Source organism: Ictidomys tridecemlineatus, chromosome Y (assembly GCF_052094955.1).
Source record: "Ictidomys tridecemlineatus isolate mIctTri1 chromosome Y, mIctTri1.hap1, whole genome shotgun sequence".
Lineage (NCBI taxonomy): Eukaryota > Metazoa > Chordata > Mammalia > Rodentia > Sciuridae > Ictidomys > Ictidomys tridecemlineatus.
The window spans coordinates 20017390-20305747 of NC_135494.1; the positions used below are offsets into that span (position 1 = coordinate 20017390).

The 288358-nt window shown below is 36.0% G+C and overlaps 2 protein-coding genes across 2 annotated transcripts in view; both read right to left on the reverse strand.

The window, feature by feature from the left end:
- Positions 1-66273: 66273 nt before the first annotated feature.
- On the reverse strand, positions 66274-215404 carry LOC144371886 (inactive N-acetylated-alpha-linked acidic dipeptidase-like protein 2). Its single transcript, XM_078035194.1, has 5 exons — positions 215399-215404; positions 212770-212865; positions 111782-111875; positions 97613-97811; positions 66274-66472 (listed from the first exon to the last, which is right to left on the reverse strand). The coding sequence occupies exons 1-5, from the start codon at positions 215402-215404 to the stop codon at positions 66274-66276; spliced, it is 594 nt and encodes a 197-aa protein (XP_077891320.1).
- A 67442-nt stretch (positions 215405-282846) lies between these two features.
- The window catches only part of LOC144371859 (interleukin-20 receptor subunit beta-like), a 6188-nt gene continuing 676 nt past the window's right edge, over positions 282847-288358 (reverse strand). Inside the window, exons 2-3 of the mRNA XM_078035185.1 lie at positions 286715-286865; positions 282847-283142 (exon numbers count right to left, since the gene is read on the reverse strand). Of these exons, the coding sequence (XP_077891311.1) occupies positions 282943-283142; positions 286715-286865 (351 nt within the window). The 3' untranslated portion in view covers positions 282847-282942. The remainder of the gene's footprint in view (positions 283143-286714; positions 286866-288358) is intronic.

Consider the following 288358-nt stretch of genomic DNA (forward strand, 5'->3'; position numbering starts at 1 on the left):
TCCTTTTTGTTCCCTTCAGTGAATGTGGCAGACTCTGTAGGATGGAAGAGAAAGGTCAGTCAGAGAAAAGTGGAGATAGTGGGGACAGAGGGGTTTAGGAACAACATGGCAGGGGACAGGGAGACTGGGTAGGCACCATACTACCTCTCTGCCTCTCTGAGTACCTTCCTGCTTACTTACTCCCTTCTTCTTCACTGAAATGGAAGAACTTCCACATGATGGACAAGTCACCAGAGATCAGCCCCTGACCTCTCTCCTCCCAGCTAGGCATCCCTGTAGATCCCAGATTTGTCTTCTACTCTCCTCTTGTTTCTAATTATTCAGCTTCCCAAAGATGAAAACTGCTCTGGGTGAGGCATTCGTCTGTGTGCTTGTCCTTGGTGTCAGGTTGGGTGCCAGGAGGATATAGAACAGCAAAAATGGCATATGGCCTCTAGGAAGCTCCACTAGTAACACTGTTTCCTCTAGTCCTAAGGGTCTTGGAACCTGGGTGATGGCAGGTGCATGGGCAGTGTGAAGAATTCTCCAAGACAAAGAGAAGCAGTTAAGAGAGGTTAGTGGAGAAAGATCTGCTGCAAGGGTGCAGTGCAGATAAGACAAAAATATCTTCCCCAAGTCTCAGGGGGGATTGGAGCTTGCATGCACTTCCTGAGTCCTTTATTCACCTTTTGCATGCTTTTTGTTTGGAGTGGTTTATGGTAAACAAGGGGTAATTGACAGATTCCTGTGCCTTGCTCAAAATGTTTATTGCACATGTACCAAATGTTCATTCCTAGATTTTAAGATGCATGAGATGCAAGTAATATGTATGGGGTCCTCAACAGGGGCTTTCCTTCCTTAGGTTAATCTGGGTCAAACTTGGAGGTTTCTGAGCATGCTCATCAGGATGGTGGAACAATCTTTTTAAAAATACGATCTTGTTTACAGTTCAGGAAAATCAGCTCCTCCAATAATGCAAAGGAATGAGGTGAAAGGGGGTCGTTAGACTCATGTGGGCTCTACTAATCACAGTGGAGTGGAGCCTGGGACCAGGGTCCCTAATCGATCCTGCCTCAATAAAGCTTCTGCACAACTGCAGCTGCCAAAGCTTCCCCTCTCTGAGCAGCCTATCCTACCATCTCTACAACTGAATTAACAATTGAGTTCCACAACTATTAACCGAATGCCTATCCTGCACTAGACATGGCCTTTTCTGAAATATTCTTCCCAAGACCCAATTTTAGCTTCCTGCCCTGGTCTCACCTCTGATCCATCTCAATTTTGTTAACCATGTCTGAGCATTTCCCATCCCAGAAAGATCAGCACTTAGAGCTGCTTCTAGCTTAACGTAGCTGCCTTCTAGGCAATTTCTGGTTCTTTCAATGTAACATTTAGAAAATACTTTCATTAAAGCCAGAAAAAAAAAATCATGATAACAACCAGCCCAATGTACATGGCAAGGAGGTGCATGCCCATCATGCCCTCTCTCTCCTCCCCTTTCTCATCAAGGTTAATCTTCCCAGTCACTTTACCATGGTTCCAGACTCTCCAAGCCTGGAGAAAAAAGTTCTAGTAGATTCAGGTTTAGTGACATAATGGCTCCTCCAGTTGTCCCCACTTAGGGACATTTGCATTTCAAGGGATTCCAAGATGCCATCATCCCTTCAGTGTTTCCATCTTTCTATGCCCTTGGGCCCCTCTTTCTAGCCTACCCAGGGCTGAGACATGGCTGATGATCAGAACCACATTCATCAGTTTCCTTACTCCTGTGTTTCTTGCCCTTCTGTTTTTCCAGCCCAACAAAACTCAGTCCCCAGCCAGTCCCACCAACTGCCTGAGCCTGCCCACTTCCAAATTCACCCCCACCCCACTTCTGCTCTGTGCTCCTTGGACTGGTCTTGGGAAGTCTCCTTCATCCACTCCATGGGCAACTTCCCCCACCACTTCTCCCAGCCACAGCCTCAGCTCTCTGTGGAGAAAGTGGAGTCACTGTCCAACTCTTACACCTACAGGTCGTCTGGAACACGAGGCACCTCACATCATGGAACTGCTCTCACAAAGCACACCCCGTGGTACCTTCCAGGCCTGACCAATGCCAGGTGGAGCTCTCTGCTGCACTGCCTATTGTCTTCCTGCAGTGTCCCCTCCCTTACCTAGAAGGCTCTTCCTCACCACTAACACTCAACTAACATGGCCTCCAAGAGGCTTCCCAGAAGCCCCAGTTTGCTCCACATGGCCCACCTCTGGCATGAACATGACCCGCACTTATCTGTTCTATGTTGAAAGTATTTCCTAGAGGGCAGGGACCAGGTCTCATTCACCTATGTTCCTCCAGGGCCCTGACCAGGGTCTGACCCAGAGGAGGCCAGGTGTTTGCTGGACTGAGCTGGGTGTTCATGCTGTGGAATCGGCATATGCGAGGGGTCCCCCAAGGCATGGTCTGTTAGCCCAAGAGATTCTGGGGGAAATGGATTCCTATCTAGAACCATCATAACATTTCAAATGGCTTAAATCCCTACCTTCACATGCAGATCCACCAAAGGGGGAGGTGGAGGGATCCTGACTCTGACCATAGATAAAAGAGCATAAAAGACCTCAAGTTCCTTCTCTCTGTGCCTGAACATTTCGGTTGAGAGTAAAACCCAAGCATTGTATTTTCCTCCACCACGAACACTTCCTCCACCATCATGGTCAGAGAGAGCAGATGTAACCCTTCCTCTCTGAATGGTCTCAGCATCTTGCCTACTTCCTTTCTCAGAGTAGGTGCCCAATACATAAAATGAAATTTTAAACTGAAATCATGAAAACTTACATCTCACTATATTTTTTTTCCCCTTAACAATCTGAGTTTTCAGGGAATAAAATCTTCTGATTAGTGATCAAATGAGAGACAATTCACAATTCTTCCTGTATTAATACTGTACTTTAAAATGCAAAATGAGTCAACTCCCTCACTCAGGGAGCAGAGGGGCTTTCTGGAATCTGACCAAGTCTGCCTCTCTCAGTACATTTCCCTGCTAGCGATGCTCTTAGGAATCAAATGTGGTTTATTTCATTTTAAGTCGCCTTTTTTTGCAATTCAGGAAAATGAATGTTGGAGCCAGATAAGAAACTATCGTCTGCTTTCAAGGAGGTTACAAGAAAACTGCATCTTGCATTACTATTCCTTTATCTTCATGTTAACAAAAAGATTACTGACACATTTTTGAATGAAAGAAAATAAAATGGCAAATGCATCTTAGAAAATGTGTAACTTTCATGCAACACACAAATCAGTTGTTAAATATTTTTTAAATGAAGGAAAATGCATAATAAATTTTTCCTTTGGAAGTGAGGAAAACAACTTTTGAGGACAGGAGGGAGGAAAAAATATCCTTTCACAGACTGTAAGTTGAATGAATTAAATAATTATACCTAAAACTTCTTAACAGATAACACATTTTCTAAAATGATCTCATTGGCCCACCTAAGTGTTGTTTTGTGAGGGGAAACATTTCAGAGTCTCTTTATGCTTCTCTCCTGCAAGGGCAGGCTGCAGGTCCCAGAATTCCCTGAGTAAGATTCTAGAAGACCAAAGCCAGCCAGATAGTGCAGAATCCACCTGTGTAATTATCAAGAACCTCAAGATAGATGCCAGAGACCAAGGAAGCAACCAACAATCAGCAGGGTTGAGCAAATGTGCCCCAGCAGGGAATCCTCCTAGGCAGCAGATACATCTGCAGTGGGTCTCAGGCATGACACTCACACTCACCTCAGAGAATTAAATAAATTAATATCTGTGCATAACATAGTGCCCATCACCCAGGAAGCACTATATAAGTACTTGACAGAGTACATATGTAAATATGTATTAAGGAAACAACTGCACACACTAAAAGAGAATAATTTTTAAGATTTTTTATATATTACATATATTATATAATATATAATATATATTTATAATATATATTTTATATATGAAATATATATGTTTATAATATATAAATAATATATATTATAAATGTATATTATTTATATATGAGAGCAGAATGCATTACAATTCTTATTATACATATAGAGCACAATTTTTCATATCTCTGGTTGTATACATAGTATATTCACACCACTTTGTGTCTTCATACCTGTACTTTGGATAATAATGATTATCACATTCCACCATCATTAATTACCCCATGCTCCCTCCCTTCCCCTCCCTCCCCTCTGCCCTATCTAGAGTTCGTCTATTCCTCCTAATCTCCTGTTCCCTATCCCCCTATGAATCAGCCTCTATATATCAAAGAAAACATTCTGCATTTGGTTTTTTGGAATTGGCTAACTTCACTTAGCATTATCTTTTCTAACTCCATCCATTTACTTGCAAATGCCATGATCTTATTCTCTTTTATTGCTGAGTAATATTCCACTGTATATATATGCCACATTATTTTTTTAATCCATTCATCTCTTGAAGGGCATCTAGGTTGACTCCACAGTTTAGCTATTGTGAATTGTGCTGCTATAAACATTGATGTGGTTGTGTCTCTATAGTATGCCCTTTTTAAGTCCTTTGGGTATAGTCCGAGGAGAGGGATAGCTGGGTCAAATGGTGGTTTCATTCCCAGATCTCCAAGTAACCTCCATACTGCTTTCCATATTGGCTGCATCAATTTGCAGTCCCACCAGCAATGTATGAGTGTACCTTTTCCCCCCACATCCTCGCCAACACTTATTGTTGTTTATCTTCATAGTAGCTGCCATTCTGACTGGAGTGAGATGATATCTTAGAATAGTTTTGATTTGCATTTCTCTAATTGCTAGAGATGATGAGCATTTTTTCAAATATTTGTTTTTTTTTAAAGAGAGAGTGAGAGAGAGAATTTTAATATTTATTTTTTAGTTATCGGCAGACATAACATCTTTGTTTGTATGTGGTGCTGAGGATCGAACCTAGGCCGCATGCATGCTAGAGGAGCCACATCCCAGCCCCTCAAATATTTGTTGACTGATTGTATATCATCTTCTGAGAAGTGTCTTTTCAGGTCCTTGGCCCATTTGTTTATTGGGTTATTTGTTTTTTCAGTGCTTAGCTTTTTGAGTTCTTTATATACCCTAGAGATTAGTGCTCTATCTGATGTGTGAGGGAAAAGATTTGCTCCCAAGATGTAGGCTCTCTATTCACCTCACAGTTTGGTTTTTTGTTTGTTTGTTGTGGGTTTTTTGTTCGTTTTTGTTGGTGGTGGTGGGTTTTTTTTTTTTTCTGAGAAGAAACATTTTAGTCTGAGTCCATCCCATTTATTAATTCTTTATTTTAATTCTTGTGCCACAGGATTTCTAATTAAGAAAGTTGGGGCCTAATCCCACATGATAGAGATTAGGGCCTACTTTTTCTTCTATTAGATACAGGGTCTTTGGTTTTATTCCTAAGTCCTTGAACCATTTTGAGTTGAGTTTTGTGCATGGTGAGAGATAGGGGTTTATTGACACTATTTGCTGATGATATAATTGTATACCTGGAAGACCCTAAAAGTTCCACCAGAAAACTTCTAGAACTAGTAAATGAATTCAGCAAAGTAGCAGGATATAAAATCAACACCCATAAATCAAAGGCATTTCTGTATATTAGTGGCAAATCCTCAGGAAGGGAAATGAGGAAAACTACCCCATTCTCAACAGCCTCAAAAAAAAAAATCTTGGGAATCAACTTAACCAAAGAGGTGAAAGATCTATATAATGAAATTACAGAACCCTAAAGAAAAAATCAAAGAAGACCTTAGAAGATGGAAGATCTACCTTGCTCTTAGATAGGCAGAATTAATATTATTAAAAGCACTATACAGATTTAATGCAATTCCAATCAAAATTCCAATGACATTTCTCATAGAAATAGAAAAAACAATTATGAAATTGAGACCCAGAATAGCTAAAGCAATCCCTAGCAGGAAGAGTAAGCAGGTGGCATCACTATACCAGACCTTAAACTATACTACAGAGCAATAGTAACAAGAACAGCATGGTATTGACACCAAAACAGACCCAGAGACTAACCTACAAAACTACAATTATCTTATATTAGACAAAGGTGCAAAGAAGATGCATCAGAGAAAAGATAACCCCTTCAACACATGGTGCTGGGAAAACTAGAAATCCATATGCAACAAAAAAAGACAGTAATTTTGAGCAAGAAAAAGAGTGACCAAGAGCTGCAGATTACAGGATGGATGGAGGATGAAGATACTGGAAATTATCCTCAACACTCCCTCCAAAAAAAAAAAAAGATGCTACTTATAGAATGTGAAAATCTGGAAGAGAATGTGTTGATGGTTTTATGGGAATTTTTGGATTTGAAGTGGTAAAAGACACTTAATCCTACCTCTCAAATGTTCTTTTTTCCAGTAATGACATGAAAATACCTGAAATAGGAAGAAACATTCCTGTGTATTAGAGTAATTCTAAATGACTTACGTGTCATCTCATTTGCTCCTCATTACAGCTCTGAGGATATTTATATTTTTTCCATTTCACAGATGAGGAAACCAGATAAAAAATGATTAAGTAACTTTCCCAAAGTTGGTAAGCAAGTAAGTGGAAAAAGAATAGTCATATGCAATTATAAGATCTCATTATCAAATGCCTACCTGACCATTTATCAGTTATGCAAGCATTCAAATGCTTATCTTTTCACTTAACAGACCTGAGGTAAATTTTATAAGTGAAACTCAAACAGAACTATAAAATAGTTGGTAGCACACATCTCAGAAATGTACAGTGTTCCCACAACCCGCTGATTTGTAATGCAAATTGGTTCATATAAGACTGGAAAATAAAGAAACAATGTTAATTTAACACAGAAGTCAATGTAGTTCAGGTACAACTTTTGCTGACATTTTAATGTTTTGTGCCAAATGCAGCAAGCTGGGAAAGAATCAGGTGCTGCACATGATGCCTGTCTCTTACACACCTTGTCCTCCCCATTTGGTGAGACCACATGCTCTGTCTCTGTTTCAGTTTGATTTTTCACTGCTAGGACTAAAAGATCTGACCAGAAGAATTTTAGGGAAGGAAAAGTTTATTTAGGGGCTCACAGTTTCAGAGATCTCAATCCACAAATAGCAGACTCCATTCCTCAGGGCTCAAGCTGAGGCTGAACATTATGGCAAAAGAGTGTGGCAGAGGGAAGCAGCTAGCAGGATGATAAGGAAGGGGGAAGGGGGAGGGGGAGAGGGAGGGGAGGGGAGGAGAGAGAGAGGGAGAGGGGGAGAGAGACTCCACACACCAGATTCAAATATATACCCCAAAGCAACGCCCCCCAATGCCCCACCTCCTCCAACCACACCCTACTTACCTTCCCTCACCACTCAATTAATCCCATCAGGTGATTGTTTAACTGATTGGGTTAAGGTCCTCATAACCCAATCATTTCTTCCCTGAATCTTCTTGCATTGTCTCACACTTTTGGGGGACATCTCACATCCAAACCATACCAGTCTCCAATGGGTTTATCATCTTTATTTTACTGCTGTTTCTGTAACTTAACAGCTAAGCACTTTCTAACTCACACTTCCAATAACCATTTTTTAGATTAATTACTTAATTAGAATTAATTACCGCAGTATTTTTTTCACCTGTTAGAGAATTAACATATTTTTGCTCTGCTAATATTTTTATCAGGACTGCAGCTGGTTTTCCATGTTCTAAAATGACAAAGCTGCCTAAGTTTGGGGTGATCTTTCTCTCACCCTATTTTCCCACAATCTCCCACACTGTTATTTCCAGTGTGTGGTTTTGTAGAATGCAGGGCTTTTCAAGAATTTTATATCACATCATGGCAGAATGGCATGCATAAGTGTTGTGGTTTAAATGCGGTATCCCCCAAAAGTTCACATGTGAGACAATGCAAGAAGGTTCAAAGGAGAAAGAATTGGGTTATAAGAGTCTTAACTCAATATGTGAATAACTCCCCATGGTGATTAACTGAGCGGTAAAGTGGTCAGGTGTGGCTGAAGGAGGTGGGAATTGGGGTGTGGATTTGGGGTATATATTTGCAACTGACAAGTAAAGACTCTGCTTCCTGATTACCATATGAGTTGCTTCCCTCTGCCACACTCTTCCACCATGTTGTTCCTGTCTCACCTGGAGCCCTGGGGAATGGAGCCAGCCTTCTATGGACTAAGACCTCTGAAACTGTGAGCCCTCAAATAAACCTTTCCTCCTATAATTGTTCTGGTCAAATCCTTTAGTTGCAGTAGCGAAAAAGCTGACAAAGAGTCTGAATTGACTTGTGGTTATCTTGTAAATATATGTCATTTAATCAACAAGAACACTGGGCAGATTTGAGGGGTGGAGGTTAAGTTTTTACCGGACTCAAGTGGCCAATGGGCCAATGTTTTCAGACTTTTTAATCAGGTCAGAAAATGGAACAAAATAAAATTCTGGGATGATTTCATATCCTTCTCCCATACCAGGTCTAATTCTGCCTTTGTGGGGTCTCACCACCCATACCCTTCAGAGGAACGCATCTGATTAGCATAGGTTCCAGAACATTCACTGAATGGAAGGATGGAGGCACTGAGCTTTGAAGAGCTTCACTCACTTAACAGTCTTTCCTCCACTTGATGCGGAAGAATCAGACATCTTGTCAGTGTCAGGAGGAAACCTGATAGCTTCTCTTGTCTCTTCCTTCCTCCCACATGCAGCCAAGGGAGGAAGTGAAGTCCCAACCAGTGGATCTGACCACATCAGCAGTCCCTCAGCATCTCTTTAGTTCTACTCTTCCATGTGGTCAACCAAAAGGTAGTAAAAATTCCAAAGTTTTGAAAGAGAAGGGAGAACCTACTTAGGGCTCAGGCCCATACAACATATTTCATTCCAACTTTTTCCAGAGACCCCTACATGGGTAGGTCTACCATTTGTGTTGTCCTGGGGAACAAGGGTTGATTGGCAGGGCAGAATATGGGCAAGCTTGGGTTTCTGGTCATAGCACCAACATTTGATCATGGCAATCAACATAAGGCACAAGTCTCCCCAGGTTTACATTACAGAGTGATATGTGTGTGTGTGTGTGTGTGTGTGTGTGTGTGTGTGTGTGTGTGTGTGTGTCCTTCTGCTAGGTTACCAAGCACAAGATCATATTTTTAAAGTCATAGGCTCTGCCTCAACTTGCAGAAGCCTCACCATTTGTCTCCCTCACTACATGTGTGAAGGCTGAACTTTACCCAAGATGCTTTTTCAACCCTGGAGAAAACATTTTTAAAAAGGAGCAATTCGTCTTCCTAACAGTTCAAATGATGTTATCGTCTTCATTCTGTCCTTCCAGAGACATTCCTCAGAAATCCACTGGGTGTTCACATTCGAACTTACATATGGGGAAAGGTTAAGAGGCTCTTTAATTCTAATTAAATAGTCAGCCAACTCCAAGTAGAAAACAACAGTGGAAGAAAGTGCAGTCTGTGGAAGGAAGACACTTAATGAAAGGAGTCCTCTAGAGGAAAATAATAATAAAAGAGGGCATGGACCGAGGCAACTAAAAAATCCTCTACAACAAAGCACCCTATTTTATTTGCCAGGCCAATCTCTTCGACTAGAGATACCCTCTTCTTAGTGGATGTGGACCTGTGGTGCTGTAAATCATGGGCATCCTCTCCAACCCCTGGGCTGGAAACCCAGGCTGATCAATCAGAATTTCCACCCATCCTCCAACCCACAGCAGAGATTTGTTCAGGGATGATCATGTTTTAGTTGGTTTTTCTCTGCTGTGACCAAAAAGCCCAACAAGAACAACACGGAGGAGGAAAGTTGTTTGGGGGGCTCATCATTTCAAAAGTCTCAGTCCATAGATGGCTGACTCTATTGCTTTGGGTCCAAGATAAGGCAAAACATCATGGCAGAAGGATGTGGTTGAGGAAAGCTGCTCAGGACATGGCCACCAGGAAGCAGAGAGTCTGCTCCATTCACCAGAGACAAAATATATATGCCCTCATGGCTTTCCCTCCTCCAGCCACACCCTACCTGCTTATGGTTACCACCCAGTTAATCCATTCAACTAGATCAACGCACTGATTAGGTTAGGCTTTCATAACCCAATCATTTATCCTCCAAACGTTCTTGCATCATCTAATACATGAGCTTTGGGAATGCCCTATATCTACAACATAACAGATCATGTGACCAATCAGATTCTTCACCAGAACTTTTTTTGGCAAAACAGTAAAAATGAATGTCTCTTACCTTATCTTGGAGCTGGGTAGGGGGGAGGGGGTGTTAGTGCTAAGAGAAGTAAGGCTGGAAAAGTCCAGGACCCATCTTCCTGGGTTAAGAAGGGAAAGTTGTCTATTATAATAAAGAAAAGAATGCGATCAAGAGAAAAAAAGCTAAGAAAATGCATCAAAGAAGATTGACAGCCACTGGTCACCAGCATCCAAGTGAGCCAAGTTTCAGATACCCATGGACGTCTCAATTAAATGGACCAATAAATTCCCCTGTTTATTTAAGCCAATCTTATTTTGCCTGCCCTCCCCCCATAACTGAAAGACTTCTGATTAATACAAAGAGCCTTTCTGCTATAAGTGCAAAGATGAACTTATCAGGATAAGAAGGATCCCACATTCAAGAATTTTCTGGATGAAGCATCCTATTGAAATAGCAATAAACCACATTTTACAGATGTCCAATACAACTCACCTAAATATCTTACAATCATCCATCATTCGTCACTCCTCAGTTCAAGGGTGAGATTTAAGACTGCCTAAAATTAGAGAAAAAAAATGAGAAAGAATTCTACAGGATCCCCAAGTGTTCTTCTGAAGGGCCAGGTGTTCCAGAATGTCTCCTCTGCACCGAGCATCCAATCCTGCTTTCCCAAATGGACTGTTGAAAGAAAAAAGTGCTAGCACTCACTGGCAGCAATGCCAGACACCTCTGGGATGACATTTGGCAAACGTCACTTAATTTTTCCTGACAACCCTAAAAGAGAATAATCTCCATTTTACAAATGAGGCAAGCAAAACTCATACAGGATACGTGACCTTGCCCAAGGCGACACAGCTAGCACAAGGCAAATCCAAAAATTAGCACCTGCATCTCTGTAAGTATAAATTCCACAGCGTTTTTTGGTTCTGGAAAGTGAAATCTGCATCACCACCACCATTTCTTAGAGGACCCCAAAAGCACAGTGATGGGTGTGGAGGTAAAGTTTCAATTCAGTTCAACCATCATTTGTCCAGGTTGGTGTGAGGAAAGATACGTGCATCGGGATTATTATCCACATGGAGCTGGCAGTACTGTGGAGGAAACAGACTTTACACAAACTATTAGACTTCCAGAATGAATGAGGTTACGGTGGAAATTCATGGGGAACCCATAGGAGAGAAAGACAGATTCCAACTGGGTAAGGCATAGGAATGCTTTATGGAGGAGTGAATAACCTGAGCTTTAAGAGTACGAAGGATTTAAGTAGGCCAAGAGGGTGAAATATGAAGATGGTTAAGGTTCACACCATTAGAGTGGTACAAGGAAATAAAGGGGAGAAGACAATGTATTCACTAGAACGAACTAATTTATGCTATACAAAAAAACAATCCCCAAATCCCTGTAACTTACAACAGTAACATGGGTCTTGATCAACTCCGTGTTCACCACATCAGCTGGCAACTCTGTCTCTTTCACTGTGGGTGCAGGCTGATGAGGAAGCTTCCATCAGGAACATTGCTGGCCCCCACAACAGAGGGCAAAATCTCTGGAGGTCTCACACCCATCAATGAAATATGTGGAGGGACTCCTACCACCCCCACTCACAACTCGCTGTCCAATGCCACTTCAAAGCCCCATACAGTCACAGAGGGCCCAAGCAACACAGCCCTAACAAGTTTACAGAATGTGGAGAGTCAGGGATATTTGGCAAACAGCAGTAAAGGCTCTACACTGGGTATAGATATTTGTCCATGACAAGATTCATATGAGCCAAGGACATAAGGAGGGGAGAGTCAGAAACAGAGAAAAACAAGGTGTCTCAGCAAACAGAAGACATTGCTTAAGCTCCTCAGTGCTGATGATTCTCATTGTTTAAGTTCCTCAATCCTCAATGCTCCTACCATGCATTGAGGATTGTGCCGAGCCCTGAGATATAAAGATGAACAATAAAGTGCCCGACTCCAAGGAGCAGAGAGCCTAATGATGACAGTAAGTGGTGCATTTTGGGGACTGAACTGTGACCCCCAAAATGCATATATTCAATCTCTGACCCTAATATGATTGCATTTTGAGGCAGATCCTTTGAGAAGATAATTATCTAAATGAAAACAGCAACATATTTTTCCCATTTCTCTGTCTTCACTTCACTTTATATCTCCTATGTCACACAAAACTTACATTAAATAAATTTGCTATGTTTTTCTTTGTTAATTTTTCATTTGTTTTAGGGGAGTCATCCTTGAAGTTTGCAGTGGATGAGAAAAGATATGACTTTTTCTTCTGACATAAGTAAATATCAAATTTGGACCTACCTTACCCCACCCCACTCCCTCAAAAAAGTTTTCCTCTGCATTCTCAGCACAAATACAAATGGAAGTCCAGTGGTTCAGCAAATAGAGACTCCCCAGCTCCAGGCACTCCTAGGACTCCGGGGATCTGCCTTTCACAGGGGGCGTGGTTACCTCTTCCTACATTAATAAATGAGTTTCACGCCATTCATCCATTTATCTTGTGGGATTTTATGACTCCTTTGGTCATACCTGAACCAGACAAAACAAAAAAAATAGCAGATGGGACTATTTCCTCCCTCCCTTCCTGGCCTACTTCCAGGTCATCTGACTCCAGGAGGACCCTTGTGCAATGTTCTGCTACTGACCATACCAGGCATGTTGTAGCTGAGGCTGCACTCCCCAGAAATCCAAAGCACAGACAAAAATAACTTGTACAGAAAGGAGAAAGCATCAAGGGGGAAAGCTCTAAGGTAACATAAAACAACTCTTTCAGTTTTCCATCTTTATAGAAATGTCTGAATTTATTTAATAATTGAAGGTTTTCTCAACTTCATTGGTATTTGGAGACAATATGCTTAAATTTTTTACTAGTCTTTAAAAAGAAGTGTAAATCATCCTAGAAATGGAGATGCTTTCTCCAAGAAATGGAGATCTGGGGCCATGTGCCAGTTTTAACATCATTTACAGATGGTGAGATCAGAACAAAAACATTAGGAGCCTAAATAAGACTCTGTGGTGGAAGGAAGGTGCATCTGCCACCACCCCAGAGGCTGCAGATAGCTCCTTTCCCTGTGCAGCAGAGTCCTGCATGGAGTCAGTTGTACAACTGGAAAGAACAGACAGAGTGGATTAATACAGTCACTCACTCACCCAACCAATTATATCTCGTTGGAAAGTTAAGGGTCATGGGATCAGGGTCCAACTGAGATTCCCCAATCAATGGATTTCTCTTTCTCTCTCTCTCTCTCTCTCCCCCTCTCTCCCTCCCTTCCTTCTTGTTTTAGAAGTAAACATTTACGGCAAGGGAAAAAAAATACAAAAGGGATAAGTTTTGAAGGCCAAGTTGAAAAGCAGAAAGAAAATAGGTAAGGCATCTATTGTAAGCAAGCTCATTAAGGTAACGTTCTGTGTGTAGGAACATAAAAGCTGCTGATGATTCTCACACCAAACCCTGAGAAGCCGAGGCCAGGTGTGGGCTTGAGCCTCTGGAAGCTCTAAGCCCTCAAGAGAGCTGAGTGACCATCTGGGTCTCAGGGCTCCATGCCTTCCTCAAAAACTAGAGGAACCACCCCATGAACCTTGAAAGGATTTCTCAGCTTTTTCCATTTACCATCCCCTAATTGCACCCAGTTAGATTTTTTTAAACCACAAATGTGCTGCATATCCATTTAGGTCATGTGCTCTCTGAGACTTTAGGACTGGGGTGGTGGCTCAGTGGTACAGCACTTGCCTGGCATGTGTGAGGCCCTGGGTTAGATCCTCAGCACCACATATAAATTAAAAATGTAAAAAATCCATTGTCAGCTAAAAATATATTTAAAAATAAAAAAGAGACTTTGCCTCCCAAGAATCTATGTTCACCCGCTTTGTGAGAACAGGTGGCCCAGCCCCCCACACAATGTCTCCTCCTTTATCTTGCCTCAGATGGCATTTTTCTTCTAACTACAATCAACAGGTAAAATTAAATTATATTTTTATAGGTAAGCAGAACAAACTAGCCAGGAACAGATGTATTATTATCCTGATCTGAGTTCTGTCCTTAATAGCACTCACGTACATCTAGTGGCCCATAAGAGAACTGCAGGGATACAGGTGAAAGGAATCTCGTCCAGAAAGACTGAGCCAACAAGTTCTTGTGGCAAACATCTCAGAGTTAGCCTGAAAACAACTGATTTAAATAAACGAACCTGACATTTGGCTCCAAAGCTACCAGTAGCTTGATCCAACTGAATCTGTTCAAGTTGGTTTATATCTTAATAGCAGTTGTAATAATATTTGCATCATTCCAGCAATCTATAAAGTATGTAATGCTGTTGTTCTCATTTTAGAGATGCAAGTCATCCCCTGTCCAAATCTCCAGGGCTAATAAAAGTGGTGGCATTGCCATTCAAATCTAGCCCTATGGATAAAGGTCCCCCCACTCCCGACAGTCCCTCCCTTTCTGTAAACAAAGCTTTGGTTGAAGATAGGAGTGTTTGTTACGCGTCAAGTAGAAGTATTTTTGCTAAGATACAAAAAGTGTCACTCAACTTTCTGGGCTTTTGAAAAATTTGAGCAACGGCTCCATCTTTCTAAAACCAAGCAGGTTGGAAAAGCCACTGTGAAGATTTGTTTTCAAATTTGAGACCCACAACTCCAAGAGGGTGTGCTTGGAGTTCAGCAGACAATGAAAAATCATCCCTAGCTCTACCTACTAACAATCGGTGAGCAGAACTCCAGCTCTCTATCAACCTCCCGGCTCCAGCCAGCTAAAAGGGCTCTCTGCTTTGCATGCGACTGCACAGAGGCAATTTATTTTCTCATTGGAAATGGTGATGCTGAGAGAGCAGAGCCATGTGACACATGGGGAGGCCACCACTATAGGGAACAGAGGCTCCTTCCAGCTTGGCTTAGCTGCCATCTTTTAGGTGGCTGTGATCGCAGGGAGAATAGTGCATACCCAATCCCTGTCTCAAGCAGGATTGAGAGTGTCTCAAAACCCTGCCTTCTTAGAGAATAATGGCAAGAGTTCGTGGGGGAGAAGGGGAGGGGAACCTCTCTCTCTTGAACCTTCACTATTGGGCTCCATAGAGATGGATTCGCATTTCAGAGATTTATTCAGTTTCTTGGGTAGAGACGCTGACTCACAGATACTGTAAGTTTGGGTGTGATAGCTTAGAGCTAAATCTGTGTCCTAAAGCAGAATCTCAAACCAACAGTTTGAGAAGGCATAACAGAGTGCTGTGATAACCCCAAAACTCCATAAATAATGGAGTTGCACCTCTCTTATCTGCTAGTCAAACATCAAACACCCTCGGCTATCCAGAGCATCAGAAAACACACAAGTATCCCTAGCAGTCACCCTGCTCCTGCAGAAATTAAAAAGACAGGTAGAGCCCAGAGAGGAAGCTTATAGAAGGAGTGACATGATTGGTGGGTTTGCAATGAAAGGAATCTCTTCATAGGTAGGCAATGGCTCTAGAAATCAATTGCCATTAGGAGTAAAAAGAAAGAATGGGACAGAAAATGAGAACACATAAAACCCAAGTCCCAGAGAAACATGCTAATAGCAGTAGTATTCAGTATGTGAGCCACAAATTCAAGTCACATATATAATTTAAAGATTTCTAATAGCCACACTAAAAATAAAAAGAACAGATAACATTAATTTTAATTATATATTTTACTTAATATAGCCATATCATCATTTCAATATGCAATTGAAATATTAAAATTATTGTGGTTTTATATTCCTTTTTACACTAAGTCTTCAAATTCCAACATGTATTTTGCATTTAAAGCATAGTACAATTTGGACCAGCCACACTTCAAATAATGTATCTGGTGGCTACTGTATTGGGAGAAAATACTCAACTACATACTCCAGGGAACCACAAAGGACATTCATTCCAGCATTGCTGGTAAATAGTGCAAAACTGTCAATAATATAATGCCCATCAAAAGGTGAAGAGATTAATTGTATTCTATTAAAAATTAATTGCAAAATAGTAAATTAAAATGAGTAAATTGCACCTAACTATATCACAGCAATACCACTCAAAATCATAATGCTGAATGACAAAAGCAATCTGCAGAAATATACACACATTTAGGTGAAGTTTTGTAAATAATCCCCACAAAAAGCCATTGGTTACTTTTTGAAACAAGCATCCCTAATGTGGTAAAAATATATCAGACAAAAGACATAAACAAACTTTAGAATGTGGTTAGTTCTGGGGAAGGAGAAAGGAAGGAAGGAAGGAGGGAGAGAGAAGGATTTTGAGGAATCCACCAGTCCTCAAGGGAATATCTAATGTCATAGGCATTTTAAAAATAGCCTGACAGGAAAACACAACAAAATGCTGATGTTACAAAAGATGTTATGCTAATATTGATGCAGAAACAATGGATACATTATTCTCAGTGCTTTTCTGTATTTTAAATGAAAGAGAAAGGGGAGGAAAGACACAAGACACATGGGGGGGGAGAGTGATGTGAAGTAGTTTGAACAACTCAGCGCTGAATCCTGGTTCCCAGGGAACACAAGTGGCATCCACTGGTGACATGGGTATCTGCTATGCCCTTTCCATATGCAAACGCTGCGGGGCTCTGGCAGATGAGAAGCGCTCCTCCCCATGATCCTAGTGAAAGAGGAAATATTCTCTTTGTTTTCAAACATTCTATCAAAGCCGAAGAACATTCTGTTTTATCTAGAAGTATCTGTTTTCAACGGTGTATACGGAACTTGGAGCACGCAGGGGAGTTGGCCATCTGTTCTCTGGAAGCCAGGCCACGCAGTCCCCTATTGGCAGTCAGGACAGCTGATGAGCCACGTTCCTGGTGCAGGCAGCTAGCTGCGCGACCAGCCCTCCGCACTGCGCAGCCTCTTCGCAACTTTGAACTTGGCTGTCCTACTCCGGCCTCCCCACCACGCCCACCTCCCACCCCTTCCCTGACACACACACACACACACACACACACACACACACACACACACCGGATACTTGGTTCAGCCCCTTCTTTTGAGTGCCTCGGACTTTCAGCCCAGCTAGGATTCTGTGCAGTTGGCATCTTCTACAAATCTGCAGAGTTCATTGTTCTTGTCTCGTGCTAGTCATTTATTACCCATGCATCAAAACACTGAGGGTCAGAGGACCCCATTCCTCTGACCATGAGAGATCCATTTATCCTTCACCTTGCTCATGGTCAGTGTCCTGCCCTTTCCTAAGATGAAAACGGTTTCCTTAGTTCCATGGAAACGGGTTCCTGTGTTAATAACTACCTGAGATTCCTTGTTCAGTGGAACTGTTGCTTTTTAAGTTTAGGCGATTACCTGTATCACACCACACAACTTTTTTAAAATGCTCTCACACAAAAAAAAAAAAAAATGGGAAAAGAAAAGAAAAAGAAAAAAAAATATCTTTTGTAATATACAAATGTATGTAATATATATATGCACATATACATGTATATATATACAAACATATATATGATTAATTAAGCAGGAGCTCATAGTCTAGACTCAGTTTCCCTATCCAAAGGTTATTTCATCCTCACTGGTGAATTTATTTTGAGTTTTCTGGGTGTCAAGAAGACTGGCCAACCTTAGGTTTTGGAGCCCTTTTGGACTTGCTTATGGATGGTTATTTATAGGCTGAATTCCTCTGCTTTTAGTGGGAGATTTTTGCACCACCTAGAAAAACCTCCATTTCCTTAAAGAAGTAATTCCTACTTTATGCTCCTGGGTTTTAAAAAAATTCAAGATAAATCCTATATGTTGTTTAATCATAAGTTCAAATAGTCCATCATGAACCGTAAGACTTCTTGCAATTCAGTTATTTTAAGGAAAGTTAGCATTTTAGCTGTTTATAAACATAAATTATTGGGAAGGTACAGACAAAAAAGATTTAATTTTCCAGCATCCAAACACGTATTTTGAAACAATTTTTAAAGTCTTAAAATCATGAGACTCTATAAAAGCTCTTTCACATTGTGGTACTGTTAACATTGCAGAAAGAAAAGCAGAGTCACTGCAAACTAATCCCCTTCATTTGGGAGAGGAAAAAAAACAAGTATTGACATTTAGGTGACTCTTGGACATTTTAGGTACATTGAAATGGAGTTTCATCTTTCCCCCAGAATTATCCCAGGACGAGACTAAGGAAAATAGAAGGAAACGTCCTGAGACCTTCCTGGCATGCACTCTGAAGAGTAAAAACTCAGGATTGTCTTCACTTAGAGCTGGATAAAGACATTGTCTTCAAAGAGAAGACACAAATGTTCACCCACAAATGCTTTCAGGGTCTGGAGCAAATCACAAACTCTACTTCAGAATACATTTGTGTAAGTCCTCTAAAATCTTTTAAAGCAGACTCTAGTTACATAGTGGGTAGATCTTGTTTTGTTCTGTAATTTTAATTCTTTGCCAACAAAACTATAAAGGAATTTGCGACCCTCTGTCGGTGAGTTCATCCCTTCCTCTTTTTCCTTCAGATCTCTGGCTCCTTCCCTTTTATGTCCTGTTTTCAGAGTCTTCAGGTCAGCAACATCAACATACTTTTGTCTTTGGCGCCCTCTCGTGGTCACTCCATCCTAATAACCTCATCAGCCACCACACTGCAGTGGAGACTAAATCCCCAGTAAAGAACTTAGCGGTACTAAGACTGAAAAGCCAAGAACAAATTCACTTTAATCTGTTTCCACAGAATGCCAGTAAAGCATTCATCCCTCTAGTCAACTATGCTCAAACCGTTCTTAAAACTTTACTAGCTAAACCAAGTAATAACTTTATGCTGTGGTAAAGGAAAAGCATCTTCAAAGAGTTCCTCATCAAAGCTCCTGTCTATGTAGCTACACGTTGATTCTTGAAATTTCTTAGTGTTCAGGGTGACCAAGATATTTTCTAAGTGATTCTATACTTATTTTCTGACTGAGGAAATCTGATAAAGGATCACACAGCCCTATGGTCCTCCTGTGAGGGTATGATTCAGGAACTTGAGCATTACGTTTGATATTAGGGGAAATTTGACACTAAACCCAAATTTTTTAAAAGCAAACACTATGTAAGTCCACTATGTGACATTTTGGTCACATTAAAAAACCAAGTTGACAGAGCTAGAGAAGAATTTAATATCTGCCCAGAGGATCGGTATTCACCAAGATACTGTCCCCTGGTGACTAGTATGTCCTTCATCATCCTCATCCAAATCCTGTCCTTGTCATCATATCGTTCTCTCTCAATATGACCCACGAACAGTAGTAAATTGTCTCAGACACAGATGGCTCTCTTTTTGCATTTTATAAACTAAAACTCAATAATGTTGTATATTAAAATAAAACAGTCGGTTAAGACTACTAACAGAAAACACAAATGTGAAAAGGCCAGGCACACACTGGGAAGATCAAATGCCCTGTGTAATACGGCTACCACTCTCCTGCTTGGCAGGAGACTCCAATGTTACCAAATATCCTGACCTTTCAAGAGAAGCTTCATTTTTGTGTGAAAATGTCGGAATCTTTACATTTGACAACCAATTCAAACTTGTTTTAAAAATGTGTAAGCTTTGCAAAATAAGGCTGGCATCCCGACTCATTTCAAGGGTGCTAGTTCTGACTTAGGATCATAGATGGCCTCTTTCCATTTGTTAAATCATAAACGATATCAGATTGAATGAGAATAGTCAATGGTCAACAATCAGAAGTGCTGGGGCCCAATTGAGGTCTTGTTCAAAGGTAGAGACCACACCAGGAGGCCAACAAATAGAAATATGACTGGGCACCAGGAAGGCTTATTTTAAATGTAAAAGACCAAGAGGCACCCTGTGGGAACACTCCAGCCAACTCCTCTGTCCCAGAGAGGTATGGAAAAGGGAAGGTGGGAGTCAACCCATATGGGAGTTACAGAAGGATTAAAACTTGGCCTGCAGGACACAACCAATAGCCTCAAGACTTTTATTCAAAATCTATTTAACATAGTGCAATTCCTGCACTGCCTTCCCAGATGAATTCCAGTTAGGTTCAGCCAATGAGAGCCAGTAAAGGAGACTAAAGAAAGGGAGGGAGCAGACACCAATGTTTGTTCTCTCTCTTTCTCTCTCTCTCCCTCACTCCCTCCCTGCCTCCCTCCCACAGTTAGCACTGCTCCTGTCAATGACCAAGCTTGGGGGTATCTAAGCATGGGATCTGCTCCAAGCAGGAACCTCAGAGGCCTCCCCATTCTGATTACTTTGTTTCTACTTCTGCTCCTCCAGCCTGGCTGCTAGTGGATTCCTGCAGTTATGACTCTGGTGAACCTCACCTTCCTGTTTTACCCAGGCCTTCTATTACCCCTTATTACTAATTCCTCTCTTAAATTACCTACGGTGATTTTCTTTTTCCATTTCTCACCTGGCTAGTGGAGTACTCACATTTCTGCTTCTATCCAGTCATATAAATAACATTTGGTCACAAAAGCTGCTTGCATCTGCAAGGAATTCCTTGTTTCCCTGTCATTCTCCCTAAAACTCCAGGGACCTTCTTTTCCAAGTTCACACTAGCTGCCTCTCCATCAAAAGTTCTTATAAGGTAATGTTTCCCAAATTTGCTTTAAAAATAAAAGTTGCTTGGATCATTTGTTTTAAAATAATTTTCCAACACCTGGGTAAACCTGATGCATCAAATTTCCTGGAGAGAGAGTGACTTGGAAATGTGTGCTTCTGACTAACACCCCAGGTGGTACCAACTAAGCTTGAGAAATACCATGACAGCTGCCCATTCTGATGTGCATGAGTAGCTGAGATGCTTTGTCCCAGATGATCAGTTATCTACCTCCTGAATAAGTTGATAGATAAAAGAATAATGGTTAAATTGTAGTTAGAAACAGTAAGTTCTGAAGTCCTACTGCACACTACAGTGGCTATAGATAATGATAATGTAATATTATTATTGCAAGGGTGCTGAGATTTGAGCCCAGCAGTGCTTAAGCACTGAGCTACATCCTCAGTCTTTTCTTCTTCTTCTTCTTCTTCTTCTTATTATTATTATTATTATTATTATTATTATTATTATTATTATTTATTTATTTATTTTGAGAGAGGGTCTCACTAAGTTGCGGAGGCTGGCCTTGAACTTGTAAATCTCCTGCCTCAGCCTCCCAAGTCACTGGGATTACAGGTGTGTACCATGACCAGCTTGGTACTATATATTTTAAAAGCCTGAAAGAAAAGATTTTGAATATTTTACCATAAATAAATAATAAATGTTTGAGGAGACAGACATGTTCAAAGTGATTTTAACATTATGTATATGTATACATGTATCTAAACATCACATGGTACCCCATGTGTATAATTTTATGTTTTTACTTATCAGTTCAAAATAGATATAGCTGGGTGTGGTGGCCCATACCTGTAATCTCAGCAGTCAGGAAGCTAAGGCAGGAGGATTGAAATTTCAAAGCCAGCCTCCGCAACTTAGTGAGACTCTAAACAACTTAATAAAACCCTGTCTCAAAATATAAAATAAAAAGGGTGAGGGCTGTGGCTCAGTAGTTAAGCACCCCTGGGTTCAATCACTACTACCAAAAATAAAAAATAAAAATAAATAAATCTACATTTTAAAATAAGCTAATAGTCACTGATATCTTCACTTTTTTAAAGATGAAGTCTGTCAAAATGATATAAATAGGAATTAAACTATCTGATAATTTTATAATTATATAATTGAAATGAAAAGATTTAGAAGATGGATAGACTTGACTTTACATGCCAATGATATTGCTGGTATGTTACTCCCTGTGATATAGGATGTAACAAACCTTTTGATGATTTTTAATTTTAGAGAATACTTGTTTAACATCTTGCCAATGATTTTTTAAGTCAGGCAATATCAAGTGTTGGAGAATATAGAGAAACAAGAACACCCTTGCTGGTGAAATTAACGTAATTTTCTTTGGTTCTTAAGATAAATAAGCTTGATCTCTTCAACATATAAATTATTTAAGGCAGAACAAAACCATGGGCTGGGGGTGTAGCTCAGTTGACAGAGCCCTTGCCTAGCAAGGCTCTGGGTTCAATTCTCAGCACTGTCAAAAAAAATGCAGACCCATACTAGAAAAAACAATGCTAAACATTTGATACAAGGATAGAAAATAGAAGCATAAATGTGGACCCCTCCTTAGGCTCTATAAACCCGAGAACACGGAGCCAGGCTCTGACTTGCCTTGAAGCTTTGATCTTCTCTGGGTCAGTTCTGCTTCCAGTTCTCAGTTCAGCCTTGAGTCATCAGGATGAGGGTCACACGCTCCTTCCTCAGAGAGGACTTCTTAGACCGTCCTCTAACTATCTTCATTTGCTTCCTATAAGACCCTACACTTTTACACCACTACCTGCTTGGGTCCAGTGACTTGTTTATTATAACAGGCAACCTAGCACCGTTTCTCTCCCATGCTCCAAATCCCCAGCCAACTATCCTCACATTCCTGGTGACCTTCTCGGTGAATAAAGACCAAGTAAAAAGTGGTTACATCAGGAAGGAAGGGAAAGGGGGAGTGGCACAAGGGTACAATGAGGAATCCAACTCAATATTATTTTGACTTGAGAAAAATAAAATCTGAAGTAAAAAAAATACGGCTGCATGTTAACATTTGTTCTGTTTTGTTTTTGTTTTTGTTTATTTTTGCTACACTAGGAATTGAACCCAGGGGTACTGTACCACCAAGCCACTCCCCCAGCCATTTTTATTTTTTACCTTGAGATAGGGACTCACTAAGTGGCGGAGGCTGATCTGGAAGAGATCCTACTTCAGCCACCATATCTGACCGCATGTCAACACTTGTGCATTCGTGGAGATGGGTATCGGGTTGTTGTTACTATACTTTTCTGTGGTTTCATTCTTTTTCCATATTAAAGCAAAGATTCTGGTTTCATGGAGGGGCAAAGGTAGAAGCAGAGAAGGCTGTGGACCATGGGGTCCCACAGAGGGCAATCAAGGGTACCTTGAACCAGGTGGTAGCATTGAAATCAGGGAGAAGCCAATGTACTCCATATGTATTTCCGAGGATGCACTAATGTTGTGGATGGCAGTGAAGGAAAGACAAGAATCAAGGTAATGCCTCAGCCTGGAAATCAAGCAGCTGAGAGGACAAAATTTACAGAGATTCAGAAGACTAAACAGGAAAGATTATAGAGGGAAGCCTGGTGAGGAAGGATGTCAAAAATCCAGAGTTCAACCAAACTGTGCTTACTGTGCTTAAGTCTAAGAGTCACCTAAATGTCTAAGCAGAGAGGTCAAGAAGGTAACTGGATACCTGAGCTCAGGGAAGAGGCCAGCACTGGACAGCTATAGAAGGAAATGATCAGATATGGAGGCAACGAGGCCAAGACTGGGTAAGATCATGAGGAGAGGAAGTAGGTAAAGGAAAGAAGGCAGGACTGAGCCCAGGGGACTCCTACACTCGCCTAGCAGACCTGAGGGAGTCCCAGTGGAAACGCAGGGTAGATAGAAGTAAGACCAAATTGTCACCAAAACCAACAGTGAAACAAGTAAAAGGAAATTAAATTAGATCTGACAACATCATTAGTGACTAAGACAAGAGCTGCATCCGTAGCAGAGCACACAGGCAAAAACCAACAGATGGAAAAGTGAATAAGCTTATCAATTCATATGAAATGTTCCGTGACATAATTTAATTTTAATTTGATATTAGCTCTTAGAAGGCAGATAAGAGAACAAAGACGGCAAGAGTAAACAAGAAGTTTTGCTCAGGCAAGGAGTGCAGATGGAGTGACAGAAGAGAGAAATCATATCAAGGAAGGTGGGTTCTTGTTTTGCTTTGTTAAATTTTTGAGATGGGAAATGTGTCAGCATGATTACAGAAGGATCCAATAGTAAGGGAGAGATCCAAGATGGAGCAAGAATAAAGATGGCTGCGTGAGGGGCTGGGGTTTTGGCCCAGCGGTAGAGCTCTCGCCTAGCATGTGGGAGGCGCTGGATTCGATCCTAAATACCACATAAAAATAAATAAAATAAAGGTCTAAAATAGTTTAAATATAAAAAAGATGGCTGCATGAACAAAGTTATTGAAAAGTGAGAGGGGTATTCTAATTCACGTTAATGATGTGTCTTTCACTATAGCAGAAGACAAAGAATGTGAATGTGAGAATGGAGAGGACTGAAGTTTTGGGCTCTAGAAACAAGAATGTTCCTGAAAGAGGCAATGAGGTCACACTAATCAACAGAAGAGAAAGGGGGACATTATAGGAAGTTTGAAAAAAAATAGAAATCATCTTAGTAAAAAGGAAGCCCAGTAGAGAAAAGGGCAAGATTTCAGACAATGTCCTGTGCCTATTTAAAATCAGGTATGACAATTTTTAAGTGTAACTAGTCAGCCTGAATGCATTTTTTTCTAGCATATTCTGATCTTATATAAGTATGAAGAAGAAAGGCAATTGAGTTCAGCCAGGCTTGTGACAGTCATGGGGAAAAGAGAAGGACAAGGGTGTTGAAGATGTTTGCAAAAGAGTGGTTATGAAATTGGTAGGTTGAAAAAAATTAAGATAGTGAAATTAACGCATAGGAAAGACTTCTTCTATTTAGAATGATGGGTTGAACATATCTAGTGACAGGTTCTCTCTAAGTTGCTGAGGGCCTTGCTAAGTTGGTGAGGCTGGCTTTGAACTTGCAATCCTCCTGCCTTAGCCTCCCAAGCTACTGGGGTTACAGGTATGTGCCACTGTTCCCAGCTTGTTTTGGGTGTTAACTTGGCCAGATTGAAGGATGCGTAGAAAATCAGTAAAGCACATTTATGAGTATGTCTGAGGGTTTTCCAGAGAAGACTGCTGACATATGGGTCAGCAAATTGAGTAGGGAAGACCCACTCTGGATGTGGGAAGCACCATCCAATAGGCTGAGGATCCAGATGGACCAAAAAAGCAGAACAAGGGAGAAACTTGGACAAGTGCGTTTGCATGTGCTCGCTCACTCTCTCGCTCTCGATTTCTCTTTCTCTTTCTCTCTCTCTCTCTCTCTCTCTCTCTCTCTCCATTTTTCTCTGCTGTTGCACTTTAATATTAGACTCCAAGTTCTTAACCTTTAAACATGGAATTCCAGCAGCCCTCCAAAGGAGGGTTGGACCTTCAGCCTCAGACTGAGATGACATCGTTGGTCTCTCTCTGGTTCTGAGACTTCCAGCTTCCTGGACTGAGCATCTGTTATGGTTTAGATATTAAAGTTAGAAGGTTAAATGATTGGGTTATGACAGCCTTTAACTAATCAGTGCATTATCCACTTGAATGTATTGACTAGGTGGTAAGAGTAGGAGGGTAAGATGTGGCTAGAGGAGATGGGTCTCTGGGGGCATGTGTTTGGGGTATATATTTTGTCCTTGGAGAACAGAGTCCCAATGTCTCTCCCTCTCCCTCTCCTTCTCCCTCTGTCTTATTCCTGAGCTGCCCTCCACTGGGCCCTTCCACTGCCTCACCATAGGCCCAGAGCAATGGAGCCAGTTGTTTGTGGACTGAAACCATAAACCCCAATTAAACTTTTCCTCCTCTAAAAGTGTTATTTTCAGGTATTTTGGTCACAGTAGCAAAAAAGCACACAAAACAGCATCTATCAGCTCTCTGGCTCTTCTGCAAATGGCTATTGTGGAACTTTTCAGCCTCTGTGATCATGTGAGCCAATCTAATAAATCCACTCTAAAGATTTCTGTTTCTCTGAAGAAACCTAACTGATAAACCATGATTTGGGGTGTTGGGAATATGGCTAAAATCAAGCAAATTTTCAAAGAAATTTATGCCACAAACCCTTTTAAAAGTTTCTGAAATTAGAATTTAGGTAGCTCTGAACAATGAAAGAGATGCTAGCTGATGCTGAAAATAATATGGCTAGTTGAAATTCTAAGAAGCAAATGACCTCCAAAGATCCCTCTCCCTTCCCCCAAGCAGAGACAACGCTTCCTGAACCCCAGGAGAAAAGTGAAGTACTATTCTCTGGGAAGGGAGATAATTTTTAAAAAGTCCCAACTTGGAGACATAAGGCCAGGTGAGTGTAAACCAGAAACTAAAAAGAGGGGTATTCAGGATAAGTCATTTATGCAGTGACCCTTCATCAATCCCATCCTGACTCAGGTCCCAGAATGTGGCACCCAAGCTAATTTTAAATAATAAAACACTCAAGAAAAAAATCTGATAAAAATAATGAAAAAGCTATACTCTCAAACTAAATTTAAAAAGACAAGCAAAGATTAAAAAAAAAAAAACCAAGGTAATCAAGATGTTGGAATTATCTAACAATTTTAAAACCACCATAACAAAAATACTTCAAAGACCAATTACAAAAACATGTGAAACAAATGAAAAAATAGAAATCTGTAGCAAATAAACAGAAATTCTTTGAAAATAAGTAAAGGATATAAAGCAAAATCAAATGGATATTTTATAGCTGAAAAGTTACGATAACCAAAATTAAAAACTCAATAGATAGGCTCAATAGAGAACAGAAAGAATATAGGAAAGCAGCAATGAACTGGAAGAGAGGACAATAGAAATTCCCCAATCTAAATAACACCAAAAAAAATAAAGACTAGCAGGGAAAATGAGCCTCAGGAACCCATGAGACTAAAATATCTATATTGTCAGAGTCACGAAAGGAGAGGAGAAAAAAGGTAAGATATTTTTGGAAAAGAAATTATGGCTGAAAACCTTTTATATTTGGCAAAAGGCATAAAACTACAAATTTAAGAAAATGACCAAATATTAAAGAACACAAACCCAAAGAAATAGGTGCAGTGGTGCACACCCATAATCCCAACTACTAGGGAGGGTAAGGCAGGAAGATTGCAAGTTCAAGGCTGGCCTGGGCAACTTAATGAGGCCTCATCTTAAAATAAAAAGTAAAAAGTGATGGGTTGTAGTTCAGTAGTAAGGCACCTCTGGGTTCAATCTCTGGTACTGCAAATGAAGGAAGAAAGGAAATAAGTTTATACCAACTTGTACCATAGTTAAAATTCTAAAAACTATAGAAAACATTTTTTAAAAGTCTTGAAAGCAATCAGACAAAAATGACCTTATCTATATGTTTAAAAAACAAAAAATTCTAATGACAGCAGATTTCTCGTCAAACACTATGAAAGTCAGAAGAAAATGACACAATATTTTTCAAGTGCTCAAAGGAAAGAAATGACTACTTAGAAATCTATACTTGGCACAAATATCCTTCAGAAATTAATGGGAAATCAAGACATTCTCAGAGTAAGCAGAACTTAGAGAATTTGCCATCAGCCAAGCTAACCTTATAAAAATAGCTAAGGAGGCATGGGTTTGATAGAACACTTGCTTGGCAGGCACGTGTGAGGCACTGGGTTCGATCCTCAGCCCCATATAAAAATAAAATAAAGGTATTATGTCCACCTACAACAAAATATATATATATATATATATATATATATATATTTTAAAGAGAGAGAAACAATGTTTCTATTTTCCACTCAAACTAGTCAAATGACAAGAGCAAAAGACTATGGAGATAGATAGATAGACAGATAGATGGATAATACATAAATAGATACACACATACATATATATACACACTTATATATGAAATTAATTCCTAAAGAAACTAATAGAAAAGTTATATAAAACTTTATATCTAAAAGCACTATAGAATAATTAAAATGGATTTTTTCTGCTGTTGAAGCCCCTATTGTAAACTATGAATGCTACATGATAATGATATGTCAATGTCATTTCATCATTTGTAACAAATGTACCATTTTGCTGGGAGATGTTGATAATGTGTGAATCTACGCATATGTATGTGCTGGAGATGTCATGGAATTCTCTGTACTTTCCAATCAATGCTTCTGTGAACTGAAAATGCTCTAAGAAATTCCATTTTAAAAGAGTGTTCAAGAAACCCACAGGTAGGCAGGACAAAGAAAACAGAGAAATGAAAAACATAATAGAAAACAAAAATAAATAAATAAAACACTCAACCAACTGCATATAAATTGCCATAGTCTGGCTGGGCACAAATAACCAAGCCACCACAAGGCACTTGTAGGTTCAGACAGGAACTACTTTATTGTCTGAACTCTCACCAGCACTCCATGCGTGCTCCGGGGGGAACTCTCCCGCCCTCAACCGGGCTCCAAGAGAATTCAAAAGTAGTGGGCACCCGAGGCAGCAGGAGCTGCACTATTGCAGGGGTCTATATACAACTGAATACACAGCCTGTTTCAATCCAGCATCATCCAGTCACAGCAATTATGCATAGCTTAACTTAATTATCATCATCTTAATGGCTCGCTGGTGTCACCTCTCAACCACTCCTTCTGGCAAAATGCTAGGCGCCATCCCGACTTGGCTGTGGCTCTTAACAATAAATAATTAAATGTAAATTGTTTAAATATACTAATCAGAAGAGAGATTGGCAGAGTGTATCTAGAAACCTCACTCAACAATATGCTATCTACAAGAAGTTCACTTCAAATACAAAGATTTAATGCAGGTTTTTAAAGGGTATGTTATCTATATATATTACAAACATTAATCAAAGAAAGAAGAAGTGATTATATTAAGATCATATAAAGTAGGCTTCAGGATGAAGAAAATTACCAAAAATAGAAAATGCCATTACATGACAAAAGAATCAGTTGACCAAGAAGATATAGCAATCCTAAGTGTATATGTACCAAACAACAGAGATGCAAAATAAAGGAGGAATAGACAAATCTACAATAGTATAGACTAAATAACCCTCTCTCACCAATTGATGGGAAAACTAAATAAAAAATAAGACGTAAAATAACTCAACAACACATCCCATTATTTTGTTTTCTATACCCAAGTCTGAGTTCTGCTGGTTATAGTACTGGTGGTACTTAGTGTTGGATGGTTTCCAGTGATCTATGCATCCTCATATAGAACTCTCTCGTATTATTCCTTTCTCTTGATCATGTGCCAGACTGAAGGACTTGTTTTTAATAAATAGAATACAGCCAAGTAATAGGATGTAATTTACTATCTTAAGTTAAAAATAGACTCTGGCTTTATTCTTGCTTCTCTCTCATACCCCACTTGCTTGTGATGGAAGGCACGTGTCATGTTGTGAACTAATCTAGTGAGAAGCCCAAATATAAAAGGACTGAGACTCTCACTCCAGTAGCACATGAATCACTGAACTCTGCCAGGAACCACATAAGTTAACTTGAAAGGGTTTTCCCCCAGTAGACCCTCCAGATGAGACTACAACAACCTGGTACACACCTTGACTGCAGCTGTGTGGGACACCCTGAGTCAAAAGAACCAGTTAAGTTGCCTCTAAATAATTGTGAGATATAAAATCATTAATGTTCTTGCTTCATGTTGCTAAGTTCTAGGGTATATATATATTTTTTGTAGGGTATATTTTTTAATTTAGCAATATACAACTAACGTATCATCCAAAAGAGATGCTTTTACCAAGGCACATAACAATGGTTATTGATATCATTTTAAGTTTCACCTGCCTTTGGGTCAATAAAAAAAAAAAAGGTTAGGGATTTCTTGGGCTCTTGTGAACATGGAATTGTTGATGTATACTGAAAATTATCAATACTAATTATGTTATAACCAACTATATTAAATGTGATTAATAAACAGTTATACAAAATAAAACTATAGCATCTAGGGTTGTTTCTTTGTAAAAGAGTATATTTACATATTTTATACAGATTAACACTTGTTTTTAATTTCTGTTCCTCTTTGCTACTATGCAAGTTTGTTAGTGGTTTATTTTACAGACTCCCCCTCCTGCTGCCGACTGCCCAGGTTTGAGAATACTGAGATGGACTCATAGAAGATGTAAGAAGGAAAGGAAATTGAATAAGGAAAATCATCTGGACTCTCCTTTAAGAACAGTGTAACTATACACAAGACATATTTGCCTTATGCTATAATGTGGAGTTATTTCTTTTAAAAATATTTTTTAGTTGCAAATGGACATAACACATTTATTTTATTTATTTATCTTTCTGTGGTGCTGAGGATCAAACCCAGTGACTCACATGTGCTAGGTGAGCGCTTTACCACTGAGCTACAGCCCTGGCCCTGGAATTATTTCTTGGAAAACACTGTGAGAGGAAGGGTATTGTGGGTATGTACTCAGAAAATAAGGCAATGAATTACAATGGACATTTATTTTAATTTGCCAAGCATTCAAACATCCTTTTTTATTTGATGGAACCTCAGAAAGCTTAATGGCATTGAAAGATGAGACCCTGAGGTCTAGTTTCCACAATGAAAGCCTGAATAGGGCGTATATTCCTTTTTTCTCAGTTCTTTGTTGCTGTAGTAGGGCTATGTGACCTAGGCTCAGTCAATAAGATGTTCCACCATGGGATTTAAAGCATGAGGGTTGACACAGAGCTCTGAGGAAAGTTAAATTACTAATGAGCACCCAATGTGCAATCAACAGCCCTTGCGTTTAAATAGTGTCCTCGGAAATGGTTCCTGATGTGATTTTGCAGTACACTTTTTATTTCTTTTTCAACTTTGGTTACCTCATACTTTTGTCAATTCTGTTAATCTTTAAAATTCTTTGTATAAATTTCTTTTCTGTTTAAATTTGCAAGAGATATTTCCTGTTTCTTTAAAAACACAAAGTTCCATTGGTAAAAAAGAGCAAGATGTTTACTCATAAGTTAAGATGAAAGCATTGGTTGAAAAATCTTATGTTGCAGAATGATAAAACATTATTGATGATATTAAAAATCAAATGTCATAAAACTAATATACTGATGATACATGGAGGAAACTAAACAAAACTGACCCTACTTAATAAAGAAGCCCATTGAGGACAATAAATCTAATTCATTTTTTTTTTGCTTAGATAAAACTTCCATGAATATATATGTTTCCTTTATTAGGCACAATGTTAGGTCCTTATTGATAAGGACATCTAACATAATAGTCTTAAAAACATACAATATTTTTGCTACCATTATGTTAAAGATGAACAAATGATGTTCTCAACTTTTTCACAGCTTTCATATAACCATCTGAATAATAAAGAAACCATGAAACATAAATTTCAGAACCTAACATTTTCTTCTACATACAATTCTATAGAACTTCAAAATTGAGATATTTGGCTGCAATGATTAATGTGCAGGTTGATTTTACTGACAATCCCAAACAGTAGTTTCACTGTGTCTTTTGCAATACAACTTCCATTAAAAGTTGAAGTCTATTTCTCACCTGTTCCATTAGGGCTGACCTTGTACCTTGTTTTGACCCACTAAATATGGCAAAAACAATATTGTTTCTTTTCCAAACATAGGTCAAGAGGCATTACATGCATCTTTTCTCTCTTGGATTCTTATGTCCACCATTTGGAATAGCCTCTTACAGATCAAAACAGGGCATCTCAAATGAGAAAGTACCAGAACAGTTGGACTATACTCGGCAACCTCTAGCTGATCATAAATGTAAGTGAGCTGAGCCTAACTCAGCCAAGTTCAGCCAGAGTCAGATCATCAGTCAAGTCACAAATTTATGACAAATAATAAAGGCAGTTGCTTTAAGTTTTAGAATGGTTTGACACATAATAATAGTAAACTAATACAAGCAGTAACATTTAGTATTCACAAAAGTGTTCTTAAAGCATTAATATGCTTATTAGATCATCAAAACAAGTTTATGACCCTGCAATTTTAATGCTGTGAATTAAATGCCTTGGATTTTGGCATTCTATATAAAATATCTATATGTGCATAAATTGTAGTTAATCAAAACTAATTTAAGGAGCTTAACTAGTTTATATAATTAGAATATTTTCATATTTGCAAGAATTAGGTTTAAAAATCTTATAGTATAAAACTCCACTGGTTGAGATCAAAGGGAGAAGAATGGATGCAGTTAGTCCAACAACAGAAGTATCACTAATTGGTATTATTGAGTGCTTACTCTATGCCAAACTCTATGATAAGTACTTAGTCTTCATTCTCTTTTTTAACCTTGGGTGACACCCAATCTGTGCTTTCTACAGGAAATCTATACATCTTTGGGGTCTAGTCTAATTAAAGATAAACGCACACTGCATGGGTTTATCACACTTCATCACAGTCATTTTGTAGCCTGCCAATATCTAGAGCCATTCTAGGATTTTACAGCAACAAGAGAAACAGCACTGAAGCCAGATTTAAAATTAGGTAGTCACTGTAGTTAGGTAAATCTGGTCTAATATCTGAAATCTAAAATGGAGGCCATGTTGAGAATGAATGTTAATGAAGTCCAGGAAACAGCCTCAACAGATTTGAAGACAGCTCATCCCAAAGAAATGTTAATGAAGCCCAGGAAACAGCCCCCAACAGATTTGGAGATAGCCCATCCCAAGGAAATGTTAATGAACAGCAAACTTGACTTAGAAATGCCCAGATTGCTTCTTTGGCCCACCTGTTCCCCAACCCTTCCCACCTACATTCCATCACCAGAAACTATAAAAAGGGGAACACATTCGCCCTTCAACAGATTCCACCTCTTGGGTCCCCTTTCTCCTCCGGGAGAAGTTTTTTCTGCTGTCCTTTAATAAACTTCTAACTTTCCACTCTGACCTTGCCTCGGCTTGCTTCTCTTGTGTTATTCTTCAACATTGGGGAAGCAAGGACTCCTCACCAGTAAACAGCGGTAACAGCACCTGTAAAACAAAAATTTGGAAAGAATCTGGTAGGAGAATCAGCCAGATGAAGCCTCTGCAGTGGTGTGTACCTAGGCAATGTGGAATAGAATAGTGTTAGCTCGTTACAAGAATTTTCAATTTTTTAAATGCTGAGAAACAAGCCACATAAAGACACGGAAGTGAAAAGGTTCTTTATAGGTCTGAGGAAGCAGAAAATATTTCTTAATAAGGCCCCAAGCTAATACTTTTGGCACTAGAGGAAGTAGTACCGAAACAGGTAAATCAATCCTATTTTCACTTATATACTGTCCTCAAAATCATCAAGGGAACATTTTTTTTTTAATTTAGATACTGGGCTCATTCCCTACATTGTCATATTCAACCGGTCTGAAATTGGCTTCAAAATTTATATATAATCATTTTAGTTGAGCTTCATAATGAGACCAAGTTTGAAAAACATGGGTCACATGCTTAGGTGACATAGAGCATCATGGTCTTTTGTAGCAGGCAGTGAGGGAAGAAGAAACTAAGAAGCAGGTTTGCAAGGCTGAGGTAGTACAACCATTTACAAAACTGTGCTGACTACCAAGAAAGAGGGGATGGTATGAAATGAGGCACAAATGTTTCAAAGGCCAAGGAGTACTGAAAAACAGCAGATCTCTTACTTCTTCTTTTGGCTTGAGTTAACAGTTCATCCATCCATCCATTCATTATCTACTGAGTATTACTGTGTATCAGAAATGAGTTTGCCAACTGCAAAGGTTTTATTAGAAATCAGCCCTAAACGAAGGGATCAGAGTTTGGTAGGACATGACTTCTAGTTGTGATTGAAGAATGAGCAAAATGAGATGGAAATGGAAGAGGGAGTAGCTAACTCCACTGGGGGAAAGAAGAGGTCAGGAATTACTTCAGTAGGAACTGGTCTAGAAGCTTGAGTGACGGTTTACCTGAATGAAAAAGGCAAAAAGCCTTCCAAAGTCACATGCAGCTAAAGCATAGAGTAAGGAGGTGAATATAGAAAACAAGTAAATCAGGGTCAGGTTGTAAAACTGTCTTGTATTCTTATGCTAAAAGTTTTAGAAATGAACTAGAGTTCCCTGAAAAATCAGTTGATCCACCCAAACACTTTTTATTTTATTTTTTTCTATTTTGTTTTAATTAGTTACACATGACAGTACAATGACCTTGACATATCATACATTTGAATCAGATGGGATATAATCTCTCATTTTTCTGAGTGTACAGGTTGCAGAATCATATTGGTCATGCAAACACTTTTTAATAGAAAAGAAATTATCAGATTTATTCGTAGGACTATTTTCTACATTTAACACAATTTGTATATCATAAAACTATAGGTATATGCTGTGGATTGAATTGTGTTCTCTAAAATTCATCTGTTGGATCCACAACCACTGATGAGCTATTTAGAGGTGGGACTCTGAGAGGCAATAAGGTTTAGATGAAGTATTGTGGTTAGAGCCCACATTATAGGATCAGTGTAAGATCCACATTATAGGATCTCTTGTCAGAGTAAGAGAGGACAGAGTTCCCCATCTCTGCCTGGTGAGGACACATCCAGAATTCTATGTCCACAATCAGGAATTGGGTCCTCCTCTGGCTAGCATTCTCAACCTGGACTTTCATCCACTGGAACTTGAAAAATCAATATTTTGTGGGGTCATTCAGTTAACCCAGAGTATTTTGTTACAGCAGTAAAAGGCAGTATGAAAGTTTACTGTACCTATAGCTCCATGTGTTTGAAATAAGTGCAAAAATTAGGCTGGCAACCAGAGGAAGAGTGAAGAAAGCTACAGAGAACCGTGACCTTGGCAGTCAGGGTGAAGCCTCCTACTGTGGTCTATCTGATGGTAGCTTGTTGTGGCATCATTGGGAGATTTTAAAAATATTACCATCCCTGTTTTCCCTAATTCATAGCTAAACACCATTATATGAATGAGACGGAGGAGTAAAGATGCAAGAATCATGAATCAAAATGGAAAAAAAAATTAATACTGATAATAAGTAACTTCAGGTGAGGTGAGTTAGATTTTCTCACTGTGAAGGACCAGAAAAACTGTGACACACCCATCACATTTCATCACTAGTCCTTCTACTTTGTTTGTACTCTTTACACAGAGATTTCCATGTGAAGAGCCATCCATAAGGGTGATTTCCATTCTTACAGTATTCCCAGTGTCGAGATTCATGAGGTCACATGTGAAGATAAATTTGTCAGTTAGGCGGCTCTCTCCTAAGGGCAAGAAGCTTAATCATTCTTTTTTTTTTCTTTCTTTATGCTTTTTTTTTTTTTTGATACTGACCTTGTCTTGTCTAGAGATGAATCAATGCATCAAGCTAGAAATGGTAAATCATGAATAAATGATTTATGCTTGTCTTGATCAAGTATGATAGATTGCTTGTATTTCTGACTATTACTGCATATAAAGATTTATATAAAATACAAGTGACTGTGGATAGGAGGAAAAAAATTGAGAGATTTCTCCAATGATATAGTTCAGTGTAACACTGTAAATGTTATTTCTAGTGACTCAGTCCTTCAGAAAATAATGATGACACATGATGAATTCAATGATATTTATCAAATAAAGAATATATTCTTGCTCGAATCTTTAATTTCTTTTCTTTCCTTTTTTATGCCCCACCCTGCTCCATCTCTTTCAATCACACTAAAATCCAATAGGCAACAACTAATTCCAATTTTTTTTTTCTTATTAGGTATTTCTTCTCTCTCCTCTCACCTTATTTCTTCACTACCCTAATTTCTGAAATTTTCTCCAATAGAAAATGTTATGGGCTAGGCTATATGGGCAATGACCAAACAGACTCCATTTTACCCTGAGATTTCATATCATGTAAGAAATGCTTCTCCCATGGGAAGGCCCCACCTCCGTACCCATTAATGGTTACCTAGTATAACATATTGGCAACACAAAATAGCAATTCTTATCTAATGAAAAGGTGTTCTTTTTGGTTTCCATTTTACTTGTGCAATGTACCTTGTCAGAGATTGATTATCTACATGTTAGTAGCCATTCTCTAACTTGTACTGAAGTAGGGTCATTTTAAACCACTTCCCTTCTGCTTGCTTGCTGCTATGCCAAACTGGAAAGTCCGGTGGGAAATACCAATATAACCATTGCATTGTCTCACTAACTGCCCAATTCAGCTTCTATACCTGCTTCATGCAGCTACGTCAACCTGAATATGGTTTTTGCAATTTTTGCCTTAAATATTCTAAAATGCTCAGGTTCGGGCTGTTTCTCGCAGAGACAGTTATGGGTCCTGTGGGGAGCAGTCGCTGGGTGTCCAGCTAAATAAAGACTCTTCAATTTGAACAAAACTGAGACGTGGTGTGATTTCTGAGCGACCTGCCCCACAACAGAAAACCCACGTACTGGGAATTGATGATACCTACACAACCTGATGGGTTGTTATAAGTATTGTTAGGAAAAATGTAATAATATGCATATAAAATAAAAGAGAGGGATTTATTTATGAGATGGTTATAGAGTCAGAAGTACCAAAAAAATGCATTAAAAAAGAGACAAAATACAGCCTTTACTTTAAATTATAGCCCAAGATGAAGTTCAAAGGCAAGAGACAATCAATGCCCCTCTAGAAACAGTCAGGTAGAGATAGAAAATTCTCTTTTGTTGTATTCTGACTTCCAGCTGATGATTGAATGAGGCCCACCAACAATTGAGAGGGTGATCTTTTTGACTCAGTCTACTGACTAAAATGTTAATATCAACCCAAAGCACCTTTTTGAAAATCAAGACCTTGTTTTGAACTTTGTAACATTTTTTATTTTATATTTGATTCAGAGCTTTCCTCTTTTCTCCAGAGAGAGGTAATTTTGGATTATAGTAGGAAATGGAAGGCAGAGAGGGAAGGTTGTTGTGTAAAACCTTCGAATTTCTTCTCTTCTATCTTTGCTCTTTATCTTCTCATTGTGTTGGTCCCGAAACAAGATCTAGACCAAGAGTTCAATTAATACATAGATAGACAATATTGGTTACTATCTACAAAATTTTCATAAAACTGGAAAATCATACTGCTCTTTTGTTTTATTTTTTAGTCACAGTGAATTTGTATGTATATTTCTTTTTGTTCTCATAAAACATGAGTTGAATTTTCTTGGTCCCTCAGCAAATAGTCTTGCAAGTAAAGCAGGTAGAGACCTGTTGGGTTGTTCAGACTTCCAATTCAAAGACTCCTTTCTTTCCTTATATATCTGTGGATTGTTCCCTTCTGTAAATATAGCATAAATTTATATACACCGTCTAATAATCAGACCCTGTCTTGGTTTAGAAAATCTTATACATCCAGTTTTTCTCTTCATGATTTTCTCACAGGCTACCATTAGTAATTGACCCAGATTTTGTCACAGTTTTCTGATATTTTCTGAAACCTACCTCCTCTTGGAGCAATCTCTAAGCCTACTCATTCTTTCTCTCTAACTGTTTATACTGATCTATCTTAGCTGAGCTCAGGGCATTTATCTTCCTAAAAGGACACCCTTCTTTTTTTTATATGAATATTTTCTCAGATTTTCCATTGGAAAGATCCCTTTGTGGTAACTCTTTCCTTGCAATATCATGTCAACCTCTTGCCAGCCTCTGACTTTGCTCCTTTGCATGTAATTTGTGGCTTGTTACTGTTCTTTTCATTTTCCTTTCTTCCTTCCCTTCCTCCCTACTTCTTTCCTTCCTCTCCCTCCCGCTACCTCCTTCTTTCCTCTCTCTCTTCTATATTTTTTATTTTGGTGCTGAGAGTTGATCCTAGCACCTCATGTACGGCTACAATGCTAGTCATAAGTTTTCGTGAAATTTAACCATTCAATTTTGATGTGCTTTTTTAAAATTTTTATCCACCCCCCCACCTTTTTTTCAGAAGAAAATCTGGGGATAGTCAAATCAAACTTCCCATTGGGAACACACATTTCAATTATATGATGGCAATACCCTGATATCTCTCAAAAGTTTAAATGCATATAAAAATACCATTCCAGTCTGCTTGCTTTGGGTGCTTGAGGTTTCATCTGGATGCTGTTGCCTTTAGTATGTACAGACTGGAATGTCAAGGTTGGACAAGAAGGGGAGTTTCTGAGAATGTCAAAACATCAGGGTTTGGGGGGTAATCATTTGGTCTTCTGAACATGGATACTCCCCATGTGTTCCTGGCAATATCAACTTTCCAGAGAATTCTGCTGTTTCTCTGACAGATTCTCCACCCACTGTTTAAACATGGAGACAGATACCCCAGTGAGAGCTGGATGACCAAAAGCTTCATTCACATGTAGCTTTCCATGCAGTTGTTGACCAACACTTACTATTGCTGTTGGTTAGTGATTTTCACCTCTTATTTGCTCCTGACTCTTCTCTAGTTCTGCTTATCCTTGAGGGAAGCTATAATTGTCATTTTTTAAAAAAATTTTGCTCTTCTCTATACACCCTTGGATTTCCAGTTTTTCATGGTTTCTGGTCTCCTAAGTGATCCTACATCTGCCCAGGTAATTTTTTTTTCCCAATTCCCTTTTTGCTATTCATTTTTTTCTACACTCTCTTGGGATTCAAGTTGAATCTAGAAGGTTATAATGTATCTTTAGACTGCTACCTTTATCTGGAAACCAATAGGTTTCTTTCATTTTTAAAAATTCTTGTCATGTTCCTTTAGATGAAGTCTGTTTTATCAGCATTCTTTTTTTTTAAAGTGGTTCACAGTACTGAATAAAATGATTTATTTGCTGTCATGAAAAACATGTGGTCCATCACCTCCCTTGCCCTGAACTACATTTCTGTGAATACAATATAAGATTAAATTAACACATTCGACAGGCATATTACATTTGCTCTTATAGAAATCAAATCAATTAACTCTAGTAGATCATTTTTGTAGTTATACCAAGACTAACCTAGATATTATATCTTTCATTGGTGCAGTTGAATTTTCATTATTTTGCTCCAATCTTTTTAAATTTGGTTTATTATTCAACCTATTATTTATTGCTCCCTGATTTCATATTAATTACAATTACTTAAAAACAATTTTTCAAAGGCCCACTGTATTTTATAGTTGTTGAATATACAATTCACATATTCCATTAGCCAAATGACCCTAGGAGAGACTGTTTTTTTTCCATTAAATTTCTAGAGAAAATATAAACCTAGGTATTTAATATATTCTTCAATATGTATTCATTGAGCAACAAGCCACATTTAAGATCTTGGACACATAGTAAGTTAAAATGTTCTTGTGCAGATAATTGAGGAGTGAAACAGTTTATATACAGACACACACCACAGAATAATTCACCAAGAGATTATTGTTTTGCCAAGAATTAAATAAGATGAATTTATATGATTTTTTTTAGTTGTAGATGGACACAATATCTTTACTTTTTATTTATTTATTTTTATGTGGTGCTGAGGCATGAACCCAGTGCCTCACACATGCTAGGCAAGCACTCTGCCACTGAGCCACAACCCCAGCCCCAAGAGGATTTTATAGGCTGTGCCTAGATACTTTTTGATTTTTTTCTTCCTAATAACTGTCTCATTGCTATTCAGGATAACATTATACACTTATAAGAAAGCTTCAGGTACACACCACTTGAGAAAACTACCAGAAAATTTTGTAGGTACAACTTTTTACATACCACAGAGCCATAAAAACTATAACTTCAGAATAAAATGTCATCAAGTGTCCCCAGTAGGGAAGCCCCTTAAGGTAACTTAAGGAAGTGAGAACTATATTTCCAAAATAGGCTGATGTTATGTACCTCATGTTTAGTTGCACCCACTAAGCAAATATAGCCAATATGCTTTATGCTTACTTTGAATCTGATCAAAAGCTTTCTGATTTTTTGTTGTAGATAGTCCAAATAATTTGGCCAAGGTCTCCCAAGGCTCCCACCAGGACAAGAGCTTCGACTGTCAGGATTCGGTGACAACCAATCTCTGCAGCTCGAACCTGCCACTTAGGCACTCCTGATTTTTTGGCTCTAGCGGGGATGCCCCTTTTGCCAGTAAATCAGTTTCCTCCTTCTCTTCCTTACATAGGTAATTTGTCCTTTCTGCCGGTCGACTCTCCCTTACAATTCCTCTTGGAATATAGCACCCAGGCCTGGTCCACTTATCCCTTAGACAATCAAAGCAGATGGCCCCTTTTTGAGTCCCTGGATCTTTCCATTCTAAGGGATCTCTACAATTACTATGAGCGTTAAAAAAAAAATGGGTAGAGATCGTTTATGTCCAGGCTTTCTTCTTGCTCCTATCCAATCCTGCTCTCTGCACCTCTTGCAAACCTCTGCAAATTCTTCTAGTCCATCCAAAGGGTGCTCAACAGGTGACACAGTTTTCCTACTTAATTTCTTGGCCTTAAAGGGATATCGGGCCTTTCCACAAAAGGCCCAAATAGCATGTAGCTAGGGTTCTTTATCTCTCAAGGGAAAAAGGCCATTACAGTAGACAGAAAACAGCTTATTGTGTCTATACCTACACCAAAGACAAAAGATGACTCTCCTTCTTGGGTTTGGCTGGGTACTTCAGGGCCTGGATTACTTTTGAATTTCTCCTTCCTCGCCAGGCTGCTATATAATCTGGCCAAGAGCCCCCAAGATGAACCCCTACTCTCAGTGGTAGAGAAGCCCTTTACAAAAAGGTCCTCTTCTCGGTACCCGCCCTGCATCTCCCCCACCTCTCCCAACCCTTCACCCTCTATGTACATGAAAAACAGAGACAAAGTCTGGGCGTTCTGGGTCAGGAATATGGCCCCACAATTGTACCATGGCCTACCTATCCAAATAGCTCAACCCCACCCTCAGGGGCTGACCTCCATGCCTCAGAGCCCTAGCAGCAGCCCATGACTCCAGAAAGAAGCACACAAGCTTACCTTTGGCTCACTGATAACCATCTCATCTCCTCACCATCTAAAGGATTTCCTCACTTACAAGGGGCTACAGTCACTTCCTCCTTCCAGGGTTCTATTCCTTCTTGTCTCATTCCTTGAAAGTCCCTCCATCTCTTTTCAGTCCTGCTCTCCATTAAACCCTGCCTCCCTCCTCCCATCTTCTCCCTCACAAGATCCCATCCACAAATGCCTGGAGGTATTAGAGACGGTTTTACCCTGCCCTACCACCATTTCTGAGGGACCCCTGCCCTCTTCAGACCTCGTCTGGTTCTCAGATGGTAGCTCTTTTATACACGAAGGGGTTAAAGTGGCAAGGTATGCTCCACCATAGAGGCAAAACCTCTCCCACCCAATACCACCAACCAACAAGCTGAACTCATATCTACCACAAAGGCACACGAGCTATCAGAGGGAAAAACCCTCCCCCTATATACCGATCTCCCATGCAGACATTTGGAAGAAAGGGGGCTATTGACCACCAGAGGGACAGCAGTCATTAATTCCACACTTATTTCTGGCCTACTACGAGCCTCCAGGCTGCCTTCCCAACTGGGAATAATCCATTGCAAGGCCCATCAAACTGACTCCTCCCTTACTACTATGGGGAATTCCAAGGCCGATCAAGGGGCTTGATCTGCTGCCCTACAGAGCTTTATCTCCTCTCTGCTACTCTTCGTTACCACTGGGGATCGGCCCAAAGATCCCCAGCAACTCTTCCAGTTTCTTCACTCTCTATTTCATTTTAGTCCACAGAGTCTCACTACTTTCCTTCACTCCTTTTTCACCCTTTCCCCACTCAATAAGACCTTTCTACAACAGATCACTTCCGCTTGTCAGATCTGCCAGAGAACCAATACCAATACTCCATTAAAACCTAAACCTTTCCCTTCTCATCAGGCCTGCAGTCATACCCCAGCTGCAGACTAGCAGATTGATTTCACCAACATGCCCCAAGTAAAAAACAAGCCTCGATTGTTCTTTCACTGCCCCTCCTCTTCCATCTATGCTCTGAACTCTGGTGCTATCAAGGCTGGCTCCTTCCTGACCTCAGTCTCTCTCAAAACCCTACCTCCTTAACACCTTGTCAACTTGTTTACTATTGCCCACCAGGGGAAAAAACCCCTCTAAAACCAAAATGGGAGAGTCCTGCTCAGGTGATTATGTGCACTCCCTCGGTGGCCAAACTCAAACTACCTAATAACCAACTTACCCCATAAATTCATATTTCCAGGCTTAAGCCCAGCACTCCTACACCTTCATCAGAAGAGCCAATGATCCTCACATGTCATTAAGTACTCTTGTCAATGCCTCCCCTCATTTCTGGCCCCCCTTGGGTCTTCTCTTCGCTCTATGTCTGAAGATTTAAAGCAAGTGACCCTAAAGGCCCCCTCCAGCCAGATCCCCACTACTTGCTTGAAACTGGCCAGTAGTGGGACTGTTGTGGGTTATCCTTCTGACAAACCACTTAGGTGTCCAGAGCATGGTGACCCCTGAATAAGTGTGATCATAAGAGAACAATTTACCAGTTGCCTTCTGGGCCTAAGGAAGAACATGTGTTTTGTTTACCCTCCCAGTTTTGAAAGAATTTCAAGTAACAGTATTTAAAGTTGAAGTGTTTCACATAAAACCTGGAGAGATCTCAAAGGGAAATATGGTAACAATGGGCCACCATCCTCCCTTGGCCGCCTTCAAGAAAGGCAAAGAGAGAAGCAAGCTGGTACACCCAGGTAGGAGAAAGTTTGAAGAGCAGGCTTAATAGAGATGGGAAGGAGCTAGATTGGACTAGGAATGAAGAGTGGAATTGAGGGTGTTAGGTGCAGGACAGGCTGGTCTGCAGGGCATGCCAAACAAAGTTAGCTGCAGGATGACCTGGCTTCTCAAACCCTCTGTCTGGTTCTTTATCACCTGTTTGCTTCAAGCCCAAATGCCCAAGCCCCCACTCAAAGCTGAACACTTAACCGCCCTTGTGCCAACAAGGCACTTGCAGACCCAGAGACCCCATTAGATTTGGCCTATAAAAACTCCCTGTGCCTGTCCCTTCCCTTTATCATAAAGTTCATTCAGACTCAGGTGGGTAAAATTTCTAATCAAGCTTTTAACCAGCTTCTTCTCAGGAATTACCAACTCCTGGATACTGATGATACTCCAGTCGAGACTTATGCCGAATAGACTGACATCATCATGGATCTGTGGTGGCAAGAAACCTTCAATGATACCAGTCTTCTCTGCCCTCCTGTGGGGGCTCCTTACTTCCCTCCTCTCTTTCTCCCACACCACCTCATCTCAGCAGGAAGCAGCCATAATGAGTCGACACCCACTCTCATTTAATAACAAAGAGAGGGGAATGTTGGGAGTCGCCCCGGCTCCAAAGACTAACTTCCTTATCCCCCAAGAAGAGCCGTCCATTGGTGAGCCATGCTGGCTCACATGATCCTTACCCACCAATCAGACTAGCCCTGCTGGCTCACATGATTCTTATCCACCAATCAGAAAGCACCCCAGCCAACTGTCAAACCACTCCCGGCTCTATAAATATGCAGAGCTGTTCCTCAATAAACGGCATTTTCACTGACGGCAGGCCTTGATCGTTTTTTCATGAACCCAGTGCCTCACACATGCTAGGCAAGCACTCTGCCACTGAGCCACAACCCCAGCCTTAAAAAGATTTTATAGGATGTAGGCTCCCTATTTACCTCTCTTATTGTTTATTTTGCTGAGAAAAAACTTTTTAGTTTGAGTAAGTCCCATTTGTTAATTCTAGTTATTAACTCTTGTGCTATGGGTGTCCTATTGAGGAATTTGGAGCCCGACCCCACGGTATGTAGATCATAGCCAACTTTTTCTTCTATCAGACGTAGTGTCCCTGTTTTGATATCAAGCTCCTTGATCCATGTTGAGTTAACTTTTGTGCATGGCGAGAGAAAGAGATTCAGTTTCATTTTGATGCAAATGGATTTCCAGTTTTCCCAGCACCATTTGTTGAAGATGCTATCCTTCCTCCATTGCATGCTTTTAGCCCCTTTATCAAATATAAGATAGTTGTAGTTTTTTGGTTTGGTTTCTGTGTCCTCTATTCTGTACCATTGGTCCACCTGCCTGTTTTGGTACCAGTACCATGCTGTTTTTGTTACTATTGCTCTGTAGTATAGTTTGAAGTCTGGTATCGCTATCCCACCTGATTCACACTTCCTGCTTAGCATTGTTTTTGCTATTCTGGGTCTTTTATTATTCCATATGAACTTCATGATTGTTTTATCTATTTCTACAAGAAATGCTGTTGGGATTTTGATTGGCATTGCATTGAACTTATAGAGAACTTTTGGTAATATCGCCATTTTGATGATGTTAGTTCGGCCTATCCGTGAACAGGGTATATTATTCCATCTTCTAAGGTCTTCTTCTATATCTTTCTTTAGGGTTCTGTAGTTTTCATTGTATAAATCTTTCACCTCTTTTGTTAGGTTGATTCCCAAGTATTTTATTTTTTGGGGGGATATTGTAAATGGAGTAGTTGTCCTCATTTCCATTTCAGAGGATTTGTCGCTGATATACAGGAATGCATTTGATTTATGCGTATTGATCTTATATCCTGCCACTTTGCTGAATTCATTTATTACCTCTAATAGTTTCTTTGTAGACCCTTTTGGGTCTGCTAGGTAAAGAATCATGTCATCTGCAAATAGTGATAATTTAAGTTCTTCTTTTCCTATTTTTATGCCTTTAATTTCTTTCATCTGTCTAATTGCTCTGGCCAGTGTTTTGAGGACTATGTTGAACAGAAGTGGTGATAGAGGGCATCCCTGTCTTGTTCCAGATCTTAGAGGGAATGCCTTCAATTTTTCTCCATTCAGAATGATGCTGGCCTGTGGCTTATCATAGATTGCTCTTACAATGTTGAGGTATCATCCTGTTATCCCTAATTTTTCTAGAGTTTTGAACATAAAGGGATGCTGTACTTTGTCAAATGCTTTTTCTACATCTATCGAGATGATCATATGGTTCTTATTTTTAAGTCTATTTATGTGGTGAATAACATTTATTGATTTCTGTATGTTGAACCAGCCTTGCATCCCAGGGATGAATCCTACTTGATCACGGTGTATGATTATTTTTGGTATGTTTTTCAATCCGATTCGCCAAAATTTTATTGAGGATTTTTGCGTCTAGGTTCATTAGAGATATTGGTCTGTAGTTTTCTTTCTTTGAAGTGTCTTTGTCTGGTTTAGGGATCAGAGTGATATTGGCCTCGTAGAATGACACTTCAGATAGAGCCCTAATATCCAGAGTATACAAGGAACTCAAAAAATTAGACAAAAGACAACAAATAACCCAATCAACAAATGGGCCAAGGACCTGAACAGACACTTCTCAGAGGAGGACATACAATCAATCAATAAGTACATGAAAAAATGCTCAACATTGCTAGCAGTCAGAGAAATGCAAATCAAAACCACCCTAAGATACCATCTCACTCCAGTAAGAATGGCAGCCATTATGAAATCAAATAACAACAAGTGCTGGCGAGGATGTGGGGAAAAGGTTCATTGTTGGTGGGACTGCAAATTGTTGCAGCCAATTTGGAAAGCAGTATGGAGATTTCTTGGAAAGCTGGGAATGGAACCACCATTTGACCCAGCTATTCCCCTTCTCGGTCTATTCCCCAAAGACCTAATAAGAGCATGCTACAGGGACACTGCTACATCGATGTTCACAGCAGCACAATTCACGATAGCAAGATTGTGGAACCAACCTAGATGCCCTTCAATAGATGAATGGATAAAAAATGTGGCATTTATACACAATGGAGTATTACTCTGCATTAAGAAATGACAAAATCATAGAATTCGGAGGGAAATGGATGGCATTAGAGCAGATTATGCTAAGTGAAGCTAGCCAATTCTTAAAAAACAAATGCCAAATGACTTCTTTGATATAAGGAGAGTAACTAAGGACAGAGTAGGGACGAAGAGCAGGAGAAGAAGATCAACATTAATAGGGATCAGAGGGGGGAGGGAAAGGGAGAGAGAAGGGAAATTGCATGGAAAGGGATGATGATCCTCAGGGTTATACAAAATTACATACAAGAGGAAGTGAGGGGTAAGGAAAGAATAATACAAGTGGAAGAAGTGTTTTACAGTAGAGGGGGTTGAGAGAGAAGAGGGGAGGGGAGAAGAGGGGAGGGGGGATAGTAGAGAATAGGATAGAGAGCAGAATTCATCAGACACTAGAATGGCAATATGTAAATCAATGGAAATGTAATTGATGTAACTGATGTGATTCAGCAATCTGTATACGAGGTAAAAATGGGAGTTCATAACCCTTTTGAATCAAACTGTGAAATATATCAAATTAGATGTAATGTTTTGAATGACCAACAATAAAAAAAAGAAGATTTTATAGGCTGTGCCTAGATACTTTTGATTTTTTCTTCCTAATAACTGTCTCATTGCTATTCAGGATAACATTATATACTTATAAGAAAGCTTCAGGTACACACCACTTGAGAAAACTACCAGAAAATTTTGTAGGTACAACTTTTCACATACCACAGAGCCATAAAAACTATAGCCTCAAAATAAAATGTCATCAAGTGTCCCCAGTAGGGAAGCCCCTTAAGGTAACTTAAGGAAGTGAGAACTATATTTCCAAAATAGGCTGATGTTATGTACCTCATGTTTAGTTGCACTCACTAAGGAAATATAGCCAATATGTTTTATGCTTACTTTGAATCTAATCAAAAGCTTTCTGATTTTTTTTTGTAGATAATCCAAATAATTTAATAATAGAGAAATTGAGGCAGGAGTATATACATATATGTACATGTATGTGTCTGTACTAACAATAACTACCTTGCCTTAGCAAAATTTGAAGACTGTACAATTTTATATCTATCTTTTTTATACTTTGTTTCAAGTTTTAATGTTTCAGATTTTTGTTATCCAAGAATTGTTCAAGAATCCCTTATTTACAATGTTAGCTTCTAATCTTATATTATTTGTGCATTTTAGTATCGCCATAAAAATCTCCTTTATTCATTATCAGTTATGAGAAAAAAATGAGCATTTTTATTTACTGTCAGTTGCAGTAAAAATTGATATTTTTTTAAAATAAAAAAATGGGAAGTTACTGAAATTTACAATTTATGAAGATTTTTTTATTTAAAGATGGAGTCTTGAACATGAAATATTTTGCTCTTTAAGGAACTCATTGAAATGATAGTAAATGGGTGAAAAATTCATAGCAATAAATAGAATTGCAATAGAGTATTTTTGAATAATGTTTTTCATATGTTAAAGTACAAAATGGAGTAGTAGAAATAGATGCATGTACTTCTCATTATGGAATTGATACTGGTGAAGACGAAAAGGAAACATAGACACTCCTCTCTCTTACCAGTTATCTCTCCTCATTTCTCCCATGAAGAACACTCCTACTATGGTTGATTTAACTGACACTCTACCTTCTGTGAGGGCTGGAGCTTCCCCAGGCTAAAGTGTGCTTCACTCTTTCTCCCCACTTCTCCAGATTCAACAACACCACCCAAACTGCTAAACGTGGCATCTTTCTTTTTATCATCCATTTAACAAATACATATTGGATGCCAACCTGATGCCAGGTACCTGAAGCATTTGGAATAAAAGTGTGAATATGTAAGAAATCTAAATTCTAATAGAGGAAGCAATCACATATAAAATAAGTAAAATTCTAACTTCAACTGAACCAATTCCTGATAGAAAAGTTCATGTTGCTATAAAATTAAAGAACGAGGGGTATGTGATACATTCTGCACAGTTTTTGAAAAGTTGAAAATTTAACTGAAATCTATTGAATATGAAGATGCTAACTAGCAAATAGATTATGGAAGCGCACAATGGGAACAGTGTGTATAAAACTGTGCTGTGAAGGTTCTGGGAAAGTTCAAGATGATATCAGAGTGCCAATCAGACTAAACCACAGAAAACTGGCAATGAGGTAAGGCCAGAGAACATAAGGCACCAGAGGACATGTTTACTCCTCCAATCCTAGGTACTCAGAGGCTGATAGAGGAGGACTGAAAGACTGGAAAACTTATAAGACCCTGTCTTAAAATAATAAATAAAAAGGTCTGGGGGTGGGGGGTAGCTGGGTGGTACAGTGTGCCTAGGTTCAATATCCCATTCTGAAAAAAAAAAAAGGAGTAAGTAGGTCATAGGTTTTTGCATAGGATTTGGATAGAACCATCACATCTCCTACAAAAATTGTCTCCCAAAAGTTCATGTGAACAAAAATTCCAGAATTTTCAGAGGTGAAATGATTAGATTATTTGATCTAACCGGATTATTATATAAATCTATGGGGATGGAATAATTGGATTTACTGAGTGGTAAGTCTAGGCAGATGGGGTATGAATAGAGGAAGTAGGTCACCAGAGATGTGACTTCAGGGGTTTATATTTTGTGTTTGATGAGAAGAGCTATCTGCTTTCCTGTTGCCATTAATTGAGGTGCTTCCCTCACCAGCAACCCCTGTCATGCCCATTCTCCACACTGATGGTCTGCCTCACCTCAGGCCCAGAGCTATGGAGTCAGATGACCGTGGACTGAACCTCTGCAGCCGTGAGTCAAAGTAAAACTTTTCCTCCTTTACGTTGCTATTGTCAGGTCTTTGTCACAGCAATGTAAAACTAAAACAGGGGGATTGTTGTAATTTTATGTACTAAATTTACTTATATTTTGTTTTATTTTCTGCAGTTCTTACATTTAAACTTAGCACTTTAGAATTTTAGAGCATGTCTACAATGATAAACTATACCCTCATTTTGCTGTAAAATCAGTGTGACCTTAATATGACAGTTCTTTGACTACAATGAATTATATCCTCCATCACCTTTAGTTACTTTTCTTCTTCCAATTTTCTCCTTTTTTTTCTTTCAAACTTTTGGTTGATTCTTTTAATTAGCTTTATCAAATTTTAAACATAATACAATTCAGCAATTTTAAATATACAATTTTCTGAACTGTGACAAATTTATACCATCATGTCACCACCATCCAAATCAGGATATAGGACATGAACATCAATTCAAAAGCTACCTCTTGACATTTTGCAATCAAATCCTCACACAATTTTATTCATTTATCTATTTGTTCAGCCTTAGCCAACTCTAATTGGGTTCTGTCATCATGATTTTTCCTTTCCTAGAATTTTGCATAAATGCAAACAACATTATGCCTGCAAAGCTAAGCATCAGCACCTAAGTAGCATTGGCATAGTGGTTTAACTGGATAGCCATAAGCTCATAAAGTTGACCAGTTAAGCAAGCAGTGTTCAAATTAGATATAGAAAGATAGCAGGCAATATAAACTCATGCTTTTTTTCCCATTCACTGTGTGCTGCTAAGTTTCATGGGGATGGAAGGAGGGAAGACTCGAGAGGTCGGGTCTATGTACAACTGAGAAACCAGAGCTTAGTTACCTCCGATCTTTTAAGGGTGCTGTTGGCAAATTCCCCGCTCTGATGAGAGACAATGTCTTCATTTCACAAGTCAGTAAACTAGTCTGTTTTCCAACAGAGAGGGGGATTCTGTCACTTTCTTTCTGAGGGCTTAAAATAATACACAACCTTGAAAAGAGTCCTCAACAAAAGTTGTCACAAAATTTATAGAAATCCCCTGAAGAATTATGTCCCAACACTAGTCTTTTAAATATGATGTGTTTCACTTAGCGTAATGCTTTTGAAACTCATTTTCATAATGCACATGTCAATAATTTACTCTCTCTTATTCCAGGGTAGCAATCCAGTGCATAGCTAAGCTATAATATATTACATCATTTCAACAGTTCATGAATATTTTGTATTCAGTTTATTATAAAAATCTATTATGAACCTGTGCAAGCATGTTCTTACTTAGAAATAAGTTTTTATTTCTCTAAAGTCATGACTTTGATGTGATATTGCTGAGTCACATGGTATATATGTTTAAATTTAAGAGACTGTTAAAAGTGGCTGTTAACATTTTTGCCTACTTCCCACCAATGTCTGAGAGTTTCACTTGTTCCATAATCTTGCAAACATTGGGGATAGTTGACTTGGGGATGTAGCTCGGTGGCAAAGCACTGGCGTACCATGCACAAGGCCTCAGATTTGATCCCTCATTCACACACTCACAAACACACGAAATTGGTATTGTTATTGGAGCAGTAGTAACACAGTGTGGCTTTTGTATATATTTTATATTTATAGCTTTTTTTTAATGGTATACATGTTAAAATTTTTGTGGCCAATGTCTTTAATGATTGTGATATTTTGGCCTTATTGAGGTATAACAGTTCTTTATGTATTCTGGGTTCAATAACTTTATTAGATATGTTTTGAAAATAATTTCTACCAACATTTGTCTTGCCTTATCTTTTTCAGAAGAATGCCTTTTAAGGATAATTTATATATAAAAAATTAGAAAAATGCAAATTAAAATGACATTGAAATTTTATCCCTCTCTAGTCAGAATGACAATTATCAAGAATACAACTAACAACAAATGTTGGTGAAGATACGGTGAAAGGGGAATGCTCATACATTATTGGTGGGACTGCAAAATTAGTGTAATCCCTCTGAAAAGCGGTATGTAGATTTCTCTAAAACTAGAAATGGAACCATCATTTGACACAATTATCCTACTCCTTGGCATATAAGTAAAGAGTTTAAAATCAGCATATTACTGACACAGGTTGTGTTGGTCAGGTCCAACACAATGTTTACAGCAGTACAATTCACAATAGCTAAACTATGGAGCCAATCCTTCAACAGGTGGGTGGATAAAGAAATTGTTGTATAGATACAGAATGAAATATTAATCATACAGAAAAATGACTTTATGACATTTGTGACTAACTGGATGAATCTGGAGATTTTCATCCTAAGTGAAATAAGCCAATCCCTAAAAACCAAAGGTCGAATGGTTTCACTGATATGTGGAAGCTAAGCCACAAATAAAGTAGGTGAGGGGAAGAAATAAAGCTCAATAGATTAGACAAAGAGGAATGAAAGGAAGGAAGTAGGGATAGAAATAAGAAAAACAGTAAAATAAATCTAACATAATTTTCCTTGTACACATAAGAAAATATCTAAGTGAGTCCTACCATTGTGCCCACCCACAAGAATGGAGTCCTAATTAGAACGATTTTATCAAATGAATTCTACTATCATGTATAATTAAGAAGAACTAATAAAAAATAATAATGCCTTTTGAAGAGCAAAATTTAACCATTAATAAGTCTGTTTATTGTTCTTTTGAAGAACTTATGGCTTGGGCTTTGTTTTTTTATAAAACAATCATTGCCTATTCTAAAGATTTTATCATATTATTTTATCCATAAGTTTCATAGTTATTCCTTATATATTTTAGTGTATGATATATTTTAAGCAAATTTTATATAATATTTGAGATATAGTTCATGGTTTATTTTCTCCTAGAGACGGAATTTTTTTTCAATTTTTGATCTATTAATATAATGAACAATGTTGATCTCTTAAAATATTATTTTGGTCAACTTTTTTTTTGCTGCTGTGACTAAAGGACCTGAACACAATTATAGAGGAGGAAAAGTTTATCTGAGGGCTCACCATTTCAGAGGTCTTAGTCCACAGAAGGCTGTCTCCATTCCTTAGGGAGTAAGCTGATGCTGAACACCATGGCAGGAGAGGGTGGCAGAAAGAAGCAGCTCACACCACATGATCAAGAAACACAGAGAGAGAAACTCTACTCTGACTCCACTCTCCAGATACAAATATATACACCCAAGCTGTGCTCTGATTCTTATTTCCTCCAGCCTCACCCTCCCCACCACCACTTCAGTCATCACTCAGTTATTCCTTATCAGGGGATTAAATCACTGATTGGGTTAAGACTCTTAAAACCCAATCATTTGTCCTCTGAACCTTCTTCCATTTTCTCACACGTAAGCTTCTGGGGGACACCTCATATCCAAACCATAACAAATATTAAATATCATTAGGAGTGACATCAGCAATATAGTGGAATGGGAGTCCCTGCCCTTGTTCCCCAATGAAATTCCAATTTAACAGTGATATAAGACTAAAATAAACAATCTGGAATTCAGTGAAGAAGCCTCAGTATCCTCAGAAAGCACAAATCTGTAAATACTCACATAAAAATGTGTGAGGACAATTTTACATAACTTGTGTCAGCTCCTCCCTCAAGGTGGTGGTGTTCAGAACTAAGAGAGTTGCCAGTCACTGACTTCTTCCTCAAAGAGGAGGAGAGAATAGAGTATTTGTCCAACCAACTCATATCATCAGGATGCTACCAGAGGACAGTTTTTGTCTCGCTTCATCTACGGCACAGATTAAACAAGCAGTTTAGATGTCATGGGGTGGGTAAGAATTAAGAGGCAGGAGATTTGTTGCAATTGGTACATCTCTGTGAGATTGGGAGAGGGTGTGGAACCTGAGACTCTTCCCTTAGAAGTGAAGGAGAGCAGTGAAACATGTTTTGAACACCTACCTACTTACCTTTCAGTGCACTACACAGGGGGCCAGGTTTTATCATCAGCAAGTCTTTGTCTTTTTTTAGAGCATTACATAATAGTTGGGTTCATTTTGACAAAGTCATACATGAATGGAATTTAATTTTACTCCATGTCAATCCTGGCTCTCTCCACCACTTTCCCATTCTCCCTCCTCTATTGCCCTTCCTCTACTAATTGTTGTTTTCCTCCTTTATTTGTTTATTTTTTATTGGATAGTTACATGTGCATAAAAATTGAATTCCCTGTGATATATTTATACATAAACACAGCATGGTTTGATTAAATTTTTCACATTTTCTCTCTTTCCCCATGTCTGTTTCTTCTTTCTTGTTCTCCTTCTTTCACTCCACTGATCTTCTCTAAATCTTTATGATATCCAATCCACCCCTGGTCCCCCTTTTTTTTCTAGTTTATGCATATGAGAGAAAACATTTGATCCCTGATTTTCTGAAGCTGGCTTATTTAATTTAGCATGGTGTTCTCCATTTCTATCATTTTACTGGAAAATGCCATAATTTCATTGTTTCTTTATGGTTAAGTAAAAGTCCATTGTGTGTGTGTGTGTGTGTGTGTGTGTGTGTGTGTGTGTGTTAGTGTGTTTAATTTTCTACATCCATTCATGTATTGATCAGCACCTGGACTGGTTCCATAATTTGGCTATTGTGCTGTCATAAACCTTTAAGTGGCTGTATTACTATAGTATGTTGATTTTAGTTTTTTAAAATAAATACCAAGGAACTAGCTAGCTGAGTCATATGGTGATTTCATTTTTTTTTTGGTCTTTTTTTTATTTGTTTATTTGTTTTTAGGAATATCCATGCTGTTTCCTAGAGTGGTCATACCAATTTGTAGTCTCACCAACAACACTTGAGTGTACCTTTTCACCCACATCCTTGGCAGCATTAATTATTATTCATATTATTGGTAATTGTCATTCTGATTAAAGTGAGATAAAAATCTTTGAGGACTTTTGATTTGCATTTCTACAGATGTGGAACATTTTTCATATATTTTTTGGCCATTTGTGTTGCTTCTTTTGAGAAATATTTTATCGAGTCTGCTTTTAACTCCTTTATTATTCAGTAAAAATGAATATTTCACTTGTTAGCCTAATCCTTCTTCAATGAAAGTGATTTTTTATTTCAGTTATTGTATTACTCATCTTTATTCTGTTAATTTTATTTAAAATATTTTCTGTCCCGTTGGTATTCTCCTTTAGTTCATATATCATTTTCCTGATTTTGTTTTGTTGTCATCTATGTTCTTTTATAACTCACTGAGTTTAAGACAATTATTTGTCAGAAAATTTGTAGATTTTCCTTCCTTTAGGTTATGGAGAATTTATAGTATTCCTTTGATTGAATCATGTTTCCCTGGTTCTTTTTATCTTTATAGTTTTCCATTGCTCTCTGCACATGTGAATAGTCTTCTCTCTCAAATTTTATGAGTTGGACTTCAACAAAGAAGGACATTCACTAATCAGCCCAACTAGAGGTTCTGGGAACCTTTCAAACTATACATATGTTTCTTCTCTTGATTAATGCTCATATATTTCTCATTAGTGAAATTTACTGGTTTCTCTTTGTTGTTGTTTGTCATTTATAGTCTCTTGTTCCTTCTAATGCTTGTCAGCTAGAGTATGGCTCACAATCTTCAAGGCATAGTGTACTCATCTCCCTTCCCCCCTGAGTATAAATTTTGAGTCTTTTCCAAATCTCACTGAGATATTGCTACAGCAAGCTGCTTGCCCTTTCCTTTGTTTTTAATGGCTGCTGCATTCAAACAATTCCAATTCCAGCATCACTTTGATGGTAAAAATTTGGTTAATTATTGTTGTTTCATGGAATCCAGAAGAAAATACTTCAAAGAAGGGGAAATTTTAAAAGACTTGAACATTATTCGAGTTGTAAAAGTTGAGAATGAAAACATATTTTTGGACTTAGTGCCTTAGAGATAAAAAAAAGGTGACCATATCTTCAAAACTGGGATATTGCTGATGATTTCTACAATAATTATTAATAATGATTATTTTTACTTATTTTTTAAATGATTTGTAAAATATGGTTCACCATACTTAGACATACTATCTGAAAATTATTGAAACCTGGAGAATTAAGCATATAAGCTAGACGCTGAAGGAATGAAGCATGACAGATAAGAAAAGGGCAAGATAATTAGCAAGTATGCAAAAAAAAGAAGTTAATTTATGAGAAGAAGGCAAAAGATAAGCAAGTGTGTAAGTGGGAATGCAGAATTTGGAAAGATTGTTCATGTTGATGATAATGATGTTTTCTTTCCTAGATGGGATTAAACTTTCAAGACTTATCTAACATTGTAGTAAGAAAGGAGGATGCTTTGCATAGAAATGCAGTTAAATTTCTATGTCTGAAAGAGGAATACGTGAAATGATCTCTGAAGAGTAAAAAGAAAAGGAGAAAAGTGAGTACCACATGTTTAAAACAAGTCAAAAATGATTCAAATAGTCAAGGAGTTTGGGTTTTAAAGTTAAGCAGGGAGAGTACAACTTCCATGCTCCTAATTTATTCAGGTCAAACAAAGTGAAGTGAAGAATTTTTCCAAGGAATCTAGTCTAAATGCTTAAAAACAGAAAGATTTGGGGCCGATATCCCAAGTAGAAATACAATTAAGTTATTTCTTAATTTTTTCTTTGGGCTTATGTCTGTTTTTCCCAGGAACCTGATAGGATGTCTTTTACTTTTTCTTCTGTTTTCTTTCTTCTGTGAAGAAAATAGAAATCAACCCTGAACAACTTAATGAAAGACAATCTTCCAAACCTCCTTTATAATGTAACACAAAATCAATAATTAACTCATCAGATCCCAGGAAACATAAGACCCACAATAATAAAATCATGTGCTGCGAGTCAGGTTTGAATGATTCTCCATAGTTGCAAGGTTTGAAATTACTTCCTTCTTAAAATTTACTTTGGAAAGAGAGATGTATTGATCAACCCTTAAAATACTCACTCACATGCTGCACCCATGTACACAGATAATGAAGGAAGGAAGTTCCACAGGAAGTGAAAGAAGAGAGCATTCACAAGGGTAGCCAGACATGAGAAGTCATGGCCCACACAGGAAACCTCATGCTCAATAGTGACTGACACAGGTGTGAGTGGGACAGGAGCTATACCGTGAAAAGGAGAGGGAAGGTGTAAGTTAGACATTAAAGGATTGGACATCATCCTAGGTTTTATGATGAAAATGATAGGAACCTACTAATACTATGATTTCTATATTATGATGAAAATCTGACCAATATGTTCTATTTTACTAAGTATTTTATAATATCAAGTGCTGTCTAAACTAACAGATAAGCAGTTTGAAGTTCTCTATTTCCACAAAAACGATGAATTGAAAAAAATACAATATTTGCTGAAGCTGAGAAAAAAGAAACAGAAACTTAAATTCAGAAAACTAAGGGAAAGCTCTCTCGTGTGATTTGCACAAGGTACATTTTTTTTTCTATAATGCTATTCTTTTCCGTTTCTCCCTAAGAATTCACCCTTCAGACTCAACTCAAATCTCTCCTTCACTAAGAATCTTGACTTGACTTCTATAAGACTTAATTGTTTTCATTTTTTTTCTCATTTTTCCTTCTGTAGAACTCTGTTCTAAGACTCAGGGCTTCATTACAGCTGTGTGTTTGCCTCCCTTCTATTCCCTTGGCTCTGCACCAGAGACAGTCATTCAGTTTGTTACGAAGTAGGTGAGGAAATACACCACAAACCATTTCAAGTTAATTTGTTATAAATTATGTGGCTGAAAAACTTGCATACCTTCAGAGAAATAGTTTCAAGGGACCTTGATATATGCAGTTGTACGAGTTAGGTATGTTTATTCACTGATTCATTCACAGAAAAAAAGAGACCCAATAGAGACATAAAAAAATAAACTCAACCCTTCATCTACCCAACCACATGCTGCCCCCATAATACCAGGGCCAGGAGCGTGAAAACTCATTGAGCAGTCCCTCATGCCAGCTGGATTCTAGTTTGATCTGCCTATGACAGACATTTGTAAGAGAGTAAAAGTCACAAAAATGTGGAAGGCATCTTGATTTTCTCTGCTTCTGGTAGGGGAGCCTGAGGGAGTGGCGACTCCCCGACTTCTGTTCAGCCATGTGGCAATCCTTCACAGCTGTGCACAGGGGTTCCACCAGCAGTAGTGACAGTTTGGCTACAGGGTTATCACAGTTTTTCTCCTTCCTTCTCCAGCCTTAAGGTCAGTAGCAGTTTCCTGCAGTTATTATCTGAGAAATAATGCTTCTAATTTTTTTTTTACTCCAATCCTTTCAATAATTTTGCAATCATTTACTTGTTTTAAATTTCCCTCTGTTTAAAATACTTACAGTGACTACTCAATACAGGGGAGAGAAGATGCTGGCACGGAGAGGATGGTAACAGTGGCGACAGAGAAATATATGGATTTGAGCTCTGTTTTTCAGCAGAACTAACCAACTCATTGATGAATTGGACTTAGGGAATGAGGTAAATAAAATGATGAGATAATTCTCACTCTTTGGTGTTTTACTGATAGGGAAAAATTAAAGAGGAACAAATTGGGTAAGGAATATAAGTATACTGAAATTATATCTGGAAGCATTTAGGGGGTGATGAGCAACTTGTGTAGATTGATACAGCAGAAGTGGGAGCCATTTATTATAGGACAGGAGGGGTATATATACATTCCACACAGTTTATCTTAACATAAACTAGATACAGCAGTCAACCAATAAGAAATCTCCACACTTAATAGCTCAAGGGTGCCACCTCACAAACCACTCCCCCTGGAAAAATGACAGGTGCCATCCAGACTTGTTTACAGACCCTAACAGGTTGTTAGAGAATGTCCCCCAGAAACTGTCCTTGTAACTTTAGTCTAGTTGAAGCAGGGGACAAGAAAGGGACTGAACATATACGTTTTATCATTTAGATCAGGTTAATGGTTACTGGACTTCAAGATCAGAACACTGTATCAGGATTTAATTATTTTGAAGATTTTATTTTAATTTATTTTTTATGATGATAGGGATGGAACACAGGGCCTTGTGCATGCAAGGCAAGCACTCTACTAACTGAGCTTTATCCCCAGCTCCAAGATTTTACTTTTAATGCAAAAAACTAGTAAGAATTATATAACAAATACACATTGGCCCAACACTAAAGCTGGCAAGATTATCAAATTACCTCCCCACTCTGTATATTAGGCTTTGTTTTGTTGTCCTACTTTCATGAACTAAATTAGGTGTTTAGTTTTTTATTTATATTTTAATATTTTGAATACATATATACATATCTATATGTGTGCTGAATGTTGCTGTAGTCAATGACAAATCTTGCCATGTATCGCAGTGGCCCCATTAGTATGTGTAAGTATTCTCTACAATGTTTGCACGATGATAAAATTGCTCAACAATATTCACAACATATCTCTATCATTAGCTGATGCCTGACTATATAATTGAGTATATTGTGTTGATGCTTTGATTCTACTTCCTGAGCAGAATAATTTTTTCCTATAGATTTCTCTAAATTGTTAATATCTATATGTGTGTACGTATGTCACAGTAAAACTATTACATACTATTAGTTTCCCTAATCCTCAGTTTTCTCATTCATCAAATGGAAAGAATAACTATCTTATAAGATATTCTGAGGATTAAAAGATATCATCCAGGTGATCCTAAGCAATACCATAAGCCCCTAACAAATGATATTATATAGAGAGGAGCTGATGGAGAAAAAAAATCTTCTTTAAAAATATCTTAAGGCCAGGCATGATGGTGCACAGCTATAATATCAGAGAGGAGAGGCTAAGGCAAGAGGATGGAAAGTTTAAGGCCAGCCTCAGAAATTTGGTTAGACCCTTTCTCAAAATAAAAAATAAAAAGGGATGGGGATTTAGTAAAGTATCCCTGGGTTCAATTCCCAGTCCACAAAATAACAGACTTAAGGCAGGCCCACTGGGTCAGGCATGTGGCCTGAATGCTTGGAGAATTTCAGCTGTATATACTCTGTCAATAGGTTTGGGATAAACTATACTCTCTGTGAGTATTTCTAAATCTTGTGTTGCTCTCAAATTCAATTGTTATATCCTGTTTGATTGTGACATTCTGGGTGGTCAAACTGTGAAAATCATCTTTGTGTCTCTAGCACCTAATATAGTACCTGGCCTAAAATAGAATATTGGTATGTTTTGAATGAATAAATGCAAAAAACTTGCTGTTCCATGCAAACAGAGATTCCTCTATGTGTGATAAATAATTACCAGAATTTTTTTTTGTACTAGGGATTGAACTCAGGGGTGCTCTACCATTGAGCCACATCCCAGTCCTTTTAATTTTTATTTTGAGACAGGGTCTTCTAAGTTGATAAGGCTGGCCTCAAACTTGCCATCCTCCTGCCTCAGCCTCCCAAGTCACTGGGATAACAGAGTGTACTACTGTGCCCAGCTCTGAAGCATTTTTTAAAGTATATTTGAGGAAATAAAATTCTTAATGCTGGAATTGGTACAGTTGATATTCCTTGATATTATAATTTTTCACAAACTAGAAATCTAAATGACCCAATATGAGAACTAAAAGTTCAAGGAAAGAACCAAAGTAAAGAAGAAAAAAAGATGACTATCTTACAGCATTTTCTAAACAAGGGGACACCTGTTTTAGTGTGATGCATGTATGTAAAAATAACTCATTAATGAAACATTCTGTATATCATGTGATAAAAAGCACATTGTGGCAACCAAGGATTTTCACCTGTATTTAATATATGTTAAGTGGGTGTTTTAGACATTGCTATTTTACTGTACATATTCATTGCATTAATGAATCAAAACATGTTTCTAAAGATGCCTTCATTTCATAGTACTATATTTTTAATTATGTGTAAATATTAAGCAACAAACATAAAATATGCACTTATATTCTTAATGAATATGGATATGACATCCCAATTCTTTTTTTTTTTGCCACTCCAAATCACACCAAAAGCTGCATATTGAGTCATGTTAAGTAATACAAAATGGTCATACAATAAATTGAGATCACACTTGGACTAAATACAGAAAGCCCTACATTTCTGAAGGCATCCACACATTATAGAAATTAGACATTCAACCATACATTGTAATTAGAAAATTACAGACACATGCCTCTAAATTAATGCCAGTAAAAATTAATTACAACAAAGACAATGACAATGAAAATCTCTGTACAATGAATTACAGATGATAATCAAATTATATTGGAAAAAAAAACCTTCAACACTAAGGCAGTTCAGTGCAATTCAGTAGTTGGCCCACCTCTTGAGAAGTATTTATTTTTAATCACAGCAAATTGACTTGAAGAAATTACCCTTCAAATTTTACCCCATGTTAGTTTATAGTCTCCTGCTCATCTTTAATTTTTATTGTAGCATTTTATTTTTAATGTTATACCACTGAGAAATTTCTGCTTTACAAAGGCTTGTATATTTTAATGTTGCTACATTACAGATATCATTAAAATATTCAATACATGGAGTATGTTGAAATCCCAGCACATATTTAAAACCATTATCAAAATGTAATGCTGATTTTCTGGATTTCTAAAAAACAAAACAAAACAAAACAAAATAAGTTAGCCCTTCAAAGTGTCCTACAAAGCCTTTGTCTTTTCTGAGTACAATTCTATTCTTTTCTGAGTACTATTCAAATTCTTATTCTCCGAGTAGCAAGTTAGAGTGTGTGGGATATATTTGCCACTAAACCTTTCTGTTTGCAATGCAAACACTAAATCACCTAATAGAGTCCTATTTCAGCTGCTAAATAGAATTATTTATGACGTCTTTGGAATATACTCATGTGAGTTACACTTAACCATCTGTGCCTTTTTGTTTCTTGCAGACAATTTGCAATGGTGGAGTAAAATATTTTTGTTTGGATATTTGTTTTTTGTTAAACAGATATGCCAAAATCATCTTCATAGTATAGTAACATTTTATTCTATCTTTTAGAGTAAGGTAGTCCATTTTCAGCAGCTTGATATAAAATGAAATAAAAATTATTATTATTCATAATAAAATACTACCATACACATTGAAAACATGATCAAAAATGGCAGAGAGATTCCAAAGATAGACATATAAGTATTAACCGTCTGCATGGTAACACATTGAATAAGGGTTCTTTGAAGTAGTTGGAGAGTTATAATTACTGAGCAGGCAAGATCATTAAATAATTACACATTTTGATTAAAAAATATATGTAGTTCATTAAAACAGGGACTTTAAGTCTACTTCTCTAGCTAAGTTCTCTTCAGATGCCAAGTTTGTACTTTAATTAGAACAAAAGACCCACATTAACTTCAATGCAACATAATCATTCATAATAATGACTGTATATTAATCTCTTGAGCTTGCATGAATATAGCACATGACATATGGCATAGTACAGGCACCTGTGTGGTCCTTTGGGGACTGAGGTGGTGCATGTTAATTAGCCCCTGGAAAATAAAATTTGTTTCCCTCTGAGAAAAACAACCTCAGCACTTATTGGCTGCAGACATCAAAGGAATCAGGTGGAATACTGCTTGGCTCTGTCTACACTCATTAAAGATCTGACTAGAAGTAGACACTGAATCAACTGTTTCTGAATTAATTCTTGACTGAATCCTGCACAAGAAACAGAGTAGCCATGCATTTCTTTGGCCTTGTTGATTGGATTTTTGGCTGAAGACATCAAAATTACCATTTTGGTTACAGCAAGCTACATAAAGGTGTAACGCAAACAAAATAATATAATCAGAAGCTTAAAAATTGGAAGCAGCTTCTTTTTCTTCAAGCTACTTGAAACTGCCTTAATTTAATATTTTACTTTGCGAATTCTGACTCAATCTGAGTATGAGATTATAAATGCCTTTAAGAAATATGTCATCTTTCAATAAACCAAGTCTCAAGATTTTTAGGTGAAGGCACTTTACATCTTTGAAAGATAAAGGAAAGGTATTATAGAACTAAAACTCTGACTGATTAACATGTATTTATCTTGTGTTGGGTAGATCTTAAAATTAGTTCTCAGTGAGGAAAAAAAAAATGTCTATCCCCATTACCAGAGTGTACCTGGAAAAAGAAAACAGAAAATTGAGTGGACAGAGAGAGAGGATTAGAAAGGGCTACATTTTACAAATTTCTTTTGCTACTCATCTTCACGCCACTTATAATTCTGAGATGTACAAAACAAATCCACTTATCTGAAATATATTCACATTTAATGGGGATATTTAGAACACTGAAGCTTTTTAGGATATTTTAGAATAGCAAAATTTAATGAGGCTTTTTTAAAGTTAGCAATTTAAACTCATGTAAGAATACAAATTCACAAGTATGACTGGGCAAATTATTTCTTTTCTAAAATAACACGTTGTTCCCGGCCCCCCGCCCACCCCAGGCTGCGTTCATGATCCTGTTATCAAAGTGTTACATTGATGATATGTTTATTGGAATATTTGGGCCCATTTCCCTTCCACTCAACACATGGATTAGCAGTTTAAAATAATTCCTTTCTATTAAGCAAATGTGTGACTAAGGCACACTTAAACAACCTATTAAACCAATGAGATGACAATGTGCTATCCTCAGAGAAAGTTTAATTTTTGAAGTAATTAATTACACATACCACAAAATGTCTCAGGAGAACATTTTGACTAGGCCTATCAACTTATCGTGCAAATAATTATAGTATTTTATTTGAGGCAAAGATGCTGATTCATCATTAGTAAGATGGCAACAAACAATTTATTTTTGTGACACTCATCTTTCCAGTGGGGAAACTACTGTCTGCTATATATTTATTTAATTTAAAAAGTCGATTAGTTGTTCTGAGGTTTTAAAACTGACATAAAACTGTGGTTCTAAATCACGGTATATGCCTTTTTTTTTTAATCTCAACAAAATCACATAGGCATTTGGAAGGGGAAATTGTGACTATGGTTTCTGGTTTCCTTTTCCTATTTATGGGTCTAGTTGCCCTGATAGTCTACAATAGTATACGTCTGATGCCTAGAGATATCCCCAAATTTACTCACATGTGCATATCATTATTGAGGTAGGCTACCACCATAAGGACTCCTTTCTTCAAACTCTTTCACCATATTACAGAAGAAGTAGATAAGACAATCTGGTCAGTGGTTTTAAAACTTTCAATTATATCAATTTCTCGAATCAAAAGATTCTTCTGATGTTTTCTGTAGTGCTCAGTGTGAAGAACACAGGAGTGGACAGTAGAAGGTTCCGCAGAGAAAAGGGAAACACCTCACTATCTTTTATTAACCTTGGAATTTTGGACAAGTCACTTAACCTAGTTTCCTCATTTTAAAAATTGGTTGCTAAAGTGATTCAATTAGGGAAAAAAAAAATCAACCATGCCTGACAAGTAGCAGGCACAAATGCTGACTGCATCAGAATGGTTTTCTTAGAGATAAAATAGGTCCTTTTTTTTTCTTTCAGATAATGTCATTTAATAAAACTTTATGGTCCTTCTGATTAACTTAGCTATGTTCCAACTAATGTTTTCTCAAGACCCAGAATTAATACAGATGAGAAAATCTTAACCTTTAGTGTGCTTAAGGATCATCCAGAAATCAAAAGATATTTTAAGGCTTTTTATCCCAATTTTCACATTTTAAGAAATATTACTTTAGATTGCTTATTGTACACTGAGCTGAAAAGTGCTTTCATAATTTTTTTTTTTAATTTTGGTAGTAGAGACTGAACCCAAGGGTGCTTAATCACAGAGCCACATCCTCAGCTCTTTTTATCTATTTTGAGACAGGACTCACTAAGTTGCTTAGAGCCTCAATAAGTTCCTGAGGCTAGCATGAATTTATAATCCTCCAGCCTCAGCCTCCCAAGTCACTAGGACTATAGGTATGCACCACCACGCCTGGCTGAAGTGTTCATTTGTAGAAACATTATGCCCAATGTCTTCCCTCCTGTTGTCTCTTGCTTCCTGCAGAGAGGTTCTCCACTTGTTTCCCTGTCACCAGTCTCTGTACTTTGCCTGGATTCCCTGGGAAATTTTGATTTGTCAGTTATAGTCAGAGAGTAAGCCAGTGTGGAATGAAAAAGTGGTGTGCCTAACCCAGACAACATTTGACAGAATGGCTGGGTACATAGAATATACTGGATGAGGTCATGTAACCTTGTCTCCTTAGGGAGAGAGCATGATGCACAAGAAAGCAGAGAATCTGACATTCCAGCTGGGTTTTTTTCCTGTCACTAAATATGTGACTATTTCTAAATTTCTTAGTCACTGTGTCATGACAGTACCTTCTCTGGTTGAAGGCAAGATCCTAGGGCTTAGATCAAAGTGTCTCTCAGGCTTCCTCACATCTCTAGGACCCAGGCTTTCCATAAAAGGGCAGTGGGTACTCTACCTGAACACAAATTCCAGAGATACACATTTGCCATGTTTTCTTAGGAAAATAATCACTTATGATTCATTATCTCCTGGCACAATTCTACCTATGAAGTATTTTGAGAAGTACCAGACACCCAGATGTCTTGGAAACAATTTAAATGTTACTATGAATTCACATAACGCTTGCTGTGTGTGTTCAGGATTTTTATTTACTTGGATTTATTGTGGGGAGAAATTAAAATGATACAAATCTGGAGGGGGGCCTTGAGGTAATCATATCATAGTTGTAATGCTGTTAGTGAAGCGGTTTGTCATAGTGAAAGGTGTAGAGCAGAATCTATAGAATTGCTGAACATCTATTGTAAATGTGATTAAGCTTCTTCACACAATCTCTTAAATAAACTAATAAAGACATGTTAATTCATATACTTAACTGCAGTATTTTCATATAACAAATACCTCATGATATAGAAGTAAAGAACGTAAAATAATGAGATTTTTTTTTATGTATGCCAGGTGATTTACCTATGTAAACAGTCTTTAAAAAAAATAAAGAGGAAAAACAATTTTCTGCTTTCAATACTATTGTGAGTTATGGGAGTGAATTTATTTTATGTTTTTTTTTTTCCTAAAGTGGTAGACTACCAAATTGATAATAGTTTGTCATTATCTGTTATATAATTCAACTCCACATGAGAAACTGAGTGAACACATTGGACTTTGACTGAATATTTAAGATCCTGATATCAGGCGTTCTGCATAGGCCCATACTTGTCTGTGTGGGTAGTCTGACTGCTTGTGTGCTATTGATCTTTGCAGAGCATTCAGGGAGCTGACATCAATGCACGCAGGAACCTAATACTCTTAACCCTTTCCTAAACACATTCTTCAACATGGAAAATATTTTCAAATAAGTAAATGGGTCAAAAAGAATTGTAAAGTACTTATATTTTTCATGTAAAAATATGTGCACACAGGCAATTCAGATGCAAAAGAATTTTTGTTTGAATTGTCTAGTTAATTGCCTTAATTCTCTGCTTTGAACATATAAATATTACTTAGGGTAGAAGCAGCAGACCATATAAATCAATTAATCAATATTGATTAATTCTTCCCCTTCAGCTTTATCTTAAACTAAGGTTAGGTTTATGCTTCTCCATAAGAAGTGAAGATTCAGATGTCTAGGGATGGTCTACAATGTTGTTCTGGCAATGTGTAACGGGGAAGTGTGTGTGAATGTTGAGTTTGGGAGGGAAAATGTATTAACAGATATTTGTAAGGAGTTATCCAATATCAGAAGAACATTTTACAAATAGTTTTTAAAGGTAAGCTAAAGTTTAACCTTTCCATTAACAGAAAATTATTTTAGAATTTGTGGGGATAATGGATACTGGAACTAGTCAATGACAAGATCAGTGTGAACAGCTGAATTTCTTACTTGAGAGAAGAACAGAAGTGAGGGAGAGATACCCTTATGGAAACATGGCATTGTGTGCAAGAATGAAGTATGCATATTTTCTACATTTTTACCTAAGCCACAACTATGGATAAAGAAGGAAAAAAAATCAATTTTTTAATAGATTTACAGAAGTTTTTGTTGACGAAAACAAATATTTCTTTCATAGTAACTTCTTTTTTGTCAGGAGCATAAAAAGCACTTTGGTGATATTTTTGGTTTTCAAAGAGAAACTTTGCTATTTTGCTGAGGAAATTATATAGTGTTCTGTGAAAACTGCCTTACAGCAAGGAGTTTTAGAAAAGATGGGAAGGAAAAGCCATGTGAGATGTTTTCATTTTAGAAGTAACCTCTGTTTCATTGATTTCAACAGAAACCACAGAAAAATAAATAAGAAATGTTTTTTCCCTCATATGACAAATATATCACTCCCCAAATTCTTATAAAACCAACTGAGGCAAATTAGGGGTTTCAAAGCTAGTCACCTTATAAGTTGTTCAGAAAAAAATTTGCATTTAAATTGCTCTGTGCAGCTACCTTGAGATTTTCCCCTGGAATGTTTATGGCTCTTTTTTTTCATTAATACTTAAAAAATACAATTTCATAACCAGTGTATTACTACATCTAGTTGTGTTAAAAAAGGGAACTTCATTTCATAAAGTAGAAACATTCAAAGTGGTTTTGGGCAACCAATCACTCAGTCAAAATACTAGAATTCTTCATATTGAACACTTAATAGTAAAGTTAATCTGAAACCATATCAACTCTACATTTATATTATAAAAACTCGATCATTAATAGCTCTATCAGAGAGAATAACTTGTGCTCCTACACATTTTATCTAGAGAAGTGAAGATATACAGAACTTCTTGGAACTTTCCCCCAAAATAGTTTATATATAAAAATACAGCAGATTTTTTTAACAGATAAATCTTAACTATTTTTTTCAAATAACTTGCCTTTACATATTCAGAAATGTAGATATAAGAAAAATACTAAATGTGCAAAGTGCTCTTTTATATGTACATTTAAAAAATACAATGTAATAATAGCTTTAAACATGTCAAAGAATCATAGGAGGGAGAGTCTTCAATGTCAGAAAATCTGGTCTGATTAGAGCTTTTGCTTGTAGAATTGTAAACAAACTTTTTAAAATGCTGAGAGTTTTCTCAGTTCTTTCCAACCAAGACACTCTCAAATACATCAACTCCTGCTTTGAAGTAAACCTGAGCTGAATTAATGCTGTTCAACACATCTGACAGGGCTTCTTGAAGAGTCTCATTTGATGTAAGTGACTTGCAGTGTTCCCAAGTCTCCATGAGTATGGAAAACTGGCTTGTCTTCTCATCAGTGTGGTACAGGATGTTTCTGAAAGGAAAAAAGGAATATGTAAATGTTTTATGCACAATGCCACTTTCATATCAAACACCGTAATGAATACTGCCAGAAGCAGTGTTGTTTGCAATATATGAAGACATTATAAAGGTAATATTGCTATTTTTTGATACCTAATGAATTAAGAGATTGAGACATTGACCATTAGTAGTTTCCCATTTTGATGACATTAGAGGAGATAATCAGACATGGGCCTCCTGATGGAAGTATGGTACATTATGAAATAGCATAAACAATTTTGCTAAAAAAGAAAAAAAAATGATGTGTATCTGATGAAGCTTCCAAATTTAATTGCTAATAATTCAAGGGACAGAATTATGCTAAATCATAGCACAGTATGTTCTAGAAAACCACAGACTGCAACAATATCTAGACGACCAATAACTCAGTTTGTTCAACTACTAAATTTCATTTAAAAAGTAGAGAAAGGAGGAACCTGTAGACCAGAGTTTCTCAACCATGTCCTACTAACACTTTTGGCCAGATGGGTCTTTACTGTGGTGACTCTCCCATGCACTGTGGGATGATAAGCAGTATCCCTGGACTACATGGGCTAGCTATTAATAGCATCCTTCTTTTTGTATCAAGAAATGAAAATGTGTGCAAACATTGCCAAAATATTCCTAATAGGGCAAAAGTAACCCCAATTAAGAACTAGTGTTCTAGACTAAAATAAACATGTCAACCAGTCACAAAATAAAGATTTTGTTAGATTTTATGCAAACAAATACATTAATATGGGAAGTACAAAATTGAATGTTGATTATTGATTGATATAAAGCAATTATTAATATTTTAGATATCATAGTATCATTAGCATGTCTTCTAAAATTGCTGTTGTCTTACAATAGTATGTAAAGTAATATTTGCAAATAAATGTTATGATTTCTGAGATTTACTTTAAAAATACTTGGAGGGAAAATATAGAGTGGAGTTATAAACAGTATATATAAAATAATATGAACCATTAGGTAATAATTGTCAAAAGTGGGAAATGAAATTTATTATACTATTCCCTCTTCTTTCTTACATGTTTGACATCTAGAATGACATTGTCTTAGTGTGTAATATGATGGTTTCCTGATACTTAGTCAAATGATTGAGAAAGATGAATTTAGGTACACAATAGCATATTCCTATAATCCCAGCAGCTCAGGAGGCTGAAGTAGAAGGATCAAAACCAGCCTCAGCAAATTTGTGGCAAATATATTTCCAGAGCTTAAAAGTAAATAGATATTTTCAAAAGTTGTATCAAATACTTCTATTCCTTGAGGACATATTGCTCAGCTTGCTCACAAACAAAAATATTATAATCATTATTATCAAAACTCTTCATTAAATGAACTGTACCACTGCAGTTAGTACATTATGAAGAACCTACTTAATGTTTCTTAGGCTATTACAGTGATTTTCTCCACTATTTAAAAACCGATATAAAGTACATTCATATTTATACAGTCTATGCCTATTAAATTTTAGATATTAATATTCAGTCAAATGATAAGATGATATTAATAAAACATGCTCATAAAGGTTACAGGATTGATCCCTTGATGACAATTCATTCAATCATGAATAGTCTCTAATATATTTATGTAAAATTTTAGTCCTAACTACTGCAAAATATCTAGAAGAGAGATAATATGGAAGAATAAAAATACATCCTACAATGAATGTCCAGGTATAAAGAACAAAAAGTACAATGATTATAATTACTTTTTAAATACCCACATTTGCTCTTCCTAACTAGGAAGCTACATAGTAACATGCTTTTATAATGACTGTAAACATTCCATGTGGATAAAAATGAATCTTTTTTGCTTTGTGAAATTCTACAAGGAGCTAACCACATTTTCCATATGCTACGTGAATCGAGTAGTAAAGTTATAGCAAGCTATTATACAGATAAACACTCATATCCATTTCTACCAAAATTGGATACAAATCAGAATAAAACTACAGATACTGAGATTCTAGTTGAGTACAAGACACTAAAATGTTTTCATCTCAATTTACGAGAAAAATCTTCATTTGTGTATATGCCGATGTAACTTAAGTTAGTTTATCATTATTATAATAACAAAAGCTCATTTTCCACCTTGAAAGAGCATTACCTGAAAAACAAATTATGGATAACAAAAATTAAAAAAATCTTTAAATTTTCATTAGATGGATCATTTCTCCTACTGATTTGCAGAAGTAGCTCATCTTTTCCAATTTCTTTGTGTGTGTGTGTGTGTGTGTGTGTGTGTGTGTGTGTGTGTGTGTGTACTAAAAACCATATAGCTTCCTGCTTACATAAAATAAAATTCTGCATTTTCATTTCTTTCTGAAAGGTAGCATTATGTTATTTTATTTTTAATATTTGAACTAAGCCTAAAACAAAACCCAGGTAATGCTTAAATTCCATCACATATATTCTTACATATTTCTTAGTTCTGAGATCTTTCTTATATACTCAACCATTAAACTTACATATTCCAGGATAATCTCTGAGTACCAAAACTATGACTGTACCATTTTTAATATGCAAATGCTTCTTTTCTTTTAAATATTTTAGTTAAATCAATGCTTCTGATGGTAACCTCTAAATCTTCTAAACATCTTTGTATTACCACGTGATGCCACCAAAATTGAACTTTAGTCCAACAAAATGCAGAGATTTCAACAGCATATCTGTATCAGGCTGCTTAAATGTTTCTTCTTTCTAATTATGGATCAATATTATTCCAATTAGGTCAGATCCGGAATGGATCCATAGTCTGTCAAAAGTCACAGGTCTGGAAGGAAAACTGAGTGGAAGTGAAAAAAAAATACATTTGAAGAGTTTCTATGTCAATAATCTGTACTTTACAACAACAAAAATGTATACCACTTAGTGAACCATTCATGCTCTTAGATACATCTGCTTCAGTACATTTCAGAAAGTTTCTCTACATAAAGAATGGACTGTATTAGCATGGCTCTAAATCAATAAATCAGAATCCTATTTGCATACACACAACATGCATCTCAGCATGGCATGTAGAGACATCAGACCTAATTAAAATATTATTTAATTGAAATCATTTTAGTAGCTATCATGTTTAAAATAACATTAATTCCACCCTCATGCCTATCTCCCCTCATCTGTAACAATTTGGATCTTATAAATGTAATTCATACAGTCATCCTGACCCACACACAACACAAAGAGACTACTAAAAGGAAAGTGTAATACATTATTGATGACACTAATGAAATTACAACACACATCACTCATTTTAATGGGTCTGTTTCAATGACACATCACGGTGACCAGGAAAGAGCAGTGCCAAACTCAGAAACCTAATTAATAACTCCTGGCAGCATTGGTGAGGGAGATGAAGTGTCTTTACTCAACTGACAAATCTTTTCCATTCAACTAATGCAAAAGAAAACTGGAAAAAAAATGAATTTTGAAATAAAGGCATTTAAAATCTTCATGAGTCATTACCCTGTGTGTGAATTAGCAATTAATTATGGAAATGATAACTCTCTTTCAAATATTCTTTTGTATATTCATCAATGGCACAGGATGCCACCCATTGTAAACCTGAATTAACATTCATTATACCTCATGTTGAGAAACTCTTAATGAAATCACACTAAATAATAAGTCATGTCTTGCAAAGCTGATTGTGTATACATGCTGAATGCAAAGAGAAAGGGCTAGCTCTATTTCTCATAATTGTTTCTAATTATTTTAGGGATTGTACTAACTGTACTCCATAGTTAACAGTGGACTATTATATTTATATCAATATTCGAAAAAAATTATTTGACTTGGATGAAAATTCACTAAACACATGTCTACCCTATTTAAAGTGCAAACAAATATCCTTTCAGTTAAATTTGAATTTTGTCTCTCCTAGTCAAAGCAGAAGGAAAATTAAGACCATGGTTGATATTGTCAAGTCTTAAACTTATGCTCCAGACATCTGAGACAGAAAGACATGCATGGTAGATGGTTTGAAAAAATGGACTGGGGATCTAGCTCAGTGGTAGAGTGTGTGCTTAGCATGCATGAGATCTGGGCTCAATCTCCAGCACCAATAAATAAACAAACAAACAAATAAATAAATTTTAAAAATGGCTACAATGAGTCCTCTTTCTGTTATTAGACTCCATTAAAACTTGACTTTGCATCTCATTCCATCAAGGTAAAGAATTTATTTGAATGCTTGAAACTGGTTTGGCCTTAATATTTGCTTTGAGAAATAAGAGTGTGGCATACTTACTATGCGAAAGCCTCAATGGATCCTACATGCTGCCGTTCTGTCTCTTCCCCAAGCTATTGTGAAATTCATACTGGGTTACCTGCTGGAAGAACAGGTACCACACGGAATACCGAAGACCTGAACAGCGAGGCCTTCCTTTTCCAGTTAAAAATCAGATGAGTTCGTGCTCATCTTGTTAAGACAACCAGTGCTCACTGATTACAGACACAAACACAGCTAGGACAGAACCTCTCCATCCCAGACCAAGAACCACACAACTGACTTCAGCCTAAATGGTCAAGCTAAAGAAATATGGACAAAATAAACAATTATCATTTCAAGCCACTAAATTTTGGAATGATTTTCAAAAGATAGGTGATATAATTTGGTAGTGCTTCTCTTCCGGAAGAGAAAGGTTTATGTTGATATAAGAATGAGTTCTCTGTTATCTTTTAACACATTGACAGGGTACAAGGTGTAGTAGGATTATACAAGTCTTCAAATGACCAACTAAATTTAGAGAACAATGAGAAAATCATGTCAAACAGTCCTCATGAAGTACACATTACAAAGTTTATTTGTGTTGATTCATTCAGTTTTAAAGTTGTTTACAGAGTGCCAAGTGGGATTTTTTTTTCATTAAACACACACAAAGTCAACCAACATTATGAACTGAATATTTATGTTCCTTCAAATTTATATATTGAAATCTTATCCCCACAATGTGATAGTACCAGGAAATGAGGGCTTTGGAAAGTAAATAGGTTTAGATGAGGTCATGAGGGTGAAACCTCCAGCAAAAGACTATTGCCATTATGAGAAGAAAACGCAAGAACACAGCTTCTTGTCTCCACTATGTAAGAATACTGCAAGAAGGCAATGGTCTGCAACCCAGGAAGTGGAGTCCTCTCCAGAACCCAACCATGATGGTGCCTTGATCATAGACTTCCCAGGCTCTCTACTGTCAGAAGGACATGTGTATTGTTGAAGTCATCCATTTTATGCTATTTTGTCTTAGGAAGTCTGAGTTAAGAAAATTATATATATATAAAGTATAGATCATTTTGCTGTGGTATAGCCCAAGAAATGGACAAAAATTATCCTATTTGTTTCCACTCTTATTCTGCTATATTTTATATTTAATATCAAAGATAAACAACAATTTTTCTATTTAGTTATTGTAAAGACATCTCAGTCCACATAACTACATTGTTTTTCAAGAGAAGTTTCCTGAATAAGAGGTTATCTTTTAGGATATTTCAGAAAGACTCTCCTTCCATGCGATAGAGTACATGATGGCTGGCCAACAAGAAAAATTATAATTTTACACTTAGAAACCTTCTGATAATTCCAAAGGGGAAACAGAAATTATATGAAGATTATCACAATTCTTAGAACCTTCCAGAATTTTAAGAAGATGGTAGTACTGTTTACTACTTATTTCATGCTCACATAATTGGTTTCTTATTTTAATTGGTCTCTTATTTTTATTTTTTTTCACTGCTATTACTTACTTTCCCACCACTAACGAATGTATGACCTGAAGCTTAATATTTAGATAACTTTCTTTTAACTTATTTGGAACCCATTATCTCTTAGTATTTCAACTTTCATTCCATAGAAAAGACCTTTACACTTCAAAGACAATTTCACTTGAATACCCTAAAGGTCTTTTGACAAGTAATAAAGATGCATTTCCTTTACACTTACACCCCAAATATTTGCATTTGCCCTTTCTCCATTATTCTTTTAGCTACCTTCATTAACTCTGGTAAACAGTAATGCCCAGGTCAAAAAAAAGGCAATTCAGGTTTTTCTTTCATTTATATTTGATTCCAATGAGAAGGATATGATGGATTTGTTTTGGAAAGTTCACTCTAAAGGAAAAAGTTCATAATTTAGCTATATCTATTTAAATAAAGTGAGTAACAGAGTCAATATTGATCTTTTTTGCTTATTCTACTTAACAGCATTTTTTAACATCCTAGATGAGGAAGTCACTGCGTTATGTGCTCAGGGAAACAAAAGACAACTTTATTGTCTGTGTTGGAAACAAAGGACATAAACAAAAAGTTAAAATATTATTTAAGCATATTATATAAATAATTATAAACATTATTTTCCATATAATTATAATTTTATATAGTTATTATTATAGATATAAAGTTATTTTTCATATTATTATCCATATATTTAAAATATTATGTGGAATATTATTTAATTTTATGTCTTACAATTTCCCCTTATTCTATGCATGTTAAACTATTAGAAAATTTTGCTTCAATATAAGTATTCTATCTTATAGGCTTTGCCATAATGCAGTAAAAAGTCTGTAACTATTTCTCATAGTAGAGATTCTTTGCCTTTTGGTTTAGAAAACTACAGAGATAGTTCTTGATAATATCAATTTAACTTGGGTGATCTGATTCCAATTGCCATAATATGGATTTAAGAAATAGGCATATGACCAAGTTTGGGGAATTAAATTAGAAGGGAAACTTTCTACAAGATTGTAAGAGTGGTAATTCCTTCAATTTCTGAGAAAAGTAATAAAAGCTAATCCTTTTTCTCCTTTTCAATAGCATGGTTAACAGAATCAGAAACTGTAAATGCCATGATTTTTTTCCCCCCAATGGAAAACCAGTCTCTAGATGAAGCTGATACAGTATCCTGTAGGGTATTTAACATCCTAGATGAGTAAGTCACTGTGTTACATGCTCAGAGAAACAAAAGACAACTGTAAAGCTGAGAAATAAAAGTAAATTAAATCTTACTGATATGATTGATATGTGTAACCAAACTAACCTAAAATCTTCCCTTCCTTTCGATTTTCAATTTGAGGAGTATTATGGTTTAGGTATGAGGTATCCCCCAACAGCTCATGTGTGAGACAATGCTGGAACATTCAGAGGTGAATGATTGGGCTTTAAGCTAATCCACTGATAGGGACTAACTGGGTAGTAACTGTAGGCTGGGTAGGGTGTGGCTGGAGAAGGTGGCTCACTGGGTGCATATTTTGTCTCTGGTGAGAAAACTTTCTTTCTTTGTTTCCTGAGCTGCCTTCCTCTGTCATATTCTTCCACCTTGATGTTCTGCCTTATCTTGTGCCCTGAACAATGTGGTTCTCCATCTATGGACTGAGATCTCTGAATCCATGAGCCCCAAATAAACTTTTCCTTCTTTAAAATTGTTCTTTGCAGGTCTTTTGGTCACAGGGGTGAAAAAGCTGATTAAAACAGTAGGTAAAGTTATGTTACTCTTCAAGCCAATTTCAACCAGTTTTATGTTACTTTCAATCAAATATATCCATATATACAATATTTATTGATTTGCTAGGTGATTATTAGAACATGTGCATATTTATTTAATAGCTGTAGATGTGATTTTATTTTGAACTAAATAATTTGGAAAATTCATTTACTTGACATTTAAATATGACTGTTTTGGGATAAAAATGGCATGGTTTCTTTTCTATAACAAACATATTATTCAAGATAAACACTTCAAAATCAACAGAATATTGTAATGTTTGCTTAATCTTAGCTGGAAGGAAAAATAAATATGAAGTATAGTGATTGACCTATTGAAGCTATGAATATTGATCTCAAAGTTTGAAAGTACTTAATGGACAAATGTTTTAATATTAAATTACTCATAGACTAGAAATATTGCATTTCATATTTTAAGAAATTGTTACAGATGCTGAAGTACCAAATATTCACTTTGAAAATGTGATAAGAAATAATATTTTAAATGAACTCTCTGGCATTGTTCCTTCACAATTTGCTCAAAATTTATTGATACATTACTATCTGTAACTCTTAGCATAAGGAAATAAAAAGGCTTTGGTTTTAATCTGTAAACAAATGAAGCATAAACAATTTACTATGTATTTTTTTTAAATAAAGCTAAAATCATCTGATTTAATAGTACTATTAATTTTCTCAAAATACATGTACTAAGGCTGGGGTTGTGGCTCAGTGGCAGAGCACTTGCCTTGCACACCTGAGGCTCTGGGTTCAATTCTCAGCACCACATAAAAATAAATAAACACAATAAAGATATTGTGTCCATGTGTAATTGAAAAAATATTTTAAAAAAAGTACTAGATAGGCAAACTTCTATTGATTATGTTAAAGTTAAAAAAAATACAAATTGTGAGTAGATAGTAGAAATAGTTTTATGCTTTGGGAATTCTAAAAGGAGATTCCTTCATTCATTTTAGCCAAGAATGTCAGAGGGCTAAGGAGGGCTCTCGAGTCTCTGACACAAAGTAGGAGCGCATCTAGTTATACCATCCAGAAAAAAAAAATAATGTCTTATTTAAGAATAAATAAATGTATGTACATGTATACTATACATTTAGTTTCATAAATCATTTAATGGTTACAGATGTGATGGAAGATATTAAAAACCCGACAGTAATCAAAGGAAGCCGAATATCCGAAAGCACTGACAAAATCTTCTACAGGAATAGTCAGTTTAAAGCATTGATACCAGAGACCCCATCACTGCATGGGGAACACTCCACCGTGGAAATACTGCTGCCTGTCAGCATTCGATCAACCCCAGCCAGTCTTGATCCCATCTTCAATGAATAATTTGGAATAGTTCTACATCTTTGTTTCACTTCTTTCAGATTTGAAGTCCTTGGAGGTTCTCATGCAATTAGCTGAGCTAAGGTCACATGCCTGTACTGTAGATCAGGTATAAAATATGTCTTGTCACTAAATTCTAGGTCTCCCCTCATATGGGAAAGAGGCTCTGATATCAAACACTCAAAAATAATCTAAAAAACAGCAACCCAGACAATATTCACTGCACTAGTTGCTGGGAAAGAAAAGTGAATTTCAAGAGGATTTTTTAAAAGAATTATTCTCTATACTGATGTTGTATTGGACAGTGTTTTTCCTCCTCAAATTAGTTGATAAGTACTCTGTAATATTCCAGCAGAGGCTATTAAATTAAATGTGAATAAGAATAACCTGACATACATTTGAGTCAGATAGGATATATGTCAAGGTCATTGTATTTTCATGTGTAACTAATTAAACAAACAAACAAATAAATAAATTTTTAAAAATAATTTAAAAAGAAAAAAGAATAACCTGAGGGCTGGGATTGTGGCTCAGCAGTACAGCACTCTCCTAGCACCTGCAAGGCCCTGCGTTCAATCCTCAGCACCACATAAAAATAAATAAATAAAATAAAGATATTGTGTCCAAATAAAATTAAAAAATAAATATTAAAAAAAGAATAACCTGAGAAATTTTAAACTGCTTAAAAGATTCTGATGCAATGAATCTGAGATACCTTCCATGAATTTGTATATTTTTTCCTTCTCCCTGACTTACCCATATTAAGCAATACCTACATATACTCCACAGTCCCTCCAGTGAGTTTTTCATTTAGCAACTGGTCTTATTTTGTTCTCAAACTAGTTTCTTCCAGGGACTTACGTAATTATATACAAAATTACATGATTTAATTAACACTGTATAAATAGTTACATATTAAGTGTGAAGGAAATAGTTATTTCTGTGAAAATGAACCCGAATGTTTTGGGAAACTTCACAAAGATTAATTGATACAAAGTATTGGTGCATTACATGTGGAGAGGTAATTGAAAAGATTATCAGGGAAGGGAGGAGTAGAGTGATGCATAAAAAAAAATCTGCATTTAGACTGTTTTGCAAGTAAACTGCGAAAAATGGGGATATTGAAACTGGAAATTTTAGATGATGTCTCACTTGTGCAGTTTAAAGAAGAGAGAAAAATCTAAAATTACAATTGTCAGAAAAATACTTTAAAAATGTGCTTCATCCCTTATCAAAAGAGTGGTGACACATGCTTCAGTTAAAACAAATTGGTTTCTCAAACATTTGAACATCTACTAGTTCTGCTTGTTTCAGATTCAAGGATGTTCACCCTCCTGGCAGTTGGACAGCCAATGCTTTACTCTTAAAAACAAAACAGCCATAATCTTGAATTCCAGTCTTTATGGACTAGCAGTGATGGCTTGAAGTTTTCGATGAACAGTGGATATGGGCTGTTGAGGGGCTCATTACTTAGACTTATATTCACAGACCTGACTTCATTTAAGATTGCTTAGCCCATTTCCTTGGTAATTATGCCAAGGAAAAGGATAAGGATATATAAATCACATTATTAAAGTGAAGGGAGAAAGTCATAATCATTTGGTTTTGCTGATTAAGGTTAAGTCAAACCCAGTAATTTCTTCTAAATGTTATTCAAAATTCTCTGACTTTGCTGGTTATGAAATCAGAATCAATTTTTTTGGGGGGGGCAGGGATTAAATTTAGTGGCACTCAATCACTAAGCCACATCTTCAGCCCTATTTTGTATTTTATTTAGAGACAGAGTCTCATTGAGTTGCTTAGTGCCTTGATTTTGCTGAGGCTGACTTTGAACTTGCAATTCTCCTGTCTCAGCACCCTGAGCTGCTGGGATTACAGGCTTGTGCCACTGTGACTAGCTTTTTGAATTAATTAATTGCTAACTTTCCCCTTTAGTAAGAAACCAGATACTGTGGTCACTGTTTATTTAAAAATTAATCCTATCTTTTCTTAATCAATTAAATTATACCTAAATAAATTGATTAAAATTTATGTGTATTTTAGTTAATAACTATAGATTATGAGTGGGTAGTTAGCTCTTTTGCAGAATGTAGATGTTAATGTCTGAAATACAGACTAGTTTTTGAAGCCATTAGTTTTCTCCAGTTGACTGTGTTCTGGTAATCTATGTCCATCCCGTTTCTCTCTTGAAGCCTTATACTGACTGACTCTGTGCAAAAAATAGTACTTGGATCTCTTATCCAGACCCTTTGGAACTGTGGCCCTGAGTTGAGAGGGAGAAAACTAATGGGTTCTTTGCACTAAACATCTTGAAACAAGTCACCTTGACATTTTATTCTATGCTTAGTGAATGTTCTGGCAGACATAATAACCCAATATCCCCCAAACACTTTCACTCATTGAATTCTGTGCCATACAAAAGCCAAGACCTCTAATAGTAAAGTGTGTTCTATGTCGAAATTATATAAATGTCAGGTAGTCAGTGAAATGATTTTTGAATTTCATAAAATACATTAAGATGATTAAGTCTCATGATGTTTCGATTATAAAATTTTTATTTTTTTAACACTTAGAAAAGATGAATTCAGGATGGCCTACATTTTGCTAGAAAAAGAAGAAAGTGGTTACAATGGTATTATTCTCATCATACCTATGAAAATTTAGGAAGACTTTTAAAAGATATTTCATTGAATCTCTCTACCTAGCTCTATACAGCCAGGTAAACTTTGCTTTGCCTTTTGTAATAGAATTTGAAAATTGTTTTTCACTTTCCAAATGGAAATGAGGTACAATGATAACGATCATTAGTGCTACTATTGAACAGCTGTGAATAAATAGAGACTTGGAGGATAAGCCATACAAGCTTTCCACCCCTGTGGTTTTATTAGCATATAAAGTATCAACTCAGAGAAACACTTCATATCTGATAGCATTTTGGAACCATTTCTTCCTTATTCTTGCTATTTCAGTATTTATCATCTGTATATACATTTTGAGGTATATACATTTTGTATATATATGTATTTTATGTGTGTAAATACATATATATGTTTATATATGTGATACATATATGTATGGATAAGAATAGATATATATGTACATAATCAAAATATATGTGTGTATATGTACAGTAATTCTTTCCTATGATGAAATATGAAAAAAATCTAAATTCTGTGCCTCCATCCCCAAATCATATAACTGAACAGAAAGCTGTTTATTATACTGTAAAATGCTATGTTTAGTCTCATAAAAATCAAGAATAAAAGACATTCCAAACTCTCTCTCTCTCTCTCTCTCCTCTCTCTCTTTATATATATATATACACACATATATATATATATATATATATATATATATATATATATATATATATATATATATATCTATATATCACACTGTGTTTTAAGAGGTAAAGTGCTGGTTGTATTGTTTCATGGGCACCAATGTAAATATGTGGAGGTAGAAAGCCATGGATTTCTTACAGGCTGTAGAATATTTCCACAGCAGCCTGTCTTGGTATTTACTCTCAAATCATCATACTCTTCTTTCCATTCCAAGAACCATCTTCAAATCTTAATATTCATTACATATGCTTTATCAAAGTAGGACATTATTTATGGAAGTGCTATTTATACCAGTAATCAACTCATTCGATTGCATAGTGTGAGGTTCACCAATATACCTAATTTTTATGATTTATGCTGTAACGGACTCATTTATTCCCTATTGAGGAAGAACAATTTAAAGAAGGAAAATATTTGAAAATAATATATACTACATCTGAAACATAATAATTGAGGGAAGTTTAAGAGGGGAATACTAAGTGGTCCATATCAAAATTATGTCCATCTGGGTCTAAAATCAAGGAGTCCAAACATGGCATTATAACACATATCACTTTGCCTATAATTATTTTTAGCTGAACACACTTGAAAAGCAGCAAATACATGAAGGGTTCTCTCTTCATTATTTTTCTTCCTGAATGCCTGAGATAGAACAAAGATGCACTCCTTGGACAGTGGGAGGGGGGAGACATTTTGTCATGAGCAATGAGAAGTAGAGGCCAAGGGAAATGTACAAATTGTGTCCAGGTGAGCCATTTCTTTCTACAGTTCATTGTCCTAGCCCAGTTCCCTTTGTCTTACCACAGTTTTATAAATACTCACTTTTCTTGGTGTAGTATAGGAATTTGGCTCTCAATTTGAGTCTTCAATTTCATTTTATGGCTCCAAGGTACTTAAAAAAATCATCAAACAAATTGTGGTATGCCTTCTTCTATTAATCTCTCAAATGTTAATTTTCAGGGCCAGCCAGAAATGATAAGAGGGTAGAGGTTCAATTTTACCTCTCTATGCCCACAACACAAGCCACCAGACCCATCACCACCATGTTCTGGCCTGATGATCTAGAATATTGTGAAGCTATTTACCTTCTCTGAAACCCTTTCTCTTCATTTGTAAAATGGGAAACACCAGTTCCTACAATGTTTATAATATATCATTTATTTGTTATTCTAAATATACGTATTTCTAATAAATGAGTTATTACATGTGAAATGCTTTGCGCAGTACCTGGTAGGGTCAACAACAAAATGCTCTATCTTCTGTTGTTATTTGAAATTTCTGTTTTGTTTTCTGGGATAACACACATACTAACCCCCTTAACTTTCAGCTGACTTTACTCTTAGTTTCATAGAACTCTTGAGATCATTAGATGACTTCTCTTGCCCAGAAAAATGTGGATCAAAAGCAACAGTTAGAGAACAAGGGAAAGGGGACTTCCATGGATTTTACAAGACACATATGCCCTGCAAGTGTCTGTGCAAATAAAACCACCTGTCCCTTTGTACTTCAACATGCCGTTAACTACTAGATCACATACCTGTTTGCTTTTCCTGTAACTCTACTTCCCTAGTAGAGTTTTCTGAGATACATTTGTAGATTGATAGGGAAGGTCTTTTTTTGTAATTTTTTAAATGATCGTAGCAAATTAGCGAATGCGATTTCTGTGACTTGGAATCCAACTGCTAAATCAGAGATACTAATGGGAAAAGAAGTTCCTCATGGTCTGAATGAACACAGCACACGTTTGATTTAGTTAATAGAGGAGTCCTGCTACTAGTACTTTGCAACAAACTTAGGCAAAGTTTATTAATCTTTCCTCAGTACCACCATGGTACAGAGCTGGATGAATCTACTATAGTATTAATCACACACCATTGTGACTCTTTTATTGATACTTATCTTTCTTCAGGCAGAACTGCTCAAGAATGAAGAGAGTTTCTTCTTCATTGTTTATCTCCTCAGGTTTCTATCAAGTACACACCAAATAAATTTGATTATATAAAGTATTTATGGTGATAGTAGTAATCGCTAAGATTCCTTGAGCATTTAATGTATGCTTGACAACATTCTAAGCATTTTGTGTACTTTAACTCATATAATTCTCAAAACAATTTAATGTAAGCAGCCTTATTTTTATAGCGTTTTTTTTTTTTTTTTGTACTGGGATTGAACCCAGGGCTACAGCTCCACACCTTTTTAATTTTATTTTGAGACTGGGGCCTGATAAATTGTGAGGCTGGTCTTAAACTTGCTATCCTTCTACCTCAGCCTCCAAAATTGCTGAGATTACAGGCATATACCTGGCCTCTTATAGCATTTGTGGGGGATTACCAGGGACTGAACTCAGGGGCACCTAAACACTGAGTCACATCCCCAGCCCTATTTTGTATTTTATTTAGAGACAGGGTCTCACTGAGTTGCTTAGTGCCTCACCATTTTTGAGGCTGGCTTTGAACTTACGTCAGCCTCTTGAGCTGCTGGGATTACAGGTATGCACCACTGTGCCCAGTTTATAGCATTTTTTTTGTATAGAAAGAAACTAGACATGGAGAGATTAGTCTGCCTAACATCCACAGGCCTGAGGAGCAGAATTGAGATTTATAAAAGCATACAGTGGAAAGGGTATTAATCCCAATATTTTATGGGTTTTTATACTTATGCTAAAACAATAGTCCAACAAATATGAAACTTGAAATTCATGGCTCACACACAGAAAAGGCTTCCAGCAGAAACAACAAAATAAACCTTTTCCAATCTTCCAGAGTATAGCATGTCCCAAACCTACAATAATTCATAGCTTCATCAATAAGAAAACTGCTTATAAATTTTCTTCCTTTCTTCATGACAATGGTTTCCTTTCAAATATCATGTTAGATGGGCAGAGATACTTGCCTCAGGGTGTTTTCTAACAAAAGCAGCAGTTTATCACAGACATTAAACCTTGTCCACTCACTCTGAACACTTAAAATCTATGTCTCTTTTAACACACCAATAGAGGGTTGAACTAGCAGAAACTTTTCGAGCATAATAAAGACATTGTTCTAAAAGAAAGTAGGAACATAAAAAAGAATATGACCTTCAAGTATGTGCTTTATAACCTCTGACTCTATTCACTTCTTATTGAATCTATCTTTGTGAAATCCCTGCCTCTTTTGATAGTTAAAAAAATAGGAAACCTCATTAATTGGGATTTTATCATTGTGAAATTCTTAGTCCATTTTCTGATGCTAAAACAGAATATCACAGACTAGGTAATTTATAAAGAAAATCCTCTCTCACAATTCTGAGACTGAGAAATCCAAGATTGAAGGGCGCCCTCTGGTGAAGGCCTTCCTGCTGCATCTTAACATGTCCAAAGAAAAAAAGCAAGAAAGCAAGTGAGGGCAAAAGGCTGGGAGGAAGAGAGCACAGGGGTAAAAGAGCTCACATGCACAGCAAGACCACTCTAACTAACCACCCAGTCCTTTGATAAAGGCATTAATCCTTTCACAGGGGCAGATTTGCATGACCTAATCACTCTTTAAGATCCCATCTGCCAATACCATCACAGTGGAAACTAAATTCAGCACGGGTTTTGAAGGAGACATTCGAACCACAGTATTGACTTTGTTAAAAAAAATAGTAATAATAATAATCATAAAATATTGAACTATTTATTTTAAGCAAAATTGGCTATGAGTCCAAACTTCTGGATGTTAACTTTGGGAAAAAGTACTTCTTAATTTAAAGAGAGTCTAACAAGTAACTTGAAAGAAAAACTTCTAAGATAAAAGTGAGCAACTGAAAACAGAATGGGGAAACTGAGGCAACCCGAGTTGGGTACACTCCACCAAGGATGAAAATGGAGGGCTTCCAAAAGAGAGTTGAAAACCGAGTGGTAGTCTTCAATGATATGGAGATAATAACAGCAGTACAATGTTACATGGGGAAGGGGAGCCAACGCTACAGGCTTAAAAAATAAGTGGGTGAATTGGACATAACTTTTCTACACATGTTTATGAATACATGACCAATGTAACTTCACATCATGTACAACCACAAAAATGGGACCCTAATTAGAATAAGTTATACTCCATGTATGTATAATATGTCAAAATACACTCTATTGCCATGTATATATATAAAAAAGAACAAATTAAAAAAGAGAAGAGAGAAGCCATAGAAAAATATATATGTGTATAAAAGAATATGTATATATATGTGTGTGTGTGTGTGTGTGTGTGTGTATATAATATATATATATTAAAGTTATATATATATGTGTATATATATATATATGTATATTAAAACTTTAATCCTACTTTAAAATGCAGGATTAAAGTAACCAGGTAAAGTAAACCAGGCTTTGGGAAAGTAGGTCAATGAATAAAGAAGGGTATGGTAGTGTAAAAGAGTTGGGGAAAATGATTTATTTTCACATAGGCCTTAGGAATACGTTTTCAAAGCAAAAGGTAGAAATCACTGCAGCAACCAAAACTGATAATCAATGTGTAGAAATAGAGGTGGGAGGATTTTGGAAAATTGGTAGAGTAAGGTCAGGAGTGAAAGGGTTAAAGAATGGACATGACCAAGTTAGTGTTGAAAAGGTCATATTTTTATCTTAGTCAGAAGAAAAAAAGAGGGTAAAAATAGCAAAAAAATAATTCATAATTAATAAAAAGAAAGTTACTAAGCTAATTTGGTTAAAATATTTTCATCTCAATTTTAACATTTGCTCACTAGTGTTCACTGATAGCCACGGTGTGTAATATCCTGCACAAGCATTGCTACAAAACTTCTAGCCCACAGGGCCTCCCACAATGCTTACATATTGTAATTTTTCAGCTGACCCTGTGTCATCAAAATAAGCAACCACTATGGAAAGCAGTACGGAAATTCCTCAGAACACTTGGAATGGGACCATCATTTCACCCAGCTATCCCACTCCTTGGTTTATATTCCAAAGACTTAAAGTCAGCATACTATAGTGATACATCCACATCAATGGTTATAGCAGCACAATTAACAATAGCTAAACTGTGGAACCAATTTACGTACCCTTCAATTGATGAATGGATAAAGAAAATGTGGTATTTATACACAATGTAATATTACTCAGTCTTGAAAAAGAATGAAATTATGGCATTTGTAGGTAAATGGATGGAGCTGGAGAATATCATGCTAAGTGAAATAAGCCAACCCCCCAAACCAAAGGTTGGATGTTTTCTCTGATAAGCGGATGCTAATCAATAATGGGGTGGGATGGGGGAGAATGAAGGGTCTTTGGATTGTGCAGAGGGGAGTAAGGGGAGTGGAGCAGGTGTGGAGATGGGAAGGAGACTGGAATGAGAGATTACTGTCCTATAAACCTGTATGATTGCACTTCCAGTGTGACTCTGCACCATGTTCAGGTAGAGGAAGGAGAAGTTGTACTCCATTTGTGTACAATATGTCAAAATGCATTCTACTGTCATGTATAACAAATTAGAATAAATTAAAAGTAAAAAAATGTAAAGAAGAAATGTCAAATACTTTTATTATATTTGTTTATCTCCGTATTATCATTTGAACATGGATCAATAAAAAATTATTAGCAATATTTTTCATTTATCTTTTTTCATAGTAAGTCTACCATAATTTATTGTGCATTTTATATTTTTAACATCATAACTTAGACTAACTACATTTCAAACTTTTTAATAGATTTATGTTGCTAGTGACTACCATATTAAAAAACATAGATTTATAGATTTCAGTCACATAATTATAAGCAGTTGTTGCATTAAACAGCTAATTGAGGTCCTTAAAAACTTGATTCATGATATTTTCCTATGAACAATCCTATGAATCAAAATATATACTTTGTTTGTACTGTTAGGTCTACATAGACATCTGATAATGGAATAGTAAGAAGCCAGGAATTTAAAATAGCATTGCTTTTTAAAATATTTTCCTTAAATTTATTTTTAAATAAGTAAAAACTGAAATCTGAAATAATTGTTTCTTAACATTCATGTAAATAAAGCATTTTTACAGGCAGAATGTTGCCTCTATGTAGTTTTGCTTATGACACTACTGAAAACAAGCATAGCCTAAATTTTATGGTTTAACATTATAGTAGGGAAAAAAAGCAAATAAATATCTTACTATCTTATTAAAGAACTTGAAGATTCTCTCCCAAGGTTAAGGCCTTGAATCACATAATTCAAGAAAGATTAAGGATAACCAATCATGTTATGAAAACCTGAAATAATAGTGTACATTGACAGATTTTTAATTGTAATAGCAAAAAGTGTAACATTAAATGTACCATACATCATCAATGAGTAGAAATTTAGGGTACAGTTTGCTGCCTTGACCTTCAAGCTCCAACTATGTTTCAATCATCAAGAGTCCATAAAAACTATAATTTACAATCTTTGGAAAGAGACTATGTGGACACAATAAACCACATATTTTATATGGGATAAGAAAGGAAAATGTAGTTGGCCTCATATGCTCAATTTCAAACTACTCAAAAAATTCACTTGCATTTACACACTGATCTTCAATGTATGGCAAAATCCTAATGTTTATCTTCAGCTCAGTTATTTATGATCTCATAATGTGGGTTCATTTTCTAAATCTTAGATATTGTCCTAGAGATCGAAAGAGTTGAGGTCTCAAAGGTCTCTCCGCAAAGTTTCTGCTGATTATAACGCAAACATGAATACTCCAGAACCTCATGAAAGTTAAAACTGCTCTCTCCTGTGCCAGAAAGGGCGAGCCGAGATAGGAATGAGTTTATGTATGCAGGGTAACGTTCCTCCTTACACTGAGGTCATGCTCTGGAACACACCAATCAAACGGAAATAAGCTAAAAGAGCACTTGCAAAGGCAAATGACTTTGCACAGAGCTCAACAGACTGTTCATTAACAGAGGTAGAATATCACCGAATAACTGCAGCAATCACCAGCAGTTAGAGGTAATCAATAAAACCCAGGGAAGAAGAAATAATGACAAAACATCAAACTGTTCACTTCTATTTCCAGTTTTTGACAGCAGCCTATTCATAGTTATTAGGCATAGGGGCAAGGGACTCAATGCTCTTTGAAGGCTTTATCACATTCTAAGAGAACATATAACTTTGATGATCTCAATCAACAGTGAAAAATGTTAAGTGTTACCAAATTGATTGTGAGAAACATAAAACCTGATACTATTTAGGAAGCCTTTGTTGGGAAGTACCCTTCAATTTGTTCATTCCCATCTTTGGAAGACCAGGTCAACTAGTTTATAAGATCTTGCTTAAGACTTACCAACATGATATCTGCTTGGATCCTACCCCAATTAAAGAAAACAAAACAAGAAACTTCTCTTATCTCTATTTCTCTGTAACTCTGTTTTTTTTTTTCATCTTATTTGGCAGTTGAATGCCCAAAATGATTTTCTGTTTATCTATTTGATATTCCATTTTGAAAAAAAAAACTGGCTATGAATCTGCTTTCAGAAAACGTCTATTCTTTTTTTTTTCAAGACTATTTAATTTCATAGTTAAGAAAAAGAGGACGAGATGAACAATGAGAAATGGGGTAGATTCTTCAAAAAATACATGTAACATTTGGTGACATACAATATACTTTCTTTCCTCCAAAACTTTTGTATCAAGCAAGGCTATATTTTATTGGATCTTAAATGATATTGTGTAAAATTACGATGAGTTAGACTATCTTCAAAACTCTCTGGTGTAGCATATGTGAGCTTTGATTAGAAAGTGAACCTACTATGATTAGTAATAAAAATAAAAATTGGAGACTCTTTAACTGGCAAAATTAAGAGCTACTCCTTCCAAAAATATTTGGCCACATTTCCTCCCATTTCACATTATTGCACCAAGAGCCGATTACTATTTGCATGTAATTACTTCTGGATGAGAAAGAGAAGGCAAGGTGAATTTTTTTGTCGACGTTAGAATTAGCCAAATATAACCAGACAGATATGGACAGAATTTCTTTCCAAGAATATTCATCCACTTAACGAACTTAACAAGAGTTTTCTTATCTTGTCAATCATATTATTTGAGCAGAAATCAGCAGAATCTCTTTTAGACTCATTCCATTTACCTCATAGTGATTAAAATTCACTACTCACGAGAAAGATGTTATTTTTTTTTAAAATTTCTCCTCTCATCTTCACTCTTAGATCTTATCCATCACAAAGTTTTGTAGGTTCTATATCCAAAATATTACAAATTCAACTGCTTTTTTTCTATTCCCATTTCCACCAACATGATCTCTGTGATGGCTAATTTTAAGCCTCAGTTTAGCTAAGCTATTTAACACAGTCATTTGGTCAAGCACTAGTCTATATATTGCTAGGCTCATATTTGGTACATACTATTAACATTTACAATCAATCAGTTAACTTTAAATAAAGGAGATTGCCCTTGATGATGTGGGTGGGCCTTATCTAATCAGTGGAAGGACAAAGAGCAAAATCCCCTACCCCCACCCTACCTAGAGAAAAAGAAATTCTGCCTCAAGATGGCAAGACAGTAATTCCACTTGAATGTTCAGTCTACCTTTCTTGAGGTATTTTGGACTCAAGACTACAACACCAATTCTTTCCCTGAGTCTCTAGTCTGTCTACTTTATAGATCAGATTTTAGCTCTGCAGCCTCCTCAATCATATGAGCCAATTACTTAAAATAGTTTTTCACCCTCTCTCTCTCTTTGTCTGTCTCATTTCTCCCCCCAGCCTCTCTCTCCTGCTGTTTACCTGGAGAAATCTGACCAATACCCCTAGATTATTAAAATCATACATTACTATAACCTCTTCATTTCTTTCATTACCTTAATAATCTTTTTTTCTACACATCAGTAATACATAGATATGGGAGGATAGACTGATTAATAGGTAGATAAAATTTTGCTACTATCTGCATACATTCAGATTTTTAAAGCACTGAAATAGCTTCTAAGCCCTTCCCCATGGCCTCTAGGTTCTTGCCTATTCTCTAGTTTCAGCTTAAATTACTTCCCCCAAATAATTAGGCTTTGTTTAAAAAGAAAAAGTTTCTTAAGGAGAATTTAAAGTTTCTAATTATATATTTATTTGATCCTTTGTCTTCTTATTCTGTTTCTTTCCAAAAAAGGGTAAAGACCACAGAGTAGGGCTGATCTTTTCATTTATGCACATTATATTCTCCATGCCTGGGCTAGTTTTGGCAATTGTTGAACTCTAAATATTTGATGAATTAATGGATCTAATGTTATCAGTAGTTATTCTGGGTACATATATTGAAGAAGAGGCACCAATTCTTACCTCACAGATGAAAAATGACAATATTAAATTCAGGAAAAGGGCAAATACAAGGAAGAAATTATTCACTTAACCCATTGCTATTAATTATAGAGCCTAAGCAAAGTGATTCATATCCAATTTTTGTTAGACAAAATATATTCTGCTTGCCTTATTAGCTTGAAATATGATTGTTTAAATCACTCATCTTTTAAAAAAAGTTTTCTTTTTAATTTTACTCCTGTCAACTTATTACCAAAGCAGTCAATGATTTGGTTAAAAAATAAACCAGAATGGCTGCAACCAGGCTTTATTGGTTCACCAGTATATGCCATTTATCATCCCTAATAACTTTGGAAAAAAGTTTTCATTTTTCTGAGCCTCACACAGTCTACTCGCATAATGAGTAAACTATGAACCCAAATGATTCACAGATCAAGAAAAAGAGCATATGTAGAGCAACTAAGGAAAAAAATAGGATCTTACATAAATACTTTGGAGAGTGTAGTAAAGAAGAAAGAAGGCTTTGAAATAAGGGATCTGGGCAAAACTACCAGCTCCAACGAGATCATGCATGCTGTTGTGAAGAACCAAGATATACATTAAGCACATTAGGTACACGATACATGATGATTATTTTATTTTTTAAAATTCTTTATGGTATTCCCTAAATTTTCTAACTTCTGCTTGACAGACAAATATATTATAAATTAAACATTCCATTTAATATCTGGCACGGGATATAGCTCTACCTCCAACACCACTGCAGCATAGAGCAAATCCAGGAGGAAGCCCACAGGGGCACACATCTGTAATTCTATCTCCTCAGAAGACAGGATGAGCACAGATTTAGTCTGAGGCCAGCCTAATGACTTAAGAAGATCCTGTCTCAAATTTAACAAATAAATAATAAATAAATAAGGGTGGGTGTAGATTAGTGGTAGAGTATCCCTGGATTCAATCTCCAGTACCACACACACACATAAACACACACACACACACACACACACACAAATTATAATAATAATAATAATAATAATAATAATAATAATAATAATAACAACACTAATAAAACTGATCCAGGAAGAATAAAACTGGATTCTATCTCCCATCTCATACAGAAGTTCTCAAAATGGATGAAAACTGAGGCCTAAGAAGCTTGGCAACTTCCAAAAGAAAACCAAGGGAAACACTTCCACATATGGGCACAGGCAAAAAATCCCTGAATAGTTCCTGTATACTCAGAAAATTATAACAAGAATCAATAAGTTGTATCCATAAATGGTATCAAATTTTTCTGCACAGCAAAGCAGACAACAGTCAAAAGAAATAGCCAACAGACATGGAGAAAATCTCTGCTAGTTCTGCTTCTCACAGAGGATTCATATTCCAAATATATGAAGAACTCAAAAAACTCCATGCCAAGTAAATAAAAACCCAATCAATAAATAGACAAATGAGCTCAACGTACATTTCTCAAAGGACAAAGTACAATTACCAACAATAATATGAAAAAAAAATCAACATCTTGAGCCATGAAGGAAATGCAAGTCAAAACTATATTCAGTAACTATCTTATTCAGGTCAGAATGGCAATCCTTAAGAATACAAATAACAATACATGCTGGTGAGGATGTGGGAAAGGGGAACTTTTATATACTCTTGGTAGTTTAAATTAGTTCAGCCACTATGGAAATCAGGATGGAGATTCCTCAAAAAAAATCCTAAAAACTAAAAATGGAACTACCATATGGTCAGTCTATTTATCCAAAGAATCAAAGTCAGATGCTTGAGAGATACATGCATATACATGGTTTCTTTCACAACTCTGAAGTTATTGAATCAGGGTAGATGTCCATCAACAGCTGAGGGAATAAATAAAATGTGGAATATATACAAAAATCTAGTTTTATTCAGTCATAAAAAAAGAAAAAACAATTTAATTTGCAAGAAAGTGTTTAGAACTGGATAGTATCATGTAAAGTGAAATAAGCTGGTCTCCAACAAGTACAGTAGTTTTCTCTCTTATGCAGAAGACAGAGGGGGAAATAAGGAGCAAGTGCATCATGAATGAGAAGAGAAACCATTAGGGTAGAGGAAGGGGATCAAGTAACCTTTTTAAGAGCACAGGAAAAGATGCACAATGAAAGACTTAGAAGGCAGAAGAGAAAATTAATCCGTATCCCTCAGCAGTGGTTGAAGGCAGGTAAGCTGGAGGCAGAAGGAGATTCATGGATTTTCATGGAGAGCTACTGGAAATTGGCTGCTTGAGAGCTGCAGGCAGCTAGCACTGTCAGGGCGGGTGTTGTTTCAGTTCTATGGTCCTTGATTTAAGAGACAACTTTTGTTGTCTTTGACTTTTATATCTCCAGCACTTTGAAAGCACATACAAACTTCTAATTCTCTCAACTAAGACTGTTCCTACTTTGAATTCACAGATTACTTTCTATTTCTCACGAAATAGAAAAATCTGATAAAGGCAGATTGAGAGGACATACTAGAACCCTGCCATATATAACTTGGTGGTTTGTTGTATTTTTATAAGAATGACAATTATCTATTCAATTGAATGTTTAGATCTAATTATAGACTATGAAATGAGTGTTTACCATTTCATCTTTTATTGTCCTTGTAAGTTTCCAAGTTGATGTCATTCTGGCGGCCTGAGAAGGCCTTTCAGATGACCATGAGCACAGGGCAGATATGTGTCCATTTCTTCCTCAACTAGAGGAGCTCATGTAAACTTTCATTTCATGAAAGGATTCCACTGAGGGTGAGGGTACAGAAACAAATATGACTCTAAAGAACCATGCCTATTGGTTCTCAGTCCTTTCTGTCTCAGTACACTATATCTACTACATATTTACTTACTCATGAAATAAAGATCTACTTCTTACAGGAAGAAAATGACAGTATTAATAATTTAGCTATTGTTAAGAACAAAATAATTCCTGAGCATTTGATCCATTAAACATGCAATCTATGAGTACTTTCATTTTTAGCAAAAGGAGATGTTTTGTGCTTCAGTGGTTACAAAGAAAACACTGAGCATGATCATTTCTCTCAATTTTCTTTGGATCATATTAAATTAGTTGGACGATTGTAAACATGAAAATGCTGTGTTGATGATAGTAAAATCAGATAACATAAAGGAGAGAAAATCATGTGGTAAAATCCTTAATGTAGAACCTGGATTTTATCATTTATCTACATTCAATGAAATCATTATTTCTCTGAAATGCATTGAGAAGAAATCAGCAATAAAAAAATCATAATCAATTCATTATTAGCTTTAAATATTTTCACAACTAATATTTCTATGAACTTACAGATACACTGCTTTATAATCTCTTACATAATTGTCTAAAAGAATAACATGGAAGACAAGTGGAAGATTCTAGGGCAACTTGATAAGTGGCCCTTTTGGGTCTCAAATCCACATCTCTAAATTCTTAGCCTAGTGATCTCTCCCCTAAAATACAGTTATTTAGATTAGAAAAAAGTATCCAACTATGATATATGAGATTTATCAGAGAAATTTCCCTACCCTTGCATCTGGTTTATGGAAACATAAGGGGTAGAATAATATTGGGGGACAAGGCAATTTTACTGATTTGAGATAATAATGCATATCTTTTCCCCAGAAGCAGGGTTAGATTTGGCACCTCACAAAAGCATTTTTGCAATAATCAGGGTTAGAAGATGCAATTCCAGAAGTGTATAACTAATTAAATTTAATGAGCACCTAAGAAAATTGAACTTATACAATTTTTGACTATATTAGCAGTCTAAAATTTTTACTGACTGCTGAGTAAACTACCAAAATTTTTGGTCAAATATTAGGGGTTACTATCTAGTAGAATTAGCAGTGGTTTTAAAGCAAACATTCCATGTTCAAATCTAATTCTTCTACATATTAACTTTCCCAAAGCCTCAGTTTTCTCATCTGTATAAGGGGAAACTAAAACAATCTGACAGGATTGTTACAAGTGTTACTGGCAATATGCATATACAAATGTACAGCAAAGCACCTGGTACAAGTAAATCACCCTTTGTGACAGGAATCATTATTATTATCAGTCTTAATATTATTAAATGCAACATGAAATCCAATTTACACTCCCCCCGCCCCAGCTTGGTAAATGTGTCTTGACCTGCTAATATGTCAAAGATAGTGTTTCTCCTCACTTTAAATGGAAAGAAACCTCAAACCTGAAAGAGCTATTTTTACAAAATCCAAATAGAATATGTACATGAGTTTCTATTTTGATAGTGGCAGACTGAATTGAAGACTAATTACGCTTATAAACTGATCACTCTCTTTTTAAATAAGGGGATACATGTCTAACCAAATTGCATCTGAATATTTTCTGTCAGTATGGTATGCATGGTTTATTTTAATGTTAATAAAAAGAGAGAATACAAAAGATTAGGCAGAATTTCAGTATGTTAATTTTGTTTCTCTTAAAACTCAGAATTTTATTTTTTATTTCTTTGCTCCTTATAGAAGTGGAAACTTTTAAAATATGAAAGGGATATGTAACTATAAAGCTAACATATGCACTTATTCATAAAAATGTAAAAGGGAATGTATACAATGAGCATCAATGTAAAAATTTTGTGTACAAGCCAGGTCTTCAACCTCCTTTTGGAAATTTTACATTGTGCAGACAATGATCCATATTCATACATAGACTCTTTTGTGCAAGTGGTGGCTATTAAAATATTTTTAAAGCATTATGGTAATTCTTAATCACTAGTTATTTTTTTCATAGCCTAAAGAAATCAGAGGCATTGCTGATAGAATTAATGACAAGAGAAACAATGGTGAGATTTTAGTTCCATTCAGACCACCCACACCTCACTAAAAGAAAGAGTACAACCCGAACAAAGTAGTCATTATCCCAATCAAAAACTGAACATAAGGTTTTATTAGTACTTACATAACTAACTCTTATTAAAACACCATGAAAACTGTATAATGAGATCATTGTTGTTCTGAAATGCTTGGGGCTTTGGATTTTCATATCTTAAATTTCTTAAAATCAAATGTATATACTGAATGTATAGCTAGAAACCTGATCACAGGGTTTCTGAGAAATGTGTTTTTTAAATAATTTTGTGTAACGTCATTCCTTGAATAAATAGTTCTAACATTTTTTTAAAACAAAGTTTGGTAGCTTATGTGTTTGAAAACTACTTTTAATGGATTGCTTGGTTTGTTTATTCTTAGTTCAAGGCAGAAGCATCTTGACATTTACACTGCTATTTTCCTGCTTTCAGGGATTCTAACAACAACAAAAAAATTGCCTTGACCTGGATTAGCTTGAAATGGTCCTCTGAACTTTCACAAGGCCATTGTGGCTATCTCCAAAAGAACGTACTTTATCATAAACCTGTTGCCACATCTTTCATAAGGATACATGTGTAGGCACATGGACATAATGTCCCCCAACTTACAAATAGTCCGTGTTCCCTAAGTCACTGATTATAGCCATCTTTGTGTACTCTGATGTAACCTTGGAGAAATAATGTTAGAAATATAGTTACTTAGAGACTCCTACATTCTACTTAACCAAGATGTAACTAAAAAAATCAGATTTTTGAAAGAAGAATAGGATGATTTTATAACTTAATCAGTGGATCTCTTTTAAAGGTAACATTTAGACTTTAATTCAGTTTTAATGATGGAGCTTAAGATGTTCACTTTTCTAAAAGTACCATTTCTACCTGGTACCCATTACTAGACACTGGCTCATGTCTGTTTCCTTCTCAAATTCCTATATCCTTCAATTAGAACCACTGCAATGGTAAACTTTGATGCTTCTCCCCCAAACCACATCAAATATCTTAAACTTTGGTAAAATTCTCTTAAAATTCTGCCTAACCACAGTTGATGCTGCAGAAATGTGTGAGGGTGGGAAGAAAGGGGAATAGGAAGGAAGAGAAATTACTTCTTTCTAATTGCTATCCTTTAAATGTGTAAACATAGTAAATGTGTGATCTTATGCAGATATTCTACCCCAATGCATGAATATGAGTTCATATTGCTATGTCTAGGACCCCTATATTTGGGCTGCCTATTAACAGAAAACCTTTGCTAATCATTTTTACAGAAAGCAGTTTTGAAATCCCATGGTTTCTAGTCGAACATTTAAAATTTTCAAATCAAAAGTCTCTGTTTCCACTCATTTAAAATGAAGGAGCTGGTAATATTTAACTTTAAAGACTATATAGACTGAATGTATCAGTGAATGAAAAAAAGGAAATAATAGATACAACCTCAGCCTCAAGAATGCATGCCTGTAAACCTAATAATTGATGACAAGGCCAGGAATCTTGCTGAAATTTGCTAAAATAAGCTAGGAAGAATACACACACAAGATAACATTTCAATCACAAAATGGCTGATGCCAAATTCTAAAAAGTAGTTCCAATTTTAAACATTAATACATGTAACAAACTCTGTCTCAGGAAACCAAAATGCTTACAGTGACATTCCCTGAACACTTTAAAAAATGGTTTTTAACCTCTTTTTTAAAGTACCTTGATTTATTTTAGAAGCTAGTATATTCAAATAATCTGTTTACTCTTTTTTTTAACTCCATATTTAATTCGATCCCCTCTCTCCAATTTTTTTTTTACTTTCTGTGGAATATGGAAATCTCTCAAATGGTAGGTGATTAGCAAATGTTTACTAATGGAAAGCAATATATAATATATATTTTAAAATTTAAATGAAATATGTACCTCACTATAGTGATTCTGGTAGTAAAGAACCTTTTGTGTCATTTAATTTAACAATATCTCTCCCTAGGCTTTATGGAATAGAGGGTTTGGAAATGAGAACACTAGATAGTCAGGAATAAAAACAGCATAATGATATACAATTATTTTATTTTGTAATTATGAATTATTATTATTATGAATCATCTTCTCACATCTTATTCTCATTTCATCTCACTTTATGTTAATATTAAGAGCCTATTGAGATTTTCTATTTTAGAGATGAGCATCTGGTTCTCATGTACTAATTAGCTTGCAGGTCATCTGAATGGAAAAGACACATTTTAATGCTCAAACGTCTTCTCACTTTTGTAAATCCCAAGCACAATGCCCTTTCTCCACTATCACTTTTCTTTTTTTAAATATTTTTTTTAGTTGTTGAACCTTTATTTTATTTATTTATATGTGGTACTGAGAATCGAACCCAGTGCCTCACCCGTAGGAAGCAAGTACTCGTCCACTAAGCCACAACTCCAGCCCCTCCAGTATCACTTTTATATGGCATTCTTAATTCTGAGAGCTATTCTACTGGGAATTAGTAAGATGCTGCCGGCAAAAGGCAATATTAAAACTACATTGTGTGACCAAAGAGCAGAGGCAAGTCAATGAAGAAAGGTGGAGTCTAAACAATGTGCGACAATGGAACATTTTTGTGCAGAAAAAGAAAAATTTTATATATAAGCCAAAACTTATATACAAAAATAAACTCAAAACTGATCATAGACCTAAGTGCAAAACACATAATAATAAAACTTCTCGAACATAGCGTAGGAGAAACTCTAGGTAACCTTGGGTTTGACGATCACTTTCTCCATACAACGCAAAAAAGCATGATGTGTGAAGGGAAAACCAATAAGCTAGATGACATTAAAACTAAACAAACTTTATATCAGCAAAGATATAAAAATCTCTTTATGAAACATATATCCGATAATAGGATATTATATCCAAGTTACAGGAAGGATTCTTAAAATTCAACAACCAGAAAACAAACAGCTCAGTTTCAAAAAATGGACAGACTATTGCAACAGATATTTTATTGCTGAAGCTATGGTGATGGAAAATAATCATACAAAGAGATGTTGCAAATCATGTGGCATAGAGAACTGTAAGTTCAAAAGAACAGATCAATATATACCTATTAAAATAGTGAATTCCCAAACCACCGTCAATACCAAATTTTGGTGAGAATGTGGAACAACCAAAAGTGTCATTTATTACTGGTGAGAATGTAAAATGGTAGAGCCACTTGGGAAGAAATTGGACAGTTTTCTTATGAAGCTAAATATCAGTTATTCATATGATCTAGCATTTGAACTCGGGAAACAGTAGCAAAAGTTTTGCACAATATCAAAATATTTCACAGTAAGTTTTCATCCCTAAAGTTTGTTATATGAATCAGGACATTTCATAATCAACATTTCAAGGCCTGTACAGCTGGGATAAAATGTACTCTGTTATAATATTACTCACTGAAAAAAACAATACCATTTGTTTTCTCATTATTAACTCAGGGGCAGGCAAATACTTACTTTTCTATTAAAAAATGCTTGATAAAGTAAATTAAGTACATACAGGTTATTGAAAGGGTAAAGAATTTACTAGATGGAAAACTTAGCTTATAGAGGTGTCTTTTATATCTAGTGCAGGTGCCAGGAAAAACAAATGAGGAAAGTTTACTATTTTGTCATATATCAAATATATTCATCTTGTATGATTTTTATTAGCCTCTAAATTTTTCTTAATAAATTAAGAAAATAGAAAAAATTACTAAATGTATCCCAAAACATAACGTGCCTAACCTGCTAAGGACTTTTTAATAAAGCTGGATTTTATGTGGTTTGCTTTTTCTCTTTAGTTCTTATTACAATATCTACCATCACTACATTTTATTTAATTACCTTGTTTTTTCTGTTTCCCATTCCTGCACTAGAAGAACCTGTTTTTTTTTTAAAAAAACAGGTGTTTTCAACAAGGGGAATGCTCCATTTCTGATGCTTTTAAAGAATGCATTGGAGCATACAGTTCATTTAAAGTATTTTAATAAGTGACTATTTTCCAAAGTCTTACTGGATCATAGTGTTAGAAGACATTATATAAAGGCTGGGCATGGTGGTAGACACCTGTAATCCAGCAGCTTAAGAGGCTGAGGCAAGAAGATCTCAAGTTTGAGGCTAGCCTCAAAAATTTAGCGAGGCCCTAAGCAACTTAGTGAAACCCTGCCTTAAAATGTAAAAAAAAAAAAAAAAAAAAAAAAAAAAAAAGATTAAAAGGACTGGGGACATAGGGTTTAATCTTTAGTACCTACAATTTTTTTAAAGAATATTATACAAATATAATGTAAATTTGAGTTTAAAATCATAAAGAGAAATTATCAAACATCAGAAATATGAAAAGCTTTTTTTTTAATAAAAAGATTTCATTTTACTGTCTCACTTTATTGACATAGAAATTAAGATGTGGAGAGAGCTTAGATGCTTGTTGGATCACAGAACTTTTGTCCTAAAAGCCAATATCCTAAAAACCTTGTGTTACCCAAATATTCAGATGCTTAAGGCATCCAGACTAGGATGTAATATCCACAGAGCTTTAATTCTGTTTGCTTTTTTCAGTAGCCATATCACATTTGACTGATGCTGAAATTAATGTAAAAATATTCTTACTCATTTTCTATATGGTTACTGTTAAAATAAGTTTTCTTTATTCTCTATTTTTACATTTGAACTTTTCTTTGGCAGAGGGATAGCCTTCAAATTGTAGATGTTATGGCCTCATAGTTATTTTTTTTTAAGTGTCGTGTTCACAGAAAATACATATTTTAAAATTTAAAACAACTTAATCAAGGGCAAAAATCAATAAATAAATACATTTGGAAATAAATATCCTACCTATAAAAACCCGGTGGCACCTGCTGCACCAGGAAGCTCTTCTCCATGTCTTGGAGGATGTCATTCAGCATCCGAACACGGACAGGAGCTCTCTCCTTGGGATAATTAGCAGGTCGCATTTCATCTGACTGAAAGAGTTCAGCGCTCTCCCGAAGTCGTGATGCCATGGCTAGCAGGTGCTGAGCATTGGGATGATCACCTGTGGAAGATAAATGAGCCATCTCAGAAGAGACACACTCAAAGGAGCAAAGTCAACTTCTGCCATTGTGACTCTAAGTTGTAAACCAGGTAGACCACCCAAGAAGAAGTGTATTATCTGTGACAGTTCACTTTTTTTCCTGTCACTTCATAAAAAGGAATGTAGGTATTTGAATTTTGCCCATCACAAGGAAAAGATTCCACATCAATTAAACTTTGATAATGTATTCATTTTGCCAAAAGTGTTGTCTAACCTAGTTTTCATAGTAATACTAAATTAAGTTTATTACTACCAGTCATAGTAGCAGTAAATAGGTACTGATTGTTTAGAGATTGCTATATTACAGACATTATCTTGAGCACTTACTTAATTATTTTATTTCATATTTACCAAACCTTGCATTGTCAATTCACCTTATTAGAACCTGAGAATGGATTAAGGTAAGCAAATTTCATAGGTCATCAAGTAAGGTAGTAACAGTCCACAATTAGAAACCCAGTTTTTCTGATTCAAGTATTTAAGCTTACCATGGAATATTCTCTAATAAGAGAAAAATATAAAAAGAGTCATCTTCACTTCTGACAACATGAAATACATTACTATATGTCATTATATGTATGTGTACTCTTTTTTTTTCTTTACTAGAGATTTTCTGTAATTTGACAGTGAAATAAATCTTTGAATTTAAAATGCATCAAAAACTATCTGGTGTAGTGTCAGTTTTGTTTTGATTTTCTTTTGAGAATTGTTTCTATTTCTTTTACTTGTTTTGCAAATTACTGAAAGTTCTTCTTATGCTAATGGTGGTTACAAGAGGTGCACAAAGTCACTCCTTTGAGAAAAGTAGCACTAGAACTGTAATGGACCCTGAACCCTAAATGAGACAGTCCACCTGACCTAAACTCCTTCTTCACCCTATACTATTTGAGTGAGATTGATAAAGTTACTGAGCCTCAGTGTCTTTAATTATAAAATGAAAGTAATGATAGAACCTACTTTATAGAATTGTTATGAAGATTCACTAATTAATAAATATAAAGGATTTTCCCTACGGGTAAGCAGTTCCCAGGTGATTTGTTTTGAGACATCTTTTAAAACTCTTTCTTTTGTCATATCATGACAGGGGCATTCCTTCATTCTCTTCCAGACATTCCACCACATCACTTAGTTTTTAAGTGAAACAAAAGGTGGTGTCATTCTCAGGAGACTCGGTACAAGTGACTCCAACAAGGTCAGTGCATCACAACAGAGGACTATTTCAAGGCAGGGTGATGAATGAATACAGACTGAAAAATCTAAATTGGCAGTCTGAGAGTGTGACAGTGAGACAGGCAGATGGAGGGATTTGAGGAGGTCTGATGTTGCCTTCATTAGGGAGAGTCCTGGATCAAAAGGACACATCATGTAAGTACTCTTTCCAAGTGAAATCCAAGAGATCACCAGCTCCCCAAACACTTCATGAAAATGCAGATCCCCAGGTCTGCTTAATCTTTCTAGGGGTAGAGCCTGGGAATCTCCATTTCAATATGTTACTCCAATTATGCACCTTAAAATTTAAGAAGCACTGCAGAAAAGTAATAATAAATTAAGAAAAGGAAAATAAGTTTAGAAGTAGTACTGATGCATGGAATAGGTGAATCATAGAATAACCAACCTCTGACAAAATAATCTTTATTATTTCTCATTTAAATTTAATGGGGACTGATTTACATGTCAATTTCTTTAGAGTCCAATGGAGTACTGACACTCAATAATTGCTTACTAAATAAATCTAATAAAGCATGTTTAGAAAAAGGCTAATGATAAAATAAAATTTTGTAAATATATAATCATTTTGTAAAGGATACAATGAGATACACAGGCAGTGGTATAAGGGTATAAGGAGCATTTTCAGAAAATATAATAATTGTTTTTATTATATATGCACAAACCTAGTAAAAGACTTTGGTAGAAGAAAAAAAGGATACTTGAAGCTAATATGTAGTTCCCTGTTTACTGAAATTAATATGAGTAAAGTCATTTGTAGGAGTCCACAAAGTTTTGGCCTTTGATATTCTTAAAATACATTTCACATTCATTATCTTGTTTGATTTTACAGCAAAACTTGAGGTTGCTGGAGCAAGTATTTTTATTCATTGTGCAAATGTAATCCCAAATATGTTGCTCAGACTTATTTTATAAAGATTTTTCTTAAGTTATAATGATTCACCGAAGTTAATATATAGCGAACTTAGAGGGAGTATCTGTACAAGGAATGCATAAGATGAATGACTCACATTCAGAGTACACTGGAATTGAAAGACTGAACAACAGAAAAAACAACTTCGACATCCTTGAGAGTCTTCCATTTAAGAAAGAAAAATCTGTTCTGATCTAACATACTCTACAGAATTGAAGGCATTACTACTGAATCAAGTGAGACAAATTGTACCATTCTACCTTATTTAGCTTTAAATGAATTTATCTTTAATGGTGGAGCAGATTTAGAAAATTGACAGCTTCAGGAACTAGCTAGTTCCACAAAGAACCCTGACATAGAAACCTGCCCCACACAGGTACAGTATGCATTGCTTCAAGGGTTCAAGGTTACAAATTAAAAAGCATCTCTGCTTTCCATATACCCTCAATCATTCTGATATATAAATAATTCTCCACATAATTCCTAGTTACCATTTCTCTGGCAATTAGAGCTTGCTTTTTTTCCCCCCTTTAAACAGGATCCAGAAAGAAATGCCCCCTTCTTCACTGGAGCCTTGGTGACCCAGAAGGACTGATCTTTTGTGCCCCTTGGGACCTGCAGTAGAATGTCCAATTTGCTGTCTGATGCACTGTCATTTCCCTGACACTGAAACTGTACCAGGCATTTCATTCAACCAACAAGTGATTGCACTGTGTACTTTTATCATAGCATCAAAGCATTTGCAATATTTTTATCCTCATTTGCCTTGTCTCTCTTGTTTTCTTGACTGAAAAGAATCACACATGGTCAGCAAATGTTTTGTCTTTGCATTTTCAGATGCTTGCATAATAACTTTTCTATGGTAGTTATTTATTAAAATTTTTGTTGACGGAATGTTGAGTTATAAGATAATGCCTTCTTTGAGATATATTATTATGTTAAACCATGTCCACAAAATCATTCAAGGGAGATGTTTGGTGCATCATGAGCAACAAGAAATACTATTTAATTTACTTTGGTTGCAACAAATCAATTGTTGGAAAAGAAAAGAAAGAAACTTAAAAGAGAAGAGGTAATTCAAGGTAATGAAAAGTTAAACTAAATTGAATTAAAATATTCCTTACAAATAAGCTGTAAAAACTAATATGTAAAATTTCACTTAAGGCATAGTGAATGTTGAAATCACAGAATTGAAGAGGCTATTAAAAGTTTAAGTTTAATAAAACAATAAGTCCATTCGACTAAAGAAATTGAACTGGAAACTAGAGATTTGTCCTAGACAGGGTTATTTTTAAGTTATATGTACGGATTCTAAACACCAAGCACTTAATGTTCAAAGACAGATAAAAAAGAGGCCAGTGAACATAATTTCTATCAGTGCAGTCTTGAATAAATTACTCAAATACTGTCCTTCAGTATGTTTGGGGGAAATGATCATTTCACTAAACACAGTAAAGGAGTGAATCTAGAGTGTTGAGATCATGAATTTACCTAAACATCAAACTTTTAAGACGAGCTCTTCAAAGTCCTAGGATTTTACCTACACTGAAGTATTGGAAAGAGGTTGTTTTATCTGTAAACAACAATATTCATATCTTACTTTCTTCCCTGAATCTTCACCCTTCTAGTGGATTGATCTAATTCTTACATAAAACTTTCCTCTCATAGCTTATTGTGGAGAGAATGGAGGTGGATATTATAAAAGAGACAATGGACACTGAGATGGATTTTGATATCTGAACAGGTCAACTCAGAAAAGACCTAAAGGTGTATTGGAGGAAACAAATCAGGGAATCCTCTGCCTTCCAGCCAACTTTTATGATTACTGAAGATCTTCCTCTCAAGACAGTGTGGTTCATGAGGCAGCCAGGTGCAGTAGGAAAGGCAGATTCAGGCCTGACCTAGGACTTACTAAATGTATACATCTGGCCAAGACACAATGTCTCTCTGAGGCTCAGTTTCTTAATTTATAAATTGGACTTAATCCCCAGCTCAGTTCTGAGCTAGAGTGAGGTGGAAATGTCACAATGCCAGAGCTTTGTAAAGTGACCTTGATAGTATAGCCTAGGTGCTTCCCTTGACTCAGAAGGTACTCCCAAAGTGTCTTTCAAGTGTAGATCAGCAACTTCCTATCCACATATGACTTCCAGATAAGGCCTTTACCTGCAGGGCTGACTGCATCCACTGAGTCACCCAGGTTCCCACCTGCCAGGGTCTGGGCCCTGCAGGCACCAACTCTCATCTGAAACACTTCACCGTGTGATGAGTTTCATTGGCATAAACTCCTGTGTATTATGTCTGTTTTACAACTTCTGACAAATTTATACCAGTCCTATTTTAAAGAGTGATTTTACTGTCTATTATTATGGTCTCTTCAGGGCTTTATACTCCAAAAGTTTTTTGGATTTTAGTTTAATTCTATTTCTCTATCTTTTGGTTCTATTTTGTGGCTGTAGTTTTAAAAACCCACTCAATTTCATTTTAAATTAAGAGTGAAATGTACTGGTCATACTCTAAAACTACATTTTTATATCAAACAAACACAGCCTTTTTCTTTAAAGTATTTCACAGTACCTATTCTTCTATGGATGAGCTTATCACAGTTTTAAAGGTGCTAACAATTGCACAATCACAGCTTAGACTTCACTGATTTATAGTGACAAGAAAAAGTATGATTTATGTTGCACATAATATGGTGGTTAAAAGCAGAATAGGCAATTATTTGGGGAGGAAAATGTATGTTATTTAATGTCATCTTCAAAATATCTTGTGGCATCACTAAAGAGAAGTGAAAAAATTGCCAATATGATTTCAGCCAGTGGAATCAACAGTCCTTCATTTTTCTACATTTTTCTATTTTTCATGCTGCCTTCTTTAGTATGAATCACACTGTATCACCTTGGCTGGTTACTAAACGATGTTATACAAGCAAAACTCAGGTAAAGCTAGAAATCTGTCAACTAGTGGAGTATTGATACTCATAGAATCTAACACTGATTTTATAATGCATGTATATACAGGATATTATATACAGAATACAATGGATAATTTGGCTAAACAATACAATAGAAATGCTTTTTTGCAAAAATGCCAGATCAGCAGGTTTAGAAGAATTCAGGTAGCCACTTTTTTTTTAACAAAGTGACAAAAAATATTTATAAATTTTTAAGATTTTCCAATAATCTAGATGGCCCCAGCAAGTAAAAATTTAGCAAGATTTCAATATACTACATGACACGGGTTCTACCAGTCTGTCAGCCTGGTGCAGAAAGTGAAATTTGGGCTCTTTCTATCATTCATAGATGTCACTGTGATATATTTGTGATTAAATGATCTAGTTATTGGCTGCTTTAGAAGAATGAGCCAAAACATTCTTATGAATTACATTTATGTGTGGTTTATTCTTACCATTATCCTCCTGCAGCAGAAATCTGGAATTGTATGTTTAATAATATATGTGAGTTTAATTATGTATTGGCTAAACCAGGAAATAGAAAAAGACCAAAAAAAAGGAGCTAAAACAAATTAATCACAATGAGGGCAAGGGTATTTATGTTCTATTACAAGCCAAGATAAAAAGTTTTTTTTGTTGTTGTTGTTATTTTCTTGGTAGGGATCAAATCCAGGACCTTGTGCAAAAATATTTTTTATAGAAATAACTTTAAAAGTGTTGCCAGGGAGACAGCATACATAGAATAAAGAATTATGGTTCTATACTGTCATGGGCAAAGAATTTATCCTAAAAATACATTTAGAGAGAAAAGTCATCAAACAACAGACGATTACTATAATGTAAGAGTACAAAAAATGAGAACTCACTAGCAGATTTCAATCCCCATACTGTCACATGTAAGCAACTAAAAATGAAAAGCAAACTTGGGTGAGCATGTAAGTAAAGGATGACCACAAAGAGAAGCTGACTGTGAGACAGAAGATAAATAAAAGAAGTAGGTTCCAAGGAGAACAAAAGGAACAGGGATATTAGAATAATAATTAAGGGATAGTATGTGATAAAAATATAAGAAATGGTGTTGAAGAAAAGCTTCCTTCTAGATGCAAATATAGACAATGTGGAGAAAAAACAGATTCTCTTACAGATCCAATAGTCTCAAGTCCTTTTTCTGAATTAGGTGTGGATTACCAACAAAGGCAATACAATTCTTAATAGAGCTATGCAGTTAGAATTCATACAAAATTATATTGAACATCAAGACTAAATTTGTTGTTAGAAATATTTTATCAGATTTCATCATTAATCCAAGCAAGCAAGTTAAGATACCTCTCAGAGAATGCTTTGAAATCCTTGTGACCTAAAGGTCAGTTTTCAAAATGCCAATTCAGGTTCCAATGGCTACCCATCTAGCAGGATTCAGAATTCCCATGGGAACAAAGTCTTTCTTGGAGTTGCTTGGATTTCTAACAGAGTGCCTTGGGCTTCTTAGGGAGTTCGGAGAGCACGAGGTAAGCAGTGTACAGATTCCTCACTATCCATAGGACTGTGTAGAGTTGGAATTTGTGGTAATTAAAACCAAGATTGGAGACATGCAATTTGTATAGCACAGAACTTTGTTTTACCAGTTGGAAAATTCATTCTATATTACTCAAAAAGAAGATTAAATACAGTAGATATGTCTATATCACTTGTGATTGTAGGAGTTAACAGTGACACTTAAAAGTTGAAACTACAGACACAAAATGCTTCTCTTAGTGGTAGGATCACTTTTAAATACTGTCCCTTCTAAAATAAAGTTATGGGCATTAATGAACTATCAGAGATAATAAAAAAAGAAAAAAATCATATCAAATCAGCATTGTCAGTTATTCAAAGAACAGGAGGAAATGCTGCCAATAACTATTTTACATTTAGTGAGAGAATCAGGAGGTGGCAACAAGCCATAGAATTCAAAATTATGTTTCTTGCTAAGTCTTTGGCTTGCACTAAATAAATGTATACAGAGTTAGATCAAATAAAAATTTATTTTCCTTTATTTGGTCATATACATTTTTATAATAATGCTAAATAATTAACATTCAGAATTTTGACAAAGAAAAATAGCAAATATTAAACAAAAAGCATCAGAACTCTACAGTTGTTATCTAAAGTGTTGCTTTATGCTTAAAAAGCAGATAAAGTGGGAAATAGTGAACTAAGATCACTTAATAGTCTGCTTCAGGTTCCAGGATATGGTTATACTTTAATTTTTTCCTTGATGCCTCCCTCTGACCCCACAAACCAGTCCCAGTGCATTTTGGTGCAAACTTTTCTTTGTCACAAATATATCTGAAGTGTGTCAGTTACCTTTTCAGTTACTATTTGTGCTCTATCTTCATAAACCCATATAAATATTCATTTTATATTATGTGTTTGGCATTGACCAAATATTAGGAGCTAAGGTCACTCATCAAAATGAGCTTCCAAGAATGACACAATAAATCAACTCAAACAAATTATTCACTGGTAAATTATCCTTCTTTCAGGTGTTTGTGAGAACGGTGGAGAATGGTCTGCTGCTACTGTAAACTAGTGTAATAAATAAACAAGATGGCCGGTTGTCAAGGGCTAAAAATTACACTGTTGAAAATGCAATTGGGTTTCAGAGACCTTCATCCTTATACACTTTGCAGGAAGGAGAAACAGTATTTCATAGTTCAGCCCTTCAAGGTCACTTTTTTTTCCTACTGTAATTTACAACTTAAGACTAATCACTGCTAACTGTCATAACAAACTAAAAAATATATCAACAACTTAAGTTTGTATTAAGCAGTAAAATTATATTCCCGTTAACACAATATGAAAACTCTTTTTAGATAATGACATTATCTATCATTGTAGACAAAAATGAAATATTAATTTAGGTGTTGGTAAATCCTGTCCATTATTCACAATTAGTACTTTAAAGTATTCTATTTTAGAAACAAAGTCATTACCAATATAATAAAAATAGAACAGGTGCCTACAATTTATCTAACATTTAAATAATGTTTGACCATGATAATTTTAATTCGGTAGTGATAAACTACAAAAATGTATCCTTTAAAGGGGATCAGCCATGGGACTTTGATCAAATATTCATTCATTTCCAGGACATGGTAAAAGGAATTTTTTGAACCTATTATCTATTACATTTTGTTTCAGTGTGCTTTTATTTTTTAAGGTGGGTGCACCTCAAAGACTGGCAACATTTTCTGAGTGAAAGTGACAGAGAGAGACTCAAGGAATTTCACATCAAAAGAAAACAAAACACAGAAGTAACCAAAGGAAGAGCTCTTCACCTGCAGCAGAAGCAGTCTGTTAAAACAGCAAGAAGCCAAAGGGCTCCTGCTCATCCAACCCAGAACGTGCATTTCAGGCAGAGCCTCATCTGTACAAAGCAGTGCCGGACCTGGGGAGGGAATCTTTGGAGAAAAACTGAAGTCTTGCTTTTTAGTTTTGTCTTTTTCCTCCCATAATGACATGTTCTTGAATGTAACTACTGAAGAAAAGCTTATCAATGTGGCCTCTTCTCAGGATATTTACTTTTTTGTTCGAGTGAAAACCTGGCTTTTGCCTATTGACAATGTCCTCTCGGATCTCAATTTCTCCCATGCCCTTCCTATCATGGGCCCCTGGAGGATATTCTGAGTCATTTCTAAGTTACTGTTCATGCTCTAAAGAATTTAGTTCCTGACTCACAGTCGCTCCCTCTTCCACCACTTCTGTCTTAATTCTTGGCAATTTCAATGTCCATGTTGATGTATTCTGGTCTTCATTCGTATTAGCCAGTTTAGCTTTCATGACCACTTGCCACATTCCCCATGGTCCCACGCTGGCCTGGATGCTATCATTGCCAATATCCATACTTTCCTTTTCCAGGGTCCCATTTGCTGACCACCCTTCCTATCTTTCTAGAATCAATTATTTGAATTGCCCAAGACCTGATGTGGGCTCTTCTTCCCCCTCCTTGTTCTCACTCCTGCATAGACTCACTTTGTTCTACCATGTTGTGATACATCACAAGAAACACTCCTTTGCATACAATCTCAGTTTGATCTAACTAGTTTACTATCCTTTTAGAAAAACCCTGGTCCTGGTTAAAGCTAAACCTCTTGGCTTTATGCCTATGATGGGTTTCAGGACACATTATCCCAAAGTTTGGCACCTTGACATTTGAGAAAATATCAAAAACAAGAAGTTCTCTCTGATCGTCTCCCACTACTTTCCCCTGAAGCAGGCCATAAAAGAATTCTCTGACCTTCCTATGAAGTAGGTTGTAAAACTTTCCAATCGAAGATGCCTTGCCTGTACCTGGAGGAAGAAACATTCTTATCCTTGAAGAGACAGAAATGCAGAGAATAATCTGAACAAAGAGATCAGATCATTGGTAACCACCCACCTCCATAGTTCATTATCATTAGGCCATAACCTTCTGTACTACAATCACCACGATCCTATACAACTGTCTATTTTTCATTAAATTTAGCTTAAAAATATAATCATTTCTCTCTTTCTTTGGACCTTCATTTCTGAAGGCTCTTCTGTCACATGAAATTTATATTAAATAAATCTGTTGGCTTTGTTCTTGTCAATCTGTCTTTCAACAACTATCAACATGGTGATGAGTTAAGAAAGAAATCTTTTATCCTTTACACCTTCATCTCCATCTGAAGGCTGGAAGAAATGTATACTTATGCTGAATTACATTTATGATTACAGATTTCTTTTTTGGATTTGTTTTGTTTTATTTTTGGTCCTGGGGATTGATTGCAAGGATATTTTACCAACAAGCAACATCCCTGCCAGGATATTTAATTTTTTTGTATGGAGAGAGGGTTTCATTAAGTTTCTTAGGGCCTTGCTAAGTTGCTTAGGCTGGATCATCCTCCTGCCTCAGCCTCCTGAACAGCTGAGATTACAGGTATGCTCTACCACAGCTGGCGATATATTTATTTAAATATCTATTTCTTCTGGACCCTTAGTGTGCCCAATAAACTTGTCACATTTTTATAGTTCTTTATTCTCCCACTCCCTTACAGAGCAATTTTACTGCTTTTTCAGACTATAGAGACTTAGCAAGAGCTGTCCCAACCCCATAAAACCATCTACAATAAGCTTTGTGTTTCTGCACATGGCTATGGATGTACTACTGTGTTCTTGCTTTGGGCTGAATGGTTATGTTCCCCCCGAGTTCATATGTTGAAATCCTAACTCCCAATCTTAAGAGGTTGGGTGTTTGGGACAATGATTTGATTATGAGGGAGGCTAGAACCCTCAAAAATAAGATTAATGCTCTTATAAGAGAAGCCAAAGACAGCTACCTCACCTCTTCTGCCAGGTGAGGTTATAGAGCAAAATGATACCTGTATTGCTTTGCCTTCATCTTGGACTTCCAGCCTCCAGAACTGAGTGATGACATTTCTGCTTTTATAATTTACCAAATCTAAGGGACTTTGTTATAGCACCCTAAAGGGACCAAGACAGTTCTTAATTGAGGCAAAGTCGTTTAAACTTATGCTTCCCCTTTCAAGAAAATCAGTCCAGAAATTCTCCTTTTCTCTCTGGTTTGAACAAATTTTCCCTATCCACTGTAGCATTGTCATCAAAGGAAAAATCTGATAAACTTTCTTTGCTCTATAATTCTTAATAATTACATCACTTGCATTCAGTTTATTCCTACCCATTCTCCATTGAATTCCTTTTATCAAGCTTTGCTTATACCATTACCACCACTACCCAAAACAACAAAAAGGCATGAAAATGTCTGTTTTTGCTGATACCCGCAGTGACCTCGGAATTGCTAAATACAGTAGTAAATTCTGTGTTCATATCATTTAGCCAATCAGTAGCATCTTCCATGGTCCATTACTCCCTGTTCTTCTTCTTCTTCTTCTTCTTCTTCTTCTTCTTCTTCTTCTTCTTCTTCTTCTTCTTCTTTAATTTATGGGGCTTTGAGATTTCACATTCACTTTTTTTTTCTCTTATTCTTTGGTTATTCCTTCATTAGCTCCTCTGATTGCACCTCTTCTCCCAATTTCTAAATCCAAGCATTCCCCAGACATCTTAGACCTTCATTCAAATTCTTAACAACTCAGTTAGGACATCTCCCAAATTGACACTCCCCATTTGGATCTCTCCTTGGTACTCTGGATACAGCTGAGATAGGGATTTGGAGATAAAAGTAGAGAAACTGTCTCAAATGAAACATCCATAAAACTCTAAAATGCAGAAAACACCAAGAATCATTGAGTGGCAGGAAATGCCCATGACTGTTGCACTTTTGAGTAACCCAACCCACACCCTTTGTCTTCATCCTTAACCAATGTCTTTGCCTGCAAAAAATAAGAGGGCAATGTGCAAGCCCAGGAAAAACTGGCATGAAATTGTGTACTTCCACACTGAGTCCAACTTTAGTCCAGCCCCTAACACTCCGTACCAACTGGCTCTGTTTTCTCCCTCTAGGGATGGTCCACATTCTCCTTTGAATGTTCCCTTGCTTTCCTAAATAAATCTCTGTCCATGTCTCTGGCTTGTGTGGAAATTCTTTTCCATCAGGGTATTCCAAGAACTCCCTGTTCCCTGAGCCAAGTTCCCCCTTATCTTCAGGAACTCATTGAACCTTTCTTCAAAGACATCTTTTCTCCTGTAACACAACTGCTAAGTTCTAGTGTAACATTCATTTTGAAAATGCAAGTTTGATCAAAAGATATTGATCGATATTAGGGCAAAATTTAAGCATAATGGTAATTTCAAATTTGCTCTTTTTTTAAAAAAAAAAATTCTGCCTCTTTTTTATATTACAGAAAACTATCTATATATGAATGTATGTTTCTCAGAAGTGGGAATTTTAATTGTTTTTTGGCTGTATTTAGCTTTTGTATTTTGTTTTAAGTTGGTTTATATTTTATTAAATTAATAAATAAGGAATTCAAGAGATCCTGTGAAGTCCATAATGATTACATGAAAAAAAATCTGTAGATATTTTACTTTATGAAATAAAAAATCATAATTCATATGTTGAAAGTGGTCCTTAACCAAAAACAAAATTAATAATATAATTCTAATGATGAACAATAGGTCCTTTTTTGAGCTTCAGTATTAGCCTACTTTACCAAAAATGTTCACATAGCAATTATAATGTGAAATATTAGGTCTAGTTATGGATTTTTAGAAATAAACTCAGTTGTTTAAAAATGATAGCATTTAGCATTTAAAATACTATTGCTAATACTTTTGTTTTTGCTGGCTTTATTGCTTTAACCTTTCTTAAATATAATTTTTCATGTCTTTGTTACTAAGATTTTATACATTTATCAAAGAAAATTTAGACTCAGAAAACAACTTTATCATTTATAATTCTATTATATTATAACATTTTGAAGTCTGCTCTTTGGGTATCCTTAACCTGCATAATAGCTACTCCTTTTTAGATGGACAGTATTTACATAATGTAAATAATGACCTCCTCTTTTTATTCTCTGAAAGCTTAAAGTATCATTTGCAATTTTCTACAGGATGAAAAGGAAAACCAAAGAAAAAGCGAAATAATCAACAGAATAAATAAAATAGATGTTCTAAAATATATTCTTGCAGAAAAGTTATTATTCACAGAACTATTTGGTCTCTTATTTATACCTGTTCTGTTCTTACTTTGCAAAATGTTATATGCATAGCTATCCAGTTTTTAAACCCAAAATATTCTAGACAGCAAATCTGAAGTATGGGAGATAGAGTTACTGCTATAGGTATCCACACTGGAGACTGTCAGATAAAAGCAGGAAAGAACACAACTACATGAAGACTGACTTAAGTATACAAAATGGAGAGCATGTTGAGGACCATGAGGGACACAAACAGACCTATGGCTCTATTGCTCCTGAGTCATAGTTGTTCAGCCACTTTAGTAAAGAATCTTTATGAACTATTGAAGGAAAAAATAATTGTTGGAGAATTTTCTGAGTAAAATGGCAATCCAGGTAGTTAAGGAAAAAATAAAAAGAACTAAATTTCTAGTTACTGGAAATCTCTGACTCTAGAATGATTTGTTTTTCAGAGATAACCACTTAAGCACTGTAGTTGGAATATTGGCTTTTGCATTGAGAAGTAGTTGTCTACAAATGACTCATTAAAGACCTAATAGGAAGATGTGTGATTCAAGACAAGAGTGAAATATTTAATTATAATATTGCTCTTTGTTGTGTGGTTAATGAAGGGAAATAGGAACCTAATGGAAAGATTCATATACAGAAATAGAGGAAGTGAGAGTAATTATTAGGGTGGGGTCAGAATTCTGCAGAGAGATCCATATTCAAACATGAACGGACTAAATCGAGTCTGTGGAAATACTTCTCTGGTTGTCTCCTTATCATCTTTGACCAGAGACAACATTTCAGTCAAATGGAATGGGGCCCATACTCCATAGAAACCAATCCCAAAAGAGAAATTTCTGGGGCATCATTATTTGGAATGACTGGGTGTTAGGCACAATGTTTAAAAAAAAATAGATCAGATCTCTGAACTATATTATCTCATATGTAACTGGTAAATAATGACAGAAACAGAATTAGAAATCTCTTTGATTAAAGAAAGCAGGGAGACCAGGATTTAAACTCTTCTGTTCACACTGTGTACATCTCATTTGTGTTGACATATCAGTTAAAATTCTTCCAGGCCCTTGTCATGATAAGTCTCCATAGGAAGGGAGGGACACCATTGCCATAGATAATGAGATAGTAGGTGACTTCATTTATTCCTTGTTGAAAATTAGTTGAATAATTTTTCATTTTCTAAAATTATTATAATTTAAAGAAAAATTACCTTTAAGGCTGTTTTGAACTTCTAAAGCTATATCAAGAGCATTAAAGGGCAGAACTGGTTCATTGGCAATTTGCAAAATCACTTCTCCTGAGAGCTGAAATGAAAAAGAAAAAGTAATTAGCATTTGGTAATTAAGAGTTTGCTTGTTTATTATTATTATTATTTCATGTATTTTATACATCTAGAGTATAAAAACACAGAAGGAAAAATAGAATTTAATAAAAATCTCTATTTTCTTAAACTCCCTTTTATATAAACATAACATTTTGTTCCTTTTCTTTTTGAGCTAAACTATTATGAAGTATCTCCTCTAGTTGAAGGAGCCATAACCAGGTTTAAAATATTTCCTTATACAATAGTTCAGATCACTATCACACGAACAGTTGAGATCCACAATCTGCTTATCAGACTAATTAAAACTCCAGACAGAATTAATGCTCAATTTATTTCATTTAAAATATAATTCAATATAAAGCATTCCTTTAATATTTTAGGAACTATTTTCCTTAATGTTTTACTCTTCCTAACCATGTTTCCAAATGTCAAAACCAATTCTATTTATATATTTTTTTCAGATCAGTATTTAAATTTTTAAAATGAATAAAATTTCAAACTGCATTTCCAAAGTTCATATCTCGAGTTCATGTACACGCATATTCTACCAACAACCCATCTGAACTTATATTTGAAAACCAACATAAGCACCACAGCTGAACTAGATCTGTTTAATAGACTCAACAAGTCATTTGTGCTCAAACACACATCTCAAAGGACTGCAAGGCTGGCAGCAAATGTCATTGTTCTCTCTCCCTCTCTCGCATAACTGATATTTAATATTTACCTAGGCTTAAGAAATGTCCCTATATCTTTTAAAACTCTGAATCCAGCGCCCAGGGAATGACTTGTGTTGAGATTATTAATGCACTATGAAATGTGAGTAATGAATGAAGACATTGTGTTGTGAAACCACACAGGGAAATCAGCATACCACCTTGAGACAGTAAGGAACACATAGAAGATATAAACTTACAAGGAAAATAGAATTTTATAATTCAAATAAATATATATATATTCAACAAGAACAAAATTTCATTTAACATTTAAAATTATATTTTTCAATTGTTCGTAAAATTCACATCGTGATAAAAATATAATTCAATTTGATTTGGGAAAATGTGTTTTCTAGAAACAAATGAAAGAAAGAAGCACCTTTGATCCACCTTCATTCCTTTGAGGTACGTTTCCCTGCAAATGTAGTAACCAGTACTTTCTCAATGACTGGGATGTCTTTGCAGAGTTTTCTCCCCAGCATAGTGATCACAAATATTCTGGGAAACTGCTGGCATGGATCATGCTGTGCTACAGGCAAGGAGAATTGTCTGCAATAGGTTGATATGAATCCTCTTTCTATTCCACCCACCCCATCCAAATTGTGCAAGGGACACTGATATTTGGAAATAAATTATTTGTAAAAAGAAATTTTTAAAGAAGATTAAGAAGCATTATGGTTTCCTTTTCCAATTTGCACTGGATAATAGAAACTACAGAACAGACAAGTTTTGTTTACACTTTTGGAATCTGAAAACCACACATTACAGAAGATTAAAATGAAAGAAGACGGAAGGAGGAGAAAGGCGACCTTGTGTGCTGCTAGAGAGACTGACTTGTTTTGTTATTTTTTTTTTAAATTCATTTGGCAGCTCCTATAGCTGGAATTTAAGCCAATCACCTTTCTATTTCTTTCAATAAGAACCTGGCAATAAAAAGTGGGACTTCCTAGGCACCTGGCCCATGATAAAATGCTTAGACTAAATCAGCCTATTTGCAGTTTCATAAGCACGAGGGAAATTTGTACAGCCCTGTCACCATGTGAGAAGAGATGAGCCAAGCTGCACACTTTCTTCACGCACTCTGGAATTCAGTATTTGTTGGGCACACCAGGGCAACTGCCCCTTATGTTTATGGAAGACCTTATTCTTTTCCAAGTGCTTTATACTTATCTCATTGCATTATGCTGACAGCCTTAGAGGCTGGTAATGGGAGAATCAATATCTTATGCTAAAAACACTGAGGTCAACAATGCAGGAGGCTGAAGCAGGAGGATTGTTGCAAGTTCAGGGCTGGCCTCAGCCACTTAACAAGACCCTAAGTGAAACCCTGTCTCAAAACAAAAATATAAAATGGGCTGTGGACAGAGCTCAGTAGAAACCCTTGGTTCAATCCCAAGTAAATAAATAAATTAATAGAAAAATAATAATAAAACAAAACCCAAATATTGATAATCAGAATTTACTGAGCATCTACTAGATATATCCGGTACTTTTAAAAAGTTTAGATATTTTCAAACATGATTCTTTAATTTTACAACAGCTCAGCAAGGCAAGCATTTTCCATTCATATCATAGAAAATAAAACTGAAGATTGTAAAGATTAGGTAACTTTCTCAAGTCATTCCCCAAGTCTGACTGATTTGAAGGTCTATGCTGTTGGCTTTGCTGTAGCATAAAATGTATAGTAGGATCCAGCAGAAGTCCCTCAGCTGGTTGTTTGTAAAAAACTACAACTACCATATTTCACCTCACAATCATTGCCACTACATAATTGTCGAATTCTGTTTTTTTTTTTTCATCCAAACATTGGTTTATAACCTTTTATTTTGTGGTTGTTGCATACTATAATTCTGCATACGTGGTAAACAGAGCTGCAAAGTATTCACCAGTGGCACAAAATGGATGAGCATTTGTCTTCTCACTCACTGAAAGCACGATGCCAACAATTATCAGTTCATGCACATTGTCAGTAGCTTTCCAAAAGCCCACTTGCAGGGTTTATTCAGAGTGCTGCAGTATTAATGGCAAACACATCTTGTGTGAGTGGTGCAATGGACAGCACATCACACAATGAAACCAATGATAAGGAATGAAATGGGCCAAAGCAGTAGAGAATCTTCTAACAGAAGATAAAAGTTTCTAAGTTTATACTTAGCAACACTGTAGTACATTTTCTCAGTTTGACTATAATTCACAAATCAATAACATCTAATCTGTTACCATTTTCCCCCCAGGGTGGAAAAATGTTTGCTAATCACAGAGAAACAATGTATGTTGATTTGGATTATTCGATTTTAATGTATATTCACGGGAATTCTATGTATTCTAATCTCACAACAAAGACAATTTAGTAATAAAGATTTTCAAGTAATACTGGCACAGTTGTTTTCAAAAGCTTTACATATTGGTTGTCCCCCATTTTCTTGCAAAGCAATTTTCCATAATCATCTGCAATGATTATGTGGTTAAATACAGTGGATCTGGCTCCTTTACTGTTCTTTCTACTATACAACCATCTTTTCTAATATATATATTATTTGTAATATTGGTCAGTGTCTATACTATCTTATCTCAGCCCCTTAATGATTATGATATTTAGATCTCCATGTGTAGTATTTGAAATCTTCTTTTAAATACAGGTATGAGAAACTCAGTCTCTAATTCATATGTGAATGGAGGTTGGGGGTGCTTTGAGAGGTCATGACAATTAGATCAGTTCCTGAGGATGGGTCCCCGTGATGAAATTAGTGATTGTAAGAGGAGAAAGAGACCCAGGCTTGCACCCTCTTCAGCTCTTTCACAATGTGATGGTGTGATGTCTTCCACCATGCTGTGACAGCAAAAAGGCCTTCACCAGGTGCTAGCACCTTGATATTGGACTTGGGCCTTCAGAACTGTGAGCTGAATAAGCTTCTACTGTTCATAAATTACCCAGTCTGCAATATTCTAATGACACAAAGTGGACTAAGACACTGCAGCACAGTTCATCAGCAAAGAGTGATTCAAATTCTGTGAAATTCCATTATTATAACTTTACAAGGACAAACTATGCCTCATGACCCTGGTGTTCTTCCTTCTATACACCTCTTAGACCATTTTACTCCTGGTCAAAAGATGAAGAAAAAGTGAATTGGAAAGAAAAAATTATTATGCAGAACAAAAATATTTTAAATTATAAATAAATTAATGATAACCACATTGCAAAGGCATTCTTTTATTACTAAATAATATTGACCCTAGTGGTCTCATTGAGGTTGGGCAAGGTCTGATTGTCAAAAAAATTATTAATTATACATCAAGTATTTTAGATTTTAAGGGTAATAATGAAAAATTATAGTTATCTCAAATAAAGTTTGCTTTTTCTCCAACCTGATACAATTTTAGTTGTATTTAAAGGTTCTTAAGAGTATTTTAGGAAAGTTTTACACAGGAAAGCTTCATTTTGGGGGAAAATATTATATACACTCACACATAGATGTAGCATACATTTTAGACTTTTTCTTAAATTTAGTAAAGAATAATAATAACCTCTTTCATTTTGCCCTATGGGATGTGCTTATTTATCTGACTCTGTGACAAATCTAGATCAGTTTGGAGGGGAAAAAAGATAAATCTTTATTTCATAAACTGTGAATATTTAGAAAATAGGGCTATTTTTCTACCCTTAATTATTTTAGCCCATTGCTCAGCATGGTGATTGTATTTGCAGTAAATGCTTCGAATGGATTTATTAGTCAAGGCACAAACAATGTAGTTGGATATAAATAGGTTCACTAAAGCAATAACAATACCAAGGCTCTATAATGTAATTTTTCTTTAGTTGCAGGCCAAGAAACTCATTGAACATTGTGTGGTTTGTTTCATTTTTGTAAATTCATAGTAAAGTAAGCAGAGTTCATATCTCATACATGAGCTGTAAGTTAAAACTATCATTGTGGGATTGTTTTTATGCCCTCAGTGAAATTTAAAATGCAACAGAATCCTACTGCAGAAGTTGATGCTATGAGATAATCATTACACCTGTGTTATAGGTAGCATGAGAAAGACATTGAGAGAAACTGTATCACTAGGACATGGTGTGACATAATATGACAAAAAGTAGATAAATCATAAGCTTTTTTTTCTGAAACTTAAGTCCTCCATAATAATATATAATTTTATCCTCCTGCTATTGGCCTTTATGAACGTAAGAACGATAAGCAAGTTCTTTAGCAAGACCTCCATCAAAACCTTTCTGCAGAAAGACACCCTTGAGTTACTCACTGGCAACATCAGTTTATTCAGTTGCAGAAAGAATTTAGTAGCACAAAGTTATTAAATATGAAGCTTTTGTTTCCTACAAACAACAATGTTTTATTCTATCTTGAAGACATCAGGTAATTACACATCATATATGTGTTTTGGGCTCAGAAAGGTGGAGGGTAACAGAGGAGAAGTAGTCCACACTATGGGAGGAGAATGATCAAAACCCTGAAGGTAGAAAGAAGCACAGACTTTTTATACAAACTTGAAGAATTCTTTTTTTGACTGGAGCATAGTTCTTGATTAGTGGGAAGGGAGCTGGCATCGGGAGTCAGAAAACTTGAACCTCAACCAGTGCATAGGGCCATGATTCAGTGATCTGCAGGGAGTCCTTTCCCTTCTCCTAAATTTCAGAGCAGCAGTATTATCTGATAAATTACGGTATGGTGAGAGTCTGCATAGCATGATTTTGTGGTGTATGGTGACCTTCAGGCTGTTACATTCATCCTGAAGTGGCCTGGTTCTGATTTATAGCCTCTTAATACTAGAAAACCCCCAATTTACCAACAAATACCCTGTAGACAACAAACTTCATGGCAGCCTTCCAGGAGCTGGGGGACTGGGGGTAATCTCCTTGAAGATAAGACCTTCCAGTTCTCATGATCCTTTTCCGAAGTTAGGGTATCAGTATAGGAGAGGTAGTAAAGATATTACTTCTGACATACCTGATGTATTTTCCCAGAAAAAGGAGAAATTATATAGTGTTACACAAAACCAGTACACACAAATCTAGGCACTCATAACATGGCTAAAATATAGCTTTAAGCCTTCCATTACCTCTCATCTAGAATGTTCCATAAACTTTCTAAATGATCTGACATTCTATATCTTACCAATTCTTCATAGTATAGCTAGAGTTATATATTCAAAATATATTTTGTGTGCACCCCTCTAAAGAATAGCCATATTTGTGTTACTTCCTTTCTGTTGCTTGCCCTTGACAGGAAAAGTAATGGAATCCGTATTGAACTTCAATGTCTATATTTGACAAAGTTTACTTAAACAAAAATTATTTGAAAGTTAAACTCTCTTAGAAAATGAAGGACTTATATAATCCTGATAACTACCAAAATGGATACTTCTGAGAAAACTCACATCACGGAGTTTAATCAGCAAGATCCAAGTCACCCTGCTCCCTACCCTCAGCCCAAGAAGAACCACCATGTAAGAGCTGCATGTGGAAGTAGAGACATTCAGGCACCTGGAAGATATCTCCTGTTGTTGCCAGTGAGTAACTCAAGGGTATCTTTCTGCAGAAAGGTTTTGATGGAGGTCTTGATAAAGAACTTGCTTATCTTGCTTACGTTCATAAAGGCCAATAGCAGGAGAAGAAAATGATATATTATTATGGAGGACTTAAGTTTCAGAAAAAAAAATGGTTTGAGACCCAACCCTTTCCCTCTTAAGATTTTGAAAATACTAGAATATTCTTGATGGACTGAGATAGACTTAAATAAGTTTCCTAGTAGCAGAGAATTTCAAAGTCATTGAAGAATTCCAAAAGCCTCTGAGATAGCAATTTATTTTAAGAAAGATTTTAACCCTAGAGATATATATCAAATATTTGATTCCAAAACGTGGGGCTCTTCTTAGGAACTCCTTGTGACCTATCCTGTCTGGTCCTTAGATTCACCACAGGGAAAGTACATGAGACACTAAAGAACTATATTAGCAAACAGTGGTAAACTTAGAATCCAGCTGTTGAAATTGCATAGCTGTGGCTATCCCTAGAGGAGAAAGAGTTCTTTCCTCTCCAGTACCCTGAGGAATTATTTCAGTCCCTACAATGCTACCTGCTGTTGTCAAGGGCTGAGCAAGATTATTGGACACCTGGTTTGGGGCTGGTAACTCCTTTCACTACAGAATTGCTACAGCTGACAGACCATGTAGAGCCTGGCTGGATTCCTTAGGCTTGATGGGAAACAGATGGGTATAGAGCAAAAAAAAAAAAAAAAAGAGACACAAAGAGGCTATGACTCCCCAGAAATTTGACTTGATTATGAAAGAGATGGGCCTTTAATTTGTCCCATACACTGATAGAAGCAGATTTCCTATAAATATGCACTAACAACTGTCAATTCCAAGCCTTCAAGGAAGAAAATAGCCCCAACAATTGAGAAACCAACAGCCAGGGACACAAACTTCCAGATTTTTATCCTTCCTATTCTCTACTCTTGCTGAAAAAAACTTACCTCCTATGTTCTGAGCCTAAACTCTGAAGACACACCTGGAGATTACCATGAGTCTTAATTTGGGTTACCCCCAGAACAGACCTAGAGACAAAATTTGAATGTAAGTAGTTCACAAATAGGTGAGGATAGTAGAAAGAGGAGAGGTGAGAAAGGGAAGACAGGCAATAGAAGGCATCTTATCAAACCATCTTCCACCCTGGAAGACTGGAACCTAATCTTGCTAGAGAATACTGAAAATCCAGTATCAAATAGGTGTGTGAGAATTTTCTTATCCAAAGGGCAAGGAAGCTGGGTATTGAGTCACTAAATCCTCATCAGCCAAGAGAGCAGGGCTGCTCCAAGGAGGTACTGAAAGTTACTCCTTCAGGATTATCCTCTGCACTTGCAACTTTCCATGGCTGTAGAGAGCTCCAGGCTAAGAGAGGAAGCTTGCTATCTAGAAACCTTTTTACTGAAATAGAATGCTTACTGTCTTTTATCAGACCACTGAAATATAATGGATCTAATTTTTTCACTTTTTTGAGATATCTTTCCTCTTTCAGGGAATGTCATCACTCATCTGTTGTTAAATTGTAGCAAGCAAAATATATTTACATATTAACTTGGAAATAATTTATGGGTATTTTTAATGACTTTTAAAAGTGTTTTACTCATGTTTTGACTGTAAAACAAGTTGTTTTCTCTGCCAGTCGTGCTGTTCCTAGAGAGGGAACACAGTATGCTAGAATTTCTTAGCAAGAAGAGAAGCTTCAAGGAAACAATTTTTGTTTTACTATGTCTAGCAGCATTTTGCCTGGACTGGTTGACAAATTAAAAGTTAAATTTCTTCATTACATTTTACTAATAACTAACTTCAGCATGATATTAATAATGGTAATAGCAACTAACATTGGTTAAGCTCTTTCCTCAGCCAAGCATTAGTCTAAATTTTTGTATGAATTAATTTGTTTTGTCCTTACAATAGCTTTATTCTATTTTGCAGATGAGAAAACAGAGGCATTGAACAGTTAACTAAATATCCCAAGGCCACTTAGTCAGGATAGTAATTTTGTGTTTTGAGCTTAAGTATTCTGGCTACAGAATCTGGACTCTCAAACACCAATTAGCATCTTTTTTCTTTATTTTTCAATCTCTTTCCTAATTTTAACAACTCAGGAATAGCAGTAGCTACTGAGACAATGTTTCCCAAATCTGAACATAGGATTCGAAAGAATAATCAAGAACTAAGAACACCTATCAGTGATATTTGTAAAGACCTGAGCAAGAGGTCCCATCAGGGTTATACATTTTGACACTTGCCATTGTTAATTTGCATGTTTGTAGATTCCGGTTTCCTGTTCTCCTGCCTAAAATTGATGTAAAGGCTAATAAAGTTATGCAATTACCTAAGATGCCCTAAGTAAATAAAGATACTTTATTATTATATATAGCACTTATTAAATACATATCAAATACAGCTAGCAGCAAGAGGGATAACAAAAGAGGAAGACAAGTTGGTATGCAAAATGATTGGTGTTGACCTGTCTTATATTGTACCTTATTATTACTTCAACTTAGGACTTTGGATAAGGTTCAGAGAAATAGTTCTAGAAACTAATGTGAACACCTACCAAATTGCTATCAGGGATCATTTATAAATCCATGTTCATACTGCTCAAAGACATTTCCAGTATTAATTAAATATTTATTGGGCATTAGCTATATGTCAGGGACTAAGTCAAGTCCCCACAGGTTTTGAAACATTTTTTATGAAGAGGTATTGACTTTAATTATAAAATAATTTCTACAGGGTGCTAGGGAAAGGTCTACAAGGGTCCTCACTCATCTGAGGGATCAGGAAGGACTTCCAGGACAAAATTTCTTCTATCAGGAAGGTACTATACAAGGTTCTATATCATACAGGAAAGAACTAGAAGCAGATTTGGTGCAAAGCACATCTTCTTACATCAGTTTACAAAAGGCTGCTTAGTTATATATTTTATATATCTATATACAATAAAAATTAAAAATGAAAAGTATTCGATTGCATATCACATGTATTTCTTGAAAATTTCTTGTATAGGAAGATTCATTCTTTGAGAGGGGGAGATGTGGCTATCCTCACCCTGCACCTCCCATATGACTACCACAAAAATAAATCAAGTTCTCTGTAGTTGCAATCAATATAGCTGTGGTGTGGCAAATAGGCTAGAGGTTGTTTATCTTTAAAGAGTCATTGTGCATTTATTAAATCATGTGCTTGATAAATTATCCAAGTCCAATAATCATAGAAAGATTAGAGAGCTGATTTAGCAGAGTTCCTAATAATACTAACGCAACATACATCAAGTCTACGTAATGCAGCAAGACAAAAGAGGCCAATGATTTCCTACCTATAGCTTATTTTTAGGAATTGTATTTTCAGATTGTAATGCTGGGTATCTGTATATGCAAAATAATATGGTTTTAAGAATTTAATAAAAATTAATAATTTTAATAAAAAGTAATAAAATGGTGCTTTAGTAAAAGATAAACATCATTTTTTATAACACCCAACCATTAAGCAAAGGACATTTGGTAACAGTAGATTCAATCACACACAGAGGCAATTATTTAATTAATTAACCAATATTATCATTTAGATATAAATTGATAATATAATTTTTTCTTCTGTATGTCCTAGTTGAGACCAACCTTTGTCCTATTATACATTGGGACATTGGTAAAATATTCACATTGAAAAATAATGACATCATGTTTTTATATAATAGAAGCAATCAAAGCAATGGAGAGGGATGGAAAATATGTGAATGAAAAACAGATTGTTCTTTTGAACTTGCTGCTTCTATCCAGAGAGACGTTAAATAATGGTCAAAATATATGTGACCCTTACTGGATGCAATTACATTGTTAATGCAGTTTCTTTTCTGGCTATAAACACAATATATGTTGTTGCAGACTGCATCCTACCAAGTGAGACTTGACATTTTAAAAATAGTCAGAGAAACACAAGGGCTTTAGATCCTTTGATGTGCAATTGTATTCATGACAAGTTTCTTATAGCAACTTTCTCTGAAACAGGATATTGTTGAGCTGAATAAAAAAAAATGCATGTAAATAAGGACTTGCACAACAAAGCACACTGTCAAACTCTAGAATTTTCATGGTTTTCCTTTTCTCCATATGTTGCTTGGTAACAGATAGGACTCTTAGGGTCTCTTGTTTCTCAAACATCACAGAATGGCCTACAGAACAACATAGGGCAACATCTCAAGGATTGATAAATCTTATTTTAGTTAACCAATTAACCTGTGTTATAGGATCCTGCAATTTCATTAGAACACTTCATCTTGAGAGATAGTTATCTTGCTGAAATGCTGTACAGCACCTACCATTGAAGGATTGTAGGTTGAACACTAAAATGTGAAGCTGTTCCAATAGTAAAGCGGCTTATTGGTTGGAAGCTAAGATATTAGCAAAGAAAAACAAAAAAGCATAAAAATGGACCATAGAAAGAGTCAAATGAGTAGGAACACAGTCGTTACTATGGACCACAATGGTCCATAGACAAATGACAACACAGAGAAAGACATAGAGTTGTCTGCAGCACTCTCAGGAAGAGGAACAGGTAAGTGCAAACTCTGACTCCAACCACTGAGTAAGTCAGGTATGATGGAAGGAGGATTCTTTTAAAGAAGAGAAGAAAAATAAAATTGGAGATGATAACTGTTTTGTAAGATATCTCTTTACTTGTCAACAAACTCCTTGTAAAGGAGAAACATATTCCATTTATCTTGGTATTACTTGACTGAACAAAAATATTTTAAAAAGATTTTTGAGATTACCAATACATTAAGCTGGAAAAGGCTTAAGCCATTCCATGAAACAGGTTACAGGGAAAACATAGGACTGTTTTCATGTCTTCCTGTTCCCATATTTCTATCATTACCAAAAATTATAATACAAGCTGATGAAAACACAATGGCCTTCAGTTTAGAATGTACGGGTTCAGTCTTTGAGCCCCTACGTGCATTTAAGTCCAATCACAATATTCTCTTTGTAGTTTTAGCATGTGATTGGTTATCTAGGGGCACTGAGAGTACTGGGACTTAATCTAATGCTTAATATGTGAGGCTATCTAAAGAGCCCAGTAGTGTGACTATCTTCTAGAAGCTGAAATGACTCTTAACAAATCCTAACAAACTCCATGTTTCTAAGGTCGTTTTGTCCTCAGAAGTTTGTGTGATCTTGGCATTTTTAGATGCACAAAGAAATTTATCACATTAGATTATCCATTATTGTATTATCTGCTCATTCTTTGCAATGAAATTGGCCCACCAGTTCAATAAAAAGATACAATTCTGTATGTTCCAAAGAGGGGAGAGGAGAGGATTAAGTGTTAATTAAAATTCTACTATGCACCAGGCATGTCACTGGGATTGTGAATACCTGATTTCATTTAATTCTACCAGCATACCTGCCAAATTATATTAAACGGTACTGGTAATAATACAGTTTGGTTATGAAGGATCTGGTAGGTAACAATAAAGAGTTTGAACCTGGTACTACAGAGTAGAAATATCAATGTGATTGCTGGACTATTTACATCAGAAAATATTATGAAGGAACTTTTTTTGAAATGCAAATTCCCAAGCAAGATTCTCATGTACACACACAAAATTTTAAGTCAGTTGATTTGGATAAAGATCATGGAATTCATCATTTTAAAATAAACACCTCTAATGATTTTGATGCAAGTGATCATACTTTGAAAACACAAAATAGAGACATACACATCCAGTGAAGGATGTTTGAGAGGAAATTGATATCAGGTTTATATATTTCAGAATGTCTTCAGAATTTATGTTGAAAGTCTTAAAATGTAAATATGAGTGAGGTGTCATAATAGTTTGTAACAAAGTACATATAATAAATGAGGCATAAGAAAACTTTCAGAAACTTGAGGACAAAGCAATAACAGCAATTTTGAAAAGCTTATCAAATCATTTATGTAATTTTTAAAATGGAAAAATTTATCAAGTAGTAAAAATATAGGTTGTTCCTTTTAAAACATGACTTACTAGAAAACAGCACCAAAAGAGAGTATATTTAATAATATATGATTAGCTACTAATGATTTCTTTTTTTAAGGTGACAGGAAACAGTGATCGTCTATCATTCAACTTATTTAGAAGTTTGTGGACACTTCCTATGGTCATGCTGTATTGAACCACCTCTTTTGTTTAGGCAGATTAAAAAGTAACTGGGTTTTATCTTAGATCTGTATTATGAGATTCATGGAATGAATAAGACAACTTTACTTTTCCTCAATTCATAATGAACAATGAATTGCAGGACAATATACTTCTGTGAAATATATAATCTAAATATATGTTTATAAGCAACACAATTAATTCTCAAAAGATCAAATTTTTTACATAAATTTATGGAGTAGCAAAGGATGAAAGAAATCTTGGCTGTCTGATCTTACCACCTCAATTTTCAGATAAAGAAATAGGAGTTGAAAGTTAAGATTACTTTCTGGACACCACACAACTGTTCAGAGGCAAAACCAGAAGTGGGATTAAGGCTTTAGAGCTCTTTTTGTTGTTGTTGTTCTAATTAGTTACATATGACAGTAGAATGCACTTTGACACACCATGTATAAATGGAGTATAACTTCTCATTCTTCTGGTTGTACAGAATATAAAATCACACAGGTCTTGTAATCATGTATGCACACAGGGTAATAATGTCCAATTCAATCTACTACCCTTTCTAACTCCATATCCCCTCCCCTTCCTTTACTACCCTCATCCAAATCCATAGTAAATCTATTATTACCTCGTACCCCTACCCCTTGTTATAAATTAGCATCCACATATCAGAGGGGAAAAAATCTGGTCTTTGGTTTTTGAAGATTGGCTTATTTCACTTAGCACGATATTCTCCAGGCTCTATCCATTTACTGGCAAATGCCATCATTTCATTCTTTTTTAAGGCTGAATAATATTCCAGTGTGTACATATACCACACTTTCTTTAGCCACTTATCTGTTGAAGGGCATCTAGGTTGGCTCCATAGTTTAACTATTGTATAATATTGGCAAGAAGGGGGAAAATTACATTCATACATTGCTGATGGTACTGCAAATTGGTACAAGCACTCTTGAATAGTGGTATGGAGATTCCTCAGAAAACTTGGAATGGAACCACCATTTGACCCAGCTCCTCAGTTTTTACCCAAAGGACTTATAAAGTCAGTGTACTACAGTGAAGCAGCCATATCAATGTTTTTAGCAGCTCAACTTATAATAGCCTTAAAGATCTTAATTCATTGCTTTTATGGACAACAAAGTTGTTGTCCATAAAAGTAGGATCAAACTTGATTGGTGTGTGTGTGTGTGTGTGTGTGTGTGTGTGTGTGTGTGAGAGAGAGAGAGAGAGAGAGAGAGAGAGAGAGAGAGAGAGAGAGATAAAAATATGAAATAATCATAAAAAATCTGGTGAGCATAATTGTAAAGACAAAAAAATAGATAATAAGACATGGATAAAAATCCTATATTTCACTTATGGATGTATTGATCCCTTCTTATAATGTGTCTGGTTTTTGTCATGTGTACATGTTGGTAGGTGGTAAATATCCAGAAATGCTGAATCTTCTTGATTGATTGCTTAATCCTCTTGTGAGATAATCTCTAATTAGATAAGCCTCTAAATTTGAGCTTCGCCTTGAAGTCTATTTTGTCTGATGATAATCTTGCTGAATCAGCTTTTTTTTGGTTAGTATTTGTCTAATACATCTTATTTTCAGTTGCTTTTACTTTCAGTTTTCTCTCTCTTAATATTTTGTAAAACTTGAAATTAGCACATAACGGTATTTTTGAAAGTTCAACAATCCAGTCAGAAATTTTTGTTCCCTTGATTTGCCTTATCTATAGTTATTATAACCACAGATGTGCTTCATTTATTCTATTGTGTCTTCTAGACAGTGTGTTCTTTTTGCTTCCTTTTCTCCTTTTTAAGCTCTATTCACTTGACTTTGTTTTTTTTATTTTTCCTGCCTGTCTTTCCCTTCTTCTCTGTAGATTTAGGAACTGTATATTCTACTTTATTTTTTTAATGAGTACATTATGTTTTAGGTAAGCTCAGACTGACAGAGACTAGAGTCCATCAGTTCTCTCTCCAGCTCCCAACCATGCAACTCAGCAAGATTCTCAGAATATTCAAGGTCTTCCTCCCTCACATGCTTATGTTGGTGTTTCCTGACATTTTAAAACTATCACAAACTAGTCCTTCTGGCTAATGTGATTTCCTTTGCAATCACCAGTTATTTAGATTTATCCACAAGTTCACCTGGTTTTTCTTTTGCTTTTGTTGTTTTGTTTGCTCCTTGAAACCTGCAGCTTTCTTTGGGATTCAGTTTCCTTCCTACTCAACGCTATTTCGTGGAACACTTGTAAGTTGCGATATTCTTAGCCTTTTCCTAAAAGTATCTCTGTTTCTTTATCTCTTTCGAATAGCACTCTGCATGAGTGTAGACCCTGGGTGGCGTGTTCTTTTCCTTGGAATTCCACAGTTATTTCTTCCCCTGGGATGCTTGGATCCTGAGGAGCCTTCCATTGCAGCCCCTTGCCATCTTTTATAAGAGTAGTTTCATCACAATTTGTTTAGATGTGCATTTTGTTTTCAACACATCCCACTTGCCACATAATCGCTAAAATAAAAAATTAACATCTTTATTAAATCTGGGTTAATTTTCTTCCATTTTATCTTTAGATACTGCCTCTCACTCATTCTCCCCAGTCACTTTTGGGGGTCATTTAGAATAAGATGGTCCAAAAGAGAACTGTGTGTGCATATATGTATCTGGATATTTCTAAGGAACAAGATTAAGAGGTTGCTATAGTCTCAATCAATGTGTTCTCTTAAAATTCCTGTATTGGAATTACAATCTCCAAAGTATTGATATTAGGAAGTGAAGCCTTCCGTGAGGGGGGAAGAGGGAAGGAGGAAGGGGATTAGAACATAAGGGCAAAGCCCTCATCATAGGAATTAGTATCCTTATAAAAGAATCTAAGCAGGTAGTCCCTTCTACTCTGTGAACACATAACAAATAGACATGGACCATGTATGAATCAGGAAGTGGCCCTTAAGTGACAATGAATCTGCCAGTTCCTTGATCTTGGGCTTCTCAGTCTCTGGAAATGAGACTCAAATATGTTTCTTTTGAGCTATACAGTTTATGGTGTTTTGCTATATTAGCCCGAATGGACTAAGTATAGTTCAAAATAAGGCTGAAGACTGGATTGCCAAGCGAAGTCACTTTTCCGTTGTCACTGTTATTTCTCAGATCTTCTAGGGTCTTCCTTGCCTTGATGGCATTTGCATCTGCTTTTCCCACTGGTAGGAATGCTGTGATTTCTATTCTTTGCAGAGTTGACTCCTTAACTTTGTCATAATTTTGAGTTTCTTAGTCGATCTTCCATGTCAACCACAGGGAAGAAAGAGTCCTCCCTACTTCTCCCAACATTTTTTTTCTCTTAAAGAGCTGTGTTATTACTTTCATAGAGCTTTTTTAACCTTTGTTTGTTTGTTTGTTTTTGTGATGCTGGGGATTGAACCGAGTGCTTTATGCATACAATACAAGCATTCTACCAACTGAGCTATATCCCCAGCCCTCATAGAGCTTTTCTCAAGTATGTGTATGTTTACTGTGTTTGTTTATTTGTCACTATCTATGGAATCTAAGTTCTTGGAGATCAGCAAACTTACGTATTTGTTTATGGCTATATGTCCTATACCTATCCACAGCTCATTCCTAAAGTAAGCACTAAATGAACATGTGCTGACCACATGAGTAAAGGACTTGTGAAGCTGGCTATTTTTATATTTTCAAGTATTTGAGTATTCACCCTATGGTATTTACTTAAATATTTCGACCCCTGACATTCTTTTATCAATTAGCACCAGACTATAAAAAGACTTGGGAAAAATACATCAAGACATCTAATAAGAATATCTACCATTTTAATGCAAAAAAGACTCCAGGAATAACACTTTGATAATTTTAGTGTTTACTATGCATATACTCACCAGAATTATCAGTGTATTATACTTGAATATTTTTTGCATAGAAATGAAAGATATTCTTATTAGATGCTTTGATGTATTTTTTCAAAGTCCTTATATTAATTCTGTACTGAAAGTGAAAAGCAATAATTGTATAGTTACTTTTGCACCATTATAAGTTGAAAACCTGTAAGACAAATTATCATAACTTGAGGACAGTCTATCATTTACACAATACCAAAGGAATATTCTCCAAATATGCAATGTTTTACTGCTGTTAATCTTGTTATAAAAAGTATTAGAAAAAAATGAACTTTAAAAAATATTTATCCTTATTTTCAAAGTGAATGTATAATCTAGAAAATATAAAATATTGATTTTTTACGTCTACTTTGAGCAGAATCTCAAGGTTATTTAGTAACTCTTACTAAATAACATCATATGTACTTTATATACTAAACATTTAAACTCTTCCTCAAAAAGTCATATATTAGAAGACAGAATTATTTTAAACATATTTTAGTGGCCAATTCCACATGCATACTATCACACTTTTTATACTTTAAGGCAGTTGAAGACATTATAAAAGTTAATGGTATTAGGTATGTCTGCACAACAAAAATGTATGAATCATAGGCTTCCTAGAATATTTTTTTTCTAAACAAAAACCAATATGTATACATTAAATGAATTGAGTTCAAAATAGTTGATGAAAAGTATGTGTTGGGCAGGCAAATAATAACTGGCAAAGTCAACTTATTCTAAGCTGTTACAGCCTTTAGTCACTAACAATTTTACCAATTCACTACAACATTATGATTATCTGTAAATCTTAATATTTCCATTAATATCTTATAGGAAAATCTACTAATTTCAATTTTATATATATAAATGAAACCTATATTTGACTTCTAACTTCAGGACGTATTAGAAATAAAACCATTTATGAAGTTGTGTTTGGATTCTTCTGCTATTAAATCAGAACCACCATTGTGGCATTTATATGAAGAGCACAGACTTTGAAGTTTTGTTTGGTCATGAACCACAGTTACAGTCTCGGTTGTGCTGCAATAGCAAATGAAACCCCAGATCTCAGTCATTTAATTCCATAATGGCCCATTAGGTTTATAACTATACTGAATGGTCATTTTAGCCTCATGATAATTTAGAGTCCATTTCTTAATCTGGTCAGGCTGTTTATACCAGGAACTAGGCAGCTTAAAAAAAATAGCTTTTTATCTCTCACAGTTCCAGATGCTAGGAAGTCATAATGTAAGGCACTGATAGACTCAGTGTCTAGTGAGGGCCCAGTCTTTGTAGACTTCTTCATAAGTCTTCACTTACTAGAAGGGGCAAACAACTTCCTGCAAGCCAATTTCATGAGAACACTAATTCCATTCATGAAGGTGACCCTAGACACCTCCTATGGTCCCTACCTCTCAATACCATTACTTGCGGAATTAGGTTTCAACCTATTAATTTTTGAGACATGGATATTCATATCATATTGATTTTTCATCATGCCTGGTGGTCGCTCTGACAATCAGAGAAGTCATTCAGCATTTGTTTTTTTGGGATTGGCTAATTTCATTTAGCATTATATTCTCCAGCTCCATCCATTTACCTGCAAATGCCATGATTTTACTTTCTTTTAATGCCAAATAATATTCCATTATGTATATATACCACATTTTCTTTATCCATTCATCTACTGAAGGGCATCTAGGTTGGTTCCAGAGTTTAGCTATTGTGAATTGTGCTGCTATAAAATCGATGTGGCTATATCCCTGTAGAATGCTATTTTTAAGTCCTTTGGGTATAGACCGAGGAGTGGGATAGCTGGGTCAAATAGTGGTTCCATTCCCAGTTTTTCAAGGATTCCCCATAACGCTTTCCATATTGGTTACACAATTTGCAGTCCCACTAACAGTGTACGAGTGTGCCTTTTCCCCCACATCCTCACCAACACTTACTGTTGTTTGTTGTCTTAATAGCTGCCATTCTGACTGGAGTGAGATGAAATCTTATAGTAGTTTTGATTTGCATTTCTCTAATTGCTAGAGATGTTGAACATTTTTTCATATATTTGTTGACTGATTGTATATCTTCTGAGAAGTTTGTGTTTAGTTCCTTGGTGCATTTATTGATTATTTGTTTTTATGGTGTTAAGATTTTTGAGATTTTTATGTATTCTAGAGATTAATGCTTTACCTGATGTGCATGGGGCAAGAATTTGTTCCCAATTAGTAGGCTCTCTACTCATCTCACTGATTGTTTCTTTTGCTGAGAAGAAGCTTTTAAACTAATGTGCTTTAAAGACAAAGAAAGTGCCGGGGGAATATAGCTCAGTTGGTAGAGTGCCTGCTTCACATGCACAAGGCCCTGGGTTCAATCCCCAGAACCACAAAAACTCAAAACAAAACAACAATGATAATGCTGTTATCTTGAGAAAGTGGATTATTTACCACAGAAGTTGGCTCCTAAAGGATTATTTCAGCCTGATTATTTTTTTCTTGTATGTAATCTCTTCTGCCATGTTATGACATAGCTTGAAGACCCTTGCCAGATGCAAGAATCATGCTCTTTGACCTTCCAGCCTCCAGGACTGTGAGCCAAATGAACTTCTTTTGTTTTTATCTAATGATCCAGACTGTCTGTCCCAATCTATTACAGCACCAGAAAACAGACTAAGACACAGTGACATATTTCTAATTTTTCTAAACTATGAGCCCTAAAAGTTATGGACCATGTGGCTTCCTCAAAAGTCAGTATAGTAACTAATATAGTGATTTTCAACATATTTCTGTTGAACTTAAAGCTTTGTACCATATAACATGATAAGCAAGTGCCAGTTGTTAATATGTAAAGGAATTATAGTAAGCATCAATGCACGTATCTATAAAAGTGTGTTGCTGAAATAATTGCTATCACTGGTTTGACTCTTTTCTGCTGGATTCAGAGATCAATGAAGCTTATTTCTTAATTACAGGTACTAATTTGTATATTGCATTTCCCAAATGCAATGCAATCAAATCCACATTGTCTCTGGGGACTCCAATATGAGAACACTAAAGGGATTCTTTCTTTACCATCTTGCTTCACTCTGAGATTTCTTGCTTTCAAATATTGACTTTACCTCAGCAAGAAAGAGATAGAGAATAAAATTTGATGTTTTTTTGTATCTTTTTAGATAGATTATGAGAAAAGCTGAAAGTGTATGTTAATATTACCATACAGATTGATAATATGAAAGTTATTGATCTCATTGAACTGTCAATCAACAGAGAAGGAAGTGAACAATTGAAGTCAAATTTTTAATTAACTTTTACATATTTATAATATGAATATTTAATAAAATGTCATGATTATTGCTTTTTTTACTTTACTATACCTTCTGATATAACCATAACCATATTTCTACATGTATTCCAACAAAAAAAGCACTTCTCTATAAATTCAAATCATCTCCTATTTTATATACCTTATCATTTCTGACAAATAGATTCTATACATTCTTTCTATCTCTTAAAAAAATAAATAGTGTAACTTTTCAAAAAGAAAACCTTTTGTGAATTGTATATTTCTCTATAATGAAAGACAGTTGGATAAAGTTGAACACTATATCTCAACTTCCCAAAGACAAATGCACATTGAAATTGCATTTGAAATAGATTTGAAAATACATGCTAAGCTGAATTTAAAAAACAAACAAACAAACTGAAAGCCCGTGTTCATTTTAAAGTAAATATATGACCATTTATCACATAATGCTTTTTTCTCCTCATAACTAATCATTCTGATTTTGTCTGAAATGAACAAACAAACAAAAAAAACAAAAACCAGAAACAACATTAATGTCATTGAAATATTACCAGTCAAATAGTAGAATGCCTTAAAGTAAAATTCAACTTTATAAGAAAGGGAAATGTGAAGGCCAATGGGCTATAGGTGGTATGCAAAGTTTGTTCTTTATGTGATACTTTTACTTCTGAGGCATATTTCTTGTGAATGATAAGGTTGACTGGCAGAGATGGTCGTATTTTGTGAAAAAAATGGAGATTGTTTAAATCCATCAGTAATATTAAATCCTAGACTGATGAAGACATATAATTTAATCACTCTTTAACCATTTCCATTAATTTTAAGCCTTGTAGTCATTTTCTAGTAAACTACACTGCAGAATTTTTTAAAAATGAAATAGGTTCTTTGAATGATGCTCAAAGTAAGATTCTGATAAAATTTCTTTAATCACTCACCATTATTGAAATGACATTGATTTAATTGAACCTGTAAAAGAAATTGCACTTTCTAATCAAACTTCATCTGTAGATGCTTATTATTCAAAGAAAGCCATATGTATTTTCAAGCAACCTTAATTAAAATAATGCATATAATCTTAGATGTCTTTCTTCTTTGGTAATTATTCTGGAATTATTATGGCATTTTTATCTTTTCTTATGCATAGAAAATATTTTCTTCTTAGTATTGAGCAAATAGAAATTTGAAAATAATTCATTAATACCTGTACCAGTAATCTGCTGAATCATATCTTTGTATATTAGACATATACACCAAAATTCAACAACAGGGTAGTAAATTGTGCACATACATAGAGTTCACAAAGCAATAATAATTATTGATTAAACTCATTTTTGAGCAACCAAAATAGAAAAACCATGAGATAATTTTGTCTAACCAAGTGCATATATATCAAGCCATTTTGTATACAGTACAACCATACAAAGCATATAGTAAATAATATACTTCTGAGGGTACAGAAAAATATGTGACTATATTTCTTATGTTTAATATATGTGCATATACATCATTATGTACAATCACAACATGTATATATCTGTATATATGTGTCAGTATATGCACCTATATTTATTCCTCTCTAAATATATCAGGAATACATATGTAGATATGAAAAAATCCTGAAATAAATACATATGTATTCTGCATCTTCTCTATTCTTTTATTTCTGTATATGTATAAATATTAATATATTTGCATATGTATGAATATATGGTTATATGCATATAATTAAAGCTACTTATACATTCTATAGAAATATTTACAAGAAAACCTTATATTGCAAAAATTTTTTCTAAGAATTTCATTACTTTAAATCAAAGCATATTTAATGGCGATATTAATTCATGATTGCCAATTTCAATCTGGCATTTTCATAACATACCACCCTCCAACATGACATTGAGATACAAACATCTTGATATCCTACTCCTTTCCCTCCAATTTTCACTGTTTCACCAAACAAAATAAAACAAAAACAAAAACATCTCTCCAGAGGTGAAATTTCTCTACTGCCTAATATCAAGTTTATAAGTACATCTATCTTGCATTTATACTTTCCTACTCTCCTTTTATTTCAATAGCAGCACAATTCACAATAACTAAACTGTGGAGCCAACCTAGATGTCCTTCAGTGGATGAATGGATAAAAAAAGTGGCATGTATACACAATGGAATTTTAATCAGCAATAAAAGAAAATAAAATCATGGCATTTGCAGGTAAATGAATGGCGCTGGAGAAGATTATATTAAGTGAAGTTAGCCAATCCAAAAAATCTAAATGCCAAATGTTTTCTCTGATATAAGGAGGCTGATTCATAGTGGGGTAGGAAGAGGGAGCATGGGAGGAATAGATGAACTCTAGATAGGACAGAAGGGTGGGAGGGAAAGGGAGGGGGCAGGAGATTAGCAAGGATGGAGGAATGTGATGGACATCATTATCCAAAGTACATGTATGAAGACTCAAATTGGTGTCAACATACTATATATACAACCAGAGATATGAAAAATTTTGCTATATATGTGTAATAAGAATTGTAATGCATTTCACTGTCATTTATTTTAAAAAATCAATTAAAAGGTATTATTTGGCAGAATATCTTCTACATCTTTTCTAGATCCATCCCCCTCCTACTTTACCAGTGGTTTTTATCCATTATCCATCTCACTCACAGTCTTCAACCTCTCTTCTTACTGACTTTTCTATCACCAATGTAACATGTTTTGGTGTCTCATAAAAAATGTGCTGAACAAAAAGCAAACAATTTTTTAATAGTGGAGGATTAGATAGCAATAATTGTTCTATCTTATTTTTAGCCGTTCTAGACCAAACTTCCTTACAAAACTATTATGCTCACAGTCTTGATTTCATCCCATCACATTTACTCCTATGCACACTGTATCAGATTTCCAATCTCATTATTAACACCAGTTTGGTCAAGTCTGTCATCAACTGTTTTGCTAAACCCAAGAGATCTTTAGGAAGTCGTAAAACAGGTTGCCTTGTGCTAATAATACTTCTCCAGATAATTAGACTGGTATTTCCTCTACTACCATAGTTTTAAATGTCACATACAAATAGAGTAATTGCAAGTCCATATTTCAAGCCCAATGCTTTTCTTTACATTCACATAAGTATATACAACTGCCCAATGGACATATCCCCCGGGGGTTTAAGGCTTCATAGATACTTCTAACTTAACATGTCAAGAATCAAACTTTTCATTTTACTCCGTACATTTTTTAAACAGAGAGCTCCATTTGCTAAGTTTTTCTGTTCACCTAACTAGGGTACTTTATAAAGATTTCACTTCTAGCTGTGGAGTATTTTAGAAATATTTATGAATATGGTTTATTGTATGTAAAAAGTATAAGCCGTGAAGCTGTGTGAGTTAGTTTAACAATAGTGATAAGTGCACCTCTGGAAACCATTTAAGCTTAAGGCAGAATAATCATTAGCTAAAAATTATGGTGAAGTTGAACTATATTAATTGGTAAAATATCATTCTAAGGAAAATTATCTGTGGTATTTACCATTTTCAAAGGTCCCAGGGAATGCTGAAGGGAGGTAGGGTGGCCCCATAAGACTGGTGGAGATCTTGATATATTGATAGGGATCACCTTGGATGAAGAATGTTACCTAAGAAGTCAAGATTCTGATCTTCAGTGATATAGTCAATTAGTACATAAAATCTCCAGTACACTATTTTAAAGTAGTGCAGCTTTTACCTCAGAGGTAAAATCTATTTTGGGGGTGGGTAAGAAAGGCACAATATCTGAGTACTTTTCTCTGATATCTGTCCATTAGTTATACCTACACTTGCTTTATACCTCCATCCATATATTTCTTCTCCTCTCTTTTGTTGTTGTTGTTATTTATTTTATTCTTTCTCCTCTGTTTTTTAAATTTCCTTTATTTTCTGGATATAAAAGTTAGAAGAAAGTTAAAAGAATAGGAAGATTCTTTTAGAGAACCACAAACTTACTCTATCTTTTATATTGGCTTCCGACTCCAAATGTCTGTGGGGTGATATGCTAAGATGGAATTATAAGGGACTTAGTCAACATTTTTAATAACAAACACCAAATTTCTTTCTTCGTTTTCTCATCTCAATTCTTGTTACTACAATCACCCAGTTTTTAAAAGTAAAATCCTAGAGATAATCTTTAACTGTACATTATCTATCATTTTTTTTAGAGAGAGAGAGAGAGAGAGAGAGAGAGAGAGAACTTTTTAATATTTATTTTTTTTAGTTTTTGGTGGACACAACATTTTTATTTTATTTTTATGTGGTGCTGAGGATCGAACCCAGCACCCAGCGCATGCCAGGTGAGTGCGCTACTGCTTGAGCCACATCCCCAGCCCATTGTCTATCATTTTAATAATGGGGCTGAGATTCCAATTTGTTTTGAGTATTGCATCCCTAGAGCAGAGTATAAATTATATAAGTATATAATAAATATTTTAAATGAGTTCAATAACTTAGTATTTCTTGAATGTGTTTCTCTTAATTCCTTCTGTCACCATTCTGGACTGAACCACTATCATTCAGCTAAACCATTGCATCTACTTTTCAGCTGATCTCCCTGGACCTATTCTTGCCATTCTCCAATTTATTCTTCATTTTGCAGTGGAATGACCTTTTCAAGATGAAAGTCTAATCATGTGTCCTCATTGCTTAAATTTCTTCAGTTAATTTCCTTTGTTCTTAAGATACTGCCCAGACTTATTAACATGTCTTTATGTGCTTTTTATTTCTCTAACAATATGTCCTGAACTTTGCTTTATTTATGTTTTGAACTTTATAACCAAGTCATGTCTAACTTGTTTCAGTTTCTTAATGAGCCAACTCCTTCTACCTCTGAGACTTAACTTAGAATTGCCCTTGCCTGGAAGACTTTTTCTCACGTATATATTTCATTTTATCATTTTACAGCTTCATTTGACACTATTGTTTTCCAGAAGTCTTTTCATACCAACTGGGATATGTACATATGCTATGTTCTCCCTTAGACCCCATTTTTCCCTTTGGATGTTTATCACATTTATTATGATTTCTTATTGTATAGCTTACAAACTTAATTACATGCTTCATGTGGACAATTCAACTTTCCTTTGTAATATGTGAAAAATTCTGTAACTAGAAATAACTTAATCATATTTGAATGAATAATTTTATTCATTACCCATAATAACTTTACAAATGTGCACATTTCTCTCTAGTTTATATAGAGAGAAGACTCAAATATGTCAAGAAAATTGTGAAAGGTTTGTAATCACTTTCTATGTGATGTTCATGTCAATTTAATGTCCCTGGTGTTCACTTGCATCATGTATGCAACAGAGCTGATAAATCTTACCTGGAGACAGGTGACAGAAATGGAGATGTGGTTAGAAAGCTAAGTGTGCACACAATGAATGAAAAACAATGAGCTATGTGAAAATTCAGCCTACCGCCTGCTTTTGGATGGATCATGAGTTAAGAAAGGTTTTTAAATTTTCAAAGTAGTTTTAAAAATCAAATAAGAATCATATTTTATAATGTTAAAATATATGGAATCTAATGTTCGCTTTGTTCATAAAATCTTATTGCAACATAGCCATACCCATTCACTGAGGTATTGTTATGTTTGCTTTTGTGCCAGCAGAGCTGAGTTATTATAAGAGAAATGGTCCACAAACTCCAAATATTTACTATCTGCCCTGGGGTTTAGAACAGTGCCTATACGCATCCAATAAGATATTATATTATTTTTAATAAAACTCATCACAAGTTTCTTTATACCCTAAGTGACTTATAATTCATCTACCCGAAAAATTTCTGACAATAAAAACTATGACAAAGTTCTCTGTTCTTGTATTATGTAATACATTTTATACATATAATATTTCTCTCTATATATATAAATATATAATAAATATATAGTCAAATAACCAAATGTTTTTCCTTTAGTGGGAAAAAAACACTTACACTACAAATACAAAGAATTTACATGATTTTTAATATGATTCCTACAGATGGGATTTAATTTTTTTTACTTTTTTAAAAAATTACCTCACTTTCCACCTTTGCACAATAAAATATGCTTAAAAAGACTCCATGAATATGTATCAGAGATATTCCTCCAAGATCAGAATCTCCAAGAAAGACAGCTAAATGCTAAAGAAATAACTTGAGTATCCAAGATTTGTGAAGCTGACTAGATTAGACTCAGACCAGTGTTGAATTTCTTTCCTCTTGCTAGAAGTAGTCTCTCAAACACTAGTATTTTCCTCCTTGGAGCTTGTGTTAATTGGCCTGCCCTGCTAAAATATCAATCTGTCCTATAACTTGGCTTGGTCAACAACTGTAATTTTAAAATGCTTAGCTATTTGGGATTTCAGGACACAAGACCATATGGGATACTGAGCCTTTGATAAATACGGCTTTGGGGTATATTGCAACCCAGATAACACTTTAAGCAAGCAAATGGAGCTCTTGATAACCAGGTGTTCTACTGTCCTCTTCTGCAGTGTAAGTATTTTTACTCACTGTTTCTTTTTCATGCTGCCTCATGACCTATTTTGTCTCTCATATATTTTTCTGACCCCATCATTCTTTCTGTAAGTTTGAGGTCCAACACTACCTAAATACCAGATTGCTTATGTAAAATTAAGTTGAAAATGCTCAATTACTCCATTTATTAAGGTATGTTTTTTCCTAACGATACTATCCCCCAATTTTTCCTTCATTAATATTTCAATTTACTGATTGGTTGTGTTTTAAACTTAACATTGAACTTACAGAAGCACCAGCTGGATAAGTTGATGAGACTGAGACAGAACAGGAAGGGCCCTGACCCTCATGAAGCTTTCCTGTCTAACACAAGTTACTTTCAAAAAATTGTTTTTACAAAAGATGTTTGTTCAGTAGCTGCTGACATCAACTCCTGCAAGTGCCATAGGCCTGAACTTTACCAATATTCAACCTATCTGGTATGGTGGTAATGAGCTCTTCTATCATGTTTTGAGAGCAAATTGCAGAGGAACTCAATGCATGTGTTCAGATCACCATATTAAGAGAAAATCCTAGTGTTGAAAGCAAAGATTGGCAAGATATGTGCAGAAATGAGGAGTCCAGGTACAACAGCTGACAGTGCACCTGTGTGAGCTCACCCTTTTTGTCAATATAAGCTTTGCTCCTTATGTCCTTAGAGAGCAAGCAGTCCTAGGAATCTTATCCTATGCAGTTTCCCTGGTACTTGAGCACAAGTTCCAATAAAGCCTTCATTGGATGGCATCACTTGCTTCTTGGTTATTTCTATTTCAAATTGATCAACAAAACCCTCAGATGAGCTAGAAACATTAAGAGCAGATAACATCAAAAAGAGCCACTCTTTGCCTTCTCATGATTTATATCCTGAATTGGGTAAAAGAACCTCATGCTGCTTGGTAACAAGATGATTTTGACCTGGGTCAATCAGGCCTAGATTATAAACTGAGTTTACCACTTAATTGGCTATAAGACTTTAAGCAAGTTACTTGAGCAAATTTTCAGATCTGAAGATTCCTCATCTTCAAAAATGAGTGAAAGCATCAATTTCACAAAACTGTTGTGAGCACTAAAATAATATGATAGGTAAAATATTTATAAAAAAATACAACACAAAATAATAAAATATGTGGCTCACGTGAGATACCCAAACAATATATATTTTTTCTTTTCTTTTTCTCTTCACCTAGAGGGGTGCCTTCAACATCAAGCTCTGATTCATATTTAAAGAATCAGGCAAATGTTTCTTATTTGGAAAATAGTTTTAGCATTGACCTTTGGAAATACAGGTGCTCCTCCTGTCTTTATTCCCACAGGATTCTATGCAGAGGGTTTTAACATATTTAAATGAAATTATTTTCTCCCCACAGACCCCAGACTTCAAGAACAGTTTGAATTTCCATGCTTGGGAATTATTAAAATCACCAAAGTATCCAATTTTAAGGTTTTGTGATAACAAAAGTGTAAATAAATGCAAAGCTTGTAGCTGTTTGAACAAAGATTCTGTTGAGAGTCTGTGGGTAGTGAGGACACATTGAGGATTGAGATGAAAAAAAAAGAGAGACAGTATGAGATAAAGGAATTTAGAGGATAAAGAAACAACTTTATCTAACTGTCTGGTTCATATTATGTTTGTGTTGGGAAAATACTATCTGTGAAAAGCTTATTTTAAGTCCTATTTATGTCATCAACATAAGCTAAGTGACTCTTCCAAAAGTATTGCTAGAAAGTACCATTAGAAGTATGACTTTGACATAGTTCTTAATGGACTTCATGGAATGCAAATGAACTTTATATATTACATCTTCCAGATCTTTTCAAATTGTGTTAGTCAATTTGTTAGTTATTGTGATAAAATACATAAGAAAATCAACTTAGAGGAAGAAAGGTTTTAGAGGTTTTAGCCCATGCTTTGTTGGCTCTGTTGTTTCTAGAGCTGTGTCAAGGGAGTAATTATGGCAGAAATGCACAGTGGAGAAACTCTTCTCATTTCAAAGTATTCAGGAAGCAAAACAAGAGAAAGAAAAAAAGCAAGGTCCCAATTTACCCTTTACAGCTCCAGTAATCTATTTTCTTCACCTATATCCCACCTCCTAAACTTTCTATCACCTCCCAAGAGCACCACCAACTGGGCACCAAGTCACCAAACATGAGTTTTCAGGGGACTTTACAGGTGCAAACTAAATTAACATTGAACTCAGAGAAACACCAGCTGTGTCCAGATCACCATATTAAGAGCAAATCCTAGTGCTGAAAGCAAAGATTGACAAGATACAGTGCAGAACTGAGGAGGCCAGGTACCACAGCTGACAGTGCACCTGTGTGAGCAAATGTTTGTACTTAATGACACAAACTGAGGAACATCCTTTTTCATACGGCAAATAGCTTTACCTTATAACAATAATAGCTAACATGTATGTAACATCTAGTATATTACAAGCATAGCACTGTTATATATAATATATATGAAGTTCATTATATATACATGTGTGTATAAACTTTTGCAATCTTCAAACTGTATTGCATAAATACCACTAGAATTCTAGAGAGTCTTAGAAGGCACTTGGGAGAAGTGTGAAATAAAGCTCTCTTTACAGAGAAAATAGTTAGAAAATTACTATTTTCTTCCTAAATCCAAAAATTTAAATCAATTTTATTTGATTTTTAAGTAATAACAGAATCATAATCTCTATAAGCTTGGCTCTGTATTTCCAAGGAAAACTCAGGAGTCAATTAAATATTTAGATCAACCCATACCATTTTATTTTTCATGAATGCATGCAGTCACTGAAAGTTTCTATAAAAATAAAATGTAATCGTTATGTTAGATGAAAAAGGCAAAAAAGAAAATACAGGTTGATTTATTTGACTCACAGTTAAACACTTTAGGTTAAATAAGAAGGAAAGGAAGGTACTTCAAGAACAAATTAATTATGGTCCCCATGTTTTGGGGACTGTCCAATTTCTCCTCATACTAGTAAAAAATACCAAACCTGTCAGACTTATAGCACCTTCGGGGAATCTCTAGACAGTTTGATAGACCTCCTGAAGTATTTTGTAATTACTCTGCTTGTTCCCAAGGTTTAAGTTTCACCTGCAAGGAAAAAAAAAATCTCTCTACTTTTAAAAAAATACAACCATAAGCTGGGAAATCAGAGTTTGAGAATGCATTATATTTACAGTTATTTATCAGAGAAATGCTATGAGTGCTAGCACATTTTGATTAAGTGTTATCGTAACCCTAGATTAGATCTCCAGTGAAATGTTTTTCTAAGCTTTCAGGAGACAGGTCAATGATGGGACTACAATTAATCAAAATAATTTATACAGCAGCAGGTAAAACACTAGTATGCATATTTCAGAGGACATCTCCACATTGGTGGAATTCCCCATCCTCTTCTTGTATGAGAATCATGTGACATCCTCTTCTATTTTGTTTTATTTCTTTTCTTCAAGTGTCTTCCAATTGAAGTACATGATCGACATATCTACTCTTCTCACCCATATCACTAGTTCATCCAGAAAATTTTGCTGAAAATTTAATTCACTAATAAATGTTTGGCAAATAAAGGAGTTTCTGTAAGTACCTGAGAGAGATGAAGAAGTTTTGATTCCTTGACCACTGAGGAAAGTTTCATTCTTAGTAGCTTTGGGTTCTAAAATTAGGAACTAATATCAGAACTCTTAATGGACTGGAAAACAATTTCTCTTATGTTTCTTTCAATGGATTATAACAGAGATGCCAAGATTACAGCCCCTGAGCATTTTTAATAGAGTGTTCTTAATTCCCGTAATTCAAGTATGCTTTGCTTTTCTGTAACTTTACAGGCAATAATTCTGTTTTCTTAACTTCCATAAATCCCAGCAAATTGTCCGTAGTAAGTTCTCTATAAAGATGTTTTCATTGAGTGAGTTGGTAACAAAAGGAAGGTCAACACTATGAAGAGAATTCACTTTGAAGGAGACCTTTAGGTTATCTGTATCTTCAAGTTTCATCAGTGACAATTCAACTTAAGGATATATGAACAAATTATTATTTTTGGATCAAAATATTCTTGATGCTTTGTGACCCACAGAGAGGGAACACAAAAAACTTTAGCTCTAGACTTCTCTATAAACTACTGTTAGCACAAAATTGCAAGATTAATTTTTTCTTTTCTTTAGTGTTGTTTTATAAGACCATTTATAATCTTGTTAAATGTTAGAATTTAAATGTTTGATATATTTATAATTTATTTCCTCGAGGAAAGGAACATCAGAGGAAACTGTAAATAACTATTTGAGAGGCAGGATCTTAAACGTTTAGCTGGATACATTAGCTCTCATGGCTGCTAAAGTCCATTGTTCAGAAAATTGAAATTTTGGAAATTAGTGTGGTATTCATCTAGTTCCTAAATTTGGAAATGCATAATACAATTGAAAAACATGCAATTTTAAGCAAAAGGGCAGAAGAAGTACAAAAATATAGAAAAAGTGAATGTATTGTAGTATTACCTACAATGGAGGAGCCTATTCAATAACAACAATGTTATCATGTTAAAATATGGAAGTATTACTTTAAAAAAGTTGGCTTGATAAATATTTTTATTCTTTTCCATAAGTAAACACAGTCCTGATATTAACATCTTTGCTACCTATCTATTTGCACTGGCCCTGGATTTTTCTGCTGTCTCTTCTCCTAGACACATCCAACATGGTGGAATCATAGCCAACTGGCCATTTGGTGCTGTGTTTCTCCCATGCTCACAAGTGCAATTTTTCAATGGAAACAATGACATTTCTGGGCAAACACATGTGTGAAATCAACTGCTAATTACATGTACACATGGGCACATCAGAGACTGAATATACAAATAAACAATGACCAGACCCACATAAAAATAGAACTCAGACTCACAATCTGCTACAATAAGTCCAGGAAGCCAAGCTCCAAATTCCATGCTATCAAATTAAAGCAACATTTCTTAATGAATAACTGATGGCTTTTCTAATTTTCAATCTACTTCCAACGTAGGACAAAGCAGAAAAAGTCAAATATATTCCTCTAACCTAACAGGATGCCCCACTTCTAGTCAGCTTGCCTGCAACTTCCCCAAACCTACAGACTCCAATCAGGACATTTCTGAAACTTTCCCTTTTTTCTACTATAAAACTATTACACTCTTTTGCCTGTTTTTGGTTCTCTGCCAAAGTGGAGTGATGGTGAACTGCTCCCAGTTATAATAAGTTCTCAATAAAGAGCCTTTACTTGTTCTCATCTGAGTGATCTTCATTTATTTCCATAGCAGTAAGCAATATTCATGACCAGTATGACTCAGAGTAGAGCATCCTAGAAATTTTCGTGATGGCTTCTCTGTGATGCTTTCTTTTTCCTTGTCTTGTTACCAAGTAAAACAGTACTGTTTGCCAACACCACAACATAAGACTCCATAAAATACCTCCCTGCTCTAATGTATTTTTTCAAAAGTAAATGAGCATTTTATGCAAAAGCAATAGAAGAATACTAATCAACCATAATTATTTTAAATATAAAAACATACCAGGGTAAGATTAGAAAGGATGAAGAAAAAAGGGTTGGGACTTACTTTATGTCATTTGTAATCATTTCCTCAATAAGATAATTAGGATTGTTTAGAAATTTTAAAGGTTGTTCTAAAATCCTATGATCCTATATTTTCTCTTAAGAAATTACATACATAGACTTTTCTAAGCAGTTTTAAATAGCAAAAGTTCTGACTTTAAAAAATCATATATATTGCTAATCTCATATGCTTTGCAAAGAATAACAAAAGTTCTTGTAAGATTCTTCAATAGGTTTAAGAAAAGGTGGTTGCTTTTCTTAGGGATTGCAAGTATTTATTGGAAGTAATATTTAAATTAATCTGATCTAGTGTTATATGATCTTCAAGACCAAATATTTGGTTACTTTGAGTAACTCTTCTTAAAGGAGTACCTGTCTTCCAATTAAATTTGCCACAGTAGCTTTTTTCCTCTGAATACATAAGGTTTTATGATCTTCAATGTCATTTGCAGAAGGTTCCTGAGCTTTTACTGGATTCACATCCTATCAGCCTGGTGACAGTATTGATCCTTCTTAATCTACTCCAATCAACTGCCTCAATTGAAACTGGGGAAACTTAGCAATTTGATTTCTTTTTTTAAATCTAGGCTTTTTTTTTACACACACCTAACAAATCTGAATAAACATAATTCAACATATTATATTTACAAATACAAACAAGGCCTTCACTGTTTTATTTCAGCTTTCAAAAGAGCACTGTAGTACACAGTTTATTGCAAATATATGAGAAGTAAATCCTTTTGGTTTGAGTAAATCATTTTGGTTTCAGAAAATTCATATGAGAAATTTAAAAAGCAAAACCTCAATATGTAACTTGGAAACCATAAAAGTTTACCATCTCTGGTATTTTAACTATACTATAGAAAATGCCCTTAGACATTCTGCCAAGTCTTTGAATTTCCTGTCCTCTGACATTACAAGTACAACATTGTTTAAAATGGCTTGAAACTAAGTATTAAAGGATTTGGCATTTATCAATTATTTAAAGAGGACCTATTATAATAATGACTGTGCTGAGAAAAAAATCTTATGATATATGTCATAGCATACAAAAATATCTAAATTGTCACTCAGTGATACTCAATAAATATAATGATTTATTTGTGTTTGTGTACATATAACTCTGTTCTAATTCATGTAGTCCTATAAAGGATACACAATGGGCATTCAATAAATATTAAAAGAGAATTTATTTTTGCAAGACCAAATTTTAGAGTATTAATCTCATGGCAGATAATTGCAGGACACATGAATCTATGGTCTCTCAAGCAGAAATGAAACAGGACTAGAGAAGCAGAAATACCTCACAGAATCTCAGTGGAGGCTGTGGACATGCTTTTAAATATAGAGATAACGTCTTACTTTGCTATTAGAGAAAGATCAAGCTAGAAACTATTGACTACCTCTTAAACATTAGCATCCAAAGCAAAGCAATATTCAAAATAGCAACATCCTTTGTTCTTAATCCCTAGCTGCCTGTCCTCTATATAGATAATGGAAAAACAAAAAAGACTCAATTTAGAAAATCACATATGTAATGCTTTATGTTCACACTTATATGTCCTTAATACTGCTTTTGTGGATCCTCTATTTTTTTGAACATTTAAGGTAACATTTAAATTAAGTATTTCCAGCAAAGATGTGAAACCTAAAGCCTAGACAGTTTGCCACAATATCCCATTCATGACATAGCTTCACTATTTAATTATATAATTGAAAAATGATTATTAAAACTTAAAAATTTAAAGAAAAATCTACTTTGTGGAGGCTTTTTGGAGTTCTTCTCTATAGGAGTATGTTAGACTGTAGAATCAAAAACTTTGAGTCTAACAATTCAAATTCTGGGCTTTAGGTATTGTTATAGTACCTGAAATACTGCCAGAAAAGTGTATGTGTGTTTAGAGCTTTTCACAGCATTTGATTTTCTATCTCACTTTGGGATTCCTAGTATTTATTGGAAGTAATATTGAAATCAATCCGAGTGTATTGTTATATGATCTTCATGACAGAATATTATTTGGCCACATTCTGTGTTTTATGAAGATAAGAAAGCTAGAGATTCTTGTATTAATGTGTACAGATGGTTATAGTAGTGCCTGTGCTGCCTTTAAATGTCCATCCCAAATTCTTGTTGAAATTGCCACTGTGATAGTATAGATAGGTAGGATTTTAAGAGGTGATTAAATCATGTTTTACCCTCATAAAGGGACTGATGCCATTATCCTGAAAGTGACTTTTTTTATGAAAAATGAGCTCTCTCACCATACAATGTTCTCCATCATGGTATGAGGCATCAAGAGGCCCTCACCAGATGCAGTCCCTTGACCTTAGACTCTCCAGCCTCCTGAACTGTGAGGCAAATAAACATCTATTGTTAGTAATTTAATCAGTCTATGATGTTCTGTAATAGCTGCCATATACAGACCAAGGTAGTCTGTACCCTAAATAACAAACTCATGGCACATGGCAAGAGAACTCTAAAATTTTATGTATCTTAGCTAATTCATTTACTCTTAATATATAAAACCAAAAGGGCTCTCAAAGGATGCACAATGTCTAAGGATACAAAATTCTTACTCTCTTTTCAAAAATGCAGTCATCAGAATCAATCTTTCCGTAGTCTATCTACATAAGAGTTAACTCGGCTATGTGCCTGCCTTTCTGTCTGCTTTGTCTGATATCTCTATCATCAGTTGTCATTTTTAAAACTTCAATTGAGCATCATCTTGACAATAACTATGATTTGCAGGATCATGAGATTAGAAGAGGGTATCAGTTAGCTTTGAAGTTAAGTCTCATTTTCAATCCTTTAGAGTTATCCCCCAACTGTAATTTAATATCTACATCTGAAAAGCAAAAATAACAATATGCTGGTAGTTTTTATAGTCAGTTGTTTTGGTGTAAATTGAGCCACCAGCACACTGGAAGTAGTTTCCAAGGGAAAGCAGCTTGTGAGCCTTGTCTGTAAAGCATGCATCTGTGACATAGGATTTAGAATATTCATACCCATTACACAGGAAGGATCACATCTAGTAGGAATCTCCTGCCCCTACAGTCCAGCTGCATAGGCTCAAGAGGACAGGCAGAGTTACATGTTATGGAACTTAGTTAGAGCGTCATCATAAGACTTAAGTCTGAGGCTTCTGATTGACTGGTATATCCAAGTGCTCTTAGGTTAAAATCCATTGCTGAGAGACCAACAGACCAACATCTGAAATGAATATCATGAGACAATAATCTAGCTATACACAACACACTTTTCAATATTTTCCCCAATTTTTGTGCCATGGATTTCTTTTATGGTTCAATGAAAAAGACACAGCCCATGGGTTTGCATCTCTGGACTTGTTCACTCTTTTTACTATATAGAATGCTAAAAACCTCAATTGTTCTCTTCTTTTTTTTCTGAAGCCCTTGTTCTATGGAATTCCAAAGGATCCCCAATCTGGAGGAAAACAGACTTTCTATTCTGAATTGTTTATTATATATAATTGTTTATTATTTATTTATATATGTTCCAGCACAATAATTCACCTCTTGCTATCATATAGTTTGCAAGTCTGGTCTTCCTTCAAGGATACTAACCTCCTTAAGAGAAGGCCTACATCTGGCTCATTTTTATTTCTATAGCATCAAGCGGTATACTTTGCACATACTAGATGTTCAGTAATATATACTAAATAAATGTTAATGATAATAAATGTTCCCTGAAAACACTAGGAAGCAAACTACTTTTCTGAGGGTGTTGAAATTTATCTAAATGTGTTTCTGTCTTGCTATTAAAGTTTATGGCTAAACTAGAGAATATTTCACCATGCCCTTCCTTCAGAGACAGAACCACAAAGATGAAGATTGGGGAATGACAATAATAACACAATGCCATTTATTTCTTGTTTGCATACCTAGTGAGATGGCCAGTCACTTGCCTCATCCTGTTTTTTTTTTTTAAGTTGGCATTGTATTACTGTTTTAATTTCAAAAGGGACAGTCAAGCCAATTATTGTTAATAAGTACATTACCATCTATGAGGTTTGGGGTAATAGATATTATTAACTTTGATGATTAAAAATTTTAACCATTTAATTGTTTATTTCTCCAAGGATACTTTCCCAACTATCTCCTATACATTTAAATCTATTTTTGGAACCATATGCCATTCTAAGAATATTTTATTTGATTATCTTAACTATTTTTTCAGTACTATTGCCTAAAAATGATGTTTTCCAATTATTATTTTTGATACTAAAGGAAATAAAGAGCACTAATTGCACATATGAAGATAAAGATGGTGACACTGTGCCTGCTACAGCCCTGCATATATCACTAGGCTAAGATTATAGTACATTTCTTCAACAAGTATTTTTTTAAACATCACTGTGAAAATCACTACAACAGATGTTGGGAAGTAAACTCCAACAACAAAATTGCAATGTGGAGTCTACAATTTGAGATTATTTTGATGCAAGGAAGGGGGGAAAACAGAAAGTCCCTATTCAAAGTCTGAAGGGATCTTGTTAGAAACCATGGTTTATGTATAATTGGAAAAAATCACTCTACATAAAATTACCAGTGTGTATTGTACAAAAATGCCCAATTATCCCAGGGATTGTATTTTTTTCAGGCATCTATATGGATCTCACCACAAGCACATCAAATTAGGTGATGCAAACACGGCAAGGCACAGAAAGTCCAACAGCAATGAAGTCAAAACTGCTCATTAACAGCTGAGTACTGAGTCTAATTTTGTGTTTACCAACTACATTGTTGAAAGCCCTCAAAAGCTTCACTTGTACGCTGCTGGGAAAGGTCTATCACTAAATTACATAACTTATTTACCTAGATTTCTGTTTTTACATCCTTAAAAATATAATTGCTAAAATGGGGGCTTGAAGAGGACTACCACTTTTATTAAATACTGACAAAAGACAAAGGACTCAAAGATGATACCAAAAGAGACTCTCTAAAGTCAGCATTTCCATGTTTTGTTTTTAATATGAACAGATTAAAAACAGATGTCATAAAGGCATCTGAAAGTTCCTTCCCTGCACTCTCCGATGCTGATTCCTTCATCATCTTTAGGAAACCATAAAAGCACACACAACAACAACCACATCAAAAAAAAATTGAGATGAAATGTAAAATTGGAGCTCCTGCATAATTCCTTGGCTTTGAATGCCACCCAAAGTTAATTTTATCAATAAGATAACTGAAATAGACCACTACTGCCTGTGTGTAATTTTACCTTTTATCACTCTTTTTTTTTCCTTTCCCAGTATTGGGGTTTGAACCAAGGGGTATTCTGCCAGGGAGCTAAATCCCTAGCCTTTTTTAAAGTTTTGAGACAGGGTCATGTTAAACTGCTGAGGCTGGCCTTGAACTTGTGATCCTCCTGCCTAAGCCTTCCTAATAGCTAGGATTATAGGTGTGAGTTAAAGGTCAAAGGGCCTGGTTGTTTTTTCTACTCTTCTGTCAATATTTTCACACAAGGTTTACTACTGTTCTCTAGAATGCCTTACATATACCCACTGTAATTAAAAAAAAAATTAAGCAAGATTTTGTTGCTAGAAGTAAAATCACTTCCAAGTAATAAAAAGTAACTGGTAATAAATGAAGAATTAAATTAACTATTCAAATGGATTAATGTTTCACATTAAATTGGGTCATGTTTTCTATGAGTAATATAACAGGTGGGAACATATATAAGAAAAACTAAAGACATTATTATTCATTCATGAAAAATTTTGCTTGAATTTATTTTTTATTTAAGTTATAAAGAGAATTTCTAGACTGGCATTTTGAATTTTTAAAATTCACACAGAGCCCTGTGTAAAAATATATTCATTCTTAACAATGTTTTTGTACTTCGTTTTATGGTTCTTACAGTAATTTTTCTAAAACTCTTATTACAATATTGGTTGTTGTAATAAAGATCTTAAATAAGTGATGTTATTATAGCTCCCCAAAATATATTTCCAAAATGTTTATATCATGGGTAGAAGATTCATTTATATAAAGAGCTTTAGAGACAAGTGGCAATATATACCCTATTTTTCTTTAGTGCATGTAGTAAATAAAAAATAATCATTTTGATGGGTTATGAATATAAATAGATGTCAAGTATGGTGGTGCACACATGTAATCCCAGTGGCTCAGGAGGCTGAAGCAAGAGGATCATGAGTTTAAAGCTAGCTTCAGCATAGGCAAGGTGCTAAGTAATTCAGTGGGATCCTGTCTCTAAACAAAATACAAAATAGGTCTGGGATGTTGCTCAGTGGTCAAGTGCCCCTGAGTTCAATTCCAGGTAAAATAAATATATATATATATATATATATATATATATATATATATATATATATATATATATATATATATATATATATAATGGGTACTACAGTTATAAAATTATTATAGTGATTACTATGTTTAATACTCATTTTATGAGACAATAAGCCTAATTTTATGGCTACTTTAAAAAATTCTTAATTACAAAATTATGTACACTGACCTAAATTTGTAAATGGAGAAAAAGGGAAAAAAATTTATATGGAGTTTGCCTACAACTGATACTTTTATGTTTATTTCAGTTTCCTTATAAATTACATACTTACAAACATAGCTTTTGTATAATTTTTGTCTACAAGTCAATTTAAATTTTGACATATTTATTCATTTTTAAACCATTAAAGACAGATTAGTAGATCCATGGATTGCAAATAATTTGCATTTTTTTCATTTTTGACCATTAATCACAAAAGGAAAACAAATATAAAATTAAGTGCCAAGAATTAACTGCTGAAAATCATTCAGATTCCCCAACACTTTCTTTTTCCCAGTCATCTCTGACTAAACAACTTTAGCAAGTGTGGAGAATAAGAATTTTATGTATTTCACAACTGGGTTTGATGTAATATTTTTTATTAATTTTTGCTTAATTTTCTATGTTCTTTTCCTCTGAATTTTTATTTCATCATTTTATATTGCACATGTGCTAATAACCTGCTTTCCATTATTTGGTATCTAGTAAGGAATACACACATAAGTGGGGTTGACCTTTTTGTTCACTTAGGTTTAATTTTAAATATGAAGAACCCTGAAGAAGGGATTAGAAATGATTCAGTAACTGAGCTTCCAAAGGACCTGTTAGCCTATTAATTTGACTTCAAAATATGTCTCTAATCTACATTAAACAGATTATGTGTATCCAAATTTTACAAAATACAAAATTCTGAGGACCTCTTCAGTTTAGGGAGTTGGCGCTGCTGCTCTAGCAGATAAGTCTAATGAAATGCAAGGAGGACCCTAAGGGAAGTCTTTCTTTGGAGCTAAAGGATGCTGCTTCCAGGCTCAGCTTTCTTCCTTCCCATCCCTTTGAAGATTGGCTTATCATTTGTTGTCAGAAATTTACTCATCAACATTCCACAGCAATATCAGATAATGTTTAAATTATTTCTACCTTCCTCTTAAAAATATGAATAATCTGTTGATATTATCAGTTGCTATCATTTGAATCATGAATGTCTCCCCGAAGCCTATGTGTTGAAGGCTTGTTCCCTAGACTGTGGTACTCTTGGCAGGTAGGACCTAGTAGAGGGAAGTCAGGTCATGTGGGGCATGCCTTTGAAGGGAATATTAGTATCCCAGATCCCCTCCTTCTTCTCTTTCGGCTTTTGGGCTATCATAAGGTAGCTACATGGCTCATACCATCATGTATTGGCCCAAAGCAACAAAGTCAAGTGACTACAGACTGAAACCTCTGAAAATATAAGCCAAAATAAACTTTTTCTATTTTTAAGTTGATTCTCTCAGATATTCTGCCACAGTCATAGCAAGTTGACAGTAACACTAGTGAAGATAAAGTAAAACATGTTGACAAACTCAATACATTTAGGCTTAAACTTTTGAAAGGAAAGACTTCAAAAATTTCTGTTATAAAAAATCCTTTCATGGAGCTGGGGTTGTGGCTCAGTGGTAGAGCATTTGCCTAGCATGTGTGAGGCACTGGGTTCAATCCTCAGCACCACATATAAATACATAAATAAAATAAAGTTCCATCAATGTCTAAAAAGTTTTAAAAAATCCTTTCATGCTGGTTGCAGCATCACACACCTATAATCCCAGTGGCTTGGGAAGCTAAGGCAGGAGGATCATGAATTCAAAGGCAGCCTTAACAACTTAGTGAGGTCCAAGCAACTCAGCAAGACCTTGTCTCCAGATAAAATATTTTAAAAGGACTGGAAATGTGGCTCAGTAATTGAGTGACTCTGGGTTCAATTACCAGTATCCAAAACAGAAGTTTAAAAAAAAATCCTTTCACTTTGCTAAGAATGTTTCTGTTTTATTTCACTGATCACTGTTTCTATTCCAAATGAAACTATCTAAAATAAGAGTGAAACCTTATAATACATTTTATCAGTCTCTTTTCTAGCATATATATTTCAGTCAGAGTACAAAACTTCTTATTTTGAGATGGAACTATCTTCAATGAGTGAAATCTTATAACATCTTATCAGTCTCTTTTCTAGCATTTATATTTCAGTCAGGGTATATAACTTCTTACATTTTGAGAACCAGAACCCTACCTCTGTCTACTATATATTAAAGAGTTTAACTTTGCCTAAGGAAATACCTGGTCTTTGTCCTCATGTTCTGGTAGGTAATACCTATGCCACTGGACTATTTTGCCTGGTAGACTATCCTTGCTTGTTTGTATAGTGCTTCCTTACTAGTAGATTGTCTAACAGTATGATTTAGTGTAGGGTTTAGCCAAAGCAGCTAGTTTAACAATGTGATTTAGAGCTGGCAGTTTAGATCCATGGGATCAGCTCATCCTCTGGGAGGGCTGGTGATAGATGTCAACCACATGTCCAGTCAGTCAACCATGCCAATGTGAAAAGCCACAACAAAATCTCTGTACCCCAAAGCTTGGATGAGCTTCTCTGGCTGGCAGTACTTCACATTTATTCTCACTCATCATTGTGGTAAGAAATAACATCACATGATTCCAATGGGAACATGATTCCAGTGGGAAAGAAGAATTGGAAGTGTCCCACTTGGCCATTTCCTGGAATCTGCTCACTGCATTTATTTTCTTGCCTGAATTTAGTCTGTATCCTTTGCTGCAATAAATTGTAACTTTGATAATAACAACTTTTAATGAGTTCTCAGAGTTCTTACAGTGCAATAGTGTATCTATGGCTGTACTTATAGACTCAATAGCAACATTGTCAGAGTGAGGTGATCTTGTGGACAGCTTCCTGACTCTGCCGCACACTCCTCCAAGAAAAAGTGACATAAAAATTGTTAGTTAACTGATAAAAAAAATCACTAATTAGGGGAAATTTAATCTTATTGTGCTCCCACAACTTGATTGGAGTATAAATAGAACTTATTTTATTTTCATATATCTACTTTCTTCATATTTTTTATTTCCATGTTTCCATGTTCCCAGTTTCATTCATAAGCCTCAATTTCCCTTTTGGCCATGGGGTGAATGAAAACTTCCCAATTCAAACCCAGAAGGGCTTTGGAAAGTCTCTTGTTCCTCACTACTCAACCACAAATAAAAGTATTACTATATCTATTTTGTATCATCATATACCTTTTTTGGGTTAAAAAGAAAAACAAACTACTATGGCTAGGATATTACCATCCCTCACTACTATAGGCTGAGTTTCTGTGGCTAAATCTATATAATTCAGGATGTGCTTAAGGATGATTTCTATGCAGGGTATGATGGCATTTGCTTGTAGTCACAGTCACTTGAGAGGCTGAAACAAGAGAACTGCTGAAGTCCAAGTATTTGAAGCCAGCCTGGGCAATGTAACAAGACCTTGCCTCAAAAAATAAGTATATAAATATATAAATAATGATTTGTAGCATTAAAAACTAAACAAATATAGAAAACCAAAACAAAGATGCTTAGTAATCTAACTTTGACTTAGTCTTAGAAATTATATAAATTATAACAATGAGGAAAAACTACCAACAAACTTTGTCTTCAGAAAAATTCTATAGAGAGAAAACTTCTGATTTAAAAAATTCATAAAGAGGTGCAAAACCAGAGACCAAGCAAAGTTATACAAAAGGACATTAGAAGAGAAATAGGAAGAGTAGTGAAAGACTAACAGATGTTGCTTAGAAAGTAGAAGCAAAACAATCTCAGAAGCTGACAGGTTCACTTTAAAATGCAACAACTACATCCTTTTAATAGCATCAAGTATAATATTGACAAATTATTTCAGAGCACACACAAAGAAACTTCTAAATTACATTTATATGTTTAGTATTGAGCCTAATCCTTAAGAAGACTGTGTTCTAAAAATGTAATCCACTCTAATTCACAAATGATATTGCAAAAAATCCTAACATATTAGCAAACAGCACCAGGTTTAATAGGGATTCACTGGAAGTCCTCATGCTGAAGTTAGAAATAATTCAAAATGCTTAGTACCAACACTATTATTTTTTACTTTTTTTAAAAAAGGAATTAATCTATATAATTAGGAAAGAAATATAAGTAAGTTATATAAAATTAACAGGGAAGAACAAAATAGATAATAAATTTTATTACATGAAAAATCCAATGTTGAGTTGAAAAATAATTTTAGTAATATGTATTATGAGAGAGCAGCTGCCATGTGTTTACAAAGTCATATGAAAACAGGATTATATATAAATTTATCTCACTTATAATAAAGGTCACAATATTTTCACCAAAAAAATAATTATATAATTAATTAATTGTTTCCTAATATGTAAAACTTTAGAGACAAATATTATATACATGTAGATAGAACATATATGTTCTATATATATATATGCATGTTCTATATGTAAATATCTATTCTACATTCATATAGAATGTGTATACATTTGAAAATACATCCTGATCAGTTATTTATATATTTATGAATATGGATATATGGAGACACATATGTACACATATGTACTAACTTATCAGAACATATAATTAAATTTATGGTTATCAATAAATGTAAAGAAAATATATACCTAGATATAGAAAGAAGTTTTTTTTTTTTTTGTACTGGGTTTGAACCCAAGGGCATTTAACCAATTTTATCTTGATACAGGGTCTTGCTAAGTTGCTTAAAGCTTTGTTAAATTGCTGAGGCTGTCTTTGAACTCTTGATCCTCCTGCCTCAGCCTCCCAAGTCACTGGAATTACAGGCATGCACCACCATGCCTGGCTAGAATCTTAAAATGCTACTAAAGGACACAAAGAAAAACTTGAACACAAATGAAAGATGAGGCATGTTCTTGAGAAACATGATGAACCTCAAGAAGGCACCATTCCCTCAAAGGTAAATTAATTTAAATTTATTATCAGTAGAATTAGCAATAGATTAGTTCTCTGTTTGCTTCAATATAACTAGGTGCTGAATTTCAAGTTTGTTTACAAAAAAAAAAGAAAACCTAGTCAGAAAAATAATGAAATTTTCATATTTTTAGATACACATCCAATAAAAATATTTATTAAATGATAAATTAGATTTTAATCTGGTATTAAATCTGTCATTTTAAAGAGCAATGTAAACAAGTTTTTGTCTTTCCTACTTCCCAGTGTTCTTTTTCCTAGACAAGTATGAATTGTGTGAATTTGTAAATCTGGTAGCATTTTAGAATACACTGAAAATTCAAGAGAAAGAAGAAAGTGAAATAAACCTCCCTGACTTTGGAGTAGATCTAGGTATGATCTGTGAAGCTGAGTTAAGTCTGCATGGAAATGGAATTTCTCATGGAAATGGGGAAAGAAATTACAGATTCAAAACTGTCCATCAGTAAGCTACTACTAAGTAGTTTGATTAAACCAGTACTTATTTTCTGAGTTCCATATCACTGACCCATTCATACTGTGGATAAGAAGGTCCAAAATGATACGGCTTGAGTCTCACAGATCTCAGGGCACTATGTTGAATTTTCCATTTTTAGCCAGTTGGAATATTCATTCCTTCTATTTGCTGATTATTTAGTTTTCCCCAGATTGGCCATCCCTATCTGCAACGAATGTATAAGGAAAAGCAACATGAAATCTCCATTCTGTAAAGGAGAAGCATAATAAAACAAATAAATTCTTGGGATTCACTCACTGAAACCTTTTCACAAGGTAAAGATTTTCCAAATATACCATATGATTTTGGTTAAGAATCCCGTATTTCTACCTTCTTTGTAGGGCTTATCTATTTACCCTGAATTGTAGGAGAGAGAGGCAAAGTGTACGGTTGTGGTATAAATCAGATTTGGAGCTGATTTGGCTTGAATATCAATCTTGTGACATAATCTATATATATAACATGTGAGCAAGTACCTGAACTCCTTTTACCCTCAATTTTCTCATTTGTTAAATAGGGAAAATAATATTTCTTATGGAATTGTTTTAAGGATTAAATACAATAATGTATGTAAAGTACCTAACTCATAACAGTAACTCAATAAATGTAATTAATACAAAGTGATTCAACTACAAGTGTAAAGGCATATTTCAAAGGTAACTTGTGGATCAATAACAGGCCTTTCACAAATATGAGAGTTAGGATCTTGAAAAATTACTAACATAAGAGAACTGACATGCAGGTATTTAAGATCTTACAGAAAAAATAGAGTTTGAGGACTAGGGTAATAGAAAATCCATAAAAATCTTGGCTCTATTTTTACACTAAAATAAAACAATAAAGAGAGCTTGTTAAATAAAATGCTATGAATGACATTTTTATACAGCCTAAATTATTAATGTAATTAATTCTCATTTATCATCCTTCACTAGCTAAAACCTTCCTTAATCTCCTCCCTCTGTAATTCCAAAGAGATTCTTAAACATCTATTTTTTAAAGAATCAGAGAATGTGCCTCCAGCCTGCCTGCTACCCACTCTCCATATGTGGTCCTCTGTCTAATGGATTACTACCTTCCTGATTTTATTATTCAGTTTTTTTTATGATTCCTATACAATAGACTCTATCATAATCAGGAAGTAATGTAATTTGAATGACAAGATAAAACAAAATACAAAAAAACAGAAACAAAAACAACTTTGTGTGATCTATCTAAGTAACAGATTTGGCACAACCAATAGCTTTTTGTTGAATTTGCTTTATGTTAGCAGTGTTAAAAAATGTTCTACATTTTGAACCTTTGGAACCTCCTAAGATGTACCTAATTATCCTCAATTCCTAGCAGATGTGAGAATACCTTAAAGGATATTTTCTTCCTCTTCCTCTATCCCCTCAATGGTACATTATTTCTACTGTTTGTTTCTTGCATTTTTCATTCATAACCAAATTTTTATTTTGACCAATGCCAGTGACCTACAAGTCATAATACTAACTTTGGAATAAAAATTCTTTCAGGTGCTATGAGAGACTACAAAATCAAACCTTCCATGTATATTAATAGAATCAATGTATCTTTCTTTTCTCTTTGCATACTAAAATTCCAAGTATAATTCTCAGTGCAGGAAATATTAAACTCCAAGGTTTTTTGAGGGGCATTTTAATATATTTACTTAAAAATCTAATTAAACTCAGTTAGAAGTAATTCCAAAGATGGAATTTGGAATTAGAAAGAGAAAAGGGAGTTGAAGTTGATAGGAAAAAGGGATGGTGTGACTACACTTGAAATATAGCTAATAATGCTTACTGGGCAAAAGGCATGTTAAAGCTGCATATTTTTTTTTAGCCTGAAGCTTGTGGAGAAGGCGAACATAATGACTATGAAGGTTAGAATGTCAATTTTCTAAACCCTCCTCATCAAAAGGAAAGGAAACATTTAAGTCCATTTATCCTGCGAATTCCAGTAAGTTCCAGCAGGATTCATAACAAATGTTTACATTTACCAGAGAGTCTTGTAATAGGGAGGGTTAAACAACTTTATATTCCAAGTTGTATGTGAGGAGTCAAACTCTAGTTAAAAATTAATATGTGTGCTCTTCTTCGATTATGGGAGTTATTATTATTGTTGTTGTTGTTATTATTATTATTATCATCATTATTTTTCATTCTCCCTTTTTTTCTGGCATTCCTGTTGTGTATATGTTGTACAGAGGATTGAACCTAGGATGCTCTACCACTGAGTTACAACCCCAGCCTTTTATATTTTTTGTTTGGTGACAGTGTATCTTAATTGCCAAGTCTGGCCTTCAACTTGAAATCCTCTCTCAGTCTCCCACATAGCTGGAATTATAAGTGAGCGTCACCATGTCTGGCTCAAATGATGAATCATTTTCCCACATTTTTTTATTAGTACATTAGAATTGTCCATAATTATGGGATGATGAATCATTTTTTTTTATTTCTGGCAAGACATTATTTATATTGGGGGATTTTAAGTTTCCCTTAGTGATATATTTCACATCTATCCCACATATTTTTTTTATCATATTCACCTGCACTAGTTTATTATTTTATCTTCTAATAGAAGCCATATTTTACCTTTCCTTATTTGCCCAACATACATTACATCTTTGTCAGATTCTTCAACAAAAGTAACTTCATCCACAAAAGCAGAACAACAACAAAAAGCCCCATATAATTATGAGATAATTTTTGACCAGGCCCTATGCAATTACAAAGGACCTACCTGTGTCTGGGGGAAAGCTGCCCACATGAGACTGTTAGCACTGACAGTACATTGGAGTCCCTGAAGTGAGCTGCAGTCAAGAACTCAGGCCCACCTGCTGCATATTTGCATCTTTAACCTGTGTGCCTCTTGATCTGAGGCCTTGGGTAGAGGTCCTTTTCAGGTACCTCCCTAAGGCCACTTTTTAGAGTGTAGGGAAGAAAGGGGAAACCACGAACATCACTCTTCCCTGCTCCCAGTACCTCTATTTATCCACTTCTATTTGCCACCTTCCTCTGGATCCCTGGGTCCATAAAAACACATATGCCTATTTATTGATTGGGTTGTTTGTCTTTTTGGTGTTAAGTTTTTCACGTTCTTTATATATCCTGGAGTTTAGTGCTCTATCTGATGTGTGTGTGACAAAAATTTGCTCCCAAAAATGAGGCTCTCTGTTCACCTCATTGATGGTTTCTTTTGCTCAGAAGAAGCTTTTCAGTTTGACTCCTTCCCATTTATTAATTCTTGATTTTATTTCTTGTGCTTTAGGATTCTCGTTAAGGAAGTCGGGGCCTAATCCAACACGATGAAGATTTGGGCCTACTTTTTCCTCTATTAGGTGCAGGATCTTTGGACTAATTCCTAGGTCCTTAATCCACTTTGAGTTGAGTTTTGTGCATTGTGAGAGATAGGGTTTTCTTTTCATTTTGCTACATATGGACTTCCAGTTCCATCAGTACCATTTGTTGAAGAGGCTATCTTTTCTCCAATGTACATTTTTGGTGTCTTTGTCTAGTATGAGATAACTGAGCAGACACTTCTTAGAAGAAGATATAAATTTGATGAACAAATATATGAAAAAATGTTCAACACCTCTGGTAATTACAGAAATACAAATCAAAATAAGATTTCATCTCATGCTAGTCAGAATGGCAGTTATCAAGAATAGACAACAATAAATGTTGGCAAGGATGTGAGAGAAAGGGCACATGCACATATTGCTGGTAGCACTGCAAATTGGTGCAACCAATCTGGACAACAGTATGGAAATTCCTTAGAAAACTTGGAATGGAACCACCATTTGACCCAGCTATCCCATTCCTTAGTCTATACCCAAAGCACCTAAAATCAGCATACTACAATAACACAGCCACACCAATGTTCATAGCAGCTCAATTCACAATAGCTAAACTGTGGAAGCAACCTAGATGCCCTTCAATAGATGAATGGATAAAGAAACTGTGGTGTACATACACAGCAGAATATTACTCAGTATTAAAAGAGAATAAAATCACAGCATTTTCAGGTAACGTAGGGAGTTGGAGAATATCATGCTAAGTGAAGTAATCCAATCCCCAAAAACCAAAGATTGAATGTTTTCTCTGATAAGTGGATGCTGATTCATAATGGAGAGGGGGAAGGCATGGGAAAAATGGAGGAACCTTGATTGGGCAAAGGGGAAGGGAGGGTAGGGAGACAGCATGGGGCAGGAAATATGGTGGAATAAGATGGACATCATTACCCTAGGTACATGTATGACTGCACATATGGTGGGATGCTACATCTTGTACAACCATAGAAATATAGAGTTGTGCTGCAATTGTGTATAATGAATCAAAATTCATTTTATAACACAAAGTATATCTCATAATGTCTTATATTTTATAAAATCATATTTATTATATGATTCATAAAATATAAGACATTTTGTTAGTTTATATCTCTTATATTTTGTAAAATTGTCTACATCTACATACCTGGAATTAAGGAATACAGTTATTAATCAAACTAGCCTGTTAATATACTTCACAAATAAAGGATTAACTTAACTTTTAATTATTGAGGTTGTTCATCATTACTTCTGTAATAGTTATGTATCATCTAATCTCCACAAATGCTATAATAAGTAATGTTACAGCATGACACTGGCCAATTTTCTTTTAAATTTGTCTTCAGTAATGTTCATGGAGGGAGCATCTTTGATTATTTAAGAACAATGGGGCAGAATTTGATGTAGGAAAAGCAGTTAAACTCAAGGAACACAGAAATAGTAATTAGGACAACTGTTTGTTTACTGGTTGGGATGGTTAATTATTTATGTCAGTTTGACTAGGTCACAGAGTGCCTAGATATTTAATGAGACATCATTATAGTTGTTGTGGATGAGATCAACATTTAAATGAGTGGACTGAATAATTTAGTTTGCCTCCCTCATGTGCATGGCCCTCATCCAACCAATTAAAGGCCTGACTAGAACAAAAGGACAGACTCTTCTAGCAGAGAATTCCTTCCTACTTGATGCCTCCACCTAGAAGGTCGGGGGGGGGGGGCGGGCCTGGGAAGTGGCTCTTTTTTCTGCTTTGGGACTCAAATAAAAACACCTGTTCTTCCTGAGTCTCAAGTCTGTTGTCCTTCAGATGGGAACAGTATCATTACTTCTCTTGGCTGTTAGGCCTTTGGATTCATCTCCAGCTTCCTGACTCACCCTGCAGATCTTGGGAATCTGCCCTCCCTCTTTAATTATGTCCACCAATTCCTTATAATCTTTCTTTCTCCTTCTCTCTCTTTACACACACACACACACACACACACACACACACACACACACACACACAATCCTATTGATTGTTTCTCTGGAAAACCTTGAATATTGCACCATATATATCTTCTATAAAATGTGAAAAAACCAAAGTTAAGAAGCATTTCTCCTTAATTTTACTATTAATGAATATGAAAAAAAATCACAGACCAGGACCAAATTGAAAATTCAGGCAGATTACAATTGGAATTGATATGAGGGATCAGAAAAAATCTGATGAGTCTGAGATTCACATAGATACAGGTGGGCAGAGCCTTAGGCAGTAAGGCACTTGTCTATCAAAATCCTCAGCCCTAAGAGGTATAGGAGAGACATAAAAAGCTAGTACATAATTATTCAACAAATGTTTCTCCTTGAATTCACTAATGAAATAAAGTATTAAAAGTTAATCATGGGGCTGGGGTTGTGGCTCAGTGGGAGGGTGCTTGCCTAGCATGTGTGAGGCACTGGGTTCAATTCTCGGCACCACATATAAATAAATAAAATAAAGATCTATTGACAACTAAAAATATATTTTTTAAAAAAGTTAATCATGCTAGGAGAACTTTGCATTGAATTTTAGAATTGTGCTAAATAGTTTGCTTGTCCATAAATAACCTTTGAGAAAATTAACTCTTTCGCTGTGTAGTTTATTTAAAACTTAAATTTTAATGATAAGCATGTAAAAGAAATTTTCTAGAAGAAATGAAGAAGAAAAATATTCTCTGGTATTTAACAGAAGATTTTTAAACATCAGTTTTAATATGTACCTTTAAATATATTTTTCTATTCATAGAATTTCTACATAGGCATTTTGTATTTATAAAGTGATATTGTATGATAATATTTTGGAAATTAGAGTCTATATAGTCACTATAAAAATAAAATCCCAGAAATGTGAATAGGATCATGAGGATAGTTGTACTACAGTTCAAAAGGCTTGCTTAAAGACTTTGGTAATTAATCTGATGATATTTAACTTACTTCATATTGATATTTAAAAAATGATCAAAAAGGAATAAAATGGATAATATTTTTTCCTTTATGTTATGTGGCATTATTTTTCGTTAATATTTTTTTAATGACCATTATATCCTATGAATCAACTAACTCCTTTTCAATGGAATGCATCTCCTTTACAAAAGTAAAATTTTATTATAAAATTGTTCCTACTATAAAATGTTCTATCATAATACTAGGCTTCTATAGTCAATGCTGATACAGCTTAGTCCTGGGGATATGGGAAATTATATTAAAGATATTACTAATATTTCATGCTACTTTATTTCTTATTTTCAATAATTTGTATGCTATAATTTATAGTGTTTGTTAAGTTTTGGAAAACCTGTGAGGGAAACAAATCTACAACTTTTTTTTTTTACACCATATTTATACTATATTACATACTGTACTTAATCTAGAGATGATGGAGAGTACTTGGAACAATGGGTATAAGTTACATGCAAATATTACATCATTTTATATAAGAGAGTATAATATCTGCAGATTTTGGAGTCCATGGGGGTTCTGAAGTCTATTTTTCACATACACCAAGGGACAAACAAATATGCAAATCATTATGATATTGTGTTATATGGTAGGGTGACAGGACAAACATATTTAGCCTCTAAGTTAATACAACTATATTTTTGCCTTACATTTTTAAAAGCAACAAACAGCCTCTCCCAAGTAGAAGAGTAATATTACTAATTTATATAAACACAATTATGTTTTTCTGAAATTGAAATAATAAAAATTATGGCATACCAAAGCTAACAATAGTTTGGCTTTACTGAATATAGAGTGAAGATAAAATCAGAAGCACAGTCATCTCAAAATTAGAGTAAAAATATCAAAGTTGAATTCTACTCTAGACTGGTATTCCAATAACTATTAAGAGATAGGAATCAGGAGTCAGATTTCAAGATGCCAAAATCTGAAATCTGTAATCATTTTATTTTTGAATAAGAAATGGAACTATATTAACTTCTGCTACTCAGAATACACAATCTTCAAATCTACAACTTTTGTTTTTAAACCTTTTATATGATGCTGAGGATCGAATCCAAGGTCTCACACATGCTAGGCGAGCACCCTACCGCTGAGGCACAACCCCAGCCCTGCTTTATAGCTTTATATTCTTTATATATTTAATAATAAGATATTTAATGGAAACTTATATCCTGTGATCTCATTTACCAAATACTGAGTTCTCTGCTGATTCCTAACACTTCTTACCATTTTTCTCAAAACAAACAAGCAAACCAAAAAATCAAAATATATGTACAAGAAGGCTTTAAATAGGTACAGTACTACTGACTATAATGATGTAACACATTTAAAGTTTTATTAAATATTCCAATATTTACTAACACATTTTGGAGTTTGTTTGATAAAGGGAATATTTGTGTACCTTAATAAGCATTACTGCAACATAAATCACATAAATCTTTAGGGGTTTTATCACATTAAAACCTTAAGAATCTGAATAGAGATTAGTTTTGACAGCCAATTCTAATTCAATAGAAGCAGAAATGTGTCTATGTCCCACATCTAAATATCCCCTTTTAAAACTTCTTAGACTCATCCAGTAGTATTATAGCTGGTATAATATAAAAATATTGACAAACCATAAGTAATGAATATTGATTTGAAAAGAATTTTTTGCTATAAAATTATTTTAAAAACATTTTCTTTAATTATTTTTGGTTATATTTTTAAAAACTGAAATTCTATTGTCATCTCCATTTTTTTCCTGGACTTTGTTTTGGGTAGATATTAGAATTCCCTAATCTATTCTACAGTATTTTATAATTGCTTTTCTATGTTTATTATATGCTTATCTCTCAGTGGATGTGTTATAGATTAGCTTCTCAGTGTTAACCTCTAATTTATTCTTTCTGCAACTTTGTCTAGTCAAATCAAAATTATTACATTTTAAATGTTTTATTAGTTTATTAGAGTTACATAGAATATTGTGGTTCATTTTGACATAATCATATGTGCATGGAATATAATATGCTCTATTTTAGTTCTAGTACTTTCTCTTTCCCTCCCTCCTTCTCTCCATCTGCTCCATTTCCTCTGTTCTAATGGTTTTCTTTCTATTTACTCATTATTTTTCAAATTGATGCATTATAGATATACATAAAGGTAAAATTTACTGTGGTACATTACTATGTACATCATATACATACATCATTTACTATATATATGTACATAGCATAATTTGGTCAATTTCATTCTGTAGTTCCTCCATTTTCTCATCCTTCATCCCTCTCCCTCTATCCCTTTCCTCTACTCTAATGATATCTCTTCTATTTTTATAAAATAATATAAACAAAAGGGTATGGCCTTAATGCTTTATAATAAAAATCATATAAGTTCCAGACAAAAAAAAAATAGCATATTATGGATCAGTATTGTGTAAGGTATTGAACTTACATTTAGAAACTATGATAGTGGTAATAGAATTAAACTAATAATTCAGTTAAAATTAGAAATGCTCTGAAGAATGCAATAAAGGAGATTTCCATGCATCATGGTATAGATGTAAGCCATGAGATTGCAAGTACTTAACTTGAAACATCTAGAGAAAATTATACTGTTCTTACTTTGTGAGTAGCTAGTTAAACAATATTTAAACAATATCATAGATAAACATTTCTATGGTGGCATAACATCAATGAAAGAAACAAAGAAGAGGATGCAAATTGACAATGAAAAATGAACATAAAGATTTTAAAAGATTTCCATTAAACATTCTCTAATACTTGTATGTGATATGATATGGTTTTTACATAAAGAAGAAATTTAATAGTGATTTGGCACTCAAAGTCTGATATCTAACAGTTCTCGATATGAATCCAGGATTGCCATTTTCTATGGGCACTCATGCCCTTAGTTCAGGTATGCAGCTATTTTAATTTCAGTCAATGTGGAGATGCTAGTTATTATTCATAAGAGTGTCATGAGGTTTAAATGGTATCATGAAGGTGAAGCACATAACATTTTGCTTGAAGTTAGGGCAAATCTCAAAAATTACTATTCTGAAAACCAGCAAATTAGTACTTACATTTTTTACACCTTTACCGAGGTGTAAACATCTATTATCTTTTACATTTCTGAGTTTTAATGTGCGTATGCTCAGCTGTCACTGGTCCTAGACCATAAGTTCTTCAAGAAAAGAAATTCTTAGATCATCAGTGCCCAGCAGTGCCTATAGCAGATCAATAAATCAATGGAAAATACGTACACATTCCTTTAGAGAGCTCTCATATAGGAAACAAAATCTTTTCACTGAAACATTGGACATTTACTATGCATTCAGAATCACTATAGAACATTTTTTAAGTGTAACAACGAAAAGCTTTAAAGATACTAAGCTACCAAAGGAGCAAGTCTTTCCTAAAATGGGATGTTAGGGTTAAAATAACACTAAGCCTATAACATCTCAAAGCAATTTCTATAATTCTCAAAGCGCTTCTGGGTTATTCAAAGTTCTCAAAGAATTGGTACCAGTAATGATAATTTCTTACAAAGGAAAGAAAAATCTTTTTCATCACCCTTTCTTTTCCTTTTTCAGGCAGTAAATAGCAATCCTGGATTCATATCATGTGTGAAATCATCCTTTTTTCCCCTTCTTCACCTTCTCTCAGCTATCAACTCGATTCTCCACCAGACTATCTTGAGTTGTCTGAGCTCAAGTTCCAAATTCTATTTCTGCTTATTTGTTACATTCTTCACTGAGAAATCTTTGCTCAAATTGGGTCTCTGAAATGCATTGACAAGGCAATTTTCATGGTAAGAAAATTACTAGCAAATATAGCCTTCTTTCACTTCTCAGGCACAGCAGTGCTGATGTTGATAAGAGCTAGTCATTTGTTTATCATGGTTAAAATAGATTTCATATTGATTGGTTTGATTCAAGACTATAGTATTCAAACTAAGACCACTAAAAAGAACTATAGAATTAAACCCAAGTTAAAACAAGCGAGATGCAATAGCATCCAGCTATCTATGCTCCAGTTCACAAGTGGTTCAACACTCCAGTGTTTCAAGTTCATTCTTGAAAGGCTCGGTAGAGAAATGAAAATGCACTTTAGAGTATAAAAATCACATTTTACTTGAGTAATTTTTCTCTTGTTATAGAATTATTCCTTATCAGCCATTAGATGCTACCTTAAATCTCACTTTTTGGGGTATGTCTTCAAATACAGCATCTGAGACTCATTCAGCATAATAAATACTGTCTCAGTGTAGGCTGAAGTTCTACAACTCCCTCTGTATTTTCCACTGTCAAACACAGTTTATGAGTACACTGTACTGTGTTCCTGATTCTGGAGACAGAAGGAGGAAATAACTGCTATTTTTTGCTTTAACTTGTTCTTATTTTGTTAAATATCAAGCTTAGGCAGAATGTAATGTTTCTTGCTAAAGGTATCCTCTTTTATATTTCCAATCATAAACCATACATTTGTAAGAGACACATGTACAGAAAAACCCAGTCCTTGCAGTTGGGAACACAGGACGTCACTGAAATTACAAGAATGCTGTGGTTTTGTTCTTTAGTGGTCTAGCCACAAGGCTCTGTCTAACCCTTTGAATCTTCAGAATTCCCCAATGAGTCCCTGAGAGGCTGAGTTTTTTCAGTCAAGTATAATTTATCTGTGACTATGTGAGACAGCTCAGGACCGCCTACTCAGGTGAAGTGGAGACCTGAGGCAATTATCAGAGTAATTCAAGCAGAAACATTTCCTACTGTGGAAGAGATAATGTTTGCTTGAACTACTCAGGTAGGCTATCTATAATAATTAAATCCATCAACTCACTCTTTCACACCACTTTGCCTACGAAGCCTTGTTACTATTAAAAATAAACACACAAGGCATTCTCAAACATGTGCGAGTTTACAAAATACTCTATGGATTATTGATGAAACAAGTTCACAGGTTTAAAGAGCTATAGTTCCCAATGAATGAAATGAAGGGTCCCCTGAAGGGCATAGTGAAGATGGAGAAATGAACAATGAACCATAAATAAGCTATTTTAACTTTCTGAGCTCTATCCTTCTATCTAAGTGACCCTGCTGTAGATAGATCATGTGTATGAACACACATACACACACACACACACACACACACACACACACACACACACACATTATGGTATTTAACTGTTACTAGACATCTAAACTCAAACGTCAATTATCTTAATGATCTTACAATAATTATCAGAATAAAAGGGCCAGTGATCCTTTAACTTTTAGGGCATCACACAGATTCCTTCAAGGATTTAAACATAGGTATCTATAAACATGTTTTTCAAAAATAAAATAATCTAATTGATTTAGATCTGTCACTAATTGTGTTGTGCTGTAGCTTGTCATTGAGGTCTTCAATTATTACTACCCCTTTAAACTAAGGGGTAGTCAGTTGTTCCAAATCAATTGGGTATATTAGAATGGCTTAGACTGGATCAGAGAAAACATGTGATCTGCTATCAGCAAAATTCATGTCAATCATTAGCTATTTCTAGAGAGAAAGCATGGGCCTTTTCACATGGTGCTGCTGACAGCCAAGGAACTGGCCAATAAGTGAAGGAAGTAGCTGCTGAATACTATTATGCATATCACTTAGAGTCTATCTGTAGCTATGGTGATGCCCCCCAATGACCACAAATGTTATTTGAAGAGAGATGTGGAATCTGTATTGTAACACCTGGAAGAATAATCAACTATAAGTGTGTGAGAAAATCAGTCTGAGAAGCTTGTCTACTTTTTCCCTGATGAAACTCAGAATACTAACCTATACTAGATTAGATATAACTTAAAACTTGATAGGGAAACCCCAAAGTAGGGTGTAGCTTGCCAAAAGTAAAACAGGCTGCTGAGAACTTCCTGAAAGCCTACATTCTTGAGAACTGAAATTCATGAACTGGAATGAATGAAAACATTCTTCATAGTGTGGATGTATGTAATGACATGTATGAAAAACGTATTTGTCTGATGAAAGCAAAAGAAGATGTGATGAGCTTATCAGAAAAATGAGAGGAGACAGATGGCCTACCTTGGGTATTCATGGGGACAAGAGTCAACAGGAATATGTCTGAGTTCTAAATTAATTAAAACATGGAAAATTTCCTATTCTGTTTACTTCAGCAATGGCCTCCAGAGAGCTAGATGTGGAAGCAGGGGTTTAGTGGATATTATCTTAAATTGGAATAGGTAGCAAAAACAGCAAAATGAATCCAAGCTCTCAAAACTTTTCAGATTTTTTTTTCAACATAACATTGCAAAAAAAAAGTCCTTTGTAACAAAGTTCTTTGGAAGCTAATACATAATATAATGAAGAAAAAATTAATATAATATTTTCTTCTTATATCATGTAAATATTTCTTTAATATATTTATATATATTCACCTATTTTAATCTATTTTTAACAGTGTTTATGTACTGAAAGGTTATTAAAATAATCGTCATAAAGTGTTAATGACGGTTGTTGGGAAGGTAAGATATCAGTTAATCTTTAAAAGTTTTATTTTTTAAACTCTATTGATTGAAAATTTTATAGTAAAATTTTGTCAGAAGATATCGAGAATATTAGTTTCCATAAGAAGGGAATTATGTGATTAGGGGATGTGGAAATGAGGAAACAGTAACTTTAAAATTTGAATCTTATAAATATTTTCATAATTGAAAAATTAGCTAAAATTATTTTAGTATTTTTATTTAATTTAAATGACAACAAAAACCACTAATATTTAAAATTAGTTGAAACTTAAGGTCTAATTATATTCCAAATGTTCTACCATTCTATTCATATATGGCTCTATCAATAAAAAGCCACTGGCAAACCAATAAAAAAGAATAAATTCTTATGATTAATAAAAGAACAAAAACATTGTTTTTATGTTAATGGTATTATTTACTTTGCCCACTTATGACTTCCAATTTACTTTACAGGAAAGCACTGCCCAGTTCTATGTAAGATACTTTGTGATATGCAGATGTGGTAAGTTGTTTCAAGTTCTGTACAAAAATCTGACTTTTAGAAGAGAGAATACAAATGATTCTGTCTGCTAAAGGGATTCCTGGTGTGAGTAAAATGAAGTTAGAGGGTGACAACAGAAGGGAGTCAGCTGGACATAGGTAGAAAATAAAGAGAAGTTAAGAAGGAAACTACCTCATAAGATTAGATACATACTTGATATGAAAGATTACACATACTCCTTCAAAACTCACTAGCATTCCTCCTAAAGTAACTATGACTAGTACCAGCACAGCTATTAAAAAGTGAGAATATCTAAGGCAGATTACCCTCCAGTATGAACCTGAGAATTTTAAGGAAATAATCTATAAACAACATATCTCTAAATAATATCTATCTATCTATCTATCTATCTATCTATCTATAATAAAATGTCAAACATTTTATTGTGCTTTTAAGACCATCATAAAATTCACAAAATCTAAGAAAGTCACTAATCATGCCAAAAAATCCTAAGTTACAAATCTTTTTGATTTACAAATCTTTTCTGTACACCTTAAGGATAAACAATAAACAATGACAGATTTACAAAGCAGTGTTTTGGGACTTATGTCATTTCAAATGCTATTATACATCCAACTCTTTTGTTTTAAACTTCTGATTTATAAATCCTAACTAGCTCTTTTTTGTATTGCTAGTTTAGTCTTTTGAAGTTTCGATTTTATAATGAGCTCCACAAGAGGTTATGCAATTTACTTTGCCTGTCTTTTTTTCTAGAGCTCAAACCCAAGCCAAAACAAAACACCGTTTTTCCCTTGTCTAGCTGCCAAGTATAAGAAGTCTTGATCAGTGGTATTTTCATTTAATGACACTAACAGGTTCATTTTCTCCATAGAATACGCAGGATAAGAGGATCAGTTCCCATTATTAGAAAAAAATATGTCTGCAGAAAAATAGCAAAGTAATTCCAGACTTGGTATTTATGCATGCTGCTCATTATTTGTCACTTATGATTTAGTCACAAACCAGTGTTCCCTGATGGGGTTAAGATGGGAATGTGCTTCTGCCAGTTCCAACCAAGCACCAATGAGACACCAGCACAATTTCTAAAAATGATGAACTCTTGAATCCAGTTCAAGTTCTAATTCAACAACACTTCCCTCCCTCAGCGATTCCGGCTTTACCAGGCTTCGGTAATTAAAGTAATGTTAAATACCATCACAGCATCGCCAAAGACGGGAAAAATAATCTCTTTTGGTAACATTTTAATAAAAACTAATCATTGATTAAAAGCTTACTATTGCTAATATTGTCTGAGAAGTTAATAAAACAATCTTACAAGAAATTTGTGAGAAAAAGTTCCATTATAAAAAAAATTGAGGCATAGTAATGAATTGAAGTAATTTAAACTTATTTTACAACAACTGATTTTTTCAATGATTCATTCCAGAAAACTGAGGAAAAAACATTTTTTAAAAAATATTAAGATCAATTCCTGTGAGCTTGAAGCAGTTTAAATTTTGGTAATAATTGTCTCCTTAAATATTTCTAAAGAATAGTAATTCAGTGTACATAATTTGACTTTCTCTAACAAGAAATGCTCCTCTAAATAATTCTAAAAGGATTTAGCTATGTATTTTTAACAAGCTGTCAACTCTTTGAGTTTTCTTTGAACAAGTTTGTAAAATGAGGCACCAATCTCCACAGAATAAGCTCACTTAGGATTCCTAATAATTAACTTCTTCAGGCAAACCAGAAACCAAATTGAAATAGGTAAAGATTCATTCTGAATGCATTAAATATGCAAGCAATATGCTCTTTATAAACTCAACACATAACAATGGATATCACATGTTAGTATTATTTCAACAACAAATTTCCAAAGAGGCCTGAGATTATCTTTGAGGAAAGACAGCCAATACTAGCAACTTAAAGAGAAAACAATGGGTTAAATTCACACAGATGAATACCATTACTGGGGCAACCATACACTTTTTCTTTCAATATTGAAGAGGTTATTCACACATCCAAACTTCAGATATATTCAGAAAAAATCATTTAATGTATATTTTATTTTTTACTTTTGGGTACTGAAGATTGAATTCAGGGACACTCAACCACTGAGCCACATATCCCCAGCTCTATTTTGTATTTTACTTAGGACAGGGTCTCACTGAATTGCTTAGAGCCTTGCTATTGCTGAGGCTGGCTTTGAACTCACAATCCTCTTGCCTCAGTCTCCAAAACCACTGGGATTACAGGTATGTGCCCATACCTGCCCTCAAAATATATTTTAATTTAAAAAATGGAATTAATGTTTTTTTAGAACTTATGCAAAAAGGAAAAAAATTCAAATTATCTTTTTACTCTCTCATGGAAAATTTCAAATTCACAAATCCTAAGTCATATATAAACACTATAAATTAATTTGCTTATTTAAAATGAGACAGTATTTCTCTTGGGAAATACATATAAAACATCCTTTCACTGTTAAGGGTTTAAAATTTTTCTTTTTCTTTCTTCTTTTTTTTTCTTTTTGATAACTAGATATCATAAATTACTCATAAGCCCAAAATAGAGTAGTTTACATTTGATCTATATGTTATTTTGAGATGATTTTTTGAAAATAGGACAAATAACATTTTTATTTATAACATTATTGAGGTATGTTATACTTTAAAACAACAAAGTTCATAAAGAAACACAATTTGCCAAACTGTTAGACAATTAGTACAGTAATTTCAAACTGTCATAGGTCAAAACAGCCACATGGTTCTCTATTATCACATTTAGACAAAACTTATATGCTAGTAATTTTTATTAAAATCTAAAAATAAAAGTCAATTAAATTTAATTATCTTTAACTTTATTTCACAATCTTCATGATGTCAGTTTATTTACACCCTATATTAAAAGGGTTATTGTTGATTGTGCCCAGTTTTGGGAATGAACATACACACTAGAGCTTGATTGCATAGGTTCAAGCTAACTTTGTGACTTCTGACTCTAATATCTTGGACAAGTTACCTTTCAGACATAACCCTTTCTTCAATTGTAAAATGGACACAATATCTGGACTAGCCCCATGAATCTATGAATAGGAAATAAACTGTTGTAGAATGAACAGTGTCTGGTCTTCTCTACGTGTTTTTATTATTACATTTATAATACTGATTATAAAATAATTATCAAGCCTGAAAAGAGTGTTTTAACCAACCATCTGAATAATTCCAATGAATTTTATTGTATCACCTGAGAAAGTATTCACTTACCTCATATTGCCACAAATGAAAGACAGTTAGGATGTTTCCATTTTAGAGCTGCACTTAAAGTCATCCCAGAGCCAAATAAGGAAATCAATCTCATTCAAGGTGCTACAAACAGTATTTCCCAGTTTGGGGATTCAATGTAGCTATTCAACTTGGTTTTTACATATTAATAATAGCAAAGCTCCAATTTACTGATATTTTATCACCAAGTACAATAGTAAATATTATATGGCTATAATCCTATTTCATTAACAATTTGAGAAAAAATGTTTTTTATCCTTAGTGAATAAATATGCATATAATTGGGACATTATACAGGATGTGATGAACACTTTAGAGATGATTTTAACAAAGAGACCATAGAAGTTTTCACATCATAATACAATTCATGTCATAACTACCAATGTGGCTAAGAAAGACACACATCCCTGCATATTATATATTTCAATATTTTGATTAAAATAGAATGTCACTTGATTTTATTAGTACCTTTAATTCACATGAATTTCATAAGTAATAATAAATCAAAAACTGAAATATTTATTTAGAATATATATTTTCCTTTTGTTCAATGGCTTTAGGGTTAGAAGAGAATGTAGAATTACATAATTTTGCTATCAATGATTAATAAAGGACCAGAATAGAATAAAATATCTATCCACTAAAACTTTGATTAATCATCCCAAAGTAGAAATTCTAAGTCTCTGTTACTGATTGATAAATTGGGTAAATATTCACTAAAAAATGAGTAACTAAATAAATAAATAAGCAGCACATGATTCATTGTCTGCTACAGAGTAAATGCACAATAAATAATAGCTGTTATTAATAAATACTGATTATTAACTTGCACAAAATTTGTATTGGAAAAGGAACATCAAATCATAAATAAAAGTGTGTTTTCTTACCTCACTGAAATTCTTCTTGGTCATTATCAATTGATTACCTTTAAAGGAAAATGGAGGGAATCTGGTAGTTTGTCTCAAAGGAAAAAAAATATTTTCATATACAAACATGTCTGACATTGCTACCGAGGCAGAATCTGATGAGGGGAAATTCATCGTTGCAGAGGGAACAGCAATCATAAGAAAGAAGCAGAAATCTCATTATGATTGGATATGACTATAAACTAAAAAGAAGGGCTGAATGTATAATTTTCTTTCATCTCACTAATGTTTCCTTGTACAGTATGATGGCTGTTATTTATTCTGTGGTCACTTAAACAAGACCAAACTTATTCACATATGGCATAGCTACAATTTTTATGCAGTTTCCGTTTTGTTCTTGAAAAAATAAAAATCTCTGAAAATGTAAAAGTCAAATGCAATATACAGTTAAATTACAATACTATTCTTAAGATAATCATAATATAGCAAACAATAGTTCATAGAAAAGTCTGTGGTCATAGCACAAAATCTATCAAATGCCCTGATGGCTCTCCTTCTTATAGTTACATAGACCAAGTTTAAGGAAGATTATAACATTTTAGTAAACATAGCAGCTACAAAAGTTTATTGTAAAGAATAAAAGCACTAAAATGACTAAGGTAATCAGTTTTCTCCATCTCTTTGAGTAATTATTAATTTAATAAACTTCACTAAGAGGCCAGTTTAAGACTACCACCTGTTAGTGATGTGAAATGGGTGCACCCACAACACTGCAGGCTGGACAGTCCAGGAGTCAGTGAATGCCCAGTGGATTAGTCAAGGGACCAAGGAGCTATACTTGTGTGAATCATCTTTGAGTAGAAATCATGGTAGATTTCAAGGGTGTCAAAACCAGTAAATACCCAAATTCAAACAGATATTCTGAGTGTCAGGACAGACTCACAAATTTAAAGGAAAAACACAGCCTTGGGTCTAGTTTTATTCTTTGGTAACTGGGGGGGGAGGAAGAAAGGAAGAGAGGAAGGGAGGGAGGGGAGGGAGGGAAGAAGGAAGGAATGAATGAAAGAAGGAAGGAAGAAAGAAAGTAAGAGAGGAAAAGGAGGAAAAAAACAAACAGATATCTGAGGTTATGTATCTAAGGTTGCCAAAGAATCTCAAAGAGAAGTGAAAACCAAGATGTACATGTTCTAACTTTCAGTTTAGTGTCCTTCTGGCTGCTAAACCTGATAATATTTGCATAAGAGTTACGATATTGGATCTTTATGGCCTATTCTTTGTGCCAGCAGTAATAAAAATAGTACTCTGAAGAAGCAAGGAAAACATTCCCACAGCAACAGAACATAATCATAATGAAGTCAGCCTTGCTCTCCACCTCCTAATCACCAACCTTCATTAGGCAATAAAAATGGTTTTCAATAAATGAGGCCATCTACTGAGATTTTAAAATACATGACAATTTGGAACTTTGCAAACATTTTCATATTCTGTAATATTAGAGCTGAGGTTAATGCTGGACTTTGAAGCATCTAATCTAAAGAAATTCATTAATTTAATCCCTTGAGGTCCTCCCCACCCTCTTGTTTCTTGCTAGCACAGACTTAAGTTCTATAATGATTTACATAAAAGAAGCCTTTTAAAAATTAAAACCAGATATTTACCTAATAAATGTTTATTTATTAGTATTTACCTAAAATTTACCCTGTATGATTTTTTAATTGACAAAAGTACACACATGCCAACTACATGTATCTGAAATCTAGAAATAGAAGAATAACTAAATGATTTAACTCAAAGAGAATTAAGTGTTATTATACTTAAGATCTTATCACTGGTTTTGTTAAACTTTTTCTCAGACTACCTAAACATAGGTTTTGTTCTATTTATCCATCCAGTTACTTATATAAAAAGATAATTCACACTACAAAGGTGCTAAACCTTCCAGATAAAGGCTAGAATCAATATCTAAAGTTGTCATATTCATCTGCAGTAATAGTTTTATAATGGTATAGATATGCTCCAGGGACTAATTCCACATCTATAAAGCTAAGATAAATGGGAAAACAAAAGTTGAACTCTTTCTTGTGGGCTCATAGCATAAAATAATCATATTTTACCTTAAATTTCAAACTCAAAGTTTTTTTTATGTTAGGTTGGTACCTAGATACATGCAAGTTTTGAGAATAAGCATCTTTCAGTGAAAGCATTTATAATAATAAGTGGTATTGTTTGTTTGGAAAAATGTTATAATGATATGATAGAGATAATATATTTACATGCTCTAAAATGTGAAATTACTAAACTGAGTATTTGAGGAGAAGCTTGGCATTTTGGAAAGAATATTTGGTTGATGAATTTAGGAATTTTTAATCCTAATTTTATTTTCCCCACCCTAAAATTCAATGTCTTATCAATCAAATCATGTAGATCTCCAAAGTCCATTTTAACTCTGAAATTCTGATGCTCTGCTTAATGCCATATGCCAATACTTTCTGAACCTCCAAAGTATCATAAAAAGGCATATTGAACTCTGACTGAAAGTCTTGAATTCAGAAGGGCTAAATTATATTTTTAATATTTCCAGTACCAGTTATATTACTTTGAACAAGTTTCTAAACCTCTCCAAATTTCAGTTTTCTCATCTATAAAATAGAGATGATCATCTATGTACTGTCTTCTTTAAGCACTCTTTCTGATCAAGATTTTGAAATCAGGAAAGTATGCAAAACCTTTTTTTTTCTTTTTTTGTGGTGCTGAGGATCAAATCCAGGACCTCATGCATGAAACGTTTTAAAAATATTAAGATGCTATTATAATCATGATGTCAGAATTTATTCTACCATTTAAACATAATGAGAATATAAAAAAAATTTTGAAATGTCTACTTTCTATAAACCCTTCTATGCATTAGGACTTTAAAAAATTAGGTAAATGATAAATTAGGTAATTTATAATTCTATCAAGTCAAAATCTTTAATAGTTTCCTTCTAATTTGATTCACATCTTTTATGTTTGAAAATTTTTACATCTAAAATCCATAAGGAGTTGTTTTGGATCCACAGTGCAAAAGAATATATTTAAAAGGATATCTATTTTCAGCCTTACTTGAACATTTAGATGTTGACAAATAATTGTATTAAATTATGGCCTTGGACCAGGTTGCTTTATGTCACCTTGCATATATAATCTTGATTACACCAATCTCATTTTCTTATTGTAAGTTTCAAATCCCACTGAGCTTACATCATGAACTTTGATGGATGAGCTAGACTATTGTGTCTGTCTGGGCAGGTGTGAAATAAATTGCTGGGCAGGCTATGATCTTTGGGCAAATTACTTGACTACAATATATATCGATGAGATGTGTCAGTGTTCATACACACACTTGTCAGTTGCATTACCCAGGTGATGAAAATACAAGTTAAGGGACCATCAAAATGAAGAGGGAGAAATTCAGTGTGTCATAAGAAATTAGTAAAAGAACTGTCACCTTAAGCTGTAAATATGATGAGTTACAACCTTTGGTAGGTTTAGATAGAGGAGAATAATTCAACCCATTTACTCAAATATAAGTAATTATATTTTTTCCTCTTCATCTAAGATTAGTTTTTCTTAATACAAATGAGAGTGAACATGAGAATAATTTAAGGTTTTTAGGTGGAAAAGAGCAGATAAAAGGCTTATAAATTAATTTCAATAAGGTTTGACCACTCATTCAAATTAAACATTGTTTTTTTTTTCTTTGCTTTAATAAAAAAAAAATTCCTCTATGGAAGGGATATTTAGAATATACGAATATCTAATTTAGAGTCTTTTCAGCAGATGTCCAGTCTATGGGCACAGGATTATGGCACCATTTCAGGTCTTACAAATAGCAAAGATGGAAAAAAAAAAACAGAAGTCAAAAATGACTTCCTTATTGGGTGGGGCTATGGCTCTGTAGAGCACTTGCCTGGCCCATGTAAGGCACTGAGTTCAATCCTCAGCACCACATAAAAATGAATAAATAAAATAAATGTATTGTATCCATCTACAATTAAAATATTTTAAAAAAACGACTTCCCTAAAGAAGCCTGTTTTTTATAAAATAGTCCTTGTATTTTTCTGATTCTTAATGAAAATATTAATTAATCTTGGGTTAAAGCATTAGATATCTCATGCACAAAAATCCAGCTCTATCCAATAATGAAGAAAATTTCAGGAGGAAGTCAGATGATTCCAAATAATTTTGTGCCTTACCAAATTGCCCCCAAAATAATATTGTACTCTCTACAACCTAAAATGGTGCTCCCAAGGATTCACTAAACCAGGTTATTTAAGACTAGAGAATTGATGTAATACCCATGCTGTTTACAAGCATGGGTATTTAGAAAAAGGAATCAGAATCTACTATAAAATATTATAACTGGCTAAAGATGGAAAACTATTCTAAATTGTCTAATGCCTGTTCTTACATCTCCCACTGTTATTGTTCAACAAATTGTACTATTCTATATCCTCCACTGTGTTTCTCCCTGAAAGTGTTTACACTGGCAAACAACTAATTCAAAAGGAGGCTCGCCATGTCACAAAATTACATCATATTAATATCAGTTAACATGTATCTATATATATCCTTCAGGCCCAAGTTTCAGGTTATTTTTTTCCTGTTTCCTGGAAATTGGGTATTCTCCAATATTACAAACAGTACCAACTCAATTAACAAATTTTGTATTTCTCTCTAAATAAAAATTAAAAGTTTCAAATAGTGTGACAATTGCGATTAAAAAGAGGAGTTGGATCCTGTCATACTTATGCCAAGTTTCTGAGGTATTGGATGCTTCATAAAACTCTGAAAATATTTTATACAATTTACTTTAATCATATTCGTTTTCAACAAATTATGGAATAATAATTTTGTGTAATCACTAAAATTTTCAAAAAGTAAGAATTTTAAATTATGAGAAAACATATTACACAATAAAAACAATACTTTGGGAATAGTAACTCATGTCTCTGTCTTTAAGATAGAGATAAAGGTAAAATGAAATATATTTTATTTAAATTCTGATCCTCCTTACATATCACAAAGTTTATAGAAACTTATATTATTTGCTATTTTTGTGTTGATAATAACCAAGAGTAATGTAGTCAAACAAACAACCCAAAATGAAGAAACAATGTCTTTTGGGAGAGGGTAAAGTGTCTATCCTAGTATCATGGTGGATGGTGGATTTTTTTTTTTTTAAAGAGAGAGTGAGAGAGGAGAGAGAGAGAGAGAATTTTTTTCTTAATATTTTTTTTTTTTAGTTCTCGGCAGACACAACATCTTTGTTGGTATGTGGTGCTGAGGATCGAACCCGGGCTGCACACATGCCAGGCGAGCGCGCTACCTCTTGAGCCACATCCCCAGCCCATGGTAGATTTTTTTAAAGTCTTTAAATTGTTACTATTGTATGTTGCCTTGATTCAAAAAATCATGAGATACACCATATATTTCCCCTGGGCAGTGCTACAGTCTCCATAATTGTGTTCCTCCAAAACTGACACACTAAACCTAAACTCCAATGTGGTAGTATTAAAAGCTGAGGTTTTTAACGTCTTCATGAGGATGCAGCCTTCATGAGTAGGACTAGTTCCCTTATAGAAGAGGCAAGAGAGAACTTGTTTATTCCTTCAAGAGAGAAAGCAGCAAGGAGACTCCATCTTCAAAGCAGAATGGAAGCCCCTGTAGGACACTAAATCTGCTGGTTGCCTTGATCTTGAATTTGCCAGACTCCAGGACCATATGCAATACATTTCTGTTATTTATAAATTCCCAATTGAAGGTATTTTGTGATAGCAACCACAACAGTACCCAATTGAAAAAAATGAATTCAGTTTCCTTAGTATCGTTTTTTACTAACTATTAAAAGACAAAGAACAGAAATGATACATATAGAAATCTAGACTCATCTTCAGCTAGGTAGCTGGGTGTGTACCAATGTTAAGATCAAATTCAATTTTATAAAATGATGAGTTCATATAATTTATTTTTGAGAACAAGTCTAAAGTTTCTAAGAAATAAGTTTCTTTAAATCAAATACTGAATGCAATCAATTCAATTGTATAAAGTGGAATGTTTAAATGCTTTTAAATTGAAAAATGTCAAATTTAACAGTGGGACTTACTGATGTTCATACTATGTGCTCTTCAGCAATTCAATGTTCTAATAACTGGAAAAAAACAATGGAAGTCATAGAAATTTGAATAAATAAAGATAGACTGCAATGTAACTGCTAATATTAAGAAATAATGCACACTTTACAGGATGTATAATAATGACACCCAGGGATGAGATGACCTAGTTCAAAAATCTAAACAAAATCTTAATTTTCCTTAAAATCTGAGAATTCATTAAAAGCATCATGCTATAATCACTGGGAAGTGGTAATGTTTCTATTGGGCTCATAGTATTTATAATCAAAATTTGGGTGGTAATGTTAAAAACTTAATCAAGAAATATTAATAAATATATAATACCAACATTGATTTTGCTTTTACTATATATGACACATAAAATCTTCAAAACAACCCTATTTGCACATAATATTATCACTGATTTATAGTGCAAGGACCAGAGAGTTTGAGAGTTTACCTAAATTTTTCAAAGTGATATGCTTAATAAACAGACTACCTAGAATTCAAGATCACATCTGTGTACAGATCTTTAACATCAACACACATCAGCCATAGAACTGTAAATCCAGTAGGCAGCAAATGTTTGTGTGTGTGTGTGTGTGTGTGTGTGTGTGTGTGTGTGTGTTTATTATCTTTGAGTAAATAGTGGAAATTATGAGACCTAGTAAAATAATTATCTATGGGATACTCAGAAATATTGCTTTGACAATTTTGATGTAAATAACAGCAGAAGTACAACTTTAAATAATGATCTTATTGAATAATAATCAATTAACTTGAATGAATAATAAATTGATTATTATTCAATAAGGTCAAGGTACAATGAACTTGAATGAATGAATAATAAGTTACAATGGACTTTCAAAATTAGATTGGATGTATCAAAACATTTTCTAGTGGCTATGTACTTTTTTGATTTTTGCATCCTGAGAATAATATGTAATTCAATCAGTTATGAAACCTTAAAAAGCATTTCTGAATTCTGACACCTTCTGATTGTACATTGTTCCTTGTTTTACCAGGAAAAAGCAAAGCTATCATAGTCAACTTCTACTCTGCTGCATATTTTATACTTTAAAGAACTAACTCTTTCTGTATTCCTAAATACCAGCTAACCATAATCACTACTTGAACAGAAGAAAGAAGTCCAGTCAAGTGAACATCAGAGATTCACTCAAAAAAAAAAAAAAAAACATCATTCTTAATGACTTGTAAATAAGTGTATTAGATCATATATTCTTTGCTCAGACATTTTCCCCAGAGAGTAATTAACTAATTTTGAGGAAGTCTTCAAAAAATCCTAAGAGATTATATTTCGGTCCCTGTCACTTAGGTTGCAAAACCCATAGTAACCACTTCATTTGTATTACATAATCCATAGCAACCACATCAAGTGAGGAATGCATACATGAGAAATATCTCTGAGGTTATAATGACATGATAAAATGTTAATTTCATCCAATCTAGCAGTCCAATTACAGAGAGTAATTTCAGAATCTACAATGCTGAAATGTTTGTGATCATGTTCCGACAAAGAACCACAATATTTGCCTTTAGAGAACGAGTAAAATTTTCATCTCACATACCTATTAGATTGAGTCCTTTGGCAGAGATTGTAACCTGGCAACACTGACAGGGACAGAAATTCTAAAGTCCTAATTAGAAACAGTAAAAGCACTCTTCCTTTCTGACTTGCACCCAGGGATGAGATGACATGGTTCAAAAAGTTGTGAGGTTCTCTTCTCATCCAAACCTCCAAGAGTCAACAATTAGAAACTACTCTGTTTAGAGGAAGTCCTGTCAATTCAATCTCTTCATTCTTAAACCTATGTAAATATGCTAACAAATGAAACACGAGAGCACTATGACTTATAAAAATGGAATTCTACTTTTGCCTTTAATTTCTCTGATATTTATCCTACATTTGCAGTCCTATTGTGGATTTTAGAACACAATTTACAGTGACTAAGCCTTTGAATTAGATAGCTTTTTCAGACTCCATTATTATATACTCACTTAAACAATTGCATAAATAGTACATCCACCCAGACAAAAGTTCTTAACAAATAGTTAGAATGCTGAAATTATAGTGGAACTTAGAATGCAGAAATAAGAACTGGTATAACTCTCATAAGGGGAAAAAAATACTGAGATTCTAAAACTAATTTTCTAAAGTCACTTTGAAACATTGTTGGCATGACCATGACTTAATGAATCTTCTTTTTCTAGATGTGAGATGATAAATCAACCCTCATTTTTCAAGGTGAGTGGAAGAGTCAAAGACAAAGGAAAAATGAAGGTTCCTAGTCTCATATCTGGAACATAGTAGATACTCAATTATGGTGGCCATTTTTATGGTTAAGATAAATTCACTTTGAATTTTAATTCTATTTATCTGATATAAAACAAGGTGATAGGCATGTTGCAGCTAAATGTTTGCTTTTAAGAAGACAATTCTGATTAAGAGTTGTAGTGGGTTTGGTTATGGTTGCCCCCAGACAACAAAATTTTGATTTCCTCTGGAGTATTTTAGGAAAAGAGTCTATATTTCTGATCAGACAATATTCTACCTATTCTAAGGAACTTAATGTTTAAAAATGATTTCCGAAGTATGGTATTATATGTCTGCTAAAATTGGATATAAGACAAAATGTTCTTGGTTGGTTGAAGTTTTGTCTAAATATAAAAATAGATTTTGAGACAGTAGGCAAAATTTTTGACTGTAAATTCCCAAGAAGGACATTCCCTTTTATGGGGCTGTTTATTCTCAGAAGGGCGAAAGCATAAATGAATTATACCTTAATTAAGTGTAAATCTGTGTTTTCCAGAAAATCTTTATTCAGTTAAATTGAGAAGTAATTTTATATGGAATTAGACAGCAAATAACTTTGTAGATTTTTTCCCCATCTCAAATAATTCTGGGGTGAATGTTCTTGAATATCCACTTATATACTTTTGTACTGTTCTCTGTCAAACCCACATATGGTATTATCACTGAACAAAACTCTCATCTAAAATGTAGGTTGAGAGGAAGGTACAGCAAACTGAACAGTTAATAGTAGACTAAACATCAGCATTTTAAGAGTTGCAACTCAGCTATAGGATTAACTAGCTTTGAGACTTTAGCCAAATGACTTTAGACAACCATTTCAAAACTCTTATACTTCAGCCACCTATATGTAAAATTAAGGGGTCAGAATGGACAATTTCTTAAGCTCCTTTCAATGCACAATAAGAATGCCAGTAGCAAGTGACTTTAGACATACAAAGAACATACTATTTGCTTTTTTTTAATATTAATTTTCCTTTCACAGGGAACCAGCTGCAAATTCCAGCATCTATAGCAGGCATCAGTCAAACCTTGAAAATAGCAAATAGGAAAATAATGGTAGTCGAAAGCAATATGGTAACCTTATCTGTCACTTAAACATACTTTAAGGGGGCTTTTTAGAAGCACAACTCCAGTGCCCTTTGTTTCCTAATACTTAACTCTGAAGTAGTGCTCCATATTGTTGGGATAGGAGAAAATCACTCGCTCTTGCTGATGAATGTTTTTTTGGTGATTTTCAAAAGTGATTTTCTAGTGATTCTCAAAAGCACTTTCTTTTAGCAATCACAAGGTACATACCATGCAATCCAAGACTGTAATAGCATTTGTGTTCTTCACTACTTAGGAAAAAATATACATAAACATAATAATAGTAATAATTTTGCATTGTTTGATATATACATATATACAATATGTGTGTATATATAAATGAAATAACTCTAATGAAACACACTAAAATGACATTTTTTTATTCACTTTCTTTCCATTGCCCAATAGTAAGAAGGACATGAGTTTGACCGTGCTCTTCAGCACCAGTTATGATACTAATGATTATGGTATTTAAAGAAAGAGTCCTTTTGAGCTAATAATAAAGTTCTGATATTCTGAAGCAAAACAATTTTCACATCTATTGCTGACAGATATTCTAGGAAAAAAAATACACACACACACACACACACACACACACACTGGAGATTGAACCCAGGATGCTCTATCAGTGAGCCACATCTCCACTCTTTTCATTTTCTTTTATTTAGAGACAGAGTCTCAATAAGTTATGGAGGTTCGAATCAAACTTCCACTTCAGGCTCCCAAGTTAGCCAAGATTATAGGCATCGCTACCCCTAGAAAATACTCACATTTTAAAGTATATAACATCATGAAAAAAAAAACCCCACATATTCCATATAACGTATATATAGTACCATTTGAATCATGCGTAAAAATCATTGTCTAGAAATGATTTTCTTTCTAATTGAAAGATGAAAAATGTGAGCATGATATATTATTACTGTGCTATGTTTTCATTGTGAAGCCCGAGGATCTCATATGAGATCCATTTTGGGGTAGTGATGAATCCTCCTTCATTCAAGTATATAAGAAAACATAAAATTCATTCATTCTAACATCTGCTTTGTCCTCATGGCCTCTCACATAATAAATAATTAAAGTTTCTTCTGATGTCTGCAAGGGGGATATTAGAGAGCAAGGATTTATTGCTGATGATAGTGGGAAATTACTGAAAATAGTTAACTTTTTCAAAGTGTATAGGTACAAAGAGAGTCAAATAATACTTTTCTTTTTATTACAGAATAATTATTATTTTAAAGAAAGACTAATAAGCTAACATCCACATTGAACTTTTAGGTATGGTTTCCATCTCACCATTTCTGCTCGTGAACCATAAACCATTGAAAGAAATAATTCTTTTATTCCATAAGCAAACACAGTAGGCAAAATCCAAAAAACTTTGCTTATGAGCAAATTTCTCCTTAGTTTCTATTTTGCTTTGCTTTGTTCCAGGCATTTTAAAAGTCTATTGAATAGAAAATAGTTGCCCGTGTTGGTTGTCAGAGTCATATGATCTCTCACTTGTTGAAGGATTTATATTTAATAGCTGATAAAAAGTTAAATCTGCTTTAAAAAAAAACCTGCACATATTACAAAGCTTTTGCAGAATGCTAAGAAATGGACTGGAAACATTTCAAATGTATGTCTTATGTCAAGGTTAGTCTCTATTATTGAAGGTAGAAAACAAATTTATACCTGAGAAGATCAAGTGTGCTGAAGAACTTGCATAAACTCTTGATAACATTTGAATCCCCATTTTTATTATGTTGTTCCTATAAATCCCAAGTGACTTCTGCTGTCCTATCTTTAAATAATAGGAATCCTCTAAACTATTTTTTCCTCTGGATTAGCTTTGATATAAACCTTTCTGAAATGAATTAGAGTGTAGCCAACCAGTCACTTCCCACAAAGGCTCATGCTAGTAGATCGTATCACTTAATCATTAAATGCAATATGTCCGTTCATACTCATAAGCTTCAGCTAAAAAGACTTAAATCATCCACAAATATTTGACATGAATTTCCTACTTATATTGTCCTTGAAAAAGTTATATTCATGCACTCATTATACTCAAATAATTATTTTGTTGTTGTCTCCACATCCTTTGACATTGATTTAATAGTTTTCTTCAATTATGGAAATTCCATTAAGCTAAAGACAATGTGAAGTTGAATTAGAGAAATATATGAATTATACAACATACTAAAGAAAATAATAAAATATTAAGGGGCTGAAGTTGTAGCTTAGCAGTAGAGTGCTCACCTAGCGCGTGCAGGGTGCTGGGTTAGATCCACAGCACCACATAAAAATAAAATAAAGGTATTGGGTCCAACTACAACTAAAACAAATATATATATTTTAATTTTTTGGTAGTTGTAGATAGACATAATGTCTTTGTCTATTTTTATGTGGTGCTGAGAATCGAACCCAGTGCCTCATATGCATGCAAGTCAAGCACTCTGCCACTGAGCTACAGCCCAAGCCCTCCAAAATATTTTTTAAATAATACATTAAGAGATTTTTTTCAGGGCTGGGGATGTGGCTCAAGCAGTAATGTGCTCGCCTGGCATGTATGAGGTGCTGGGTTCGAACCTCAGCACCACATAAAAATAAAATAAAGATGTTGTGTCCACCGAAACTAAAAAATAAATATTAAAAAATTCTCTCTCTCTCTCTCTCTCTCTCTCTCTCTCTCTCTCTCTCTCTCTCTCTCTCTCTCTCTTTCTCTCTCAAAGAAAAAAATATTTTTTCAGGAAAGAAACAAGAAAACATTTAAGGCCCATTCAATATTATACCAGCAATACTAGAGACATTACAATTTATTAGTATATATATACTAGTGATTCTCCTGATGTCATCCATATTATTGAGATGAGGAGCTAAGCTCAGAGAAGTTATGTTACTCAACATGAAGCAGAGCAAAGATCTGAACCCACATTTTCTGATTCAAATGAATGGTCCAGGCAATTTGAGCTACATCATATGGCAGCACCCGACTCACAGAGATGTTTCCCTTTCTAGTGCATCTTTCAGGAGATGTGAATGCCAGCGATCCTTAATAGAAGACAAAATATTTCATATAAGGAAATACTGAGAAATTTAATTTTGGAAGAAGAAGAAAATATCCTCTAAGGGACATTAATACTCAGACTGGGAACTTCTTCCTGGAAAACAGAAGGGTTAGGGACAACACTGATACAGGCTCCCGGAATTAAAGATCACTTCAGAGGAAGAATAAAGCTGAATCTTAGTGAACACTGACAAAAATTTAATTTGAAAGTACTGAAATGAGTTAGGGACACATCTTTTATGTGAGGGAACTTTAATTTGAACAGTTTTTTGAAGTATAATTTATATAACATAAATTTCACCCATTCCAAGCATATAATTCCATGCTTTTAAGTAAATTTATATGGCAATACATCCATCTCCACAATCCAGTTCTAGAATATTTCCACCACTTCCTCAAAATTCCCTCAAGTCCCATATGTAAGCCATCCAATGGGATCTCACAGGCTCCCAAATCCAGCCTTAGACAAACTATCTATGTTGTCTTTCTCTACAAGTTGTCTTTTCTAGATGGCTCATACCAATGCAATCATACAATAAGTAGTCTTTTGCATCTAGTTTCCTTTACTTAGAACAATGTTTTGGAAGTTCATCCACACAGATGCATGTAGTAGTACTTCATTCTTTTTACTATTGACTGATAGAAATTTTGATTGTTTGGAGTTTGGGGATTTCTGAATAGTGCTGCTTTGAACATTTGTGTTCATGTATTTCTGCAAACATAGAATGCCAAAAAAAAATCAACATTCGCATTTTTCATAGATTCCTACGATTGGAATTGTTGAATCACAGAGTACTTACATTCAACTTTTTAAGACACTGCCAAACGGACCCACAAGCTGTATATTAAGACAGCTTTAATTTTTATTTTGGAATTAAATATCATAAAACACAAGTGTTCATATAAATAGTAAACTTCTCTAAAATTTGGGTGCTAAGCAGAATATTATAAACTGAAATTTTATGTTTCCCCTAATTCATATGTCTATATCCTTACTTCCAGGGTGTTTATATTTGTAGATGGGCCCTCTAGGAAAGTAGTTAAGGTCAAATGATGTCATAATGGTGGGTCTTTGATTTGATATAATTAGTGTCTTGATAAGAAAAGGTATTGGAATATATGCTCTCTTTCTATGTCTACAGGTGCATACAAAGGAGAGCCTCACCAGAAACCAGTCCTGCCTGCACCTTCATCTTGGATGTCCAGCCTTCACAAGAGAAACTAAATTTCTGTTGTTTAAGTCACTGAGTCTTTGCTATTTTTGTTACAGTAGCAGAAGCAGACTAATACACACACCAAGTATATTCAGTTGATAGCATGGAGAACTTGGCATGTATAATACAGCCAGAAAAGGATCTTTCTTCACCAAATGTTTGATAGAGCCAGTAGAAGTTTAGAGTCTGGAATTCCTCTAAAATGTAACTAGATAATATCATGTTTTTTTATTTTTGTCATATTTTATGCAAAACTATCTTTACTACAAATAATAACAAGCAATCAGACTGAAAAGGTTATGCAGGAATATCGAGAGTTAAAATACTATAAAATTGTTGATGCCATATCTGCTATGGTGGTCCATCTGTAGATTCCTTTTTTTTTATAAGTTATCTTGTTCTCACAGGCATCTAACTCACTAATTATATGCAAACAATAAGAATCAAGCTTCTGCCAAAAGAATTAGCTCTGTAGCCAATAGCAACTGCCTTTGGCAGGACAAATGTATTCACCAACATTAAAAACACTTAATATTTTATTCCTGAATTAAATATTTGGAACTAATTTCTAAAAGGGGCACTAAAGATATGAAGAGAGGAGACAAGTGACCCTAGGCAGATTGTTTGATTCTTCTTATTGGAAAAATAGGCTTAACCTTATTATTTTTAGAGTTGGAATTTATAAAGAAAAAAGAACACTTTTTATTTTCTCACTTTTATTTTTTTATTTTTAGTTGTACAGCTTTCATGAGATGCAATAAGCCTTAGTAATGATGTTTTTGAAATAGAAAGTATTTAGATCTAAGGAAAGTTCTCTGGAGTGCACATGGATTGGACTAGATATATGAGAGTATAATTAAAAGAGCTAGTTAAAGCAAACACTGTGTTTGGAAGCAATTGCTGGCAAAGTATAACAATCTAAAATATATGTGATATGGGCACATATTCAAAAGTAATGTGTTCTTTGTAATTCAACAAAAATTAAAATATGGAAGAAAGTAAAGAAAATTATATGAATTTCAGATGCTTCATTTGTTGCCAGCAAGAGTAGTATAGTTCTAACGTTTCATTTAGTTTATGTATTTTAAGTAAGAATCATATCCAGACTTTAAAAATATTTTTTATATATTGGGCACAATCATGGAATGAACTTTTACATACTATGCATTTTCTTATATAATTATCTAGTAAATATTCCCCCAAAGAATCTTTTTATGTCTGCATTTTGTGCCCATTTCTTACGGAGGAGAAAACCAGGGGAAAATAGTGAAAAGAGAGAAACTGTCACCCATTCTCCAGTTATACCACAGTGAAATTGAAGTCAATATAAAGTGGAACGTATTTTTCTTTTGTACCAAGTATTGAACCCAGGGGCACTTAACCACTGAGCCACAGACCCAGATCTTTTTATTATTTATATTGAGACAGGTCTCCTGAAGTTGCTTAGGGCCTTGGTAATTTGTTGAGGCCGTCGGCTTTGAACTTGCAATCCTCCTTCCCAGCCTCCCAAACCACTGGAATTACAGGCCTGTTCCACCTTACCTGGTTTAAAGTAGAATTTAGTATAAGTGCTCATAGTCTATTAATCCTTTTACCCCCTCCCTGTGGTTCAATTGTGCTTTTAGAAAAGTACCTAAGTGAAAGTACTAGATCTCTAGTCCGGTGAATCTGGCTGCAAGGAGCTAGCAAGAGGCAGAATGGAAAGACAAAACATGGCTTTAGTGTGCACTACTCAGTGCTGAACGTTATGACAAAGCTCTACTGGGGGCACACCCGATCTTGCCCAAATCAATGTTGTAAAGTAATTGCTTTGCCTCTGATTGCTCTCAGGGAAATCCATAGACAATAAATACCGAGAGTTAACAAGCACAAGAAATGAGAGCTGCTGGCGAGAGACTTTCTTTTTGTCATGATGCCATAGTAACTGTCGAGGAAATCCTCTGTGGACACTCATCTAAGTGCTACAGAGGCACGTCTTTCTCAGAGAGCTCTTGCATTTACACAGGACTCCAGGTGCAAAGCGCTGCACAAACATTACCTGGAATCACTGTGCTTTCCAGTGAATTATGCTTCCTTTTTGAATTTTAAATAGAAAATATATCACACAAAACTGCCAATTAGATCTTAATCCTCAGAAACTATTCCCAGTTATATTTTCCAGTCATATTAAGAGACTCTTGAAAATTTTAATATTTAAAATTCTGAAATCAAATATTTAAAGATAATTCAATTGTCATCAAGACAAATAAATGGAAAAATATTTTGAATGTAGTAGTGAGAGTCTGAAAAAAAGTTGCAGGCATCTGTATCTTAATTTAGAAGAACTTCAAATGGTGAATTACATCAACATATATTTCTGTCTTTTTGAATAAAGTTTAATTTTGAGAGTTTAGATAATACCCCAAAGAAAAGCTCCTCCTTTTTATTACATCACTCATGACAGACATGGAGGAAACATTTCAAGGTGCACATGCTGTATCGTCACATTTAGTCATTAACACATATGTGTGGTTTTGTGTTTGAATCTCAATAATTCATAGGGAAACTAACATACTTATTCAAAATAACCATAAGTGTTAATTGCCTTAAAAAGCATAACATTTTAGCACAAAATTTTTGATGAATTTAATTTACATTTTTGTAGAACTAAATGCTTAATATTTTATAAACTATAACGTACTTTCATAATATATTATATGATAGAGCTATGGTTAATATATCGTACTTTGTGAAGACTCTATATGGAGTCTAATTACTCATTTTATATGGCTGTATGTTTATTTTTAAAAACATAAGTCTCCTTCCAAAAATATTTCTTTAGTAAAAACAGTAGAATCATATACTATTGTCAATACAAGAGACCAAAGGTTTCATATAACATTAGTCTATAACTATAGAAGTTTATTACACTGTAAGAATTTTTCTATAGATGGGTTTACAAAATTATTTACCTTCAGCTATCATTTTAGAAGTCTGTTCAAAGACACAGAAAACAATATTAAGAACTATTTATAGTGTCTAACCACAGAATTTGAGAAGGCTTATTTTAAATCAGTTCTTTAAATCTAGCAGAATTTGTATTGCTTTTTTAGCTGGAATTGAAAAATTTCCTGAAAATCATTAACATAGAGGATTTCACATGTATGTATTTGAAAGACATCTTAGACTGTGCATAACAATAGAAGGTCTTTACTATATACATAGACTAAACTATGAAGGTGCCCACGCAGTCTGTCTGGGCACAATTCAGGAGCCACTTGTCAAAAGAAACTAACTTTATTTTTAGAACTACAAACGCCAAACAAAACAGCTCCTCAGGAAAAAAACCCTCGGAGCCCAACTGCCACCACCGGCTTCCACAAGCCTCTCACCCACACAAACCTTACCACCTCCCACAATCCTCCTGCTCCTGAGGCCGATTGGCTGGGTTGCGTGGGCGGAGCCAAAGAAGTCCCCCAATGAGCAGCTCCGTGGTCTGAAAGGGCAGGGAAACAGCCCAATGAGCAGCTCCGTGGAGGAGCCAATCAGCTAGATGTTGCTGGGGCCTCTGTGAGCCAATCATCAGCCGGCAGCTGGAAGTTTGCTGGCAGCTGGAAGTTTGCTGGGGCCCCTTTGGCTGTGGCTCTTATCATGAAGGAAAGCCTAGTCCTTAACTTTAATTTACACTAGTGGTTTCCCAAATTAAAAACTAGCTCCATTTGAGAAATGTTGCTCTAAACAAAGTTAAACAGGTGAGTTTGATTCACAGTTTTTAGTCTCTGATTTAATAATGTGCTTCATAATCATCCAGTAGCATGGTGTATACATAAAACCTTTCCAAAAATTATTTGATTGGAGATTCTCCTTTTTCCCCCCAGATAATCTGATGTAATTGCTGTGTATAGTCTTCACATTGAGAATGTAAATATAGGCTTTCATAATTGGGAGTTTTAATATATAAAACTTAAAAGACATAAAAGTAAGAAAACCAGAAACATTTGTTTTCTTACCATTCATAGCAGCTAGTAAATCAAATCCACGAAAATCAATTATTCAAGAAAAGCATTAAAAATGTAGCCTGCATTTCCATAATAACTATATTTCAGTGTCTCCAAATAGAGAATTTACAGAAGAATACCACTACTAATGACAGAATAAATAATAGAATTAGAAAATCAGCAATTTATAATATTTAATGAAGCTAGTCATTCTGGCAAGAATTAAGAATTGGCATGAAAACTACCAGGTAGGGCAAAGGGGAAGGAAAGAAAAGGATGGGGAATGAAGGTAGGAAAGACAGTGTATTGAGATGGACATCATTACCCTAAGTACATGTATGAAGACAAAAATGATGGGACTCTACTTTCTGTACAGAGAAATAAAAAATTATGGTATATGTGTGTAATATGAATTGAAATGCATTCTGCTGTCATGTATAACAAATTAGAATAAATAAATAATATTTTCAAAAAACTACCAAGTAAATTGTTAAAAGGTGTGATTTATGCTGATCACCATTATTCTACTTCTCTGTAAAGAAGGCATAGTAATAATTCATTTTCCTGTGGTTTGAACTTGAGCATAGCTACATAATTTGTTTTGTTCCATAATATATGAATAGAATCAAGATGTATGATTTGGGGGCAGAAACATTTAGGGAGATTGCATATTTGTAGATTTCGCCCTTTCTCTACCTTGGTGATTATAAAGGGTGTTGGTGTAGAGACATATTTAACAGTCATCATATGTTGAAAAGTGTAGATTTGTAATGTGAAAAAAATATATTTTTGGTCATTTTAAGTCACCTAGATTTTGGAATTATTTTATCTTCCAGGATAACCCAATCTTTTATTATAATTGTAATGGGGAATCGAACCCTTGACTGTGATCAAGATAACATATAATTTTCTGACAACAAGGAGAAGAATAACTGTACAATAGATGAGAATGTTGTCACCCTCATCACATGCTCAATCTTAGGTAAACTGATGAGAGGGTGACCAGCAAAGAAGTGTCTCTAATGGAATGCAATGGGATATAAAATTATCTACAGTAAAAAAAAAAATTGCTTCATGCAAATGTAATCAGAACCAAACTTCAGGTTTACAGGAGGCTAGAAGGATACATGAAATATATGTTAAATGGTACCCCAAAACCCGTTGGAAAACCCAGTGTTAGGACAAGTAGCCTGGTCTCTTCAACAGATGAGTTTTGTAAATTATAACAATGATGATGAAAAAATTAAACTACACAAAGAACTTACCCCAAATGCAAAGTAAAGTTGTAAATTGCATCTGGTTATGAACAAGCCAGCTAAGAAAATTATATGGAAGACAACTAAAAAAAAAAATCCCAAAATGATTTAAATATTAGATAATATTTGGGGAATTGTTAGTATTATTTTAGAAGTATGAGACTAAACAGCATTGAGCTTATACAGATGGACAATAAAATGAAGAAAGAATTCAAGAGTCCAGAAACAATCTTTTATATGTAAACTTCATATATGCTACAGTTTCATTGTATAACCTTTGAAGTAGGATGTAATTCACAAAGTTGAGGTTGAAAATGGAAATTACACTCCTACTTAAATTATCACAGCCATCATCATCTTCATTACCATCATAATAACCATCATAATAACTGAAATAAAAAAGAAAATTTATAAATATTTATAAGATAATATGTTATTATTCCCTCATAGTAGGTAAGAATTTAAGACCTAAAAACATTAAAGATAAAGAAAGACATGGTAAGCTAAGTAAAACTGAAGTGAATAATTAACTGTTCATAAAAAAAATGTGTAAGTTAAGGTCAAAATCTGGGGGAAAATATTTGCAACACATCTAGCTAATAAAAATCTCATTGCTGGAATATATAGACATTATGAGTAAACAAGAAAAACAATCCAATAAGTGTTATAGTTGTTTTCATAGTTACTTAGAAAACATGCATGCAAACAATAAGAATACCAGAATTGCCAGTACAAATATATAAAGGTCCTCAACTTCACCACCAATCAGAGAAAAATAACTTAAGCCACAATTCAGCGGCCTTGATACATTTCAGATTGGCAAAAATGAAAGTGCAAACCAAAACAAAATCAAATTTAGTAGAGGATTTTATCAAAGATAATTGTCAAACATAGTTTCAAGGATTAAGATTACCTGTAACCACTAAGTTTGATGATCAACACTAAAAAACAAGACTACTTGTGTTGATAGCTATTTATTTCAGGATATTCTTGCTTATGAAGATAAGGTTTTAAAAAACAACTTCACTGTTTGATTTGAGAAATTTTTTTAAGCTTAATTTAAATTTTTTTTTTATTTTATTGTATTGGTTGTTCAAAACATTACAAAGATTGCAGAATCACATTGGTTACACATCCACATTTTTACATAATGCCATATTAGTAACTGTTGTATTCTGTTGCCTTTCCTATCCTCTACTATTCCCCCTCCCCTCCCCTCCCATCTTCTCTCTCTACCCCATCTACTGTAATTCATTTCTCTCTTTGTTCTTTTCCCCCATTCCCCTCACAAAACCTCTTATGTGTAATTTTATATAACATTGAGGGTCTCCTTCCATTTCCATGAAATTTCCCGTTTCTCTCCCTTTCCCTCCCACATCATGTCTCTGTTTAAGGTTAATCTTTTCCTCCTGCTCTTCCTCCCTGCTCTGTTCTTAGTTTCTCTCATTATATCAAAGAAGATATTTGGCATTTGTTTTTTAGGGTTTGGCTAGCTTCACTTAGCATAATCTGCTCTAGTGCCATCCATTTCCCTGCAAATTCCATGATTTTGTCATTTTTTAGTGCTGCGTAATACTCCATTGTGTATAAATGCCACATTTTTTTTATTCATTCATCTATTGAAGGGCATCTAGGTTGGTTCCACAGTCTAGCTATTGTGAATTGTGCTACTATGAACATCAATGTGGCAGTATCCCTGTAGTGTGCTCTTTTAAGGTCTTCAGGGAATAGTCAGAGAAGGGCAATATCTGGGTCAAATGGTGGTTCCATTCCCAGCTTTCCCAGGAATCTCCATACTACTTTCCAAATTGGCCGCACCAATTTGCAGTCCCACCAGTAATGTACAAGTGTACCCTTTTCCCCACATCCTTGCCAGCACTTGTTGTTGTTTGACTTCAGAATGGCTGCTTCGAGAAATTTCTGTCAACAAATATATCCAAACAAATAACTTGCTATTCTGAGCAAACACCTCTTCTCACAGGACAACACATCTTTTATTGCTCACCTGAAAGAAGAGTTTTCTTATAAAATAATCCTCTTTTACCATACTTCTCAATCCACAAATATTTTTCTGACTTAAGACATTCACCTTAAAACTTTAGCTCAAATACCCAAGTACTCAATAAATCCTGAGATACTACTAAGTTTTCATCAAGTTTGTGCCTGTGTTATTCATCTTTTTCTCCCTGTGACTCAAATACTTGACAAAAGCAACTTAGAGGATTAAAAGTTGGTCATGTCCCATAGTTTCAGAAGTTTCAATCTATTGTTGGCCAACTCAATTTCTCTGAGTCTGAGGTGAAGCAGAACAGTGACCAACTTCCTCTAACCATGCCCATTCACCTACAATTACCACCCAGTAGTCCATTTAAACTATTAATCCATCAAATGGATTAATCCACTGAAGTAACAGCTCTCATCATCCAATCTTTTCCTAAAAGCCCCATCTCTGAACTCTGCCATGCTGGGGACTATGCTTCTAAAACATGAGCTTTTGGGGAGGATATTAAAGATCCAAACCATAAACAGCCTCCCTTTGTGAAGTAATTGTAGTAAATTCCACTTGATCAATAGACTATTCAGTTGCTCTTTGGGGGTGTTGGCGCTTAACTGTTCTACCAGCTTGGCATTCCCCAGTAAAATTAAAGATATCCATTTCTTATAAAGCAGTAAATCCATTCCAGTGTACATATCCTAGAGAAACTCATACTGGAGATATTTATTTACGAGAATATTCTTAATAATTGTTGGAAAGAGTCCTAATACCCATCAACAGTAGAGCAATAGACAAACAAAATTTGATATATTTATGCAACAGAATGTTTTATAGTAATGAAAATAAACAAATTATTGTCAAACATATCAACATGTATAAGATAAGGGAATAAGTCTTCTTTTTATTATCAAAGTTTATGTGCACTAAATAAAATACAAAATAGGGTGGGGATGTGGCTCAGTGGTTGAGTGTCCCTGAGTTTAATTTCCAGTATAAAAAAAAAGTTTATGCTTTTGTTCAAAAACTTAAAACATAGCCAATACACATCTCCAGTGCTGATTCTTCAAAATCAAATGCACCTTTATTCTGAACTGATACTGACTCATTTTCCTTCGAAACAACTACTTGGATTTCCTTTTAGAAATGTGCATTAACTTTAGTTCTTTAGTTTCTGTGCTTCTCTCGGGTTCAAAATGTATAATTTAATATAATTTCTTCTCACATGTGTATCTGATCATATTATCACTCCCTCTGCTTCTAAAATATGTTTGAATCACTTTTCAAATGTGCTGCAGTCCGGCTGACGGGGGATGACAAGCAACTTGTATCAACTAATACAGAAGGAGTGAGAGCCGTTTATTGTAGGACAACAGAGGTATTTATACATTCCACACAGCTTATCTTAATTAACATAAACTAGATACAGCAGCAGTCAACCAATAGGAAATCTCTCCACACTTAATGGCTTGCTGGCACCACCTCACAAACCACTCCCCCTGGCAAAATGCCAGGCACCATCCTGACTTGTTTACAGCCTCTAACATTTGCCAGGCGCCATCCAGACTTGTTTACAGACTCTAACATTTGCCAGGCGCCATCCAGACTTGTTTACAGACTCTAACATTTGCCAGGCGCCATCCTGACTTGTTTACAGACCCTAACACAAATGTATAATCGTAGCCATTTAATGCTTGTACATCTTGGAATAGGGCTGCTCTACTCTGTTGGTCTTTCCTAGAACGGTTTTGGGTGATGAATATCATGGGTATATTTATCTATTAAAAAAAAAACTTGTAAAACTTAAGTGTTACATTTTGAGATATTTACAGGCTCCAGGTTCTTCCTGATTGTCAATCTCCCTCATTTTATTTTGAGTAAAAATTAAGGGAAACAACATTATTTTTAATTTTTAATTCTTCTGTCTATAGTTTTCTGTAGAAAAAAAGTTTCAGAGAATAAAGAAGCAAATCACAAAAAAATCTATAATTCTCTTTTTAGAAATTTGAAAATAGATAAACAATATATTTATTTAAGGATGCATATTAAGGAGATGAATGTATAAAGAAAAGCAAAGACAGGATAATTTAAAATACAACTTAGTAGTTATCTCTGGTAAAAATATTTGGATTTGTAATGGAGAAGGGACACTTCAGCAGTAGTCTTTTAGGAAACTGGCATTGTTCTATTTCCTAACCTGGATTATGGTTGTATATGAGGTCATTTCATGAAAATTCTCTAAGGTGCACATATGTTATATAATTGCTTTTGTGCATATGATCCACTTTATGATAAAAAAGAAATATAAATTTGTTTCATTTTCAATGGCATGTACTGATAATTAGTAAATCTGACATTGGAATCATGAACATAAATAAATTTTAAATATTAATATTTATTTTCACATTTTCTTGAATAAATTTAATTTATTATAATTTTTAAAACTCTACAAAATGGCTATAAGTAGAAAAGTTCCTCCTCAGAGGGACAGCCTTGTTGGTATGATTACTGTTACTGACAATAAATCTCTTGTGTGACATTCTGGTATGTGGCATGGTCCTTGGACTTTGCATGGACTCTGAGAGTGTCCTTTCACTGATACGTATGGTATATAAGGCTGCCTTATAGGGTATGGAATCAGTATGTATATGTATTAAAATTGAAAGACACGTGAAGTTGACATGGAAATGACATGCTGCCTTGTGTCCTTGTGTCATGTGCTAGGTCAAGTCAATCACCACTGGAATGAATAAGACGTGTACAGAAACAAAGAATCACACTATTTTAGTTTATTTCCATGCTATGCTGTCAATTGTTTTTTAGTCATTTATTCAACAAACAATTTTTGAGCATCAACTATGGGTCAGCTTCTGTAGGTAAAGCAGGGAAGAAAACAGACCTAGTCTCTGCCCTTAAGGAATTTATATTTTAGTGGACGACAGGACAATAATGAAAAAAGGGTGAGAGAAGGAGACAAGAGGAGAGAGGCAGGGAGAGAGAGAGAGAGAGAGAGAGAGAGAGAGAGAGAGAGAGAGAGAAGAAGAAGGAGGAGGAGGAGGAGGAGGAGAAGGAGGGGGAAGAGGAGGGGGAGGAGGAGAGTAGAATGGAAAGAAGAAAAGGAAGGAAGGAAAGCAGGAAGGACTGGGGAAATAGGGGAGGGAGAAAAGAAAGAGAAAGAAAAAAATTATGTCAGAGAAGGTAAGGGCTTTTAAAATAAAAAAAGCTGATGAGGAAATGGGTGCTACTATATAGGGTTCCCAAGAACTGCCTCAGAGGCAAGGTAACATTTGAAAGGAAACATAAAACAAGCTTTGGAGTGAGCCACTGGGATATTCAAAAGTAGACTATTGTGGAGAAAGCAGAAGGGAACTTTTTGCATTTGAAGAACAATGAAGAGTTCAATGAGGCTAGAGGAGAGTGAGAAGAGAAGTGGGAGATGAAGTCAGATAGGGCTTGCTTCCTTTGAACCTTTCACAATGAGGTATGGGGGCCAGTGGATAAATGCATTCTTACCCTTCCTTTCCTGGAAATTCTCTGTCAATTTTATGGGATTGAGAAAGCAGTTTTCTGCTAAAATAATCAACCCAAGGATGCATGTGTCTTGTGGCTCTCTGTTCCCTCTTAAGAGTTTTTGCAATACCAAAGTCTCTTACACTTCCTTATCATGACAGCAAAGAAACCACACTCCATATTTCCTGGTTCTCTATTTCTATTAGATTTCAAAACTTATCGTACCAAAACCCATATACATTTTGAGCATCACTTTATTATTAATAGAACATGGTAGCATGACAATATTTTATTTATAGACCTATTATGAAAATAATATGAGAACACATACATAATCAACAAAGTTAGTCCTTTCCACCTGGTTTGATTTTTTTTTATTGATTGTTCAAAACATTACAGAGCTCATGATATATCATCTTTCATACATTTGACTCAATTGGGTTTTGAACTCCCGTTTTTACCCCAACTACAAATTGCAGAATCACATCTGTTACATACTCACAATTTTACATAATGGCATATTAGTGACTGTTGTATTCTGCTACCTTTCCTATCCCCTACTATCCCACCTCCCCTCCCCTCCCCTCCCATCTTCCCTCTCTACCTCCTCTGCTGTTGTTCAATTCTCTCCCTTTTTTCCCCCTTCCCCCTTGCCCCTCATAACCTCTTATAATTTTGTGTATCATTGAAGGTCTCCTACCATTTCCATATGCTTTCCCTTCTCTCTCCCTTTCTCTCCCCCCATTCGTCTTTGTTTACTGTTAGTCTTTTCCTCATGCTCTTCCTTCCTGTTCTATTCTTAGTGGCTCTCTTTATATCAAAGAAGCCATTTGGCATTTGTTTTTTAGGGCTTGGCTAGCTTCACTTAGCATAATCTGCTCTAATGCCATCCATTTCCCTGCAAATTCTATGATTTTGTCATTTCTTAGTGCTGCTTAATACTCCATTGTGTGTAGCTGCCATATTTTTTTTATCCACTCGTCTATTGAAGGGCATCTAGGTTGGTTCCACAGTCTAGCTATTGTGAATTGTGCTGCTATAATCATTGATGTGGCCATATCCCTATAGTGCGCTCTTTTCAGGTCCTCATTGAATAATCCGAGAAGGGTGATAGCTGGGTCAAATGGTGGATCCATTCCCAGCTTTCCCAGAAATCTCCGTACTGCTTTCCAAATTGGCCAGTAAACAGATAACACTAAATGGTTGCATTTCTTCACAATGAACGGTGCTAACAAATATAATTAGCATTGTCTCTAATTAAATATTTGTTCTACATTACTTGTGATCCATCACTTCTTCACAATTCTATATTTATTGCTCTTTACTGTACATCTATGGGTGATCTAGATGAAGAGTGCTTTCTACTATTTGACTGAAGAAGTAAATGTGACCTAGAGGGGTTCAATAAAGTCCGTATTGTTACAAACAAAGCAATAACTTTTCTCTCTTTTTATTTTAGAGTGTTTTTATTATTCCTCAAGCCTTCCAACATGAAAATTACATTTTTTTTTCTAATCTGAAGTATCTGTGCTTTCTATGACTCTTGTCAAACTGTTTTCTATACATTCACTACATGGACCCCTGTACCCAGACATTTAGTGCATCCATTCTGGCATATCTATTTTGCCGACAACCATCCTCCCTCCAGGTAATCTGCACTCTGGATTAGCCAGGCTATGAATCACTAGAAGCAGAAACAATGAACCATAATTACTTGATATTCCTTAGTCTCATTCTTCCAAACCAGGGGATTTTAAGACATCCACATGAGCCTCGGAAAATGTTTAGATTCAAGACATTCAATAGATAGAACTTAAAAATATCCAAGCAGTGAAATCTTATTTCAAAAAGGAAAAAAAAAGAGTAAGTAAGGGTGTGGAGAAAACAATTCAGTTTATCAACTATAGAAATGTCTGCTATGCTCTATATATTTAAAAATAGATCACATTTAATGATAACACTTTTGGAAAAACTGCTGTGAGCAGAAGCCAGTTTGATAGCTAAGCCACTTTGAACAGGTGACGTAGTTACCCACCAGGTCAGACTGTTTGCTACAGAAGCTTCATGCAGGGCATAATTCTTATTACTTAACTGTGACTCCCGACTGCATCTGTGCCAGTGTAAACATGATGCTTTATGCTGTAGCTGAAATAGGGACAAAGTGCCAGCTAATGCAGAGGGTTTCAGAGCAAAGAGACTCTAGTTATTTAATAAAAGATGTAACTAGTGGTTAATATAACCAACCAGTGACAAACATTATAGGATATAAAGCGATGGACAAGAAGAGATAAATTTTGGTCCAAATCTTATAACTTGTTAGAAGATATAAGGTATATACAAGAACAACTTCAATTCCCAATAAAGCTGGCTAAATGTTGAAGACTGGTATATGAAATATTTTATCATCAGTGTCACATAGGGGATTTGTATAGATTTCTTTCTTTCTTTCTTTTTTCCCCAGTGCTGCAGATAAAATCAAGGGCCTTGCATATACTAGGCAATGGATTTTTCAGAAAAGCTACTGTATGCATTAAAATATCTAGATTCTTAAGTTTGTTCAAATTCTCCAAATGGTATATATTAATCTGTGTAGGTTTCTTGAAAATAATCTTGTGATTTATTTTTAAATAAAAATATTTTGAATTTAATTGTAAAGGTAGCTTTATAAAAAGCTCATGCACTTGATCTCATATGTACTACCTAGAGAGGCTATACCTATGTAACACATGCTGCCAAACTGAGGGAATAAGCCATCTGTGACAACTATTAAAATTTTAAAGCTCAAGTTCTAGGCACAGTGACCATATTTCCTAGAGGCAACTTGGAGTAAAATAGCTTGACTTCATAATTAACTCACTGGTATCAGAAAAAATCTGGATGGGAATCAACTATTTCAGTAAAGACACCTGAGTCTTCTCCTTGAATCTTTCCTAGGATAGAAATTGATATGGAAAAATGAAAAGGAATCACAGAATCTATGTTTTCTTTCCACTGCCCTGAAAATTGGTCAAATACTTGGATCAGATAAATGTCTAATTAACATTCGGGACTTGTGGATAATGTTTAATTTGTTGTATTTAGGTGAAATTTATTAGTATGGTGCTGCATGCTTGTAATCTCAGCAATTCAGGAGGTTAAGGCAGGAGGATCACAATTTCAAGTCCAGCCTCAGCATCTTAGGAGGACCCTATTTCAAAATAAAGAATAAAAAAAGGGGCTGGGGATTAAGTTCACTGTTAAAATGTCCCTAGGGTCAATTTCCAGTTATACCCCTATAAAAAAACTTATGATTTAGGTAATAATCTTGTTTTGCTCATTTATTTATTTTGAAAATCTTTCTTTTCATGTTTGCCATGACTTTTTAAATAGTTTGATATGTATTGCCTTCTCAACTATTTTAAATTCCACAAATTTCTCCTATCCCTTCCTTCATTTTTTACATATTAAGCTATTATTAAAATTAAATATAAATTTTGACTAGTATAATATTTCTATAGGTTCCTAAATATGGACTCTGATCTTTTAACTCCTAAATCTATGAAATATACTGTTACTAATATTCAAAAACAAAACTGAAAATATACATGTAACTACTAAATTGAATTTCAGTATCTTTGAACTATATGGCCAGGAAAAATTGTGGGCTTTATAGAGTGCTATAGTTTGGATCTAGAATGATCCCCAAAACCCAAGTGTTTATAAATAAAGGATTGGTCCCCAGGCCACAACACTATTAGGAGGTACTGAAATTTTAAGATGTGGGACCTAAGTGATCATCTTCTGGTTATTGGGGGTTTACCCTCAAAGACAATTATGGGACCCCCCCCCAGTAATTTCTTTCTCTCTTTTCTTATTCCCTGCCAAAAATAAGTGGGTTTTCCCTAGCACACCCTTTGGCATTTTCCAAATACTGGTTCTTACTCCTGTGTGGACAACAGCATTTGTTACAATTATTGGTTGGAGCCCCCAAAGCAATGGGTAAAACTGGCCATGCATTCAAAACTCCCAAACTGACAGCCAAAATAAACCCTTCTTATTTATAAGACAATAATTTCAGGTATCTTATTATAGTAGCAGAAAGCTAGTACATAGAACCTCTTATAAACTATAGCTAAATCAGAAATATGAGGAATTAATTTGGTAGACCAATAACTGACAGCCATATCATATATAAAATACTCATACAAATTTCTCAAATGGGAACTTCAGAATCCAAATTTGGGCATGAATAAATGATGATAGCTAAATTGGAAGATATTTAGAGTGTAAAGCATTTCAACATCTGTATGCTTATTTCATTGAATTGGCAATTATGGCTAATTGGTTAAATTCTGGATCAAGGTTAAAATTTTAAAATAGTGAAAAGTGTAAGTACATTATCATTTGATCTATAATCAAAGTCTTTTAAGTGTGAAGTCTTTGAGTAAGCAATAGAATAAAGCACTTAGATATGTGTTACACATAGTGGCATGCTCTTAAACATTTCTAACATTGACAAGATGTCTCCTTTTGAAGAGCAGAAAGATACTGTGTCTTTAAACAGTTTTAATTTTTAAAAATGTCTCATATTTTGAATGTAAGTTACTATAAAAATATTTATTAGTTCCTTCAATTACTACATGGGCTTGCAGAGTCCCTGTCCATAGCTGGGGTACTCAATCAGAGTTCTTTAAGGTTCTGAGAGTCACCCACCTCTGTAAGAGCATAGTGTTATAAGAGATGATTATCTCAGATCCAGATTGGCAAACAGGTGTTGCTCATCTGTCAAATCCAATCAATTCATTGTTGCATCAGTCTAAGCTGTTATATTTGAGAATGACTTTGAGTCTCAGGGTGAATATGGGGATTATCCTCAGATGTCTATGAAGAGGGCAGGAAAAGACATTTTCTTGGTAAATGCAGTGAGCTTTATTTATTTTTTTTTTAAAAAACTCTTGTTAGTTTCATTTAATTCTACAGAAAAAGCAGTGAAGCTATGGGAATAAATGCAGTTAGCCAAATTCATTTTATGAATAATTTTCATATCATATTTTACCCTTTTTTAAAAACTTTTATATACCTCTCCTGTTCCATTTCTGGTGATTATAATGATTAAATATACCAAAGCGTACAGCATCCCATCATCAGAAAATGTCTCCATTATTGAGAACTGATTTTGCATTTTCCAAATACTGGTTCTTACTCCTGTGTGGACAACAGCATTTGTTACAATCAGTAGTGGATTTTGGTAGTTGCCTGTACAACATTTTTGCTGCTCTGCAACTCATACTGTTTTTCATCCACATATTAAACCCAAAATGATTCCCCTTGCACCAGAGTGACTCTCCTAAATTCATCAGGGTAACCTTAATCTGCTTTCTACAGTGATTGGTTTATGCAAACCAGGCTTTATTCAGTTAACAATATATCCCTGTTCATAAAGACTGGTTCAAAAAATGAAGCCAGAAACCAATTCAGAACACTAAGATGAAAGCTAATTTTTCTGGGGCTTTCTAGAAATTGGCATAGTCGCTGTTTTGAGAAAGTCACCAGAACAAAGGTTCTCACCTGATTTGACAGAATCATGTGCAAATAGAAGCCCACAAATTACTAACAGTATTTTTTTTAATATGAAGAAATTCCAATGATAAAATGTTCAATATAGAAGACAGAACTGAGATTAAAACAGATAGTGGGTCTGGCACTGAATTTGATCCACACCTCATAAATGTCTATTCTAGAACTTTCATTTACATTAGTCAATAGAATTTCATTATTTTTATTAAACAAGATTGCTTATGAGTGTTTAACAAAAAGCAAACAAAAACATTCTATCTGATATGTATCTTTTTATCATTAAAGAAAATGTTTGAACTGGATACCATTTTCTTTGCCTTTTTAAAAGTCTGGAATTATTAGGAATCATAACGCTTTTTCTTAAAGACTTAAGAATATAGCTATTATTTGTTATAATTTTATTTTTAAATGCAGAAATTTTACTATTTGAATCTTTATTAAATTACCTTAAGCCACTGTAATTTCAAAATTTAAGCCTTAATTTTTAAAAATGAAATGAACCTATTAATAAGTAAATATAATTACACCAAAATAGTTATCTCTTATGCTTTTTAAAACATAAATTTGCTTGATTTATCCAAATATAATTCTTATTTAGTGGTAAGAATTGTAATTCTATAATAAAATAGTCCTGCTTGGGGGATATATTTATTTCACACTAGAAGATTGCATCAGGGCTCGGGAAATGACTCAATGATAAAGTGCTTGCCTGGCATGCATTAAAAACAAACAAAAAAAAGAACAAAAACCATTGCATCATTCAAATGGTGACATACTATAAGAAATCTGCAATTTGAATATTTTATGTATCACACCAAAAGCAGCAGAATATACAGAACCAAGGGTCAGTAAACAAACAGAAACAATAGTAAGACATTTATTCATGCCCAAATTTGGATTCTTCCTAGAAAAGAAGAAAGACATAGATACACATAGAAACTGATAGAGATAGAGACTTATAAATATAAACTTTTTCTTAATGTGTGTGTTATGTATGTGTGTGTGTGTCTTAGGGTTTTCCAAGGAAGAATATCAAGAGTGATTTCACTGAAAATATGTACCATTTTTAGTCTATGCTATATATGTTTGTGTACATTTGTATGTGTTTGCATCTTTTATTATAGCCATACATAGGGATAAGAGGCACTATTCCCAGGATACCTCAGTATCAGTGTCAAGATTAAAATCTACTATAATAATAGACTTCAAGATGGCTCAGATTCTTCTGATATGCTGTGTTATATTCAATGTGCTTTTATTAAGTAGATAGTGTCTGGAGGCTTTAAATAGTTTTGTTATACAGGAGTTTGTTTCAACAACACTTTTTGAAAAGACACTCAACCCGCCTACCTTGGATTAGTTCATTGATTATTCTGCCCTTTGCCTTTGTATTTCTGTAGTACTTTGAGAATAGTATTATCTAAGAATAGTTTGAAAAGATAGTCTCCTCTTCAAAGTGAGGGAAAAATGCAGAACTTAACATAAAAAAAACTCACTTTCAACTTCTTAACAGGTTCTTAAAATAAGAATTTATGTTTAGAATATACAAAACTCATTTATCACTAAAAATGTTACTTTATAGAATAAACCTACTTCTTTCCAATTAGATGTGACTGTTTCCTGAAAGATTGTGCCTTTAAAATATTGCACATTATTTTTAGTGATCATATAACTCATCTTCTGATTTATATGAATAACATATTAATATTATAATACAAATACATGTGAAAATTAGTTTTTATGTAAATGTATACTCGGTCACAGCCTTCCTACTTGTTCCTAACTTAATATGCAGTACTAGCTCTTTTAATATACTATAGCATTGGGTAAAATATTCACTTTGATAACTAACTTCTGGTTAAAAAGAGAGTCAAATTTTAACAATTTCTTATTATGTGATAATTCACCTTTGAGTAATAAAAACATAAAGAAAAAAAAGAAATAATAGTATAAGGGTATAAGGCATGCCTTTAGGAACTATAATGTTCATGCAGCATAATGAAAAACAATAAACCAAACCTCTCTGGGCAAGAGAAAATAGTCATAACACAGTCTCCAATTTCAATAAATGAAGATATTGAGTTTAATTATACATTTATGAAGAAAATGCACACCTATAATATTTTCTCTTCAAAGCAAAAGGGGTTGGTTTTAATATACCATTATCTCCCTCGAGTATTTCCAACCAACATTTTTTTATTACAACATGCAATCTCTGGATTGAAAGTACATATTTGGGATGTTTTCTGGTTTAGCTCAATGTCATGAAAATATAGAGTGTAGATCTCTATGGAAACATTTTGAATATAGTACCAATAATTTAATATAGCAGGGGAAAATTACAAATTTTTTTAAAACAAAAGCTTTACATCCTCATTTTTTTAGAATAACCTCAAATGTATACATACACAAGATTATAGAATATCCTTGAACTTGCTTTCTTAAACAGAAAATATATTTTCATATTTTATCCAAACAATATATCAACATTAGAGAACTAGGAAATCACTTATATTTGGGCATTTAGATTAGAAACCACAACCAGGTCTTCTAAGCATTTTAAAGTATTATATCAGAAATTATAGTAGTCTAATGAATACAACATGCCTTTGAAACTTAAAAAACTAAATAAAGGATGTGGTCTCTTTTTTTCTTTGTTTATATAAGGCAACTTAACTCTTTTGCAAAGCTATGATTAAGAGAATTTAAATCACTGTGTATTTTAGTCTGTCTAGTTTACAATTGTAAAATCATTAGATTTTCTTAAGTTTTCAGTTAACATGCTCTAAGAATATTAACAATATTGTAGCAACTGGTATAAACATGTTTTCAAAATGATATTTTTTAAAAATAGAAAATTTATCTTTCAAAAGCCACATAATATGCTAACAAATATGATTCCATTAATCAAAATAATTACAGTTTTATAACTCTAAAGGATGATTTATAGCTGAATGCAATTATTATTAGCTGAAATCATTAAAACTTAGAATCATTTAAATGTTTTTCATCACTAAAGACATCACCATTAACCTTTGCTTATATCTTGATTTACATCACTATAAAACTGAGTTTAAATTATATCCAAAAAAAAGAAAATATAAATGTATTATAGGATACAAACTATATAAGGATTACTAACCATAATTTCTAGGCTTTGATCAACACTGCCTTACTCTAAAGTTTAATCTTACTTTAATATTTCTACACATACATAATGAGAAAAAAACACTATTCCTACTATATTTTCTTTGTAATATTGTAATACCCAATAGTTCTTTTTGTTGTTGTTAAATAGAGAGTACATTTAGGATTAATGTTATAGATTCCCTGAAAAATAGAGATTTTAAAAAAAACAGATTATATGCATGCACTGCAGATTGAATACACTGCCTACTCTTAATATTCAACATTAATTAATGACAACTGTCCTGCAAGGCTATTTATCATGACTAGCAAAATATCTGGAATTCCTGAAATACTAAGGTAAAATTGACCTGAAGCAGTGTGTCTTGCAAACTTACAAGGTGCAAATTGGAGCAGGTGCAAAACTTGCTAATGTTTTCTTGTTACTAAGTTGAACCACTGATACTTGTCACTATTCTATTCTGCTGGGTACATAGATATACTTAAATAACATACAAAGTTATGCACAGCCAGTGCTATCTTTACGTTTTTAAAAAACATTTAGTTTTTAGTTTTAAGTAGATACAATATCTTTATTTTGCATTTATGTGGTGCTGAGGATCGAACTCAGTGCCTCAAGCATGCTAGGTGAGTGCTCTACCCCTGAGCCACAACCCCACCCCCCCCGCACCCCTGCTATCTTTACTTTTTAAATATTATTACTCCTTGCCACTCCTTTCAACTCAAATATCAGATGTTTACTAATGTATTCTTTTACTTCTGAGAATTTTTATTAGTTCATTATAGTTATACATAATATTGGGGTTTATTTTGACATAATTATATAAGCATGGAATATAATTTACTCCAATTCTGTTCCCTTTACTTCTGTTTCCCTTCCCTCCTCTCTCCTCCTGTTTTCTTTCCTCTACTCTATTGATCTTTCTTCTACTTATTTATAATTTTTTTTAAATTAATGCATTATGAATATATATAAAGGTGAATTTCACTTTGGTATATTCATATATGTACATAGAAATGTTTGGTCAGATTCATTCCACTCATCTCCCATTTGTCATCCCTGCTCCCACCCTTAATACCCCCAAATAATTTGGGGGATACTGAGGATTGAACTCGGGGCACTTGGCCACTAACCCACATCCCCAGCCCTATTTTTGTATTTTATTTTGAGACAGGGTCTCACTGAGTTGCTTAGCACTTCACTTTTGCCGAGGCTGGCTTTGAACTCAGGATCCTCCTGCCTCAGCCTCCCAAGGCACTGGGATTACAGGCATGTACCACCACACCTGGCCACCCCTAAATACTTTTAGTAAAAGATCATAGTTGGACATTATATAAAGGAAAAGGAAATATGTAATTCTTCTTAAGGAAGTATTATTGAAAGCCTTATACTATTACTGCATATCTAATATTAAAGAAAAACAATGACATTCTTTTCTAAAATAGGGTTAGAAAGACAATAAAAAGTCAAACTAATATTTCTTGAAAAACTTGCAAAAATAATTAGATAATTTGTTGGTTTTCATGATACCACATATATTTTTGCTTCACTGGATGTACCGTTCATATTCAGAGATTTTTACTTATAATATAGAGTATTTGAAGTGCCAAATAAAATGTAATGTCAACCCAATAACATAATAGATGATACCTTTCCTCTGGTACCCCAAATAACCTATATTCACATTTGTTTGTAAAGTCTTCTAAATACAGATAAACTATTTTTTGCTTTGTTTAAATATAAGTTTATGCCCATCATTAATTAGATATCTGTTATGAACAAAATTTTAGGAATAAAGTGCTAATAAAATAAGTTAAATAAAAAATAAATATTAAATACAGGACATTACATCTACTAAAATAGTCTAAGGAATGAATAACAAGCAATGTGAACCTGTTTACTGAATATAGCAATGATCTGAAGGTCAGGCATAAATGAGGAAGAAAACCATAAAAGAAATCCAAATAATTGGCTTAAAAGTTATATGAGTAAAAAGTTGATTGAATGGATGTAGTTTTCAAAATTTTCCCCTTTAAAAATTATTCTTTTTTTGCATATTACAAGTGCCATTTTATCCTAGGACATTTCCATCTCATTTTGTTCTTCCTCCTCTGCATGATTGTCAGGGTAACATCACCTGCATTGTCAATGATGCTATAAATTTTTTGTAATCTGCTGAGACACAGTAGCTACTGGCATACCTAGACACCCGTCATGAGTTGTGGCTAATGTCACTGAGGAATTGAAACTCTAATTGAAATTCTAATTTAATCAAAATTAATTTTTAGTTTAAATTGATTTGTGAGTAGTGGACACTATATATATTCTACAGTGCATTGTAGGCCAGGATTTCCCAAGGAAACTCATATGTGTCCCGCTACTTCCTGAATATATCTGCCTGGATGTACCATAGCATGTCAAATATCCACATGTCCAATGTCAAAGTCATCACTTTCTCCAAACCAATTCCTGATTTAGTTAATAATTAACTAATAATATCAACTTGGCTTAAGATAGAACTATTAAAATTACTCTTGACTCCTCACTCTTCTTTGTGTTTCATATATTATGCAACATATTATTTGATTTTAAAATTGTCTCACAAACCTGTCATTTTTTTCTAAAATGCACATCATTATTTTTCACACACTATGACCAACAGCCCAATCTTTAACTCACTCTCAGGGGAAGCTCAATGACATTAAGACAAAGTTTAAAACTACTAAATTTCTCAAATGTCACTTCTCTGGTGAATTCTTCAAATCTTCTAGTAGTAATCTCAGGTTCCATCTTCTTCCTTCCATCCTTTCCTCACAGATTACATAAATCATTCTATCCTTAGTCTTTTCTTTCCCCTTCCATATTTTGACCACATTACGATCACCTCCTGTAACGCACTATAAAATAATTTACTTGCCTTACTAATTACCTGGGACCAATTCCTGTGTACTAATTGTTTTGGAATATCAAGTGTTTTTACTCCCTGTGTCATTTACAGTAGACTACTAGAATGCTTAGATAACTAATAGCAGCTTACGAGTGAAATGCTGAAGATTTGAAAACATAGCTAGAAAATTCCTAGGTGTAAAAGGAGAGTGTAAATAAGCCTACTTCAAAACATGAATCCATGTTGGTTTTTATTCAGTTATTGAAAGATTAAGCAGCTAAGATTTATACTGATATTTAATTTCATGTTTGACTTCTGTGATAATTTTAAGAATAAATACTACCTTTAAGGTAATTATAGAGGATAAGAAAAACAGCCTCAACATTGCTGCAGCATGGGTCGCCCTTCAGCAACTGTATATGGACCCATCTGACAGTCACTGGAGCCATGATGGATTACACATTTTGGTATCAATATTGAGCTTCACGCATTACTTTATAAGGTTCCATGCTTTACATCAAAAAGACAAATGCCAAGACAAATTCAAACTTCATAAAAAAAACAACAACAACACTACAGGACATTGAATACCCACCTTCATGGACTCACAACTCACATACTATATGACATTTATTTAAAAATATTATTTAAATTCAGCACAGCACAAATAATACATTCTTATATGCAGAAATTATTTATATTCACATAAAAGCATATATAATGTAAGAGAAAGTCTAGAATGCAAATTGTTACTCACTTGGAAAGGATACAAGATGATATCACTATCATCACTGATGATACTAAATGCATGTATTTATTATGTTATTTAAACAGATAACTAAGAATATGTGACTTACAATGTTATGTCAAATACAAACTTTTATTGGAAGAAACAAGGAATATATCTCTAATATTTCACTTACTCTAGCTTCTTGAAAATGTTTTAATATTTATTAATATTATACTACTGGTTATTCCTTAGTACTAAATATTAATATTTAGTACTAAATATGTGTCACAATTTTACCAAATATTTCTTATATTTCATATCAGTTTGGCATAATTGATAGACAAGAATTGATCCTAGTGTGTCTTTTAATATAGGTCAAATGTTGTTTTTATCATATTGTGCTATTATGTGGAACAGGAATGTCATAAACATGTGACATGCTGTGAAAACACCAGCATTACCCCTAGTGAAATGAGACATTCTAAAGACTTCAATTCTTCACAAGTCCATTTGGGTCACTTCCTGTATTCTCAGCATTGAATTAATTACTTTAGCTCTCTGTTTTCATACTTTGGAGATAAATACATACATATTTTCACATCTTTGAGAAAAAGCAAGAAAGCATGAATTAGACAGATTTTTGCCTTAAAGTAAAAACAAAACTCAGAAAATGCAGGTAACAATCTATTTAAAGATTTTAGCCCTAGAATTTTTTAATGTTAATAATGGTACTGAATCACACACATGCAACATTTCTAGAGAAAACACAATAAATAGTGTCTTCTGACTTCAGAGACTGCAAGTGAGGAAGAACACTGGGAGTATATGACTTATTGGTGTAAAAAATAACATTGTACTAAATGAGATGGCAATTTGGTAGCTAAAACAGAACTAAAATCCAAGCTCCATATTTTCTCATCATGTATTTTGTTCAGTTATTCTATACTTAATAGGTGCTTTTATTTTGTTGTTTTTCCAAAAAATTCACATTGAAATAAATTCAGACACTATTAAACAGTTCTTTGTACAGGTCCTCAGTTCTGTTATTTGTAAAATGATTACACTGTAAAGATCCTTTTCTTCCCTTTGTCCATGTCTACAATATCAATGAAAGTATCCACTATAATTGGGAAGATAAAATTAAATCTGGATCATACATGTGGTCATAAAAAAATTCCTAGAACTCTTGTTTCTGCCTTTAAATGGGTTCTATTTTTTTTCACAGACATGGATTTTTCACAATATTCATTGGTTTAATGAAATATCCATTTACACATCAAATATTTTTGAAAATATATAAAAACATTTATACCTTCTCTTTTAATAATCTCTTATCTTCTGTCTAGTTCACATTAAATACTGACCTCTTAAAAATGTCAAGGCTCCCCTTCTCCCTTCCTATTTCTCAACATGCCTATTTCTCAACATGTTCTCAGCACTGTTCTTAAATACAGCTAAGATCTGAGAATTAGCATGTGTGTGTATACCTTTATAATAAAAGAGCCAACGGTTTCTTTGCTAAAAATACTCTCATCTCATTATATATCTGATGTTAATATGGTCTCAAATCACCCCTACCACCAAAATCTTTGATATTTCTGATCATCAGAAAAACAAGAAAAATGGAGAAAATATCATTATTCCATTACCTTTAAATCTTCAAATTATTTGCTTAAAAATAAGTAAAAAAACCTATATTCTAAGTAGCCAGAATATCTGAAAATATACATTTATTTGTCATAAAGTATATGCATATGTTCACCCAAATATATGTATATATTAATTCAAATATATATACATATTTATATTTATTTATACTTGTGTGAAATAATATGTAGGTATATACACACACACATATATAATCAGTAAGTTTTAAGATTGTGGATACTAAGGAAGTAGTTAAACTCATTTCTATTCTTCTTATATCCAAATAATAATACAAAATCAAATGATGGAGATATTAAAAAGTAAAATATGGAACTGGGATAGACTAGAAATAAAACTATGATAAACATTTAGCTAAGATCCAGATATTTCAAGCTTAGAACAATTTTAAATAAAATATAACTCACACTTCTCTTATTTTAAAGGTTTAGAAATAAAATAAATTCTAGCTCTTAAATGTCAGAGATGACCTTAGACTCCTGTTTCTCTCCTGAGCTCACTCTATCACCAAAGCTTGGTTCATTTTGCCACACTTCCTTTTTTTGAAGGAGAAAAAAAAAACCTTGTAAAATTTCACTAAGATTTAAAGATGATTAAATCTTTCAAGTAAGCACATATAAATATGGATTATTCTTAAAGTACTGAAATGCCAATATCCTTTATAAAATCTATCCCAAAAGGCAGGTTTTGACAGTTCAGATAAATAATTGGCAAATGTAAAAATGTGTATGATGTCATGTGATGCCAGAAACATTAAATTTATTTATTTCACACTGTAAAACTTAATTTTCTTCACAATAAACTTATGGTTAAGGAAATGCACTAAAGATATAAATACACCTACCATAGAGTAAAAACAAGTTTTATTTTTAAAGCAGACTAACCTCTTCCTTCAAAAAAAGAATCAATTCTTACTATAACCAGTAAGTACCACAAAGAAATATCTTGAATATTGAAAGCAACTTTGGACAGAGAAATTCAAAGACCCATTTTGCATTGATGTAAATGTCTAAAGTGATGAAGAGCATTAGGAATATAACACAAACCTATCTTCAGATTATAAAGGAAAAGTTAATTGTTATATTAAGTACATATTTTAGTATAAAATACCAGTTATAGATTTGTATGACCTTGAATGAATTTTTTTGGATATTTGCTTATTAATTTTACTCCTTAGAAAAACAATATGATACATTAAAATTCTTTCTAGCATGCTTTACAAATTATTTCTCACGATTATTTTTCTTTCTTGCATCTGCCAACATAAACAATAAGTCACAAAAAAACCTTTCCAATTCCATTTATGAGTTCAGGATGGACTCTTCCCCTACCTTGCTTATGGTTTCATGAAGGTTGAAAAAAGGATCCATTTCTTCAATTTTTGTTGCATGTTTAGGAAAAACGGCCTCAGAGAGAAAACTTGGACCCTGTGGCAAATCAAAAAGGAAACATTTAAAACTCACCATTGATTTTGTTTTTCAAGTGCTTATTGGATTTTCTTTAAAGATTCAAAGTGACTCTAAATTGCTTTAAGGTTCCTGTTGATTGTTGAACTTCATTGTACTGATCTAATTATCCATCACTGAATATTTGTAAATTAAAATGAGTAGAATTCTATAAACCTTGACATTGTTTGTATTTACAAAATAATGTTTTCTTAGCAAGAGAGATTAATCTTAACATCTGTCACCCCTTTCCCCTGAAATGCAGATATTTATGTATCTGCTTTGATTACAAAAGACCTATTTGAAATTCTGTTTTAAATTTAGAATTTTCTGTTTTAAGACAGGTAGAACAGAATAGTTTTGACAAATATGATCACCTATAATATCTTAGACAAAGTGTATATAGTATTTCAAATATTTTCAAATTAACTTCAAAATAATAGGAAGATGAATTTGGGGTAGAAATCCCATATGGTTATTTGTGCTGCCATTAAAATGGTAACACTTAGTGTTAGAAGTTTAGTGTTAAGATGATTGAAATGAATCAGACAAACTCTAATTCATTTTGTGGTTACATGTGTAACCAGGTTTTAGGAAGCAAAAATATATATAATGATGATGATATTACTACCCAAATCAATGCTATTAGAAATATCAACAAAATCATCATCCTATAAAATTATTATTATTTACAGTAATAGCTTTTACTTGAAAACCTGAAGGAACTAGATTATTTGGCTAGAAAATAGAATACATGGGAATTGATAAATTAAGCTAGATAGACAAACAGATTTAGAGACCAATGAATTAATAATCTTTCTGGAGACAATCATGGAGGAGAAAGATTCAAAGCAATCTACAACAACAGTTACAGCAGAGTTACAAATTTAGGCTAAATTTTATTATTCATGGAGCTTTCCAGCAGCAGAACAGATTACTTTGGGTTATACCAATCAATGGTGGGAAGTTAGGATTATGTAATTGAAGTTAATATAGATGAGGACTGAAATCAACTGAATCCCAAGTTCTTATGTATTAATCAATTCTGTGACAAGATATATGCTTTAGTCCCTATTTACAAAAACACTGAAATCAGGCAAAATTAATCTGACTGGTCCAACATATTCCCAATTTTAAATAAGACCATGAATCAACCAATGGTGTTAGTACCTATCAGGATTAACAGTTTGTTTAACAAAAACATGTTTCATGTTCCTCTTTTCATTTGCCCACTAATCTAAAAACTGTCAGAACATCTGCTCAGTCCCAACCAGTACTCCACTTTGTAAAGACTTACCATAAAATTCATATGACCCATGCCTAAAATTTAACAAATAATCTTTCCTAATTTCCTCATTCAGAAAGCATGCTAAGACACAGTATTATGGGTTGAATTGAATCCATTAAAAATGTACATTTTAAAGTCTAAGAACATGACCACACTTAGAAAATAGCTCACTGCAGATGTAACTGTAACCTGTTAAGTTACAGTAGGTCATATAAAAATGGTAATTTTCCCTGATGCAATATGACTATTGTCTTTTTAAAAAATAGATATTTGGGGGCAGAATTACACACAGAGAGAATGTAATGTGTACATGAAGTCAGAGACTGGGATCATGTATCTACATGTCAAGGAATACCAAAGGTGTTGCAAGAAAACTCACAAAATCCATGCAGGAGGCAGGGTAACTGGTTCTCTCTCCTATCTCTTAGAAGGAATCAACCCTGACAACAGCCACAACAGTAGACAATGAATTTCTATTAATTTACCCTGTTTCTGGGATTTTGTTACAGTAGACCTATCAAACTACCACGTCACATTCATTCTTCAATAAGCGATAGGCCTAATAAACTTAATTTTGCTTATTAACATATTTTTAGAGATATTCTGGGTAGTCAACCTAAACGTTGGATAAAAGTTTAATTTTTCTACTTCATTAGTTGGGTGTCTTATTCTCTAAAGGATAAGTTACCTCATATAAGAAACATGGAAAATATTATATAGTTCAGAAATATGTAAGTTCTTGGGTGCCTGGCCCATGGAAACACCACATTTGTGCCATTGTTGATGTGCTAAAACCCATAGACACCACAATAAGGAAAGGGAGGTGGAGATTGATGGCAATATGAGCATTACTAGCTTGTCAAGGACATTCTACAGAGGATTTCTTATTATGGTAGGATGGTTGAATTAGAGGGAATCCATGATCTTATAAGGGACAGTAAGCAACTCGCGTTTAATTATATTTATTTTCTAAATGGAGATCATTTTGAAACTAGATTAGTGTATGCATAACATGGATAATCTGTTGCATTCATTTTCACTTTATAATTCATCTTTGATATCTTTAAAAGTTTGCCACATAAATAGTTTTAAATGAACTTCTTGAAGTGTTTTTATCTTATTAGCTTACTTAAAAAAATAACACTTCATAAATATTACATAGGTAAAATATCAGCCAGCCTCAAATTGAATGATCCCATAAAGATGTACGCTGGGAATTATAATTACCGCCATTTTTATTGAACTTTCAATTATTCAGTGGCAAACCCTATTAATTTAAATTATAAATATGGTTCTTATTCTCTAATGCAGTTCCTTTATTTGTCTTGCTCCTTCATTTATCTTTTAATAGATTACTCTTCTTTGTGTTTACTACCTCACTTATATAATCATTTAAAAAATATTCATTTAACACTTACTATGTGCCAGGGACTGTGCTAAATGCAGTCCATAGTCCTTAATCTTATGATGTTTAATCTACTGAGATCTGTACATAAAAAAGATCAAACTTTACTTTGTTCAAAACAATAAGACAAAACCACTACTTCATACACATGTGAAGATAACAATTCTGTTTAGTAACTAAGTATTTATATAGCCTTAGAAAAATAATGCAATGATTTAAAAGAAAAAAAATACTTTATGAAAATTTTCTACTGCTATTATATTAACTGTACATGATTACTATTTAAATAGTATTTTATATTCACAGAGACAGGGCAGTAAAGCAATTCTAACCACTAAGAAAGTGTTTTGTTTAGAATAATTCCTTCATGGACTGAACTTAAGCAATTCTTGAACAAATATGGACTGAATGCCACTTGGAGATCATATTAGGAATACTGCACAAGAATAAACCTTGACAATAAAACTTTTTCTGAGATGTGGGGTAAAATCCAATTTGCCTCCCATATCCCCTAATTATGTCTCCTTTCTGTAACATTTATCAGTATTTACCAATTCTCTTGCCTGTACTCTATGATTTGACTTTCCTGATTCTTCTTTTGCATATTGTTACCTTCCTATAACTACATTTTCTTTGTTCTTTTGAGTCTTTATGTTGTTCTTAGTATTACTCAATCATTTTGTTTACATAAACTCCCTGGGTGGAACTGTCTGCTTGTCTGGATTCACCTATCAACTTCAAATTGATAACTCCCATATCTTTATCTCTATGCCTGATCCCTGTTCTCAGTTTATCATTTCTGTTTATCCACAAGACCCTTCAAATGCATAAATATATAATGTTCTGAACCACGATCATGTGTTCCTTCATTGTATCCTTCATTTCTTATCTTGAATGAGCACACATATTTTTCAAAATATGAAAATCTATATCATTCTTGACTCCAATTTCCTTTACCATCAGAACCATAGAATTACACTACGGTTGAACAATCATTTACAAGTTCTTACCTCTGGTCATAACCCAGTTATATGTAACTTATAGCCAACTATGCTTCCTGTTATCTAGATGTGTACCAAATTCATCAGTATGTCATTTCACAACCAAGTCCCAACCCTATTTTTCTTCTTTAGACTTTAATCATTTCTTTTTCTCAAAACTCTTTTTGTACCATTTTTATATTGTTTCTGCTTCTTCTGCAACAGGGTATTCACCAGCTCTACCCATACTTTTAATATCTCTGCTTTTTTATTTATGCTATTTCTTATTCTGCCTAGAATAGTCTTTCATCTCTCATCTGTTTACCAGACTTCACCAGATTTTTTTTCCCTGATCCTCAAGATCAAGCAAACAAACAAAAAACCCATACAAAATTATTCTGTAAGGAGGAAGAAGTGACTCTAATGGTGAATGTGTTTGATATTTACCATTCTGATCAAGAATTACTTTTCTATGTAGCCAAGAATTATAGTTGGTTAAAAAATTTCAATTACTAAAAATAAGCCTCTACATATTGCATTCTATGTGAAATTTTGCTTTTTAATTGTGGCAGGTGACAGGAATTAGGGGTAAAGTATTTGTTGAGTGAAACAGTGATTTTTTTTTCAGGTTGCATTGACAATAGCATTTACCAATGCATATATGGTGGATAAATTTAAGATATATGCTGGGAAACAAAAAATTTAGAAAGAAGGATATTGCATTAATATAGTGAGAAATAACATGAGACTAAAACCAAAGAGTGATGTTAGAGAAAGAGATGAGAAGATGGGTTTGGTAAATGTTTAATAACTGAAATTAGCAATATTGGAAAATAATTGGATGCAGAAATCTTAAAAATAAGTCAAAATTTCAAGTGTTTCTAGATTTGATAGTTTGAGTAGTTAGAAATTTGTTTATTTAGAAATTATAGAAATGCCTGAGGGGTTGGGGTAGAAAAGTCATCTAATTTTAAACATTGAAGGTAAGATGTTTGTGAGATATTCCAAAGAAGTCATCTAAATGTGAATAACAATATTGGTCTGAAGTTCAGACCAAATTCTGGATTTGAGACATAAAGATAACTTTTGAAATATGTACATGGTAGCTAAAATGTAACAGCGTAGAACACGTTTTGAGTAATTAGAAAAAATACTCTGAATAACACCAATGTTTAAGAGGTAGGAGGATAAAGTATAATTTGTTGAAAATATTATGGATGAAATATCAGAGAAGTGTATAGAGAACATGCATATTTGATGTCATGGAAGGTAGACAAGTAGATAATGTCTCTGAATGAAAAACTGATACAGTAGAGGAAGTAAATTAAGATGAAGAAGTAAAATATGTGTTGGAGGTGGAATTTCAGAGGTCCCTGGACTTCTGTCAGAGAGGTCTCTGAGGAGTTCTAATAGGTGAAAGAGACAGAAGGCAATTTGTTGCAGACAAAATGTAAGGAGAAGTAGACATCAACACCAAATCACATTTCTCTAAAAAAAAAAAAAAACAGATCATCTGGAGAAGTTAGAAAAATAAATCATTGGCTAAATTAAAAGAGTTAAAGAATCAAGGTAGGAAAAGTGTATTCATTGTATTTTAGATAGAACTGGCATGGGTGTATTTGTAATGTAATAGAAAGTACCCAAAAGACAAGTAGAGATTTTTTTAAAGAAGAAAATTTGAGGGAATTCATAGATAATGAACTTGAGGAAAGAAAATAATGTTACCTAGAAAACAGAATTGTAAGTATATGATGAATGGAGAACAAATACATTGTAGGATTTAAATATAATAGGAGACAGTATTAGTACATACACAGAAGAAAAGAATAGAAAAACTTGAAGTTATTTTTAATTAAGTTTTAGCCTCAATTGAGACAGATAAACATCAACTCGCCATTAAAAAATAAATATATTATTTTGCATATTTTTCAGAAATGATCACTTAACATTGTTTGTTCACATAGGCTGAGTCGAGACACTAGGCAAAACCATTCTAAACATCCCTAGTCTTTGGTCAACCCTCAGTAGGTACAGCTTGAGATGAACAGGATAATTGTATTGCTTCTATATCACAGCCCCAGGTCATGTGTTCCACATGCATCACCTAATTTAATCTACATGCATACTTTTAGGTAGGAGCTATTATTACCCCCCCAACACACACACTTTTACAAATGAGAACAAACATGTTTCAGGCACTTGCCCAAGATGATACCATAAATCAGTAACAAAGCCAGTTTATCTGACCTTATAGCTCACCCTTACATCCCCACACCAACACCCTCCCTACTGCCCAAGTTTCTCATAGACAATGATTCTGTGTATTTAGTTAACAGAGAAGATTTGCCTACCTTCTGTTCTAATTTCCTTAAAACCTTCATCTATTCTCCATAAGCAGCATAAGCAGAAGGTACAATTTAAAGGATATGATCAAAGACTCCCTGCTTATTCTAAATAAAATTGTTATCCAAAAAGCCCCAAGTGTGGGTCCCTCATTGCAATAGTCTTCTCTCTGAAATCAGAGAACATACGCATCAATACTTAAATTTAATATGTGAAATTAAAGCACTTGCAGCCTTTGAATGGCACTGACAGTCATAATGTGCTAGACTGAGAGGAAGGTAATTACAGTCATAATTTTTGAAACATAACATTCTCATCACTATTAAAAGTAAAAAAAAAAAAGACCTGAGATAATGTGGAATTTAAATAGAAGTGTAACCATCCAAGGGTCAAATGTGGAACAATATTAGCACATTATTTTCTGAACACACTCATTTTTATATTTTAATTATTTTTTTCTTGTTCTAAGAAACTCTGTTTTATAGGCTTTATGGAAAATAGTCAAAGTACCTTTATAGTTCTATTCATATTGATTTAGTGTCCTAATTTCAGACCTAGAAAGACATTAAAACTTTTAATTCGACCAAATATACACAGTAAAGCATGGAATATTCAAATAATTGAATGATTTTATGAAGTCATGAAACTGTTGTAGGAAAGTGAACACTAAAATTTGGCTAAAGTATATGTGTGTGTGTGTGTATGTGTGTGTGTGTGTGTGTGTGTGTGTGTTGGTATGTTTATGCTTTTCTAATATATTTTGCCATTTCTTTTAAGGTAACTTGAGATGGGGAAAACAAATGTAAGCCTTACAATGTGAATCATTCCAATGAACCCACATGTATTTTTGGTATTAAAGTCCCATATGCTTACCAAATATTTCCTTAGGATACAGTCTTCTTATTTTAGACTACTTTCAAACTAATATCCCCTTATATTTATTGCCTTGTTTCATATCTTAATCATTATCTTAGCCATTACACATATCATGTGTTGTTATTATAATATTTTTTAACAGTATACTTTCTAGGCAGATGAGATGTTGGGAAAGCTAAGGGATAACTACAAGGAAAACATTAAAGATGCTCTCAGAAACATTTTCTAATAAATACCTTCAGGTTAGTATTTTAATGGTAAATAATTTAAGATTGAGCAGATATTGTCAAACCATTATGTTTTCTTAACAAGTATTTATTATTTCATATACATTAAAAAAACAAATTGTCTGATATTTTTTAATGTTGCCATGTCTGTTCTGCTTTTATAAATGGAAGACTGGACCTGGCATAAAGATAAGGCAGATGAGGAGACACTCTGGAAAAGTGAACCCATAATAACAAAAGAACAGATGTAGAATATGTTCAAAGTCCTCTTTACCAGACTCACAACTTCGAAGATCTCATAATATTAACTCAATGAAGAATTATTAGCTCTATAAATCAATCCTAAAGGGATAACTCATCTCTTCCAATATCCTAACCTGGAAACTTTCTTGAGAACACTCCTGTAATTTTTATTTTCTTGTTTCAGCCAAAGTGGGCAGTTGAAACTGTGTATGTGTTCACATCAGGAAAAAAGAAAATTATGTTAATATTCATTGTTGTTTTTTCCCTATTTTTGGTATTAAAGTCCTATATGACTTTACTAAAGATTATTTGGAGCTATATTCTTTAGTTTATGCCTCGAAAACAAACAAAATCTCCACCAGTGTATAAGATAGAATAAAGTTTGAGAAATCAGAAGGCTTTTTCTACTGTCAATCACTCCTTGACTGCCTGTAATATCCTTGCTGTCTACCTACCACCAAGGGCCCCACATTCCCGCATTCAACACCTGGAGGTTTGAGAAGACAAACTTTTCTGGCCCTTCCAGATTCTGATTGCTTCAAGCATTCCTTCTTTGTGCTTGAGTAACTCATGGTTCTGCCTTGGTGATCATGTTTCATTTTCCACCATCTGTCTTCTCTTCTAATAGAACACTTGTCACTGGATAGGGGCCCACTCAAGTAGTTCAAGATTATCTTATCTCAAGATCCCTAATTTAATTTCACCTGCTCAGAGTCTTTTAACAAATACGGTCACATTCACAGGTTTCTGGGTACAGATTCTTGGGATCAGCAGTACAATCCCACATCTTCAATGTATTAGAGCATGGGAAAGTTCTTTCTAACAGCAAACTGCAAGATTTCAATTCCAATCCAGACATTTTCTTGCTTCTCTTTTTGGGAATAGATATAAAATAGAAGACTTGTAAATTTCTAAAAATCCTGGAGATAAGGCGAAATTAATTTTTATTTTCTTGTTTCAGCCAAAGAAGAGGTAATCTTCTTTGAGGTAATTCCGATCTACTGTTCCAAGTAGTTATGGAATATCTACAAATTTTTTTAAAAATTCTAGATTTGAATGATGGTCACATGAGTATCTAATGTCAAAGCATATTTAAGATTTGTGCATTTTATTATGTATAAATTATATTTCAAAGGAAAATAATCTTTCTATGGAGCTATCATGTCAAAAAATCTTTCTTACCCTTTCATATAAATTATCTAATATGTTGTTATATTTTGTTATAAAATTGTCCTTAATATCCTCTTACTACCCATTTCATAAGATCTAGTTTGCATCCCCATTTCATTCTACTATGGGTAATTTTTTCCCTCTCTCCTATCAACTATTTAAGTTAACTGAAATCTTGGCTGTTCTTCTGTTAATCCTATAATTTCTTATGAATGCGTTCAGTGTTTTAAAGCCTTCCATGTTCCTTTAATATTTACTTTTTGATAGCACAACCATTTAAGATTAGTAAAGTTCTGTGACTACTGTCATTTTCTAGGTGAATAGACTGAGATTCAGAGATATTTTTTTCCCAGATTTTGCTGGTCATTGGTGGATTCTGAATCTTCAACTCTCATCTGATGCTACTCAAATTTCACATCCCTGTATCTCAAATGCCTAAATGAAGCCAAATTGGCAATGATTACTAGATAATCCTGATGATATTACAGAAATCAAAAGAAAAATAAAGAGTTCAGTCTTGTTAAACTAAGCTAGACGCAACAAAGTTCCTTTTAAGATGTAAAGATCCATGATAAAGTTCTCCACATCAATGAGAGATTTTTGGGCTGTGTTCTCTGAATGATCAGAGTTGGAGACAAAGTATTAAAGTCCCTTTAAGGATTTCTTGATATTTTTAAGACTTAGCTAAGTGGGCATTAGATTTAAATGATGTTTTACTATTGAAATCACTGCCATCTTACTATCCACAAGAATGGGGTGGCGGGGGGGGGTTCAGTCCAAATAAATAACATGTTCTTAATTTGTACAAGTATTAACATGTAATATCAAAAAATTTCAGGCATCTATAAAAACTCATATATTCATATATAATACATTTATTAATTCTCTTGAAACAACAAATTAAAATGAAAGCCTTAAAGTTTGGCATCTACCATTGATAGTAGGAGACTATAGCAACATCAAGAAGTTTCTTTTAAGAGAATGAGATCAAAAATAGTGATTATACAGCTCTCACTTACTAAATGTCTAATATGAACTGCACTGTCAGGCAGTGAATACTTCTATATTCTGCATGGTAAGGATTTTCTGAGAAAACTTTATTAAAACCTGGATTAAAGGATAAGCTTTAGAAGTTAAATGATGACTGAATAGTGATAGAAAACCAGAGAGATTTACCTCCCTGTAGGTATGTGTTTCCATTTCAAAGGGGCTAAAACCCAGAACAAACACAGCATTCCATCCCATACATAACACTCATGACTTCTACTATATCCAGAGGGTAAGAAGTTTAGAACTTTTCCTTCTTTCCCTTGTTCATCTCCTTCTTTCAGGAAGGGAGAAGGTGACGTGCATAAAAATTCTCATTTTCATATTTTCAGGGTTCCTATACTGTGTTACATACAGCATGCAAATTTGTCTGTCTCTTACTGCCTCATCCCAGAATGGGGAAAAGAATGGGAAAAAAAGAAACCAATATGGTTGCTATAAGTAATAATTTTAAATATTGTTGTATAGAATTCATGTTAAAATTTGGGATAATATATACAGAGAGATTATAACCCACATCAGCACTAAATGTTTTAATAACAATAACAATAAAGTGAATGTTAATGAACATGAACAAATAAATAAGTATATAAATATTGAGTAAATATGAGACTTTAAAATACAAGTTTAATCAAATGTTTGTTTTAAATTTATATTTGCTTATAATGAAATATTATTATTTAAGCAATAAATGTACAATGCATCATATTTATAATAAATATACAATAACCCTTCCATGATAAATTAATAACAATATATAATATGATATATTATACTATATATACTATATGTTATATACTATAATAAATAACAAATATTTAATATTAATGAATATTATTGAATGTTTACCAATACTTATTGAATATTTGGCATGTGGCAAGTGACTTAAATTCTCTGTGCCTCAGTTCTCTCATCTGTAGAATTAATAAAATAATTTTACCTTCCAGGATATCATCATACAAACTTAATGTGCTAATACACATAAAACTTTTAAAATCATGTCTAGAACTGTCAATCCATATAATAGCTTTAACATTAAGGTACTATTTTCTCCAATTTGCAAAGGAAGGTAACAGGCTAAGAAGGATGTCGGTGTTTGCTTAAGGAACTACATTTATTGATCCATCAGGATTCACTCACTCTCATTTAAGTCAAATGCTAGTGGAAAAAGTTAGTGTTGTAGTCTAGTCCAAGACAAAACAAGAAATGCAGAAAATTAATTTTTTTCATAAAACTAAATATATTAAATCAAAGAGCTGCCATTTTCCTGAAGTTGTATTTTCATCTTTTGATATTAAAATATTTATTTTTTCTCTTCTAAAAAAACTTGAGAGTAGATTGCAGTCTTTGTTTTTTATTTGTTTTCTCTTAATGCCTTTACATGGTAAATTTAGATTTAATACTTTAGGTCAGTCTGAGCATTTTGATTTTCTAATTCAATTTTCCTGAAAGATGAAAATCTGAGAAGCACTTTTAAATCCTTTAGTATCTTGCATCATGCCAGTTTTACAGGTTAAAAAAATTGCTTTATGGTGAATTTATTCAATGTTTTCATGGTTGCATACATTGGGTCAGGACTGAAACTTTAACCTTGGTCATTTGAGTCTTACAGAGGTCCTTACACTTACAACCCTACATCCAACTACACAATTCTACACCTTCAGTAGGAGATGGCTTTAGAAGGTTAGTAGGCAATTTCATGACTCCATAACATTAAAAATAAACAAAACACTTAACGGGAACACTTTTCTACAGAAGTAATAGCTACATGGCAAAATGTCAAGATAATATAGACTTTCTGATTGGTAGAAAGGCTTAACAGAGTTTTCAATATATATGCTAAATACTACTTAGCAGGAGGTCATAAGCACTCCCAATGTTTAAATATAATTTATTGTGAAAGATGTCTTATAATTTAAGCTTGAGTTTATAAACATATGTAAGCCAAGTACCATTTTAAAATAAGTATTAATTGTCTTGATTGTTTCAGAGATTCTGCAAGCCAATTTTGTGTTAGTAGAATATTGGGGGGAAGGTAGGGGTATTATATGCCAATTGAAAATCACTGATGTGCAAAAGAAATATACCTGTCTATAGATAGTCCATGAAATAAGGAACTATCTATAGATAAAACATACTTTATGCATCATGAATAGTATCTAATATTAATGAAACACATTGCAAATATAGCTCAACCTGTATAAAATCCTTAATAAGTAAATACACTATTATACTCACTTTATGAATAAAGAATTTGAGGCACATTCATTTTATATATCTTGCCTAAGCATTAAATATGGAGAAAGAATCCAGACAGTATCGGTGCTCTTAACCATTATAAAATACATTGTCTAGAAAATGCAGCATATAGATCATAATACTGTAAATATTTACTTATATGCTTTCAAGAATGATGGTAGGTGAGAAAAAATGAAATCTACATTCACTTCCTATAATTTTCTTATATGAATAAAAATCACAACTGTATAATACTTTCATTTAAAAATCTTTTCTTGCCCTTGTTTTATCTTAGCCTTGAAACTTATCTCTTCTTTCCTAACTTTAAATCCATGCAGTATTTTATCATATTTCAGTTTGAAAAACAGAATGTATGAAACTAAAATTCCTCAAAATATTGCAGACCCTTGCAGTAAAGGCTGAGTTAAAGCAATAATGATTCTATCTCTATTTTCACATGAAGTTTCAATGACTGTGAAGTGAAGGAGGTAGTCCCATAACTCCAAGTCATTAAATGGTTAGTTGAGTACTCTTTTCTTCAACTTGTCTCCTTTTAAGAGGGAGAAAGATGTTCTCCTAAGTATCAGATACACTAATAGATGATTCTAGGATTATTTAACCATCAATCAGCTGGTTCCTGGAGGATCCTGGAGGTCAGACCCAGAGTAGATGAGAGAAAGGCCTGTAGGGTCTCAGAGCAGCAGCTACTTACCATTTTTAGTAATGCATTTTATTATAATAGGTTCAACTCTACTGCTAGATATTTGTTACAAACAGGTTCAAGGCACTGCACCCCATGGCATAGTGACACAATTAGCATTTTATGTTGTTGAGGGCCATAGCCAAGTTGGGATGACACATGACATTTTTGCCAGAAGTAGGGGTTGAGAGGTGATGCCAGCGAGTTCTCCCTGAGTTCCCCTTGAGTTCCAGTTGAGCTCAACGGGGATTCCTGAAGAGTTCACATAAGCTGGGGAAGGGCTGGATGAGGGATTTCCGATGTGTGGTTCCAGGAGGAGCCACGTGGCGTTGGGGAGAGTTCCCCGGAGCGTGTGTGGAGTGTGCTGGTGAAGTTCAGAAATAAAGTTTGTTCCTGCTTCAGTGGCTTGTGATTTGTTCCCAGCCAGACTGCAGCATTATGTATCACTTAAAATGTAGAAGTTACACAAATAAGTTGCAAGGTAGGAAAAGAAAAACTGTTGTTCTCAGATCTTATGGGGGGCAGAAGTTTTCTCAATAATGAAGACTCCATACTTATTGTGGTCTTTTGAGCAATCTGGTCTCTGGTAAGGTCTCAAGTCAATTTAAATGCAGCATTTCTCTGAGGTCAGAGCCTGTTAGCCTCCTGAAAAGCTTTCTATAGAACAGTCAGGCAGTGCTTTTCTCAGGGCTGTACTTAATCAACTGTGAAAAAATTGAGGGATTTGAAGGTCTTAAAGTTAAGGGCAAAAGAATCTAAACATCAGTTTAAGAAGAAACAAATGCATTATTCAAATCCTGGAAGACATATTTAGCTTTTCAAAGTCCTTTGGCTAGAAATAGGAAGACATTAGCTTTATAGGATTGACCTCCTTTTACATAATCTGGGTGAAAACAACCAGGGAAATTAAAGCTGAAACAGTAGTCTATGAAAATTTTACCATTCATCCTATTATTATTAGCATCATCTTAAAATTTTTTGTCAAATACTAAATTCAGTATAGATACTAGCTGTGGGAAATTCAGAGAAATGATTCTGGAAATGACTGGTTACTGAAATCCCTCTTAACCCTCCTTCCCCTTCTCATGGAGCCGACCCTGACTGTTATTTCATTTAGCTACCTATGAATGACTTCATATTAATGCTGTCAGATATCCCTGGGCAAATTATGTATTTCTATTATAGCTATTACTAATTAAAAGCTAAGTGAAAGTCTTTATTTTTCTTTGTATCTCAGGGACGACAGGTAGATTTTAATTTTAAAGACTAAGAATGATTTCTTGAATATCTTGAGTTTGGGGCAATGTTTTCCTTTGGCTAAATGCATTCATTTTAGTCATTCATTCCATTTACTTGTTTGGAAATCAATGAAGACACCAAATTAATTCTGCAATTCACTAAAGCAAAAATCCCACTTAATTGAATAAATAGGTATTAAAGAAACGCACTGCTATCTTCGTCCCCGTAGATAAAGCACATGTGGTTACATTTGTCTCTAAGGACACTATGTAGCTCCACTTGGAAGAGCAAGCCAACCTCCAATAGAACAGACTATTTCCTCTGTGAATTAAAATATAAAGAAAGAAAATATGCTTTTAGTTGACTTCTGATACTATCTTTCCTTAATTTTCACTTGAAAATAATCAGTTATCTCCATGTTCCCGAATGTCCTCATTTAATGACAGTGAAATTAAAAAGACATTGATGTTCTCCTTTTCTAGCAATGGGTCACTTCTGATTAAACTTCGATTGAACATTAAACTTTCAGACTTAAAACAAATTGCCTTCTTTTTCTTTTTAATTTGGACCCGATTTTCTGCTGCCCTCGGGTCTCTCAATGGTAATTAATTGATTTATGAATCAATTGAAGGGAAATTTCAGGTTGGAAAAAGAAAAGCCATTGTTTTAAAAAAAATTATGACCAACATTTTACAAATGACTCATTTCTCTTTCAAGTAATGCAGTTATAATTCAGAAAATTTTACATTTTTAAAGTATTTTCAGAAAAGTTGAGTGTTTGCATTTAATTTCATTTGAGATTATTTATTTGCCTTTGGAGTAGATTCTTGATCAAGATTCTCATCTCATTATAAAATGACTAAATTATCCTGGTATAATTGGATAGATGGAGGGCAGTGAAGCCCATCAAACTGCTCAATGCAGGCAGGATGGGATGCTAAGTTCAATGGGAATTTGGGACCGGGAGTTTAATAATACTATTTGACTATTATTATTGTTTGTGGAGTATATACAAAATTAGACTTTGTTTTTACCACTGAAGTATATCCCCATCCCTTTTTATTTTGAGATGGGACTTCATCAAACATAAAATAAATCAGAGAGTGTGTCTACAACCACAATGTAATCAACTAAAATTTAATAACAGATAACAGAAAAGTCTTCAAAGAAACACTTCCAAATAATGCATGAATCAAAGATGAAGTATTTAGGGAAATCAAAAGACAATTGAATTGATTGAAAATTAAAGTACAACATATCAAACTGTAGTATACATCTAAGCATATCCCTCATTAGAATAGATGCAAAAATTCTTAACATAATATTGGCAAATAAAATTAAGTAGTATATAAAAGGAATTATATACCATGACCAAATGAGGGATACAAGGCTATTTCAATATTCAAAGTCAATCAGTGTAATCCACTACAGTATCAAGTTAAAGAAGAAAAATCACATGATCATATTAATCAGTGCAAATCCAATACCCACTCATGAATTAAAAGAAAAACACTCAGTTTCACTTCTTATGCTTTAGGAGTCTTACTGAGGAAGTGAGTTTCTGAGCCATTATAATGGAAAGTTGGGCCTACTTTTTCTTCTAGTAGGTTCAGAGTCTCTGGTCTAACATCTGGGTCCTTGATCCACTTTGAGTTAAGTTTTGTGCAAGGTGAGAAATAGGGTTCAATTTAAATCTAGGGTTCAATTTAAATTTCCACTACATATGAATTTCCAGTTTTACCAGCACCATTTGTTGAAGAGACTGTCTTTTCCTCCCGTGTATTAAACATACACTTGTATGAGATAACTGTATTTATGTGAGTGTGTCTCTGTGTTTTCTATTCCATTCATCTTCATGTCTGTTTTGCTGCCAACACCAAGCAGTTTTGTTACTATAACTCTGTACTAGGAGTTTAGATCTGATATTGTGATGCTACCTACATCAGTCTTTTCTCACTAAGGATTATTTTGGCTATTCTGGGCCTCTTATTTTTCCAAATGAATTTCATGACAGCATTTTCTATTTTTATGAAGAACATAATTGGGATTTTAGTAGGAATTGCATTAAATCTGTATAGCACTTTTGACAGTATGGCTATTTTGATAATATTAATTCTGCCTATCCCAGAATGGGAGATATTTCCATTTTCTAAGGTCTTCGATTTTTTTTTTTAGTGTTCTATAGTTTACAAATGTAGAGGTCTTTCACTGCTTTTGTTAAATTGATTCTCAAGTTTTTTGTTTGTCTGACTAAAGCATAAACAGTGGAATATTACTCAGCTATAAAGAATTAACAAGAATTTTAAATTGTATAGTTTTTCTGATTTCTCTGTTGGCTAATTCGTCATTAGTATATAGGAGTGTGCAATAAGTAAAATCAAGAACTGTTAAATGAGATGGTATCAAAGCTTCTTCACAGCAAAGGAAATAATCAAGACTGTAAAGAAAGAACCTACAGAATGGGAGAAAACCTTTTCCACCTGCATCTCAGGTAGAGCATTAATCTCCAGGATATACAAAAAACTCAAAATACTTAACACCAAAAAATTAAATAACCCAATCAATAAATGGGCAAAGGCTCTGAACTGGAACTTTACAGAAGAAGAAATATGAATGGTCAATAAATATATGAAAAAATGTCCAAATCTCTAGCAATTAGATAAATGCAAATTAAAACTATACTTAGATTTTATCACACTATAGTCAGAATGGCAATTATCAAGAATACAAGTAACGGGAGGACTTCTGCCAAACCCTGGTGAGAAAGGCCTACCTGAGTCTTGGGTGAGGGTCTCCTGGGGTTCTTTGGGGCCAAAGGAATCCTGAAACCATGAATCACCCACATAAGCTTTGAGACATTTTCTAGATTTCTTCCTGGAAGCCCTGCAACTACCCTAAAATTGAATGGATTGCAGAACAGACCTATGTATTCTGGACCATCAATGGAGCCAACAATTCAAAATTCAGATATTTTCTTTGAAGAAAAGCTTAGCCAACATTTTTTGGTATCCAAAAAGGTGACATTGTGATTGCAAAAAGCCCAAGTGATCCAAAATCAAATATTTTTAAAAAAGTAATTGGTTTAGAAGGAGACAAAATCCTCACCACTAGTCCATCAGATTTCTTTAAAAGCCATATTTATGTGCCAACAGGTCATGTTTGGTTAGAAGGTGACAATTTACAGAATTCTACAGATTCCAGGTATTATGGACCGATTCCATATGGACTAATAAGAGGATGAATCTTCTTTAAGATCTGGCCTCTAAGTGATTTTGGATTTCTATGTGACAGCCCATATGGCCACAGATTTTCTGATGATTAGCAAGCATTATTACTTTTAACTTGATTATTGTTTCCTGTTCAAGTGAATTTATTCCTGCAATTGAAACCATGTACTTACCAATAAACTATTTGCTGTTCAGTTTTAGTTATTTGTTAAATGTAAAGAAATACTCATTCTGCAAACTCTTGAGTTCAAAATATTTGTGTAAAAATAAATATAACCCAAGATCAGTGTTCCATCTAAATTTTATGTTAGATATAAAATATTTGCAGAGGGACCTGAATGACTATATCTCACTTGCAAATTTTTGTCTTATATAAGTAAAATGAAAATAATCTATTCTTCTTGAAAGTGCCTTATACTTCAGCTATAGTCAGTAAGTCAGAATAGTAACTATTCTTATTTATATGTTCAATCTGACAACCTCAGGAGTTCATTCTAAGTGAAAAGCTGCTAAGTTATATGCTTGACTCACTCATTTGAAGTTAAGTAAAAAAGTTTCGAGCTGGGGATGTGGCTCAAGTGGTAGTGCGCTTGCCTGGCATGCGTGCGGCCCGGGTTTGATCCTCAGCACCACATACAAAGATGTTTTGTCCGCCAAAAACTAAAAAATAAATATTAAAATTCTCTCTCTCTCTCTCTCTCTCTCTCTCTCTCTCTCTCTCTCTCTCTCTCTCTCAAAAAAAAAGTTTTGGTGATCCCATAAATGATTCTATGAAGTTCTTTAAATGAGTTCTAATTTAGACTGTACACAGAATATTAAATACATAGGGGGAAAAAGGAATGCAAGCAACAATAAATGTTGGCGAGGATGTGGAGAAAAGGACTGCTGGTGGGAATACAAACTGGCTCAACCACTATGGAGGAAAGCCATATGGAGATTCCTTAGAAAACTTGGAATGGAACCACCATTTGACCCAATTATCCCTCTCCTCGGTTTGTACCCAAAGGACTGAAAATCAGCATATTACAGTGATGCAGCCACATCAATGTTGATAGCAGCTCAATTCATAATAACCAAGCTATGGAACCAACCTAGATGCCCTTCAACAGATGAATGGATAAATAAAATGTGGTACATATACACGTTATGGTTTGGATGTGAGGTGCTCCCCCAAAACTCAAGTGTGAGACACTGCAAGAAGGATTGGAGGAGAAATCATTGGGTTATAGCATTAAGCTAATCAGTGACTTGATCCCTGAGGAGATTAACTGAGAGGTAACTGGAGGCAGGTGGGGTTTGGCTGGAGGAAGTTTTTCACTGATGGCAGGGCTATGGGATATATATTTTGTATCTGGACAGGGGAGTCTGTCTGTCTCTCTCTCCCACCTTCCTGATCATCACATGAGCTGCTTCCCCCTGCCACACTCTTCTACCATTGTGTTCTGCCTCACCACAAGCCCCAAAGAATGGAGCTGGCCTTCTATGGACTAAGACCTCTGAAACCTTGAGCCCCTAAAAAAACCTTTCCTCCTTTACTGTTGTTCTTGTTGGATCCTTTAGCAACAGCAGTGAAAAATCTGACTAAAGCATACACAGTGGAATATTACTCAGCCATAAAGAAATAAATTATGGCATTTGTCTGTAAGTGGATGGAACTGGAGACTATCATACTAAGTGAAATAAGCCAGTCGCAAAAAACCAAATACAGAATGTTCTCTCTGCTACATGAATGCTAACCCACAACAAGGGGGATAAGGAGGAGAATTATAGAAGTTTATTGGATTAAACAAAGGGGGAATGAAGGGAAGAAAGGGGGGATAGGAATAGAAAAGACAGTAAAATGCATCAGACATAACTTTTCTTTGCTCATAAATGAATACATAACCAGTGTAACTCCACATTATGTACAACCACAAGAATGGGATCCTAATTGGAATGGGTTGTACTCCATGTATTATATGTCAAAATAACTCCTGTCATGTATGTCTAAAAACAACAAATTAAAAAAGGAAACAAGATACACTAAAAAAAATAGTAATACAGGAGAACTTTCTAAACTTCATAAAGAACATACACACCCGAAAACCTCCAGCTCACAGCACAGTTAATGGTAAGATACAAATGCTTTCCCCATAAAAGGAGTAACAGGGCACTGATTTCTGTTCTTTCCACTCTTAGTAAACAGAATGATAAAAGTTCTATCCAGACCTATAAAGCAAGAAAACGGAGTAAAATACAAATAATTAGAAAAGAAGAAATAAATCTCTTCCTGTTTTCAGATGATATGATGATCTGCATAGAAAATCCCAAGGAATCTCAAAAAAAATTTTAAGAACTAATAAATGAGTTCCACAAGATTACACGATATGATAAACATAGAAAATTTTAATTGTACATTCTATATTCCACCAATGAATATTTGGAACTCAAATTAAAAAAATATAATACCATTTTTCTAGGTTTGATCCTCAGCACCACATAAAAATAAATAAATTGAATAAAGGTATTTTGAAATATATATATATATATATATATATATATATATATATATATATATAATACCATTTCTAATCTCTCAAGTAAATTAAATAGGTATAAATCTAAAGAAATATGAATAGGATTTATATACTGAAAACTCCACCAGGCAGACAAATGACATCAACGAAGATCTAAATAGATGGGGAAACATACCATGTTTAAGGATTGAGAAACTCAGTGTAGTAAATATATCAATTCTCTCTAAATTTACCTATACTTTAATGCAATTCCTACCAAAGTTTCAATAAGAATTTATGCTAAAATTTATATAGAACACAAAGAAATTAAAATAACTAAAAATATTTGTAAGAAAAAAAAATGAGAGGAACTGGTCTAAGTTCAAAATTTATTACATAACTGCACTAATCAAGACTGTACCCAGAGAGAACATAAATGGCATTGTTCTTGGTATGGTGAATTAAAGAAGAAAGATCACACACATGATATTCTACTTGGAATTGGCCAACATTTTTAAATACTGTAAGTATAGAATCCCCAAAGGTGTTTCAACATTGTAATAAGCTTTAGGTAAGTCTATGTAATATGATAAACCTAAATAAAAATCAAAACACTGAGTCTCTCAGTGTTTTGAATCTGAAGTTGTCTTTTAATCTGAAGTCAACTGTCTGGTTTTGCATTTTCTCTTAATAAAATGATTCACTGTGTTTGGTTTTAGGGGAAAAAAATAGAACACATAAAATGCCATAGAAATGGAAAAGCTAGATGTTCTGAAAATATCCAAACGAATTAATGTGCTGATTTTAAGAGAAAAGACAAAAACAATTAGAATTAGAAATTTTGATTAGATTTACTAGATAGAACTGAAATTTCTACTCCTAATAAGATGGTAAACTACATAGTAAGCAAGAAACTGAGAATAAATTGTACTAGTCGTATTTTATATGTTTTTCCCTGACAACACTGGCAAAGATTTACAGTTTTTAAAAAAATGCAGAAGAAGCCAGGCGCGATGGCACAAGCTGTAATCCCAGCAGCTCGGAAAGCTGAGACAAGAGGATCATGAGTTCAAATCCAGCCTCAGCAATGACAAGGCACTAAGCAACTGAGTGAGACTCTGTCTCTAAATAAAATACAAAATAGGGCTGGGGATGTGGCTCAGTGGTTGAGTGTCCCTGAGTTCAATCCCTGGTATCTAATCAATCAATCAATAAAAATTTTAAAAAATATTTTAAAATAAGAAGAGCATTCATCTTTAATTACTACAAGTCTGAAGGTGAAAAGACCTCTGGTAGAATTTACCCTCCAAAAACAACCATCAACTTCCTAAAAACAAATGGGACTTGAATTTAACTGGTGGAAGACAATTCTGGCATCCCTATTGCAGAGTAATACAAGGACCAGAGGCCTAGGGAAAACCAAGAAATGGGTCACATGCATTCACAGGTTGCTGAAGAAGGCAGGTGGGCTTCAGTGCAATAAAAAGAACTTGGGCACAACCTGCAGAGCAGAGACTCTCACACGTGAGCATCCATCAGTCACCTGGTAGGCCTGAGGAAGCCGAGATGTCTGGGCCCCCTGCTCAGAGTATCAGATTCATAGGTTTGGGGAGGGGCTAAGAGTCTGCATTTCCAACAAGCTCCTGGATGCTGCTGATATTGCTGGTCCAGGCACCAAACTTAAGAAACCACTGAACTAGAGGAACTTAACACATTCGTTTAGCAATTACTTATAGAAATTATCACAAGATAGTATCTGTCTCCCAATGTGCTAATATGCTTCCCTTCATCAGAAAAAACGTGTTTTCCGTCTTAGAACTCTATAACCAATTATACTGAATGTCAGCTGAGTTTTGGGGATACATCTATATTCCAATCCCTCGGTGGTTTCTACTCTTACTCAAGGAAGAGTCCATTTCCAAGAAGAAGACAGAGTGCAAAGAATCAATAAATGACTGTAGGGCAGACCCCAGCTGAACAGTTAGGCTCCCTTGCAGAGACTTCCAGCCAGCTGTTTTCATGTTTAGCCACAGAATGAAAATCTAGAGGACAGTCTGCCCAAAGGAAGACAACGCAGAGAAAAATATGTGCAGAAATAGAGAAAGACTGAGTTCACTGAAATCTCTGAGCACCTGAATCCAGCATACCTGAAGCTAACTACCCCCAGGCCTATCAGTTCTGTGAGATCATACACGGATGTTTGGTCCTGAGTCAAGTTGAGTTGGGTTTTCTGTCCCTTAAAACTGAATGAGCTCTTTGGGAACATTTATAAACCCCAGGTCTTAGCAGACAGCACTCACTGGTCTGGTCCTGATTCCCCCTGTTCTTGCTTTAATTAGTTTCTTTCAAAGAATTCAAATAAGTTAGGGGGCTGGGGGTTGAAAGGATGTATGTGGAGTGGTGAGGAAGAGGAAAGGACCAGGAGCCCAGGACCAGAGAGTCTGGTTGTTAGCACAAAAGACCAGGCCAAATGCAAACTTCATGGATCATCTTGGCCTTTTATTTAGGAATGGGATTGCACTCATGGGAATGGATCCACTCTCCTGTTTCAAAATAAGCCACTGAACAATAGAGGGGACTGGGCTTATATACCGAGAGGTGACTTAACTAATGAGCGTGTCAGCTTGCACACTCAGGAATTTGGGGTCTGCTTTACTGGGGAAAATGGGAGGGGGTCTGGGGTCACTGGTCAATATCTGGGATTTTTCTCACTGGACCAGATGGAGGGCCTGGGGTCAGTGGTTGGTATCTGGAAAGGATTTATTTAGGGAAGGATCAATTCTTTGGCCTCTTCTCAGAGACTGCCTTTCTAGATTTGATGGAAACCTCCTCCCCTGGGTTTGTCTTATCCCCAGCAAAGAATGTACTGGGAAAGGATCAGTGCCACCAAGGTGTGGCTTTCTTTCTCACTCCCCTTTTCCCAGGCCTCACTTTTTTTTGGGGGGGGTTGTCATTTTCCATATCTAATAACAGTCAAGTCAGGTCCCAACGGCATTAAGGGGGGACCACCGGAGAAAGTGTTTTCCACTCTGCCACTCCACAATCACAGCACTCGGCTCCGGTCAGGTAGCTTCTGTCTGTCACAGCAACCCCATGCCATCTCTCTGCCTCTGGTCCCTGCCTCCTTAGAACTTCACCAACCCAGGGCCCCTCTTGGCTCCCACTCTTCCTCGGGGTTCTTCTTTACACAGTTGTTCAGCTCCCCTCCTGGCTCCTCACAGCCTCTTTGTCTTGGTATTTCCTAGGCCAAGGTCCTGAGAGAGACTCTGATTGGCCCAGCTCCTCTTTGTGGGCAGGGCAACCTCCCAGGTTGCTGAGGACCCACCACTTGGCTGCCCTGAGATTAGTAAGCACTTTCTATTGAGTGAACTACAAGGAGAATTCTTGATTTTTTTTTTTCCAAGAAGGGGCTGTGAGAAAAAAAAAAAAAAAACTCTACATCTGGCTTGTTTCTCCCAGTACAAAAAAAAAAAAAAATGCATGTTTTTCTTTCTGCCTAGAGATCCTTTTCTTTCCTCTCCCTTTCTCTGCTGAAAAGGGCCACCTCAAAAGTCATCTCTTCCAGGAAGAGAGTGTTACATTCCCCCTTCACAGTGCTTCCTCTGTCGAAGCACCAACCATCTGGTGTCATCACTGTGCAGATGGGGCAATGTTTCAGTATTTTAATTGATGCAATTTCTGTAGGATTTCCCAATACCTCAAAGCTCCCCCCATTTTGAGAAGCTATACTTTGAGAACATGGGAAATCCTAAGTGCCTTATTCTTGGCTCTTGTATTTCTAAAATCCATTTGGGGAAGACAAACCTAGATTTAAGAGTTTGCTTATATGTATGGAGAAAGAAAAACTGCCCCTGATTTTTGGAAATGAATGCTACCAGCCTGGCCCTGGTTTTGGAGGATGTGGCCTGGCACTTATAAGAAGGCAGCCTGTTAAACGTAACTAGTTTCACAGAACATAAACAGTAGATGATCTGTGATGGATCATGATGATCAGACAAACATGAGACCACTTCATAGGCACGTCTGAACAAAGAACATGATTGTTGCCAAAACCACAAAAATACCCAACATCTCCCTCTCCAAGGTAATACCAGTAACTGCTGCTTCTTTACCAGCTATTGCTTTAGCCTCTACCTACTCATTCCTCCTTCTAGATCAAAGATGCAAGATAATCACAGAATTACCCTACTTCCTGACAGTAACAATCTAGAGCAATACCCCATTTCCTTAAACCCTTTCCAAAACCTCTTAACACAAGCCCAAATCCTGTAGGTTCTTTCTAACTCTTACTAACAATATCCCAATTCCCTGTGGTATATGCTCCTACTCACTGCAATGAGTTACAAACCCAATTAGTTCAACTACAAATGCATTCCCCTTGGTCTTATCTGTGGGGGGTGGGGTGGATTGACATTGTGAACCGTGAAGATGTCAAGGCACAGTTTATGCTAAAAATAAAAAGATGTAAAGGAGGGTCAGTGGTGCACACCTGTAATCTCAGGTAGGCTTGGGAACATGAGGCAGGAGAATCATAAATTCAAGGCCAGCCTCAAAAATGTAGTGAGGCCCTCAGCAACTTAACAAGACCCTGTCTCAAAATATTTTTTTGAAAGAGAACTGAGGATGTGGTTCAGTGGTAAACTACCCCTGGGTTCAAACCCCAGAACAAAAAAAAAAAAAAAATTAAAGAATTCATGTGGTCATGCAAAGTTAATTTTATTCGAATTCCCAAACACAGTAGATCATATAATATTTTGAATATTCTACAGTTCAGGAAATTGAGACAAAGGGAATAGGAGATAAAAGAAAAATACACTGGCATTATGCTACTGAAAAATAAGTACACCCTACAAGAATATTGGGTTGACAGGTTGATATAAGACAGTATTGCAGTAAGTATGAAGGAAGAAATTTGAACCCTGATGGTTCCCTGAAAGAGTAGCCCTGCCATTTACATTCCCAGCTACCCCATCTACCTCCACCCACCCTCATGCATTCAGAGTCTTTTGGAAGTAGGATATGTAAGAGAATTCCCGTATAGGTGTGAGGCTGAGAGGTAAAGAGCATCTGTAATCAACTCCTAGGTGGTGCTCAGCACTGGGCCAAACCATGGAATCTCCCTAAGCCCAGTAATGTGTAAGGAAGCAAAGTCGAGGGCTGGGGTTGTGGCTCAGTGGTAGAGCACTTTCCTAGCATGTGTGAGGCCCTGGGTTTGGTTCTCAGCACCGAATATAAAGAAATAAAAAAGGTCCATTGACAAATTTAAAAATATTCAAAGAAAAAAAGTTTTTTAAAAAGCAAAGTCGAAAATAGCCACCAGGAGTTCCCAGAGGAAGGCCCAAAGCTTCCTCCCAGAGTTCTCAAGCTTCTGAGCACAGTGCACAGAACAGCCAACTGTCTGGGACAAGCCTTGTGGTTAGGACAGACACAGCTGCATTCTACATGGATCAGCCCTTAGGGACCAGATGGACATGAAGTGCTCAGTGGAGGCCAGATGGAAGACAATCTCTCCATTCCCTGACGTCTTGGCATTTGGATACCCACCCCACCCCCAGAACTCAATTGCATTCCCATGGAAGGGGAGGGGGCAGGAAATCTGAACTGACCATCTATATTGTTTGAAAACATTCACTTCCCGTAAGAATAAGAGCTCAAAATAGAAATTGATTCCCATTCTAGAGAAAAGAAATTGGTTTCACTTCTGGGCACCTGAATTTGTGTAATTTCTGTTGTCATTCACCCTAGGGTACAAATCTCTCAACTCTATTGACTGAGAGTTACGGCCACACCATCTGTCTGGCTTTTTCACTGTGCCCTAAGTTCCTGGAATATTGGAACCCTATATTATTTGCCACAGGTCAATAAGTGCCTACCACAGTGTGGGTTTTGCAAGGTGTCCTGAATCAGTCATTAACCAGCTGCACAGCCTTAGGCAAATTTTTTAATTGCCTTGAGATTCCATTTTCTCATGTTAAAATAAGGGAATCTACTGATAAACATAAGGCATATTTTTTGCACTAATTATAGCAAAGACTAGTATTACATTGGTAATATGTATGAATTGTAGACTATTTTTTAAAAATGAAGGTTTTTTTATGTTATATCTATACACTAATCAGAACTAGGTTAACTACATTCAACTACTCCTTTAATCCAAAAGACTCAAGAGTAGTCCTTAGGGAACATAATTTAATGACTAGATAAGGCAAATTTGTAATTAGTGTATCAACTGCTTATATGGAATTAAGTCTTTCCAAAGTGCTGGAAGGTTCTTGAAACAGTTTATCTTAAGTAGACCAAGTATTCTCAAACGTGGCTCATCATCAGAAACATATGGAGAACTTTATAATCAGAGATACCTCTACTCACCATGGAGATTTCTGATTCCCTGGGTCCTGGTTGGCTCTGGAGTCTACATGTTTAAAAACCTTCCTGGGAAATTCCAGTGATTAGCCAGGTATGAGAATCAATGCATTAGAAAACAAAATTAAATAAACCATGGAAACTCCGACCCTATTGGAATTATCATGGATGCCAAATTAGTTTCTCTCTCCTTTTCATATTAGAACATTATTTTTCTTTTCTAATTTGATACATTAGTGGTAAAGGGCCATAGTGTTGGAGAGCATCTTTAAAATAAACTGGAAGGTTGAGGGCAGACTGGGAGGAGGGATGTTCTGTTCAAATGAAACAAGTTTATCCATGAATTGATCACTGTTGAACCTGGGACTAAGAATGGGTTCTATTTTGTTTCTATTATTTTATTCTACTTTGGTATATGATTAGAAGTTTTTAAAAAATAAAACTGAGGCATGTAAATAATAACTAAAGCCTCCTGTTTCTCCCTTCCCACACTCTTGTTCCCCAGTAATAACTGTTATTGGGAGTTGGTTATATTACCTTCCAGATATTTTTCTGTATATTCCATTTAAATCTCCATTTATTTATTCCACATAGGTGCCAACCTCATGACAGATCCTGTAATGAAATTGGTTTAGAAAATGTGACTAGAAATTTTTCCTGGGGAAATCACTATAAACCCCCTACCCACCTTCTTTCTGTTTCCTTCACACACACAACTACTGTTTCACTCCAACCAAAAACAGAAGCTGGCGGCTGAACTCCCAATCCAACTGCCTGAGAGCCATTATGGCCCACAGGGCAATTTCTCTTCTGATTCTCCCCTCTTCAGGAACTCTGAAGGCTTTGAGAGCAGCCAGACAGAGTCCAAATCCCAGATTCACCATTTTGTAGTTGGGGATTTCACTCAATCTCCCTGAGCATCAGGATACTAACAATAGAGCCAACTCTTCAAGATGCAGTGATAAGTAACATCTTTGAAGTTTAAATTCTGGTCCAGAATCTTCTCATTAATATGTTTTTGCTTCTCTGTGTTTTTGCCAGACTCAAGCACAAAACCCAGTTCTAACCTTCTATGCACATGCACGCACGCATACACACACACACACACACACACACACACACACACACACACCACAAATAGACTATAAAGTTTCAGGGGGTTTTGCACTAAAAAGTAGGATAACTGAAAGCCTCCTCCCAACACAAAGCTCTCTTTCCACTAAGGGGGGATGGGAATGGACAGACACATGTTCATGTAGATATCCATGTGTCCCAAGCACAACCACCCAGACAGTCACTTCCCAGGTTTTGGTCTTATTTCTGTTCTTAACTCTCATAATTTCACAAATTTATTTTCCAACTCTTCCTTTTGGTATGATGATGCAGTACCTCGAGCAATAGTTTTCTGAGACCATCTTAACCCATCAAAACTCCACTTGCAATACATTTTCCAGAACCTGCTTGGATTAGTGTTCCTTGAAACTAGATTGCATTTTATCTAGGGATACATCTGCACAGTGGGTATACATCTAAAATTTATGCATGCATACACATATATGCATACTTACATGCATATACAGTGATAAAAAGAGAGAGAGAGAGAGACAGCAAATGCCTCCAAATACCTAGGTCACTACCTGAATTTCTCATTTGTAATCCAGATATATTCGGCTCCATGTACTCACAGGCAGAGATACACTTCAATGTGTATTTTCTAGCATGAGCACACACACATATGCAAACACATATATAAATCTTTTTTTGACCCTATAGTATACGTAGTTTGAAAAGTTTGTTAGAAGAACCAGCCTGGTAATAATTCACTGCACCTCATTATAATAAGCAGCAATGCTCTGGCCTTTATGATGAATTGCCAGGGTAACACAGGGACATCTTGTTTGCATTTCAATGCACCAAGTGTCAGATTCTTATTTTATTACTAGCCGGCACATTAGTGGATGGTTTTTAATTTATTCCCCCCCCCCTTTAGCAAAGCTCCATGGAGACCTCTCACTCTTGCCACTTGCATTGGGAGCAAGGTTGCATTATTTTTAAATGCTATAGTGTCTGGGTCTCACTCGAAATGTTGCTGAATTAACAAAATAAATGATAGCCTACCACCGGCAATTCTATCTGTTTTTTTCTCAAAACACAAAATTTTCACTTGCTTTTATTGAACTCATTCTATAAAAAGGAGATTATGAGAAGATTTGTGGCATCTTCTTTGTATTTTAACTTGGAGACCATTCTCTGTTTTTAATGTTTTGTTTTTCTTTTACTCAGATTCATATTGTTCCTTTTGTAGAACAATATGTGAAACTACAAGGAAATATTCTCAGAGAAAATTTGGTTCCGAATTACCAACTGGAATCTGCAGAATTGCAGCCAGCTGAAGGGCTGCAGGATGCTTAGACCTGCCATGAAGCCCCCCAGGCTGCCCCACACTAGAAGGCATCAGACCAAAATGCTGATTCCACACAAGTGAGAGCACATCTTTTTTTCTAATTTCTCTAAAAATTTGAAGGGGAAAAAAACACACACACACACAGATTTCTGGTCCCACATCCCAGACCTTCTAATTCAGTAGATCTATAATGAAGTCTGAGAATCTGCATCTAACAAGATCCCAGGTGATAGTGATGGTGACACTCAGGAAAAAAACACACGCCAGGGTGGGAGTCTAAGCCAAGCTCTGTCACTTATCTTCTGTGTGGTGCTAGGAAAGTTATTTTACCTTTCTGAGTTTTAGATTCCTCAATCAAATGGAGATCATAATAGCACCTTCCTGTAGGTTAATTGTAAGGTAAAATGAATATATGTATGTGTGTGTGCGTGAGTGTGTTTGTGTGTGTGTTCGTGTGTGTGTGTGTGACACAATTCTAGGCATGTAATAGATATTCAAGAAATATTAGCTCCTAGACAGGTGTAGTGGTGCACACCTGATATCCCAGCCACTCAGGAGTCTGAGGCAGGAAGATAGCAAGTTGGAGGCCAACCTGGCAACTTAGCAAGACCCTGTCTCAAAATAAAAAATAAAAAGGGCTGGGGACGTAGCTCAGTGGTAGAGCACTTACCCAGTACACACAAGGCTCTCGGTTCAACCTCCAGTACCTCTAAATACATAAATATTATTTCCCCTTCTCATGGAAAGGAGATGAGGTAATAAAGTCCCACACCTCACAAAGTGCAGGAGTTCCTCTTCCATCCTGCCTGCCATGGTCATTAGGCACTTACCTGTTTAGTCACCTCCAAATGTGAGCTTTCTACTGTAGGGAAATCCATCCCTGTGTGGTAAGTTCTCCTTGCTAGAAAGTTGTGCTGAGTTGGATCCTATATCCCTGAAATTCCTTGTTCCTGCCCTCCAGAGTCACAAATTTTCTCTGGTTTCAATTTTTTTTTTGATTCAGAATATCCTATAGACCTATCAACCTGATGAGTGGGCTTCTACAGGGGCAGATCTTGACCTGCTTGGTACACTTGTTGTGTTTATTAGTGACTTTAATGATGGATTCTTTCACTTATTCATTCTGTCACTGAGCATCGTATGTTCATAGAACTCTCCTAAAGATGAGGCTGGAAAGATGAATAGACGCTGGATTATAGCAGCTCAGGTGGGTCAGTCTAAGAAGCCTAGGTTTTTCCTGTAGGTGGTGAGAAGACACACTAGTTTTAAAACAGAGAGTGAATGGTCAGATTTGTATAAGCAATGATCAAATGTGTATAAAGATCACATTGATAAAGAGTTTGATGAATACATGGATGATAGGTGTGGTGGCACACACCTGTAATCCCAGCAGCTCGGTAGGCTGAGACAGGAAGATAGCAAGCTCAAAGCCAGCCTCAGTAAATTAGCAAGGAACTAGGCAACTCAGTGAGACCCTGTCTCTAAATAAAATATTAAAAGGGATTGGGGATGGGTTTGATGGTAAAACGCCCCTGGGTTCAATTCCTGGTACCAAGGGGAAAAAAATGAAGAATACATGGACTGTGGTGAGACTCACTCCAAAGAGACCAATGAAAAGATTATAGAGAAGAGGAAACAAACAGGAGATATATCAAGCAGTCAGAAAGAATAGAATGTGGTCATCAGCTGTGTGTGAAAAATAGGAAAGCAAGAGGTCTCGGATGATGTCCAGGGCCTTGGCAACTGAATACACTGGATTAACATTTACTGAGAAACGTAGTACTTGATGTAGACCAGGCTTCCTAGGGGAAAAAAGGGTCCAGTTTGGGCACCTTGAGTTTCAAGCACTTCTGGTACTCTGTAGGTAATGTGATACTTGGGTATGAATTCTCAGAAGTGAGATGGATGCAGACTTAGATGTGAGTGTCAATGGCTGATAGATTTCAGTCAAAATTATAGGAATGATCAAAAACATTCAGGGTAAAGGAGGAAAGAAGAGGTCAGGACAAACGTTTAAGGAACAACAACATCTGAGGGACAAATGAAATTAAAGGAACCCACCAAGGACAGTCAGAGATAGAGGGTCACAGCCGTAGTAAAGAAAGCAAAGAAGAAAACCAAGAAGAGATTCATGGCTGACAGTATCCAATACCACCAAATGAGCACTTCCAGAAAGATGCTCATTGGATATAGTGATGCAGTGAGGATCTTGGTAGAAAAGGGTCTGTGGGGTGATTGTGGAGAAGACCAGGTGATTGCACCCTTCTAAAAAACAGGTAGAAAGAAATAAAGTGGAAATGATAAAATTACACTCTCTCCAAAGAACTTGGAAGGAATAAAAAGAAAGGTAAATGGGATGAGGTCAGGGAAGGATATTTTGTTAATATCAGAGAAAAATTGTATATGCCTTACTGTGGGTGGCAACAAGTAGTCATGGCCAACACTTCTTACATGAATCACCTATGTGTTTATGGGTGAAATTCTGTGACTGACAGATGTGAATGTAAAGAGGGTCATGGCTGAATACTTGATGTCAGTCACAGCAAAGTCAAGAATAATAAAGAGTTGATCTGGAGCAGTTGAGGGTAAAAATTTGGCTTGATTCCCAAACTATGCTGATATTTTAGTAAAATGAAGAGTAGTCATTTTAAGGCTACTTCCAAACTCAGCCCCACTGTGCCCCCAAGAAATTTCCTCATGCCTCCTCAAGAATACTTAAGCTAAAGAAGGAAGAAGGAAGATGATTGCTATATTAGGTGATGGGCACCTGCCTCATTACTTCACCATAGGCATGCCATGAAGGTAGAAGCAGGGCCTGGGGAGCAGCTTCTCTCCAAAGTATTCAGCCATGACCCTCTTCACATTTATTCTCTCTCCCCCCATCCCCTCCTCACCTCCACTAATAACCTTTTCCCTGGATCCAGTATTGGCCTCCTTTACAGTTGAGGGATAGGAGGTCCTGGCCCACCACCCCCCATAGGACACCACAGCAGCAAGAGCAGACACAGCCCTACAAGAGATCGTAAGGATGTCCACTGCCTTAACTACACCTCTGTCCTTACGTCCTCTACAGCTCAATGCATCCTACACTGTGTTCCTTAATGATTATTTATTGAATTAAAATGCACTTAGAAGTACTCTCCATTAACATACAGTATTTTTATCCAGTTCTCCAGGACAGAGGAATTCTTACCATCCTGGGATTCCCAGAATATTCACCTCATGACAGAGGGCCATAATCAGACCTTCAGTAAAGCAGACCCAGCTCCCAACAATACGGGGTGGCAGGCTTTGCCCACTGTGAACAGATAAATTCTCACGTAGATGCATGAGGTCTTGTGAGTGATAGAGCCAGGATTTGAGCTCAGCCACTCTAGCCCTAAAACCTCTGCTCTTTGAGACTCATCGACTATGCTGTCTTTACCTAACCACATAAATGGCACAAGGAAGAGAACATCCTGTCCCCAAATCTCTCCTCTACCTGGCAAACATTGTGCCCTGTTCTTGAACAAGCTTTTGAAATGATAGTCATCAAAAGACCCACTGAATCTCTTAGGGCTGTGACTAGGTGAGACGAGAGGCTGACCCTGCACCTACCTATATGACACCAGGAATGAGTGGCACCTTAATTTTTGCACCCTCCAAGTCCTGTTACCTCATTCTAGTCCCAGACCTGGCTTTTTTTAAGGATTGCCTTTTGACATTCTGAAAAAAATACTATTCAGGGATATATAAAATATCTATAAACTTATTTCAACTCTCTACAGTTCTGTGTATGAACATAGATTCTGGAAGGGTTTTCATATTGAAGAAGATTATTTCTGGGTTGAGTGATTGAAATGCATCTTGGGACAAAGATGATAAACAGATAATTAATTCAAGAAGTTATTTCTAGAAACCAAGAAGAATGGAACAGGGAAGGAGACAAAGTCAATAGGAGGACGCTATCAAGTTGAGCATCACCATGAGCAAATGGTGGTCCATCGAGCCAGTTTCTCCTGAGGAAATGAACAGAAGTTTTCTCAGAATTATTCCCCTCTCCCAATGATTACCATGGAGTTTTATGTATCTGCTGGCTTCCATCCCCACTGATTGATTTGTCAGTGTTGGGCTGTGTGAGTGCCAAGCAGGCTTCCACTGGCATCCCATGTCATGGTGTCACAGAAGGCCTAGGCCAAGTAACTTAAGTCAATGTGCTATTAACATAAGAAGGTCAAATCCTGTAAAAAGTCATTTGCCATAGCTGAGGCTGGGATAAGGCTCAAACAGAATATAAAGTGTCCAGTATGGAGTAATTTTCACTTTTATCATACTCTTTAATTTGCTGGAATGTTTTGTAATCAGCGTGTGTCACATTTATAAAGATACTATATAACCTTCATTTTAAATAAACACCTATTTGCAATAAAAGATTCCTTTGCCAAAAACTCCACAATTCTTGCCAAGCCAATGTCTACTAGTAACTGACCTTACTGTCACAGTTGCAGGACCAACTGTGTGGCATGCTGGAAATTAGGGGTCCTTTGTAGGTAGAAGAACCATCTGTGGACTTATGTTGCAAAAAAACTTGAATCCCCTTCCTGGTGTACAAGTGCCCTTCCCCCCACATATACACATGGGGGCAACTTCCATGGCTTTACATAAAATTTAAGCCCACCAACATTCCTAAGTTTGTTTCTCCAATCCAGACTTCACCTCAGAGCTCTAGACTCTGTATCCACAACTGCTAGCCTGACATTGTCCTTATATATCTGAAAGTTATTTCGAAATTGATATGTTAAATACTAAACAACTCAGTTTCTTCACAAAACTATTCCCCCTCTTGGTCATCTCCATTGTTCTAAGTTGATCTGTGCTCCTCCAAAAACTCACGTGCTGAATTCCTAACCCTCGAAACCTCAAAATGTGACCTTATTTGTAGATAGAATCTTTAAAGACAAACTTAAGTAAGACCCTTTCAGTAGACCCTAATCTGTTAAGACTAGTGTCTTACAAGAAGAAAAAATTGGACATTGACATGTACGAAGAAAGACAATGAGAAGACCCAGGGAGAAGCTGCTCATCGGCAAGGCAAGGAGAGAGAGACAAGGAACACATTCTTCCATTATATCCCTCATGGGGAATACACCCATTCCAACACATTGATCTTCAACTTCTGGTGTGCAGAACTATGAGAAAAAATAACATGTTTTATAAGCCACCTACTTTTTCACTGCATCTCTAGAAAATGAATACACCATATAAACAACTCATAGAACCCCACCAACATCTAGTAGCTAAAAGCCAGAAAACTGGGAGTCATTCCTGAGACATCTTACCCATCCCACCGCCAACTCATAGCCAAGTGTGTGTGTCAATCCACAAAGTACATCTCAATCTGTCCACCTCTCTCCTCCTCCATTGCTACCTCATGGCCATTATCTGTTGACTAGAACCACTTCAGCTATCTGATAATCAGGCATGTTGTTATTAGTCCCCTGCAGCACAGAAGATGTGGACTTGCTAGTGGAACTTTGTCATCACCTGACATTGGGTAGTCAGGGGAGGAGTGGTTAGGGGAAGGTGATGAATTGGCTGGGGTCACAATTCCTGCAGGTCCTTCCTATTCCAACTGCTGAGCTGGCCTCTGACTTCTGACCTCTTCTGCCCTCCTCAGGCTTGCTCTGACTCAATCCCTGCCTCCACCTTTAAACTTAATCTCACAGTGCTGACTTTAGATGCAGGATTTCAAGGCCTTGTTCCCAATTGGGATCTTCCTTGCCTATCTGTGCACCTATGGCTCCCTCCTGCCCTAGACTGTTCAGACTCTTAACACCTGAGGGGCCTAAGTCTCCCCTCCTCAGGCTCCCCCTGCAGCATAGCTCCCCAGTCTATGCAAGACCCACCCTTGCTTTTGGTCATTCCCCAAAACCTACAAGAGAAAGTCCAAACCCCCTACCGTGCAACATGGCACCCAACTGCCTGGCCCCCTTGCCTCTGCAGCCCTCCTCTCCTGAACACTCTAGCAGCCTACTGACCTACAAGACCACTCCATCTCATACCTCCATGGTTTGTCCATGCTGTTCCCTCTGCCATGATTGCCTCTCCCCTATCTTTAGTCCTGGATACTCTAGCAGGCTCTTTGAGACTCAAATCAGATAGTCACCTCCCTCCAGAACCTATTTCTCACCCTTCCACACCTACCAGTCTCCAATAACTCTCCTCCTGCTCCTGTAATACTTTCTCTCCCTGCACTCCACCCATTATATATGCTTTATTTCTCTATTTCATCAGTAAACTGTGAGTTCTTGGAGGGCATGCACCACCTTTTATTGACTTCTGTATCTTTAGACCTAGCATCATTGCTCACACATAGAAGATGTCAATTAAGTGTTGAGCCAAACTGTTCTGATTCCCAGACCCACTGCACCCTAGGTCCCAGGCACAAGCTCACAGTGGGGTGCCATATTTCACCCTCTCCACAGCAGGGGATCTGGCTGCTACTTTTCCTGAACTGAGTCACATGGTCAAAGCTCTAAATGAAGTACACAGGTGGTAGAGCCTAGATGGCTTTTTTCAGTTTCTCAGGAAAAGGAAATTGTGAAATGTCCCACTGGGGCCATGAAGCAATCTCTCCCAGTCCAGACTTGTGCCCAAAGCCAGCTGCTTGGGCCAGGAGATAACGGGGGCCCCATGCTGAGCTGCTACCAGCAGACTCAGAAAAAGTAACAAATTGACAACATTCAGGAAGAAGATTCCTCATTTCCAGTAGTATCATCTATACCCTGTGGCATAAAAGCACCTCCTGCCTTATTAACATCTTTTACATTTTTTAGTGCTGAATCCAAGGTGAAAGGGAGGAGGGGGAGAGGGAACGTCTGTACTAGAGTCCTTTAGGAACCAGGAAAATGCCGTGGCAGAGATGAATTGTAGACCCAGAAATAGCTTTTTGGGGATGAAATGTATAATGTTCACTCTTTAAAAAAAAATGTTTAATACAGCCCAAATGACATCACATCAGGTCAGAAAGAGCAGGAGGAAGGAAGAAAAATACTGAGCATGAGAAGAAATTAATACAGACAGGCACTTCCTAAAAATGGATTCCATACTGCATACACTGAAGACCAGAAAGAAAGATCTTCATCATAAAAAAGCATCTCCTCCCACCACAGCTAAATACCAGCTGGGCTCATTTAGGCTTTTGAGCACTTCAAATACTGATGTCAAAACTTGAAGGAAAAATGACATTGATTGAGTCTAGTTAGGCTCTCTTCCTGATCATATTCACTAAATCCAGTCCAATTCATCCTCACAGAACCATGCCAAGTACCCTGCAAAGCTCCTTGCCCAGAACTGCCAGTTCCCTCGCTCCCCACCTCCCCAAAACATCAGCAGTCCTGTATGTCACCAAATTCTAGAAATCTAGAGGTTAACATGTGCCCATTAGAATTCTCAGAACTGCAAGTAACAGAAGCCCACTCCATCGAGCCTAAGCAGAGAAAGGGAATTATGTTTATTTATTTCAAGGCCACTAAGCTGTATCACAAAGCCCAAGAGGAAAAATGCAGCCTTTCTCAAGAAAGAATTTAAAACGTGGAACTAGAAAGTCACCATGATTTTGATTCCAGCTATCCTCTCTGACCCTCTTTGCATATCTGCTTCACTGTCCTGTCACTGCAGACTGGCATTTCTTGATCTTCAGTCCACAGGACAGGGGGCATTAACCAGAGTTCCTGAGACACCATGTTGCTACGCAAATAAATGAAATAATTGAGGTACACTGGCATTTATTTCAGAATTCCCAGAGCAGGGAATCTGACCTTCCCAGCCTGTGAAAGTTTATCGTCTCTGTTCCACCCAGCTGCAGCTAAGGGAACACACTCGTTGCAGTGTCAACGGCGCTGCTCAGGGCCTCCCTGGAGCACCCAGAAGCAGTTCCCAGGATAGCAGGTGTTCCTGTGCTGTCCGAGGTCCTGAACCAACACTGTATAGAGCACCATTATGCCTCTCCCAGCCCTAGCAGTGCTGAGTCCTGTTCAACCTCTCCCAGGAAATCTGAACCAAGTGAGGAAGGAGAAGGTGAAAAGAATGCAAGAGGTGTAGATAGACAGACAGACAAATAGGTAGATGGAGAGATAACATGCAGGGACATCAAGGGATTGCCAAGGAATTACTTTTAAATAATGATTTATCAAGAAGGAAGCCACAACCATGGAAGAAATTGTAAAGGGAACTGCAACATTATAATGGAAAAACAATTAACACACCTGACCTGAAGGACAAAGATGACGGAAATGCAGTGTTCTCATTCACCGGTTTATAATTCCTTTTCTTTTCCTTTTTCTATCTTGATGGGAAATTCTTGACTTTTATAATTCCATGTAACAAACCTATCTTAATATGTATAGCATTGCTCCGTTTATTCTTTAGGCCCTTTATATTTTTTCTTTCATTAACATATTTATGTAGATTTGTGGCATAAAACATGATGTCTTAAAATACATACATGTTGTGGGATGGCTAAATTGAGATAATTAACATGCATTGCTTCATATACTAATCATTTTGTGGTAAGAACACATAAAAATCTACTCTTGGCAATTTCAAGGATACATTATTCTTAAATTTAGTTGCAATGTTGTACAATAGCTCTCTTGAGTTCATTCCTCCTATTGAAATTTTCTATCCTTTTACTAATATCTCCACAATCCCTTCTACCCAGCCTCTAGCAACCATTATTCTACTCTCTCTAAATTTGGATTTTCTAGATTCCACATATAAGTGAGGTCAAGCAGTATTTGTCTTTCCGTTGCTTTACACCTAAGGACTCCTCACACTTTTATTTAATTTTATTGTTAAACCATAGAAGAATGCAATTTTCATAGGTTAAAACTGCCAAATATTAGAAAATTTTAAAATAATGCATATACATATTTTTAAATAGATCTATAGACTTAAAACATCGGTTCTTGGAACCCTGACCTCTGTACCCCTGAATCACACTCCACTGAGGGAAACATTTTCATTGTTTAAACCATTTCTTCTGATTCCTTATTTCTAAATAATAATAATAATATGTTCTTATTTCTTGAGATTTCTGTTTTATACTTTATATATGAACTTGCTTCTGGGGCGGGGGGACATGAACCATCTCAATGTCACCAAGCACGCTGGATATTGTCTGTGTTTCAGACAATATCTCAACTGGGGCTCTCTAGACCTGCTAACTTTTCTATCCAGGAACCTCTATTCCTTTCATCCTGGAAATTCCCATTCTTTCCTGTTTCCCTTTCCTCACATTGTCTTCATGCTCTCTTTCTTGGTTTGCAATCTCATTTGTGGAACACACACTCCGTAGCTTTCTGAATATCAGGCAAAAGAAATATTTGTTTAAAAACACATATGTTTTCAAAAGTCATTCTACCTTCACACTTGATCAATGGTTTGGTAGAACATAAAATTCTAGGTCAATATTAACTTCTCCTAGGATTATGAAGGCATTACTCATTGTCTTCCAGCTCCTGAGGCTGTGCATTAGCTCCATGGCCATTCTGATATCTGATTATCTACATGTACAGTCTTATTCTCTGTAGAAGGTTTAGGGCTCTTCTCCACATCCCTGGTGTTCTAAAATTACATGAAGATGATGAATGAGAGAGAGCCAAACCCCATTAATTCATTGTTGGGGCTTAAATTCAGAAATTCCTGTCCTGTATTTCTGAAAATTTCTCTTGTATTATTTCTGTGATACTTTTCTATCCTCAGTGTTTTCTCTTCTGAGCTTCTATCAGTCAACTGTTGACATTTTGGACTCATTCTTCAGTTTTCTTATCTTTTTTCCACTATTTTCTATCTCTAGCTTTTTTGTTCTACTTCTTAGGGATTATATTCCACATTTTCTTCCTCAATGCTATCTCCCATCACATTTATTGAATATATCATTTTATCATATTTTAAATTCTCAGAAGCACTTCTGTACTGTATCATCTTTTATCTCCGCAAAGCTACCTTATATAATATTATCTCTCTGAGGCTATGTAGTTTTAGGGTTGTTTGTTTTGTTTTGAAGTTTTCTTATATATTTCCTGTTTGCATTTCCTTCGAGTTACTTTGTATTATTTGCTTGTTCTGATCACTATCTTTTCAATAGGAGACTTTTCTCAAGTGCCTGATGATCTTTGGTTCTTTGGTTTTCTATCTAAAAGTGAAGTCCAAAATGTTCTTGTGCCAGGTTAGAGTTTTTTGGTTGATGGGTTTCACAGCAGAGGATCATATGGTGACACAGCCACTTTGTGCGTGGGGTTTCCAATAGCAGTACCTGAAGGTCTGTTCTTTCTTGTACTCTTTGTCCTTGAGGTGTTACACCTTTTTATTCCTTCTATGATTTTAGTGAAATATGAGTAGGAAAAAGAAATAAGTGTATGGATTTAATCCACCTCACTGAGCTGCAGGTCTTCTATTATATTTATGATAATTCATGTTTTTTTCTGGGAAATTGGGGGGTTGTGTGCTGTCTATGGGCCCCTCAATTGTGTCTATACCTGCTAGTGAGGTAGCACTCAGAAGTTACAATGTCCCCTTGTCTCTCCCTAGTTTGTCTCTGCAGCCCTGTTACTGGACAAAACCTACTGGGAGCTCCTGGGGGTTTTCTGATTCCTTGAGTGCACAGCACAGTCTGAATAGTTGGGAATTCACTTACCAGATTTTCCTTCCTGCTTTGGCTGAAGCAGCAAGGTCCTGCCTGCCAGAGCCTGTCTGTTGCCTGCACACTTACCATGGTTCCCACAGCCTCACCTGGCAGAGCCAAGTCTCCAAGTCATGACTCTTGTCTCGGTTTCACTCAAGACCAACAATTTCAGTGTGGCTTGGGGGACTGTCACTAATTATATGGGCCTTCTTTGCAGCTATTCAGAACCTGGCACCGATCTCCTCTGAAGAGTAGTGTGGTTTGGTGGGGCAGTGGGGAGAAGCATCTGCTTTGAGACACCTCTGGGTTTTGCCCCAGCTGGGACCTCAACTTGGCCTCAACATCTCCAAGGCTTGATTTCTCCAAGTGTGAAATGGGTATAACATTAGAACCATGAAATAATATTTCACAGCTTTTGCTGATGTACTGCTAGATAGCAGGTATCCTACCCAGGCTCTGCAACTCTAACAGGAGAGGGCATCCAATTGACTGAGCTTCTATCAGTATTAGTTACCTCTGGGAATCGAGGGGCTGCATTCTTTATATTGTGAGGCCAAAGGTGTGAGACAGGAAAACTTTGAAATGGAGATGCCAATAGAGAGCAGGTCTGTCCTTGTACTCTATAGCAAATGGAAGATTTCCAAGCTGGGGGAGAAAGAAGGAAATGCTTTTTTGGAGCCCAACACCCTGTCCCTCATCCTTGTGCCAAGGCCAGGGTGGACAGAGAGGTTCTGAGAGTGGAGAGGACTGATACACTGCCCATCCTGGATCTTTGAGGGTGACAGTGACAGTGACTGGTTATGATATTGAGAGGCTGTAGGAGTTCCTAGAGTTTGCATGAACCCAAGTAGAGGGCAGAAGGCCACTGAGAATGAGCACTAAGAACCATTATAGAGCCAGGCACAGTGGTGCACACCTGTAATCCCAGTGGACTTGGAAGGCTGAGGCAGGAGGATCAAAAGTTCAAGACCAACCTCAGCAGCTTAACAAAGCCCTAAGGACTTAGCAAGACCCTGTCCCAAAACAAAACATAAAAAAATGGCTGGTACCAAAAGAAGGAGGAGGAGGAGGAGGAGGAGGAGAAAGAGAAGGAGGAGGAAGAGGAGGAGGGAGAGGAGGAGGAAGAGGAAGAGGAGAAGGAGGAGGAAGAGGAAGGAGGAGGAGGAGGAGAAGAACCACCAGCCATCCTGAAGGTGACCACAGATAGCACAAGGCAAGGGGACCTGAGAGCTGAGAATGGGGGAAACTCTCTGAAATTGAATTTGGGGTATCAACAGCACAGTAACACCAGGGCAGAGGTAGGGCTAAGCTAACAGATGAAGAAACCTAGGCTCCCAGGATGAGCACCATGCCATACTAAGATGGGATAAAGAGGAGGTCAGCAGCATACCCTGAGACCACAGGCCAGGTGCCCCCCACCCCAAGGCCACTGGTTTCTGAAGACTCTCTTGACCAAAATGCAGGAGTTTGAGGGAGCAAGCAGCATGTCTTCAAATGGTCAAGTTTTGAACCAGAAGTGATAAGAAAATACACATGTTGCACTGAAATCTTGAACTATCATTAGACTACATTTTCTCCTAGGAGCAGAAATAGAGATTTGCCATCTGAGTTCAATGAGAAAATTTTCATTTCGATTCTTCTCATCTGAGTTTTATGGGTTACTATACTATTAAAGTCATGGTCATTGTGCTTGCTTCACATAGTTTTTATGGTTACTAAAGGAGGCTCCATCTACAAAGTCCCTGGATTTGGCACATAGTAAAAACTCAAAAATATTAGTAGCCCCCTCTGCCTTTCCCTCCTCCTTCCAGACTTAACACCCATGGGCTAGAGCAAGGAATGTGAAATCATGCAGAGAGAAGACACTTCCAGGCTGGGAGTCCCACCACCCACCTATATTCCTCGGGCTCTGAAGCCTCATAGACACAGGCACCCTAAACCCACATCCCTTCTCTGAAGTCACGCAGGCTAGGCTTCTTGATCTGGTTCCTGTGACTTATTCTGTCCCTTTGTCCACCAAAGCTTGAGTCCTCAGTTGATCCAAAACACCACCATTTAGGACCAATGAGCACCTTATCTCTTTCTTTTGTCCCAAGTCAACGTGAACTCTCAGCCACACTGCTGTCGATATTTAGTAACGCCATTTACTCTGGCAAGGAGTGTTCAAGACAGCCTGCTTCAAAGAAAGATGTGTGAAAAGGTCCCACTGAAGAGAACGAATATCTTTCTATCAACTTCCAGGAGGGCAAATTCAAAACCTCTGTGACCAAAATGAGATAGTCCTGTCTAGAAGGTCCTCTACCATCTGAGGGTCTTAATTTCATTTATCTGCTTCCCCCATTTTATAGTCCTTCAGCCAGTTCTGCAATGTGCATCAATTTTTTCCTTCTAGAAAAAGATGAGCCACTAAGCAACAGAAGATGAGATTTCCAGGAGAAAGTTAAAGGAATTTTATAGCCTATCTATGTTGTCCGTACCACCCAATGACAGCAGGGCCTTCATAAATTCTTACTAAAAATAATATTGTTTGAGTCAAAAGTGAAGAAAATTTTTCTGCAAGTCTGTGCATAATATAACTCTCCCTGCACAAAGCCTGGGATCAAGAACAGGATGTGTTATGATGCTGTTGTGATGGAAAGAACATTGTGCAGGGAATGAATAAACTATCTAAATGGCATCTTGGAATAACAGTCCCAGGGGTGGATAAGCCTGGGTTTAAGAATCTAACTGTTCATTCATGGCACTTGTATGATTTACCAGAGGCATCCACACACATCTAGCATTGTGACACTGATTTGGTCAAGTCTCAAGTCAAATCAGAGTTTGACACAGCAATGAATCTGCAGTCAGCATCTGCTATCACACATTTAACCTGCAGCAGAAGTGCTAAACCTCTCAGCCAATTCCAGGGATGCAAAGAAGACTCATCAGAATCAAGCGCCATCTCTAACCACCATTAGAGTGGCAATGTGTGCACTTTGGCCAATTCCAACCACCCAATATAGAATCAGTAACTATAATAACATATACACATATGGTACTTTTAAAACTTACAAAGGTGTTTTGAATAACTTTATGACTACTTATTCTCACAACATAAGAAAAGATATTGTATCCCTATTTCAAAGGGAAAGAAACTGAGGCTCATAGGAAATAAGAGATTTGCCCAAGAGCAAGGAGCTGGTAGTGTACAGCCGGGACTAACACCCGGGTCATTTCAGCGGGTATCACAGCAAAGCACAGTGATGTTATTCCCAGTCATTCACCTTTGCCCATGACCTTTTCCCACTCCTCAGGCAGCAGGTAGGACAGTCTGTACTTACTGCATTGGAAAAGAAGGAAAAACTAAAACATGAAAAAGTTAATTTCAAGCTTTTAAATTTTGGAACTTCTGGCAGAAAAAAAAATATTGTAAAATCTCAAAACCCTGGTTTCTAAGTACAAAAAAGGCAGCATTGTACAAACAGTAGAACATAACTGGAGGAAGAGCAAGTCATTTCCCCCCAAAGAAGACTTCATTGGCCATGAGGAATCAGAGAAATTAAAAAAAAAAGGAATATAAAAGTGGAGGTTCTGCCCCCGAACCCAGGTGGGTGCACTAGGTCCAGGAGACAGACTCTAAGGTCTCCCTCTTCCTGGTGTCCATGCTGTCACATAATCCCCTCCTCTTGAGTATGGATGGACTCTTAGACTTTCCAACAGAATATGATTACATATATGTGATTATATGCTGCTATGATTGTAGTGTCCATTGACAAGGAAAAAAAAATATCTTGTTGGCTACAGCCAGCTGCCATATTGTGAGTTTTTGTGGCAAGGAACTGAGAGCAGTCCCCAACTGACAACAGGAAAATGAGGAGGACCTCCATCTGGCAGCCTCCAAGGAACTAAATGCCAGTCACCACTATATGAGCTTGGAAGATCTCTCCTCAGTTGAGGCCCAGATGAGAACTCAGTCCTGGCTGAAATCTTGACTGCAGCCTTATAATAGACCCAGCTAAGCAGTGACCAGACTCCTAACCTGTGGAAACCGTGAGATAAGAGAGCCTCTATGTTGGTGGTAACGTCATTAGGCAAAAATAGAAAATTATACACATTAGTTTTAGAAATGTGTGGGAGATGGGATGTCTTTCACTTCCAGCTAAGATTCAGCAAGGTAAGTGAGGTCCAACATAGGACATGAAAGAAAAATGGCAGTTGGAGATGTTTGAGCCCATAGTATCTACATCACTTCCCCAAGTCTGTGTCAGCCTTGCCAAGGCTCAGGAGTACATCCAAAGAGCTAGAGGGCATGGCTGAGGAGGGACAGAAGATAAGAAGGATCTGTGGTCAAGACAAGGACGTCCTGGACCAATGACACAGACATCTCAGCAGATGCCACTAGGATCAATAACAGAAACTGAACTAGAGGTCGAAGGCACACCTCTCAGATGCTAGCATAGACTTGTGATCAGAGATCAAGAGCTTACCATGAAGCCAAGGGATCTACAACTCCTCTGCCTTGATGCCACTCCAGGGGGACGGTGGGAGTTGAGGGGATGATCCTGAACAATCATGTTCAAACCTGAGCTGAACGTCTTTACTTGGAAATGCTTAAGTTGCATGTTTTGCCATCAATAGAGGAGGAGGACAACCAAACATCCTGAACTGTAGGCTTCTGAGGGCTTGGATAGCTGGAAATGCAGGTATCTTGGGATGTGGGGAGGAGCTGGTAAATGTTTCCTGGAGGAAATGACACCTGAGTTGAGGTTTAAAGAAGGAGTTAAGGAATAGGGATGTAGGTCACTGGTGGAGCACTTACCTAGCAGGTTTTTGTTCCCCAACACAGTGAAGGAGAAAACAGATTCTATGAATAAAAGATTTCAAAATTTTATGGCTTAATGAGTTAGGCTTTTTAAGGTTCTAAGATTCTTTATTCCTAAAGCCTGAGATCAAGGTGTTCTTGCTAGCATTGTTCTCTACTGGGTTTCTACTGGGGAGAGAGAAGACATAAACTAATATATCCAAATGGCCTTGCATTTCTTCTTGTTTCTTGCATCCTTGGCTTTAAGACTTTCTTTATATGTATAGTTTCAAGAATCCAAGCAACTTATAAGACTGGTATGAAAAAGAAGAGTTGTACCTGCAGCCCCATTTCACCATGCAGAGAAAACTACTTTCAACTTTAAGATACTTTGGTCTTGGGCTTTCGTCCCTATCTGTAAGTAATACACTGACACTGTGTGTTACTTGGACTTTTCCACCATTCTTTTCAACCCCTCCACACACAGCTACTTCCTATTCCCAACCTCCCAATGAAGTTCATTCGTTTTTAGTTAAATTCAATAAACTCAATGTTTACATAATTATGATCATATAAATACTATCCACAACTTATTCCTTATGTTTGTAGGCTATGATTACTTGTATTTTCTAATACATTTTCTTTTCCGTGGAGTTTTAACATGGTCTTGGTCTTTCATCTGCTTAGTTTTCTATATTCTTATCATTAATTAAACTATATACAGAAATCTCTTCTCAATATGTTCAGAATCATTAGGCAGTGTATCATTTTTACATTCTTGAATATTTCTCTCCTAGTCTTCTGATCTTCTCCAATGGTCTGAATTACTGCCTAAATCCAGTGCAACTGTGATCTTGAAATTTCCCTTTACCATTGTTATGGTTTGGTTATGAGGTGTCCCCCTCAAAGCTCATGTGTGAGACAATGCAAGAAAGTTTAGAGGTGAAATGATTGGGAAATGAGAGCCTGGATTTTGTCTCTAAAAGCTTTTTAAATCTTTCCTCATCCCCAGTGTTCTGAAATTTCATGGTGTGTCATGTTTGACACTCGATGGGAATTCTCAGTTTGGATACTTGAGTTTTTAATTCTGAAAAAGTTTCAAATTGTTTCTTAAATGATGTAGTCTTCTTTATTGTCCTTGTTCTCTTTTCTTTGACTTTTACTATTTGGGTATTGGACCTCCTGCACTGGTTCTATAACTTTCTTATATGGATCCTCCTATCATCTATCACCAGACTTTCTCTTCTATCTTTTGAGAAAATTTATCAAATTTTTCTCCTACCCTTTCTATTGAGCTTTTAATTTTGTCTCTCTTTTTAAATTTCCAATAGTTTTGGATTCATAGCATTTTTCTTGTCTCATGAATGAAATGTCTTCTTTTACCTCTGAGAATATTATAAATAGCTGGTTTTCACACTTTTTCCTACTGCAGACTGTTTATTGCAAAAGTCTTTGTATCTGTTGTTTTGGTCTCTCTCACACATGTAAGAAAATGTCTTTATAATATAGAGAGCCTGGGCCGAGGTTGTAGCTCAGCGGTAGAGCACTCACCTAGCATGTGTGAGGCTCTGGGTTCAATTCTCAGCACCACATAAAAATAGACAGATAGATAGATAAAGGTTTAGAAAAATAATAATAATAATATAGAGATCCTATGCTATCCTAAGAGTGTGACTTTCAAAATGTCCCTAGAAGTCCTAAGGATGTGCGGATGGAGTTCAACAGTTCCCTTCACAGTCAGGTGATGAGGACTGTTCATTAGGAGATCCCAGATATTAGGATCCTAAGTCTTTCCCCTTAGCCTGATCAAACTTCTCAGAGAAGTTTCTTCCTGTTTCCTACAGGAGCGGTGAGGCCTGTACTATGGGTAAAGTGGCTCCTTGGATTTCTCGATTACCAGGTTAAGATTCAGCTTCCTCGGGTGTGACAAAGTCACTATCACTGGCCCATCTGCTTTCCAAGCTCCGTTGGTTGGATGAACTGATTGACTCTCTTTTCTTTGTGTTTGTTGAATTTATGAATTTCAAAACAAAAAAAAAGAATCACTTTTTGGTCAGTGGAATTACAGGAAGAAGCAGAGGTAAATATGTGTCTTTTCCCTCAATCTACCCTCTCTCACGGGGAGTCCTCCATGCATTTTAATACTCTGCGCTGTGTGGATCTGAGAAGCCCTCCTCCTCCTGAGCCTTTACGAGCTACATTAGTTTCCTAGGACCGCCATAACAAAGTACCAACAACTAGGTGGCTTAAAATAACGTAAATCTATCTTCTCACAGCTGAGGGGCTGGAAGGCCAAAGTCAAGGTGTTGGCAGAGTTGGTGTCTTCCGCAGGCTGGGAGGGGGGTGGTCTCTGCAGGCCTCTCTCCTAGTTTCTGGTGGTTTCCAGGGAATCTTTGGTTCAGTGATGCGTCCCTCACATCCCTGCCTCCATCTTCACCTGGTATTCACCCTACGCCATTTTCTCCTTCATTGTCTTCTCTCTGTCCATGTCTGTCTCTGTGTAGCCAAACGTCCCCTTTCTATCAGGACTCCAGTCATATTGGGTTAGGCTCCATGCTAGTGATCTCATTTGAACTTGATCAGTTCTGTAAAGATCCTATTTCCAAAATAAGGTCACATTCAATGGTTGATCAGAGTTTCCATCTACCTTTTCTGAAGTCACCATTCAACCCAACACAAGAACCAACTCAACTTTCTTTCCCTGCATTCAAGATGACACCAAATGCAGGTGAAGGGCCACCTACTTAGAGGTGTCTCCTGTGGAAATCTCAGCCACTGAAGTAAGTACTGCGCTCTTTATGAAGTTGATGGCTCTGAAAATGGCAGCAGTGTATGGGATAGAAGGCAAGCAAAGCTGTCCAGCGAGGAATAGCAGTGACATCAGTGCTTCCAGAAGGTTCCCATTCAAACTCCTCAATTCAGGCACAAGGACACTGACTGTAGAGCCATGATTCACCTGACATTCCTCAATAAGTCAGTCCTTTACCATGATTATTGCTGATACTTGGAGTCTGGTCTGGAGTCAGGAAACTTGATGGTCTCAGGAGCATCCTTCCTACCTCACGTTCAACCTTTTTTATGCTTTAAGCCTGAAAGTAATGCAATCCTTATATTCTACCCCATAATATGTACTTAATTATCTGGGAGAATACTCCAGGCTTATATCCCAAGGCTTATGAATCACTAACACAAACTGTTTTCTAGATACGCTTTTTGAGAGAGCCTTACTAAATGCAAAGGGCTGGGACAATGACCGGTGATGTTCTCTCACTCATATGGCTCTATAAGAACTTCCTCCCTGGAATCAAACTCAAAATCTTCTTCATAGCAAAGGAAACAATCCATAATGTGAAGCAAGAACCTACAGAATGGGAGAAAACCTTTGCCACCTGTACCTCAGATATATATCCCCAGGATATATAAAGAACTCAAAAAAACTTAACACCAAAAAAACAAATAACCCAATCAATAAATGGACTCAGGACCTGAACAGACACTTCACAGAAGAAGAAATATGATCAAAAAATATATGAACAAACATTCAACATCCCTAGCAATTAGAGAAATGCAAATTAAAACTACACTGAGATCCTATCTCACTCCAATCAGAATGGCAATTATAAAGAACACAAGTAATAATAAATGTTGGGGAGGATGTGGGGGAAAAGGCACACTCATACATTGCTGGCAGGACTGCAAATTGGCACACCCACTCTAGAAAGTAATATGGAGTTTCCTTAGAAAATTTATCCCATAAGACTTAATATCAGCATACTACAGTGACTCAGCCACATCAATGTTTATTGCAGCTCAATTCATAATAGCTAAACTATGAACCCACCTAAGTGCCCTTCAACAGATTGGATAAAGGAAATGTAGTATATGTACACAATGGAATATTACTCAGCCATAAAAAAGAACAAAAATATTTTTAATTTCTTTTTAGTTTCATATAGCCACAATATTTTTATTTTGTTTATTTATTTTTATGTGGTGCTGAGGATGGAACCCAGTGCCTCACATGTGCAAGGCAAATGTTCCACCACTGAGCCACAACCCCAGCCCAAAAGAACAAAATTATGGCATTTGCCTATAAATGGATGGAACTGGAGAATATCATCCTAAGTGAAATAAGCCAATCCCCAAAAAACCAAAAGCTGAATGTTTTCTTTGATATGCTGATGTGAATTTCACAATGAAGTGGGCAGTTAGGGAAGAATAAAAGTACTTTGCATTAGAAGAAGGGTCAAGAAGGGAAGGGGGACAGAATGGGAATGGAAAAGAGAGTAGAATGAATTAGACATTACTATCCTGTGTGCATATATGATCACGTAACCAATGTGATTATACATCATGTACAAGGAGAAGAATGAGAAGTTACATTCCATATAAGTATAATATGTCAAAATATATTCTACTATTATGTACAGCTAATTAGAACAAATAAAAAATAATTGGAAAATTAAAAAAGAACCTTCTCCTTAGATGTTATGGACCCATCAATGGAAAATCCCAGAGAGGTGATGAGAGCCGCAGAGAAGCACATGTCTTTGTAGAGGGATATCACAAGGCAACAGAAACCTGAAGACAGGAAAGAGGAGGAACTAAGCCTGAGCAGAACTCAGAGGCAGCAGGAGGTAGTACGACAACTAGGGGCCTGGTCCCCAAAGACCAAGGATGGCTCCTGGTTCTGCCACTTCTCAGTCACATGAGCCAGGACAGACATGGATGTTTCCTTTGGAAATCGAGGTTGAGAAACAATCCATTTGTTCCTCAAGGACTCTGGGTGACATCTGTCTGGAAAGAAGGCATGGAGCCATCATCTGAGGATAATGAAAAGTAAATGCTAGCAGAGATGAGGGAAGGAAACCAGAGTAAAGGAACTATCTTTAAAAAGAAAAAGAAAGATGAGTTTCCTTGTTTTATTCTTCAGTATCTCTGAACCTAGATTCAAAGCCAATCCAAAACCTGCATAAGAGGAGGAACAGAGAAACTGGGTTCTCCATGTCATGAAGAGAACCCCGCGGGGTTTTTTGTTTGCTTGCTTTTCTCTACCTATTCACTCACCCCATGGCTCCGGATGCAGACAGGGTCACAGTAAGTAGGTAGCAGAGTGGGGAAACTAAAACCTGAGCTTTCCAGCCAAAAGATCGGAAGCAGAGGACCTTGGGATTGGTTTAGGCATGAACCTAGAATGCAGTTCTGGCCAATGAGAAATGGAAAGAGGCTCTGAGAAGCAGGGAGAGAAGGCAGATTTTGGTAAAATTTTCTTTGCTCTTATGAGGAAAGAGAACAAGACAGTCCTGTGCATCACACTATGGACTGGGACCCCATCAGCCATGTGCAGCCACCATCTGAGCCCACAGAGGACAAAGCTAACACTGACACAGAGCGAATGGGGGAAAACAAAACAAAACAATAGAACCCGGAGCCCTGGAATAAACCAGTCTGGAGTGCAGGGCTTCATGTGATGAGAGATCATTTTTTTCTATTTTTGAGTCAACGAAGAAGAATTTATGGAACCTGCAGCCAAAACGTACCTAAGAGTCATGTCCTATAAGGTACATGCAAGACAAGAAGTTTGCTAGACCAGAAGCAAGGGTCAGGCCCTTAGCTTCCCAGCCGAATATTACATCAGTCTTCCCCAGCGCTCAAAGGATATTTTAACTTGAGGAAAAATGAGGAAATAATGTGTGGAGCAGAGAAGGAAGGGAGATCCCAGGTATTTGCAGCCTCCCTGAAATGGCTTCCTGAACAAGCCACAGGCTCTACTACAGGGATGACCCAGCTATAGAGATAGTGAGGTCAGTTCCCTACAGGAAGCCAGAAACACCAAGGTGCTAGAAAAGATAAGAACTTGTCTATTCTTCCCTAACCTATCATCTTTATCTAATTGATGTTCAATAAATGTTTAAATAAATAAAATTTATAGGGAAAAGTACCCCCCATGAATTTAAAACTCCCAGATTTTTACATTCACCTACATTTTTTTCCCAAGACTCATGAAAGCACAGACACCATTTCCTTGAAGCTGTAGAAGTGGGTGTCTTGTTCTGCACTTTGCCTGGTGATGAACACAGACTTTCACCCAGGAGCACGGTTCACGGACTTGTCAATTTTAGTGATCACACAGAATTCTGATACATGATGGTTCACCTAACCATTCCCATTCACTGGGAATTTTGGTCACTTTCCATCTTCCCCTAGAATGAATATGCTGCCATAAATATCTTTGTACAGATGACTTGTTTTTTTCAATTTGGATTATTGCCTTAGGGCATATTCCCAGAAGTAGGATTACCAAGTCAAAGGGTATGAATGCTTTTATAGTTCTTATTACAAATTGCCAGCCTGCACTCCAGAAAAATGGGGACACCTTGCAGGGTGGCCAACAATGTATGTGGGTAGTCTTTGTCACAGAGTCTAATACGGTGGATTTTATCCATCTTATTTAGTTTTTACCAATTTAACATTGACTCTCCATAGCTGTTCAAATCCCTATTTCTTTCATTCTTATTTAGGTTGAACATTTCTTCATGCTCATTTACTATTTATACAACAATAAAATAAAAACACATGCCCAGAAAGCAAATCTATCTATTATATGATCTGGTGACATTATAAGTTATAAAGGTGAAAGACATCATCTGCATTTCTTTATATGTAAGCAATATCTTCATAGCTTTGATAAGTCATCATTCCGAATTCAGGTCCTAACTATAAGACTATATAATTCTTTATCTATGTTGGGCTGTAAGCCTTATTCATAATAGTTATAATAATTTTCTAATTTATTCATTTCACTCAGTCCTTTCTTTTTTTTAACTCTCAAAAGTCAAAATTTTTAATGATTGATTCGACTCACCTTGTTTCTGATGATATCTTCTATTACCTTGAATAACACAAATATATTTCTCTTTCGCTGTAGATATAACTATTCTATTTCATCCTCTTTTGATTTTTTTATGGTTTATGTTACGGCCATTTGTAAGGGCAAACCTGAGGTAAATTTCATTACTTCCTGGACTTCTGAAATGCATCCATCGCTAAGCCTTTCCCTTATAACATTAACTTGCAAATAAGAGCATGCAGCCATTTATTTCTGCCCTGAGAAGGCTGGTGCAGAGCAGCTCTGGGTCCAGGATGCTGTGGTACCATATGCATGATTCCTTAGTGTTGTGGTCCAGATCTTGAGGGTCCCTCCAAAAACTCGTGGGTTATAAGCATGGCCCCCCATGTGACAAGGTTCAAAGGTAGAACTTTTAGGAAATGATTGGATCATGGGGGACATAACCTCAGTAATGAATTAATCCATTTGAAGGATTAATAATTTAAGTGGACTACTGGGTATCCGCTGCCGGCAGATAGGGACATGGCTGGAGGATGTAGGCCCCTGGAGAAGTGGCCATGGGGACTGTATCTGTCGCTGGCCCCTTCCTGTTCCTCTCCTCTTTTTGATTCTTGGCTGCATGTGCTGAGCACCTTTCTTCCACCACATTATTCTGCCATGATGTTTCTACCCTGGAGCAGCAGATCATGAACAGAACCTCTGAAACCGAGAGACAAGATTAATCTTTCCTCTTCTAAGTTGTTCTTGTCAGGTATTTTGATCACAGTGACAAAGAGTTGATAATGTGCTTAGTAACCAGAAAGACTAAGTAGAGGGGTACTTAAGCATCCTAAGATTAAAAAATAAATGCACACCACACACACACACGCACACACACATACTTTGTATATCTTTCTGAACTATTTCTTACAACTGCATGCGAATCTATAATTGCCTCAAAATGAAAATTTTGAGAAAAAAAAACATTTTGCTAATGTGAACATTTAGCAAAGTGTTTTCTCTTAAATATATAAATTTCCAAAAGTATACCCTGACTCTCAATAAAAGCCCTGACACTCAAGGCAAGGGACACCAGGTTGTGAAGTCTTTATCCTCAACCTCCCATTATTTAAGGAATCCGTCTTCCAACGCTGCAATGTTAAGGCCAAAGGCAGGTTTCGAAGTGCTAGTTTTAATCAAATTACCAGATATTTATTAAAGAGCACAAGCAATCTTGCTTGAAAGTGGGGCATCAGCTGTCAAGTAAACAACTTGGAACAGGGAAAATTAATATTTTTTAAGCTGCTAACCAACAGCCCCTTCCCATTGCTACAGGTGAAGTTTAATTTTTGAAGCTGGGTAGCTGTCATTGGGGTAACCAAGTGGGGTTTGCATCCTTGAGTTTCAGCAGGAATTTGTCCTTGGTCGGGTTTCCTTTCTGCTGTCAGGGCCCACTCTGCTGACCTTTTCAGCCATGCAGATTGATAAAGCAATTTCTTCCTTCTTTTTCCTGAGAACAGCCCAGAACCAGCCAGTGCTTTGGACAAAGATTGTTAAGTATTCTCTTCGCTCATGAAAATTTGGCTTATATCTCAACAGGACTGCCCTCACAAATCAGTTGTTTTAAAATGTGAATTTAAATGTCCTGGTCCATGAAAATTATTGCTTATTTATGAGAGAATTCTTTTTTTTTTTTAAAGTCACCAATGCTTATTCCCAGAAGGTTACCAGACCAGCCCTGGCCAGGTGAAACATAAGCCCTAATTACCTTGGCACAATGCAGAGACAGAACCTGGGCTGTGCTCACCAAGTGCTCCCTTGGCCTACACAGCTGGGACCCCACACTTGAGGCGCTGCCCCTTCTGCTATTTCTGCCTCCATCCCAGCAGTCCCAGGCCCTGAAACAATCCAAATAGAATAAATGTAGATTTGAACCTCAATTCCACCAGGGTGCAGCTGTGTAACCTTGAGAAATTCACTTTACCTCTCCTGTCTCAAGTTTCCTCATCTGCAAACAGGTGGTGGGGAATGTTACTTGCTAGAGGGGTGCCAAGCAAAAGTTATTCTCTTTCCCTGGCCCCTGCCCTGGATTGGAGAGTTTGCCATCCTGTACATACAAGCTGCCCTCCAGGCTATCAGATGGCTGGGCAAAGGCTCCAGCAGCCCAGGTGTCGTCCTTGGAAGACTTCCTGGAAACTGGGGCACCAGCTTCAAGTAAATGACTTGAAATATAGAAAATTAATACTTTAAGCTGCTAGAAGTAGAGAAATTCCTGCCCATCCTTCCAACGGACACACCAGCAGAATCTGTTCTTAGCAGTGAGATTTAACAAGTGTGGGGACAGCCTGGAACTCTGCCCGGGGTACAGGGTGGTGACAGGGACTCTGAGCCAAGATCCTCAGCTAGCATGTCTCCTCACAGATTATAGGGAAGATCTTCCCACACTCTGTCCCTCTTCCCCCCCAGCACATAGAGTAGCAGTTGGCACCAAGGCTGACCTTGGTCTCCTCACATCTAGCAAAGAACATGAAGACCCTGGAGGGCAGTAGCCTCTGCCCAGTGGGCCACTGTCGTTGATCTACCTGTTCAAGCTTCTGCTCAGTTGGTCTTCTTGGGCCAGAACCAATACCCAGGGCTCTTCTTCTCCCCACGCCCCTGCACCATCCCTCTGCTCCTTGAAAGAAATCTCCCCACACCTTCAGTCCTACCTTCCTCAACACACAGACACTGATCTCTGTCCAGACCCCCTTTGCCAGGTCAGAGTGTCTGTCCCCGGGGTTCCTCTTCCCCAGTGTGCTTTGCTTCTGAGCGCTCTCACCCTGCAGTCTTCTCAGGATGATGCCTGGGCTGCTGGAGCCCTTCCCCAGCCACACTGACACACAGAAGAACCTCGGAGGGTAAGTCCCAGCGCTGCCTGAAGCCCATGCATGACAGGGGCAAGGGTCTCAAAACCAGCTCCATCGCCTTGATGAGGAACAAAATGGGGATGACTTGGGCTCCTGAATGCACCAATAATCCAGCAGGTCTGCAGCTCCACCCAAAGCCACATTCTCTCTCTCTCTCTTCTGGGGTCACCCTACTCCCTCCCTGGCCTCCCACAGGAGCACTGCCTTCATAAATCACTCACCTGCTCCCCCCATCTCAGATCTGCCCCTGGGTAACCTGATCTAAGGCACCACACTTACTTGTTACACTCTGATGAGACAGAAGGTTGGTCAGTTCACCACATATGTGTCGTTGGCCATGTATATGCACAATGACATGCACATTTGTGTGGAAAGGAGAGTAAGAACAGGCATGTTTGTGTGTAGGTGTGGACGTGTGTAGGTGTGCTGTGAGTTTGCCTGCATTTGTGTGTATGTCCAGATGTATGAGTTTCTGTCTGCAAATGCAGGTCTAAGTGTGGGAGGAGGGTGCGGGGGAGGAAGTGGTAGTGTGTGTACACATGTTCACACCTGTGTCTTGCTCTCCCACTGGGGGGGGGTCAAGGGAAGAGGTAGCTTGAGGCATCTGAACACCCCCACAACCCAGAGCCCACACGTTTCCAAGCGTCCTGGATCACAATGGGATGACACTTCACCATAAACACAGCCCCGTTGCTCAGTTGAGCAAACATCAGCTCCATCTCCACACAGAGTCCACTGACACATGAACCAAAGTCTTAAGTAAGAGAAGAGTCCTGGGATAAAGGAATTCTGGTGGCCAGGCAGCTGCTCCATTTAACTACTTCCCACACATCTGGGTGCCTGGGAAGCTAGAGCCTGCCCCCCACTACCACCCAGAGGGCTGGAATCACAGTCTTCTACTTGGTTTTGTACATTTAGATCCATAGCTTCTCCTCTCTGCCTCGGTTTCCTTGACTTAAAATGAGATTTAAATATTGTGATAATAGTGTATTTACTATGTTAATTTGCTACAGCTGCCATTACAAAGTACTAAAGCTGAGTGCCTTTAACAACAGAGAGTTATTGTCTCAGGGTTCCCGACAGTTTAAATCAAGGTGTTAGCAGCATCGGTTCTTTTGAAGGGCCATGAGGGAAGGCTCTTCCAGAACCCTCTCCTTGGTGTATAGATAGCTGCCTTTTCCCTGTGTCCCTTCACATCATCTTCCCTGAATGTATATCTTCATAACTACAGTTTCCATTTTTACAAGGACACCATTCATATTGGATTAGGGCCCACCCTAATAACCTCACTTTAACTTGATAGCCTCTGTGAAGACCCTACTTCCTAATAGGGTCACATTCTAAGGGTTAGGACTAGGAATACAATCAACCCCTCACACTTGCCCATAAGGTTATTACGTGGATTAAAATGAGTTAGTTCTTATAAAGTGTTTAGATCAGTACCAGGCAAATAGGAAAGATTTTTCTATAATGATAATGATGACAATTATGTAAACTTCCTAACTTTTATGTCCTATACTTAAAAATAAAAATAAAGTAAGAGTGATCACTAAGTGACTGTGAGACAAAGTATTAAAAAAACTTCATAAAACACAAAAGGGGACTGGGTACGGTGGCACAAACCTGTCATCTCAGTGGTTCGGGAGGCTGAGGCAGGAGGATGGCAAGTTCAAAGCCAGCCTCAGCAAAAGCAAGGCACTAAGTAACTTGTTGAGCCCCTGTCTCTAAATAAACACAGAATAGGGCTTGGGATGTGGCTCAGTGCCACTGAATTCAATCCCTAGTACCCTCCAAAATGCACACACACACACATACACACACACACACACAAGGTGAAAGAGAATACAGAATCCATCCAAAAGTGTTTACTCTCTGGTTATTGCCAGACCAATTTCCACAAGTTTAAGAATCATTTCAGCCTACTTTGTGCAAAGCAAAACTGAAGAGGTGGGCAAAATGAACTTACCTTTAAATAATTCTTTTAACGAATGTCTATCACATCTGCAAGACACACTTCCCACAGATACCACATAGGAGCTCCCAATAAACAAGCAAAATCAACCACCATTGGCAAATCTCAGCAAAGACAGGACATGGGGCCTTGCCTCAAGGAACCTCTCTTTTCATTAACTGGTTCTCTTAGATCACAGAACCAGAGACAAAGGAGAGGAGATCTTTGAATGCACTGTTCAATTTAAGGCTCAGGGGAGTTTCCAGGATAAATACTATAATTGTGTGTTTATATTGTGCGGGTCAATCAGGGAGCCCTGCATGCACGCAGGCCAAGAGAAAATGGAAGTGACTTCCCTGGGGACCCCTGGCAGGAATACAGAGGCTAGGTTTGCTGAATGAGCCTCCCAATCAAGGTGTCCAGCTGAGACCCTGGAACTGAATCCCAGTGTGCTCCACCCCACAGAGCAGCTTCTCTCACTGACCAGCATTTCTAGTTTTCCCCTGCAGGCCTGGGAACAGAAGCTGCACCCACAGGCCAGGCCAGAGGTCACTGTGGCCTCAGCTTTCAAAGGGTTGGTTGACTGTAAGTGCAGATACTTAATGTAATGCAAATATTATTGTAAATAGACTTTTCTAGGACTTGGATAAATATTGCATCAGACGTATTTGTCTCTCAGTAACAGAAAATATCACTAACAGGTTCAAAATATGCACGACATTTATGATTTGGAAATAAGAAGATAAGAAAAGGGTGATTTTAGAGTCAGTATGCAGCCTAATTATGCTATAGGAGAACCAAGAGTTTTCTCCATCCACGCTCCTATCCTGGGTGGTTGCTCTTGGTTCTTACATTTGCAGCCTCACATTTGCATGATGATGGTCGCTGGTTACACCATCTCTTGCCCGTTTTTCTCCTCCAAACTAGGGGTGTTAATTTCTGGTTTCCTCATCCACTGCTTTTCTTTTCTGCTCCTCATTGGCTTACACAATTTCCTATACTGAAGTCCTTCTGTTGTAATAATTGAAGTATTTTTTTCTCAGTTAAAACCCAACTGCCATATGGCTAAAGCAATAACAAATTCATACCCTTAGGAAGTTAGGTTTTAAAGCACATGCTTATGGCAAACACAAAGGTAGAAAATTTTCAATGCAAAGTAGTTAATAAGATCATATTGAAAATAAGACATAGTGATCATGCGACAATGGCAGTCCTCTTGACAATGAGAAAGTGGAAGAGGGTGGCATCTCTTTAAGTTGGTTCTATACAAGGCCCCTGGGCAGGGGATTGAGGGGGTCATTTCAGCCTGTGTTTCCCTCACTTTTCTTTGCACCCTGTGTGGGGCTATTCCCCCAAGGAAAAGGCTCCTTTTATTACATGCCCAAAGATTCCTCAAAGTTGCCTCGAATTCCCACAGGCTAGCCTTGAGCTAGTCTTGGCTCCATCCAGAGTTTCCAATAGTCATGGCAGCCAGGAGGAAGATGAAGAGGAACATGAAATAACAACAGAGCCTAAAATGCTGCCAACCTGAACCCTGAAGAGCTTTGTTCAAGATTTTTTATTTCCCAGGAACACAGGGGAAAGGATGTTTAAGAAGGAGTCTCAAAAAGAAGAAGAAGAAGAGGAGGAGGAGGAGGAGGAGGAGGAGGAGGAGGAGGAGGAGGAGGAGGAGGAGAAGGAGAAGGAGAAGGAGAAGGAGAAGGAGAAAGAGAAGGAGAAGGAGAAGGAGAAAGAGAAGAAGAAGGAGTCTCCCTGTCCAGAAGCAGGGTTTGAACATCAAACACAGAGTCTGTCCTCTGAGAAGCCTATGGTAGTCCACTGGAAGAGGTCTCATTAGAAAGGGACCCCATGCTTTTGACAAGTGTCCTGTTCCTCAGATAATGTAATCTGAATGTTTGTGTCGCTCCAAAATTAGTATGTTGAAATCCTAACCCCTAAGGGAATGGTGTTAGAAGGTGAGAGCTTGGGGAGATGATCACATGATGAGGGAGAAGCTTCCATGAATGAGATTAGTGCTCTTATAAAAGAGGCCTAAGGGAGCTTCTCACCACTTCCACCGTGGGAGGACACAGCAAGAAGGTGCCATCTGTGAACCAAGAGATAGGTCTTGTCATAGGCCAAATCCACCAGAACTTTGATCTTGGGCTTTCCATCCCTCAGAATGGTGACAAATTTCCTCAGATGCCCTCCAGGTTCTGGGGCCCATGGAGAAGTAGAGAAGTGATTCTCCTTACCAACTCTGTGACACTCCTCCTCATCTAGGTCCCCAAAGCAGCTTAGATGGTACCCAGAGCCTCATTGAGCATCTCCATCAACTCATGGACCACTCCACCCCTCAGCCCTGGGCCTAGTAGCCTAGAGAGACCCAGGCTTCAGAAGGGATCCCCTTGTCTTGCAGAACCCCCAGTCCAGCCACGAGGCCTCACTCCCAGTCCCCTGAGCTAACTGGACAATGACCTGGGTAGACACAACTGTACCCATCTGTTCTCCCCCTCTTCTTCTTTTACTTCCTCCTCTCACAAAAAAAATAATATTTCTATGCTTTTCCAATGGTAAAGCAAACACTCCCAGATGCTGGTATGTCTGAATGAGAGAAACAGAGAGAACTCAGTATCCGATGATGCACTGTCTGGTGTACTTGGCAGAAAGGAAAGTGGCTCTCCTCAGCAGGCAAAGGCAAAGCAGATGGCTGGCAGAGTGAAAAGAAATCATGGTAGAGGCAACTATTTCCTTCTGATGGATCTCCAGACCCCCAAAGGTGGCTCAGCAGCAACATCCTAGGACAGCAGGGACTCCCCAGAGAGTCTGGAGAGGGGCCAGCTCTCTCTGGAGCAGGTGGCTGAGCAGCTCCCTTATCTTTCTGTTCCCCTCTTCCTCTCCATGTCCTATCTCCATCCCTTCCTCTTCATTTCACCTCCTCTCCTTCCCATTCCTAAGCCTCCAATTCCTTGCTCTTCTCTACCTCCCTCTTACTTCCTTGCTCTCCAGAACCACTGTGGGCAGTATCTCTCCTACATGCTGTTGGAGGTAAAAAAAAGAAATACCAGACTCTGGCCACACCTCAGAGAGTGAGCAATACAAGAAGTAATGGCAGAGCCAAGCAATGCAGTAGGACTGAGCCAAAGATGACTTTGGGCCCTCTGTATCCATCTATTACCACCTACGGCATCCTTAGGGGAAGATTGCCTGAAGAGATAACTCCTTCTGGATCAAAAGACAAAAGGATGGTTTTAGAACCTCAATGACACATTGAATTATCTAATGGAATATAAGAAAGCAAAGAATTTCTATGAGAGACTCATCTATTTTCTTTTAAAATTTTAACCTGATCTAAACATTATGCAATGAATCCATGTGTCAAAATGGTATATGGTATCCCATTAATATGAACGATTATTATGTTTTATGCATCAGTTACCATAATTTTTTAAATATTATAATATTCTGTTCAAATATTTTTAAAGAATGTTTCTTATAAAAGCTTCCCACACCTTATTGTCAAAAGTCCTATCATACACAAGGTCATAAAGCTTTGGGAGGGCCACAAATACTGTAAATAAAAGTTCAAAACTTCATCTTTTTTTATTGGTTGTTCAAAACATTACAAAGCTCTTGACATATCATATTTCATACATTTGATTCAAGTGGGTTATGAACTCCCATTTTTACCCCAAATACAGATTGCAGAATCACATTGGTTACACATCCACATTTTTACATATTGCCATACTAGTGACTGTTGTATTCTGCTATCTTTCCTATCCTCTACTATCCTCCCTCCCCTCCCATCCCATCTTCTCTTTCTACCCCATCTACTGTAATTCATTTCTCTCCCTTGATTTTTTCCCTTTCCCCTCACTTCCTCTTATATGTAATTTTGTATAACAATGAGGGTCTCCTTCCATTTCCATGCAATTTCCCTTCTCTCTCCCTTTCCCTCCCACCTCTCGTCCCTGTTTAATATTAATCTTTTTCTCATGCTCTTCCTCCCCGCTCTGTTTTTAGTTGCTCTCCTTATATCAAAGAAGACATTTGGCATTTGTTTTTTAGGGATTGGCTAGCTTCACTTAGCATAATCTGCTCTAATGCCATCCATTTCCCTGAAAATTCCATGATTTTGTCATTTTTTAGTGCTGAGTAATACTCCATTGTGTATAAATGCCACATTTTTTAATCCATTCATCTATTGAAGGGCATCTGAGTTGGTTCCACAGTCTAGCTATTGTGAACTGTGCTGCTATGAACATCGATGTGGCAGTATCCCTGTAGTACACTCTTTTAAGGTCTTCAGGGAATAGTCCGAGAAGGGCAATAGCTGGGTGAAATGGTGGTTCCATTCCCAGCTTTCCCAGGAATCTCCATACTGCTTTCCAAATTGGCCGCACCAATTTGTAGTCCCACCAGCAATGTACAAGTGTACTCTTTTCCCCACATCCTCACCAGCACTTGTTGTTGTTTGACTTCAGAATGGCTGCCAATCTTACTGGAGTGAGATGCAAAACTTCATCTTAATAATTAAGGTAAAATCAATTTTTGTATTCAGAGAGAAAAGAACTAGGCAGGAAAAGATTACTCCTTTCTAACTTGAAACGGTACAATCCTAAAGATTTCTGGGGTCAGACATGCAAGAATGCTTAAGAAAGACAGAGTCAGATCTACTGAATACAAACACATCTTCTCCTTTGTACAAAGAGGCAGGGGTCTGAGCTCTTGGGGGAAGCTAAGTGTGGGCTGACAGTAAGAAACTCCCCAAACTGTCTAAATGTCATTGAGACCAAGGTTCTGGCACATCCCAAACAAGCAAGAAAGTGCCAACATCATCTACTATCATCTGGGAGTAGGAACCATGGACAGGCAAGCTGGCTGGTTCTCCCATTTTCTTCTTTATATTTCTTTAAAACTCATCCTAGAGATAGTAGTCTAACCCACATATGTTGTGTTGATAAGAGATAACTCTAGGGCTGGGGTTGTGGCTCAGTGGTGAAGCCCTCGCCTAGCAAGTGCGAGGAGCTGGGTTCAATCCTCAGCACCACATAAAAATAAATGAATTAATTAAATAAAGGTATTGTGTCCAACTACAACAACAAAAAAAAATTTAAAGAGTTAAATCTGCAGTGGTTTCAATTTCAACATAGCTATGAAAAAGAAAGTTAAATTCTCTTGCAGCTTCCCATAGGTATAGGAAGCCTTCTTTTTAAAAAAAAATATATATATATACATAAATAATATATATATATATATATATATATATATATATATATATATATATATATATATATATATATGTGTGTGTGTGTGTGTGTGTGTGTGTGTTGTAGTAGTTGGACACAATACCTTTATTTTACTTATTTATTCTTTTGTGTTGCTGAGGATGGAACCCAGGGCCTCGCATGTGCTAGGTGAGTGCTCTACCACTGAGCCACAATCCCAGCCCCTGGGAAGCCTTCTTGCTGACCCCTGTCTCCCAAGGTGGACAGATGAAATGGGAGCAGCCTCCCTTAAGAGGATGCCTAGCATTAAGAGGTAACAGCAGATAGCTGTTACCTGCTAATGGATGGGTGAGGTGGGGACCAAGGAAAACCAACTAATCAGACCAATGACTTAGACAAAGCAAAAAAAGAGATGGATAACAGCCACATTTTCCTGTTGCTGTCCCATAGCTGCTGGATTAAGGATGATGGACAGGAGAGCTACCTTCTGCCAATTAATTCCAGAGTATAATTTGTAGCCTGGGCCCATCCTGGACGATCCTGGGCTCCTAACAAACCATGACACTGCTTTAATTTCTCCTTTGCCCCCATACTTTATTAAAACCTAGAGTGGGTTCCATCAAATATCCCTTCAAGGAAAAAAACAGAGAGAGGGAGAGAAACAGAGCAACATTTGTCTCAATGCAATTTGAAAGATTAGAGTTTGCTGGATAAAGAGGGAAAGAGGAGGGGGTAGGAATTCTTGTGAAACACATACACGCACAGGGACACACACACACAATTTCTCTTTCGCAATGACCTCCTTATGCCCCATCCATCAGCCTGGGGTTGGCTTATTCTAATGAGCAGATTCCTTTATTCTGTATAACAGGCCCATCAGACACAATCTGCATGCCAATTACTGGCACAGACCCCTTGATACCAAAAAATGGAAATTAGCTGTCAAGAAAAGGCTTCAGCTGGCCAGGTCTCTTTCTCGCTCTCTATTTCCAGCTCATATACACCCTCACTCTGCTCAGCGCCTGGCTCTCACCAGGGAGTCCCCAGTGGAAAAAGTCATCTAAAAATACAAACATATTTTATTGTTATTAGTATTAGTTGCTGACTTTCTCAGTACAATGTGAAATTCACCAGTGGGCAAAAGCTGCTTAGGGCAGAAATGGGTGAGAGAGGTTGATTTCTGATAATTGCATTTCTTTGGGAGCAGATCAAGACGTCCCATGAAAAAACATTCAAAGAAATGTGAGCATAAGGGCAAAAAAAAAAAAAAAAGACAAGGAATGGGATTCTGTAACCGAGATAACAATCGGAACTTCCACACTTAGGAATGGGCCTAGGCAGAGTTGAGGGGCAGAGGTGAGACAAGCTCTATGAACAAGCCTGCATTTCCGCTCCGCATCCTAATCAGCTCTCACAGAGCCAGGCTGCGGCCAACCTGAGGGCTTCCCATGGACAGCATGCTCCGCTGTGTGCTAACCCAAGCAGGCTACCTGCAAGATTTCTACCCCGCTGCTCCCAGAATCTCCAGAAGGAGCAATTTTACCATAGATTTCCTCTTCTTTTTTTTCCAAAATGAGCCAAAAAAGAGGAGAGAGTTTATTTTCCATTATCAAAGATCCAGGACCCCACTGAGTCTCATCTGGTAGGACAAAGGAATCCATAGGGAAGATTCAGGGTAGCACCTTCACTAAGGAACACATACAACCCAACACTAAAATGGCACTTATCCTTAAAATTTTGATTAAGGAGGGCTGGGGATTTAGCTCAGTGGTCGAGTATTTGCCTAGCATATATAATTTTTTTTAAAAGTTGGGGGTGGTACTGGGGATGCAGCTCAGTGGCAGAACACTTACCTAGCATGTGCAAGGCCCTGGGTTCCATCCACAACAGTGCAAAAAAAAATTGATTAAGGGACATCCCTATATTTTCTTTTTTAATTGCTCAAGAATGATAATTTTATTTGTATGGATCCATCCAATAACAACAATTTTTATTAAGTATTTTTATGAGTTTTTATTAAGATTAATAATTTTATTAAGTATTATCACTATCATAATTCAAGACTTGCTCAAAATCTGAATTCCTTCATGGGCAAATAGAAAATGGTGGTACTTCTAAATAAACTGTCTCTTCTTCCCAAGCTAAAATTGTCAGGCAAGCGAATCTGGAGCTTTTTAGATGAACAATTTTCAGAACATGATGTATAGACAGCTTAATTCATCCAATATGTATACACTGAATGCCTGCTTATGTGCTTAGTGCCTCAGCATGCAACAAAGATTGTAGAAGGAATGAATAGAGGCAGGTGCCGTGGTACACACCTATAATGCCAATGGCTCAGGAGGCTGAGGCAGAAGGATCACAAGTTCAAAGCCAGCAACAGTAAGGTGCTAAGCAACTCAGTGACACCCTGTCTCTAAATAAAATAGAAAATAGGGCTGAGGATGTGGCTCAGAGATTGAGTGCCCTTGAATTCAATCTCTGGTACCTTCCTCCCTCCGCAAAAAAAGAATGAATAGATGCCAGGTGCTGAACTAAGTACCACAAGTAGGTGGTGGATAAGTCGCATACTCTGCCCTGAGGAGCTCTATCTAGGCCAGACCTAGTTTAAATCCCACATCATCTTTTTTTTTTTTTTAAATCATGGTTAAGAATGTATTTTGCAGTTGGTGTTAATAAAGAATCTCCGTGCCTTCCACTGGAGGGTGACTTATGTGTCCTTTATCCAAATGCTCATTAGGTTCCCTATTTTGAGTTACCAACTTAAAAAAAAAAAAGTTAATGTCTCGAATCACTCCAAACTATTATTGACATAGAAACAAAAGCCACTTGGCCTAGGACCTCCTAGGGTTCTCCTCCTTCTCCTGTATTCAGCCCCCAGAAAAAGAGAGAAGGGAAGGAGAGTCAAAGCCAACTCTCTCTCCCCACCCCCAGGTTTCTGGCTTCATCAACGGACAAACAGAGATTCTAGTCAGGAATTTTGGATTGCAAGCAACAGAAATGCATGCAAACCAGACAAAGGTTTTATGAGGTCTTAAACCATCTCAGCCACTTACAGAAAACTCTGGGCCCAGGAGAAGACAAAACCCACACTATAAAAGTACAGACTGTCACCTCTTCACCCTTGAGTGGCTCCTCAGCTTCTCCAGTTCCCTCTGTTCCTGTCCACCCTCCCCGTCAGCCAGCTCTGAATGTCCCCTTCTCTCTAACTTCAGTAAGCCTCGATTGCCACTCCAGACATGACTCTACCACAGCCTTCCTGCTCCAGTGCCAACCATGAACCGGAAATCTTGATCACTTAATAGAATCCTCAGAATAGGGATCTGATCAGCCCAACGCATCTCATCTGAGCCAGCCCAGCTTCTCAGTGAGCTCCCTTAGGGATGGAGCAGACCTTAACACCTGCCAGATGTGACTGATGTGGGGTCAGGTGGCCTGCTGTTCACTCCTCTGGGATTGTGAACAGAAAAAGAATCTCTAAAGGAGGGGCTTAGGTGATGTGGGTGTCCCCAAGGGTGCAAAATTCAGTGATATTCTTAAACATCTAGATTTATTCTGTCAATATTCATTATGAAAGTGCTAAATGCAAGACAAGAGAAGAGGGTTGAGGTTTAAAATTCCCCTGTTTAGGAGGACAGAATGAAAAGGACAGCAGAAAAAGCAGAAATTTTCTATTGTTTGACTATGACGCTCTTGGGAGAAGTTTGAACACTCTGTTGTTTTCTCCTATTGCTGCTTTAACAGATTACCATATACTTAGTGGCTTAAAGCAAAGAAAATGTATTCTTTATAGTTCTAAAGGTCTGAAGTCTGCGTGGGCCTTATGGGGCTAAAATCAAGATGTCAACAGAGGCAGGTAAAGTGGCACACACCTGTAATCCCAGCAACTCAGGAGGCTGAGGCAGGAGGATCGCAAGTTTGAAGCCAGCCTGGGCAACTTAGTAAGATCCTGGACTAGAGATGTAGTAGTAAGGTGTCCCTGGGTTCATTCTCTAGTACCCAAAAAAGACACAAAGCTATCAGCAGGGCTGTGTTCCACTTGGAGGTCCAGTGGAAAATCCACTCCTTACCTTCCCCAGCTTCTAGAGGCTGCCAGCATTTCTTAGCACATAGCCCCACACTTATTATTCCACAATGAATATTCATAGACTAGGTCTATATATCCAAGAATACCACTGTCTTTGGCACATTTGGGAGATGCCTGCCTCACCCACATCCGCTTCATGATCTTGCTTCATTCCTACCTCTTTTTCTATTATCTCATCTCTGATGTGACACTCTCCTGTCTCCCTCTTTCTCTCACAAGGACCCTCGTGGTTACCTTAGGTCCCCTCAGATAATCCAGGATAATCTCCCCATCTCAAGATTCTTGACTTGCCAAGTCCCTGCCATGTAAGGCAACAGATTCACAGGTTCCAAGGTTAGGACATGGACATCTTTGGAGGGCCCAACGCAAATACAATGATCACATGGGTTAAATCCTACCACGAGGCTGTGGAAAAACCACCAGGTCTAGGCTCTACCATCTGATCTGCTTTCTTCAAAAGCATCACTTGAATAAAGGAGGAGTTAAAATTAAATGCCAAGAGATTAGGAGTATGTGGGATGGTACAGAAAAGGAGGCAGAAATTCTGACCTCTCCTTAGAGAAGTCTAGCAATGGGAGAAGAGGAGAACACTGTAATTTGAGGAGTCATCAGGCCAGAGGAAGAAGTTGTGATTTGCTTGCCACAGCCTAGTGAGCCCCTGGCCACCAGGAAGGAAAGGTCATCCCATCAGTTTCTTCCAAGTTTACCATCATTATTTTGTTCTATGTTTTTCAGGAGGAGTGAAGGGGACAATTTTATAAGACATCTTGAATGGCTAAATTCAAGCAAAACCTAAAAACATGTCTCCACTTGCCATGCAAATATTTACCCAAGCTTGTCAGATGGACCCCGACAGAAAGCACATTTTGCCACTAGAGTAAAGAAAGATGTCACTGAAATTAACTTGGGTTTCAAGGGTGACATTAATACAGCTAGACTATGGAGCATCAGGTCCCAATTTACATGTCAGCTTCTGTGGTGCTAAATGGAAATCTTCCCCTTGTTGAGCCAATTATGTAGGTGAGAAGCCCCCTGCTTCAGGGCTCAGTGCTGGACTGTCTGTGAGCCTAAAGGCCACTTATCTACTCATGTAGGTGAATTTTTTGATGCTTGGCTCTAGAGGAAAATGCATCTTACATAAGGTGCTGTTCCATAGATAAGTCTGTTGTTAATATGCCTAGACTGCCTTTGCCACGGCTATTATCACAGATACATGCGACGTACATCTTTTTTATCGGTGTACATTGTACTCGTGGTAAAAATAAATAAATAAATAAAGCAAAGGAGACCACAGGATGTCATTTTTTTAAAAAAAGAAGAAGTTTTGCTACAGATTCAACCCATACCACATATTATTCCTGATGTATAAAACTGGAACATCGAACAGGCATTAGTCAAATTTGTGAGATTTTCAGAATGGAGTTCTCTACAGTTGGTGTGCTTCAGCAGTATTTCCAGGATGCGTGACTAGCTGAATGAACTGCTCAGTACTTCCTGTTATGATTCTGACTGTCATTACTGTTTTAAAATGTGTGGAGGTGTTTCCTGCCCCCCACAGTTCCCCCCTCCAAAAAAAAAAGAGGAGGAGGATTTGGTTATGAGCTCTTTTAGCTCAGGGAATAGCTCAGGGAGTAGAAAAATAGGGGCAGATATTCCTATCTTCTCTGGGCTATTTATTCTTTAACATCTATTTATTCTTTAACTTCTCACCCAGGGAAACTGAGGCAGTTCCACCTCATGCCTGTTCCAATGAAAGCCTTCAGCAGTGTGATCCCCAATGACATTATGTTGGGGGAACTGTCATGTCCCTCTGGTGAAAACTCCCATCTGCCTGGGGGTTCAGAGGCACAGCCGGTAACCCACAATCCAGCACCAGTTTTAAAGGTGTTCAGGCAGTGATGGGACAATAATTGTGCTTCCCATTCTACTGGACCCAGGAAGGCAGAAACTTGAACGCAGATGAACAATATTGAAATCAACCAAAGCAGCCAGAGCCAGGCCCAGAGGCTCACGGAGGCTGAAGAGGCAGGTTGAGAATATCATCTCTCTGTGTCCTCACCTGCGAGAGTCCTGGAGTGGAGTAGCTGACCAGTGACAACTTCCACATTCCAACTGCATGCATGCAATCCTCCTGGACAGGCTTCATGGCCACTCTTAATACATTTCAAAGCAGCTGAAATGCTGGCCAGGGACCGAAGTCAAGCCCTGGCTGACCCTTCTGGCCTGAGAAAAGCCCAAATGCCTGATGAGCACTAATACTGAGAGGAAAGAGCACAAGGCACATGTTAGGAAACCGGGACAGGTGGTGAGACTGGCAGGGCCGGCCTCCTAAGCAACAGGAAGCCTCAGTAGAGGCTGAGAGTGTTCTGGCTCATCACTTGCCCCAAGAGGGTGCAGCTGACAGCTTAGATTTCAAACAACAGAAATCCAAGGGAGGAGACTCAGCGCCCCACTCCCTCCCCTGGGCTCTCTCTCTCTCTCTGTGGGTTCTTCTCCTGGCTGCACTAGGCTTTCACTCTAATGGCCTCCTGTGCTCCATCTCCAGACTTGACCCCCTATAAACAGAGATCAGTTTTTAGAGTCCTAGACAGGAGTGGACACTAGGAGAGAGTCCTAGTCACTTCCCAGAGCTCAATCCAGACCACAGAATTCTTCTCAGCCCAGAACTCTTTGTGTTCCCAGCTCTCCCCATCCCCCACCCTCTGCTGCTCCCATCCGCAGCTGACTCCCCACCCACTGGTGAACCCTTAGTTATGTTGCTATGTTGCCTTCTCCAGAACATGGAGCATAAAATGATTCAGTCAAAAGCTCCTACATCCCCCCCACACACACACACCCACAAATCCCCTTCCTAGCCCTCTGCTGTTGGCAGCATAGTAAATGATATCATGCAGACTGTGCCAGGGTACCCATGTTTTGCTCTGGACCCAAATGACAATTCTTCTCAACATAAGTTTAAAGACCTCTTCACTGTTGATTGTAGCAGCAAATAACACTAAGAAATCAGGACAAGGAACCCAACAAAAAGGCCCCCCAAACAGACTGAATGCTCCGGTTTAGAGAGGGCAAAGGATGAGAGGGAGAGATGGTGGGAGGAGGTGAAAGGGATGAACAAGAGCACAATTATCCGCCCACCTAGCCTGTCAAGCTGCCAGCCAGTTCTTCTACAGAGCACAGACAAAACACCCTGCATTTGTGAATTTAAAAACCGACATCAATTGCCTCCTATGCGCCTTTCCATAAAAATCAACAAATAAAGAACCAATGTTTAGACATTTTTCTTTGAGCGTCTGCAAACACAAAGATAAACAGTTTACTGTAAGTAGGTCCAAATGTGAGTCCAATTGCTAGTAAATTATATTGGCTGACTCTGTCAATGTGGTAAGGATAGCATGTCATCTTGGGACCCTTGGAGATCCTTATTAGTTATGCCAGTTAAGGCTACACATTTTATGTAAATATGTATATTTATATATTTCAGTAGATGATGCAGAGGCCCTCGGGGACATAAGGTGAACAATCCCTTATCATTGATGCCCTGGAGGACTGTCACATGATTTTGTCATGCTGTGAAGACATGTTCCTGCCCCGAGACCCCTAGAACTGCTGAGCTCAGAAAAGAGGTAGACAGTTTGCAGGGGCAGCTCAAGCCTTGCAGGAGTAACAAGTTTATTAAGATCTAGACTTGAGGCTAGGAAAGCTGTCAGGATAGACAGGCCTGGAGGCAGGGAAGCCTGAGGTGGGGTGGGGACTCAGGCTGCAACAGAGTATCTGGGGTCTGAGGATTTGGGAGAACTAAATCTAACAGGGTGCTTGGCTGGGGCTTGTGCTGGGCTCTGAGAGTAATAGCTGCTTACATAACATTGATACTAGCTGACAATTCACTCTGCAGAGTACAAGCATTTACCCATCCAAGACCAGACTTTGGCAGGGATCAGGATCAGCCCTTGTGGCAATGACCACACTGGTGCCCAGGGGTGACCATCTGTGGTTTAGGAAGAGCACGGACAGGGTATGGAGGCCTTAAGAGGTGATTATCCTGACCCAGTATTAAAAGCCCATGGGTACTTGCACAGGTAAGGTAAACATCAAAGCAAAAGTTTGGAATTTTTATTCCAAACTTGCGATGTGATTCAAACGTTAGAATGCTGATTCTGAAAAATACCCTGGAGAAGGGAGATCTCTCCTATACCCTCTGATTAGAAATTGCTGTGGTTTGAATATGTTCTTCCAAAAGCATGTATTGCAAACTGAATTCCCAAGGCAACAGCCTTAATGTGGGACCTTTGAGAGATGATTAGCTGAGGGCTCTACTTTCACCAATGGATTGATGTAGATCATAAAAGGACTTGAGAATGGGAAGAAAGAACCTACAGAATAGGAGAAAAACTGTGCTGCTTCTTCTGACAGAGGATTAATAGCCAGAATATATAAAGAACTCAAAAAATTCAGCATCAAAAAAACTCAGCCAGGCTCTGTGGTGCACGCCTGTAATCCCAGCAGCTGGGAATGCTGAGGCAGAAGGATCCCAAGTTTAAAGCCAGCTCAACAAAAGCGTGGTGTGAAGCAACTCAGTGAGACCCTGTCTCTAAATAAAATGCAAAACAGGGCTGGGGATGTGGCTCAGTGGTTGAGTGTCCCTGAGTTCAATCCCTGGTATTCCCCCCCAAAAAAAACCCTCAATTTATTAATGAGAAAATGAATTAAACAGATGTCTCAAAAGAAGAAATGCAAATGGCCAACAATACATTAAAAAATGTTCAACATAATTGGCAATTGGAGAAATGCAAACCAAAACTAAAATGAGATTTCATCTCACTCCAGTTAGAATGGCAACAACAAGCACACAAACAATAATAAATGCTGAAGAGGACATGGAGAGAAAGGAACACTTCTATACTGTTAGTAGGATTGTATATTACTACAGCCACTATGGAAATCAGCACGGAGATTCCTCAAAAGACTAAGAATGAAACCACCATATGACCCAGCTATACCACTCCTCAGTATTTATCCTGAAGAATTAGTTGTTATACTATAGTGATCCATGCACACCCATGTTTATAGCAGCACAATTCACAATAGCCAAACTGTGGAACCAGCCTAGATGTCCATCGATGGATGAATGGATAAAGAAAATGTGGTATATATACACAATGGAGTTTCAGCCAGTCATAAAGAATGGAACTTAAGAATATTATGTTAAGCAAAATAAGTCAAACCCAAAGGTCAAAGGTCATATTTTCCTCAGAACCAAATGAACTTCTATTGTTTATGAATTACCCAATCTGTGATATTCTATTTTAGCAATACAGACTGAGACAGGTGCTCTTCTCTAAAAACCAAAAAACCCACAAAAAGCATGCCATGCCCACCTAAGGCCTAAGGTACAGCCCTCTGATCAGCGTCATGCTGCAAGGAAAGAGGAAGCTTATTTACCAAGGTGTCTGGGAGGACCACCACGGGGCAGCAGGAGTACTGGAGCAGCTGACCCATTTTCCAGATGGATAACGGCACAATCACGAGGATCAGCATGAAGCCAAGGAAGGCAAACAGGGCCAGGGCCAGCGGGAGAGCCTCTTCTGGAGACAGAAAGACAAGAAGACGCTTAGAAACCACAATGAAGGGGAAGCCTCCAAACCCAGGCCTCCCCTGACCCCTGGAGTTGACGCCGAATGTCAATCAAGACGGCAGAAGCCAGAAACCTGAGATTTGATAATGTGTTCTTGTGACCAAAATTGCCGCCATTTTTCTAAAATCTAAATTTTAGATTTAATCTAGAAAATCTAGATTAAGGTATGCTTTCCAGAAAGCTCCAGAGAAGATTAAAATCTCTTTCTCAGGAAGGGGAAGGGAGGAGCATTGTGTGTGAAGGCAAGAGTGGTGTTAGCACATACCTGGCACAGCTGCCAGAGGAAGGCACCCGGCCAGGCCCCAGAACTGGCTGGTGGTAACCGAAAACAAAGTGTTTCACAATTTGCTCTTAGCACTGATCCATCTTATGGAAGAGAATATTAATTCCGGAAAACAGTCACATAATAACTATGATATATCAAGCCCCTGTTATGTGGCTCCTCCTTCCATCTCTATTCTGGGTGCTGGGTGGTAAACCCCTGATCTTTGCAATGGGCATGAGTTTCTCTGCTTCTATAAGATGATTCTATGCTCAGAATGGTTAGGCAATTTATCCCAGGTCACACAGATAGGGTTAGCTCCAAAGCCCATAATTATTGTAATTGTAAATGTAGCAGAAAGGATCAGACCTGGGCATCTGGAGATGCAGAAGGGGAATGCAGTATTTTCCCATCTCTGTTCTGTGTAACCTGGAGTAGCCCATTTAAGCACCCCCTGGTCGGGTAGTTAGCTCACAATGTGAAGGGTAACTTAGCCAGGGAGGTTGTGGAGAAGCTGGTAGTCACACAAGTGGCTGGGGCCATGCATATTGTTTCAAAGATTTTGAAAATTATTTTAGCAGTGTACATTGAGAGATACACAAATGTTCATACCCTTTCAATCCACTCCTGTGATTTCAATTCCAAAAAAATAATTCCAAGAAAGGAAACAATTATATGCATCGGTCTGTTCATGGAAACTTCTGGAATACAGCAACAGAACCCCCTTCTCTGCCCAGAGTGGTCCCTGCCCCTCCCACCCCTCCAGGCATGTTCTGGTAAATTTTCCTCATGGAACCCACTGATACCATGCCATCTTTTGCTTGTTGGGAGTCTGTCTTCACTAGAGGGGAGGTTCTTGAGAGCAGGGATTTCCCTGCTGTATCCAAGTGCACAGGCCAGGATTTGGCACACAGTGAATACTCAGTAAATATTCATTTAATAAAAGAATGAATATCATCTTCAAAAGCAAATGAAAGCTGGGTGTGGTGGCGCCTGCCTGTAATCCCAGCAGATCGGGAGGCTGATGCAGGAGAATCACAAGTTCAAAGCCAGCCTCAGTAAAAGCAAGGTGCTAAGCAACTCAGTAAGACCCTGTCTCTAATTAAAATGTAAAATAGGACTGGAGACATGACTCAGTGTTTGAGTGACCCTAAGTTCAATCCCTGGTACCTACCCTCCCCCAAAAAGCAAACAGAAGTGATTCAAATACCCAATAAAGGGGATTCACCAGAATGGTAGGCTAGTCATTCAGCTATTAAAATGAGAATTGGGACAGATACACACTTGGTTACTACAGCATGGTTTATAGTGGCAAAGGACTAGAAAACACAAAATATTCTCATTAATAAGGAGATAGTAAATATACTGGTTTACTATGCAGCATTTAAAAAAACTGAGGTGGACCCAAAGATACTGACATAAAATGATGCTCATGATATATTGCCAAGTGAAGACGAGCCAGGCACAGAACACTAGGTATGGGATAGGCCCCTTTGTGTGTGTGAGCACTGGAATCACACAGACAGTACTGGGAGGATTAAATGCCAGACTCACCAAAGGAAACCTCCTGAGTGGTATATGGGGAAGAGTGGACAATATTTAACTCTGACCCTTTTTAAAATTTCTGTGTTGATTGGATTTTTTAAACAAGACATGATTTTTTTGAAAGTGAATAAAATAATAATCAGAAAATTTACATGGGAACAGTTATAGATATGTTATTGGGGAAAAACAGAAAAATAGGCACAGTGTTTATATGCTATACAACTCCGACGTTTAGGTAATGACTGAGGGCTACGCTCCTTTGGAGGGCAATTTGATATAGACATTTAATTTAATCAAAATTAAAGGTCTATATCTTCAACCAAGTCAATCTACCTCGAATAATTTATCCTTCAAATAAATGTATACCAGAAAAATTATCTTTTTTTTTCTCACAATGTTGGGAGGGTCAAACTTAAGGTCTTGTGCATGCTAGACAAGCTCTCTACCACTGAGCTACACACCCATCCCTGGCAAAATAATCAATGTATTAGCAGAAATTAATTAGAGCATTGGCTATAATACCAAAATATTTTGCGAAAAACTAAGTGCCCATTAATAGGGGACTAGTTAAATCAGTTATTTCATATACATATAATGAAATAGTATGTAGCAATAAAGAAGGATAAAGGAACCACTTCATTAATACGGCAAAATCTATAAGATACATAAAATGAAAAAGACAAGATCCAGAAAAATGTATAGAACATGCCACCATTTTTGCTAGCCTCAGCAACAGAGAGATGCTAAGCAACTCAGACAGACCCCTGTCTCTAAATAAAATACAAAATAGGGCTAGGGATGTGGCTCAGGGGTCAAGTGCCCCTGAGTTCAATCCCTAGTACCCACCCCACAAAGAAAAGGAAAGGCAATATATGTAAACATATTCTCATTTACTTGTATATGCATTAAAAAGTCTTCAGAAGTATATGCAAGAAGTCCGTATCTATGGTAGAGGGTATAGGAATTTTATGGGTGGAAAAAATGGATATGGAAAATAAAATTTCCATGTGTCTCTTATATTTTTTGCACATATGAATGTACTATATATTCAAGGCTAAAAGATCACTCACACACACACACAAGTGGTGATATTTGAATGGTAGGATCATAGGATGTAGAATTTTGTTGGGTTTATTTTTTCCAAAAGGGTTTTCAAGTTATTCAAGTTTTTAGACCATAACATTTCAAGGGGGGTCTGGAGGTGTAGCTCAGTGGTAGAAAACTTGCCTCGCAACTGTGAGACAATGAGTTCAATCCTTAGCACCACATAAAAAATTAATTAATTAATTAAAGGTATTGTGTCCATCTACAACTAAAAAAAAAATTTTAATGTCAAGGGGGGAAAAAAGAGGCTTCTGGAGACACTCCATAAAGACCCTTCCAATAAAAGAAACTGTGGAATTGTATGGTGTATGACCTCCTTCCCAGGCTTGCCAAGAAACCTGGTGGCCTCTCCTGCAGCCACCTCTAATCACAGGCAGTATTCATCAGCCTTGACACATCTGGCCCAGGGAGGAGGAAGCTCTCAAGGGGAGAGTGACAGCTGCCTAAAGATCCCCACCCAGCACTAGGATGGCCTCCTGCACACATTCACCACCGGAACCCACCCAGGTCTGTGAAATCAAGGGAAGGATCAGAATCAAAGGCACCTGAGCATGCACCAAGAGGGGCTGTCACCTCTGCAGGGGCCCAAGGCACAGGCAGATCTTCTTTACTTTGCACCTCCACACACTCTGCCTGGTTGAAGGCACTGTGCCTCCCGATGACCTTCACCAGAGACTGGGCCTTCACACAGTATGTGGCTCCTGGGTCCATGGTTTCCAGGTGCACAGGAACGCCCCTACTCCTCACCACTTTGGTCTGTTCCTTTGGGAGAATAGAAAACACAGTTATTCTCTGAGGGTAGCATGACTGGAAAGGTTGAGGAGAGCCAGGAAGGGAACACTGCAGAAATTTCCTATCTGGGGTACATACAGAATGTTCCCTGTTACTCACGCATGTTTGCACTCACTTGCTCGTTTATCCACTCACGTTTATTAGGCACCTAATAAGTATCAGGCACTATTCCAGGAACAGGGACAGAGCATATAACGAATGAGGCAAAGTCTGCTGTTGTAGAGCTGTCGTGGGGAAGACCAACAATATATACATACATGTCAGGTGGCCATAAAAGCTGTGCAGAGAAAAGGCAAGGGGCTAGAGAGTGACAGGGAGGCACTAGTTTAGACAATGTGGTTAGCAGAAACCTTTCTGAAAGGATTATACTTGAGCAGAGACTGGAAATTTGGAAATCTGACTGGGCAAGGATTTGGCATGGTCACTGCTGCCACAGAGATCAGTGCATAAAATCAGAGAGCTGGTGGGCCATGCCTCCCCACTTGCCCATCCATCCCTCTGTCTATGCACTCTGCTGTCCACCTTTCCACATCCACCGCCTGCCCCAGGCCTATGCTCTGCATCTGAGCCTGCAGAGGCTTGTGTAGGCTGAGCCTAGGTGACTCAGGGCACATACTTCTCTTTCAGCACTGGCCCTGCCAGTTACAAGGGTGGGGAGCCACTCTGTCCCAAAGAATCTGAGGGAGCTGTGTGCTGCCTCCTGCCAGGTGCTGACCCTGTCCCCAGCACCACTCCACCTGTCTGGTTGGCAATGCCATGTCCTATCAGTTGGCTCTGACCTCATGGGGATAAGGGCTGGTATTATTGCCTGCCCTACCTGCCCCCACCCACCTTCCAGGGGACTCTTCCCAACCTAAAGCCCCTATTGAGTGTGTGGCAGGGCATATGCACTGCCCTCAGACACCACTAAGTGATCTGGGATACCTCCAGTCTGAGAAGCGTCCTATCAGAGACCAAGTAGCTCCCTGCAACCACTAAGGTTGGCCCGATGAGCATGAACAATGGGATTCCTCTCCAAAGACTTTGGTCTTGGGAAACTGAATACCTAGATCTGGAAGTAGGGATAAAGGGGAGAGGATACTGTGAGAGGCCTCAGGCTCAGAGGCCTTGAGTTGCTGGGAGGCACCATCATAGGCGTATGTTGGAAGGTGTGATGAAGGGCAGGGCCTGGGAGTAAGCTGGGCAGGGAGCCACAGGAAGAGGACTCAGCGGAAGGAAGCAAGGCCACCACAGGTAGGGGTCCCTGGAGAAAGGAGACTCTGCCAGCTCTGCTCAGGGATTCTGTGAGAGCCCATATTAATACTCTGAGAAAGCCCATTACTTCCTGGTGCTGATGGGAGCGGGCCTCTAGGCCCTGTCTCCCTCTCAGCTTGGACAGGGGCTCCATGGATTTGAGTGTCCCCTCACTTTTCATTGGTGCCCCACCCCTTCTGCTGCTGCTGTTTTGTGAGGGCTGGACTCCA

Coding starts and splice junctions, on each gene's coding strand:
- LOC144371886 (XM_078035194.1), bottom strand. Junction 97,812..111,781: donor AGTTCAAAACAGCCTTAAAG/GTAATTTTTCTT, acceptor TATCTTCCACAG/GTGATCATCCCAATGCTCAG. Junction 66,473..97,612: donor GTGCCACCGGGTTTTTATAG/GTAGGATATTTA, acceptor TTTTCCTTTCAG/AAACATCCTGTACCACACTG.